This window comes from Felis catus, chromosome D3 (genome assembly GCF_018350175.1).
Source record: "Felis catus isolate Fca126 chromosome D3, F.catus_Fca126_mat1.0, whole genome shotgun sequence".
NCBI lineage: Eukaryota > Metazoa > Chordata > Mammalia > Carnivora > Felidae > Felis > Felis catus.
Window position 1 is genome coordinate 86,423,256 of NC_058379.1, and position 288,358 is coordinate 86,711,613.

Sequence of the window (288,358 nt, forward strand, 5' to 3'; positions counted from 1 at the left end):
ATAAGTTCTATTTCTTCCCTCATTATTACACAACATTTCAGAAGCTGAGAGGTGAAAATAATAAAATATAACAGGTTAACAAATCATATACAAAGGAGTTAATATCACTAAAAATTGCATGAAGAAGCTACTCACAAAATCATAGACGTTTACATGCAAATATCTCTTCACCAATGTATATGCCCTGGGCAAAATAAAAGTTTGTGAAACAAGGATCTGTATCGACAAGAGTCAGATTCCATGTAATAAATTAAGGAAAAAAAGGAAATCAGAATTAGTAATTCCTCCAATTACTGCAATTCATATTCATGATACTGATCAAAGTCTGCAAGCAGCAATTATTAGTCAATTTTCAGTTTCTAAAAATATTTTATTAAATAACTGTTAAGTAGGATTTTTACAAAGCAAATTGCACAAAAAAAGGTAAAGATGTTTATGTTCCCAAAAGTTCCTGTGCCTCTTTTTTTATCATCTTCTTGTCGGCTGCTCTTTCTCACGGAGCCAGTACAAAGGGGCAGAACGAGGACGGACGTCTTCCGTTCTGCTTCTCATCCGGAAGGAAGGCACAGCACCCTGCAGAGACTCAGCGTGTCTCTAGCTAAGAGTTGCTACACGGAGTCTGCTTCAAGGTGGGCTCACCTGGGGCGGCCGTCAGCCTCCGGGCTCCTTCACGGTGCTCAGGAAGAATTAAGAAGCTGAACGAGGTTTTCGAGACATTTCATATAGTAGGCATTTAGCGGGGTTTCTTCTGAGTTTGAGAAAGCTGAAAGAGAAAAAGAAGAGTATGGAAGAGTAAGTTTATTAAACTCAGTACTGCACTTAAGAGCAGCCAGAATTCATACTTATTTTTTATTTACACTTTAGCCAAAAAGCATAAACAAAAAAACAAGGTACTTCCATAATGGCTGCCATTACCTGTAATACCGAATGAACGCCTTGCTCTTTTTTTTGCCCCATCCCTCCTAATGCCTAAACTCTGACATAACTCAATTATTCGGTACCTCTGGAAACTCATGGTCACAGCAAGAAACCAACCAAAAAAACTATAAACCACTTATAAAGAATCAGACTACAAAAAAATTCATTAACTAATTAGTAACAAAATAACTAACACAAACTAATAACTAAAAGACTCCGTACAATACAAGGAGGACACAGTACAGTGCCTTAGCATAAACAAGTGTTCAAAGAATAATGCTCATTGAAAACCTGTGTCACTTAAAATGAGAAACGAACTGTGAAAAGAAAACCCTGCCTCATATCACGATCACATCACAGGGCTGAGAGGATACAAGGGCAATGGGATGTATTCTCGGAAGACTGTAATTCAACTCCGAGATGTTAGATCAAAGTTTTCTGTTCAAGGTCAATTCTAATTGGGCCCAGCTCTTATCACCTAAGAACACACTGCAGCACAGCGGTAGCCACTGGCAAAGGACGTTTAGTGCAAGAAAAAGAAAAGGAGTTGGAGAAAGATCACAGACATGTTTTAAGAAATTACTGTATCTCAAACCTTCATCTATCAAAACATCTTATTATTTAAAAGGTGACGTAATGAAAAGCATGGACCAGTGTTGAAAACTGTCTTTTCGCTGTGAACTATCCAAATATTTCACTAATCACAGAATTCACTGAATAGCTTCCAAGGTTAACTGTCATCTCTTTCATAATAAAACTTACTTTTCTTTGCTAACGAATATGCTTCATCCACTCTTCTTTTTATTGATGGGTTTTTCAAAGTTGTTTTTGCCTGGAGATAACACAGAGCAACCCATGAATCAGACTTCTTCCCACACGCCAAGGATCAGGACACTACAGTACTAAAGCCACCACTGCTAACCGCAAGCACTGAGCAGCTTATCATGAAGCACGACAATGTGGTCAGGGGATTAGACAGAAGCACATCCCCCTGGGTCTTCGCCCACATCCTTCCCTCTCTAACTCGACTCTTCTCTGCTGCTCCAAGTTCTTTGTCCTTGCCCTTTACCCCTTCTCTCCTAATCTCAAGTCTTAAAGGAAGACTCAGTCTTGGTTTCAATATTTCATATTCCCTCAAGCCCCAGATTTCAGATTAAAATATATCAAACGGTACAGGTGGTCAACAAATATTTACTAAGTGACCGTAAAGTGCCAAACCCCGTGCTAAGCCTTGGGGACACACGGTGAAAGCGACAGCACAGCCTTTCGCCTCGTGTGCTGTCAGCCAGCAGGGAGAGCAGGCAGCACAGACAAGGGACTATCAGCTGAGAGGGCACCATTCGGGGACGGTGTCTATGGGAACGCTGTCTGTCACTGGCCACTATTTAACAGCTAGATACCCAAGGGCACTTCTCTCAGGAACGAGATGTCTGCAATGAAAGAGAAGACCAAAGGCCAGAGAGGGCAAGTGCGAAGCTGCACCTGCCATCGCTCCCTTGCGGCCGGCCCTGTGCTGCAGCCTTCCAGGAATCGGGTCCTCTCAAAACTCAGCGGCGACACAAGCTAGACAAAGAGGAATCACACAGCTGGATAAAACTTCGTTATTTGGTTTTATTTCAGGATATATTTTTCCCGAATACGTCTTTTAACAGAAATGATCTATACTAACATTACATCAATATGCCAAATCAAGTTATACCAACAGGGAGAATTCACCCAAAAGAGACAGACAGCCTTCTGAAATGAGACATTCTGTTAATTAAATGACAATGATTTCAACTGATGGCTCACTAATTGTATAAATGCACAAGACAATAAGGTCCTTGAGTTCGTTTTGTTGTTGTTGTTGTTGTTGTTGTTTAAAATCTAGCTGATAGTCCTCTGGCGCCCCTGGCTGCACTCTCAGAGGCTTGGATTTGCCCCTGGCTAGAACAATGACTTTAAAAACTGACCTTTTGATAATTGTGAATCAGAGCCCAAAGCGCAGCTGCTCCAATCCTCTGAGCATGTTGATTCTCGCTTTCCAGACAGGCAGCTAGCACACTAATGACTTTTTCTAATAATAAACACATTAGGGGAAAAAAAAACAAAAGTTCAGTCCCAGACATCACAATGCATTCTGATCTTGGACTAGTCAGATACTCCCTTTGCCCCCATCAGAATACATACAAAGTTGGTATCACTAGACTGTGGCAAAAACAATCTGGTAAACCATACGTGGGAGGACAACCTCACAACAAACTATCTTCATGACGGGCACAGAACAGTCATGGCAGCCTAATTCTTTTGGCCCTAATTCAACAAAGGCACATTCATTTAAACAACAATAGTGCAGAAGTAAGTAATTATACAAAGAGTTGTATAAATGAGCTGTTCAATTATAGCTCACATTTTGGTGTGCAGGAAAACAGATTTGCTCTTATGATAAATTATAAAGACCATTATACAAACATCAACAGCATGGGTTACTATATAAAACAATAATCAAGAAATACCAAATTAGTTAAGCCTTTTAAAAAAGGACTAAACATTTTAGAGAAATGCTTTTGTGTATTTATGTGTCAGAGGAAAAAGTGATTTAAAGGCATATCAACACACAAGATGTGTCCCCTTTTTGCATAGCTAGGCAGAGTGTGAAATCAAGACTTACAAGTTATCTGCAGCATACTACTCATTTTAAGGGAAGACACAGAGAAGTCCAGTCCCAAGGAGATTTGTCAGGTGTTTCAGAAAAGTGTATGAACCTATCTTATTACTAACTTTTATATATTTTATTGTATCAAATTATTTTTCTCTAAAATCTATGTTTAAAAGCATGTTCCATTTTTAAGCTCAGAGCCTGGAGCCTGTTTCAGATTCTGTGTCTCCCTCTCTGCCCCCCCCCCCTTCTCTCTCTTTCTCTCTCAAAAATAAATAAAACATTAAAAAAATTTTTTTAAAGAACGATTCTGTAACTAAAGCAACAAAAATGCTGTTTAGGTGATTCTATTTAGTTTTTCTTTTTTAATTTCATTTATTTATTTTTTTAATTTTAAATCTTTTACAGAAAAAAAAAAGCTCCATAAAGTGAATTCTGTACCATCAAGAGACAGTGTGGAAGGTACACAGAGTGCTGAACTTTCTGCCAACCAGCCCCTACTCCTTACCACCCACCTCCTCCGCATTCCCTGGCTTCCCTGGCTTTTCCCATAACTTCCCCATAATTAGCCTATATAAATAGTTACCCGATGAAACTCATTATGTGCGGTTGTAGGTGACAGCTCGTACTCAGGGCACATCACCCAATGAAAGGGTGATTCCCGTGTGCTTCTCTGAGTATCATCAAATGTTTTTTTGTTTTTTAATTTTTTTAACGTTTATTTATTTTTGAGACAGAGACAGAGCATGAACGGGGGAGGGTCAGAGAGAGGGAGACACAGAATCTGAAACAGGCTCCAGGCTCTGAGCTGTCAGCACAGAGCCCGACGCGGGGCTCAAACTCATGGAGTGCGAGATTATGACCTGAGCCGAAGTCAGCCGCTTAACCGACTAAGCCACCCAGGTGCCCCTACCATCAAATGTTTTAATACAGCGTACTAAACTTAGCATATAACCCCTGATCTAAAGAAGTTTATAATAACTCCTTCTACCAGTTACTATCTCTTAAGCATTTTTTTCAAAAAATTTTTTAATGTTTATTCATTTTTTTGAGACAGAGAATGAGAGCGTGAGAGTGGGGAGGGGCAGACAGAGAGGGAGACACAGAATCTGAAGTTGGCTCCAGGCTGTGAGCTGTCAGCACAGAGCCCAACACGGGGCTCGAACTCACGAACTGAGATCATGACCTGAGCTGAAGTCTGAAGCTTAACCGACTGAGCCACCCAGGCACCCCTCTTAAGCATTTTTAAAAAGTACATCATAGATCAATTAATGTGATGCACCCACTGATGATGCAACAGGATAAATTTTTAAAAATACATTTCATTGTGAAATATAACATGGTTACAAAAAAGGCACATTAAAATAGATATGAAGTGAGCACCTACATACACATATAAATAACCCCAAGAGAAAAGATAACGGTAAAACGTAGCTAGATAAGTAGGAAATGAGTTTTACTTACTACTTTTCTTAGTATAATTGATTTAATTACAAATTTAGGGATGCCATCTTTATAGTTTTCAGAGCATAGGACTTTCACCTCCTTGGTTTTTATTCCTAGGTATTCTTTTTTGGCACAACTGTAAGTGGGCTTGTTTTCTTAATTTCTCTTTCTGTTACTTCATTATTAGTGTATAGAAAACACAACAGTTTCTGTATATTGATTTTGTATCCTGCGACCTTACTGAATTCATTTATCAGTTCCAGTAGTCTTTTTGATGGTCTTTTCTATATATATCATAATGTCAATTGCAAAGAGTGACACTTTCACTTCCTTTCCCATCTGTACGCTTTTTCTTTTTCTTGTCTGTGGCTAGGAATTCTAGTGCTATGTTGAATAAAAGTGGTAGAGAGGGCACATCCTTGTCTTGTTCCTAATCTTAGGGGAAAAGCTCTGTTTTTCACCACTGTGCATGATGTTATCTGTGGGTTCTTCATATATGGCCTTTATCATATTGAAGTACGTTCCCTCTAAACCTACTTTGTTGAAGGTTTTTATCATGAATGGATGTTATACTTTGTCAAATACTTTTTCTTCATCTATTGAAATGATTGTAAGGCATTTATCCTTTCTTTTTTTTTTTTTTAATTTTTTTTTCAACGTTTTTTATTTATTTTTGGGACAGAGAGAGACAGAGCATGAACGGGGGAGGGGCAGAGAGAGAGGGAAACACAGAATCGGAAACAGGCTCCAGGCTCTGAGCCATCAGCCCAGAGCCTGACGCGGGGCTCGGACCCACGGACCGCGAGATCGTGACCTGGCTGAAGTCGGACGCTTAACCAACTGCGCCACCCAGGCGCCCCTATCCTTTCTTTTACTGCTGTGATATCACATTGATTGATTTGCACATACTGAATCATAGTTGAAACATGGGAATGGAATGAATCCTACTTTATCTTGGTGAATGATTTTTTTTAACGTGTTCTTGGATTTGGTTTGCTAATACTAGGTTGAGGATTTTTGCATCTATGTTCATCAAAGATACTGGCCTATAGTTCTCTTTATTTGTAGTATCTTTATCTGGTTTGGGTATCAAGGTAATGCTGGCCTCAGAGAATAGTTTGAGAATAGGTATAACTCTTATTTAAATGTTTGGTAGAATTCACCTTTGAAGCCATCTGGTCCTGGATTATTGTTTGTTGGGAGTTCTTAATAACTCATTCAATTCATTACTAGTAATCAGTCTGTTCAAACTTTCTATTTCTAACTGATTCAGTTGGGGGAGGTTCTATGTTGCTAAGAATCTGTCCATTTCTTCCAGGTTGTCTAATCTGTTGCCATATAATGTTTCATATTACAATTCTTTGTATTTCTGTGGTATCAGTTGTTATTAATCCTATTTTTGATTCTATTTGAATCCCTCTTTCATTTTTTTTTTTTTTTTTTTTTTTTTTTTTTTAATGAATTTGGCTAAAGGTTTAGCACATTTGTGCTGATCTTTTCAAAGAATGAGCTCCTGGACTTCATTGTTCGGTTCTACTGCTGTTTTGGTTTCTATTTCATTTATTTCTGCTCTGGTCTTTATTACTTCCTTCCTACTACTGGTTTGGGGTTTTGTTTATTCTTTTCCTAGCTCCTTTAGCTATAAGTTTAGGTTGTTTACATGAGATTTTTCTTGAGGTAGGACTGCATTGCTCTAACCGTCACTTCTAGAACAGCTTTCGCTGCATCCCAAAGATTTTGGACTGTGGTGTTTTCATTTTCATATGTCTCCATGTATTTTTTGCTTTCCTCTTTGATCTCCTGGTTGATCCAGTCATTGTTTAGTAGCATATGATTTACCTTCCATGTAAATCTCCAGAGTTTTCCTTGTGGCTGATTTCTAGTTTAATAGTGCTGTGGTCAAAAATGATGTATAGTAGGACTTCAAACTTTCTGAATTTGTTAAGACTTTTTCTGTGGCCTAATATAGGATTTGTTCTGGAGAACGTTCCACGGACACTTGAGAAGAATGTATATTCTGCTGTTTTAGGATGGAATGTTCTGAATATACCTGTTAGATCCGTCTGATCTGCTGTGTCATTCAGAGCCACTGTCTGCTTGTTGAAGTTCTGTTCGGATGATCTGTCCATTCATGTAAGTGGGGTGTTAAAGTCCCCTACTATAACTGTGTTACTATCGATTATTTCCTTATGTTTGTTAGTAGGTGCTTTATGTATTTGGGTGCTCCCATGTTGGGTACATAAATATTTATAGAATTTGTTTGGCTATTATTTCAAATCTTTCAATTTTTCACTTTCCTATCACCTGCAAACATTCCCAAGTTTGTCACTTATTTTTCTAAATATGGTATAACTAAATTTATCTTTAAATCTGTGTTTTATAATTATAATATCTGAAGCCTAGGCAGATAAGTTGGTATATTTCTCCCTGCTGGTTTTTCCTCATGTTACCATGTTTCCCGATGGGATTGGTCACATTTAACTGTATACTAGTTAATACTTCTGAAAAATTAATTGTGGAGGTTCTCTGAGGCTTAGTGTGCACTTGTCCTCCATCCATCAGAGTGGCAGATTGCTTCTGCTAAGCACCCAGAAGCACTGTCGATCAAGGTTTGGCTCAAACCAGGTCATAGGCCACTCAGTCTGTGCATCTGTGGGATGCAGAGCTGTGGGGAGCAGTCTGTGGTGCCCATTCTCACACTTGTTCTTCTTTTCTTTATAATCACCTGGATGTGGGTTGGGGGACCAATTTAATTTTGATTCGTCTTTCTCTTAAGAGGCTAGGTCTTTGGGGTTTACACAATACAGCCAAGATGGCCCCAAACTCCCCGTCGTGGATACTCTCAACTGTATTTCCCTGACTCCTTGGCATGCCTGAACAAAAGCCAAGCATACAATGTTGGCAAATGTCCTCGAGACAAAAAATGCACATTTCATGTATATATTTTGTGTCTCTCTAGGCACAGACTTTCAATCAAAATGGGCCTGGGAGTTTCCCACTATCTTTTCAGTTCTTCAATTTCTTTAAGGTAAATTTGGATATATTTTATCTAGCATATTTTTGTTGTTTTCAGAGCAGACCTTGCCTGACATTTATAGAAACAAGGAATACTCTGGCTCTATTTTTCCAAGCCTCACAACCTACTCTATTCCTGACCATCAAAACCAGAGGTTTGGGCACTAATTATCAGAATTATGCAGTCTTACATGGTAGATTTTTAAGCTAGGTGCCTCTGCTAAGCCCTCCCTCTGGATCCCCAAGTGGAAAAGGCCTGTGACATGCCTCCAAAGATCCATACAAAAACTGCACAGTTGCTGCCTCTTATCCCTGCCTTGGAGGCCCCGATCTCATGTCTGTGGGGCCGAGGAAGCTCCTTCTTACCAAAAGTTTGCCCATGTGCTTTAAGCTAAGGAAGAAGAGAGAGCATCGCTGTTACAAAGAAAAGCTAAAAATAAATCCAGAGGGGAAATGCAGACTTCTCCTTGAGTTCCCTTAAGCTGTCCTTTTTCCAACTCTCTTGGTAAGAAAATTGCAGTGAGTAGTCCCCAAAGGAAAAACTTTCTGAGAAAGAATGACAGATGAGAGCAGGCATGGGAAAGGATCCCTCACGTAGCTACCTCACTGCCCTATGTGGCAGGGCCTATCATTATCCCCCTCTACCAAACAAAGGGCTGAGGCACAAGCCCACGGCGGCCAGCACAGCATCCGTAGAGGAGTTATGGAAAAGCAGAGCTCAGATCCACAGTTCATCTCACTACGTTAAAAGCTGACTGAGCTTCTAAAATCTTTCCCTCTATTTCCAGCTATCCAATAATTATCAGAAAAAGAGAAGCACCAGCACACACGGGAGAACATAAGCAGAATCACTGACACTCACTTAGAAACTCCACATGTCACAGGAAAACACCTCTAAGAAAACACTAAGTACAGAACATGAGAGGAAAACACAATTAGCCCATCTGGAGCAGCCACTACGCTCCATAAATGGTTCCAGGCACTTCATGTGTGTTTATAAACTGATTTCTAGAGCCCGCCTCTTTTTATTTCCCCCAAACAATGCGATGCCTCCTTAGAAAACTCCCTCCCTATAAACGTCACACTCTACTCACAGAAACAGCACATGGCTGCAGAAACAGACCTTTCCATTTCCCTCTTTCTGTTTCAAAATTATTCTGAATCCTCACCTCCACCTGTCCTACATCTCAGAGAATCGGGTCTCTGTAAGGCTAATTTCACCATTTGGTCTTGGATCCTGAACTCTCCTGCCTACTCAAGAGCTCTCTCAATCACTGAATATTCACTGAATGCTCACCAGTGACGGGCACAATTCTAGATGCCAAGTGAAGAAAAAAGACAGAAACCTCTTGACCTCCTAGGAGCTAATGTTCTAGTGTGGGCAGACTAGGAATGAACAGATATATGCCAAAAACATATAGTATCTCACCTGGTGGTAATGTCAACAGGGAGGGAGAGGAGAGAGTGAGAGAGAGAAAAGGACGGGAGGCAGGAAGAAGGATGTGGGGGTTATCACGTTGGCAGATTGGTCTAAAGAGGCTTCACTGACACCGCAGCATCTGCTCAAAGACCCAGGGGAGCCAGGAGAACAGAGATGGGAGAAGTCAGGGTGAAGCCAGAGAGCGCCCACGCCAGGCTCCTCCTCCCTACCACCTCCGGGATCCAGTGCAGCCACCAACATCAAGACTCGGTAACCCTGGGAAGACTCCTGGCAGCCACTGGAGGGCTGGAGCCATGTCTGGTTCATCCCTGAGGACAGGGGTCACACCTGATTCGTTCCAACGGCCTCTGCCTCCCACACTGCCTTGAACACAGTGGTGCTTAATAAATAGTTGGCAGATTACTTATAAAACATTTTGTGTTTTACTCTAAATGGAATACTGTAGGAATGACCACATGTATAAATGGATGTGTGTGCATGTGTGTGTGTGCGTGTGAGGCGCGAATACTCACCATTAGCCAGGATCTTGGGCTTATTGGCAGGACTGAAGCAAATATTATGAAAAATAAGGAGAGGTATACACGGGCTGCTCTTATGCTTGTATTTGCTCATCTCTGTAAGCAAGTCCAAACAGCCATCCAGCCTCAGGATCATTTGTTGGCCATCTTCTCCAAGTGAGATATTCAAGAGTAACTTCAACCAAAGAATGGTCAGATTACTGAGATGTTTATTTCCTCCTTTTGGCAATGTTAGAGACAGAAAGTTCTGTAAGAAGTTACTCTGTGGATAAACAGAGAGAATATTATTTTCTTCTTGACTCTTTTCATTATTTTCTTTGTCCCTTGGAGACCAATTAACTAGCATTCTACTCTTCTTTTCCCAACTTTAATTCTCCTTCCTCCTAACAACTTCCAAATACTCCCATCTAAACTGTTTCCAGGTATAAGTGAAAAAATTAAGGAGAACAAAATAGTGCTCAAATTTTTAATTCTTACTAATTCTTTCCTGACGATGGATAAACTAACTACATATAGTCAACTCTTAATTATTTAGGATGGATAATTCCAGTTGGGGATTATTTCAGGCCTCCTGAGTTCTCTCTCTCTGCCTGCCTTCTGGCAATTTTGCTACTCATTAAAAACTATCCTATGGGGAGGAAAAAGAAAACAAAACCCAAGTCAGTCTTGGATACCAGTTAACAACTCTAGTAGTACTGAGATGACCGGAATCTTTATAGCTACAAGTGTGCTTAAAAATAAAAAAAAAAATCTGGGGGAGCCTAGTTGGCTCAGCAGGTTAAGCGTCCAGCTCTTGATTTCAGCTCAGGTTATGATCTCATACTTCATGGGATTGAGCCCCATGTGCACTCTGCACTGACAGTGCAGAGCCTGCTTGGGATTCTCTCTCTCTCCCTCTCTCTCTGCTCCCCCCTCGCTTGCATGCACTTTGTCTCTTAAAATAAACATTAAAAAAAAATTTAAAGCGCAACTGAGCGTCCAACTCTTAATGTCGACTCAGGTCATAATCCCAGGGTTGTGGGATCAAGCCCTCCATCGGGCTCCACACTGACCATGGAGCCTGCTTGACATTCATTCCCTCCCTCCCTCCCTTCCTCTCTCTCTCTCTCTCTCCCTCTGCCTTGCCCCCTGCTCACACTCTCTAAAAAGTACAATAAAATAAAATAATCTACATGTATATCATGTATTCACTTTACCCCCACTGCTTATCATTACAGATGATTTCTCATGGCTACATGCCACCCTAGTAAACTTATAGAGGGGTATCAAAAATATCAGTTGGATATTTTGACCGGAGAACAGAAGTGTGATCACTTAACTTTCTTAACTGCCCGGAATACCAGGCTATCTCTCATCTCCCTCCTGCTTAATAATCTATTCTGGCCTATTCTTGGGTTCTCCTGCACCTAAATCAAGATGTTGGCTTGAATCTATTAAACACATTTAATACTGTTACATAAAAGGACTCTGAGTCTAAAAATGAAAGGATATAGAAATGCTGACTCACTATATTGTGCACCTGAAACTAATATTATTAATTGTGTATGTTAACCAACTGGAATTTAGTAAAAACTTACAAAAAAAATAAATGAAATTAGCTACAGAAATATTAGCAACATTACCCAAGCAACAAGTAAACTGTGAAACCACATGCCCACTTTGCATTGCACTGTCACTCACACCTACTTCTCATTGCTCAGTCCAAATCGACGCCTTCTAGATTTATCCCTTGCCTTTCCTGTTCAGCTACATTCTACCATGATATTGGAGATCTGGAGTGGACACTAGTGATAAAACATATGGCAGTGCTTTCAAGTATAAACATACTATGGGCATTCCTTCCCTTTGCTGGAGCTAAAGATGCTTTTAGACAATTTCCTATACCATGTGGAATGTAGAGAAACACGGTGGAGAGAAACCAGACACTTTAGAGTCTTGTTGTACAAAAGTGCTGGTTACATCTTCCAATGCCCATAGCAGGGTAACGGAGAGGTAGAACTGTTAAGTACCCAGGGCTCTTTTAACAGAGGAGCAGAGGAAGGCTCGGGGGTTTCCTAACTAGAGCAGAGGAAAAACAACTTGACTGAGCTGCACCTGAAACAGAGTCACATGAAATATATATCAATATATGCTTGAGTACAGGAACAGAGTCATGCATTGAGAGTGGAGGACACCTTAGAGATCATGTTGTTTAACCCAGTAAGTTTTCAAATGAAGCAACCGAAGCTTAAAGAGGGAAGGTCTCCTGCTCAAAGTCACATGTCAAACCCGAGATCGGCAACTTGTTCGGGAGCTCCTGTTCTACTCCACCCATGTGCTCCAGAGGGGAGTGGGGGAAAGCACTGCCCCCGGCCCATGCTCTCACACGTGTAGGGACGGGGCCACAGACATCCAGTGCAGTGTGACGTGTATATCCACCTGTGGTTCTGGTGGGATAGTGGGTCCCTGATTGCACCTTTTGCCAATTTATACAGTGTGAGCCCTCCCACCATGGCTGATTTCAAGATAGCACCGTGATGTCAACTGGGTCACAGAATTCCTGAAAATCAGCAATGATACTCATGAGTCGGCCTGAGTCAGCTCCCACACACCACTGAAAAGATTGTTCCTTACTAAAACTGCTATTTATTTGGAGATTGCAGTCAATGTGGGTTTTTTCTGGAGGGGGTGGGGGTGGGGGGCTGACACAGGAGAGGAAACGAAGATTCAATTCTCATGAATACTGTCAACTTTCATAATTTGTCTTGGCCTCCATATAAAGGGAACAAAAACACTCAAAGTACTACTCGTAAATAATAGACATGATCATATTCACAATGTACAGGATCTTCCAAATTAGGGATTCTGGTCATACATATCTAAATATAATCTCACTGAACATGTGTATTACAATTTGTTTAACTCATTCAATCCCTTGTAAAGTACCCTAGGTTAAAAATCAGTGATAAGAAGTCAAGTTTTGGCACTGGAGTCCCAGAAGACTGATAACATCAGTCTAAGCAGGGCAAGATGGCTGTCATTTCACACGTTGTTCTGACTATGTAAACTGGACTGAGATCGCTACTGTTCCATTTGCTCTATGTAAAGACTGGACATGACTTGTATAATCTCAAATAAATGTAAGACAGCTGTCTTTCTAATTCTAAACCCCTCATTTTTGAGAGAGGTAAAATATGATCCAAAAGTAAGAAGATAAACTGAAAGGAAGTGTAATGATCATCCTCTAGCCTGTCCTCTCCATGTGTCATCTATCAATTGGCTTTAAACATAGTGAACCCCTTAATCCTTTCACAGTCTTTTAAAACACAATGTCTTGAAATCATAATAATTTAATCCTAGAAACTGAGTTCTAGATTTTTCATAAATGTTCTCGATTAGAAGGATTATTCTACTCTTTTTTAAGATATGAAGGACAAATTAAGTACTTACTTTCTGAATTACTCCTTTACAGTCATGAGACAAGGCCAGGTTCGAAAGAAACATAAAAACCATCTGCTGAACTGCAGTGTTCTCAAGAGGCATCTGGGAAGCCAACTTCAGGATACACCCCATCAGAGAGGTGCCAGGCGCTCCTCTATAGGCAGCTTGAACTGGATATGGCCCACAACTTGACCAACAAAGAGAACTGCAACCTTAAAAAACATAGCCTATCATAATGTCATCTTAGTTTCACTATTTAGTTAAAAAACCTGGGGCATCTGGATGGCTCAGTCATTCAAGCGTCTCTTGATTTTGGCTCAGGTCATGATCTCACAGTTCCTGAGTTTGAGCCCCAGGTCAGGTTCCACACTAACAGCATGAAGCCTGCTTGGGATTCTCTCTCTCCCCTCTCTCTATACCCTTCCCCTGCTTGCACGCATGCACTCTCACTAACAAAATAAATAAATAAACTTAAAAAAAAAAAAAACCTAAGTAGTGAAGCATATCTGCCTACTCAATGACTTATCCACTAACCTATGAACTGCAAATCAGCAGGGAAGGCTAGTGTTGACATCTACATACAGCCTGATGGATTTGCTGTCCTCACTGAGGGTCTAATGATCTAAATTTTTTTTTAATGTTTATCCATTTTTGAGAGAGAGAGAGAGAGCATGAGCAGGGGAGGGGCAGAGAGAGAGGGAGACACAGAATCCAAAGCAGGCTCTGGGCTCCAAGCTGTCAGTACAGAGGCCAATGCAGGGCTTAAACCTACAGACTGTGAGCTCGTGACCTGATCCAAAGTCAGACACTCAACCGACTGAGCCACCCAGGCACCCCTCAAAAAGGCATTTTAAAACACTAGGTTTATTTTTTCTTAATGTTTGTTTGTTTGTTTTGAGAGAGGGAGAGAGAGAGACAGACAGAGACAGAGAAAAGAGGGAATCCCAACCAGGCTTTATACTGTCAGTGCAGAGCCCGACGCAGGGCTTGATCCAACGAACTGTGAGATCATGACCTGAGTCAAAATCAAGAGTCAGATGCACAACCAACTGAGCCACCCAGGTGTGCCTAGATTCATTTTTTAAGAATAAATATGCATAAGAGGTTTTTAAATAGTTCCTTAAAAATACATCTAAATAAAGACCTGTGCAGAAGAAGAGAATTTTAGAAATGGGGGTAAGTTGGTCCAATGCCTTCATTTTACACAAAATAAAAGAAAAGGAGGAACGTGATAATCCTGGGGTGTGTCCACAGGACGTTTGGTACCAGCCATGTATGCTAGATAAAGGCCAGAGCTCAGAGAAGCCAGTGGCTTGTTCAGAGACACACAGCTCACAAGCAGCAAGAGCCAGAAGCGTCAAGTGGTTTTCCAGAATCCAGTGTTCTCTCGGTAAATTAAACAACCGTATGGGATTTATCAAGGGAGGAAACCAACCATATAAGAATTAGAAATTCATTTTACTGCATTGTAACATAAATCTAAGTGTAATTAAGTTATGACAGTCCATGCAAGGAGGCTAGCTTAAGTATCACTAGATGAGAATCAAATACATTCTGCAAAGTCAAGTCATAAAAGGCAAGTAAACACAAATAAATATAGTGGTCTTGCCTGTATTCACACCAAATCGCAGTATCCAAATAGCAAGGTTTCCACTAGATCCACTAAATGATGGAGTTTTGCTTGAAAACAAACTAGATAGGAAAATAAAAAGTTTCTTCTCCCATTTAGTAACCTAACCACAATCTCATATTTACAACAATTTTAAGTAAAAAGTGACATATAGTTTCAAAAGATTTAAAATGTCTCTTTTACTCAATATTTAGCAATTTTTTTTTTTTCCCTCCTTACTTCCCTAAGCCCTAAACTAAGTAGGGAAGGTGGGTGGAGAAGGACAAGGTGCCCACACGGCACAGGAGACAGCTCTGCTGCACGGGCCGAGCCACCAGCAGTGGTGGCTGAGGGACTCAGCGAGAGGAGACTGTCCAAGCAGAAGTACAGTACGGACGAGGAAGTTGGAGGCAGAGCGAAAACAAAACCACCTGTGCTGCTGTGCACTCCATGCCCCACAATGAAAGTTCAGGAGTTAAGAACTTGAAGGTCTGCTGATGTCACGGGGCCCTGCTGGCCAGAGACGAGCGGTGGGGGCTACAGGAGTGGACGGCCCAGAGCGGGGCAGAGGCCCACGTCCCACTGTCAAGGAGTAAACTACCCTAAGCACATGGGAGTGAGTAGATGGACTCTGAACTGTTTTGAGTTCCCGTCCTTTCTCTGTGCATCTTTTGACAACTGAAGAACCAGCTGCTGAGCTGCTGGAGGGTGGCTGGAAGAGAGCACACACACGTAGTGACTGGACCTCAAGTGCATGACCCTGACTTTCCAAGGGGACGTGACTGCTGCCAGCAGTCCTACTCCACCTCCCGGGCAGGCCTGCTTTCCCTCAGCTCGAATGGCTAACTTCATGCTTTCTCTTCTCCATCTCCTTTTCCATCACCTCCACCCTTGCCTTCACTCACTCTTAGCTGTCGGCCTCTAACATTGCACGGCCCTCAGCAGCTTCTCAGTAAAACATGTGTTGAGGGAGTGACAAGAGGTGTCCCAATGGCATCAGCTATTACGAGGCCAACTGTATCTAGAGCCACCTTTCATCACACCAGCTCCTACTCTAGAGTCCATAAAAGTTTTAACCTTTATCTGGTTCTTAAGGTCTTACGTCGTTAATTTTCACTCTCTCGATTTCCCTATGAAATTCAATTTCCCACTGCCATATAACCAGGTTGGTTTCTCCCTCTCTATTCCTTGAGCTGCCTATGAGTCCTCCTGCCTGCACAAACACATGCTAAAGTATCTTGTAACACCCATAAGAAAGTTTCCCTCTCACCCACATGCCCTCTGTAAGCAGGAGAAACACTTCAAACTGTGTATTTGTTTTTCAGTTCATTTTCACAGCATTACATAAAATTAGTATTTTAGTTTATTACTGAAAGGCAGAATTGGGATCTATTTACCATTTGGAAAATTTGCGGTGTAGACACAAAGTAGCTGCAGGGCAGTTTGCATCAATGAATCATCCATCAAAAGCCAAGGCCAGAGTGAGTGCAAGACAGGGACCAGATGAGCTTCAAGAGCTGCTTCCTATTGTGAGAAAGAAATACAGGCAGTATTAGTGTGCACATATGAAAATACAAAATTAAAATCAAATAAAAAAAACCTGTTACCAATATATAAGGAGACAAAAACTGAATTTATCTTTGTTCCGGTTAGGGCAAGCTGGCACAAGAATCCTGCAGACAGATTTAGCACCTTGCCCAGGACTGCCCTGACCATGAGCCTGACCAGTCTCAGGAAGTGCCTTTAACACTGGGGTGACCACAATATACAACTTAGCTAAGCAATGTTAGAAACCAACAAGCAAAAAAACATCAAAACAGCTCCTAAACATGTAAATTAAACAGGACAATGATATCTCACTACATTGAATAAACTCTCATAAGTACTCTAAAATGATTAAGAAACGGGATTTTCTGGTTAAGAAAACACTCTGATCAGTTCTGAGTTCTCCCCTCCACCTTCTCTCTCCTCTGTGTTTATGTGTGTGTGTATACGTTGGTAAGTGTAGACAGATCAGAAGTAGAGTACTATTTATAAATAACTGGAATATAGTAAAAGCCAAAATACTATGTCAATCAACAAATTCTTATGTAATTCATAGTCTTTATGACAAAGATCAGTTACCCCTAGGACGGTATTATGTATAAAATCTATTTGCAGTGGGGCGCTGGAGTGCTCAGTCTGTTAGGCGTCCGACTCCAGCCCGGGTCATAATCTCACGGTTGGTGAGTTCCAGCCCCGCATCGGGCTCTGTGCTGACAGCTTGGAGCCTGGAGCTGCTTCAGATTCTGTCTCCATCTCTCTCTGCCCCTCCTCTACTCGGGTTCTCTCTCTCTCAAAAATAAATACAATTAAAAAAAATTCTGTCTGTAGTAATGAGCAATTTTTTAAATGAACAGGAATTACTAGGCAATTCATAGACCTTATGTGCACACATGTAGGTATTTATATTAAATACACACACCCTATACAATTTTATGCAGTATCAATGGCAGAAGAGAGTGGGAAGTTATTACCAGTGTTTAACCCTCTCCATAAGCTCTGAAGTCATTCCCAGTGTTAGTTATTCACCCCACTCTTCATAAGCTTGGAACACAGCCCCACGATTACGAAGACAGAAATAATTATGTATAAGCTCCGTCTCTACCATTCTGTACACCTAGTTTATCTGCATATTCATCTACTCATCCTCCCTGCCCGGAAGTGTGGAGTAGGTGTTCCCTTGCAGGTAGTCAGGAAGTCCATCTGTCTTCTGAAACACAGCCTCCCCACCTTCTCAGGGACCTTCATCCATCAATCAGTCCTCTTCTTCCTGTCTCTTTAACCACTAGTCCCCAGTTTGCTCACTTCTGTTTATATTCAAGCAGTTTACATGTTAGGAGAAACAAACAGTCTAGACTAACTTCCTTTAATGCTGTATGTCCTAAATTATTAATGCTGCTTTTCATGACCAAGGTTCTTATTGCTTTCACTTCCCATCTCTTACTTAATCTTCAGCTTAGTTCAATTTATTTTCTGTCCTGACAGTGCTACCAAGACCACCCTCAGCACTGTGGCATCTATTAAAGATGTACTCTTAATTCATTTCCATGTAGCCTCTCTGTCCTGGAACATCTCCAAATGCTCTCCAGCACTCCCATCCCAGTTGTTTTCCATGTTTAGTTTCTACAGATATGACCTAGGCTTTCGTATATACTCTCTTGGGAAATTTCAACAGTTTACACTGGTAACTCCTAATATCCCCCGCCTATATCCTGCTCAGAGCCCCAGACCCTTGTAATCTACTGATTACCAGCCATTTTCCACCTGGATGTCCCAAAGACCCTTTATATTAACATGTGTGAACCTGAACATTACAATCGCTCATGCCTACAGTCTGCTCTATTATGCGCACTTGCATTAAAGTAGAGCCTGGAAATCACTCTATATTTCTCTTTTCTCTTCAGTATCTCCCCACCCTCCTTCCCTTCTTCATCTGCCCCAATTCGGGGCTCATCACCTCCTGTCTGACTACTACAGTCTCCGACCTCTAACCTTCCCCACAGTTCATTTACCTTCCAGCCATCATGATCTTCCCAGTATGGAAACCCCTAATGTCCCACGTATATAGACAATGGGGTGAGGCAGCCATGGGTGACTTGGTGAATTACCAAAGCGTACCCAACGGTTAGTACTGGGAGCATGTGATACTCCTCAGGAAGTTGGAACAGGAAAAGAAATTAAGAATCTTTGCCCCACAGGACTGTATTTATACTCAAAGAGCAATCTATATGCTCTTTTTTGGATTTATTCCTTATTAAACAACTTGGAAATATAAAAATGCTTTGAGTTACTGAGAGATTACACTTTTCATAGATGGCTAATGTGATACACATGTGAACACTGTATTTCAGTACCCAGCTAGTACCTCATAAATCTATATAAGCAGAGCTGACCTGGAAGGGGTTCCAGAGTATTACCAGGGTAAGGTGTCATGGATTAATATCAACTACATCCAGCTGCAAGCACATTATTTACCATAATGGATCACAAATTTAGTAAATGATACCTCCATTTTGAGTAAAGAGTTCATATATTGAGAATTTTAGTGAAATGTATAAACAATTCTCAAGTTGTCCTGAAATGTAAATTGCTAGCAATGTGTCTTTAACAAATTAACACAGCTTAAGGAATATGTTCAAAATATTCTTTTTCCAGATAAGTTTTTTCTAGTTTTATCACAAGTAAAAGCAAAACAGACAAGAACGTTTTTAAAAATGAAACTCCTGTAATTTATCTTTCTCTTATTCATTTCCCACAGTATTTCTCTGTGAAAACTAGTGTTGTATCACTATGACAAAGCAAATCAAAGCACCCAAAACACTATAACCTGCCTAACAGTTCCTACCGTGGTGTTCTAAGTGACAGCACCAATGCTCCCAGACACAGCAGCACATCTCGATGGTTCCCAGGCAGAGGGGCGGAGTCACTGGGCACAAGAAGCCAGAAGGGCTGGCTGTGAAGCTCCCCCAGGTGAACAGGGCCGGGCCCAGCAACAGCAGTATTTTCTACCCAAACGAGAGACACACTTTTCCTCTTTCCTTATGGATACAGACACCTCCACTTATTTCCTGGAGAGCTGCCTGACAACTGTCTTTGAAAGAACTCTGCCTTGGGGTGCCTTGGGGGCTCAGTCGGTTGAGTGTCCGACTTCAGCTCAGGTCATAATCTCATGGCTCACGAGTTCAAGCCCCACATTGGGCTCTCCACTGTCAACACAGATCCTGTTTTGGATCCTCTGTCCCCTTCTCTCTCTGCCCCTCCCCTGCTTACTCTCTCTGTCTCTCTCAAAATAAATACACTTAAAATTTTCTTAGAACTTTGCCTTATTGGACGTACACAAACATGCATTCCATCTTAGTAAAAAAACAACTGAAATGTGCCTCATGCCAAATGAGAAAGACACTCATTTGCTTTAGCTGCTTGAAGTTTTCAGTGATAAAGTTAAAATACTGATATGAACATGAAATGCCATCAATGTTGAAGAATAAGGTGCATCTATTTCTGATAATTAACAAGGAGTTTAAGGACCAATCAAGTGCATCTAAAAACATTTGAAGAGTCTTTCATGTTTCTTCCTATATTATCTCATATAAAAATGAAACTTTAATTTAATGTCAGCATCACTATCGAAATTTTGAAATATCGCTCTACTTACTTTACATTCTTCATTTTGATAAAGACAGTTTCTTAGGAGCTGCATGGCAATGCTTAACTCTTTAATAAAACCGTCCTCCTGTTTAAACAAAAAGCAGTTTAAAAATGTGAACACAATGGCATATTCCACTTTTTACACAGAGTAATGCCTTCCCCTTTGGGTCACATTACAACGCCAGTGTGCTCTCACTGCACCTGACCACCATAACTTTGAGGGCACTGACAAGCTAATGATCTCTGAAAGATGACCATATCTCAAGAAGTGCATCCGCCACAAAAAAGCTATTTCTGTTCTATCAAGCATGGAGGAACTGAGATATATAATAGGCTCCATGTTTCATCTCAATAAAGTGAAGCAGGTACTGACTGGTTTTCAATCATATCAGGTGTTGGCTGACTTTCTCAATGATGAAGTAAAGAGCCTTTGCCTGGAGAGGAAAAAGGAAAAGAGGCAAGAAAAGAAACTGACAAACATGTAGCCCCCCTCATCAATACAATTATTAAATAAGACTCTTTCTTGGTTTCCTACAAAATGCAACAGAAAGCAGTTATTACACAGATTGCTCCTATAATGGTCTTAGCTATATACATAAATATTTATAGTTATAAATTTATAAATACACACTCATTCATCTTCTGAATAAGCCTGTATGGCAGATCTTTTTATTTGTTTTATTAATTATTAATCATTTATTATTATCATCACTATTATATAAAAACAGTTATTTTGAGCTTACATGACATGCAGTTTGAAGATGAGTCAAACGGACTCAACACTCGAGACATTCAAAAGTCACAGAAGAAAATAAATAGAGACCAAGAGTACAGCTTCAAAACCGCCCAGATATAGGGCAACTATTGGTTTTATCAGTTCCTAATTATATGACTGTGTTGGCCTGAGTGCTCACAACATAACAAATATGACATGCTTAGAACAGGGCCTGGCATACAGAAAAACTTAGTAAGTTATATGTCATTCCCAGTGAACCTAGGCTTGCTTTGAGAGAAATATCTTCATTTGTAGCATAAAAAAAATTATCTGGCAAAATATCATGCACATTCCAAAACGTTTATAGTAACAAAAACATGTAATATCTAAATCTCATTTTAAGATCTTCAAGTGAAAATTAAGTTACACACACACACACACACACACGCCCAAAGTCGCTAACGTAGAAATCCCATTAATCTATCTAACTACACCCTTCTTCCAAATTGGATACCCATTTCCACCCAAGGGTGGTGTTATTAACAAGCACAGGACACTGGAGTGATGGTCTCTGTGCCATTCCATCCATCCCGGACATCCGGGACCCACAGTTACCTGTTTCTTCAGCGCTGCTTTCCCGGGCCTGAGAGAATCGAGGTTCAGCTGTGCACTGATGTGCTTCATCTGCTCCATGCAGCTGTCTATTAGATCAGCTGAGAGATAAAATCCGAGACAATCAAAAAAGATGTTCCATTGCCAAGTAAGCTGAAACCACATATATCAAATTCTCCAAAATAAAATAGAACATTTTATATTTCTGACCAACTTCACTTTGGTATTTTCAGTGAGGGGTTAATAAGTCAGAGGAAATGAAAGAGAACTAAAATGCTGAATAATTTCAATGTTTTCAATTTATACTACAATACTCCTAAAATCGACGTTATGTTTTGAGGTATGCATAATTTGCTTTAGTAGCAAATCACCATTGAAATGACTGGACTCGGGGCGCCTGGGTGGCTTGGTCGGTTACGTGTCCAACTTCGGCTCAGGTCATGGTCTCACGGTCTGTGAGTTCGAGCCCCGCGTCAGGCTCTGTGCTGACAGCTCAGAGCCTGGAGCCTGTTTCAGATACTGTGTCTCCCTCTCTCTCTGCTCCTCCCCTGTTCATGCTCTGTCTCTCTCTGTCTCAAAAATAAATAAACGTTAAAAAAAAAATAAAAAAAATGAAAAAAAGAAATGACTGGACTCGATGTTGCTGTTAGTCTCTTTAACTCGAAGACCTGTATTCTCGGATCACAGATGAGAAATCACAAAACTCTCCAAGGGAAACTTATGTGAAAATACCCAACAGTCTAACACTGCTGTTACTACTATCAAAAACTATGTGTTTTTTTCAAGTATGCAATATGTGCTGGTGGTTACTAATATTTAATTATCATGACGCTGAGTAATGTGTTACTTTTAAAGCTCCTCTACTATTTACATATTCTTTAGGGTAAGAATCATTACTCAAAAAATAATCTACATACATCATCTTTCTATTTTAAAAGTAATACATGTTCACTGTGTTTCTGTCTGGGAAAAAAAACAACGCTTTTTAGTAAGACTGAGATTATAAATTCTTTACACTTTGAATCCAAAGAAAATTATAATGAACAAGGAGTAAAATAAATGAAATGATAACATGCCATAAAGGCTGATGTGTTGTGTGTCTCACCTTTCAAAGCATGTGTCTGAGCTCTCCTACTGACAGCCAGAAGTGACATCAATGCATTTGCAGCAACTCTTTTCAGGACATCCTTGGAGGGTTTTCCTTCATAGCACTGCAAAAACATATATCAAACTGCCTTGAAGAAAAACTTAATCTGGAGCAAAACTGTTGTGAATAAAAGATGTGGCCTATTTAAAAGGAATTGCTAGGTTTCAACTACTCCATGAAATTCACTGGAACTTGATAAATCATTAAGATTTGAGACTGAGAATGCTCTGTGTGACAAGGACTGCAGATGAAATTTACAATATGGAAGAGACCACGATGTGAAGGAAAAATTGTACTTAGTATGAACACATAGCATGTTCATGCGCTTCATCAAATTCACCAGGGAGTGCACATACATACATGTTAACTTGTTAAAAAGGGTCCTCAAGAAACTGCTGAAGAGGAGAACTGCCATCAAATTCCTTTCTTCTTCAGACACATTCCCCTCCTTCAATTTCCTATTGTACCACTGTACCTCAGGTGATTTGGTTCTTTCCATCTTTCATTTTTTTTTTTTTTAACATTTATTTATTTTTGAGACAGGGAGAGACAGAGCATGAACAGGGGAGGGTCAGAGAGAGGGAGACACAGAATCTGAAACAGGCTCCAGGCTGTGAGCTGTCAGCAGAGCCCGACGCGGGGCTCAAACTCACAGACCGCGAGATCATGACCTGAGCCGAAGTCGGCCGCTTAACCAAATGAGCCACCCAGGCGCCCCTTTCCATCTTTCATTTCTACAGTAACATTTATCTGTCACATTACATGCTTTTCAAAAAAATATTTAAATTTTTTTAACTTATGTAAATTTTAAAAATCACTTGTAATTTTGAAAATACTAATATTTTGATATATTTCCCTTATACATTTGATAATTTTGAATTAAATTTTTTTTCATTATTGGGGTGCCTGAGTGGCTCAGTCATTTGAGCAATTTGACTCTTGATCTCAGCTCAGGTCACGATCTCCCACTCGTGGAATTGAGCCCCCTGTCAGGGCTCTGTGCTGAATGTGGAGCCTACTTGGGATTTTCTCCCTCCCTCTCTCCCTCTCTCCTTCCCTTCCTCTCTCTCTCTCTCCCTCCCTCCCTCTGCCCATCCCCCACTCACACTTGCTCACTCTCTCTCAGTAAAAATTTGTTTTCATTATCAAAAATCTCAAATACGTACAAGAGTAAAGGAAATGAAATACCAAACGCCCATACTTTTTGGAAATTTTTGGCTGAACAATTTCTAGTAAATACTAAATATCATATACTGTCATATTCCAATATACATAACCAGAAAGCCTAACATCATCACGCCTAACATATTTAACAATAATTTGTTGGTATCAACCTAATATCCAGTCCAAATTCACATTTTCTCTTTCGTCTCAAAAATGTCTCCTCACAGTTGGTTTACTGGAATCAGCACTGAATAAAAGCCCTCACACCACATGTGCGCATCTCCTAAATCTAGGCACTTGTCTTTCTCACACCTCCCGACCCATCCACCAGGGTTTCCATTCCATTCCCCTTCTGTTGCTGAGTTTTTGAGTAAACCAGACCAGTCATCCTCTAGAACGCGCCACATCCTGGGTCTGTCTGCTTGTGATGTGAACTTGTCTTCTCTGCTCTATATTTCCCATTTACTGGGTGCTGCAGCTCTAAAGGCTTGAGAACATTCAGGTGAGATCTTTTGTGGTAAGAGTGTCATGTGGATATTCACATAAATTTTAATTACAGTTTCAAAGAGTTCATAAATTCCAGGTGAAGAATCTAGAAGTTCCTCATATGATTTACAAATATTAGATATAATTCAAATTCATAATTTTTCCTTCCACCAGTAATTTTCAATGGTCCAGTATTAATCTCAAAATGATACAATCTTACATAAACTATAGAAATACACAGACACAGCTTCACTCTTCCTGATTGACCTGTACTTGGCACTGTGACCCTAGAAGAGCCTGCAGAGTGTGGGGGCCCTTCCAGCCCCACCACCATGGGCGGAGTGATTCCGTCTTAAATAGTGGTTTCAGCACGTAGGCTGCTGCCTCCAACCAGGCAGGTCCTTATTTGGCCAACGAGTTAGATACTAAATGCCCAGGCCCAGGGATGCTTGGCAAAGATCACATTCCATAGTCATGAAGAAGGTGAGGAAAAAGGCAGTAAATTATTTAGGATAATGAATTTGTTTGGAGTACAATCATTATAGTTAATTATGAGAATCCTAATTTGTCTATAAGCTTAATCTTCACCATTAATAAGAAAGCTGCTCTCGTATACATGCCCTTAGTGCACTTTCATGTATTAATGTTTTGAGAAAAACCAAACTGATCTCATTGAAATATATGATTCATCTACTCTGTGCAGATTTGAGGGAGAAAAAGGAAGTTAGAGTTCTAGGGTACCAGTGGTTCATATAGATGTGTCTTTTATTCCCGCATGAAATCTCATCAAAATGATAGAAGTGGGATTAAACACCAAGACAGACAGACAGACACTCAGACGCTCACACACTGACTTGCTCACTGGCTCACTCACTCACATGACAAGTCTGGAAACTAGCAAGCAGAAAGATGAATGGCAAATGCATCAGCAGGCTTGAGAACACAGAATACCACCCCTGTCCATACAATGAATTGCCAACAGCTGAGGGAATTGAGCAGCAGGTACTCCTGGAAGTGAGAGCAAAGGAGGACTGTTTGAAAAAGCTCTGAGAAGCAGCTCAATGAACAGATTCTGCCCACCACCCGCCAATCTCTGCACAGCCAAGCCACTCTTCCTCCCCACCCCTTATAAGAAACCAGAGACTTAGTCTCTGGACAGGATGAATTAGAAGGGTTCTAAACTGGGGCACCTGGGTGGCACAGTCGGTTGAGTGTCCGACTTTGGCTCAGGTCAAGATCTCGCAGTTTGTGGGTTCGAGCCCTGGGTCAGGCTCTGTGCTGACAGCTCGGAGCCTGGAACCTGCTTCAGATTCGATGTCTTCCTCTTTCTCTGCCCCTCTCCTGCTCATTGTCTCTCTATCTCTCTTTCAAAAATAAACATGAGAAAGAAGAAGAAGAAGAAGAAGAAGAAGAAGAAGAAGAAGGGTTCTAAACTGACAGAAATGAGGCATATTTCCAAGTGAGGGTATTACACTGAAAACAGGAAGGATTAAGTGATACATGCAAATTAATTTCTAAGACCTCAGCTCTCTTCCTTCCACTTTGCCACAAAACATTTGGCGGTTGGCTTTTCAGCTCCAGGCAGGAGATGAGAGATTCTTAGGGAATCTGACAAGTTCAAGAAGGCAGGCCACAAAGGGCCCCGGCCCAATTGCCTTACACAGTACAGCCTGCAGTTGACAGGCTCCACTCAGATGCCCAGGGCTTCCAGTCTACTTTAAGTCCCCCAGTTTTAAATGCAGCAGACAACCAACATTACCATGTACCAGAGAAAATCCCCTAACCAGAAACCAGAAATCAAAATAAAGAGTAAAAAAGAGAAGAAAAGAGACCATGTAGGAAGAAGAAAACTTAGGAGTCCCAAACATATAGAAGACACGAAGTAGATGGGATGTCAGATGGAAAGAACTTCAAGAGAGACCAGCACAATTAGATTAAATTAGATTAAATTAGATTAAATAGATCCCCTCCCCCCCGAAACTTCATCAGGAAAATGCAGAATGCTGAAGACCAAAAAAAGATTCTTAACACTCCCAGGAGAGAGAAACCAGAAATCACAATGGCTTCAGACTTTTCTACAGTAACATGAGAAGTTAAAGGGGAGAGACAAGGCCTTCTCAATTCTGAAGTGAAGGACTTCCAATGTACAGTTCTCACTGAAGTATAAATTTAATGTAAGGGTCGAAAAAGACTCAGATGTCTAGACCTCGAAAAAGCTGCTTATGCACCTTCGTTCTGGAAGCGACTAGAGAACAGACTATCCAAAGAAGGAGTGAAGCAGGAAAGGAGAACACGGGAGACGTGAGACTGCAGGAATTCCCCAGGAGGAAGGCGAATGGAGACCCCAGGATCTCACTGCACACCAAGCAGGTCAGAAGGAATTGGGAGTGACCGCTTCTAGAACACGAAGCTAATGAAGTTCTGACATTTCTGAATATACGGAGAGGGCATTCGATTGCTGGCAAAGAGCATGGAGCTAATCAGTGATAACAGAAAACTCAGCAAATTTAAAAATAATACAATTTACCTCTAAGAAAAAAGGAAGCTGTGCAGGCAGAGAAAGGGAGACATTGTCTGCAACACAGTTCAACCGTGCACAGCATTTTCACAGATGTACCACCCCATGCTGCCTCATCTCTAGCCACCGTGAAGATACAGGATAGCAGGGAAATGAGAAGGGAGTCCACTGCGGCCAGGTAGGTGGGTGGGGCCTGGAAAGGGAACTCAAGTCTCATTTTCCAAAGCAGGAAGTCAACGGATAATGTCCGCAATGGAATAACCAAGATAGACAAATACAAGCATGTTATTCAGAGACACGGAAGGGAAACTATTAAACAACCAGCTAAACGAGGTATGAATAGTTGCCTCTAAGAAGAGGAAAATGAAGGAAGACGTCTTTTACTTTGCATATAAACTTGTAAACCTGTTAGGCACTTTAAAATGGGTACACAGGGGCGCCTGGGTGGCGCAGTCGGTTAAGCGTCCGACTTCAGCCAGGTCATGATCTCGCGGTCCGGGAGTTCCAGCCCGGCGTCAGGCTCTGGGCTGATGGCTCAGAGCCTGGAGCCTGTTTCCTATTCTGTGTCTCCCTCTCTCTCTGCCCCTCGCCCGTTCATGCTCTGTCTCTCTCTGTCCCAAAAATAAATAAAAACGTTGAAAAAAAAATTAAAAAAAAAAAATAAAATGGGTACACAGAAAAACAGATATGAAAGCCAAAAACTAACAACAGACAAAAAACAAGCAGGTCTAACCTATAGTAAATCCATATACTTTTCAACATACACCAAAGGTCAGAGTAGAGGATTTAATTTCTATAATTTTCCATGTAGCACTTATTTCAGACTGAGAAGTCCTTCTGAGCATCTGTGCACAGAGCAGGAGCACGGGGCTCAAAGCACGAGAAGCCCTGGAGACAAGAAGGGGGAGGCTAAGATTACATGTCAGATAGCTGAAGGGATGGACACCAGCTACTGGATGATGCAGACACACAAAAGAGGAGGAGGATACTGAGCAAGAAACAGTTTGTCTTTTTGTCAACCACAGAAAGAAAGAAAATCAGGACTCAACGTAATTTACCTAAATTTTATGCTCTTTTGCGGTGCCTGGGTGGCTCAGTCAGTTAAGCATTCGACTTCATCTCAGGTCATCATCTTGTGGTTCTTGAGTTCAAGCCTGACATTGGACTCTGTGCTGACAGCTCAGAGCCTGGAGCCTGCTTCCAATTCTGTGTCTCCCTCTCTCTCTGCCCCTCCCCAATTTTTTTTTAATTTTTTTTTAATGTTTATTTATTTTTGAGACAGAGAGAGACAGAGCATGAATGGGGGAGGGTCAGAGAGAGAGAGAGAGGGAGACACAGAATCTGAAACAGGCTCCAGGCTCTGAGCTGTCAGCACAGAGCCTGACGCAGGGCTTGAACTCACGAACCGCGAGATCATGACCTGAGCCGAAGTCGGACGCTCAACTGACTGAGCCACCCAGGCGCCCCTGCCCCTCCCCAATTTTATGCTCTTTTTAGATCTAATTCCTTCTATACATTAAGTGATCTAGGTATTCCAGGTCAAGACTTTTTGCTTTCTTTCCAAAAAGCATGGATATAAAGAACAGGTTTTTTAAATTATAGAGAATACTCCTTGATTGACACAGCAGTATCTCAAATAGATAAGCTCTTCTCTCCAACAGATTTACTCTTGAACTTCACCACTCACTAAACACTAGTGCAAAATATATCTCCTAAAAATGTGAAATAAGACTTTTTTGTTTCCTTCCATTACTACCCTTAGATATCAGACCAAATACAAGGAGTAAAATTAATTCAATATCTCAATTATGAGCAAAATCTATTATTATAGCATTTGTATTAATCTTGTGATCCACATTTATTTGCAAATGAAACATTCTGAGTATCTCACTAGGTAAGGCAAAATCACCATTAAGTCATATTTGTTCAATACGTTACGGTCAAAAGATAATATGGTCTCCATGGTCAAAACATCTGTATTGTAAGACATATATGTCAAAAGACATAATAGTTTCTCAGAGCATATTCAAACCCTCAAACCTCCTCAAATTGGAATTATGAAAAAATAAACTTGTACATTATTTAAGATACAAATACCAAATGCAAACTTTTAACATGTATCCTCTGTGGGAGAGTGCGATAAAGCAGCTGTTTTAAAGATTCTCTGCCAAAACATTTTAATTGAAATTACAACATAATAATGTATGAGGAGGATGGAGAGTTTTAGCACCAGCTAAAGCTTAATACAATTCTCTCCTTTTGCATTGGCATTTTAAGAACTGAATCACAAGAGGTTAAGTGATGTGCTTAAGGTCACACATCTAATATTTTTGAGTAAGATTTTACAGATAATTGAAATAAACTTTCGAAGGTCACGATTTTAGTATACTATTTCTTCCGACAATTTAAAGAGTGCAGTTTACTTTCCTTTGTATAAAACCTGCCCCAACCCATAGCCTACATTCACGTATATTAAAAAACATGTAATTTATCATTATGTGTTGCTGTTTCATAACTCACATTTTAATAACATTTTAATTCACATATCTTTATATAGGGCAGAGCAAAGAAAACATAGTGTTTGTAGTTTAATAAAGCTCGTAAATAAATGTCCCATCTCACGTCAGGCACTTCCTTTCTTTACTTTCTTTGTCTTGAACCTGCTTGTGTCCTTCTAACAAATGTCATGTATTCATATTCTACTGTTTATATGAACAAGAAGAGTATGATTTATTAGGAAAAACAGTTATTATAATTGGTTAAAGTATCCATATCCACATAGAATACTTTGTGTCTTTTGTAATTTGGAAGAAATGGAGAGGAAAATTGGCTAGTCGTTAGGAAAATCATTGAGATGCCCTGTGGCTCTAGGGTACCTCATTTTCTTTGGCCAAGAAGGTAACAGTAAAAGATTATAAATGATAACTTTTACAATGAACAGTATTACAAAATATTAAGGAAAAATAAGGGCAAAGTAAACTTAGAAAATTCCTGTGGCACAGAATTTTTACTACGTACATTTATTTTAATCTGGTTCATCAACCAACATGGACCCATATTTATCACAAGCCTAATCATGATTTCTTGAAACAGCACCAGCAACAAGCAAGAAAAACAGCTGGGAAGTAAAATACATTTGGTTTGGCCTAGCTGGAGGTCTTTCAATTTCACCTGGTCCAGGATTGGCTGCAGGACCCATGGTCATGGCTGCGTTCAAGACTCCCAGAGAGACAGGGCATTCCGGGCCTGGGCAGGGGGCGGGGGAGGTGCACTGCCCTCACTGAGGGAAAGAAACGGATGCAGGGCTCCACAGGTCCTTACATTCCTTGAGGGGAAAGTGTGTCCATAAGAGCCTAGGAGAAAGGTGCCCCACCAAAGCCAAAGTTAGGAGATTAATAGTGCTTTTGAAGTGGGGCTGGGCGACCACTGAAAAAGTGTGAATTTGAGTTTCCTCTTACAATAGGCTTTCAAATGCAAAATCAGATAAAGCCAGTTGCTTTGATGGGAAATGAGATAACTGGCACACAGCCATCCAGCTTGGGTTCTGAGCTGAGTGGAGCAAGAAGGCAGTAGCTACAGAGAAGCTGGGGCCTCCTAAGAGTAAGTGACTTCGAGCAATGCTGTGGGGCTCTCTTCCCCCTAGAATCTCAGCTTCCCAAGGAGCTGCTGGAGATGGGAGAAAATGTTGTGGGACCTTTATCAGTCTCCTTATCTGTGCTCTGAACGTAACTGTAGTCCCTTGGACAAAGGAGACGGAGACAAGAGTCTGCCAATAGCCCTAAGCTTGGGGCAGGTTCGAGCTGGACGGGGAGCCGTCCTTGCCTCTATCAGCCTTGTCTCCAGTGCTCCCACATAATGGAGGCTGCTGCCCCAAACCCAAAAGTGGCCATTCCAGCAAGATCTGTACATCCATAACTCCCACAGGCAGAAAAGGGGCAAAACCCCCTAATTCTAAGAAGCAAAGGGACGACAACAAATCGGCAGACTAGAGCAATCTTCTGTCTTTATAAAATGTGGCAGGCTGACTGGGAAATGGAAGCAAATCCTTCAAGGCAAAAGTCGACTTCTTTTCTACCTTTCAGCAAGAAGTTAAAAATCATAAAACCATATGACTATTAAAAAGAGGGATTCTTGGGGCGCCTGGGTGGCGCAGTCGGTTAAGCGTCCGACTTCAGCCAGGTCACGATCTCGCGGTCCGTGAGTTCGAGCCCCGCGTCGGGCTCTGGGCTGATGGCTCAGAGCCTGGAGCCTGTTTCCGATTCTGTGTCTCCCTCTCTCTCTGCCCCTCCCCCGTTCATGCTCTGTCTCTCTCTGTCCCAAAAATAAAACAACGTTGAAAAAAAAAAAAAAGAGGGATTCTTAATACTGAAAAGTCTAGCAATTTCCTATTTGTAAAAACAACTATGCAACTTAGGAAACACTTCAAAGTTTTTTTGTTAATCTATTTATAAAATCATACTTTACTGATTTTAGAGTGTTTTCCAATGAACGAAATTCTTGGTTCATGTTTTAGGAGTGCAGAAAGTAAGTTTATAACACAGGCAGCATGGTTTAGAAAGGTGGCATTTTCTCACAAATATGCCAATTAAGTCCACCTACCTCTATATACAAACTACCTTAAATATATGTAATTCACTTATATAAATCAAATGTCATTTAGGTGGACATATTTTCAGAGACATAGACATGTCTTTAAAATGGCAAAACAGGGGCGCCTGGGCGGCGCAGTCGGTTAAGCGTCCGACTTCAGCCAGGTCACGATCTCGCGGTCTGTGAGTTCGAGCCCCGCGTCGGGCTCTGGGCTGATGGCTCAGAGCCTGGAGCCTGTTTCCGATTCTGTGTCTCCCTCTCTCTCTGCCCCTCCCCCGTTCATGCTCTGTCTCTCTCTGTCCCAAAAATAAATAAACGTTGAAAAAAAAATTTAAAATGGCAAAACATTATGAATTATACCTGCATTCCTGAAATATAATATTATAAATTATAATTATAAATTTTATTTATAATAAATATTTATTATTGATCATTTATATATTAATTATTATAATGAATAAATAAATAATATTCATTATAAATATAAATAATATATAAATGTAATAATAATATTTGGTCATGGCATGGCACACTATTTTGGTGAACTGCTGGATTTAGATTTCTACTATTTCATTTTGAATTTGTATAGCATTTTCATTAAAGAGCCTAGCCACCAACATCAGAGGGCCAGGAACACAGAGGAGATTGTTAATTTGACTTCATATACCTTTATTTAAATGGTCAAAATGAACATTAATCACTTTTTAGTTCAAATGATTGAAAAAGATTTGTACAAGACAAAGACTGAAAGTCAATTTACTGAAACACTAAAAGTTTTGAAAGACCAAGAAATCACATACCTGAAGAATTACTTCATTAAGTCGTTCTAGAGATTTCTGATTTTCCTGAGTTTTGTCAAGGAGTGAAGTGATTGATGGACTGTGGCATAAATTTGTTTTATCCTTATCCTGGAGACACCTCTTTGCTTCTTCAGTCAAGAGGACAGAAAGGAACTGCAGGCTGGCAGTACACAGGGTGGGGCAGGTTATAGACAAACCCACACAAGTGCACAACATATCTAAAAGAGATATGCAAATGTTTGAAAACAACTTCAAAATTAAAGAAGTGAATCAGACAGATCTGAGTAATTAAGTTTATAGCCTTTTTATTTCTAATGAAGTAAAGTTATCAGTAGTTATAAGGATCATGAGAATAACTCTAGTGTTTGTTTAAAAATAAATAGTCAATATTAAGACAACACAATCAAGGGATCTATTTAATTTTCATTTCATTCTTTTTATATGGGTTGTTTTTTGTATGAAGGTGTGTGTGTGTGTGTGTGTGTGTGTGTGTGTGCGCGCACGAATGGACATATACACAGTATTTGCTAAGTCCCAAAATAAGAGGATCACATATATATGAATATTGATCACTCTGGGGTCTACTGAGATCCACAAAGTTTCTAGAATTTTTAACATTTTAATTTTTATTTCAGGGCTACCCTAAAAAAATTAATGTAACTGTACTCTGAATTATCTAGATCTCTGTGTAATTATGTTTCTGTTTTCAAACAAGTTGATGCTAAATAGTACTTAAAACAAGAGTATGCAGTGTTGACATGATGTAGAAACAAAGGTTTCACGGCAGTTCACAATAGAGAACAAGAGGGGTACCTTGGGCGCTCAGTCGGTTAAGCGTCCGACTTCGGCCCAGGTCATGATCTCACGGTTCCTGAGTTCAAGCCTCGTGTCAGGCTCTGTGCTGACAGCTCAGAGCCTGGAGCCTGCTTCGGATTTTGTGTCTCCCTCTCTCTCTCTGCCCCTCCCTAGCTCACACTTGCTCGCTCGCTCTCTCTCTCTCTCTCTCTCTCCCTGTCAAAAATAAACAAACAAAAAAAAAATAGAGAACAAGAGTGGTTATGGACAAATTTGCAAACATAACACAGATTAGGAAGAATAGGCAAGCCAACTCAAAAGAATCTACGCTGAATCAGTCATTAATTTCCTCCTGTGAGCACTGATTTAATCAAAGGAACATCTGATGTGTTATATTAATTTTATTAATCTGAGTATCACGGGTTTATGATTTTGTTACGTTTTACTTTTCTATTATTTGGAATTTATACCTTTATAAGAGTTATAACTGTAAGAATTTTCTACCTAGATTCAGGCTTAAAGAAATTCTTATTCTCTTAAGTAACATAAGAAAAATATTTTAGTGTGTCACTTTATGAGAATTATGTTCATTTAAATGATGTCTAAATATTTTTTGAGTTTGAGAAAAGACTGTTATAGATAACATAAGTTACAAAGTGATCATGAGATGTTTTAAATATTTATGAGCACATGGGATGGAAACTAAAAACAAAGAAAAACACCATGACAAGGACTAGCAATGATCATTTTTATTAGTTAAGTTTCCATAAACATTACTACTATCAAACCTAGCTGTTTACCAGTAGGTATTTCTGATTAGCACCATATTACCATGCATGTGTTTTGTAGATAGATTTTTAATTTAATATGTCCTTATTTTATCACCAGGAAAACCGTGTCAGGTGAACAGTGTTCAAGCAGAGCTGAAGGCGAAGGGCTGGAGAGGAAATGAGTATTTCATGCTTTACAGGTCATACGCCTTTGTCACAGCTCTTCCACACTGCCACTGTAGCAGGAAAGCAGCCACAGGCAAGAAGTACGACTGTGTTCCGATAAAATCTTCATCAGAGCGAGCGGCGGGCCAGATCTGACCACTTGGTGTAGGTATGCCACACGAGTAGGACCTTGCTTTGTATTATGAGTGAATCAGGGGGTAAGCTAATTTCCCCACTACGGCTGTAGGAAAACCTCAATTACACAATCTCTTTCAGTTTTAATCTCTCTTAACAAAATAACAATTTCTAAATGGACGCTATTCCTATTAGGGTAAACTCAGAACTCCTATGTCCAAACAACTAACAATTCTGTTTCTTATTGAACATGTATTTCCCTATAAATATTACTTCAAAACTACCACTCTGGTCACAAAATGTGTCATCCATCTAAATTTATAGAATGACCAAATGAGAAAGTAAAATATGAAAAAAAAAAAATTGGTGATAACATGGAAACTTAAAATAGAACTCAATTTTGAATACATTTAAACTAGTTATTTTTAAAAAGTAACATAAATGTTATTTATAAGCATTTATGTTAAAAAAAAAGGTCTTCTTGCTATGCTAAAATTTAAGAGACTACATCAAAAATTAGTAGTTATTTAAAAGAATAATTTGTCGGAGCATCTGGGTGGCTCAGTTGGTTAAGCATCCAACTTTAGATTCCTGTTCTGGTCATGAACTCACGGTTTGTGAGACTGAACCCTATATTGGGCTCTGCACTGACAGCATGAAGCCTACTTGAGGTTCTCTCTGTTCCTCCCCTGCTCTTTCTCTCTCTGTCAAAATAAATAAATAAACATTAAAAACTAATTTGTTTGGGGCACCTGGGTGATTTAGTTGGTTGAGCATCAGACTTTGGTTCAGGTCGTGATCTCGCAGTTCATGAGTTCAAGCCGCACATCGGGCTCTCCAGTGTCAGCACAGAGCCTGCTTTGGATCCTCTGCCCCCCACTCTATGCCCCTCCCCTGCTGTGCTCTCTCTCAAAAAAAGTAAATAAACATTTTAAAATAAATAAATAATTTGTTCATGCCAGTAGGCAACAATTATATGAAAAGCATCTTATAAAAATAATTACCTATAACTACACTCTTAGCATTTCTGTACTCTAAGAAAATCCTTACATCTTCAGACAAGGCACTATACTTATTATAAGTTTCCTTGTTATCATATATACAGTATTTAGCAGTATTTAGGTGTAGATTTACCCACTTACAGTGTATATATGTCAGGAAAGAGACTGGTTTCTACACCAACACATGAGAATCTGTCTCATTGTTTTACAATCATGTCATATCACACGTCTCTTCATAACACCACAGGCTTTTCTTACCTTGTTTTTATAGTTTTTCAACTGGGTTTCAACTTTTCAAAAATGCATTTTGGAGGTGCTTCAAGAACACAGCAGATTTCTCAAAGTAAATACCTGGTTTCTCTTTCAAATATAATTAGTTTTTTATAATTACTTAATTTTAGAGAATACACATATAGAAACTGTAAACAATAATTATGTTAATTTTTAGTAGCAGAAAGACCCCCAGCCTCATGAGTGCATCTTCTTACCGATCACTGCTGCCCAGTGCTTGGCCAGAACCACTGTCATAGCCGGGAGAGAGGCAAGAGCGGCTTTCCTCAGGAGTACGGCCAGAAGGTTAAATAAATGCGTCCATGTGTGATAAAAAGCTGATACCAACTCTACATCTATAATATTAATGAAAACATTTCAAGCTATTAACACAAAGAATAGAAAATACAAAGCTCACCAGATACTTCATCATACTTCAAGTAAGAGTCATGCATGTGTCATATGAAGATAAATGTAATTCAGCATGATCCAACATTTATTTCCATTAGTTTTTCATTGTTTCCTAAAGCTTTCTCTCATCTATCCCCTACATAAAGACAAATAAATACACACTCACACATCTTCCTCTCATTAACGTCTATTCAACAACAAATCAGAAGGTATGACAAACTGAATAGTACGCCTTAAATTCAGAACCACATATCATGCCTATTGTAAAAGCATGGCATTGTCTGTGCTTTTATAAAAGTCAAGTTTCTCCTGTTGTCTTTCTCCCCTTTGTGCAGGGTGGAGGAAGAAAGCACAATGTGCCAAGGTCATGGCAGAAAAGCAAGGAGAATGTCTTTGAAGAACCAAGAGTACTGCCCTTCAAAAAAAACAACACAGAAGAGGATTCTGCAGCTTTGCCTATGGCTGAGAATGGAGCAATTCACTTCTATCCTAAGGACAGCTTTTCCCCTTTCTACGTGGCAAACGGAGGCTAGAGAGCAGTAGCCAGCTTAGGATTGTCTTCTCGGACCATGCCACTGGCAGTATCTGCCAGCTTTTGTCAAACTCCACTACCAAGCAAACTGAGAACGTCCATCTCAAGGTTCTTCTGGAAATGGTATGTTCCAGGGAGTTTGGACTATAGCAGTCCTTGGTATGTGTCTCAATCTTCCATCATTCTCACCTCTAGAAGGAGTCTTTTTAGACTATCTTTTCTCCTTATCATCCCCATGAAATCTTAATTCCACAGATTCTATACGTCTGCTTATGTACTTTCAGTATATCTTTATACATAAAAAAAAAAAAAATTAAGTAAAAGGCTTACTGATTTTACTCAAGATGGCCAAATAAAACATTTAAGCTGAGAGTTAAAATTAAAAATTAAGAAGAATTCTTATTTTTATCTAAAAACAAGAAAAAAATTAAAAAGCAATTAACATTTAACTTTATAACTTCTCTTGCTAAGTAACTTTCAATATAATTTACTTGCTCATATAAATGAAAATGTATCCAGTTATACATGAAAATTAGTAAATCACATACAATACATACTAGAAATATAATCAATATTTTATAAAATCATTCAAAAGTATTATTTTTCCAGAAAAAAATTAATTTCTTAAAAGTATTTTTACTGAACTTATGCCTTTGCTTGATACGAGAAAATGACTTCTAATTCAACCAGCTATGAGATATACATTCAGACATCACTGACGTTTTTTATTTTCAGCACTTTACAGAATTAATGATGGGCCAAATAACTTACAAAATAATAAAACATATACTATTTTTATTTAATTCTCAAAGCCCAAGTCAGACACAAAAGCAAGAGAATCAATTAGAAAAACATCCACCAGTCAGCCAATGACAACCAAGACATGATAGGACTTTGGGACATCCTGCCACATGACTTTGGGACATCTCACCACATGACTCTGGGACATCCTGCCACATGACTTTGCCACCTCTTACCACATGACTTTGGGATCAAGTGTTGAATCAAAAGTCCTCTAGTCACAACCATCTATACACTATAGTTTTTAGCACTGATATTGCATATTTCCTGTTTATCTTCCACAAGCTAAACACCAATGCTTCCCAAGTCATACCCAAGAACACCCAATAAGAGAAATTAAATACTAAAAAATATGACTTTATTGGGTTGAACTAACTGAGCTCTGAAGGGCCACAGACCATCGTAATTAAGATTTTTTCCCCCACCCTTTCACTTCTTGGAGGGTAATATTGCCCTCATAGGGAATGCACAGTCTACCCTGATTTGCTTAGTTAGGATACCACTGCCACTTGTAAAATTTCCAAGTAAGAAATTATTATTCCTCTTACACCTGGATATTTGAACACTAATTGGACACTGAGGACTAGATTTGCTGGCATCATAAAACATTTCACTTACCTAAAACCAAACAAATCCATAAAATTCAAAAACCTAAATAAGAATGAATTAATAGGCAAAGAGCCATTTGGCAATAGTCAAATTATCAATTACTTCATTATAAAATCTTTTAAATAATTACCATATTTTATTTCTGATAAAGTCCTATACTGTTTTAATTTTCTCTTCTATTAAGTACTATATTCAACTTTTCATCAGAGTATATTTTTTAATAATTTAGGATCTTACCAAAATTTTTATTATATGCGATACTTACAGTTGTTATTGCAGATAAGTTATAAGTAGGTCATGTGGCTGTATCCATAGCTTGTAAGAATAATGAATATCTAAAACTCACTGTACTTGCTAACATTACATTAAGAACTTTGCCCTCATTTAAACTGACAGCACAGGGTACAGTCCTTCATTATACTACATACTTGCCTCAAATGGCCCCCTGGAACCACTTAAAACACCCAAACTATAAAACACGTTATATAAAAAAAGCCTTCCAAAATATCGGCCAAACACAACATAAAATTCAACCTTGAAGTGGGTACCTGGTGCAGAGTAAGATTTTTTTTTTCCCTCAATATGCTTTACTTCCATACTAAACGTGAAAAAAATAAAGCTTACCTAACACATCTTTGATGCATATGGTGAGGACCCTGATGATGTTTGTGGTAAGAGGTTTCAGAAGCTCTTCCTGAATCACAAGGTCAGGATCTACCAGTAAACATGACTGCAGAAGCCTGGACAAAGACGACAGGTATTCTAGGAGAGAGGATACCTATTTGAAAAAAGAGATAAAGTAAAACAAAACATATCATATGAAAAGCCTAGCTCAGTGATATTTCTGTCTTCTATGCATTGTAAGTCACTTTCTTTGCACCATAAGTTACATAAAAAACTAACAAAATATTAATCGTAATTTTTAAATACCTAAAATGAATATATAGCAGACAGCATGATTCTCTCATATTATAAACATACCACTAATGATCACATTAACACTGTCAAGTATGATAATACCAAACAAGGCAGTATTTTCAAAGCCAAATTTCAAACTCCTTTTAAAGAAAGAGAGCCTTTATAGTTTTTAAGTAGCTAAACTGTGGAATCAATATTCTGGAAGAAGTAGGAAGGGGCATTCCAAAGTCATAAAGCCTACGATTGCATAAAGAAAGAAAGATGACAACACATTCTTCAACACATCTCCTATCATGTAAAATGCAAGTTTGTAACATTTAATTTCCTTATTGTTATGGAGTCTTTTTTGATGCCTTTGTACTGAACACTATTGATTGCAGTTATAATAAGTCTGACATCTAATGTATGAAGTGTTACCATAAACAGATAAGCCATGGAAAGTGAGAGCAAACGAGAAACATCAGAGAGGGAACCACGGAATCACTGAAGCCTCTTACAAGCCCACACACTCGGCCCGCTTCCTCAGCGCCTCGGCTCTCAGCTCAGATCTCACCCTCGCGAGGTGTCTTCTGACCACCCTACCAAACACCGCACCCTCTCCCAGGCCGCACACCTTTTCCTCACACTCATTTTTCCCATACCATTTGTGTGTGTGTGGGGGGGGGGGGGTTGTTTTCTTCTGTTTTAGAGAGAGAGAGAGAGAGAATGCTCGAGAGAGAGAACATGCAAGCAAGCAAGGGGTAGAGGGGAGGGAGGGAGGGGGAGAGAGACAGAGAGACAGAGAGATAGAGAGACAGAGAGGCAGAGAGAGAGAATATGAATCCCAAGCAGGCTCCACACTCAGAGCAGAGCCAGACGCAGGGCTCAATCCCATGACTCTGAAATCATGACCTGAGCTGAAATCAAGAGTCAGATGCTCAACCGGCTGAGCCACCCAGGCACCACCCTTGCCCCATACTATTTGTCACCAGCTGATAAAATAGTTCACATTTTATTTACTGCTTACTGTCTTCTGCACCAAGGACAGAATTCATACGGACAGGCGTGTGTGTTTTCTTTGTTCACACACCTGTCACTGGCACCTAGAACACAATCTGGCAGAGAAGAGGTTCCAGAACTTTTCTGGAACAAATGAGGAATCTTGTGTGAGGACAAACAGCTAAGAAGCATTTGGCCTACACAAGTACCGAACAAGCACCTTCCATGGGACAGGCACTGTGCTCAGCACCGGGTACACAACTGATGCCTAAAAACAGTCATAGCCCTGCCTTCATGGAGCTCACTGCAGCCTCTGGCCTCATGTCCCCCCACAGATTTGCTCTGGCCACTCTGGCCTCCTTGCTATTTGTTGGATAGAACAAACCAACCCCGATCTCAGGGACCTGGCAGTGTCCCCACTTAACCCAGGTTACATGTCACTGTCTGAAAGGCCCTCCCTGACCACCCTAAGTGGAAAAGCCCTACCCTCCTCGCTCTGAAAGCATTTCCTGGCGCCTTTGTTAGCTGTTCTTCTCAGATGTGTATATGGATTTGCTCATGATCTGCTCTCCCAACTTGAGAGGAAGAATCTTTATTTTATTTGCACAGGCAAGACCCTGGTACGTGGCAGACCCTCAATAAAGATTTGTCAGCTGGACAGTGAACTGGAGGAGGGAGCCTTATGCAAAGGCTCAGACTGCATTGGGACAAGTATTTTGAAGATGATGTGTTACCCAGCCTTATAAGAGGGGGCCTGCCGTGGTCAGAAACCCCAAAGACAGCACCGCAAAGCAAATCTTGTAGCCTTTCTTAAACTCTGAGTTAGGGTAACATTTCTACTAGCAACAACTACACGAGGAGTTATTAAGCATACTTTACATACAGACTCGAGCTACAATCAAGAACTTAAAAATAGTAAATATCTGTAAAAAAACAAAAATAAATTTATTTTTATTAGGTTGGGTTTTGAAAACACATAGAATTTAGTCACTATCTATTTTAACAGCTTCAGTTTAGGTGCAAATGATAGACATGGCCTAAAATCACAGAATGGGAAGGTGGTCTATATAATGTCTTCTTTTTTTAATATGGTGCTCAAAGATATCCAGATCTGTGAATAAACATCTACAGCTGGTTAATAATGGAATTAGGAAGAGAATATAGATCTTTAAACCTCACTTCCCTTTTCTGCCATCCAAAGATGTCTCAGATTAAAATGTTAAGTAACCTATTTCAAATAACCTCATTACACCATGTCTATCCTGAAAGATCTTCATCCTTCTCCTACGGTTAGTATATCCTTAGCAGAATTTATGTTTCTGGCACTTAAAACAAACGCACAAACAGACATGAGGCGAGAAGGAGACGTGAGACACTTACCTGAGCCTGCGTGTGCTCAGCGGGAGGGGACAAAGGCAGTGGCGCCTTGAGCTCCTGGACACAGCTCTCTAGGAGTGTGGCATCTGCGATGCTGCAAAGAGCAGAAAAGATGAGTAGTGTGCTGCTTATTAAAAATTAATAAATCAGTATTTGAAGTTTGAATGTAACCTTGAACAGAATTCAAGAGAAAGGATCTTTACAGAAAACAATGGCTGTCAGAGGGAAGGTGGGTGGGGGGTGAGGCAAAATGGGTGACAGGGGCAGGGAGGCACAGGCCTTCAGCCATGGAACGAGAAAGTTACGGGAATAAGAGGCACAGCATAGGGAACACGGGGAATGATACTGTGACAGCGATGGAATAGGACAGATGGTAGCTATGCCCGTGCTGAACACAGCATAATGCATAAACTTGTTAAGTAATTAAGACGTACACCTGAAATGAAAGTAACATTTTGTGTCTATTCAAATAAAAAGAAAAGTAAAAACCAAGAGAACAGATTTTCATAAAGACAATAAATGTATATAAAAAGGTATCCCATAATTATTTTAGAACACAGGAAAAGATCCTATCTAATAAACATGGGAAACAGAATTCTGAAGAAAAAATATCTAATGAAAAGCAGAATAAAATATAAAGAAGCCCTTCTAAAAGGGAAGCAAACAAGAGAAAAAACTTGGTGGTTAGTTTCCTGTTTAAAACAGGAAAAATACTTGCTAGGAAATAAGTTTTGATTTACAAAGTAAAAAACAAAATAATGCAAAAAAAAAAAAAAAGGCAGGAAAAAGTTTTCAAGTCCTGAATAAAGAAAAGGTACAGAATATGATTAAGGTTTTGCCATAAAAGATTCTTTAATAACTCCGTGGCCTCAATTTCACAACAGGCTCTTCTTGAGAAGCAAGAGTATTCCTAAAGTTCCATTTTGATCATTCTTGAGGCAGAAAAACATCCAAGAAGATAGTTAATCAACAGGCAGTTTCCTTTTCCAAGTCTAGCAGGTTATCACGGTGGAAAGATGATGAGTAACTATGAACAAACTCACACCTCACGGATTATCTGAGTGGTAAACGAGTAATGGCAAGTGAAGTGAAACAAGGATACTTCTTTCTTTTTGGAGTTTTCTTAATATCCCAAAATGAAAGAGAAAGTACTGCAATTTGGCAAAGAGGAGGACGATATCTCAGACAGTGAAAGTTCTCAAGAAGAGCAATGCAAATGACTACGGGGTCAACAGGAGGTAGTAACAATCCACTGGCTATAATAATCCAGATGGGAAGAAAGCAAAGGAACAGTTACTATAAAGAGAGTATCCTAACAGGAGTGCTGATGCATAGGGGTACTTGTACCCCAATGTTTACAGCAGCACTCTCAACAATAGCCAAATTATGGAAAGAGCCTAAATGTCCATCAACTGATGAATGGATAAAGAAATTGTGGTTTATATATACAATAGAGTACTACGTGGCAATGAGAAAGAACGAAATATGGCCCTTTGTAGCAACGTGGATGGAACTGGAGAGTGTTATGCTAAGTGAAATAAGTCACAGAGAAAGACAGATACCATATGTTTTCACTCTTACATGGATCCTGAGAAACTTAACAGAAGACCATGGGGGAGGGGAAGGGAAAAAAAAGAGGTTAGAGTGGGAGAGAGCCAAAGCATAAGGCTCCTAAAAACTGAGAACAAACTGAGGGTTGATGGGGGGTGGGAGGGAGGGGAGGGTGGGTGAGGGGTATTGAGGAGGGCACCTGTTGAGATGAGCACTGGGTGTTGTATGGAAACCAACTTGACAATAAATTTCATATTAAAAAGAAAAGGGGGGGGGGGAAGTATCCTAGACATCATCACTTGATCCTCACGCTAACCCCAATAACCAGATGTTATTAATGAGATTAATAGTAACTTCCCCCAGACTGCAACACTAGGGAGGGAATGCCCTGTGAGAAGACCCTAAGTGGGACTGATTCAGTATCTACAGCCTTTCTCACTATACACATAACCAACACGATAATGCAAAGGTCCAGCCAGAAGCTCATTCACGTTAGCTAAATGAAAGAACGAAATCATGATCTTCTAAATTTTATCAGAGTGTTATGTAATAAAGAGTTTAATCCCCAGTAATGAAAAAACTCCAAATGAATTTAAACAACGATTTTCAACCCATGGCCCTTATTCTGACATAGCCCTACAGAGGTGACTCCCCAAAGCCCTTCACTTCCATTTAGAATGACCAAGGGACTGCACCACAGTTCTTGAGTATGGTGCAAGACAAATCAGGTTCAGAACCTCTGAATTACAAAAAAAAATCAGGACGGTGGGAGTAACAGCGTAACAAACCCGTACGCGTACTTTAACAGATCTAAATTGAAACTGTCAGGACAATTCTGGCAAAAGCAAAACCCCGCAGTCTAGTGAGCCAAAAAGAAGACAGAGATACCTTCCCGGCACGCAAGCAATCCTGCACCAACTCGTCTCTGCTGCCCGGCCTCTCTTACCTACAGAGAAGCTCCACGAGACGGGCCTGCCGAAAAGCACGTGCAGTGTCTCCCGGCGCAGTCGCCAGGAGGCCGTCCAGGAGGCTGCACACCGCCGCGAGGAGAGGCGGCGTCACCACACGCTGCCTGGGCAGAGCGGCAGGAAGGGACGCGTCGCGAGGAAGCCGTGCCGACGCGGTTTCGTGCTGACCGATTACTGAGGATAAGCATAAAAATTAGCACAGTTTTGTTTCCTTTGTGTTCATGTACAACATTCGCAAGTTCTGATCACCGGAGGAAAGCCCCTGAGAGGGCCAAAGAGAGACGACTGGGGAGCTCCCCAGGGCCCGGCTCATCACAAACCTTAGGTCAAGGAAGCAGATATCCAACTTCTCCACTGTGTGTGTGTGTGTGTGTGTGTGTGTGTGTGTACGTCTGCCTTGGATGACAGTGTAAGAGCCAAGACGAGATGGGCAGAGCATGGTTTTGTGCCCTCGTGCCCTCAAGCACTCAGACACTGAGGAACAAATAGATGGTCCCCGACCCTTTTTCTAAAACTCTAGTGGCCAGAAGTGCTTCAGAATTCAAAATATTTTAGATTTCAGGAAAATAATAAGATGCATGTACCTACCATACATTAACTAATCTCCAATGAGAATTTGGGCAATACCACGTAATGAAGTAACTATTTCTCTAGTGTAACACTTGTACAATCACAGTAAGCTGGATGAAGAAAGGAACAAATACAACCTCAAACCAGTACTGGTCAGGTTTTGCAGCAACTGTAATTCAGGTATGGGCAAGTTTTATACCAAGTAAGTTTTGAGAACACTTAAGTTTTCAGAGATTCTGGATTTTAGAACTGAGGATATGAGATTGTGGACCTTTCCCAGAAAACTCAGCAAAGGATTGTTACCAAGAAAGCTATGTTTGTTAACCTACATCAAGATTTCCCTCATAACCCTCACTTCTTATTTCTTTTTTAAAGGAACACTTTATTTTTAATAAATTCAGATTTACAGAAAGTACAGAGTACAAAGAATTCCCATATACCTTCACCCAGATCCCTATGTATTACTATTTTACCACATTTTATCTACCTACATACCTCTCTTATTATGAACTGTTTGTAAGCTGCAGATGCCCTGCCCTCTCAGCCCTAAATTCATCTCCTAAACAGAGACTTTTGTCTTCTATAATCACAGTACAGTTAACCAGGAAATTAACACTGATGCAGTAGTATTCTCTAGTCTATAGACCTTCTCTAAGTTTGCATATTGTTTCACTAATGTCCTTTAGAGCTCGAGAGTTCTTGTTTGGATCCAAGTCAGGACCACACTTGGCATTTAGCTGTCACGTCTCTTCGGGTTCTAAACTGGAAGATCTCCTCAGACGTGCTCTTTCAGGGCTCAGACATTCTGCAAAGAGCACAGGCCGGTTACTTTGTAGAATGTCTGATGTTTGATGGTTCCTCGTGGTTAGATCTTCGGTGCATCCTACCAGGAAAACATGATTTCTATCTGTGCCATTATTGGTGGTGTTAACTTTAACCATTTGATCAAATGCTGTCTACCAGGTTTCTCCACTGTAAAGTTCCATTTTCCTGTGTAATTAACTAATTCCTTTGGGGTGGAATTAGGAATATAGAACTTTGGGACAATGGAGCATCAAGAAAGATTTGATACTTTAAACGAAATAAAATTGGGAAAATTAGATGTAGGTAATCCCACAGAAACCGTTCCAGTGGTTTTAAGGGGAAAATGTAAATATTCACAAGATATGTGTTACATGTTTGCAGCATTTTTAGGTTAAGTTTATAGAAGAATACCAATAAAGGGGAGGGCAGGGCAGGGCAGGGCAGTTCAGAAATTCAACCTTACCCAATATATTTAAATAAAACTTTTCTACTTTATCTAGAGAAAATTATCCTACTTACTTATATTAATAGTGCTCAAATACACTAACATTTTTAACGGTTCCTTTCACCTTTGTACATCAAATGTAGGCTTACTGATCATAAGAGACTGTTGTTTTTTTTTAAATATAAGATATGTGTATTTTTTTTTACAAAAGTTTAGAAACTCAATTTAAAAATGAAAACTCACATGTCTGAAGTGACCCTAATATACATTTACAGAAAATTCTTTTCATCCTGTCCTAAATCATTTTGAGGCACATTCATTCCCTGGTTAATTAAGAAGCAGCAAAACAACAAATAAAAGGACTAACCAGTTTCACTGGCAAATCCTGCTACATATTCCAGCTGAGGGAACTAAAATCATATTAACACTAAAATAAATAAATAAATAGATAAATAAATAAGTAAATGTAAGAGAAAATCACATTTTACCTTAACACTATTTTAAAGAGATGGAATTCAGGAAGACATCTAACAACAACAAAATAATTGCTCTAGTCTTATGGCTCACTGACAACATACATTCAATGCTTTGTAGCACTGTTCATTGGCATATTCAACAAAAGGATTAAAAAGGTTTTTTGTCAAATATACATAATTAAGTGATTGGCTGAACCAGTAAAACTGTGCATGAATATACATTCTAAACACAGTCTTTGAAAATAAAATAAATCCAAATCAAGAATAATGCGACAAAAAAACAAAACAGAAAAACCCCACACAACTATATGTCCACACCAAAACCTGTACATGAATGCTCAGGGCAGAGTTACTCATAAGAGCCAAAAAGTAGAAAAATCCAAATATTCATCAACTGATGAATGGGTAAATGCAAGTGGTATAACCATCCCACGGAATATCTTTAGCAATACATAGAGAGTACGTAACAGCACATAATACAATATGGGTTAACTTTGAGAATATTATCTAGTTGCAAAAAGCTAGTCACAAAAAAATACATAGTGTATGATTCCATTTTTTTTAAGTTTATTTTTTGAGAGACAGAGAGAGACAGAGCGTGAGCGGGGAGGGGCAGAGAGGGAGTTACAGAATCTGAAACAGGCTCCAGGCTCTGAGCTGTCCGCGCAGAGCCGGATGCGGGGCCCGAACTCACAGACTGTAAGATCATGACCTAAGCTGAAGTCAGACACTCAACCGACTAAGCCACCCAGGCACCCGTTTATTTATTTTTGAAAGAGAGAGACAGTGGGGGAGGGGCAAGTGGGGGAGGGGCAGAGAGAGACAGAGACACAGAACCTGAAGCAGGCTCCAGGCTCTGAGCTGTCAGCACAGAGCCCAACGCGGGGCTTGAACCAACGAAACTGCGAGATCATGACCTGAGCTGAAGTTGGACGCTCAACTGACTGAGCCACCCAGGTGCCCTGTATGATTCCATTTTTATGAAATTTCCCATAAGGAGGGAAAATAGATCAGTGATGCACTAGGCCTGGAAAAAAATCGAAAACAGATGAGGAGTGATTGATAATGGAAAGTTTTCTTTTTAGAGGATGAAAATGTCCTCAAATTGACTGTGGTGATGCTTGCACAGCTCTGTGCAAAAACCAATGAACTCTACACTTATTAAATGGGTGAGTGTATGATTATTTGAATTATTCTCAAATTTGATTTCATGCTCTGGGCTCTTAACAATTTAAACCATGTGGTTTGCTCCTTTTATTCTTAAGATCAAATGAGTACTTTCTACAATTAAACACTCTTTTATATTGTTAACGTAAATTACTAAAAAACAAAATGGGATGGTGTTTAGGAAGTTAGGGAACAGATATTATAATGAAAACTCTGAGTAAAGTCTTAATTAAGCAATTATTTCTCAAGTTTTCTAAAGCCTTTTCTCTGTGGATGCTTATACTTCAGGGTGTAAAGTACCTTCTTTTCAGGCAGCAGCACATTCCTTCCAGGTGAAGAATTTAATGCTACAATAAGGCCTGTATGTTCTCCGGAATAAATAAAAGCTAAGTTGTAATCTCCCAAATATACAAAGTTTGAAGCATAATAGAGTTGGAAGCAGTCCCTAATACAAAGAAGAGAATTTATATATTGCCATTAATAAAAATAAATCCCAGGCTATTCATCAAGCATTTCTAATAAAGACTCAACATGTTTTGTGTGCTTTAAAATGGAAGCATACCCTTTGAAAATATTTATGACCAGATTCTCTCCACTTTCAAGTGGACTACTGGGGTAAATTGAAGTGTTTTCCCTAAAAGGGGGGAGAAAAATGAAGTTAACTAACATTTATGAATTCCCAAATTCAAACATGAAATATCTATTCTTAACTAATAAGGAACCATAGGGCAATTGACTATTTATTTGATGACTAAATTCCATTTATTAGAGTATTTGTTTTGTTAAATTTCTGATTTATTGAAACTCACCGACTGCAAGATCATGACCCGAGCCGAAGTCGGACACTTAACCGACTGAGGCACCCAGGCGCCCCTAATTTTGTTCTTACAGATATTTACTTTCAAAATATCTGGACCAACTTGTCATTTTTCTTTTTGAAAGTAGAATGTATGGGTGCCTGGGTGGCTCAGTCGGTTGGGTGTCCGACTTCGGCTCAGGTAATGATCTCACAGTCTGTGAGTTCGAGCCCCGCGTCGGGCTGTGTGCTGACAGCTGGGAGCCTGGAGCCGGCTTCGGATTCTATGTCTCCCTCTCTCTCTGGCCCTCCCCCACTCGTGCTCTGTCTCTCCCTCAAAAATAAATAAACATGAAAAAAAATTAAAAAAAAAAAAAAAAAAGAAAGAAAGTAGAATTCTTCCTAAAAGGGTACCTTGAGCCACAAACTGGTCGTGTGAGGCTTCAGGGAGAGGCGCTGTGGAGGGCCCAAATGGTGGAAATTCAGTGCTTCCCGATGAAGATGCCACCTATGGAGAAGCAAAGAAAATGATTTTATTCTTAACACTAACTGATGTTAACACATGGAAAGCGAAACAGAACCAATATGTATATACAAATCCTTAAACAAGAAGGTTTATGACAAAACTATACTAGTTAATATAACTGGAAAACATTTCATATTTTAAGAGTTGTAAGTTTTGTGAAGGGTACTTTCAACTTCTTTTAGGACCTGCTGGAATTTATGTAAAGCAGCAAGTCAAAGGAGCAGAGTTTTGATTTGAAGCCCATTTAGGATTTTAAGGTCTGGATAAGGCCTACTCCCTCTTATCATCCAAATGTTAAAAGGCTAAACCATACTCCTTTCTTTAACTTTTGCATAATTCATTGCGTCCTTGAGATATTTTGTCCTACTTGATTCATAGTAAGAGGGGTTTTTTATAAGTATCGACGGCACACACAAATTTTAATAGTGCCTATGAAAAAATCAGCAGAAATACTAAACGATTCTTCTTTACCTTTTCCCATTTCACAAAAGAACTGTTTCAGGTCATATGTGGACACAGTGTTTCAGAACACAGTACTTTTTATTTTTTTAAGCTTATTTATTTTGAGAGAGAGAGAGAGTGCGCATGAGCACATGTATGCAAGTAGGAGAGGAGCAGAGAAAGAGAGAGAGAGAGAATGAGAATACCAGGCAGGCTCTGTGCTGGCAGCCTGGAGCTCCACAGCCTGATGTGGGGCTTGAACCCATGAACCATGAGATCATGACCTGAGCCAAAATCAGGAGTTGGATGCTCAACCGACTGACTGAGCCACCCCGGTGCCCAGAATACAGTATTTTTTTAAAACATTAAACATAACACAAACTGTGTAGAAGGCAAACACAATTTCACCTACAGATCTGCAGATGAGCAGACTGTGTGGCCTCCTAGAACTGAAAAAGCTCAAACTGATGTATCTGGCACCTTCTATGTGGAAAACATCTTAGCTGCAGAGGTCAGATCATTCCTTCTCTTACCATCAATTTACTCCACACACCTAGACAAGCTGCAGGTCAGTGCATGCATAGAGCAAGCATGTCGGTACAATGTCAACAGATCTCATGAATCAATCAACCCTATCTCAAACTCAGATACCATACACCTCAGTACTCATACACTAACTGTGCATTTAACATGCGAAGTAGGATGCCTCAGACATGATATGATAGAGTCAAAGCAAAAACCAAGGTTGTTTTTTTTCTTTAAGTTTATGTATTTTAAGAGAGCGAGTGGGGGAGGGGCAGAGAGAGAGGGAAAGAAAGAATATCCCAAGTAGACTCCACAATGTCAGCACAGAGCCTGATGCAGGGCTTGAACCCACAAACCACGAGATCATGACCTGAGCTGAAATCAATAGTTGGACACTTAGCCAAATGAGCCACCCAGGAACCACCACCCCCCCCCAGGTTTTTGTTTTTAATACTAAAATAAAGCAGGGTTATTTATCTATTTATTTTTAACTTTATTTGTTATTGAGAGACAGAGAGAGACAGAGCACAAGCAGGGGAGGGGCAGAGAGAAGAAGACACAGAATCCAAAGCAGGCTCCAGGCTCTGAGCTGTCAGCACAGAGCCTGACGTGGGGCTTGAACCCACAAACCGTGAGATCATGACCTGAACTGAAGTCAGACACTCAACCGACTGAGCCACCCAGGTGCCCCCAGGGTTGTTTTTTAATAAAAAATTTAATAACAAAAATAAACCAAGGTTATATTTTATTTTCTGTTAGTAAAGAGAATATAAATTTGAAGAAAATGATTGATGGAACTTATATCCAGTTTTCAAAATCCCCCTTTCAACTTAAGACTTTAATCATCTCTCATCACTTCAAGTGTAACATTACAATAACAACAGAAAGCTGTGGTCAATAAATGTAAGCCCAGCATGTAAAGTCATCCAAAAAAGAAATCTGGACAAATTTCAGTCTAAATAAATCACTCCTAAATGATCATGTATTAAATACCTTATTTTATATAATATTAGGTCCAGATAATAGGAAACACCTAAAATTTATTTTTCTAAAAATGGTATTTACTACAACTGGCTCTAAGAAATGTGGAAAAAAACATCCTGTCAACAAACATCCAAATAACTTTTACAGTCTGTGAGGACAACAATCATAACTGAGATTGTATCACAAAGCACGCAGGAGCTAATAATATATGGCACCTACCACAAGCTCCTTTGTTTATATAATAAAATTGAAGAGAACAATGATGCTAGAATCCTTTACCTTTTCAATTAACATCCTTTCAAAGGACACTCAAGCAGCCCTCACCACTGACAAAGCCAGAGGTAGCATTCAGAGTAGGAAAAGAAGGTTTCTAAGGGCTTGTTAGAAGAAAGCAAAGTCACGGTTTGTGACCAAAGGTCAGACAGTAATAAAAGTTGTGATTTTCCTTAATATAGTCCAAGGAAGTGACATACAAATTCAGAAAATATGATTTTAGAAAGCATCTGCCTAATAGTTATATTATAACCTACCCCGTATGGTTGAGAAAACACAAGGACTTCTTTATACAGTAATATATTGTGCTTTAAAATTTAATTATGGGTGATTTATATTATCTACTAACATCTATATTTTTTGAATTTGCTATATTAGCACATTATTATTTTAACAAGACAAAAAGGTATTAAACTGAATTGCTCTGGTTCTATACTGAAATCCTTGCTTGTTTGAAAATAATCTCTAACGGACATTAATTTGGTTATATGTAATAATATGTAAATATCTGACTTGTCATCTTGCAAGTAACTTGTGAATATCTGACTTGTTATCTTGCAAAATTCAAGTCTTAGCCTCTGGAAGGTGGAGGAGGTTCACATGAGCCCGTAGTGCTACAGGTAGAAAAGGCCTGATCTAGTCCAGGTCCTCATTTAGAGGTAAGGGCCTGAGGGCACACTCTCATTAGGATTCTCAGTTGAGGACTATGTTTATGACATCACAAATACACTCAAGTCAGAAGAAGCCCTCAGACAAACCTCCAAAATGCTGACCAATCTTGTCTGCGAGGGTATGCTTCTTTCTCCCCACGCCGTTTCCATGGAGGAGGGGTTGGCTTACTTTTCCAGCAAACTGAGCAGGCTTAGCCACTCCTTCCCCCACAGCAGAGAACTCACGTTCTCATTTGGTCTCTACCTCTTAGGAGCCAGAAAGCCCACAGTGGGAGCCCAGGGCTGTCCTTACAATAGTAGGTCTGGCTAATTCTTCTGTCACTTGCTCTTTTCATTAAAAGGGCTTCAGAACAAAAATCACAATCTAGACATTTTTTTCCTCTTTCTCGTCTCCCACATGACACATCCTGAGATTTTCAATTTACATTCCCTTGATAAGACAAATAAAACTGGGTTTTCTTGAATTGAAGTATATATACTTGGATCTTTATCACCTTGCTGGTATATAAGAGGCAATAAAAGCCTGTTAGGTCAGACAAATTGATGTTACTTAAAGCCACTGTCCTAAAACGGAATCAAATTTTGCTTATAAAAACTAAAAAAGATAATAGCCTTTTCTTCAATGTGTTTAGAAACAGATTTGAGAGCTAAAGAAGTTTTCTAAATCATGCCTCATTGTAAAATAGGCAGTTACAATAAGAGTCCCTTTGAAGTAGCAGAAAATAGCAAAGTCATTTACCATATCAAAGTAGAATTTGGGTTAAAAAAAAAAAAGACAGTTTGGGGCGCCTGGGTGGCTCAGTCAGTTGGGCGTCTGACTTTGGCTCAGGTCATGATCTCACGGTTTGTGAGTTCGAGCCCCATGTCGGCCTCTGTGCTGACAGCTCGGAGCCTGGAGCCTGCTTCAGATTTTGCGTCTCTCCATCTCTCGGCCCCTCCCCTGCTCATGCTCTGCGTCTCTCTCTCAATAATAAATAAACATTAAAAAAAATTTGTTTTTAATTTAAAAAAAGACAATTTCTGTCATATAAACAAAATGCATCAATGTTCAAAACTGTTTTCTTTATATTCTACCTTTCAGAAATAAAAGAGTTCACTGGATACTTCAAATATTTTTGAAAGCTAATTTAGGACTTGAATATTTTATTTGTCAAGTGATTTTATAATACTTTCCATCTTCTTTGATCAAATGTAGTATTGGTGCCTAAATAAGTTATTTGATTTTTAAAAAATTAAAAGAGAACAAAGGAAGAAAGGATTTGTGAGATGAAAAAGAGAGGGTACAAATCTACTCACATTTTTCAAACATGGCAAAATATAAAGTATGAAAGGTTTCCAAGGAACACTAGGGTTCCTGTGCTCACTTTTATAAATGATACCTTTCTCTTTATGCCCAAGAGCGGGAAAGCTTTGGCATGCTTCACAATTTGTAATCATTAATTCGAACCAAATTACAACCAGAAGTTTAAATCGCTCTGACTACATAGATCCATGATTCAAATGGAGTGTGTACAACATAGAAAAAGAAAGCTCAGAAAAATATCCCCGAAAGAACGAGCATAAGATGATAGAAGATTCTCTCCTGTCTATCTGTAAGATCACTCACATGCAGAGACTTAACCCCAGGGCACAGGACCAGTCCCTACGCCCTACTGTATATAATTTAAGAGAACAAGTTGCCTAGAGCTTGTCTTAGTCCACTCTCCATTAGCTTTGTGACCCTACGCCAAATACTTAAATTCTCGAAGACCTTACTTCTTCACTTGGGAAACACTACCGCTCTCAAATGGTTTAACACCATTTGTAGCACTTCAGCAAACAGCAAACTAGAGGGTGTTGTTTCTGAGCTCTAAAGGCCAAAAGTTGACTCTCTACTTACATCAAACCTTATTATATAAAATAATCAGTTCTACCAAAATTAAGAAAATATATTTTAGCACAAATATAAAATAAGACCCAAACCTATTTTACTTACCTCAGTTACAGTTACCTGGTTAATAAAATTGCTGAAATCTATCTCAAAATGTTTTTGCCAATTTCTTTAAACACTTTCACTTGACATTAATGGCTATACCTCTATAGTAACTTAGTTTGGATAACTTCAGACATATGACAGTGAATACAAAATACAGAAAAACATATAAAATAAATAAATACTATTTGCTCTTTCTAATAATGTTTAAAAGAATAATTATTTATAAACTAGGACACACTAGGCACACATAATGGAATATTCTATTTTCACCAGCTATTGTATTCATGCTAATGTCACATACAAAATAATCATAGTAGGAAAAACTAATGTGGGGGGATTTGCTTTTTAACAACCAATACCTAAGTTTTATTTAAAGAATTAATACTAAATTTTTATACCAAAAAAAAAGTGTTCATTTTCATTATACTACAGCCCAGTGGCCTGTATTACTAATACCTGAGGAACTAGAATCTCACTTATATTTTCTTTCTAACTAAAATATATGGGTTCTTAGACCCACAGGTGGTTGAAATTTATTTAAACAAAGTATATCATTCTCTTTCTCTCTACCATCATGCAAACTACAGTCTCCCCAGGTTTTTCCTGGGGTTACCATATGTCCACACTCTATCACTATTCCTACATCAAAACTATTTTTCTTCCTAAAAGCCTCTTGGATATATCCCTGCTTTAACTGTCCTTGGTCTACTCTTCATTCTATAAAAAAACTTGAAACTACATCACACAAATGCCAATACATATTTCTCTAATGTCGACTGTAATGTTTCACGCATTTGACTCAGCTGAAATAGCTCTAGAACTGTATCTCCACAGCTATGATATCTTACCTCTTCAAATCCAAACACAGGTTCAGCTCTCTTAGCTAACCCCTACCTGGTAATTAAACTTTGGTCTTTGTTCCACACTCCAAACAAACCATGCCTCTTCTGAATATCTAATGCTTTCAGTACGACATATGTGGCACGCCGTCTTCTCAGTATGCTTCACGTTCTCAACTACACTTTCAACCCCTGTAACTGGGTACTGAATCTTAAGACATATCTGAATACCTTTTCAGCTCCCCGCAAATGTGTGCATACATCTAAAAAAGATTAATCCTTTAAAGCCCATTTCAATTGCCACTTCTTATACAGTATCACTTTATACTTCATCATTCCCTCTAATGTAACCTCACTGCACCCTGACTACAACATCTATTATGGCACCTAGCACATGGCTTTGTCCTGAAGGAGTGTAACATCACGGCCAACAACTGAACTCTAGAGCCAAACACTCTTCTGGACTCAAATAGTTCTCTATCAGTTACCAGCACTGGAGCCTTGAACAAGACACTTATTCACTGTACGCTTTAATCTTTCCTTTTGTAAAATAGCAATAGTAAGAATGACCTTCAATACTTTAAAATGGTTATCAAGGTCTCTAACGTGGCATTAACTGCACAGAACGGATAATGACCCAGCAACAGCACACAAAGCAAAAGACAGTGCTTTCCTTAGAAAGACAAAATGAAAACACCAACCAATAAACAAACTGCATCTCTTGCCGTATCTGGGAAATACACAAAATGATGATAAGAATAACCAGATACACTTATTGGCAATATTTAAATCCACTGAACTGATAAACCTCACCATATTCTTATACTTAAGAAAGTATTAGTTGGTCTGGGTATGACAGCTTAGGTTTAGAGTAACACTGGAAAAATGAATAAACTCTCCAGATTTTTTTTCCTGTTGGAAGAAAGACATACAATATCTCTGGCATGGCAAGAAAAAGATGACAATTAGCAGAATTGGGGTAATGAGACTATTTCTGTGAGTAAAAGCCAATTTGGTGAGTAAAAGTCACCAATACCAAAGCTCTTCTACTTGGAATCCAAAAGAAGAAAAAAAGAGTTGACTGTAAAAATTCCAACAGATAACTGTCTTTTAAGAAACTATACAAAATAAATCTTACATAGAACTATAATGAGAATTCCTTAAAAAAAAAAAAAAAGAGTTCATTGGTATTTTTTTCTAAAAGAATACATAATGTCTGAACACAAGCAAGTTAAAGACTTTTATGTTAACAGAAGTGCTTCTATTTTAATAATGATTACAATAAATATATTTCCAAAATTTTCTCAGAAAATCTAGTTTCCCGATCTATAAGATTTGTTATGATTAAAGTTTCTAGTATATATTATACAAATATATTTTTATTATTATATATTTTATTTATTATTATACATTATTATTATCTCATAAAATAGAAAAATGCAAAAGTACTTAAATCCTCTTGCATAGGATAAATACAACTTGGTATCTACAAAACAGCTAGGATGACTCAAAATTAATGAGAGCAATTACTATTTACTGAGTACCTACTATAAGCAAAGAACTGAACAATGTACAAATTACAGATAGCCCTTTTAATAAACACAGGAGCCAAGGAATCACTTTTAAGCACATACTAATGCTGCCGTTCTGGGAACTAAATAACTAATTAATACAGCTCCTTTTTGCATTTAATTATATTATTTCTCTTGTGGAGACAAAGACATACTATTTCCAGCATGGAAAGGAAAGCATGACATCTAGTGGACCTGGGGTGATTACTCCACTTTTCCAAATAAAGCTTCAGCTCAGCACTAACCACAAACTCTTCTGGGTCCAGGGAAAAGGATGACTCCTAAAACTGTCACAAAAAGTACCAGTGTTGGGAAACCATAGGAGGTGGATCTTAATTATGAGATGAACTTTATTACTGCCTGGTAATTATTTATTATTCTCATATTACTTTTGCTCCTGCAAGCAGGAAAGCCAAGGTCCTGTCTTATTAGGGTTTATGATGCAGTAATTGTTCCAAAAACACTTTATGATTTCGTGTAATGTTTTCCACTTGACAGTAAATGATTTTGTACGCTTGTAAAACAAGTGAAACCTAGTCTCAGTCATATTTAGGAATATTTAGTGTGTCTCAAACTTTTTAGAAGAAAGTAACTTATGAATGAAAAGGAGAAAGAAGGTAGGAAGGCATAAATTTCAGGTATTGCAGATAATCAAAACAAGCTTCTACCTGATGCAAGGATTTAGAAATGTGTTTAAAATCTCCAGTACCAGGGTGCCTGGGTGGCTTAGTCGGTTAAGTATCCAACTCTCAATTTGGGCTCAAGTCCTGATCTTGCAGTTCATGAGATCAAGCCCTGCATCAGGCTCTGCATTGACAGCACAGAACCTGTTTGGGATTCTCTCTCTCCCTCTCTCTGCCCCTGTCCCACTCGCACACACATGTGACCCTCGCCTCAAAGTAAACACTTAAAGATAATAATAAAAAAATAAAATAAAATCTCCAGTACCAAACTGGAATCATTTGAATGGGTCTACTTTCTCCAAATTGCTTAGTCCTTAAGCAAAACTGCAGAGTAATCAAGTTTTATGATCATATAGGATCTATTACTACTGATAAACACTTTTAAACTTTCTGGCTTCCGGTTCTTTTAATTAAGGTACCAAAAAAGGTTGTAAATTCATCTAAAAGGACATTCAGTGCAGCTATATGAGTACATCAATCCCTAACTCTGCACAGACAGTTCAAATAAATCACAGCTATTTTAATCATGACCTTATATTCTGAACACAGTCTTATCCTGTCCATCCACTATGTAAATTCAAACTTCCAGAGGTTCAAAATGAAGCACTAATGCATTCTTGTGGGGCCTGAGTGGCTCAGTCAGTTGAGCGTCTGACTCTTGATTTCGGCTCAGGCCACGATCTCACAGTTCGTGGGACTGAGCCCCACACTGGGCTCTGTACTGACGGCGTGGAGCCTGCTTGGGATTCTCTCCCTCTCCCTCGCCCTCTCTCTCTGACCCTCTCCCCCCACTCACTCTCTCTAAAAATAAATAAACATTAAAAAAAATAGTTTGAAGCACTAATGCATTCTTTCAAAGTACCATTGTTTCCACGGTGGAGAGAGAACTTGGATCTTGATCTTGGCTGGACAACCTAGATGGAGCCCTCCAAAACTTGAATGAATCATCTAAACCTGTGACAACAAGAAAACTGTCAACATGAATACATCTCTCCTCCTTACTGGAGCAATTAACATAAAGACTACTTGTTGCAGGAAGCCAATCAAGAACCAAGAAAAAAAGTTTGCCTAATTTTTGTTATTCTTAATTAATTTATATAAAAAACTTGTTTCACAAAAATTTTAATGACCATTAGTGGACTTTGCTTAGCTTAATCTAATACAATTTAGCAAGAGCATCAGCTCCCAAACTTTAATGTGCCTAAGGATCATAAAGAGCTACTATTAAAGCAATTTTCTATTGCCAGAGATTCCATTCCCGCAATTTGGGGTGGGAGCCCTAATTCCGCATTTGTAACAAGCTCAAAAAGACCTCAATGACAATGGTTCCAGGACTAAGCTTTGAGGAACAGTGATCCAGGGAAATCCAAACAATGAAATGTGTCACTTTCCTAATAGGGATATCTATTTAAAATGTTCAAAAACTTCATTAAATATCATTTTCCTCTTAATTCCTGAACTGAGCAGAAAAGCCAACTAGAAATTCAGACTTAAGTATTTGGGGGTAAAGGAACTATTTCTGAAATTCACTCTTAAATAGTTCAGAAAATATATATGCATGCGTGTATGTAAGTATATAAATAAATGAATTTTATTTATGTACATATACACATATACATACACTTGGCGTAGGGGAACAAATATAGTAAAATGTTCACATTTGGGAATGCTTGTACTATTCTTGCACCTTGTCTGCAAATGTGAAATTATGTCAAGATTTTTAACAATTACTATTAAAAATTCATTTTAAAATAAATACAACTTATTTTTAAAAATCATTCAATTATTTACTATTATGAGACAAAATTATTTATATGTGCTAAGATCTTGGGAAATCCAAAAGAATCTAAAAATAGAAATAAAAAGGTTTCAATAAGATATTTTGATAAATGAATAACAAACCAAAAACAAATAGCGTTTTGATGTATTAGCAAAACATGTAAGAAAATTTAGTATGAAAAGGTCTCATACTTGATTGCCTGGGAAGAACCACCTTCCAAAAAGTTTAAAACATCTAACAGAGAAAAAAAAAAACATAAAACTTAACTGAAGGGCATGAAGTAACTTATAAAACATTAATAAGATACCAAAAATGGTTTCCATGAAGAATTTATAACATAGGAAAATGCTTAGGCAATGTCTAGTGAAAGGAGGAAACACAGAAATGTACATAAGATATGAACACAATCATGTAAAATAAACAAAAGCTAGAGAGAGAGAAGACTGGAAGAAAATACACCCTAACATTAACAAATGTAATCTCTGCACAGTGGGACCAGAGGTCAACGTGTACTTTTCATTATTTTTTAAATATTTTCAGTATTATTTTTCAATATCAAACACATAGATTTTCAACAGTTTTTAAAAAGTTAGCTTTTGTAAAAATAAAAATATAATGTACTTACCATTGAAATCACTGCCTTCTGAAGTTCCATCAAGAGCAGAAAATTTCAAATCAAAAGTATACCGTCCCAGGTAACAATGTTTTACCATCTGATTCAAATGTTCATAAAAATGACAGTGATATAAAAGAGCCTGAAGGGCAGGTTTTCCTACGAGCGATACACCAGAATCCTCATCGTGGACACAGGGGCCCTGTAGGAAAGGGAGAGAAAAGGAGACACTGATTTATAACATAATTTCTTCAGAAAGACCTGCTACACGCCCCACATTCTCCTCAACGAATCATATGGGTCCTTACACTTGCCTCTGTCCTTCCGCACTCAAAACAGCATGACCTAGGGCTAATTATTACATAGTACTCTTAAGTTTTTGCTGCCCAAAAATCCTTTCAAGGCAGAAGGCTGATCTATTCCACCTCCTGAGAGATAAACATCTAGTGTAAAACATTTCTCTGAAATGGTAGTTTTAATCAAGTAATTACACACTTGAGCCACAAATACAATAAAAACAGTATTTTTCAACCTACACAGTATAAAATAATTGTGCGAATATCTGAAATAATGTGTCCAATAATTACGTTCCAAATTATTTTTTGCACCTATCGATGTGCCAGATAAAAATGAAAAAGACTCATCGCTACCCATGATAAAACTTGCTTGCCATGTTACTTCTCATTGAATTTACCACACCAAGGGAAACACACAGGTACACACACACACACGCTTTCCATCAGGAGGAGGCTGAGAAGAATGGGCCATTATACAATTTTAATCTCTCTGCACTTTTTTCCAAATAATTTTTTGCTCCACCACTCACTACTTTTCCTGGAATATCCAATGGCAAAAATCAAGCAGTCAGGATTCACTTCAAGTGTGCAAATAATCCTATCACTAGCTCATAAATATTTCCATTTTTGGAAAATGATAATAAAGTTATGATTTTAAAAACAGACCGTAAGAGAAAGAAAAATAAAAAACAGAAAACAGAAATCTAAGTGCCACCAGGAAAGGTATGGTCAAAACATATTCAGTTTATCATTAACTGTGAAATTTGTGTTTGGGTCCCTTTTCTCATGCCTCCTCATCACCAAGGAAAAATGGATGTTAAAACTATCCAAGAAGATCAAATAATTCACAAGTTAAAGGTATAATTACACCAATAAGATCATTTCCATTAACCTTTCTTTTTCAGGATATTATCATTATAATCAAACCTCTTCATTATTAATACCTTTTATAGTCATGAATTTGTTACTGTTGTATTCTAATAAACCTACCTAATACCGTGAGCTTATTCTTTATCAATAGAGCAATGTACATGTTTAATAAGAAATAAGACTACTTAGGAGAGCCCGGGTGGCTCAGTCCATTAAGTGTTCAACTCTTGGCTCAGGTCATGATCTCACCGTTGTGAGATCTAGCCCTGCATTGGGCTCCACGCTGAGAGTGGAACCTGCTTAAAATTCTCCTTCTCCCTCTCCCTCTCCCCCACTCTGCTCAGGCTCTCTCAAAAAAACAAAACAAAAAGAAAAGAAAGAAGATTATTTAATGAGCAACTAGCACATGGTGGTCCCTGTGTAACTTGAAATTTTGAGGTCTAGAAGCAGGTAAAACAGAAAAGTGCAAGAATCGGGTCATGTGGCTGTTTATTAGCCATGGTATACATTTCAGGCAATATGGCCTTTTCATACATTATCTTATTTAATTAGCTAGGATGAAATAATTCATCCTAAACCACAAAGCCAAACCTAACATCCACAGCTTCAAACTTTCTCTTTTAAGCAACCTATACCATTTTTAAGTTTATTTATTTGAGAGAGACAGATATTGCCCATGCGCACACAAGCGGGGGAGGAGCAGAGAGAGGGAGAGACAGAGAATCTCAAGCAGGTCCCGTGCTACCACGGCAGAGCCCAACACAGGGCTTGATCTCACCCATTATGAGATCATGACATGAGCTGAAATCAAGAGTCGGACACCTAACCGACTGAGCCACCCAGGTGCCCACAACTTATAACATTCTTAAATGTACAAAACATGTCAAATACAGAAGAGATTCGCAATAGTTGATTAACATCACAAATTAAAGCCCTCATTATAATAATTCAGAGAAGGAATTAACAACCAAGATGAGAACTATAATTCAGCTAAGTTTACTAGCTTTGCTATAACTACTTAACAAACCTTAATAAATCAATAAAATGAAATTATTAAACAAAGTAGGACAAATACTATTTTTCTAAATATATTTCATAATGATGCCCAGAACAATTTTTAAATTTTATTACACAGATTATATAAAATTTCCACTTTTGCAAAAATCATACCTATATAATTGCTTCCTGGATAAGTTATACCACAGTCCAAAATTCATAAAGGTTTAACAAAAATAGGTGAAGGAATATAAACTATATAAATCTCAAAAACAAGCCCTTCAAGAGCTCCTACTAAGTCTGCTGATTCTTTATTCTGTGGAGGCTGATGGTTATACCATCTGCTAGAAGGAAGGGTGTTACAAACCTGCTGTCTTCCTAAAATCCACCTTTTCTTCAGTTACAAGTATTTTCAAAGTGAGAAATCATACGTAAGTGATATAGAACTGTAGTAGTTATTATTTAAACATGTATAATTATCACAGTGATAAAGAATCGTGAGCATGACATTTATCCTTCAATTAGTGCACAGTCTCCAACTTACAATGGTTCAACCTACGATTGTTCTACTTCACAAGGGTGCCAAAGCGATGAGTGCTCAATATAAACCATGCTTCAAACTTTGAAGTCTGAGCTCTTCCTGGCCTAGCGATATGCACCGCAATACTCTCATGACTGGGCAGGAACAGGAAGCTGCCGCTCCTGGTCAGCCAGAAGTCACAAGGGTTAAGTGACTGATACGACCATCCTGTACCCACACGACCGTTCTATTTTTCACTCTCAGTACACTATTCAACACCTGATTATCAAATGGGCTTTGAGTTAGATGATTTTTTGCCCAACTGCAGGCTAATGTAAGTGTTCTGAGCACATTTAAGGTAGACTAGGCTAAGCTGTGATGTTTATTAAATGCATTTTCAGCTTCCAATGTTTTTAATTGAACAATGTTTATCAGGACATAACCCCATTGCAAGCCAAGGAAGATCTTTATTTTTAAAATGTGCTTTTTCTTGGGGCCCCTGGGTGGCTCAGTCGGTTGAGCGACCTACTTCAGCTCAGGTCATGATCTCATAGTTCATGAGTTCGAGCTCCGCGTCGGGCTCTGTGCTGACAGCTCAGAGCCTGGAGCCTGCTTCGGATTCTGTGTCTCCCTCTCTCTCTGCCCCATCCCCACTCATGCTCTGTCTCTCTCTGTCTTAAAAATAAATAAAACATTAAAAAAAAATTTTTAATGTGCTTTTTCTCTAGGCCTTACAAATATATTAAAAAAATATTTAGAAAGTAATGATAACAAGTCATAATAAGAGACATAATTTAAAATTCCATCTACTTAACAAGGTTTTAGAACCTGATTTTTTCTTTGCCTATAAATCAGTGAAAAATTTTCAACCTACCAAGACTGCAGAAGTTAAATTCTGATTTGAATGAAAAAATTAATATCCTAGAAAATAAAGACTAAGAGATAAAAATATAAGAGATATAAAGAGACCTAATATGGGACTCATATGACATGTGGAAAGATAGAACGAAGAAAATAGAAAAGTCATTTTTAAAAGAAATAAACATGAAAAAATATGTCAGAACCAAAAGATATAGAACATCTATATCTTCAAATTAAGGAGTTTAATGAGCACTACAGCAAGAGCAATGAGAAAGATATATAACCATAAAATTCTAGGACATCAAAGATAAAGAGGAGATGATAAAAGAAAAACTTGCCCGTAAAGAGGTAAAAGAGCCACATGGGGATCCAACTTCTCATCAGCAGAGGGGAAGTTAGAAGACAGTGAAGCAAAATTCTTATGAGGAATGATTTCAACCTAATATATGGTAACTACCCAAACTATCAAGTGCAGTTTAAATGCATTTTCAAATATGCAAGAACTCATTAAGTTTATTGCTCATGCACTTATTTTTAGGTAGGAGTATAATTATTTTGAAGATGATTTCTAGGAAAAATGATCCTAACTGAAGAGAAAGGACGATCAAGAGTTTAGAAAAACATGAAATATGATTTAGACTCACAATTCAAAAAAAAATTAAAGATAAAAACTCCAAGGGGGGAAAAAATCACCCAAATCACTTTTTTAAATTATACACACACTCAAACCTATATATATACATATATATGAATATCAGAAAATGTTTCCTCTGAGCATCAGAAGAGTCATGGCACCCCAGTAAATGGCTCTGTAGTAAATTACTAGTTTACAATTGTTAGAATCAACTCCTAGATAAATGAAGGCTGCAGAAGAGAATGTAAACATAATCAAGATTCGCAGAGTCAAAGTAGAACTAAAGCTGACAAAGAACGGCTTATGGAACATCTTACCCACAACTTCCTCACCTTCTAAATGGAGGGAGAGAGACATGATCCATAGGTCACAAGACCAGAAACGGCAGTGGAGAAACTAAGAACAGTAATAAACTAAATTGGCAGGACACTGTCTAAATGAGCTAAATCCTGTGTATCAACACAGTAAAGGAACAAACATTATTGCAAACTACCATTTAGACATATGAAGGTATTAAAATCAGTAGGAAGTAAAGCTGTCTCTGTGAATGAAAAGAGGCAGTAAAGTTCATTACAAGCTCTATTAGGTGCTTTAACTGTATGTATTTATTACTTTAAAATTTTTTTTCTAAAACTTCAAACAATTCATTCAAAATATTTTCAAGTCCTCAAAGACGACCAAATGATCTCGATTACATACATATTACACCATTATTTTTAAAATTTGATTTATTTTAACTAATCATTAAGCCTGAAACCCCTTTCTCCACATGCCAAAGCTTCCCAGTGGCAATGGCATGTTAGCAACAGAGCTGTACTCAGGGTACTAAAGCCAAGCCCAGCATATGCACAAAAGATGGTCTGACTCAGGCTTTCCACAGATGACTAATGGTACAAGGGCCAGAACAATGAAGCTTTTCATGCACACACAAGGCTCTGCTCCACAGATCCATCAGTAATTGATGGGGCTGGCTTCTGGCACAGTGGGGAAATCAGCATGGTCTAATTGCTCTGTCTCAGGATGTCTATATCCTTACCAGACTTGCCCTCAGGTGAGTGCTGGGGCTGCCAGATCATCTGCAAAACTGCCAGGAACAGCTGAGAAGGACAGTATGCAAAAAAAGAAAACTCTTCAAATCACCAGGTGCCATTATAAATAAGTTTGCAAAGAGAAAAGCAAATTAATTATGTCATAGAACATTCCAATTAGTTTGAAAACATTGTTCTCAAGGATGCAATAAGCTAGAATATTAATTTAAAAACAAGTATTTTAGTCCTAGTGTCACAGTACTAATATACCCATTTAACTATGATTCAAAAGGAACTAGAAGCAAACTGAAAATTACATTTAAGAAGAGCAGAGAACAGGGACACCTGGCTGGCTCAGTCTGTGGAGCATGCAACTCTTATTAATATGGGAGTTGTGGGTTCAAGCCCCAAACTGGGTACAGAGATTACTTAAAATAAAATCTTTAAGGAAAAAAAAAAAAAGAATAGAGAATATTTTCAAGATGACAAATCACTTTGATATGTAACAATTAAAGAAAACTGCTATAATGTAATTCAGAAATTGGAAAAAATGACCATAATTACATACAAAATCCTTAACTACAGATAAAATATGAATATAAATAAAATGATACTGCTCCTCTGACATCAAGTATTTATTGTTTTGCAAAATCAATACTTTATGATGATTCCTGATGAACACATTAAGAGATGAAAAATACGCACTGATAATTAACACATCAAATATGAAAATGATAAAAACTGTAACTATTAATGAGTCGACTATCTCTCTAGAACACACACACAAACACATGCGCAGACCGTTTCCTGCTACGTTCACTGTAAGCACACAGAAGTAACGACTCCTTCCTCCTGCCCAGGAACAGTGAACAGACGTAGAACCCTGATCTCATTTCTAAATACCATTCTCCATTAAAAGAAATCAGGGCTCTCTGATCAAACGTCTGATTCCAGGCTGGGGCCGGGAAATTCTGGAACATCTTGCTATACCAGAAAGGAAGGAAGTGCTCAAAGACTGATGAAAACACATTAAAAGGACAAAAGATTCTTCATGAAGGGTCTCCTCCTAGTCAAATCTGGAACAATTTGACTATCTAAATAAATAACGACAGAAACAGATTATAACTCATAAAACAATCTAAGAATCTTTGAGTCCATACTGGTATAAATAAATAAATAAATGGGGCAGAAAAGAAAGCTCTTTCTTACATTAAAATATAATAAATGACAGAATCAGACAAAAAGAAAGAATGACATAATTAGAAAGTCATCATTTGGCAACCATTCTATAATAATTGCTTTAGACAAGAATCACAAATCAAGTTAAAACTAGTAGAAGAAAAGTTGATGAGAAATAGGTATTGACACAATCTCAGCATATCTCCCTTCAAAAGAAATTTAAAAAAAAAAACAATGTAACTCCACATGAAGGAAACAAGTAGACTCTACCTTGACCAAACAAGCAAAGTTAGTATCACCAGTAATGGGGCAAAGAGTTTATCTTGTCTCCTGAGACAACGCACTAACAAGAACATGTCACTTCTGTGGCTTTTCTGTCAAAAAATGTATAACCTGAATCTAATCCTGAGGACAGATAAACCGAATTAAAGAATATTATAAAAATTAAATAGCCTAAAACTCTTCAAAAATGCTAAGGTCATAAATGTTAAAGATTTAGGAACGATTTTAGCTAAAAGAAACTAAGTAGACATGACAACTATATGCAACACGTATTCCCAAACCAAGTCCTAGATCCTGACTGGGGTGTTGTAAAGCACAACAGTGGGACAACTGGAAAAATTTGAATAATTACCTAATTTTGATAATTATTATGATTTTATAAGAGAATGTCTTCATTTTTAGGAAATTCACACTTAAGTGTTTAGGAGAAAAAGAAGCATTATGCCTGCACCTCTTAACAGTTCAGAAAAAAAATACCAGCAGGTAGAATTAAGGCAAATCTGGTATAATTAGAACATACGGGGAATCTGGGTACAAGGTACCGTTTCTGCAACTTTTATATAAGGTTATTTTTGTTTCCAAATAAAGTTAAAAAACTAAAACATATGTGGACAGCTCAAAGTCCTATCCCTAATATGGCAAGGAACCAAATCACAAACAAGTGTACTTGCACCACAAACTGACAACTCACTGTATGTAAGTGTATGAAATTACCTTACATTCAAATGTGTCATACCATTTTCAAGTGGAAAGAACAACTTTAATATTACAAAATTTATGCATATGCTACCATGATCCTACATAAAATATTCTAGCAATGTTCCCTGGATATGTGTTTGTCTTCTCCCACATGCCATAAGCCCCAGAGAATTACATCTGATCACCTGTGAATCTCCAAAATTTAGGTACTCAACAAATGTTTACAGAAATGAACACAAAGAAACTTCATAGATAATCCCTATCTAATCAATAAATTTGTTATAAGCAACTCCAAAGTTCCATTCAGGTTGTTAGTGTTGCAGGGATATGGATTTGTGACAATGGTCCTCAAACTAAACCTAGAAACACAATTTTCCAAAAGCAAGAGTACTAACACCAAGTCAGACTTCAGAGTTTACAAGACATCGGAGAACAGGGAGCATGACAGTTTAGGGCCTCGTGCACAGTGATTTGTGTTTCCTCTGCCCGAGAAGGCTGTAGCCTTGAAGAAGGAAAGACAAATACTTATAAGCATCACTCTTAAAAACCAGTGCCTTGAATAGAAAAGATCTGTGATACAGCAGGACTGACATACCAGAACCTGGGTTCTCACTGCAGCAGGAGCCCGGGTTTCAGGCCCTAACGGAGGTGCTGAGGGAAGCAGCAGAAAAACTCAGGCTCTTTATCTCCCCTACTCCCAGTGACCGCCCACATCCACTACATTTCTACACCCATGCAAAAAAGTAAGTGGGAGTCAGGCTACAAAACTTAAGACCTGATTTTTAACTTTACTTGGCAATATCATCATGCACTAGCAAAGGCTGACAAAAAGCTATCATGTCTATGGTAGGGGCTGAGATAAACATTTTAAAAATACATTAAAAATAAGGTCACATACATTCTACATAGAAATAAGGCAAGAAATTAGGCATGGCAGTAAAGGAAATATATGAAAAAGAACCTAAATTATTGACATAGGTATTAAATGCTAGTGTCTTTCTGATTAAAAGAAGATTAAAATGTATTATACAGAGGTGCCTGGGTGGCTCAGTATGTTAAGCATCCGATTTCAGCTCTGGTCATGATCTCATGGCTCACTAAGTTTGAGCCACATGTCAACTTCCGTGCTGACAGCTCAAGAGCCTGGAGCTTGCTTCAGATTCTGTGTTTCCCTCTCTCTCTGCCCCTCTGCCGGTCAGACACTGTCTCTCTCTCTCTCTCTCTCAAAAACAAATAAACGTTAAAAAAAATTTATAAAAAAATAATAAATAAAATAAATTGGATTATACAGGTTACTAAATGTATTTTTAATATTTTTTTTTAAATTAAAATGTTTTAAGTGACTTATGCTTCCCCTTGTTCCAGAAAAGATTTAAAGCCTATTACAGGGAACGATAGATTATAACATGATAGTGAAAGTATAGCAGGGTTGAAAGAAAAACAAAGGTATGAAAATAACAGAACTGGAGGCGCCTGGGTGGCTCAGTTGGTTAAGCATCCAACTTCAGCTCAGGTCACGATCTCGCGGTTTGTGAGTTTGAGCCTTGCATCAGGCTCTGTGTTGACAGCTTGCTCAGAGCCTGGAACGGGCTCCGGATTCTGTCTCCCTTTCTCTCTGCTCCTGCCCCGCTCACACTCTGTCTGTCTCATAAATAAATAAACATTAAAAATTTTTTTTAATTTAAAAAAATTAAAATTAAAATTAAAAAACAGGGGCGCCTGGGTGGCCCAGTCGGTTAAGCGTCTGACTTCAGCCAGGTCACGATCTCGCGGTCCGTGAATTCGAGCCCCGCGTCAGGCTCTGGGCTGATGGCTCAGAGCCTGGAGCCTGTTTCTGATTCTGTGTCTCACTCTCTCTCTCTGCCCCTCCCCCGTTCATGCTCTGTCTCTCTCTGTCCCAAAAAATAAATAAACGTTGAAAAAAAAATTTTTTTTTTAAAAATAAAAAACAAAAAAAGAAAAAAAAAGAAAATAACATAACCAAGAATAAAGTAAAAAAAAAAAAAATGTATGTACCAGATAAGCCACATTTGATAGGAAGGCTCTAAGCTTTCTAGTACAAAACAATAAAAGAAAAACCAACCAGTTACATAATTTATATATGCAAATCATCACTACTCTGAAGTACAACAATCCCAGACAGTGACATGAAATGGGAATTTATTCTGGGGGTGCAGGGAAAGAATTTGGAAATGGGTAGAAATCACAAAAAGAACACTGTAGAATGCCCAGTGGAACAACAGTACAGAGGACATCAGATCAGACTTGAGGCATCAAAACAAAGTGCAAAGCAGTAAAAGTAATTCTCTTTGTAAAACATAATTAATCAAATATCTATCTCAACCAAGATACAGTATTTACAAAGCTTCTAGATACTGGTGCTACTTCCTGCTCTATCCCCAAAATACTGTGAAATGCATATTAAGATAAGCAAATGAAACAGTTTTTGGAATAAGATCATTATTCATCATTCTACCAAAGACAGTTTTAATTTCAGAATACGAGATATGTAGCACTTTCCTTCCGGATGTAATAAACTGGCAAAGGTCAAACCTCTTGGAGATTATAAAATTCCATTGAAGTATCTGAAAACTATTTTTCTCCTTTCTTGGAACAGCTGTTTTCACGGTGGAATTTAAAGTAGCGGTAGGGGCGCCTGGGTGGCTCTGTTGGTTACACATCCAACTTCAGCTCAGGTCACGATCTCTCTGTTCGAGTTCGAGACCCGCATTGGGCTCTGTGCTGACCGCTCAGAGCCTGGAGCCTGGTTCAGATTCTATGTCCCCCCCTCTCTCTGTCCCTCCCCCACTCACACTCTGTCTCTCTCTCAAAAATAAATAAACATTAGGGGCGCCTGGGTGGCTCAGTCGGTTAAGCGTCCGACTTCAGCTCAGGTCACGATCTCATGGTATGTGAGTTCGAGCCCCGCGTCGGGCTCTGTGCTGACCGCTCAGAGCCTGGAGCCTGTTTCAGATTCTGTGTCTCCCTCTCTCTCTGACCCTCCGCCGTTCATGCTCTGTCTCTCTCTGTCTCAAAAATAAATAAATGTTAAAAAAAATTTTTTTTAAATAAACATTAAAAAAATTTTTTTAATAAATAAAGTACCACTAAACTTTTAAAATGTTGGGGGACAAATATGAGGCTACCAACCAATCATAACGCTAAATGAGGACACTTAGAAACCAAAAATAATAACCAAGAACAGGAAGAAAATCTAAGTTTATTACAAACACAAAATAATTAGACTTATTTTCCTAATTTTGCTAAAGACTAGCAAAAGTTTCATTATCAAATACTATTTTGGATTGGAGCAGCTCTCAGAATTTCAGATTCTGGCAGAAGAGCCCAAAAGCTCATTCTAAGCACTATTTTCAACTTTGTAGTAGAAAATTAATTCTGTGATAAAAACATGGAGAATAACAAAACCATGCAGTAAGCATGGTCACTAGCAAGACAAAGGAACTGTGCCCTATTTAACTTGTACGAGAAAAATGTGAACATCTACACATGCTTCCGTAGTATAATAAAATGTCCCATGAGCTCCAATAGGACCCAGAAGTAGTATTACTCTAGCTTTTATATCATAGCTATTTCAATAATAAAAAATTTGATGGCATTACATTACCAAGCTTATAATACACAAGTGTCGCTCGTTTAACAACGGGACTAGTGGTGATTTGCATTTGAGCCAAGAACAACACCTCTTAAAATCTAGTTATTGGATAACAAGCATCAAAACCACTACACCAGTAACATAAATATTAATCCTGTGTATTCTTTCCAGTTTTGTCTCCTATGGTTTTATTACGAGGCAGATGGTGAATAAGCAACCAGGATGAGAAGGCAGTGTTAAACAAATTACAAGAACAAGTGGGGAAGTGGCGTGGGATCCTCCATAACTGGCAGAGTTAAGCTGGGTGTGTCAAGTGTGGAAAAGTGAACCTTCCAAGAGTTTAATGAGATGTGGGCCTTAACAACCACCTGGATCCACACTTCACATCACTGCCTGAAAAGTTGTCTTCACAAAGGCTCAAGTGGATTCAGCAATTCCTCCAAAGATATGTTCTAACAAAAATTTCAAAAGAAACCTCAGATTTGTCTAGGACCCTGGAGAGTGAGGTACAATAGTGTGATTAACAAACACACAGAGAAACAGCACATCTTACCTCCCCAGTGACACCGTTTTTCTATCCTCCAAATCATCTAAAAAGCAGTAGGCTGCAAAAAAGCTAGGTACTACTAGACTCAACATTCAGAACATGAAACAAAAAATTAATCCAGTAAGAACCAAAGAAAGACAAATTATGACCTTAACTGCACTAACCCAGAAAAGGTTAAAAAAAAAAAAATGTTAACAGTAACACATACCTAAGTATAAATAATTTTGTATATAACTATTAAATTACAGAGGTGTATACTGGGTGGGTATGAGACCAGCTAGACTCAAAGCAAAGGTGTGATTCAGGGCAAGTTATTTAAACCCTCTGTGTGAAAGCTTCTTAATCTACAAAATGAGGATACTAGTGGCCCACAACTCAATTACACAAGTTAAATATTAAGTTAAATAATGTTAAGCTCCTAGAAGAATGCATAATAAACTCTATATTAGCTATTAATGTTTCTGTACATGGTAAACATGTTATCTATTATTTCTGCTCAAAATTATTTTTAACGGTATGGAAAAGGATTTGTAAATCTGATCAAGCACAAAAAAAAAATTCTACATTTTTTTTTAAGTTCATTTATTTATTTTGAGAAAGAAAGAGAGACAGCATGAGCAGGGGAGGAGCAGAGAGACAGGGAGAGAGAGGATCCAAAGCAGGCTCCACACTCTAAATGGGGCTCGATCCCACAAACCGTTAAGATCATGACCTGAGCCGAAATCAAGAGTCAGACACTCAACTGACTGGGCCACCCAGGCACCCCTTCCAAATTCTCTTTTAAGAGGTCCTGTTGACATAAAGTTTCATCAGTGACAATATATGTGTATATATGTATATATATGCTGAAATTTAATCATCAATTAATCTCAAATATCTACCAGCTTGATAACTGTTTAAAGTTACCCACCTGCCAAGTATAATCCTTTAAAATTACTGAAGGCATTGGAATTACAAGGAGATTCTGAAGAATAAATGCAGCCTAAAATAAAAAAAAGAAAATGTCAATACTGCCATCTTGCTGTCATCTCTGAAATAACCAATATATCGAATTTAATAATAAAAACCATATCACTGGGCAACTGCATATACTGAGACATCATTATGAGAATTTGCCAAGCCCGTTTCTTGTTATATGATGACCTAACAGTGAAGGAAATTATTTCATCAGGAAATATATTTTTTCCTATTTCAGAATTTTATTTTTCCAAAAAAATGATCTATAAAATATAAACTGTTCTGGTAGCAGTTAAGAAATACACTTTCACACTTCTATTATTTCCTTACACACACACACACACACACACACACACACACACACACACACACATCCTTCCCTTCCCCCCACTCCCTGACTATCCCTCTCATACAAGCTGTTCTCAATAAAAAAGTCCCAACTAGAAACACAAACCACAGATGTCCAACTTTACCTTCTAGGTCCTTAAGATGGTCAAATTAAATAATGGTACTAATATGAACACTGATTATGTATACAGTGAAAGATTGTGGTATGAGGGGTGCATAACGGGGGTAACAGAGGGGATCCAAAGAGAGTGAAATTTGCGACCATCTTAACTTGAAGTCAGTAGATATCTTTAAAGTTGGTGAATCAAGAGGAAGCTACAAGATTAAGCATTACTACTTAAAAACAACAAGAAAACTACAGCATTTGGATTTTGGAACTGGGAACTGGCAAATGGCGGGCCCTGGAGCTGCTGTTTTCTTCACAAGCCTCAGATCACTCTTGCATCACTGTTTTTAAAAATATTTGCATCGAGGGGCACGTGGGTGGCTCAGCTGGTTGAGCGCCCGACTCTTGATTTCAGCTCAGGTCATGACCTCACGGTTTATGAAACTGAGCCCCATATTGGGCTCTGCCGTAACAGCTCAGAACCTGCTTGGGATTCTCTTTCCCCCTCCCTCTGCCCCTTCCCTGCTCAAGCTCCCTTTGTGCATGCTCTCTCTCTCTCTCTCAAAATAAATAAACATTAAAAAAGATTGCATCAATCATTTCAATAAAAGCGGCAATAAAATGAAGCCACAAATTATTTAGAAAGAATTAAAATAGGGTTTACTTTTCCTCTTATATATGATAACTACTACAGAGTTATCTGACAGCCATTCATCTTAAGTAAAGCTCTATCTATAGATATTAGAGATTCATATGCCCTGAGGTAATATGAAAGTAACTTTTTTCCCCATGAACTACCTTTTAATGTATGATAATATAAAAGAATTCATATAAAAATATACCAAATTCTACTTTGGTCTTCTCAAAATAAAGGACTCCAGTATTTACTGTGAATTAGTATCTTTTTTATTCTCTACTAGTATTTTATTTGAAGTTTTATTTGCAGGTACGAAAGATAATGGCCAGCAATCAGTCCACAACATAGAGGACACCACTGATAAGTCATTCCCAAGAGAGTATGGTTTACAAAGACCATACGACCACGAGTTTCTAAGGCTGAATGGGGACAAGGTGCTAGGCGGACAGGCATACCTCCCTGCGCACCATACTGCATTCCGACTGGTCCAGAAGAATGTTCACCACAGTCCCCCAGAGCCCACCAGAAATGTTCTGACAGCTGTTTGCCAAGGCCACACAACCTGTTTCAAGGGTGGTCAGTGCCGATCCTAATCCCAGTGAAGTGAACCTCACCTGTTCAGATTAAAGAAAAGTCGTCAAACCAAAGAACCCAATTCCTTAACATGAACTCTTAATTTCTCTGGTACGTAAAATATCATGCTTTTATGACACCGTCTTGACGATCCTAAATTATAAGACACTTATAGAAAACAGTGTCCTATAAATTTATGAATGAATAAAAATCCTATTTCATCAAACAAGCAATATAGAAAAGTTCAATAAAAGCAAATGTCACAGAAAGTCAAAACCAGGTACAAATAAGAATAAAAATTATAGCTCACAAACCTCTTTCTAGGAGAGCACAGAGTGCTTACACATTTTTTTATGAATATGATTCCTGTTTATTCCTCATTTTTAAAGAGGTTATCTATTATTTTCTTCTCCATCCCTATTAGTGCTTCTTCCAAATAAATGGCTTTAACCTTTTTGAAACTTCTTTGCAAAAAGAAATAACTGAACTGTCTTTCCCTAAAGCATTTAGTATTTTCCCCAAAATTACTGTAAAAGAAAAATGTTTCAAATAAGATTAATGTGCTGTAATATGTTTGCCACAGTACCACTGCTGTGTGAGCTATGCATTTTGGTTGACTTCTGAATTCTTATTTTAACACAGTTTCACTGGAAGCTATAGGATAGCAAAAAACAATGTGGTCATCACATGGTGAAGCAAATAAGTCTGATGTATATAAAGAATAGAACCTGTATGTTCAGACCAAATAATGTTTCTAAAAACCAAGGTTTTTATTGTAACAGAATATAATCATTTCTTGTTTGAAGTTAATGGACAGTGCCCATAGTTAAGAGTACTGTATCAGATACTTAAAAATTTGTTAGGAGGGTAGATCTTATGGTCAGTGTTCTAATCACAAAAATAAATAAGAGGACAAGAAGTAACTTCTGTAGGTAAAGGATATGTTTACAGCACAATTGTGGTAATGATTTCAGAAGTATACACTTATCTCCAAATTCATGAATTTGTACATATTAAGTATGTACAGATTTTCCATGTCAATCATACCTCAATAAAGTGGTTTTAAAAAGGAGGTAAGTGGACAAATGGCTACAACTGGAAAATTTATTAATAACAAAATTTTGCACCATAATCGTACTATTCTATTAAATGACACACAAATATCACTTGGCAGCTATCCTTCTAAATTCTTTGAAAATGGCTGGGCTTCTCCAATAATTTTTCACTGTTCTCTCTAAAAGTGAAAGTTTCTATAATCCTTTTTTTTCTATTTTTAATCTGTACTCTAATGAGTGTGATTGAAGAGGGTCTGCTATGAACTAACTGAACTGTATCCCCTCTAAATTCCTATGTTGAAGCCCTAACCCCTAATATACCTAAACCTGATGACAGAGCTTTTAGGATGTAATTAAAGTTAAATGAGGTCATAAAGGTGGGGTCCTAATCTGATAGGATTAGTGGCCTCCTAAGAGGAGGAAGGTCACATGAGCACACGGTGAGAAGGCAGCTGTCTGTAAGCCAGAAAGGAGAGCCCTCACCAGAACCCAACATTATTGACACCTAATCTCAGATTTCTAGCCTCCAGAACTATAAGAAAATAAATTTGTTTTCTAAGCCACCTCGTTTATGGTATTTTGTTACGGCAGCCCAAACTGACTAGGAGAGAGTAAACAGCTGAAGGTACAGTCACTAAAATAATCTCATTTTGGAAAACACAAATATATACATATACATATACGTATACATATACGTGTATGTATATATTTGTTTGTTTCACTTGTTTTCAATCTACACATAATGGACTCCATTTTCCTTCACACTGACTTCTGGGTCTCGATCAACCCATAATGGAATCAACCAAGCCAATCCTTGCTGAGTAGGGGTCTGGTCTTCGCTGTGACTCCCCAGAGGCAAGAACCAGAGTGACATCCACTCCTAGAACGAACAAAAGGAACAGAGACACATTAGGTAAGGCTCTAGGAATACAACAGAAAAAGTTTAAAGTAACTTTTACATTTAAAAATTTTTTTACTCAAAACAAAGTTAAAATGTACTTAAGACTTGGCTTTAATTTAGTATTTAACCAAAACAAGGCAAACAAAAATCTCAGTTTCTACTTAAAAAGTTAAACAAAACAACTTGTCTTCAAAACAACTACCTCCCCCATGATTTAGACAAAATGTAGTTCTCTAGAGCCAGATTTCAATCAAAATGTATTTCAAATAAAATTCAGATTTGTGTAATACACAACTTCTAAGAAACATCTCAGTCAGAAGTCATTTCTGTCTCCTAAGAAGAAAAATCAAATGAGATATGTTCATATAGGCTTGAAACGTGTGAGACACAGCACATTCCTTGTCTAGCAACTGTTGAGAAGACAGGCGGCTTCCGATGCTCTCACCGAGCTCTGGGCTTGGGCCATCATCTCGTGGGATAAGTGAAGCAAACAAAGAATTGTGCTCTTGGTGACCCCTTTTCCCATAAAGGACATCGCATTTCCTCCACGCTCCACGTAAAAGGAAGTAATGACCTGAAAAAGCACAAACAATATTATGGTGACTTTGCTCTGAGTGGTATATAAAAACAAATACATAACTCTCTACTAACTTGTCTGATTTGAATCTTAACCACATAAAGTATATACAACATTCTTAGTTTATACATTTAAAAATAGTTAAGATGGCATACTTTAGGTTTTGTGTTACTACAATTAAAATAAATATTCTTACTTTAAAATTTTCTCCCTTTGGAACTTGTACAAAGATGTGTAGTATCCTCCTAGAAGACTTCTGTAATTTAGAATATGCTCATGCATTTTTCAAATGATACAGTATCCTTTAAGTAACAGAGTTTACAACATCTTATTTAAAAAATACACTTGGGGTCACCTGGGTGGCTCAGTCAGTTAAGCGTCTGACTCTTGATTTCAGCTCAATTCATTATCTCACAATTTGTAGGTTTGAGCCCCACAATAGGCCCTGCTCTGTCTGAAGCAGTCTGTCTCCCTCTGTTTCTCTCTGCCCCTCCCCAACTATGCACGCACACTTTTTCTGTCTCTCTCTCTCTCTCTCAAAAAAAAATAAATAAATAAACATTTAAGACAAATATTCAACGTGACAAAAGACCACTTATAATTCACAAAATTTTAGTAAGAAAAGGAATGCTAACTATATTTAAGTGCCAACATACTATAAAGGAAAAATCTGTTTTGAGTCAAAACAATCGAAACTACCTATTATCTGACCAATACAACGTCACGTATTTCAGTTCATTCACCCAAGGACTCTGGATGCTTTTACCCATCACAGAATCCTTTAAAGTAAGTCATTTTGTCTTAAAATAGAGACTACTTTTCAATTCATGCAGCAGATTATTTCAAAAAGATGGCATAATTGAGGTGCCTGGGTGGCTCGGCTGGTTAAGCATCTGACTTTGGCTCAGGTCATGATCTCACAGTCTGTGAGTTCGAGCCCTGCATCAGGCTCTGTGCTGACAGCTCAGGGTCTGGAGCCTGCTTCGGATTCTGTGTCCCCCTCTCTCTCTGCCCCTCCCCCACTCGCACTCTGTCTCTGTCTTTCCAAAAATGAATAAACACTAAATTTTTTTTTTTAAAAAAAGATGGCACAAATAATAAATCATGATAGGTATAGCTTATTTAACAGAAGCAATTTATTCATAGATAATATGAGATTTGTATGTTACATCAGAATTTTCATAAACCAAATAATTATATATGATGTCTGAAAAATAACCCAAGATTGTCCAGGAGCTGAAATTATAGGTGACAGGCTTTGCTCTACTACACACTCATGTGTGTATGTTTGAAAGTTTTCATAATTAAAAGTTTAAAACTTTAAGGGACTATCTTAAGAATAAGACACTTGAATGATTCAAGTCCTTCTTGTCTTCCGCTAAGTCAGTGGAGACAGCTACAGTATGATGGTTTCATACCCAGTTGGTAAGTGACAAGCCAAGAATTTAGGGACTATTTCCTTTCAATCTGACCTTTTGGTCATATCTGTGGAATTATACTCTATCTGTCTGGTTTTAAGAATTTAATTATCACAGTTTATGCACTTACCATAATGTATCATGCTTAGTTTAAAAGCCTCATTTCTCAACCACGAAAAGCAAATATTCCCATTCTATTTTCACTATGCAAAACAAAATACCTATACTAGAAATACAGCTCCCTTCTGAAAAGGAGTCCGCTTTAGTGAGAAACTATAAAGCAAATCATTTGGACCAACAATGACTTTGTTTCAATGTCTATTCACATAAGCCTTACTTGATTCTTTAGTAGGAAAATAAATCTAAATGTTTACTAATTATGTAACTATGCAAAAGGTCCCAAGTAAGATTTAATGGGACTCTGCCACAATGTCTAACAAGTGACAGATTTCTTCATATTATTTTCCTGTCACTTAATGTGAGGACAAAAAGATTTTCTTCCCAAGACGTGTAAAGCATGAAGTATACTCCTCTGTTTACACCAAATCAAGATTTGCTAACCAAGTTTTTCTTAACTGTGGAACATTCTAAAACAGGGATTGTACTTTTTTATCTACTCCTTAGCTAATACATTTGCCTCAATTTCTCACCTAGAACTAAGAAACCCTTTTGTTCTCCAATACCACAGAAAGCTCCTTTTAATTCCTGGTATTTGAAACACAACGTGTGATCTGAATCTTACACAGTTTCAAAAACAAAAAGCACTCCCGATAGTTTCCAAATATAAACAATGTTAACACCTAACTTCTTCAGTCACTGCTGTAGTCAACGCTCACATATATCCCTGATTGGAAACAGGTAAGTCACTTCATAGAGGAGATGAGTTCCAAAAGGTTTATAAATGGAGTATATACAAATCACATTACACACAATGCTATAAATTAGGTACTTGTATATTGAATTATATTTTAAATGCATTAGAGGATCTGACTTTTTAAAAAATTGGGGCGCCTGGGTGGCTCAGTCAGTTAAGCATCCGACTTCGGCTCAGGTCATGATCTCGCGGTCCGTGAGTTCGAGCCCCGCGTCAGGCTCTGTGCTGACAGCTCAGAACCTGGAGCCTGTTTCAGATTCTGTGTCTCCCTCTCTCTCTGACCCTCCCCCCTTCATGCTGTCTCTCCCTGTCTCAAAAATAAATAAACATTAAAAAAATTTTAAAAATAAAAAATAATAAAAATAAAAAATAAAAAAATAAAAAAAATAAAAAATACTACAATAAGGTCTTTAAGCTAACATAACTGTTCTAAAAATTCATCCATTTCTGTATGAATGTATAAATTCTGTGTTATGACACCTTGAAGGTTAGAATAATTCATCATACACTGACCATGTGTACTTTTTTAGTATTTATAATTATTCCAGAAAAAAAGTTTATTCGATTAAAACAACTACACTCAAATTCATATTCAATTTTATAGTACATATAAGAGTATTTAGGATTTTGAAATCTTTTTAACAAAATAAGATATACTTTTGAGATAAATTCTAGTTAATATCATCTGAAGCATGGTTTACAGCTGAATACACAAACATCACCTAAAGCATGATTTAATGATGAAAGCACAAAAATTAAACACACATAATTTATATATTCATTTAAATCACATTTCAATATTACTCAAACTGTATTCTAATTTAAAACCACATGTAAGATACATATAAATTAAATTAGTTGTTATTTCAACAATATGTGCCAATCACTATGTTAGGATAATGGGAAGCTATGGGTTAGTGGAAATGATACAAAGGTGATTCCCACAAGCTTACAGTCTAACAACAGATCAACGCGTAAAACAAAATAGAGATACAATGTCTTAAGCATAATAATGGCATATATAAACTGTTACAGGTATACAACCTAGGAAGAGGCCGGTCACTCTTCCCTGAGTGTGTATGTCTGGAAGATAAGAAAAGACTTCCTAAAGGAAGGTAAATGAATAAGAGAGATCTTAAACTCTGTAAACAGACTGCCATCTGAAAAGAGAAGAAATTATATGAAGAAATAGACTTTTAAAATAAGTTTTACTGGGGCGCCTGGGTGGCTCAGTCGGTTAAGCGTCCGACTTCGGCTCAGGTCATGATCTCACGGTCCGTGAGTTCGAGCCCCGCGTCGGGCTCTGTGCTGACAGCTCAGAGCCTGGAGCCTGTTTCAGAGTCTGTGTCTCTCTCTCTCTCTGCCCCTCCCCTGTTCATGCTCTGTCTCTCTCTGTCTCAAAAATAAACAAACGTTAAAAATAAATAAATAAATAAATAAATAAATAAATAAATAAATAAATAAATAAATAAAATAAGTTTTATTTAGTGAAATGGGCCAAATAAAACTGAAACTTCAGAGATGTGGGGGGAAAATAAAACTGATGTAAGATTCAAAATGCAAGATTACAAAACTCCTTATGCACTTGATAGAGAGCTTTGGGTTGTAAGGTTTCAGCTTTTAAAGCAGTAGCTGGTGGCAGGCAGACTGTGTGACTGCAGGTAGGAGCACACAGCATAAAGAGGAATGGCTGCTGACGTGCCATCCAGACTAGGGAAGACCCAGAAACTTCGGGGCCACGTGAGCCACGGCCACGGTTGCATCAGCAAGCACCGGAAGCACCCCGGAGACCAGGGGAATGCTGGTGGCATCTCCACAGGATCCACATCAACAAATATCATTCGGTTGGCATGCGGCATTACCACTTAAAGAGGAGCCAGAGCTTCTGCCCAACTGTCCACCTCGATAAACCTTGGACGTTGGTCAGTGAGCAGACACAGGCAAATGCTGCCAACAACAAGACGGGAGCTGCTCCCATAACCGATGTGGTGCGATGGGGCTACTGCAAAGTCTGGGGGAAGGGCAAGCTCCCCAAACAGCCTGTCAGCATGAAGGCCTGAAGCCACATGGAAGAAGGTTCATTAAATACTGGCAAGTGCGTTCCAAAAAAAAAAAAAAAAAAAAAAAAAAAAAGAATAGGAAGTTATGGATACAAGTTGGTCGAAGCATCCCATGTCTAGAATGCCCATGATATCAATCATTCATCTCTGAAAATCTAACACTGCCTCCTCGAAGAGCCTTTGCTGACGTCCTAATACAGTTAAAGAGCCCAACCTCTGACTATCATTCAACCTTGACTATCAACGAGCCTTTCAAGACAAGCAATGCTGACAGATTTGGTCAATAAGGAAACAATGAGTCATTTTTAGATTCAGACAGGTTATTACTTAACGTTAAAAACAAAAGCATTAGTAGCCCAAGAGCCAGTTCCCAGTCTCTTTCGCAGGGTGACACTGAAACAGGGGGGCCAGATGACAGCAATGCAGATAGCAGGGCACTCTGCAGAGGAGCCCAGGCCCCGCTGCAGCCGAGCTGCTTACAGCCTGCAGCTATCCTGCAAGGGAACTGAGGCAGAAAGCCTCACTCATCAGAACCCAGGAGGTAGTAAGAAACAGGCTCGTGACAGACATCCCAGGAAGAGTGAAGCAAGTAAGAAACAGTCTTGTAGCAGTTCCTCACAAGCCTCCCATGTTCTCATGTTCCAGAAGGATCAGAGGAAGCTCTGCAAGACTTAGATAAGCTGTGATTAGGCCTTGCCTCTGTGGACAGCGTGCATAAAATGCAAGGCTGGCAGGGAACCCTGGGGAAGCTCTTCTCTAACAGGACTATGTAGAACTACATCATTGCTATATTTATGACATCATACTAAAACTATACTGACCCAAATGATGAAAATGGGGCATATCAGAACGTGTGAGATAATGTTAAGGCCATGCCTAGAAGGTAATTAGAGCTAAAAATACTTGAGAATAGATTTTTTAAAAATCAGTGAAATAAGACTATCACAAAAAAGCCATAAATTAAAACAAAAGGAGAAAGAAATAAGCTTAAAGAGAAATTAATGAAATGGGGTAAAACATTAAAGGGAGGATCAACAAAGTCCACTGTTCATTCTTTGCAAAGAATGATAATAATAAAACATACAAACACACAGTAAGACCAATCAAGAGAACTAGAGGAAAGGGGCGCCTGGGTGGCGCAGTCGGTTAAGCATCCGACTTCAGCCAGGTCACGATCTCTCGGTCCGTGAGTTCGAGCCCCGCGTCGGGCTCTGGGCTGATGGCTCAGAGCCTGGAGCCTGTTTCCGATTCTGTGTCTCCCTCTCTCTCTGCCCCTCCCCCGTTCATGCTCTGTCTCTCTCTGTCCCAAAAATAAATAAACGTTGAAAAAAAAAAATTTAGAAGAAAAAGAGAACTAGAGGAAAGAATAGTTTAATACCTCGAATGAAATGGGACCTCCTTCTAGATCTGACAGACATTTAAAGAATAAGATGATTTGATGAATAATCTTAGGGCTAGAAATTCAAAACTTTAGATAAAATACTAGAAAAACATAACTTACTGACACCAAAAATTAAAAATCTCAAAATTCTAGATTTAAAAAATTCAATTCATTTACAATCTTTCCCAAAAGAAAACTCCAGGTCTGAATTGCTTCATCATCAAATTCTACTAGACATTTAAGCATTAAATACCACCAATTCCAATCAACAATTTCAAAAGGAAATAAGAGTTACATAAAAATAATTTATACATATAAAGATGGATTAATTTTGATATTAAAACCTGACAAAAGTTTCCTGAGAAAGAAGACAGATGCAGTCATTATAAAACCATTTTCTGCGTAAGAAAATTGGTAGAATTCTAAAAACATTAACAAACTAAATCTGTTAATATATAAAAGGAATAGTACATCACAACCTAAGTTGAAATTCTCCCAGAAGTGCAAGGATGTTTAAAATTTTTAAATGAATCAATCTAATCCATCACCTTAATGGAATACAGGGGGAAAAAATCATGTTTATCTTAAAAGATACAGAAAAAGCATTATACACTTGCTATTAAAAAAAAAAAAAAAAACACCTTGGTAAAGCAAGACTAAAAGGAAACTTACTTTTCTTTACTTAATTGAAAAAAACTACCATAAACAGCATAGTGAGAGGTGAAAAATTAAAGGCTTTCCTTTGAGTTTGGAAACAAGGATTGCTGGGTAGATGGCTCATATATAAAAACTGAGTACACTTCTACACATTCAACAATAGTTAGAAAATCAACTATCAAAAATTCATTTTCACTGAGAGACAAGAATATTCATTGAAGCAGGATCCAAAATAGCTCTCCATTAAAATAAAAAAACCAAAATATCTTTCAACACTGTAGCGTAGTGAACACTGGACAAGTAAACTAACTCTACCTACAGGAAGCAGGATGAACAAGTCTCAGAAGCATACTGATGACAGAAAGCAGTCATATGACTCCATTTCACAGAACTTAAAAAATCAGGAATTGTTGCAAACATGTACGCATAATTAAGTGGTAAGATTACCAAGAAAAGTAAAGAATGATTAAAATTACCATAAACTCAAAGTAACAACTACCTTTCAGGAGAGAAGAGCTCAAACAGGGGGGTGGCAAATGTTCCCTGGGTGCTGGCAATGCCTGGATCAGGCAGGTTCACTATGTGATGCCTGAGCTATGTATGTTCTGTGTAATCTCCACATAGGTGCTGTATTTCACAGATAAAAAGGATAGACAACATAAGTGAATATATTACCTAATGAGGGGACTTAAATGTAAGCCTTAGTTTATCCTTCTTGAAAACGAGTGTACTCTAAATGTGATCTTACATATTTATTAATAAAAATCATTAAAACACTTAACACATTATAATGAGTCAGAGGAATACTGCAGAATAATCTACATTAAATATACTGATACACAGAACGCACCTAACACTGTGCCCAGCATAGGGGCGCCTGGGTGGCTCAGTTGGTTGAGCATCTGACTTCGGCTCAGGTCATGATCTCACAGTTCGTGAGTTCGAGGCTCTGTGCTGAAAGCCTGGAGCCTGCTTCAGATTCTGTGTCCCCCTCTCTCTCCGCCCCACCCCTGCTTGTGCTCTGTCTCTCTCTGTCTTTCAAAAATGAATAAACATAAAAAAAAATTTTTTTTAAATAAAAAAAACATCATGCCTGGCACAATGGGAATGATCAATAAACAGTAAATAGCTATTCTTTGGGGTTGTTACTATTTAGTTACAGTCACTGGTTATTTTTACTTACTTCAAGAAGACCTGACAAGTACTTGACACAAATTTCAAATGGCTTTGTGAGAGGAGAGTGTGAGCTCCATCCCGGAGATGCCGTGAGGTGAGCCATCCCTCGTAAGGTCCTCTCGAGGGAAGGCAGGCCATAGAAGTGAGGGGCATCAGTGACTCTCAGGCTCTGGAGCAGTCTCAGAGCCAGCTGTGTCTGGAAAACGTGAAGAAGTTCCAAGCATTTCCTGTGTATGTAAAGCAAGGAAGAAAAAAATCAACAAGAGAACAAGTGTGATGGGCTAATGGGTTAACTTACTGATGGCAGAGTTACTAACAACTTAGTATGTCAGAAGAATACGAACCAGGAGAAATGGCGGTCTCAAAACAAGGCTTTTCAAGGAAAACATAGTTAAAATATGAGGTGAAAGACCAGTAACAATTACACTGAAAAAGAAATAAGTGATATTGGTATTGGTACCCAAAAATAAAACCAAAAATTAGAATGGAAAATTAAATGCATACTTTAAGTGAGTTAAATTGGCATATATTAAACCTATACTTTTAATCATCCGGAATCATTCAAAAATTGAATTTTTAATTAGCTGAAAATTGTTTTCCCCAGAAAGCTAAAATAAAAGGTTTTAATGAGTTTGACACATAATTTACATTAAACAATCAAGAGAACATTTTTTTTTAGGAAACAAAATCCCTGAAACTAATAGGTAGGCATAGATCCAAAGATGAAATTCCTGAGAGAAGTATCAGCGTGTGACAAAGCTTGAATAAAATCTGAAATTTCCTCAGTTATACAGATTTTTAGACTCCAAAACTGATGACTACTATGTTTTTACATATTACAGTATTACAGTATCGTATGTGTGTAGTTGAATTACAGTATTATGAGTATAGTTGAATGATTTTTAAAGATCATAATTCTTATACACCTGACATCCAAGTGCTTTTAAAGTTTTAGAAACACATATAACTTGCAACAAAGCCTAAAAGTTATTTGTATAAATTCATATTTCCCACAGGTCAACAGCAAACCAACAACAGCTGACCAACAACAAAGTACAGTTAGAGGCACTAACCCCATGTGCCGTCAAAAATCCTCATATACTTTGTGACTCTCCAAAAACTCAACTAATAGCAAACTGTTGACCAGAAGCCATAAACAGTCAATTAACATAAAACAGTCAATTAACACACATTTTGTATGTTTTCTGTTATAATACTCTGTATTCTTACAAAAAGGCAAGCTAGCGGAAAGAAAACATTATTATTTTTTTTTTTTTTTAAGTAAACTCTATGCCCAATGTGGGGCCTGAACTCAAAACCCTGAGATCAAGAGCTTCATGCTCTACTGACTGAGCCAGCCAGTTGTCCCGATAAAGGAAAATATTATCAAGAAAATCATAAAAGTACTATACTGTATTTATTCAAAAAAATCCGGGTATAAATAGACCCACATAGTCCAAACCTGTGCTGTGCAAGAATCAACTATAATCTAATCAACAGTATTAAAAAATGTTCTTCTGTTCTTTAAATTAACATACCAGTCATTCTCATTTTCTGCCCCTCTTACCTTAACGCTTGCAAAAGAAAACTACCAAAGGAAATAGTGCCTCTGCAAATATCTAACCAACCCCAGTTCAACCGCCACCAGTTCCCTCTCCTAGTCCCTGTGAACATTCCCCAAGCTCCACACCCAGTTTGTCTCATAACCACGCAAGTTCCTCTCAACATCCAAGAACAGTCCACAGCACTGTTTCTCAAAGTCTAGCCCAAGGACTACCTATGGTGCTTGCCTAATATGTACATTCCTGAGCTGCTGGTAATATTTTAACAAGTCCCCCAGGAGATTCTATACACATTACAGGTCTAACTGCACAGAGTCTACCATCAATGGATTCACTGTTTTTGTCTTCAGCACTTTAATAAGGTATCAATGTATGTAGTAAAACTCACGAATCTTATAGATACACGACATGATTTATGTATGTATATAATCATGCAACCACCAAGCATCACAACATATAAAACATTCTCATCACCTCAGAAGGTTCCTAGGCGACCCTCTCTAGTGAAATTTTTATTGACTTGTATTCTAAATTTACTAATCCTCTTTTATACTGTGTCTAGCCCACTATTAAGCCCATGCAATGAATTTTTTACTTGAAAAACTGTAGTCTCCATTTCTCTGCTATTGATATTCTCCATAGTTTTACCAATATTACCCATATTTTCATCTAATATATATTATATTTATATTTAAAATATTACTTAGGGGTGCCTGGGTAGTTGAGTCAGTTAAGTATCCAACTTGATTTCGGCTCAAGTCATGATCTCATGGTTCCTGAGTTCAAGCCCCATGTCAGGCTCTGTGCTGACAGCCTGCTTGAGATTCTGTCTCCTTCCCTCCTTGCCCCTCCCCCATTCATCCTCTCCCTCTCAAAATAAACTTTAAAACATAAAATATTATTTGTAGTAATAATTTATATTATATAACATTATAATTACATTTATATTATATTATTTATAACATAAATTATAATTATGATATAATATTATAATATATATTATAACAACATAAAAATAAAGTTCCTGTAATAGTTGACATCTGTGGGTCTATTTCTAATGATATTTTTCTCTGAACTACAGGAGACATTTTCCTACTTCTTTATAGTTCTCCTCATTTGTGACTGTATGTCAAACCTTTGCGTCCAAGAGTTACTGAGGGGCACCTGGCTGGCTCAGTTGGTAGAGTATATGACTCTTGATCTCAGGGTTGTGAGTTTCAGACCCACATTGTGTACAAAGATTACTTAAAAATAAAATGTTTAAAAAAAAAGTTATTGAGGGCAAATTACGTAATAGTTTCTCATAGAAATGGCTTTCAGATCTAGTCAGGTGTTGAATTGAATTAGGGGTATTTGACACTTTGGTTTGTTTCAAATGTTATGTGTGGGGGATCAGGTCTTTCCCTCCAGCAGAGACTTGGGATCGCAGCATAAGAAGACCTCATCAAATAGAAAACTTTTAAACATCAAAGGACACTACCCAAAAAGTGAAAACATAACCTACAGAATGGGAGAAAAATTTGCAAATCATATTTGATACGATATTTTAAAAAAAAATTTTTTTTAATCTTTATTTATTATTGAGAGAGAGAAAGAGAAACAGAGCATGAGCAGGGGAGGAACAGAGAGAGGAGACCAGAATGTGAAGCAGGCTCCAGGCTCTGAGCTGTCAGCACAGAGCCTGATGCAGGGCTCAAACCCACGAATTGTGAGATCATGACCTGAGCCAAAGTCGGACCCTTAGCGGACTGAGCCACCCCGGCGCCCCATATTTGATACGATATTGATGTCTAGAATATATAAAAAGACAGCTCAACAACAAAAAAACAAACAACCCAATGCAAAAATAGGCAAAAGACTTGAATCCACATTTTTCCAAAGAAGATATACAAATAACCAGTAAGCACAGGAAAGGATGCTCAACATCATTTTTCATGAGGGAAATAAAATCAAAACCAAAATGATTCCAGTTTCTACCACTAGGATGGCCATAAGAAGAAGTGTTACAGAGGACATAGAGAAATTAGAAGACTTATACATTGCTAGTGGGAATGTAAAATGGTGTAGCTGCTATGGAAAAGAGTTTGGCACTCCTTCAAGAAAATAATCACAGAGTAACCACATGAGCCAGCAAGTCCAGTCATAGGTGTATACGGGGGAACTAAAAACATGCGTTCACACAAAAACTTGTATGTAAATGTTCAAAGCTGCATTATTCACAATACTCAAAGGTAGAAACAACTCAAATGTCCACCACCAGATGAATGGATAAACAAAATGTGGTCTATCTGTACATAGACTACTGTTCAGTCATAAGAAGCAATGAGCACTGATATGTGCTAGAATATGGATGGACCTTGAAAGCGTGATGCGAAATCAGACACAAAAGATCATATATGTCTGATTCCATTCATATAAAATGTACAGAATAAGTAAATTCCCAGAGAGACAAAAATTAGTGCTTGGTTGCCACAGGCTTGGGTAAGGGTACAAAGTTTCTTTTCAGAGTAATGAAAAGAAAGAATTAAATGGTGACAGTTGAACAACATTGTACACATACCAAAACGATTCAATTGTATACTTTAAAATGGTTAAGATAGTAAATTTTATCTAATTAAAAAAATTTTAAGTCAGAATTATAGACACACATTGGAAAATCATCTATGTAGTTAAAAAAAAGTCATAAAGTCACAGAAATGGGTATGATTGCTCAGATACATGTATAGAGAATTAAGAGAGGACCAAGAGACAGTAAAATACTGTGTGTGTATGTGTGTGTGTGTGAGAGAGAGAGAGAGAGAGTGTGTGCGTGTGCGCACGTGTGTGTGTGTGCGCGCGCGCGTGTGTGTGTGTGAAATTATAATCAGGCTGTACAAGAGACTTCACTGAAATGAAAACAAACAGACCACAACTGATTACTACTGAAGTCTTGCTTCCTCAATTTGAAACCAGTAAACAAGTAAGACTCTTTGGAAATCAAAACGAAACTAGTTTCTACATGAATGTCCCCGAACCTTCAACAACACAAATGGTACCTGTCAGTAACTGCCATGAAACTGAGCAGCAAGGTATTGAAAAGAGCAACCAGTTCTTTCTGCACTTGTTGCCTGACAGCGGTCCGGATGTCATCTGTTTCCTCTCGTGCCTGTGACTCCGTCAGAACCAGCAGGTCTAACAGTGGGTTTGGACTCTAAACAATAATATTAAAAAATATGTTTACTCTCTAATTGAGCTGTATGTTGTTCCTATAAAGATTTTTGTTGCAAATCACATTCTGGATTACCTAAGAGTTATATTACCTAACCTGTAGGTACGGGTCTCTAGTGCATTAGTAGAGATGCTCTAAACTCAAAAGGTGCTTCATATGTTATCTCAACAGAAGAACAGCACATCTATTACAGAAAACTGAGGAAAATATAAAGACGCACAATGAGAAAAACAAAAACCCCATGATCACACTTCACAGAGATAAGCTGCTATGAGTAGACTGGTGTATACTATCCTCATTGTGGGAGAATAAACATAAACAGAATTCTAATTCTGTATTTTTAACAAAACTGAGACCAAGTGAAAAAATCCGCTATAACAACCCCTTTTTAAACATAATGTTGGGGAACCTGGGGCGCTCAGTCTGTTAAGCATCTGACTTCGGCTCAGGTCATGATCTCGCGGTTCGTGGGTTTGAGCCCCAAGTCAGGACAGCTCAGAGCCTGGAGCCTGCTTTGGATTCTGTGTCTCCCTCTCTCTGTGCCCCTCCCCCACTCATACTCTGTCTCTCAAAAATAAATAAACATTAAAAAAATAATTAAAAAACAGGGGCACCTTGGTGGCTCAGTTGGGTAAGCTTCCGATTTCAGCTCAAGTCATGATCTCACAGTTCATGAGTTCAAGCCCCACATCAGGCTCTGTGCTGACAGCTCAGAGCCTGGAGCCTGCTTCAGAGTCTGTGTCTCCCTCTCTATGTGCCCTCTCCCCCTCGTGCTCTGGCTGTCTCTCTCTCTCTCAAAAATAAATATTTAAATTTTTTTAAATAAAAATAAAAAAATAATAAACATAATGTTATCAGTATTTCTTCAAACACAATATTTTAATATCTGATTATTTTTCAATCATAAGGATTTCCACACCAACTACTAAATCATCAGTGATTTTTAATTTCATGGAGATGTGCAGCAGGGTGTTCAACTCAGATTGTATCTGGTGTATGAATTCCAAGCTATGATATTACTAAATCAAAATAGTTTTAACAGTTTTAATGTTTTCAACATATATTGCCAAATTGTCTTTACAAAACATGCACCAATAGACATGACGATGCGGGGTGGGAGAAGATCACAGCATTCAAGCCAATGCTGAGTATTATTACTGCTGTCATCTTTGCCGATTTGATAGGCTGAGAAATAAAACTAGTATTATTTAAATTTTTTCTTGTTTCCCAACTTTGAAAAAATGTAACTAAAGAAATGTAACAGGGTTATTTTTAATAATACTAAGAATAGAAAATGTTACATTAACCAACAGCATTAAAGACAGCTGGAATAGTTATTAATCAAAGAAAGCAAGATTCCTCCATTTAATTTTTTGATTAAGCTAGAAGATGGGCATTTTCTTATTTTACAGATGGGCAAACAGGTTTATAAAGAGGTTACGTAACTTGTCCAAAGTCATACAAATGAACAAAGCAAGGATTCAACCTGAGAATCATCTAACTTCAAATATGGTTAATATCCTGTCCCCTGTGTGACATCACATCAATACTGCATATTACAACATAAAAGAAGAGATAAAATGTAATTGGTATTGTTATGAAATCCTTCACCTAAAGAACTCAAAAAATAACTGCATTCTTTTTGGGGAAAAAAATTTTTTTAAATAGGAAGAAAATTCTAAGTTGTTTATATTACGTACTATGTACCATATACTTCAATCAAGTACACAGGATTATAAATAATACAACTGTGACAGGTGCCTGGGTGGCTAGGTCAGTTAAGCGTCTAACTCTAGATTGCGGCTCAGGTCATGATCTCACAGTCGTGGGATCAAGCCCTACGTCGAGGTCCACACTGAGCTTGGGATTCTCTCTGTCTCCTTCTCTCTCTGCCCCTCCCCAGCTCATGCTCTCTCTCTCAAAATAAATAAACATTTTTTTAAATAATATACCTGTGGGACTTTAGAAAGTATTGGTAACAGATGTTTTCTTTTAACTTACTTTACTATGTTCCATACCTAAAGAGCATTTTGTCTTTTCATCTTTTCCTTTCATCCTGAACAAGAAGTACCTCATTTGGATCAAATAAAATTACATAAAACATAACTATAACTTCTACATTTTATATAGGAATAAAACAATCAAGATACACATTTAGTAAGTCATAAAAATAAATATATATACTATAGTATTCTCAGCTCCAAATAACCAAAGGCTGAATTACACCCACATTTCCTCCAACTCTGATAAATACTGACAAGATGAACAAACCTGGGTTTGTTTGTTTTTTTGACACAGTACATTTTAATTTCCATAATATCAAAGTGTTTTTTTATTTTATTTTATTTTTTTAATATGAAATTTATTGTCAAACTAGTTTCCATACAACACCCAGGGCTCATCCCAAAAGGTGCCCTCCTCAATACCCATCACCCACCCTCCCCTCCCTCCCACCCCCCATCAACCCTCAGTTTGTTCTCAGTTTTTAAGAGTCTCTTATGCTTTGGCTCTCTCTCCCACTCTAACCTCTTTTTTTCTTTTTTTTTCCTTCCTCTCCCCCATGGGTTTCTGTTAAGTTTCTCAGGATCCACATAAGAGTGAAAACATATGGTATCTGTCTTTCTCTGTATGGCTTATTTCACTTAGCATCACACTCTCCAGTTCCATCCACGTTGCTACAAAAGGCCATATTTCATTGTTTCTCATTGCCACGTAGTATTCCATTGTGTATATAAACCACAATTTCTTTATCCATTCATCAGTTGATGGACATTTAGGCTCTTTCCATAATTTGGCTATTGTTGAAAGTGCTGCTATAAACATTGGGGTACAAGTGCCCCTATGCATCAGCACTCCTGTATCCCTTGGGTAAATTCCTAGCAGTGCTATTGCTGGGTCATACGGTAGATCTATTTTTAATTTTTTGAGGAACCTCCACACTGTTTTCCAAAGCAGCTGCACCAGCTTGCATTCCCACCAACAGTGCAAGAGGGTTCCTGTTTCTCCACATCCTCTCCAGCATCTATAGTCTCCTGATTTGTTCATTTTAGCCACTCTGACTGGCGTGAGGTGGTATCTCAATGTGGTTTTGATTTGTATTTCCCTGATGAGGAGTGACGTTGAGCATCTTTCCATGTGCTGGTTGGCCATCTGGATGTCTTCTTTAGAGAAGTGTCTATTCATGTTTTCTGCCCATTTCTTCACTGGCTTATTTGTTTTTCGGGTGTGGAGTTTGGTGAGCTCTTTATAGATTTTGGATACTAGCCCTCTGTCTGATATATATTTGCAAATATCTTTTCCCATTCCATTGGTTGCCTTTTAGTGTTGTTGTTTCCTTTGCAGTGCAGAAGCTTTTTATCTTCATGAGGTCTCAATAGTTTATTTTTGCTTTTAATTCCCTTGCCTTTGGGGATGTGTCAAGTAGGAAATTGCTGCGGCTGAGGTCAGAGAGGTTTTTTCCTGCTTTCTCCTCTAGGGTTTTGATGGTTTCCTATCTCACATTCAGGTCCTTCATCCTTTTGGAGTTTATTTTTGTGAATGGTGTAAGAAAGTGGTCTAGTTTCATCCTTCTGCATGTTGCTGTCCAGTTCTCCCAGCACCATTTGTTAAAGAGACTGTTTTCCATTGGATATTCTTTCCTGCTTTGTCAAAGATTAGTTGGCCATACATTTGTGAGTCCAGTTCTGGAGTCTCTATTCTATTCCATTGGTCTATGTGTCTGTTTTTGTGCCAGTACCATGCTGTCTTGGTGATTACAGCTTTGTAGTAGAGGCTAAAGTCGGGTATTGTGATGCCTCCCACTTTGGTCTTCTTCCTCAATATTACTTTGGCTATTCAGGGTCTTTTGTGGTTCCATACAAATTTTAGGATTGTTTGTTCTAGCTCGGAGAAGAATGCTGGTGCAATTTTGATTGGGATTGCATTGAATGTGTAGGTAGCTTTGGGTAGTATTGCCATTTTAATAATATTTATTCTTCCAATCCATCAGCATGGAATGTTTTTCCATTTCCTTGTATCTTCTTTAATTTCCTTCAAAAGGTTTCTATAGTTTTCAGCCTACAGATCTTTTACATCTTTGGTTAGGTTTATTCCTAGGTATTTTATGCTTCTTGGTGCAATTGTGAATGGGATCAGTTTCTTTATTTGTCTTTCTGTTGCTTCATTATTAGTGTATAAGAATGCAACTGATTTCTGTACATTGATTTTGTATCCTGCAACTTTGCTGAATTCATGTATCAGTTCTAGCAGACTTTTGATGCAGTCTATCGGGTTTTCCATGAATATCATGTCATTTGCAAAAAGTGAAAGACTGACTTCATCTTTGCCAATTTTGATGCCTTCGATTCCCTTTTCTTGTCTGATTGCTGATGCTAGAACTTCCAACACTATGTTAAACAACAGCGGTGAGAGTGGACATCCCTGTCGTGTTCCTGATCTCAGGGGGAAAGCTCTCAGTTTTGCTCCATTGAGGATGATAAAAGCTGGGGTTTTTTAAGTATTTTTTAAATTTTTTATTCTTTTTAATGTTTATTTATTTTTGAGAGAGAGAGAGAGAGAGAGACAGAGTATGAACAGGGGAAGAGCAGAGACAGGGGGAGACACGGACTCCGAAGCAGGTTCCAGGCCCTGAGCTGTCAGCACAGAGCCCGATACAGGGCTCGGACTCACAACCACGAGATCATGACCTGAGCCGAAGTCGGACACCCAAGCAACTGAGCCACTCAGGCACCCTATTATTTATTTATTTTTGAGAGAGAGAGAGAGAGAGAGAGAGAGAAAGAGACAGACAGACAGACAGACAGACAGAGGACAAGTGGGGAAGGGGCAGAAAGAGAGGGAGATACAGGATCTGAAGCAGGCTCCAGGCTCTGAACAGTCACCACAGAGCCCGATGTGGGGCTCAAACTCAAGAACCGTGAGATGGTGACCTGAGCTGAAGTAGGGCACTCAACTGACTGAGCCATCCCACATGCCCCAACAAGCTGTTTTTAATGCAAATTCCATCTTGGTAAAATATAATTTTACTATCAGGAATGATTAATCTTGATATACAAATAAAAATTAAGTAGAAACTACTGACTAGTAGGTTAATATATTGTACAGGATGCATAAAGGATGTTAAAACTAAGGTTCTTCCCTAAAACCTCAATCTGTTAATAATTTGTTTCTGCTTGTAATTGCCAAGACTTTTTCCCTTTAAAACACATCTTTGATTTACATGTTAATATTAAGATTCAGTAAACCTGAGCAACATCACTTCTAAAATACAGGATGAATCACCATTTTTCATGTACAATAAAGAGAAGTCTCTACTGATGCCTACTGATCTCAAGTGCTTAATCACACCTGAAGGTTTTGTCTTTAGACATCAGTGTTCAATCCTAATTTTAAACCAGCTACATGGGTCATAACTTTGTCACTGTGACCTCCAAAAAGCAACGATTTCTACAAGGATGGTTCATTTTCTTTACCGCTCATCACATCCACTTTACCATCCATCAGCAGCCTACAACAATGGGACGTGCAATGTCCTCCATGAAGTCTGAGCACACATGAGCCTGTGAAAGTTAGCCAACAAAGACAGCCATATGCTGTATAGCACTGATAGCCTCCCTGCTAAAGAATTATGGCTCCACTTTTATGAACTTCCATCAAAAAAATGCATTCTGCTCTCTCTCTAAAAATAAACTTCCAAAAAATATAAATTTAATTACTCAGTGATCAAAAAGAATGAAATCTTGTGATTTGCAACAATTGGATGGAACTAGAGTGTATTATGCTAAGCAAAATAAGTCAGAGAAAGACAAATATCATATGATTTCACTCATATGTGGAATTTAAGAAACAAAACAGATGAACATAGGGGAAGGGAAGCAAAAGTAAGATGAAAACAGAGGGCGCCAAACCGTAAGAGACTCTTAATTACAGAGAACAAACTGAGGGCTGCTGGAGGGGAGGTGGGTCGGGGGATGGGCTAAATGGATGACGGGCATTGAGGACACTTGTTGGGATGAGCACCGGGTGTTAGATATAAGTGATGAATCACTAAATTATATTCCTAAAACCATTCTTACACTATCTGTTAACTAACTTGGATTTAAATTCAAAAAAGAAATGCATTCTGAAAAGAAAGGTATTCAAACTCAGCACTTCTAGGTTATTTTATACATTAACCAAATTATCATTACATTAAAATGTAAATTAGTAATGTCATAAATTCCTAAAGTGCCTAAAATGTTTGTAATAAATAAATGTTCTGATAAAACACACAGACGATTTTTCACAAGAGAAAGGTTCTCAATCGTCCTCAGTTAATTAGCTGATTTTCTTTATACTTCCTGTTCACATCCTTCTGCCTGATCAAGTCCTCAAGTATTCTGCCTGACGTTACCAATTTCTGCCACTGCTTTTGCATACCTCTTCGTGTTATGTCCATACATTCAAAACAATTCCTTTGGAAATGCTATTTTACTCACCTTAAATCATCTCTCACTTACTTTACCCACTTTAAATGAAAAACTTTAAAAGGCATCTGACTTTCCATTTTCAGGCTTCTCTTATTCTGAACATTCATCTTTACATAACACTTAATAATTTAATCCTTGTAGCATGACAGAGAGCAAGCTGTCTTGATAGTGGATGCTTAAGTCCATTTTGCTCACACTTTGCTTACTTATTTTTGACAGAGCACAAGTGGGGGAGGGGCAGAGAGAGAGGGAGACACAGAATCGGAAGCAGGTTCCAGGCTCTGAGCTGTCAGCACAGAGCCCAATGCAGGGCTTGAACCCACGAACCATGAGATCATGACCTGAGCCCCAAAGTCAGCCACTTCACCAACGAACCACCCAGGTACCCCTAAATATTAAGTTTTAACTCTCTAGTTACAGTTAATTTAGTAAATATATTTTAATAGGCATGAATAGTGATTTTTCCACTGTACACACCATGTACACAGTCTAGTAAACAAACGTTAATTACTGCACAGAGTTTCAGGAAAAGACGCTAAACCCAAGCCCACCATAACTACTATTTTCACAACCCAAAGCAATCCTAACTCCCAGAATATAAGAACTTCAACCTAAGGAGGAGATTGTTTTAGAAGTTATTCTCCTTTAAAAAGTGTAAAAAGATTATGAAGTTATAAAAAATTTATAGATCAAAATCAATTTATAAAAAACCTTAGAGGAAAAGCTTCATAGAGATTCTTCTAATAATATTTTAATATCCAATCTCTAAAATATTTAAGCATGCCTAAAAGCTGAAAGAGGAACTATAACGACATAAGGTTTTACTGTTTTGCTTTATTAAAAATGGTCATAAAATAACTGCCTCCAAATACTTTAATATTTTTAACAATTAAACGATTAAAGAATATAAAAGTACAATAAATATGGTACTCTGAAATCATCCTCGAGAACACAACAGGAGAGCAAAATTTGTAAGTCTATGTTCTCTGGGAGTTCAATCATATTATTAAGGTTCACTTATCAATTAAGCACTTTAAGATGCTGGAATTAGTCCATCATCTCTCATTTGTATTAGAAATATTTTTCTGTTTATCATGTCTTTTTAACTGTGTTTAAAGTATTTCTTGCCATTCATACAGAAGCCAACAAAACTAATGCCCTCCCACTGGGCATTAGTCCCACTGGACAACTGTTCTAAGTTACACAAATTGAAAATAAAGGTAATCTGAAAGAAAAAATGGCCAAACAAAAATACTAAAAATAAAGTTTATTAAAGAAAACTTTGTGGGGCACCTGGGTGGCTTAGTTGGTTGAGCATCCCACTCTTGATTTCAGTTCGGGTCATGATCTCAGTTTGTGGAATGGAGCCTTGCATGGGACTCTGGGTTGACAGTGCAGAGCCTGCTTAGGATTCTCTCTCTCCTTCTCTCTCTGCCCCTACCCCGCTCATGCTCACTCACTCTTTCTCTCTCTTAAAATAAATAAACATTTTTATTGTTTTTTTTTATGTTTATTTATTTCTGAGACAGAGAGAGACAGAGCATGAGTGGGAGAGGGGCAGGAAGAGAGGGAGACACAGAATCAGAAGCAGGCTCCAGGCTCTGAGCTGTCAGCACAGGGCCCGACGCGGGGCTCGAACTCACGGACCGTGAGATCATGACCTGAGGTGAAGTCGGCCGCTTAACCGACTGAGCCACCCAGGCGCCCCTAAATAAACATTTAAAAAAAAAAAAAAAAAAACTTGCAATAATTTTAAAATGTAGTTCTTCAGATAACACAGGTATATCTAAGAACACAATACAAAATCCCATCAAAGAGTCATGTACATATAGAACCTTGTTTATGATATTTTGGACTTATTTTATGTTCCTACCTGATCTACCCCTTTCATCTCCTAGCTTTTGTTAGTTATTTCTGCTTTTCATCTTTTATAATATTTAAACAGCACTCCATGACCATAATTTCCACATTTAGTCACAGTCCTACAGGTGTGTGTGTGTGTGTGTGTGTGTGTGTGTGTGTGTGTGTGTATGAGAGAGAGAGCGAGTGAGTGTCAGTGCCCTCTCCACCAATGGCCCCGTTACCACTCTAAGCTGCTACCATCCCTCCTCTGGGTTAGTGTCAGCCTCCCAGCTTCCATCATGCCACCTACGGTTCTGGAGACAGCTGCTACTACGATCTTCTCAAATTTAAATCACATCATGTTACTCTTCCACTCAAAATCCACCACCAGCTTCCTTGCTCATTTAGGTTAAGCTCCTCAGCCTACAAAGCTCTATTTGAGCTTGAGTCTGAATATCCTTCTGATCTCATCTCCTACCACCATTCTTCATTCATCCTGTTGCAGCCACATTGACCTCTGGTTGCCTTTCAAACATGGCCCTGACAACTAAGTGCCTTTGCATTTCTTTTCCTCTCTTGCCAGAATGCTCTTCCTTGAGATACCTATATGGCTGACTGTGACAGTTAACTCAGTGCTCTGGCCAAATGTTAGTCAGAGGGGGAGCCTTCTCTGACCGTCGGATCTAATGGAGCATCTCCACTCCTGCCTACCTCTGCCCTCTTATCCTATTTTATGTTTCCTCACCACACTCACTGTTGCCCCCTGCAGAATATCTTTGTTTTCTGTCCACTCCACTCTACTAGAATGTGTTCCATGAGGACAGGGTTTCTGTCTTATTCACTGCCATGTCATTTTTAGGCAGTCATATTTACAGATTTCCTTCTTTATAAGTTCGAAATTATGTCTCTTCTTGGAGAAAATCTTCTCTACTCCAAAGTTTTAAGGAAATACTTTACTAAAAACACGGGCTATAAAAAAAATCACACTTTTTGGTTACATAGCATTACTAATTTTTACAAATAAATCATTTGTCAAACCTAAAATTCAATTCCTTAAAAACACTTACATGTCTAAGAAGTAATTCTAGAAGCCAGTTTAGAAGTTCTACTGATGAGTTTTTCCTTTGTTCCTTCAATAGCTTATTTAAAAAATGTATGATGTCTATTAGCAGTTTCTCATCTTCAGTGCAAGCAGGAAGCACTTGTAGAAACCTACAATACAAACAGACAATTTTCATGGTTTCCAGCTCTTTACAGTAAGAGGTGTGCTGACAAATACTTAACAACCAGGTAAGGAATGGGATGATTTGCTGTGTTCGCCAATTCCCAGAGTGGAAATCTTTCTTCGTGGCTGAATGCAAGCCACCAACACATCACACCCTTGTGGAGAGACGCACACCAGCACACCAGCACACGGCATTTCCACAGCACAGATACAACAGATAGGAACAACTGCATGACCACAAGTATCAGCAAAAGGTTGTAAAATAATCAGGAAGTGATGACATCACCTCCACTCCTCTTATAATACATTTAACTGTAAATTTATACAATTTTGTTTTTAAGAATGGCTGTGTTTTAACAACTAACTTACAAGAATCCTGAAATTCAGCTGCCAGCTCTCTCACAGAGGTACTGGCTGATCCCAGCACCCCACTGGAAAAGGCGAATTAGACCTCTGAATTGTGAGAGATACATTTCGAGTTCACATTTCGGAAATTCATTTAACCTTGCATTTTGCAAATGGCACATGTTATGTTTAATAGAAAGTTATACATCTGAGACTAAATCCACAAGAAGATTAAAATGTAAAACTGCTGGCAATGGCTGCTTGTCAGTCTTACTTGTTTCAAATGCAGCCATCTGCTACCAGTTAAACATGTTAAATTTATAAGCTAGAGCCTTCCCAATAACTACTAAAGGATCTCCACATGGCAATCAACTTCATGAAATTCAGAGTAAAAAGAAAAATGAGGTAATTTTCTTAAGAACAAAACAAAAGCAAAACAAAACAAAACAGCCCACGGCAGGTGTCCCAAACCTATTAATCAATCGCTGATGTCTCGGCTCTTTTACAATGTGAACAGAACATTCACTTTGTTCATCCAGGTCTATCCTAATCGCCTACTTTTGTAAGATGGCAAAATGTTCTATGATAGGATATAAAAACTGTGTTGTTTATTATTAGTTCCAAAAGGCAGTGATTCAGGAAATTTTTCTCTTTTGCTACTGTTAGACATTTATTACAGATAATAAAAATCACAGAGTCTTTCTTACAGAGAAAACATATCTCTAATGACAGTAACGAGAAGAATGTGTGCTCTTATCTTCAAAGATGTGGAGATAAACCCAAAAACAACTCATTCCCGGCCTTCAAAACTGGCGGCCTTGAGCTGTACGTACTGACCTGTTCAGTGTAGTGTGCCAGGCCAAGGACTTCAAGGTCAGCCCACAGGGGCCGGTGCCGCTCTTTAAAGACAATCTGTCATTCAGAAGATAAAAACTCATTCTCGTGATGGCAGCCCTCACTTCCCTGTGGGCTGCAGCCTCGACCACGGAATGGAGACAGTCCCTCAGGCCACTAGCTGTGTGCGTCACCTTCAGAGCAAGGGTATCCTCTGTGGATAGTTTCAACGTGTCTGAACACCTAAATAAACAGAAACAGAGGAAGAGCAACATAAGGCTATTTAAATAAAAGCTCACATTTATGTTTATTATAAACTCTCTCCAAAAAAATTCCATATTATCTTCATTTTACTTTTTTTTAAGTTTTTTTTTTTTTTAACGTTTATTTCTGAGAGACACAGAGACAGAGTGCGAGCAGAGAAAGAGCAGAGAGAGAGAGAGAGAGAGAGAGAGAGAGATGGAGACACAGAATCCAAAGCAAGCTCCAGGATCCAAGGTGTCAGAACAGAGCCCGACACGGGGCTGGAACTCATGGACCGTGAGATCATGACCCAAGCCAAAGTCGGACACCTAACTGACGGAGACACCCAGGCGCCCCTATGTTATCTCCATTTTAAAGGCTGACTCATGGCCAAAAGAAAATCTGATATATATGTCAATATTAGAGTTTTACACTAGCATCCTGTTTCTATTGACATTTTCCTGCTTACAGAAATATAATTTTCATGCAAATAAGAAAGTCCTGACAGATCAGAGTATCAGGATATTCAAAGTAATCTTCATCACAATAATGGTAACAACATTTATACATATACATACTGAACTTTTACTCTAAACCAGAGGACTTTTCCTAGTGACTTATATCCATTAATTAACCAAACTTTCTATAATCTCTAAAACAGCACAGAGCACGTACTTTTTAAATTTCCTTATGTGATGGTTTTTAAAAAGTAATGAACACATGTAATCTTTAAAACAGAGTAAAAATTACAATCTTCAGTGAAAAAGCAGAATCAGATGATAGTAAGTAAAAAAGCCACTTGCCCTAAAAGAAAAAGAAAACCTAACTAGTTACTTGTAATTAGTTAAATATGGGGATGCCTGGGGGTGGCTCAGTCAGTTAAGTGTCTGACCGGTTCAGGTCACGATCTCACGGTTCTTGAGTTCGAGTCCTGCGTCAGGCTCTATGCTGACAGCTCGGAGCCTGGAGCCTGCTTACGACTCTGTGTCTCCTTCTCTCCCTGCCCCTCCCTGGCTCGCACTCTGTATTTCTAGCTCTCTCTCTCTCTCTCTCTCTTTCTCAAAAATAAACAAACATTAAAAAAATTTTATTTAATTAAAAATGAATGCTTTTTCAACTAAATGTAACAGCTTACTCTTTGATTTTAGGTTCAGAATTCATTTGCTTCAAAAGATTTTCACTCCCATGATACCAGGACAAGTTCCAAGCTATTCTCAGCATGTCTGAGACTGGCTTCAAGGCCAAACAATCAGCAGATAATGGCAAAACTATGGAGTAAGGACTCACAGCATGGTGGCCAACTACATGCACTGGTAGATGATACCTAAAGAAAATGTATACAAACAGTTACAAACTTTGAAATTCTTAAACACTGCTAACACAGGTGAGCTACAAATGCCGGCTCCCTCTATGTCTCCCAATAATACGGAGCTCGCTCTCACGGCCCCTAGTTTGAACAGTTAGCATGCTGTCTATAGTATTCCAATTATTCTTTTGCCATCCTCTAAATTCCCAAAAACACCTTCCAAAGTCTCTCCTGAAGACTTACCTGATTTTGTGTTGTATGAGAGTTGTTTGCAGAGATAACTAATGCCCTCTCAAGTCAAGGCCTGTGGCTACAGTGAGCCATATAAAATGCTGCAGCCAGAACATGAGTGTCTACTTTATACCAAACACTGTATATTATTTACCATTCGTTCAGTTACATGGCATGGCAGTGACACCCATTTTACAGATGATCAAAATGAGTTTTAAAGAGGCTAAATGAATTGCCTTATGTTCACAGCAGTCACTGAATGACAAAAATCACAACTTAATATTTTCACTTGAGAACGTAGCTGTATCACCAATCAACCCAATCACTATGTGTCACCAAGAGGACCCAGAAATATTTTAGATATAAGAACAGACTCAATAGCAAGATCTCTTAAACCAGTCCAAGCTAATTTAACAGCATTTAACAGGACAGCAAGGACTAGCATGTTCAGATGTTAAAAAATAGTTTTCCTAAAATACATATACCAAACCCCTAATTCACAGAGTTGTGACTAACATTAGATAAACACAATTGGGTAAGATTTCTAAGGGGAATCTTTACTGTGCTTTTTCATTTCATACTTCTCAAAAAACAAGCTAAGAGTGAGTTCTACGTACAAATGAGGCTGAATAATCTAAGAAAATATTTGTGAAAAATTGAAATTTTCCACAAAAGTAACCAAGATTCCTTAGACAAATGGCTAACACCAGGTCTGAGAGAGGGAAATGAAAGGTGATTCTTGGACATCTCTCTGTGCCAGAGTGCAAGAAAACACTAACAGACTCATAGGGCCTGCCGGAAGGGCACAGAGCTCAATTGAAAGGACTTGCACCGAACAAAAAAAAGGCAAGGCAATCAACCAATGGGGACTTCTTTAGTAAGTTAGAAAACAAACTGCAAATTAAGCCTAAAGAACACAGAAGGAAGAGAGGAATAAAAGGCACAAGTAATTAATGCATCACAACCAGTTTGAAAAACCACATCTACCAGAGGGGCAACACGTTTTAAAATAACAAAATTACTATGAGTAAAGGAATGAGAAAACCCTTTCTTCTTCTCTATGGATGAATTTTATCTTGAGCTAAGATAACCAAATAGATATGGAATGTCAACAATATTACTAAGCTGCTTTTTTTGCTTATAGTAAAAGTGATTCCCACACCTGGGCTGGGAAGTATGGGAATACACTATGAATGCATAATGGGATGCCAGACCTCTGAGCACCCCTGAGTGCTGTGGCTCTTGCAAGTGACATGTCTTGTGGGGCCCTGGAAATTATGCCTACAGCACACTTAACTAGACACCGAATCTCCTATTAGCACACAGGTCTTCTAAGCCAAGACAGGTCCCGGCAACGACACATGCAATCTCATTCCAAGCATGACCTACTGTAGCTCTCTGAGTTTGATGACTTAGCCAAATCTAAAGACCATAAAGAGTGGGTGATGTCTACAAACAAGGAATTTGACTCTTTTAAGAATATATCTAAAAGGAACTCTTGTGTACTATCCCAGGAGACATACATGTTTACAGGAGTGGATACAGGAACAAAAACCCAGAATCAATCCAAATGCCTTCTGACCGGAGAATGAATAAGTTGTGACAAATTAACAGTAGAATATCATACAGCAGTGAAAGTGATTATACTATAGGTAATAATATCTACCAAGCTATGGAATGTTATTTTTAAATTAATCATAATTTTATTAAGACATATTTACTTATCTTTAAAATACACAGATTTTCAGTCTATATATATAGCTTGATGAATTCTTCCATTTGTATTCATTTGTATGGCTACCACTCAGAATAAAATACAGAACATTTCCATCCCTTTAGAAAGTCTCTTTGTTCCCTTTTCTTGTCAATTATTCTCTTTGCCCTCCTCTAAGAGGTAACTACCATTTTGGAGAAATTGGATCATGTCACAGAATTATTTTTTAATTTTCTTAGATGTGATCATGTATAATATAGTGGTTACGTAGAAGAATGCTCTTAATTTAAGGAGGTACATGGTGGAATAATTAGAAAGGAAGTAAAATTATGTCTGAAACTTATTTTCAAATGCATCAGAGGAAAAATTACATATAAATAAATAAACCCACTGAGGGAGACAGAAAAGCAACTAAGCCTGTGTGTTAACAACTGCTGAATCTAGACTGGAGAGTGAGCACATTTGTTCACTGGATAGTCCTGTCAACCTCTCTGAACATCTGAACCACATCCAGATTTGGAGTGCTGGTGATGAGAACGTGTGTTTACTGAACTCTCCAAAGCACCACTGTAAGGGAACATTAAAACGCTACAAATCATGTGATTTAAATACCAGATGAAAACCGTGACAACTTACAGATTTTGGTTTCCCTTTCTGTAACATTTTACCTTCAAAAAAAATTAAAAAAATAAATCACTTACCTTCTAAAAACTGAAACAGGCAAACTGAAGACTGGTGGTGAAGAAGGTTTATCAGAAGGATTAATAGACCTAGTTCATTAAACACACACACACACACACAAAAGGAAAGAAACAACTGAGTAAACCACGGTTTCATCTGACAAATATAATTTGCTCCTCGACTGAAACTCCAATCAAGAGTTGCAATTGGTTCTATCATTTGTAGAGTTAGTCCATGTTTGCTACCACCTGGATTTGCCTCTGAAGAGTAAATGATGCTTTTCTTCAGAAGTCGTACAATAAATGATTCATGTAACGTGGGCACTGCACTGGCAGGTCAATCTGAGCCCCTCCCACTTGATCCTGCTCAAGGTCAGTGCTAATCAGATATATTATCATCTTAACATCTTCCCAAAAGCTTTTTAATAAAATACTAAAGAAAAAACACATGAAATTGAAAGTATACACTAAAAAAGGTACTGGCAAAAATCACTGCAGTAGTTTTTATATTTTATGCTCAGTAGTTAAAAAATAAGAGTTCAGGGGACTTTTTGAGCCAATGGACTTTTTTTTGTTGTTGTTGTTGTTTTAAATATATGAAATTTACTGTCAAAGTGGTTTCCATACAACACCCAGTGCTCATCCCAAAAGATGCCCTCTTCGATACCCATCACCCACCCTCCCCTCCCTCCCACCCCCCATCAGCCCTCAGTTTGTTTTCATTTTTTAAGAGTCTCTTATGCTTGAGCCAATGGGCTTTTTGATACTGCTTGCTCAAACCAAAATGGGAAGCATAAGCTTCATATTCAGAAATTTCTATGCATTGCTATGACTGCATCAGAAACTTTAAATTGAGTAAAAAACTTTTAGGGCGACTAGGTGGCTCAGTCCGTTAAGCGTCCGACTTCGGCTAAGGTCATGATCTCACAGTTCATGAGTTTGAGCCCCGCGTCGGGCTCTGTGCTGACGGTTCAGAGCCTGGAGCCTGCCTTGGATTCTGTGTCTCCCTCTCTCTGCCCCCCTCTGCTCACGCTCTGTCTCTCTCTCAAAAACAAATAAACATTTTAAATAAAATTTTTAAAAAAGAGTAAAAAAACTTTTAAAATTCTTATAGCTCACCACATATCCATTCTTGATACTTCATCAAATAAGAGAAGACAAAATAATGCTCCGACTTCAGTCACAACAGTACAATCTTCATGAAATATCAGGGAAACTAAAAATAAAGATGCATTAACTTCATGAAATATTTTTACCTCTAGAAAAATGAACTTCAAATTTAAAATATCTTAACTCAAAGGGAAGAGATGTCATTCTGAGAAACGCAACATTAACCCAGATACACTAACATATGTGGATCATCTGGAGGGCTTGTTAAAACAGTTTTTGCTTCTGCAGGTTTGGGCTAGAGCCCGTGAATCCCACACATGGCTGGTCCAGGAACCACACTTGCAGATCCACTCACTCCATACTGTGTGTGAGTAACTTTCAGTTACTCAAAGAAGCAAACTGATCTAGCTTCTAGGAAGGTTTGCCAAGTCTTTTATCTCCAGCTAAAGCCTGCTCATTCAAAGATCTCCTTATTTGATCATTTCTGCCCTTTCTACAAACATATAATCATAGAACTTACATTCGACTTCAAAACACTGTCTTTGTGTTGGTGTTGTTTTAATTTGTGTGTCTTATTTATTACAACAAGATAATGGTAAAGGAAACTGTTCTGAGCTAACAAGACATAAGGATAGCACCACTACATAATTGAAGAGTCCTGGTCAAATCCTTTAGCATTAATAAGCCTCAGTTTCCACTGCTGTAACATTCTCAATGTTAAGATTTCTCAGTGCTTGGCAACTATGAAATTCTAATCAACTGGTATGGTGGTGGTACCAATCATACAGGAATAACAACATAATACAGAGCTAGCAAATCCAGGAAAGTAGCAACAAAACATCAGTTGCAAAAGAAGACATTTTTCCTAACTATAAGAAAAAGAAAATATCAACATGTAATTGACATGACTAAAAATAGCAACTAACTGGGGCGCCTGGGTGGCTCCGTCAGTGGAGCGCCCGACTTCAGCTCAGGTCATGATCTCACGGTCTGTGAGTTCGAGCCCCACATGGGGCTCGGAGCCTGGAGCCTGCTTCGGATTCTGTGTCTCCCCCTCTCTCTGCTCCTCCCCCAGTCACACTCTGTCTCCCTCTCAAAAATAAATAAATGTTTAAAACAAACTAGCAATGAACAGAAACAGAAATACATGTAAGAATTTAATTTATGATAAAGTATACACTCCATAACAGTGGGGATAGGATGAGCTATCATATTTCCAAAAACATAAGAAATTATTGCAATACAACTACCTACAATACGAAAAAAATACATTTAGATCTCTATCTTACACCATATATCAAAATCAATTCTAGATAAAGATCTACATTTTTTAAACACTATAAACACGTTAACAGAAAAAATAGAAGCCTATTTAGCATTATGAATTTGGAAGTGGAGAAGTCTCTCCTTATAGAGCATGATGAAAAGCTCAGTTGCTATAACAGAAAAGCTTTATATACATTCGTAAAATATTTAGGGCTGAAGACAGAATAATAAATACATCAAAAGGATAGAAAGCTTAGAAGAAAATCTTAACATAAAATCAGGCACAAGGTTTCCATTTGTTTTTTGTTCGTTTAAATTTTTAATGTTTATTTGAGAGAGAGAGAGAGAGAGAGAGAGAGAGAGAAAATGTGATGTGAGCGGGGGAGGGGCAGAGAGAGAGGGAGACACAGAATCCCAAGCAGGCTCCAGGCTGTCAGCACAGAGCCCAATGTGTGGCTCGAACTCACGAACTGTGAGATCGTGACCTGAGCCGAAGTCGGACACTTGACCAACTGAGCCACCCAGGTGCCCAGTTTCTATATGTTATAGAAGGGAAACTCTACCAGTCACTAAAAGGAAATTAAATACAACAGAAAAATAGGGAATTTACAGAATAAGAAATTTGATACATAATAAATACACAAAAAGATAATCACCTGCCCTAAAAGTTAAAAAAAAAAGAATAGCAAAAAAATAATAGTGAGATATTACTTTTGCCAATAAGATTAAAGAGATTTTTTAAATGAGACATATTCGATGTTAAGCACGGTTGTGAGGAAAACAGGCACTTTTAAACACCACCAGTGGGAATGATCTGGAGGGGAACTGAACCATATCCTGTAAAATCTCTTTGACCCAGCAGTTCCAATTACAGAGTATGCAGAAGATGATCATAAAATATGATTACTGTTATAGTTAAAAATTCAAGAGAAATATTAATATTAATAGGGCAAACTGAAACTGTGAAACACTGTGCAGTTTTTTGGTTTTGTTTTTAAGAAGGCAGTCTCACATGTAATAATATGGAAAGATATTCAAGATACACTTTCACTCAAAAAAAAGCAACACAATACTTAAGTATATCATAAAAATACAACATGGGGGCGCCTGGGTGGCTCAGTCGGTTAAGCGGCCGACTTCACCTCAGGTCGTGATCTCACGGTCCGTGAGTTTGAGCCCCACGTCGGGCTCTGTGCTGACAGCTCAGAGCCTGGAGCCTGTTTCAGATTCTGTGTCTCCCTCTCTCTGACCCTCCCCCATTCATGCTCTGTCTCTCTCTCTGTCTCAAACATAAATAAACGTTAAAAAAAAAGAAAAAATTAAAAAAAAATACAACATGGGTGTATAGAAAAGATCATTCCAAATGGTATATGCCAAACAATACCTAGCATATTCTTCTTTGGGGAAACTGAAAGAAAATTTTAGAAACTTCTAGCATTTTAGTTTGTACTGTTCCATACTATTTGAACTTTTACAATAAGGATGTATAAGCTGCGTGTATTTAAAACAAAAACAAATCAGCAAAGGTAAGGAAGTGTCGGTTCTTCTCTTGCCTCCACCATTATCTAGTTATGACCTTGGCCAAGTCGATAAATCACTCTAGATCTCAATTTCCTCACTGTAAGATGGTGTAATAAAGGAGTTCTAAATTAACTTCCAACTCTGAAATTCAAGACAGGATTCTGTCAAGACATACAGTTTATAATTAAAAGCAATGTGTCTGGAAGATTATTTAATTATTATTCCCTTTCCATCTATTCTATAGATAGAATATTCTATAGATAGAATAATCTATTCTATAGATAGAACCTATTCTATCTATATCTATCTATTCTATCTAATCTATTCTATAGATAGAATAATCTTTCTAAAACACATACGTGTCCATTTAATAATCTTAAATGGCTTCTCAGTGCTGTCTACTGTGACCTACCAGGCCCTGCATGAACTGCCCTCTGTGCCTCATCTCATTTTCCCTTTGTGCCTCCAAAATCCAGTCATTCCTGACCAACCACCATTTCAAATACACCATTCTCTCTCATACCTAACCATGGCTCCCTTTATCTGGAAAGCAGCCCTCTCTAATTGGACTCCTATTCATTTCTGAAATTCCAACTTAGATCCAGGTTTCCTGGAAGCATACTCCAATGTTTTCCCACCACTCAATCAACTCAGGAACACTTCCCTCTGGCACCAGGAATTCTACTATGACAGGTGGTATTACACTGTATTGTGCATTTGTCAAAGTCTCCAACTACACCACAGGCTCCAAGAGGGCCAATTACCAAACTCATCAACATATCCCCAAGGCCTAGTATTGTATCTCGCACATAGTATATACTCGATAAACGTTTGCTGAGGAATGAATTTTCCTGGTTGAGTACTTGGTTAAAAAACTAATTCTGCCCTGAAACTAAACCCATTTATAAGAGATGTTGTAATTCATTTTGAGACTCACTGAAGTAGTTCTCACAACATCAATGAGATAGAATAATTGTTAATACTAAAAGGGTACAGATGATGTTGCCTTGAAGAGTGTATTTGAATCTAGTAAGTGTGCATGAATGCTTGAATAATTTAAATCACAATTATAAATGAAAAAGTAAATAAAAATAAGAATTAAGTTTGAAAAGAAAAAAAAAGAAAAGGTAAACTAGGGACTAAATTTTACTGAATAAGGTTAATAGGAAGATAACACGATTAAAGAAAACTCAAGATCCACAATTACTACTCTTCCTCAGAGCAATCTATGTAAAACTTGTGAAATTGTATACACTATTCAAGACTGTATGAGCCTAGACACTCTGAGTCTACTTAGAATTTTACCTGGTTTGGACCTTGATCAATGCTATTATTAAATAAACTGTGTTCCCTTCACTTGGAAAGCAGAAGCCATTAGAAGAAAAGAAAATGCTAAAATAAAATGACTACAATCTTATCTATATTCGAATAATACTTTGAACATAAATATTACAATAATTAACAAGGTTAAGCATATTGAGACATTTGATCAAGATGCCTCTTTTAGAATTATTTAAAAGCAGTAGCCTGAACTAAGAAAGAAAATAGCACAAAATGTTACCAAGCTTTCTATTGAGAATGGTCAGGAGGAAGAAAAAGAGAACAAAACTACATGGAATTTTTCAACCTAAACACATTAAAATGGGTTTAAAAAAAATCATACTTTATAAAATATAATAAATTCATGCTCAGAGTCATTCAGGATGGTCTGGTTGCCACTCCACATGGCCTGGGTGTATACTCTTAATGTCAGTTTATTGACATCATCAGATGCCACGCTGGAGGTCAGGATGGAAAGGCACAAGCAAACTAACACTGTGGGAACAGGAACTGGAACAGGGCAGGAATGACGGCAGCTAGAGCTCTCTCTATAGATAACAAGTAAGTGAGCACCAAATGAAAGCCACATCAATGTGCAAAGAACAACCAGAGGCTTCAGCCTTTCTCAGTTCTGAGACCTAATCAGTGACAAGAGTACAAGGAAATTTCCACAAAAGAAACATTTTCCATTGTGAGGAGTATTTTTAGCAGCTTATTCACTAAAAAACGTTGTTATTCTGTTAGCAAGATGGAAACTAAATGTTACCTACATTTAAAGAATAACACTTAAAGCTTAAGACTGATCTCATTATTAGCAGAACTTATTTTACTCACCTCTGAATAACAGGGTTAAGAGAGAAGACTGTTGTGAAAGGGCCACACGCATGACCGGGTCAGCACAAAGAACCTTCCTCAAAAGCGTGAGGCACGGCTGGATCAAGCACTCTACAACCTGGCCAGGAGGGAAAAAACACAGTTATTTTACTATCAACAATTCTAAGGTGAGGTAAAATAAACTATAATCTTACTCTAAATTTTATGCTTTTTCATCAAAATTGTGTCAAACATAAATGCAAATAAATATTAAGAATTATTTTCCGGGGTGCCTGCGTGGTTCAGTCACTTAAGTGTCTGACTTCAGCTCAGGTCATGATCTCCTCGTTCGTGAGTTCGAGCCCCACATCGGGCTCCATGCTGACAAAACGGAGCCTGCTTGGGATCCTCTCTCTCTCCACCTCTCTCTGTGCCCTTCCCCCACTCATGCTCGCTCTCTCAAAATAATAAACTATAAAAAAATTTTTTAATAATTATTTTCCACTGAAAATAAGCTTTGTATATACTTCTGCTTACATATCTTTAAAAAAGTTAAGATTAGTTTTCCTTTATAGAGATCCCACTCTTAGAAATAAAAACCTAAACAAGGTACTTAGTACTAATCAGGATTTAATTTTCAAGTACTTATCCAAATTCAGATGAATTTAGCTTCAGATCTGATAAATAAAAGTACCAATCTTTAAAAATATGTATACATACATATCAGTCTTACCTCACCATCCTGACATACACATTCATTTAAATATTCAATTATCTTGTCAATTAAGCATAACTTTTTCACCACAGCATGCATTTTAATATCTGTAAACCCCAAAAAAAGAAGTTACTAAGAGTTAAAAATTATTTTCTCAAGTTTTAAAAATACAGAACAGATATCCAAAACTCAAACTATTAAAAATAGTTACACATGGTGTTGAATTTTAGAGAATGAAACTTTAAACTTCTACTCTATATACACCTGAACTATTTGAAAACTTTTAAGGAACAAGTACATCCTACTTACTTCTACAATGTAGAAATCAAAAACTATTACAAAAATAAGTTCAGACCCTAAAAACTACTAGAATTTTCAGTATATAAATGAATCCTTTTATTTGTACATGACAAATTATTTTCTTCATATTGTTTCATTGATAATTCTTCTGTTTTCCAAATCCATCACCTCAAAATGTTTAGAATTATCCACAAGTGATGTTAATAGCTTGCAACATGGTCATTTTCTATTAATAAACACTCAGATTTCAGGGGCGCCTGGTGGACTCAGTCAGGCAACTCTTGATCTTGGGAGTCCTGAGTTTGAGCCCCACACTGGGTGCTGAGATGACTTAAAAAAATAAAAGTAAATAAATACAAACTCAGACTTCTAATCTCAAACTGCCAATAGCAAATATAAAGGGTAAGGGATTGTTACATACTATATGTATTTCTGAAAAACATTAACTCTTTTTTAATAACATACATACTACGTCTGTGTGTGTGTGTGTGTGTGTGTGCGTGTACGTTCACTGCTATGTACTGTTTATGTTCCCCCCAAATTCTTACGTTGAAATCTAATCTCTAGTGAGATATTAGAAATTGGAGCCTTTGGGAGGCAATTAGGTCATGAATGGTGGAGCACTGAAGAATGGCATGAGTGCCCTTGTTAAAGAGGCCTCAGGGAGCTTCCTTGCCTCTGCTCCCTATGAGGACATAGGGAAAAGACGGCTACCTATGGACCAAGAAGGTGGCTCTCACCAGACAATGAATCTGCTGGCACCTTGATCTTGCACTTTCAGCCCCCAGAACTGTCAGAAACAAATTTCTGTTGTTCATAAGCTACCCAGTCTGTGGTATTCTATTAGAGCAGCCTAAACAGAGTAACACCTGTGCAAACACACACACACACACACACACACACACACACACACACACACACGCAAAGAATTATCACTAGCAACAAAAGCTCTACTTGCTTATACATTAGTTATAAGTATTTAACATCTCTCAAGACAAATCATGTTCTCCTATACTCTCACTGAGAATATACATATATGCAATGAGAAAAACATAAATACTGTACCCATATTGATACTGAACTAGTAGCTGTGACTATAACTACCTTTAGCTGCCACTTAAAAAAAAAAAGTTCCCACTACTCACCAATACAGTGTACATCAAAATTATAAGTTTTATTTTTGGAATGTTAACAGTACTGAAAGAACACTCTCTACAAGAGATTTTTGATCTTCTTAGTTAAGGCTGTCCACATTCTCTACAGCCTTATTTTCTGTAGTCTATATCATTGTTATTAAAGCCACAAATCTGCTGGATATGCTTTTTCAACTTACTCTCTCATCCCAGTTTCCACTAATGTCATGGCAGGAACATTAATTAAGCACATCCCATGTTGCGAGTCAGAAACAATCTTTTTATGTAAGTGCAAACTTATCATTTCTCTCAAAAATTATCATTTGTCTCAAATATTAAAGATAATTATATACATCACATACAGGAAAAAATAAAAAACCAGAAGAATGGAGGCCTATGGAATAACACTACAAATAAAGTTAACAGTATGTTTTACTAGCTGTTTTTTAAAATAAACCTTTAAAGAAAACACATAGCTACAGTGCACTATTTTTATTTTATCCACCCACAAAGTACCGTTTGATTGATTTCTCTACCCAAGGCAGAACAAACTGAAAACATCGTGTACTAGGTAAATTGAGAAAGGAACATTTGATTCACTATTAGAATTATATCAATATCTTAGAAGGAAAACAATTCTATCATATGACATTCTACAGGTTAAATAATGGTACTGTAGACCAGGGATCAGCAAACTGTCTCTGAAAGAACTAGAAAATATGGTAGATGTTGCTGGTCACATATTGTCTTTGTCACATATTCTTTTTGTTTCTTTTTTCTAATAACTATTTAAAAATGTAAAAACCAGGGTGCCTGGGTAGCTCAGTCAATTGAGCATCCAACTCTTCATTTTGGCTCAGGTCATGACCTCACGGTTTACAGGTTCAAGCCCCACAATAGTCTCTGTGCTAACAGCACAGAGCCTGCTTGGGATTCTCTGTCTCCCTCTCTGCCCCCCCCCTGCTCATGCACACACGTTCTCACTCTCTCAAAAAAAATTAAATCAGTGAAAACAAAAAAAAGTAAAAACCATTCTTAAGGGCTATGAGAAAAAAAAAAAAAAAAAAAAAGACCGTAGCCTGCATCTGGCCCCCAAAACTGCAGTTTGCAACCCCTGATACCACTGCACTTAGCTATTTCAAGTCAACTATCAGCAGTATAGCAATCATTTTCCTTAAAAGACATTACCTTGCATAATCACAGCTAACTGTTCTGCAGCTGACTTTCTCAAGACAAGATCGATATCATCTGAGGTAAAGATTTCATATACCTTTTCAACAGTCTCCAACTGAAAACCAAAAAAAAAGAAAAAAAAAAGGAAGAATTTGTTTTCATCTACTTCAAATTGTCCAATAAAATGTTATAATTTATACCATAAGAACAAAAGCTTCAAAATCAACTTTACTTAAGTGATATATTCACATGATGTAAATCTGCAGCAATGATGCGCTATGTCAGGGAAAACTTAAGTTCTAAAACAAAGAGCCGTCATGTCAACTAAGCCTCTCTTCCTAAGGTAGGTTTTTGCCAGGAAGTCATTCACAACCCATTAGCCACCTTAAGAACTTCACAGAAAACATGCAAGCTACGTGACATTTCCATAGGTAGCAACCTGAGAAGAGTGATCCCAGACATGTGACTGGGGACTTCTGTGTGGCTCCCAAAAGCCACCGGCTAGAAGACCTTGGCCCCCTACCTTTCCTGCCTCCTACACACCCTAAGCACATGGCCCTCTAGAGCTTGCTGCCCAGCATCCCAACACAGCCACTCCCAACACTAGTCACTCTGTACCAGGACAGGGTCTGAGGTGGCAAACCCAACAGTGAGTGGGGAGGGGAAAGGACAAAGACGACACTCCATTCACCACCCACTGCTATCTCCTCGCCCTACCAGGGACTCACAAAGACAGTGCTAGAACCCCTACTCCCCACCACCCTCCGTATCACACACATGGCACAGGAGCAACTACCAGTGGTTAGTGCTCAGGGCGTCCCCGGCAGGACCTGGTGTGGGGTCAAGGCAGGTCGAGGCGACGATCCTCCTGCGAGGGCTGTCACCTGGCCCCAGATGCTTAGGTTAGAAGAACACTGTATGTGCTTCCCCATTTAAAAACTCCACTGTATTGCCTGGGGCTGTACAATACTACCACAGGCTCTGGGGGGCTAGCCTATACTTAAATAAAAACTGATAGACTGTATACTTGAAGCCACGAGAGAAGCTATCAAGCACAGGAATGAATCAATGATGATAACGAACAGCTTCCTTCATCTACTCCTGCACTGGTCCCGGACGGCGTGGGTACAGTCTTGGCTAATGATGGGGAGTTGGGCGCTACACCTCTGGAGGTATAGAAAGAGCCAAAGATTTAGAAAAGAGGTCAACAACAAAATCCCAGAACTACTATGACATTTAAGAAGTCCCTTTGCCACCTGTATTACTTTTTTCCTCTTGCAATGAAGAGGCTGATAACTTTTGTCATGGGAATGGTCTCCTTTCGGCTTAGAGGCTATTTTTGAACATAAGAACAAGAAGAATTTCCGATAGTTTTTTACGCCAGTAGCATTTGTTTTTAAGAGTCACCAAAGAATTTCTTTTCACTGCGTTAACCTTATATTTAAATTATTATTCTAATTAATTTGCATTTCCAGCATATATATTAAATGAAAAGGATATAAAGCCAGGCATGTAGTAGGCACTGAAGAAATCCAAGAAATATTTATTCAATAAATAAATGTATCCAGAAGCCAGATAAAGCAGAAGACAACTTCAAACTACCATGAATAACCACACTTGAAGGAAGCTAGCACCTGTTCTCAGATGCATAAACCAACTGAAGAACGTAACATAAAATATGTGATATACAAATATAGCAACTAAGCACAAAATAAGAAACTCAAAAGTTATATTCACCTTAATAATCAGTTCTTTTCTGTCATCCAATTTGAGTTCAATAGGTTTCTTCACGATAAATAAATTAGTAACTCTGGAGAGAAGTCTGGCATCTATTGAAGGGCGCTTTACATGAGCCCCGTCTTCCCTTGTAAGATGGCACGCTAAAAGCTTTAATGCTAGTGAACGGACCCTAAAGAAACAAAGTGCTCCAATCAATGTTTTGTATTATACAATGCCTATAAATTTTAAAAGCCTACAATCACAAAGCATTATTGTATATCAACACAATAATTAGCCATGCTTATACTGACATTACTAACAATGGTACTTTACTTTTCTATTAAAACTTTTGGTGTACAACCACAATTATTTTTTCAATTTTATATTTATAAATAAACATCAGAAGTAAGGAATCAATAAAGTTACAGTTACAAATGAAGAGACAGACTCACTGAGACTGTCAACTTCACAGTCCATTATCAACACCATAGTCAACTGCAGTACATTAACCTGCAAATTACAACCCTAACTCCTGATTCCAAGTCCAGTGATCTAGCTCAAAATCAAAAATTATCACAGACTCATGAACAGAGTACAAACATTAGGTCAAACCTCCAGGAAAGTAATCACATTAATAACTAAAATGTGATGTCTTAACAATATACAAAAACGTTCTTATATTACGGGTTAAACAGATTCTTCTCAAATAAGGAAACGCAGGGGTGCCTGGGTGGCTCAGTCGGTTAAGCGATCAATTCTTGACCTCAGCTCAGGTCACGATCTCATGGTTCGGGTTGTGAGACTGAGCCCCATGTGAAGCTCTGTGCTAGGAGCGTGGAGCCCACTTGAGATTCTCTCTCACCCTCTCCCCCTCTCTCTGCCCCTTCCCTCTCTGTCAAAATAAATAAACTTAAAAAAAAAAATAAGAAAATGTAAATATTTGTGATTCCCATCAAAATTCTGTTTTATCTGGAATGGATTAGAATTAAGGTCATTTCAGTGGCCAGGTGGGAGATTTCAAGAAAAGACTAGATATCGCATGCCATTAGACAACAAAATGGAAAAACAAAACACCATCAAGTAGACAAAGGACACTGAGTTGAGAGAGAGTGAGACAACCGGGTATCTATCCCTACTCTGACAGGTTCCTGAACTATATAAAAACTGGGCAAGTTGTAAGCGAGTAATCCAAGTTCCAAGTTCCAGGTTTTAAGTATAGCTTATAAAACAAGAGTTAAGACCTGCGTATTCGGGGAGACCTCCCTACTGCGGCCAAGGCTGGGTCACCTTGCTGTGTGTGGTCCCATCACCCTGAAGTTCCTATATCGTAACATTCATCTTGCATCATTACAACTAATAATAAAGTGTAACTGGTAAATGCTCTCCCCCCAATTGCACATCCAATTCTGTACGGGCAGTGCCGTGCTCACGCTGTGCGCGGTCACGTTCCCACGACCTGCCACAGTTCTTAGGCACACAGTTGACATCAATAAGTACTTGCCAAATTTAACAGAAAGCAGAAACTTACAGTAAGATTATTAATAGATACCATCTTCAGAGTACTAATATTTACTCCAAGATGGCGTGGGAAGTCGGCAAACCTTCGCCCTATACCATGTGCTGTTAGAACAGCTAGATACCTACACGAAGCTCTTCCTTTGCTGCCTTCGCCCCAGGCCAGTGCCATCTGTATTAAACTCTGGGGCTGTCCGTTTAGGGACAGGCACAACTCCCAGTGAGAAGGCTGGAGTGGAATGTGGAAAGCATATATGTATGCATCTCCTCTAGTACGTAAATTTAGCGTCTTTTTAGGTTTAGCATGTGGCGCCAGAGTCCAGTTATTCCATTTATTTCCTTCAACAAATAGGTTTTGAGCGCATTTATGTCCAAAGTACTCTATGAAGTTCCAAGGACATAAAGACCAGCCGGTGGACAGGGTTCCGGCCTACGTGGAGTTTAGGGGCTGGTGGGACAGGGTAGAATTGACCAGATGAGAACAAGTATGTAATTCAAACTGTTTTGAGTTCCGAGTGACAGAGAATTACCTTACTGGGAGAGCGGTCTGGGCTGGCGGTGGGCTCCGGGGAGGGGACTTCTAAGTGCTCGGAATGTCCTGCCTGATTAAGTCAGTCTTTGTTTACCCGGGGACTACGGGCCTCCGAAGGTGCACGGGAAACAAACTTCTGTCGTGTGAAACCACCAAATCCGGGGGTGTGGCGTACTACAGTAGCACCTTAATAAGGCGCCCCCAGCCCTGTGGAGGCCGGTCCTGCGGAGCACAGCTCAACTCGCCCTCTGCCTGCATCACTTAACTCTACCGAACTTCATGTCTAGGCTGTGAGGTGCTACTGTCTCTTCTCTTGATTTCCCTCCCTGCGCTGTCTGCGCGTGTTAGACGATAGCCGCCTACTTCCGGCGTTTTCAGTCTGATCATCTGCTTACAAATAAGCTCCTGTGTTATCGGGGCGTGAGGTTTGAGTGAAGCAAAATCATCCACCGTCAAAAGGACATCTGGCCCTCCCAGCCTTTCAACCGACTCCGTAAGCCTTGACCTCTTCTCAGTGAGGGAAAACCTAACCCCCGCTACCTAAACAGCAACAGAAAGATCCACGGGGCACTGACAGAGAGGGTGAGACGACAGTGCATTTTTCTTCTTCTCGTTTGGTTTCAACGGCACTTAACTCTGCTGGTGGAGAAAAGAACACTTTTCCAGCTTCCCAAAGACCAGGACAAACGCCTGCTTACTCTGGTGTTCGGTCAACCGGCCCGCTACCCTTTGACCAAGGCCTGCTTTTCACAACGCCCGACCGCGGAGCAAAGGAGGGTGCCGGTTCCTGAGGAGACACCGCGCGCGCGTCCCCGCGGCTCACCGTCAGCCCACAGCCCCAGCAACGGCACTTGGCGGCGCCGGAACCCGGACCGGTCCCACAGTGAGGCTGGCTGCCTCTGCGGACGCTCGGGGAACGCAGCTTCCCTTCCCTTTACCTTCGTTGGTTCTACCCTGCGTCAGAAGGACGCAACACCGAGGCGCCCCCCCCCCCCCCCCCCGCCGTCCCCGCTCTCGGCGCAGGCGCAGTCCGGGAGCGCAGGGCTGTACTCACGGCGGCTTCTTCACGAGCAGGAGCCGCAGCAGGGCCCTCAGGTGCGCGGTGCCCGGAAGAGCCCCCTCGTCCGCCTCGGGGCTCGCTCTGCTCAGGAGGAGGACGCATTTTCCCAGAGGCTCTTCGGTGTCCGCGTAGCCCTAACGGATTTCGGAGAAAGGGAAGTGACCGTTTGCTGGACACAGGCCGCTCGACTTTTTAACTTGGAAAGAAGAGCTGCGTAGGCCCGTCGAGCAGCCCCCGGACTTCTTGCAGTTCGGCCGAAGGGTCACTTGGCAGAATGAGGTGAGAGGCTTACGTAAAGCTGCGCTTAAAAATAACACTGCGGAACTTCAGGAAAATATGCCAACTCCCCCGACGCCCGCCAATTCTTCTATTTTCCAAGGCCCTGACTGTGGCACCTCCCGCGGAGGAGGCAGACACGAAGGGCCCCCTCTCCGAAAGGCCCGTTCCCAGAATGGCGCTGCCCATCCACTTTCTCACCCACAGACAGCGGGGTGGCGTGGGGGGGGGGGAACCCCCGGGGTGGGGGGGACCCCAATCCCCTCGCTCCATCCCCTCCATCACCCAGCACGAGTGCCGGAAAAGCCTCTTCCCCAGAACCTGTTAATCGAAGTCCCGTACGTACAGGGATGGAATTCACCGGGCAAGTGTCGTTACATACCATATGCTTCAAAAGCCCCGCGAGCCTTGCCCGAAAGCCTCCACGGAAGGCCGCGTTCCGGGCTTCGGTCGGTGCCACACGCCTGCTCCTCGCTTCTCACCGCCCCCCCCGCCCCGGCCGGGTACGTGAAGTGCACGCGGGCAAAGGAGCTACCACCGCGCCCTGCTCGCCCCACCCCCAATCTCCCTCGCCACGTGACAGCTCTGCTGTGTGCACGTGCTTCCGTCAGTCACACTCGACGCCAGACAAACGGGAGGGGAAGTGGGGAATCGCTCCAAGTACCTGCAGCACGGGAATGACAGGACACAGAGACTCAATAAACTTGCTCCAGGTCACCGCTGTCATCATCAGTCGTCCCTGCAGCAGATACATCAGAATGGCCTTGGCAGCGGCGTTCACCTGCCCGACGAGACGACACGATCAAAGAACCCGACGAAGTGAGGTCTCCCGCTAACTCACCGTATGTGCCCGTAACTCTGTGTAAAATCTGGGAAGGTGCTCCAATTAACCTCCCTTCCTTCAAATGTTCACATTCCGCAGCTTCACCTTACATTCTGGTCTCAACCCGTCTTCCTCCCTAACGATAAGGATTTCCTTGTGGTTTTGTGGTTTTTGTTGTTGTTTTTGTTTTACATTTAAGGTATATTTTTCCATTCAATACAATGTTCCCTCATAATACAACCCGCTTGCCATAACTACTGTACAGTTCGTAGCCTACATGAAAAACATAAACAGCTTCATCTGAATTCTTTGAGAACAAGTACGTCCTATATTTTGATTCTCACATTTTCCTTAACATTTCTTTTTATGTAAATAACACCGCAACTAAACCCATACATCAAAAGCAAGTTTCTTCTCAGCTTCTCATCACACTATCTACTTATATTACAATATTATCTTCATTTAACCGAGTATAATTATATTTGTCTTTTGCATTTACTCTTAACGTGGCCATACCTCACTTTTGGATTCCTGAATGCCAAATGCAGAGATTTCATACAGAACTTTCGGGTGAAGTAGAAAATGAATTCCATTGCAAAGTGAAGACACAGGTTTAGTGACATTATGGACACCTAAACATTCCTGTAAAATAGTTTTAAAAAAATTCAGTGACACTAATTCTCCAAAGGATTCCTCTTTCTTCTGTTGACACTTTTTCACTTCATTGAAACTTTTACCTAATAGAGGATGAAAAAAAGTTCTCTTGCCTGAGCTTTTGAGTCTACATGATACGCGTGTTATGTTACTCTCTGCCAACAAGCAGTTTTCATAATGATAAACAAAAAAATAACATAACAAACTTATCCCAGGGTGTTTATATTTTGCTTACTGAGGTTTGAGGAAGAAAAACAAAATTCAAATGAAAACAGACTTGAAGTTTTGGGGGAAAGGGAGGACAACATATATGCAGGATATTTATCATCAATATATTGATAATACATCACTGAATACAAGTACTGACTGCGTACTGTCTCTCAGACTCATTATCACAAATTCTTTTCTCAATCGGAGCTAGAGAACACTATTTTCTTAGGGACTGCCTAAGATGACAGAGGGGGAAAAAGCTCCCTGAAATATTAACAGAATTTAAATACAATATAAAAAGGTAAACATAAAATCCACAGTGACTCTCAGAAATGAAATTTTCTTTGCTCTGCAAAATTCTACTTCCTAACCACTACCAGTAATTCAGAGGTCAAAAAGTTATACATACACATACGTACATATACACACATCTCTGTTGTCATTTGACTCCGCCCAGGATACCATACTCCCCTCTCCTCTCAGACACTTCTATATTTCTATTGCTGGCTCCTGCTGTGCCCACCTTCCATCTGGTTAGACCCTAGATGGCCTCTCCCCAGTCTCTCACCAGATGACCCAACTTGGCCTTGTGGCTTTCAGCACCATCTCTGTGCTGATGACTCAAAATTTTACAGCTAGTCTGGGCTCCACACTCCAGAGACAGTTTGGTGCAAAGCTTAAGAATGGAGTTTAGGAGTCAGACTGTCTGGGTTCAAAGTCCAGTTTTACTACTTCTAGACCTTGGACAAGTTCATAGCATCTCTGTTTTTTCAAGAGAGAATACATACCTTATAGTGTTATGAAGATTAAGTAGGGAATACATTTATAAAAGTACCTGATATACAGAATAAATGTTAGTTGTTATCACTATTATTGCCACCATCATATAACTGGCATTATTATTATTATTATTATTATTATTATTATTATTATATTCAACCATCTACTTAGCATCTCCACTTACATGTAAAAAGGCATCTCAAATTTAACACATTCAAAATAATTCTATCCAACCCACAATCCAACACTGGGGACAATATGATCAATCCAATTACTAAATCCCAAACCCTAGAACTCCTCCTTGATGCTTTCTATACCCTACTCCCATTACCAGTAGACCAACCAGCTCTACATCCATTATGTATCCTGAATTCATTTTCTTCCCAGCATCTCCACCACATCATCGTATCTCACTGGGGCCACTACAGTGGAATTGGCCTTTTGGCTTCCACTCTTGACCCCTGACAATTGATTCTCCACACAATAGGAAGAGTGATCTTTTTAAAAAAGGTAATCAGATCAAATCAATTTCCTGCATAAAATCATTCATAGCTTCTCACTGTATTTAGAATAAAATTCAAAGCTTTATAATGGTTGGCAAGGCATTTCAAGGAATTATTTAAAGTCCATTTCAAATATCTGAACATCAAAGCCAATTCCACTATTCTAAATTTCTGAGTGTAAGAACTATCCCACACATATGGAGCTCAGCTTCTTGACCTCCTCATCTCAATAACATTACCTGCCCGATATCTCAGAACACTTCAACTTACCTTTCACTTGTTTTCCTTCTAAAATCACAAATACAGGTTTCTACCTTGCTTAACACTTTGTAACATACTATTTCCCGTGACCTCCAGTGTATAATCCTAACTACTTCCTTCCCTCTGGCCTTTACTTCCTCTGATTCTATGGGCTATCACTTCAGCTACTCAGCTTACTTTCACCAAAGGCCTTCCCTCCCATCCTCAAGGAAAAACCACAATGCTCCATGGATCCAGATGTTCACATTCTCCAAAACCACAAACAGCTAGCCAAAGATAACTACGCAAAGAAGATTCGTTTCACTAACAAGATTATTAAGACAATCAACTGGGCTCTCATTGCAACCCCCAAATCCTTCTATTTGATTATATCAAACTTCTACTCATATCAGTCATTTCAAACACATTGCAAATACCACTTACTCTCAATCTCAAAGAGAATATACAATTCAACTTGCTGCTACACCTAAGCCCACCTAAGTTCAGTTAGCTATCAATATTCTAGATCCCAATGCCTTCACCTTTCAAAGGCACTAGCTTCTCCTAATTAGCCACTTGTCACCCTCTACCTTTCCCCCTCAACTGGTTCTTTTGATGAGTATTTCAACATATTAAATGAAGATATAACTTCCTAACAAGCCCCTCCAGGCTATGGTACTTATCAACTCTGTCAAATCCATGGAAACAAGGCAGAAGTAATTATAAAACCACTGTCTACAGAATATAAGATTCCCCAAGTATAAACTACCTGCCAAAGATAACCTTACAATCAAAAATCACATCACCGGTTGGCTGAAAACAACAACATAAAAGAGATCCAATAGCCATAATAAATGAAAGCATTCGATGTAATAAATGATCTAAATAAGATTATAAAATTAGTATGTTTAAAATTTTCAAAGAAACAGAAGAAAATGAAAGACTATTATGAAAAGAATGAGTTAAAAAAAGAAGCAAAGAGAGGTGCCTGGGTGGTTCAGTTAGTTGAGCCTCCAACTTCAGCTCAGGTCATGATCTCACGGTTCCTGAGTTCAAACCCCCCATGAGACTCTGTGCTATCAGTGTAAAGGCTGCTTCGGGTCCTCTGTCCCCCTCCTTCTCTGCCCCTCACCTGCTTGTACTGTATCTCTCAAAAATAAATAAACATTAAAAAATATTTTTAAAAAAGTATAGTAATGAAAAATGGAATAAGCAAAATCTAAAACGATGAATAAATTAAAAGCAACAATGATGAGTTAAAGATGGATGTTATTTATAAGAAAGAAAAAACAAGGGCACTTGCTTGGGTGGCTCAGTCAGTTAAGCATCCAAACCTTGGACTCTTGATTTTGGCTTGTGTTATGATCTCTTGGTTCATAGGATCAAGCCCTGTGTCCGGCTTCACACACTGAGCGTGCAGCTTGCCTGGGATTTCCTCTTCCTCTCTCTCTGCCCCTCGCCCACACGCACATGCATGCTTTCTCTCTCTCAAAATAAATAAACTTTAAAAAATACATATATATTTTAAAAAAGAAAAAACAGAAAAATAACAACTGTTGGGGACCATGCAGAGAAACTGGAAGCGTTATGCACTACTGGTAGGGATGTAAAATGGTGCAGCCACAATGGAAAACAGCATGGCAGGTCCTCAAAAAATTAAAAATAGAACTACCATATGATCCAGTAATTCTACTTCTGGATATACACTCAAAAGAAATAAAAGCAGGGACTCAAACAGATATCTGTATGTCCATGTTCAAAGAAGCACTGTTCACAATAGCCAAAAGAGGGAAACAACCCAAATCTCCTTGAACAGAGGGTGGCACGTCAACAAATGTGGTATTTACATGCAACAGAGTATTATATAGCCTTTAAAAAGGAATGCAATTCTGATATATGCTGTAACATAAATGAACCTTGAAGACATCATGCTAAGTTCAAAAAAAAAAAAAAAAACAAACAAACCAACCAGACACAAAAAGGCAAACACTGATTCCACTTATATGAGGTACCTAGTGCAGTCTCGTTCTGACAGAAAGCAGAATGTTGGCTACCAGGAGCCGGGGGGAGGGAGAGTGGGGAGTTATTGTTTAATGGGTACAGACTTTCAATTTGGGAAGTTAAGTTTTGGAGATGGGTAATGAAGACAGTTGCACAACAATGTTAATGTACTTGATGACACTTAACTGTACACTTATAAATGATTAAATGGTAAATTTTGTGTCATGTATATTTTACTACAAATTTTAAAAAGCAAATTAGACATGGGTGAGGAAAGAATTAGCATCCTGAATGACTGCACTGAGGAATCCCAGCCAACCAAATCAAAACAAGACACAGAAAATGGGAAAGAGGACTTAAAAGACACAGAGTAAAATGAGGTCTACCTAGATCTAATGAGAGTTCTACTTGGAGAGAACAGTAAGGATAAGGAAACAGCAGTGATTAAGAATTATCCAGAAATTGGGGCGCCTGGGTGGCGCAGTCGGTTAAGCGTCCAACTTCAGCCAGGTCACGATCTCGCGGTTCGTGAGTTCGAGCCCCGCATCAGGCTCTGGGCTGATGGCTCAGAGCCTGGAGCCTGTTTCCGATTCTGTGTCTCCCTCTCTCTCTGCCCCTCCCCCGTTCATGCTCTGTCTCTCTCTGTCCCAAAAACAAATAAAAAACTTTGAAAAAAAAAATTAAAAAAAAAAAGAATTATCCAGAAATGAAGGTAGATATGAGTCTTTTGGCTAAAGAGTGATAAACAAGATAAATAAAAAATGTACACAAAGACACACTGTAATGAAACTGTAGAACACCGGAGACAAGGAAAAGATCTTAAAAACAAGTAAACAACAAAAAAAGAAAATTATAATTTAACTGATAGCAGACTTCTCAACAATGATAGAAGCCAAACAAAGCACTATTGGCAAAGTGCTACGGAAAAACAGCAATAGACCTATATAGTTCTCTATCCACCTAAACTATCATTCAGGAATAAGGTAAAATCAAGGCATTTTCAAACACATGTACTAACAGTTACAGACTGTCAATGAAAATACTGAAAAAAATATTTCAGTAAAAAGTAGACTGAACCTAAATATATAGCAATAAAAAGTGTTTTCAATCTAAAGAGCAGTTAAGAAGAATGAATTGGTAAGATCTGAGTCCTACCATTAAATGAAAGCCATAAGGCAGCAAAAACATACATACACTATGAAATTATATACTTTTTTAAGCAGAAAAAACAATTGCATACATTATTTATAAAGACATACATACATAGTACAAATATATATATGGACAAACACCAATTATGTAAGAGTGGTTGTCTTGGTGGATGAAAGAAGAGGAAAAAGGAAAGAAGCTTCAGTTATAACTAATATTTTTATTTCTCTGAATAAAAGAGGGTTAGAAGCAAAACTGGCAAAATATAAACATTTGTTTTATCCAGCTAGTATTTACAAGAATGATGAATATAAAAGTACATTTTCAAGAGTACACAGTAACATGTATCTTTCAGTACTGATCTATGTACAGCGTTCTTTGCAATATTGAAATAGTTAATATTTTATGTACTACTCTATGCTGAAATATTTTATAACTTAAAAATGAAAGTATTTTCTTCAAAAGAAAAATAGTACTATAGCTAACACTAAAACATTTAAGCCAAATAACCTAAATTTTTTCCTAAGCATAGAAATCACTTTTGAACACATGATCGAAATCATTTTCTTACAATACTTCCATCATTAACACAACATAAATGTCCTTTTAATTAATTTATTTACTGTTTAATTCACATCCAAGTTAGGTAGCATATAGTGCAACAATGAGTTCAGGAGTAAATTCCTTAATGCCCCTTACCCATTTAGCCCATCCTTCCTCCCACAACCTCTCCAGCAACCCTGTTTCTTTTCTATATTTAAGAATCTCTTATGTTTTGTCCCACTCTGTTTTAATATTATTTTTGCTTCCCTTTCCTTATGTACATCTGTTTAGTATCTTAAATTCCTCATATGAGTGAAGTTATATGATACTTCTCTTTCTCTAATTTTGCTTAGCATAATACCCTCCAGTTCCATCCACATAGTTGCAAATGGCAAGATTTCATTCTTTTTGATTGACAATACTCCATTGTACATATATACCACATCTTCTTTATCCATTCATCCATTGATGGACATTTGGGCTCTTTCCATACTTTGGCTATTGTCAACAGTGCTGCTATAAACATTGGGGTGCATGTGCCCTTTCAAACAGCACACCTGTATCCCTTGTGTAACTACCTAGTAGTGCAATTGCTGGGTCGTAGGGCAGTTCTATTTTTAATATTTTGAAGAACCTCTACTGTTTTCCAGAGAGGCTGCACCAGTTTGCATTCCCACCAGCAGTGCAAAAGAGATCCTTTTTCTCTGCATCCTCACCAATATCTGTTGTTGCGTGAGTGGTTAATTTCAGCCATTCTGATGACTGTAGGATGGTATCTAATGGTGGTTTTGATTCATATTTCCCTGATGATGAGTGATGTTGAGCATCTTTTCATATGTCTATTAGCCATCTGGATTTCTTCTTTGGAAAAGTGTCTATATATGCTTTTGCCCATTTCTTCACTGGATTGTTTTTTGGGTGTTGAGTTTAATAAGTTCTTTATAGATTTTGGATACTAACCCTTTATCTGATATATCATTTGCAAATTCCATTCCATTGGTTGCCTTCTAGTTTTGCTGATTGTTTCCTTCGCTGTGCTTTTAAACTTGACAAGGTCTCAATATTTCATTTTTACTTTTATTTCCCTTGCCTCCAGAGACATGTTAAGAAGTTGCTGTGGCCAAGGTCAAAGGGGTCAAAGTAGCTTGTTTTCTCCTCCAGGATTTTGTTGGTTTCCTTACATTTAAGTCTTTCATCCATTTTGACTTTATTTTTGTGTGTGGTATCAGAAAGTGGTTCAAGTTCATTCTGCATGTCGCTGTCCAGTTTTCCCGACACCATTTGCTGAGGAGACCATCTTTTTTCCATTGGATATTCTTTCCTGCTTTGTCAAAGATTAGTTGGTCATACATTTGTGAGTCCATTTCTGGGTTCTCTATTCTGTTCCATTGATCTGTTTTTGTGCCATTATCATACTGTCTTGATGATTACATCTTTGAAGTCTGGAATTGTGATGCCTACAGCTTTGGTTTTCTTTTTCAGGAATGCTTTGGCTATTTGGGGTCCCTTCTGGTTCCAGACAAATTTTAGGATTGTTTGTTCTAGCTCTGTGAAGAATGCTGGTGTTATTTTAATAGGGATTACACCAAATATGTAGATTGCTTTGGGTAGTATCGACATTTTAACAATATTTGTTCTTCCAATCCAGGAGCATGGAATATTTTTCCATTTTTTGGGGTGTGTCTTCTTCAATTTCTTTCATAAGCTTTCTAGAGTTTCAATATATAGATTTTTCACCTCTTTGGCTTGGTTTATTCCTAGGTATTTTATGGGTTTTGGTACAATTGTAAATGGGATCAATTCCTTGATTTCTCTTTGTGCTGCTTCATTATTGGTGTATAGAAATGCAACCAATTTCTATGCATTGATTTTATATCCTGCGACTTTGCTGAATTCATGTATCAGTTCTAGCAGTTTCTTAGTGAAGTCTTTGGGTTTTCCACACAGAGTATCAGGTCGTCTGCAGAGCTAAAGGTTGACTTTCTCTGTGCCAATATGGATGCCTTTTATTTCTTTGTTATCTGATTGCTGAGGCTAGGGCTTCCAGCCCTATTCACCACCACTTGAATAACAATGGTGAGAGGGAACATCTTTGTCATGTTCCCGACCTTAAGGGGAAAGCTCGAGGTTTTTCCCCATTGAGGATGATATTAGTGGTAGGTCTTTCATAAATGGCCTTTATGATCTTGAGGTACAATCTTTCTATCCCTACTTTTTTGAGGGTTTTTATCAAGAAAGGATGCTGTATTTTATCAAATGCTTTTTCTACAGAGTTGTTTAGTTTTTTAATTCATTTTTGACAGAGAAGAGAGAGAAAAAGAGAGTGGGGGAGGGCAGAGAGAGAGGGAGAAAGATTGAAAATCCCAAGAAGGCTCCACACTGTCAGTGTGGAGCACGGTGTGGGGTTCAAACTCAAAAACTGTAAGATCATGACTGGAGCCAAAATCAAGAGTTGGAGGATTAAGCGGCTGAGCCACCCAGGCGTCCCTAATTTTAGAGTTTTGGCTTTTTTTTAATGTTTATTTATTTTTCAGAGAGACACAGAGTGCAAACAGAGGAGGAGCAGAGACAGAGGGAGACACAGAATCTGAAGCTGCCTCCAGGCTCTGAGCTGTCAGCACAGAGCCCGGCGCTGGGCTCAAACTCACAAATTGTGAGACCATGATCTGAGCTGAAGCCAGATGTTTAACCAACTGAGCCATCCAGGCACCTCCCTAATTTTAGATTTTTAGTAAGAGAACCCAGTGGCGCCCAGCTGGCTCAGCAGATAGAACATGCGACTCTTGATATCAGGGTTATAAGTTCAAGCCTCACATTGGGCATGGAGCCTACTTTAAAAGAAAAATAAAATGCTATTTAAAAAAGAAAAAGAAAGAAAGAAAGAAAGAAAGAAAGAAAGAAAGAAAGAAAGAAAGAAAGAAAGAAAACCCACTATTTGCTCTCCCCACCAAAAACAAAACAAAACAAACCCCAAAAACCCACCTTAATAATTTCCAAACAGCAGTTGTAAGTTTCAACTTTCACTTGCAGTAATGGGTGAGATAACATTCGAAGAAACACCTTCTGACTTTCTCCTTGAAGTAATGGACTGGCCTGTGCAGATTTCCAGCTGGTAAAAAGGTAAAACATCCAAGACATCTAAGGTGAGCGAGTTACTAAAGAGATTGAAAAGAATATTGGAAAGGGTTTCTTCCTACTCCAGTTCCTCCAAGTGGGATCTTATGTAACTAACCCAATATTAATATCTATCCAAGCACTTGTTTCAAGGCAGAAAATATTCTCTTAAAAAGTACCCAAGGGGTGCCTGGGTGGCTCAATTGGTTAAGCGTCCGACTTCAGCTCCGGTTGTGATCTCACGGTTCGTGAGTTCAAGCCCCACATCAGGCCCTGTGCTGACACCTCAGAGTCTGCTTCAGATTGTGTCTCCCTCTCTCTGCTCCTCCTCTGCTCATGTTCTGTCTTTCTCTCTCTCAAAAATAAATATCAAAAAATATATTTTTTTAAAGTACCCATACAAGTCTTTAAAAACCCATATTTGGAATGTAAACTGATACAGCCATTATGGAAAACAGTACAGTGTTTCCTCAAAATTAAAAATAGAACTACTATATGATCCATCAATCCCACTTCTCATTATGAATCCAAAGGAAATGAAATCAGTATCGCAAAGAAATATCTGTTCTCCCATGTTCATCCTAGTATTACTCATAACAGCCAATACAGTCGATCTCTGAACAACACAAGGGTTAGGGGCACCAACCTCTATGCAGTTAAAAATCCATGTATAACTTCTGACTCCCCAAAAACTTAACTACTAATAGCTTACTGTTGACCAGAAACCTTCCCAATAATTTTAACAGCCAATAATACATATTTTGTACGTTATATGCATTATACATTGTACTCTTATAATAAAGTAAGCTAGAGGAAAAAAAGTTTGAACAATCATAAGGGAAAAGACATTTACAGTAGTATACACATATTTATTGAAAAAAATCTGGGGCGCCTGGGTGGCTCAGTCGGTTAAGCATCCGACTTCGGCTCAAGTCATGATCTCACAGCTTGTGAGTCCGAGCCCCACATAGGGCTCTGTGCTCACAGCTCGGAGCCTGGAGTCTGCTTCGGATTCTGTGTCTCCCTCTCTCTCTGCCCCTTCCTCACTCATGCTCTCTCTCTCTCTCTCTCTCTCTCTCTCTCTCTCTCTCAAGAATAAATAAAACATTTAAAAAAAAAGAAAAAAGAAAAAAATCTGCATTACCCTCGCAGTTCAAACCTGTATCGTTCAAGGGTAACCATATATGGAAACAACTCAAGTGTCCATTAATGGATACACAAGTAAAGAAAATGTGGTGTATATATACAATGGAACATTATTCAACTTTAAAAAAAAAAAAAGGAAATCCTATCATTTGTGACAACACAGATGAAGCAGGAGTCCATTAGGCTAAGTAACTTAAGCCAGGTACAGAAAAGGCAAATACATGGCATAATCTCATTTATGTGTGTAATCTAAAGAAGTCAAACTCATAGAAGCAGAGAGTAGAATGGTGGTGACCAGGGACTGAGGAATAGGAGAAATAGGGAGATGTTGTTCAAAAGGTACAAAGTTTCAGTTATTCAGAATGAATACATTCTGGAGATCTAATGTACTCTATGAGGACTAGAGTTAATAATACTGTACTGTATCCTTGATACTTGTTAAGAAAACAGATCTTAAATGTTCTTACCACACACACACACACACAAACATAGTGACTATGTGAGGTAATAAATAAATAAATAAATCCCATACTTAATCAATATTTATCATCATGGAATTTACTCCTTCCAAAAGCAATGAAGACCCTAAATTCTAAATAGGAATCTGCTCCAATGTCTTCAAAATAAATTAAACAGTGCATGACGCATTCTAAAAATCCATATAGGAAAACAGTAGGAAGCAATGAAACTTACATTTAAAAACCCTCATTTTAAGTTATTAATCAAAACTTTAGAGACAAATAAACAAATATGCTTGAATACTTGGTTTGGATGGACACCAAAACAAATGTATAAAAATCCAGGGATAATTCATTTTGATTATAGGCATGGTATTTTTAAAGTTTACCCTATAAAATAGTTAACTGCCCTAATGCAGCTATACATATACAGTTCAGAGGTCAAACATACATAAAAACAATTTTAATTAAAAAACAGTAAAAATTAAGGCCAGTTCTTTTTTCATTGTTCCTAAGTGCACACACACACAATATATCCTATAATAACATAATCATATCAAGAAAGTGAGTATTACATCTTTGAACACATGCAGATGATTTCCTTTATTAGGGGGAAATGCTGATGATAGGAAAAGCTTCGCAAGGCTTGGTCTGCCAGCTCCACTAATTCTAAGAGATTCTTCTCTCCCTAAAAAAAACAGCAGAAGGGAACAGTAAATGTCAAGTTCATGTACAGTAGAATTCTCAACAGCTAACTAAGCAACTTCAAGAAATTAGATCATTCAAAGACCCTGAGACTGTTCACATTTGCTTAAGTCCACTTTCCTAACAAGCAAACTAAAAATGTCAGCTTAGGGGGGAGAATTCCTAGCTAAATGCCACAAGAGACTATTTTTCACTTCCAAGTAGGCTTAAAGTTACAATCGAGTGGCCACGTTCTTTGACAGTTTGTAGCCCTATCTCCCTACTAACTGTAGACTCAAAGCAGGACTTGTGTATTTTATGATCCACTCCCCCTTCTACATGCTGACCACTTCTACAAACATAAAGGACAACCAACACATCACGATTAACTGACCATGCAGAATATCACGGAAATAATTTGACAATCTGAACTTCTATCACGGAAGAAACAAGAAGCCAGCAGCAGTGAGATATGGCAAAACAAAAGGAAAATATAACAGGTAAATAAAGGAAAATTAGAACTAAGAGGTTGAGCTAGCTTCCGCTGTAGGAAACAAAAAGAATAAAAATTTATTTCCTAATTTTTTAGATCTTCAGGACCCATTTTGGTACTTCCAAACAGTAAACAACTATTATAGTCAGTGTCTATTTTAAGACTCATAAACCCCTTTACTGACAACATACTAAATATCCTAAAAGTATCTCTAAAAGGGATAAATAACAATACATAATCTTTGCTATAACACTGCACCTAAAGTCATTCTACCTTACAATCTACCTCATTATTGTATTTAATAAAAAATCAGGCTCTTTGTGTATGTAATAAGTCTATGAAATATTAAAGGAAAAATATGTCTACAGAAAGCACTAAAATGGCCCTTATAGTTGTTTATGTCAATTGTCACTGTTCACACACAGTAAGTCACTTCAAAAAGGAACTCTCTATTCAATATTAAGACATTGATAATAATTACTGCCTTTTCAAAAACCAATGGGTCTCATCAATACACACCAATCATTATCCTAAAGTCTTTATTTTACCTTTACACAAATCATATACTTACCTTGATCTGAAAAATGAACGCTCAATAATAAAGTATCTCACCTCCAATATTCAATTGTTATATGTCCATCAGTTTGAAAGTATAGGTTATGTTTTCTAAATATTTTATCAAAAGAATATTTAAAAGACATTAACAGAACTTTTTACCTCCTTCCCAATATCAGACAGGAAGTTACAGGTACATTCGATTGAATAAACAGCCTCCGCAGTTCGTTTATAAATACTGTAGTTTTCAGAATTCAGCTGTTCCAAATATGCCACAACAGCTTCGTGAATATTTGGATATTCCAAAGAAATAGGCATGTCCAAAGAAACTAAAAATAATGCTGCTGACAAAGGCTCTGGTAAAAAGTGGCTTGCCTTAACGAATAAAAAAAAAAAAAGTTAAAAATTGTTTTTAGAAAAATATGGTAGACTATGATTTTAATATAGCTAGCTCAACTTTTTATTTATATCATTGTCTATCACAAAGTCTATGCTTCTCCAAAGAAAATTCTATTCCTTAACACACCATTCGCTTCTATGTCTCGTTCAATGTAATTTTTCTCTGCTCAAAACAACTCAAGTCCAAATTTCAACTCTTTCCAAAAGCCTGGCACACAGGATAGTTCCTTCTTCCCCAAACCAACAACCAGAGTCCCTCTCCCCACCCCCCAGGCCGTGAACCTTGTTTATATCTCTGCTACTAAACTGAAGGCAGGAGGCTTTCTGATCTAAGTATTTCATGCTGTGCACATAAATCTGCAGAATAATGCAATAAAGTCCTGAAAACAAGAGCACTTCTCCACTGAAGCTGAATAACCCAGGGCTTATTAACTACATATTGAATTGAATAACACTAAATCAAACACAACTATAGATTGATTTGAACAGAAATTGATTTTTTGTTTAGTTCATATTTCAGAGGGGAAAGGAGAAATTCAACAACAATTACATAGTTCTAAAACACTCAGAGAAGAGTGACCCTTAATTAGTATAAAATTAACATGCCCAAATGAAATATTATACATTTTGTAACCTTAAAACAATTGATTTAAAATTGAAAGAACTGTTTCTTTGGGTTCTGTTTTTTAATGATTCTAGTTTGGTGATAGGATTCTATGAATGAAGGAAACAAAAAGGATTCAAAATTCAATGTTTGGAGAAAATCTTTTGGCATAGCCTATTACTTTGGCTGAAATGCTGTCTTTATTAAAGGGCAGGCTTGGTCACCATTTATTTCATGCATATCCTATTTTAAGAATAATTATTAACTGCCTGAAAATCTAACATTAAGGGCTAAATCAGCTAAATGATGCTTCTAAAATCAAATAAAGTTGCCAAATAAACATCAGAAACTATAGGAATCAAATTTTTAGTTCTATGTAATCATGAAATAAAGCCCTATTAAGACAGCAGCTATTAGAAAATCAAGAGAAATTTCATGATTCTGTGAAGAACTCTCTTAGGGGGGAAAAAGAGAGGCAAACTAGATTATCTGCTCACCTATGGTTTGCTCACTCAGCAAATACTTGCTGGGCCCCTACTATGTTCCCCTACAGTATGCCAGGAGTCATTCCAGACCCTGGAGGCACAGCAGGAAACAAACAGAACCTCCACCCTCACGAAGGGAACATTCCAGTAGAGAAGGCAGAGTAAATCGATATATTTCATAAGACAGCAGGTGTGGCCAGCAAGTGCTAAGGCAGAAAACAACAACAACAAGAGATGGGAAAGATGGAGAGGAACAGCAACCTGGGGGGGGGAAGTGCTACACTCTAGAGCAGCAGGGAAGGCCTCTCTGATAGGGTGGCATTTGAATCTCTGGCAGAAAAGCACCCATAGAAGAGTGAACTCCAAGTACAAAGGCCCAGAGACAAGGAGGCCAGTGCAGTTACCACTGAGGGATGGGGTTGAGGGCACTGGTGAACACATCAGGCAGGGCTCTGGGTCATCTTAAGACTTGCCCCTGGGGAAGCACTGGGAAATTTCAAGCAAGTATCAAGAGCAGCCTACAGGAACAGACGGAAAAGGGCAAGGGTGGAAGTGAGAGACAGATGAGGAAGCTGCTGCAACAACCTAGGCAAGAAAGGTGCCTCGAACTCAGGTAACAACGGTGCGAACAGCAAGAGGGGTTCAGACTCCAGACAGATGTCAAGGAAGAAATGAGACATTTTGTGGAGGGACTGGATCCAGGTGTACGTGAAAGACAGGAATCAAGGATGACTCTAAGTGTTCTGCCTGATCAACAATCAACCAGAAGAACGAAGGTGCTATCCACCCAGAGAGGCAAGACCGTAGAAAGACCAGAGAAGTGAAGAATTAGGGTTGAGACACGTGATGATGGAAACATCGATCATCACCCAAGTGAAGATGTCAAAAAGGATGTTGAATCTACGAGTTTGTGCTTCAGGTGACACATGTGGTCTGGAACTATGAGTCGAGGAGGTGTCGGCAAACAGATGCTGTTTAAAGACCACAAATGGGTCAGTCCTGGGTTTCTATTCCTTTCAAAGGTTAGAGAGAAAGAAGAATTAGCAAAGGAGACTGGGAGTTGGGCACTGCGCTAAGATATTAAAGCCTCACGGATCTAACTCCAAAGGTGCTGTGTTCTAGTTTAAAAAGAGCTTTCTCTGACTCTAGTCAGAAAAGTAAGAACAGCTGATGTGAGAATTCAGCACCAAGCAGGTGTTTAGCAGATCTCACTCATGTAATAAATACTAATTTCCTTTCTTTCTTTTCACCCCATCACTAAGAAATTCTGACATCTTCACTCTCCATACCTACACATGAAACTTCATCTCAGCAACTCAAAGCACCATGCTCCAATCTCAGGTTGAATCCTGGCAGAGTCCAGCGGACTGATCACAGTCAACAGACTGAAGACCGCCATCCTACATTTATCAGCATTATTCGCCTGTCAGTCAGAACTAAAAGTGAAGCCACTTCAGGGCAAATCCATCACCACTATTAGATAAAAAGAATCAACAATACTATCTCGAGGGCTGGAGTCAGGTGGGGTGGGGGGATAGGAGGGATATAACATTGCTTTCTCTGAACCTTCCCACTCCGAGCAGGCACGGCCTCATCCAAGGGCTTGTGAGAACGGCAGAACTAATGGATCAGAATATGCAAGATGTCATTAACGAGATCTCTAGGTGATCTGTTTGCACATTACACTTTAAGAAGTGCTGCTCTGAATCTATGAGCTTTAGCAAATTATTAGGGATATATATATCTCAGTGAAAAAATCAAAGGCTTATGGTATAAATTCTTCTGCATCCCCAGGCTGCTGGCTTAGAAAGAGCCAGAGTTTCCTACGATGTTCTGGATGCTGCTTCGAGCACAGGGCCAGTATTTTTAGCTCTTAATTTTTACCAAATTGATTTATCCAACCAGATCATTTTTCATAAGATTACCAATTCATCATTTTAACCTGTTGATAGGTATTTTTCAAAATCTTTTTGAACCAATTATTATCCATTTCAAAAAGGCCTTCAAGGTCATCTTGTCCAAATTTCAAATCCAAGAAATCTCTACAAAGATTCACATTATCATTTTCCAACTTCCAATTTACATATTTGGCAGGTGGTAACTCAAATATTTAAAAACCACTTTCCAGGTTGAAAGTTTCAGAATCCAACCTCCATTTCAATTATTGGTGAGCCAGCAACAGGCAGAGGGCAGCATAATCATGAACCAAAAGAAATTTAACAGCAATGGAATAGGATTTTTGTCTGCATCTCATTTTAAAGTTCTTATTTTATTAATGAAAGCAATTATAACCATCTATAAATGAATACCTTAATCACAGTCTCCTCCATGGCCTGATTTACTATTCTAACGAAATGCCAATTTATGTATTTAAGAAAGGTACCAAATTGACAGATAGTGACTTGCCTTCAAAAACAAAAACTAATAAATAAAAAAAGAACTAACTTCAAAAACTAACACACACACAGAGGCTTTATATTATTCTAAAACTGAAGTAACTCAAAATAAAACATTTTTGATTTCTACTTTAATTGATTCCCATCCAAATAAGTACAGAGATGAAAAAAAATCTATAGTCAAAAAGCAATAAATAAAATTATATGGTATAATTGATGTTTTACATCAATACTATAGATAAATTGATCATTTGTAATACTTAGTAACAAGCTAATGTAGCACTACTAACTTTTCAGCTATATATTATTACATAAAGTGAGACATCCACATCTTAAATGCAATTATAGTCTTATATGACTGGAATTCTTCAATTCATAATGCTTAGACATTGGCAAATTTCTTCAAAACAGAAAATTTCTTTAGAAACATAATGACTAATGAATAAAAGGTAAAAATTAAAATTAATAGAGTGATGCTCTTTTTCCTAAAGCAAAATACTAAATTTAAAATTTAATGTTTTGTTCTTATTTTTCCAGGTGACTTGGTAATATATTGCATATGTATTATGAAAAATATGGGAGTTTATATACTATACAGAATTCTAGAAAACAAAAGGGCAAATGTCTATAACAAAGGACATCAAAAGGCATAGGAAATAGTTCTTTAGTTGCAGTAATTTCTCCTATACCTTCACTAAAACATGCCACACCTTTCTTTTTGCAGTAAGTACACTATAAAATATGTGTGCATGAATAATTTGAGATGTTTTACAACTAACATTCAAATTCAGAGATGTAACCTCTATTTAAAAATACAGTCATGGGGCGCCTGGGTGGCTCAGTTGGTTAAGCGTCTGACTTTGGCTCAGGTTATGATCTAAGGGTTTGTGAGTTTGAGCCCGGCATTGGGTTCTGTGCTGACAGCTCAGAGCCTGGAACCTGCTTCAGATTCTTTGTCTCCCTCTCTCTCTGCCCCTCCCCTACTCTCTTTCTCTCTCTCTCAAAACAAATAAACTTTAAAAAACCCGTCATGAAATGATTTAAAAGAAATATGTACACCTACTAAAATCATCTTTAACATACAGTTATATAACAAACAACTGCTACAAGCAACAAAAGTGATGAATCTCAAAAAAAAAAGTCTTGAGCAAGTACATACCTTATAACTCCATTCACGTAATGTTGAAAAACAGACAAACTGATTGATAGTGACAGAAGTCAGAAAGAAAGTTCCGCTTGGAGAAAGGAATGAGAGGTAACTGATGGGAAGGGACTTCTGAAATGCTGGTAACATTGTATTTCATGTTCTGGGGTGGTGGTCACTTTTTAAACACTTTAATACAGTGCATTGTAAAAATGCACTGAACGGTGTACTTTTCTAAACATGTTACACCACAATTTTAAGAAGTTACCTAAAAAGGAATTTTTTTTTAGAAGTAATTTTTTTTCTATCAAATGACTTGTCAAAACTATTCAAACATGTTAGTCTTTCTCAATTACTACCTTTCTAATATCATTAGAAATCATGAAATGATCACAGGAAATTTACGACTGAACACTTACTTGTAACATTCAATAAACCACAAGGAACATTACCACCCTCACCTTTTCAACAGGGAGAAGCGCCTGCAGGACTCGGACCGCGAACAGAGAAGTGCTCACAAAGGCCATCCGGTGATGCACCAGCACCGCCTCCGGCTGGTCTGAACTGGCACCACTTTTATGGTAGCACATGGCATCTCCCAGGGATGCCAGCACCATGAGCAGCTTCTCTTTCTGCAGACATTTAAACACGAGATGGGAGAACAACCAATTTCAGGAGCCAGTATGGAAAATTTCATGGAGAATAATTTACAATAGTATGACAAATAACAAAACAAACCCAAACAAAAACTTCTTCCTCCCTATAAGAATAATCAATACCTGCTGAAATAATTTAAAATACTACCAGTGCATAATAGGCACACCTAAAGTTTTCTAAACTAACAATATTTACATATTTAATATGAATTGTAATAATGAATACAAATAAAGTTTAATGAAGCATAAATTCCTCCTAGTTTCTAATACTTAATTGTTACAAGTTCAAAATCAGCATGTAAATCTCTCACAAAGTATTTATTAGGCCTACTGTATACTTAACACAGTGGCAGGTATAGTGGGCAGGAAATGCATTACTACAAGAGACATCCCTGCCCTCAAATTGATCCTAAAATTACTAAAGAAATGTGACAGGGAAAGTCATATAATTACAAAACAATTAAACAGCAAATCCTATGAGTTCTCTCTTCACGTAAAAAAGGTTGTTTCAAGGCAAATGTTCTGCCATCAGAAACTTCTAGGTAAGTTACTACTTAACTAGAAGTTATATCCCTTAAATTGAAAGACATACATAAACTACAAAGAGAAAGCTAACTTGCAAATCAATAATGATAGAGACCAAAATACATCTTCTATGTGCTGACATTCCCCCATAAACTAGCTGGTAAAAGGACAGCATCACTAAGACAGAACAAAAGAGCACTGGAGACCTCACTCTCACCTTTCCACTGAGGATATATGAAAACAAAAACAGGAAATACTCTGTAAACTAAGGATAAAAATGGATGCCAGAAATTTTTTCATTCAAGGATGAATATACTGGAAGCAAACTAAAAGGTATGAGGCCTAAAAAAATTATATAAAAGATCAAAGCTACAGTGAGATCCTGCTTCACCCCCATTAGGATGGCTATTAACATGAGTGGAGCTGGAGTGTGTTACGCAAAGGTAAGTAAGTCAGCCAGAGAAAAGCAAACACCATGTGATTTCACTCACATGTGGAATTTAAGAAACAAAACAAATGAACACAGGGGAAGGAAAAAAAAAGAGAGAGAGAGAGGGAGGCAAACCATAAGAGACTCTTCACAATAGAGAACAAACTGAGGGTTGCTGAAGGGGGGGATGGGTTAAATGGGAAGGCACTTGTTGGGTGAGGACTGGGTGTTACATGTAAGTGATGAATCATTAAATTCTACTCCTGAAACCAGTATTACACTATATGTTAACTATCTAAAATTTAAATAAAAACTTGAAACAAAACAAAAAAAAAAGACAAATATTAAGTGTTGGTGATGCAGAGAAACTGGAACCTCTGTGACTTGCTGGTAAGGATGTAAAATGGCGCCATTACTATGGAAACAATATGGCAGTTCCTCAAAAATTAAACACAGAATCACTATATGATCTTGCAGTTTCATTTCTGGGTAACAGACCTACAAGAATCGAAAGCAGGGACTCAAACACATACTTATACATTAATGTTCACAGAAACATTGTTCACAACAGCCAAAAGTTGGAAAAGTGTCAATCAACATACGAACAGATAAACAAAATGTGGTATGCTGTCTGCATGTACAGTGAAATGTCATTCAGCCTTAAAAAGGAATGAAATTCTGGCACATGACACATGAATGAGCCTTGAAAAACATCATGCTAAGTAAAATAAGCCAGATACAGAAAGACTAATATTGAATGATTCATTACACTTATGCGAGGTGTCTACAACAGTCAAATTCATAAAGAAAAACGCAGGATAGAAGTTACCTGGGGCCCAGGGAAAGGGGGAAAAGGAGTTATTGTTTAGTGGGTACAGAGTTTCCATTTGAGATAACAGAAAACTTTTGGCGATAGAAAATGGTAATGATTGTACAACAATGTAAACATATGTAATGCCACTGAATTATACACTCAAAAAGGATTAAAGTGGGGGCGCCTGGGTGGCTCAGTTGGGTAAGGGTCCAGTTCTTGATTTCAGCTCAGGTCATGATCCCAGGGTAGTAGGATCAAACCTCGTGTCAGGCTCCACAACGAGCATGGAGCCTGCTTAACATTCTTTCTCTCCCCTTCTCTCCCTCCTCTGCTCATCCTCTCTCTCTCTCTCTCTCTCTCTCTCTCTCTCTCTCATTCACTCACTCAAAAAAAGTGTTTAAATTTTCCTATAAATCAAATAAGATTTCATGTTGAAGGAAAAAAACAAAATTAATAATTGACACATATTTAAAAAAAGACATCTTAAAAATTTTTTTTAAATAAAAAATAAAAATAAAAGGACATCTTTATCTTTGCACATAAAAGGTTAAAAATTAAATGTGTAGTAAAATATGAGCAAAATCTGGGGCGCCTGGGTGGCGCAGTTGGTTAAGCGTCCGACTTCAGCCAGGTCACGATCTCGCGGTCCGTGAGTTCAAGCCCCGCATCAGGCTCTGGGCTGATGGCTCAGAGCCTGGAGCCTGTTTCCGATTCTGTGTCTCCCTCTCTCTCTGCCCCTCCCCCATTCATGCTCTGTCTCTCTCTGTCCCAAAAATAAATAAACGTTGAAAAAAAAATTAAAAAAAAAAATATGAGCAAAATCTATGAAGTATGAATAATGAATAATTAGGGGCAAAAAAATTGGATAAAGGGGGTTATTTTCTCTTGATGAAATGCATAATTAAGAGTAAAGACCCAATATGAATTGAGTCTTTGTAGTCTGAAAAACAAACAATATCAAGCAAAATCTGTTACTGAAACAAAGATGGTTGAACAGGTTCTAGCCCAGTCATTTTTAACTTAATTTATAAATAAGTAGATATAAACTTTGATCATTTCAAAGACTACAACTCCTCATGTTTCCAAGAAACACTGGCAAAAACTATTTATTCACCCACAATGAAAAATTCAGTATATATTTAAGGCTATCTTCTCTAATCCCAAGAAAATAAAACTAAAAATTAATAAAATTTAAACCAGAGGCCATTATATTAATAACTACTAGCCCAAAGAAAACAAACTAGAAACACAGTAACAGTATTAATATTGACAGACAATTCTCCCACCTAGCACTTCTCCATTAAAATACTACTTTTATACACCTACAAACAATATATGTTATTCAACATTAACTTTGACAATTTATAATTTAAATTCATGAACATTAATTGAAGATCTCAGTATTATAGAGCTTTTTCTAAAAAGTCTATTTTCTTGTGAAACTGTTACAAATAACCTTAATGAGTCCAAAGATGAATTGAGTGCTTCTCAAAATAGTATAAAAAGAAAGTACTACAATAATCAGGCTTGTGCAATACCTATCAAAATAACACCAGCATTCTTCACAGAGCTAGAACAAACAACTCTAAAATTTGTATGGAACCAGAAAAGACCATGAATAGCCAAAGCAATCCTGAAAAAGAAAACTAAAGCCGCAGCCATCACAATTCCAGACTTCAAGCTGTATTACAAAGCTATAATCATCAAGACAGTATGGTACTGGCACCAAAACAGACCCAGAGATCAATGAAACAGAACAGAGAACCCAGAAATGGACCCACAAATGTATGGCCAACTGATCTTTGACAAAGCATGAAAGAATATCCAATGGAAAAAAAGATGGTCTCTTCAGCCAATGATGCTAGGAAAACTGGACAGCAACATGCAGAAATATGAACCTGGACACTTTCTTACACCGTACACAAAAATAAACTCAAAATGGATGAAAGACCTAAATGTAAGACAGGAAGCCATCAAAATCCTCGAGGAGAAATCAGGCAACAACCTCTTTGACCTCTGCCACAGCAACTTCTTACTTGACATGTCTCCAGAGGCAACAGAAATAAAAGCAAAAATGAAATATTGGGATCTCATCAAAATTAAAAGCTTCTGCACAGCAAAGGAGATAATCAGCAAAACTGAAAGGCAACCGACAGAATGGGAGAAGAATTTGCAAATGACATATCAGATAAAGGATTAGTATCCAAATCTATAAAGAACTTACCAAACTCAACATCCAAAAAACAAATAATCCAGTGAAGAAATGGGCAAAAGGCATGAATAGACACTTCTCCAAAGAAGACATCCAGATGGGTAACAGACACATAAAAAGATGCCCAACATCACTCATCATCAGGGAAATACAAATCAAAACCACCATGAGATACCACCTCACACCTGTCAGAATGGCTAAAATTAACAATTCAGGCAACAACAGATGTTAGCGAGGATGCAAAGAGGAACCCTTGTGCTTTGTGGGTGGGAATTCAAACTGGTGCAGCCACTCTGGAAAACAGTATGGAAATTCCTCAAAAAAATTAAAAATAGAACTACCCTACAACCCAGCAATTGTACTACTAGGCATTTATCCAAAGGACACAGGAATGCTTATTCAAAGGGGCACATGCACCCCAATGTTTATAGCAGCACTATCAACAATAGCCAAAGTATGGAAAGAGTCCAAATGCCTATAGACTGATGAATGGATAAAGAAAATGTGGTGTATATATATATATATATATATATATATATATATATATACACACACACATATATACACACACAATGGAATAATACTTGGTGATCAAAAAGAATGAAATCTTGGGGCACCTGGGAGGCTCAGTCAATTAAGCATCCAACTTGGGCTCAGGTATTATCTCACAGTTTGTGGTTTAGAGCCTCACGTCAGGCTCTGTGCTGTCAGCTCAGAGCCTAGAGCCTACTTTGGATTCTGCGTCTCCCTCTCTCTGTGCCCCTCCCCGACTCATGCTCCGTCTCTATCTCTCAAAAATAAATAAACGTTAAAAAAAATTTAAATACAACAACAAAAGAATGAAACCTTGCCATTTGCAACAAAGTGGATGGCACTAAAGTGTTTATGCTAAACGAAATAAGTCAGAGAAAGACAAATATTATATGATCTCACTCATATGTGGAATTTAAGAAACAAAACAGATGGGGTGCCTGGGTGGCTCAGTGGGTTAAGTCCAACTTAGGCTCAGGTCATGATCTTGAAGTTCATGAGTTCGAGCCCCACGTTGGAGCATGAAGACTTTCGGATTCTGTGTCGCCCTCTCTCTCTGCCCCTCCCCTGCTCATACTTTGTCTGTCTCTCTCGCTCTCAGAAATAAACATTTAAAAAAAAAAAAAAAGGAAGAAACAAAACAGATGAACATAGAGGAAGAAAGGCAAAGATATGATTAAAATCAGAGAGGGAGACAAACCATAATAGATTCTTAAATACAGAGAAAAAACTGAAGAGTTGATGGAGGGAGGTGGGTGGGGGGATGGGCTAAATGGGTGATGGGCATCAAGGAGGACACTTGTTGGGATGAGCACTGGGTGTCATATGTAGTGATGAATCACTAAATTCTATTCCTGAAATCATTATTACACTATATGTTAACTAACTTGGATTTAAATTTAAAAAGGAAAAAAGAAAAAAAAAAAAGAATCAGGCTTGCAATTTTCACTATTCCCAGCATTTCTTCTAAGCAAAATAAAAGGCAGGGTGGTAATGTTTTAAGAAAAGAAAGGATTAAAAAACAACAGAAACTAGTCCACAGTTTGAATTTGTTGAGCTAAAAATGTTCAAAAGGCTATGAAGTAGTTGATGGAGGGGAAGGGAGGCCAGTTTTCAGAGGATATTCATTGTTATTACGAAAAGAAGGTACAGAATTAAATCAGATTAGCAAAATATTCCAAATAGTCTCCGTAAGACAGAATTTATATTGTAAACACAATTTCTGCACTGGGTATCCACACACTGTAAAATAAGTGGTAGATACTGTGAAGCATCTGAAGCGAGCACCCGGGTGGGGCTGTCCCCCACAATGCTTCCGGCCTCTTCCTCCACACTTGCCTTCCACGGCGGCCCACCACGCGCCCACCACGAGCCCACCACCGCACCCATCACCACAGCCCACCACAGGCCCCACCACCTCGCCCACCCACCGTGGCATGCGCGAACCTCAGCAAGCATTCTCCCGCAGAAGAGCAAGCTCATCCTGCCTTCGGAAGGGAGGCCAAAACACTCAGCATCAAGTAGAAAGCCCTCTAAAAGCAGACTCTGTAGCCGACCAGCGTCTCTCCCGTATCTTCCACCTTGAGTTTTATGCTGTCTTGCTTGCTTGCCCTCACCAGTCCTCCCCGTCACCACCAGTGAGCACTATGCCTTCCTCCCTCTCATTCCCCTCCTCTCTGCCAGAAAAAAGCCCTACCTTTATTTGCTGACCCAAATCTTACAATTTCAGACTCAGTTCAGTCATGATCTACAAAAAGGCTCTCCCTGAGATTCTAAGTTGGGACTGGTGTCGTGGTATCCTTGGCAATAAAACATGATTGAAAACACAGAATCCTAAAGTGACCTTGAAAAAGAATCAGCTTCCATTTTCTCATCTATAACATGTATTATCCACCTTAGAGGGTCCTGAAGATTAAGTGGCTTCATAAACACAGAGTGCTTAAACAATGACCACGACGGAGTAAGCGCTATCCTTAAACTATCTTTGGCGAACTATTATCCCTCTAGGCTTACCTCTGTTTTACGAGTGTCACAACAGAAGTATCTATCTCCCATAAGAGTGAAAAGAACAGCCTCTTATTCATCTTCCACCCCCAGTGCCTAGCATGTAATAGGCAATCAAGAAATGTCTGGTGAACTAAAATCACGGTCTCTAGACTGGTGGTAGCAGCAGGAAGGCATATGCTAATTAGAGATTCCACTCACCCAATTATAAATTCACAGTCTGGTTCACTCACCCTTAGTGAGCCCTTACTGGGCACAAAGCCCTTCTCTCTAGCTGTGTTCACAATGCTTTCGGCCCCACTTAAACTCCAACCAGCAAGTCTTCAACAAGCCTGAACAACTGTTACCAGCAGGTCAGATGACAATGTGGACGCAATGAGTCATAAATAAGGAGAAAAGACTGTTTTTCATGACATTGCAATGACAGGAGCCACAGAGAGGAGAAAGGCAACACATGAACAGAAGACAGCCCCAGGAGTCTGGGGTTATAAGGCATGAGGTAAAGATTCTCACTCCTTGAACGGAATTTACCATGTGAATGAAGATAAAACAGACTTGAATTCAAAGGGAAGCAAAGAAGGAATCACATTCTTTAGGTCAACCTAACCTTTATAAGTACTTAACAATAAATTTTTTAGGTGGGCTTGGGTAACTTAGTCGGTTATGCATCTGACTTTGGCTCACATCATGAACTCACCGCCTGTGAGTTTAGGCCCCACCTTGGGCTCAATGCTGATAGCTCAGAGCTCAGAGCCTGGGGCCTGCTTCCCATTCTGTGACTCCCTCTCTCTCTACCCCTCCCCTGCTCATGCTCTGTCTCTCTCTCTCTCTCTCTCTCTCTCTCTCTCTGTCTCTCTCTCTCTCAAAAATAAACATTAAAAAAAAAAAAGCATTTTTTATCTTAACAAAATATAACAAGTTCAGTAAAAATATTTTTGTCTTTTATTTACTTCAAGGGAAATAAAAACATTCAATGTGGGGGGTGGGCAGGTTCCTTTGACTATGCCTACAGTTATGCCTACATAACTGAGGTATGGAGTACCAGACTGCTATCAGCACTATTTGGAAAGGTCTAAAGATTTGATTAGATATCCTCAGATATTTACTTTCTGAATTGGTAGCAACACATATATTATCTTGTTCCTTTAATGACTCAACAAAAATACTGTTCCTACCTTCCATTTTAAACTTGGTAAAAGTAGGGACATTACGAAACTCTATTGTTTGCTTCTATTAACATATACCCAAAGGAATAAGATTCTTTTCCTAGGAGGCATTTATTCTCTTAAACCAGTAAAGTAAATTAGATATAATTTTAAGCAGTACTGTTTTATTTAACATTTCTATCATACCAATTGGCACTTCTACAACAGATTTAACCTTTAAAGTAAAAATAATTCATTGAATCATAAAACATCAGCAGCCAAAAGTTAAAAGTGAATGACTAACTTTTACAGATAAATGTTCTGGCCAAGAAATTTTAAGTTAATTTAAGAAGCAACTGATAAAACATTCTTCACACTTCAAAGAAAAAAAAAATCACTTGTTGAAAACCTTCAATATGTGAAAATCTTCTAAAAGTACTACCAAATAGTATGATAACCCTAAGAACTAAAGAAAAATTAAGAACTATCTTCCCTATTTTATGGGTAAATTGAAGTACCTGAAACAATGTTATTAAACCTCTGTAAAATGTGTGTTTTTCTTTTCAAGAGATGTGTGTGTATTATGTGTGTGTGTGTGCTTCAAGGTCTAAGATTTCCACACATGGGTATTGGTATTAAGTAAAAACAGTATTTTGTTTGTTTTTTATGTTCTAATCACGATTTACAAGGATCAGGTAGCCTATAACAAAGTTTAATAAAACAAAGATCTTAGTCAAAATAACATAAAGAGAAAAAAATTGGCAACTATAGGAAACAATGTATATTTTTGTGATGAATAAATTTTGCTCTAATAGAAAAGATAGAATATCAGTCCTTCAAAGAAATCAGATGATAATTTTAAAACTGAATATATAAAATGAAAAATGATTTGTGATATACTGAAATGTACAAAAGGGTATGGTTTCCAATTACATGGAGATTTCTCTGGTAGTTTACAGATTTATGAAAATAATGCTGTAATATCACGGTTTTGAGGTTCCTGTACACATGTTGATCAGTCATGCCTAATCAAAACACTTCTTTCAAGGGCACCTGGGTGGCTCAATCAGTTAAGCATCCAACTTTGGCTCAGGTCATGATCTCACAGTTTGTGGGTTAAAGCCCCATGTCGGGCTCTGTGCTGACAGTTCAGAGCCTGGAGTCTGCTTCGGATTCTGTGTCTCCCTCTCTCTCTGCCCCTCCCCACTTGTGCTCTGTCTCCCTCTATCAAAGAGAAATAAACATTTAAAAAAAATTTTTTTTAACTTTAAAAAACATGTGCAGTTTACTATATGTCAATTATACCTCAATAAAGATGTTAAACACCCATGTAAATATACATTCACACACATATATATGAATAAATACTAAGAAATGTGCAAAATCTATATGAGAAAAATACTTTTGAAAGACAAAAATGTAGACTTCAAGAAATAGATATAGCACATTTTCCCCAAGGTGTGGAGAAAATCTAACCATGATTCAAAATCCAGAACCAATTTTTCAAAAATAACCTGATAAAGACAGCTATATAAAAATAAACAAATGAGGGGTGCCTGGGTGGTTCAGCCGGTTGGGCATCTGACCTCAGCTCAAGTCATGATCCCGTGGTTCATGAGTTTGAGTCCTGCGTCAGGCTCTATGCTGACATCTCAGAGCCTGAAGCCTGCTTCGGATTCTGTCTCCCTCTCTCTCTGCCCCTCCCTTGCTCATGTTCTGTCTGTCTCAAAAATAAATAAAACACTAAAAAAAAATTTTTTAAATAAACAAATGAATAAAGCTTTTGCACCGTCAAAAGCATCATTTGCAAAGTCAAAAAAAAAAAAAAAAAAAAACAGAAGGAAAAATATTGCAACCTGTCTTGGAAAGCCAATGTTCTTAATGTATAAAGAGTTCATGGAAGTCAGTTAAAAGAACAAAAGACCAATGACCCGAGAGAAAAGTGGATAAATGCTAGGAATGTTCACAGAAAAAGAAATGAAAATGACCCTCAAAGTTACAAAAAGATGCTCCACTTTACTAATAGAGAAGAACAAAGTAATCCTACACTGACATTTCATGTATCAATTAGCAGAATGGCAAAAATCTGAGGTCTGACCATAAACCCTGTTGCTGAGTGTATAGGAGAAAACACTTTCTAATAAACTGCTGGAGAGTGAATGCAGTGGTATAGCTGAAGAGGAGAATGCAAAAATATCTACAATTTAAAATTCATTTACTTTTTTAATTGAAGTATAGTTGACATACAATGTTACATTTAGTTTTCAGGTGTACAATACAGTGACTCCCCAACTCTGTGCCTGATGCTATGCTCACAAGTGTAGCTACCATCCATCACCATACATGCTATTACAGGATCACTGATCGTATCCCCCGTGCTGTACCTTTCATCACCATGACTTAGATATTCCATAATTAGAAGCCTGTACCCACTTTGGCCGTCCCCATATCCACTCTCTCTCCGACAGCCTTTTTGATAGAGCGATCCTACTTAAAGAAATCTACCCTAGAAACACACTTGTACATGTATGAAATGACATATGCACATTATGCATATCGCATAATTTATATAAAATGACATATGCACATTATTCATATCACATAATTTATATTAGAAATTGTGTCCATCAATAGGAGACTGGGTGAATAAACACACACTGAAACACGTGCAGCCTATGAAAAAGAATGATGAATACCTCCACATGTGGACATGGAAAACTCTCCATACCTATGATTCTGTGCACACAGGATGTATTTTTAAGTTATAAAAATAAGGTGTAAAACCATATATGACACTCTATCATTTATGTAAGAAGTGGGAAGAGCAAACTTGCTTACATTTGTAAAAACTAAAATAAAAACAGAAACAATAAACCAGAAAACAAGATGGCAGGGAAACACCTGCGTTACGTGTTGGTGAGGAGAAAACAATTCCCAAAAGTAAAAACAAATGAAAACAAATCTAACTGTACAATAAATTGGAAACAGAAAATTCTTCGAAGTGACTTCAAGGCACAATTGTTTTTCTGTATATTCTTAATGAGATTTAGTCTAAGTCAAAAAGAACCTCAAAGAAATCTTGAACTTTATCAGTTACTGACCACAGTGATACTAACATTGCTATTCTGAAACTACTTGGTATATGCTGAAGGTTAAAGCTAACAAGCAGTTATGTTGCTATTGCTAAGAACTAAGACTTTCTATGAGCAACAATACAAGTATAAGCAAAGAAATACAAGTTTAAAATCCGAGAAATAGCAATCTGAACTTATATTTTTTAAATACATATTCCTAGTTCAATTACTAAACAAAAAAATGATGTCACAGTAGCTGTAAGTACCCCATTGGCCTGCTTTTGATCTTGATATACATTCCCCCATTACAAGTAACCAGAATCAAAAAACTAATTAATTTATGACTAATTAATTAATTTATGCCTACTGCAGAATGCACAAAATAAGCCTGAAACATACTGTATCTGAAAGCTCTCAAAGACTAATGAGAAAATAAAACCAGCTTAGAAAGACTAAAATAAAATAAGATACTATTTATCATATCCCAAAGAAAATACTGATTCTCACCATATCTATAGCAAAGAGGCTGCTGTCATCCCAGATATCTGCTGAAATTGCTTCACCAATAAGTATCACATCCTCTGCAAGCAATTCCAGAACCCTTATTATCATTTGTCTACTACCTAGGAATATAAATAGGAGAGAAGAAAAAAAGTTAACTTTCAAATGAACATCTAGATATCATACTGCTCAATCCTCTCATTAGCCATGCCCCAAACTCGTTCAATTTTTTTGGTGACTTCAGAATCATTGAAGGACATGAATAGGAAAGTCAGAATCTACAATCACCATTAACACTTCTGTTCCATTCACAATACTATTTAACCACAACACATAAAGTGTGCTCATAACTAAGAAAGATATTCCAAAAGAAAGTAGCAAATCCAACTAAAAATGCCCTTAGATTAAAATGTTTCTAATTCCAAGACCTTCCGTGTTACATGTAATAGGTGACAAAGCACCAGGTGAGGTTTAGAAAATGCATTCTGTTATTCTATTTAGGGCTAGAAGACTCCAGCCTTGTCAGAAGTATTACACCACACCTGAGTTGCCTGAGAAGCTGAGCTTGGACTGGACCAACTAAAGGAATAAATGTTCATGATGGTGTTTGTTGAAGAAACTTCAAAACATTCCACCTGAAATAGGTTCTCAAGCCTATACTGACTTAAAACTCTAAAAAAATTCCGAAAGAAACTGTGCTGTCACAATCTTTTTTCTCCACAGAGTATCATAGGAGTTCTACTATTCAAAATCACAAGTGAGGTGAATATTCAATCAAGACTTTCCTGCCCCATATACCAGAGGTCAATTTCCAATGAAAGAAGTAAAACAAACTACCAGATCATAAGGGTCCAGATTAATTGTTTCTTTAGAACAGCTGCAGCAAGTTCTCTTGGAAATCTCTTATGATATTGAATAATTACAAATAACGCAATAATTTATCACAAAAGGGCAAGAGGACATTTAGAAAATTTTATGTGCCAAGATATAGCTTTATAATTATCAATGTGACTTTTTACAGCAAATTAAGAAAAGGTTAAATGCAAAATCATTACATCTAAAACTACTCTTCTCAGTCTACCACGCAGACAAACGTGTACACTTTATGATGCCAAAGTTCCGCTCCTCCTTCATTTCACATTACAAGTACGTGAATTACTGTGTCCTTCTAACTCCTGGAAGCAGTTATCCAGTCTATGGTAAGTTAGGGTATATGGTTTTCCACAGGATAAAAAAATGTTTAATGCTTCCCAAATACAGCCCTACATCCTGCTTCCCTCACCACCACCTTCAAGCAGGCAAAAATAAGCCACAGAGCTTAAAGAACCATTCAAACGGGATAGATTTTTTATTGAGCCATTACAAAGCAATAAAGGCAAATCTTGTTTATCTTGTATTCATATCTCAACAAGGTTATCAACTACAAAAAATGTATAGAGTTACAGAATAAAAAATCATTACTGCTCACAATACGCTAAGGTCTTAAGAGCGTGGATGTTGGGTTCAAGCCTCTGTTTTAGCTGCTTGCCTTTGGATCGGCTTCTAAACCACTCTAAACCACAGGTTTCTCATTTGTAAAATAGAGACAAAAGTAGTAACTAGCACTTATGGAAAGATAAAATGGCTGTGAGAGGAGCACGTGCGGTGACACACGCGAGGCCGAACGTGATGGCTGAGCGAGGCAGGGAGTCCCGCGGGAACCACTGTCAGGACCAGACTCCGTGGGACAGCAGCCACGCTGTTACCGTTCTCATCACCCTTTACTAGAATTACAACTACATTACCATGCATACTTCAGTACATCTTTGCAAATCTACCCAGCACATTTGAGAAAAAGCCACTCCAGAATGTTTGGGGGCTTTGGGGTGTGGGGTTTTTAGAAAAAGAAATGACTACAAAGGTAAGAATCTACTCTGGGGTTTATTTCTATTCTTCACATGTTTCACGGCTTACTACGAACTGAGTGGGAAGACTGAATAACTGAGAGCAACTCAAAAAGTTTCCAAAGGGCAAAAGCCGAAGATCTTTTTGTCCTGATCTATTCATGCTCGCCCACCTTCTCTAACTGAACCCAGCCACACTGTCCTTTCAGTGCTTACGTTCAGCCATACAGAGGTGGAAGCCTGGGCAATGAAAAGCCACGAATGGAAGGGCATCCACATTTACTTAGAAGACGATAAAGGCCTTACTAAGTTCTTAAGGATTTGTGTCCCAAAAGATACGTAAATACAAGTTCTAAAGGTCCCAACACAGAAGATGAAAGGAAGAAAACTAAGAGTCCCAGAAAACGGACAAAACAAACACCAACCATACAAAAAGAACTGTGACTTTGAAAATAACTAACCTGTTCTTAAGAGAGGAACTGCTGATTCCAGAACAGAGACACAGAACTGGGGAAGACTGAGCTGGAGGAACTGCAGCTCCAGCGCATCTTCGGTCTCCAGCTCCGGCAGGTCTATGTGCACCACGTCCACAGGTGAAGGCACAGATACCCTGGAGTTGACAGGAGCATGACTCCCGCTCCCACTGGAAAGTAAACAAACGACAGTCCTTGAGTATGGAAACGGCCACAAAGAGCTGTACCGCCTATTTGCTGTCTGGCACATTAAAAGCCCCACGCTGGACACAACCATACTGCCTCACGCGACAACTGTGCTCAGCTCTGTGAAGCCTTGACAAATTTATGAGACTAAACTCCATAAAGATGGCTCAAATCGTAAACGAAACCAAAAACGCATTTCTATATATTGCTTTTCAAAAGGGATGGTCTCAGAATTCCTGTACTAGCAGTCAACATGAGCACTAAGAACCTGTTCATTTCTACAGAAGAGCAAGCCAATTCAGAGCAAAGTTCTTCTGTAATCAACTTATAGAGGCAAAACTGAATCATTTACATAGTTTCCTAGATTTTCTGTCATTTTCACCAAATGTTCTAAGTGAGCCAATGTTCACAACCAGAGAATGCTAGAAAATGCCAGAAAAATATGAGGAGAAATGAATGACTTCATTTAGTGCACTCAACATCACGTAATGATTTTGAAAATGTACCAAAGAGCAGAACATCCCACCTTTCTTGGCTTTCTTCATTAAAAATTCCTACCTTAGATGTAAAGTGGTGGCGTGGGGATAAAGTGCTATATTTTTTTTTTTAATTTTTTTTTTTAATGTTTATTTATTTTTGAGACAGAGAGAGACAAAGCATGAACGGGGGAGGGTCAGAGAGAGGGAGACACAGAATCTGAAACAGGCTCCAGGCTCTGAGCTGTCAGCACAGAGCCCGACGCGGGGCTCGAACTCACGGACCGCGAGATCATGACCTGAGCTGAAGTTGGCCGCCCAACTGACTGAGCCACCCAGGCGCCCCGATAAAGTGCTATAGAAAGGCCTGAACCTCACAATTACCAAGGACCTCAAATTTTTGACTTTTAATGTTATCCACAATCGAAGCTGAACCACAGATACACTAATGCTGTTGAGCACATAAAACTCCCAAAATCTACGTTTTGCCATTTGTTCAATTCCAACATCCCAAAATACGAAAATGAGCTGGGCTTCTCTCTAAGTCTCAAAGGCCCCTTGAGGAAGGTGTTCACTCAGGAGCGAAAATTGAGAAGCATTAGATATAGCACACTAGATACAGCTTAGAGAATGAGGCAGACAGGCTCTGGAAGAGTAACGAGAAAAGCCGTGCCTGACCAACACCAGCTCCTACGGAAGGGTCAGGAGCACAGGCTCTCAGATCATACTGTCTACACCCCTGCCCTCTCACCAACTGTATGAGCTGGGGTAAGGCTCCCTGCACCTCTGAACCAGGCTTTCCTGTACAAGGATGATGATACCAGCGCTATCATAGGACCAGGAGGACAACGGAAGGCCATGAAGCACGTACGGCACTCGGCGTAACACCAAGCACGCAGCCAGCATCAGTCAGTGTCAGTTGGTGGCAGCAGCATCGTGAGAAAATAATGACGCCAACAGACAAGCGTTCATCTCACTGAGCATTTATTAGAACGACACCAAAGAGACTAACATGTTTATAAGATGCTTGTGGCATAAGAATGAGCTAACACACAAACACCACGCCAGCCCCTTTAAGCAAAGCTGATGTGTAGAAATCTGTATTTACACAAATGAGTAAAATACCATAAATTGTGCACTTTAAAGGAACTTTCCTTTATAGTCTCCAATCATTCCCTTTAATAGTAAATACTGAGACACCCAAATTATGATTAGAGGGGCACCTGGGTGGCTCAGACAGTTAAATGCCCAACTCTTGGTTCCAGCTCAGGTCATGATCTTGTGGTTCATGAGTTCGAGCCCCACGTCAGGCTCCGTGCTGATGGTGTGGAACCTGCTTGGGATATTCTCTGTCTCTCCCTCTCTCTCTGCCCCTCCCCTCCTCACTCTTCTTGCTCTCAAAATAAGTAAATAAACTTTCAAAAATCTTTTAAAACTTACGGTTAGAGTCACAAATATGGGTTTAAAATATTACCAAAGAGGCACCTGGGTGGCTCAGTCAGTTAAGCGTCCGACTCTTGATTCTGGCTCAGGTCTGAATCAGACACAAGGGATTGAGCCCCACGATGGGCTCTGCTCTGAGCATGAAGCCTGTTTTACATTCTCCCTCTCTCCTTCTCCCGCCTCCCCCTCCCTCTCCCTCTCACACACGTGTGCCCTCTCTCTCAAAATAAATAAAACATTTAAAAAAATTAAATCTTACCAAAATGTACCTATCATTTAAAGCTATGCTTTTAAACTAGATCACATTTCATCTACGGCTAATAAAAACAATTAAATGGGCCAGAATCCTCATTCATTTTCTAATGAAATAGAAAGGAAGAGAAAATATAGCTCACTATGTAGCATATGGAATCAAAGTACTATTTTGTGAACATCTTGTTTTGGCAGGGACACACACACAGACATACACACAGGGAAACATACACACATGCACATACATACAGAGCATACGTCTGTGTACTGAGTATTGAGTTGCATGTAATATTATTTCGTACTATGGGTCATGGTCAAAAAAGTATGAAAACCACTGGTTTAACACAAGGCCAATACCTGTGGTAATTTTCCAAGAGAGAAGACAGAGAAAAACGTTAATCTCGCTCTCAAAGTAAAATACACACACACAAATTAACTGGGCTTTTCAACAGTCACCTGGAAGACACTGCGTCCCAATCCTGACCGTCTCCCCTGGGTCGCTGACCTGTGCGTCCAACCACAGAAGGCCGGGGGCTACTGCTTCCTGGAGAAGGATTCTGGGAATGATGAATAACTCTAGCTTCATGACAATAAGACAAAGAAGAATTTTGGGAAACTGTATCTGAGAGGAAAAAAGAAAAAAATTATCCCTCAGTAGAGACAAATTATGATTATGAATAATTTACATCATTCTTTCAGAAAACAGTAACAAAGTTAAAATAGTAGAAATGCTTCTCTTGGGGTAAAAGTAAAGGTCAACCGTTTCTGCAAGCATTCACTTAGCATTTGCATCTAACATTAGGTGTACCTCTAACTGGCCTGATTACATGCAGCCTTCTAGCCGGCATTACTGACTTGGAACATTTGGGACCACCAAGGCAAAACAGCAGATTAGGCACATCCCTGCTCATAACTCCACAAGAAACCCTACCTCAAACCACATGCAAAAATTAGCTCAAAAAATAGGGGCGCCTGGGTGGCGCAGTCGGTTAAGCGTCCGACTTCAGCCAGGTCACGATCTCGCGGTCTGTGAGTTCGAGCCCCGCGTCGGGCTCTGGGCTGATGGCTCAGAGCCTGGAGCCTGTTTCCGATTCTATGTCTCCCTCTCTCTCTGCCCCTCCCCCGTTCATGCTCTGTCTCTCTCTGTCCCAAAAATAAAATAAACGTTGAAAAAAAAAAAAAATTTTTAAAAAAAAAATTAGCTCAAAATGGATCAACAACCTAAATATGAGAGTTAAAATTATAAAGCTCTTAGCGGAAAATATAGAGGTAAATCTTCATGATCTTGGATTTGGCAATGGATCTTTAGATCTGAAACCAAAGTACAACCAAAGAAAATACAGATAAATCAGACTTCATCAAAATCAAAGGACATTATCAAGAAACTGACAACTTACAGACTGGGAAAAAGTATTTGCAAATCATATATCTAAAAAGGATTTAGTAACCCGGATATATAAAGAGCTTCTAAAACAACAATTAAAAAAAAAAAAACAAAAAACACCCAATTTAAAAACAGACAAAGAACTTTAAAAGACATTTCTCCAAAGAAGATATACAAATGGCCGATAAGCGCATAAAAAGTCACTAGAAAAATCCCTAGTCATTAGTCAGGACTCTTTACCAGAACCACAGTGAAATACCAGTTCATATCTACTAGGAGGACTAGGATTTTAAAAAGGGAAAATAACTGAGTGTTAGCAACATATAGAGAAACTGGAAGCCTCACAGGTTATGGTGGGGATATAAAATGGGGCAGCTATTGGGGAAAACAGTTTGGTGGCTCCTCAGAGACCTAAAGGTGAAATTAACATATGACCCAGCAATTCCACTCTTGGGTATATACCCGACAGAACTGAAAACAGGGGTTCAAACAGATATGCCTATGTTCACGGACACATTATTCACAACGGCCAAAACATGAGGACAACTCCCGGGTCCAGCAACAGATAAATGTATAAACAAATGTGGTGTATACAGAAAAAGGAGTGAAATTCTGACACAGCTGCAATACAGAAGAACCTTGGAAGCATCATGCTAAATGAAATAAACCAGACCCAAAAGGACAAATATTGTATGATTCCACTTGTATGAGATACCATGAACAGACAAATTTAGAAACAGAATGTAGAGAGGTTACCAGGGGCTGCAGAGAGAAGGGGACACGGGAATAGGGCTAAATGGTCACAGATCTTCTATTTAGGGTGATGAAAAACATTTGAGAACAGAAAATGGTGATGGGTAGATAAGAGTGTGAATGTAATAATGCCAACAAAATTGCACATTTTAAAATGGTTATAATGGCTTGTGCTACATATTTTACCGTAATTTTTTAAAGGAATTAAGTAAAATAAAGGCATTTTCAGAAGGAGAAAAAAAAAGCTCTCCGAGAGCTTCTCACTGCACTTCAAAGAAAATATGAAATCCTTACCAAGATCTACAAGTCCCAATACAGTCGGCCCCTAGCTACCTCTGTTCCCACTTCATTTCCCTCTCTGCTCCCCACTCCCCATTTACTACATTCCAGTCACATGTCTGCCTTTTTTCTGTTCCTCTAGAATATCACCCCCCAAGGCCTCCGACCTTCCAGGAATACAGTTCCTGCAGCTCTTCAAGTGGATGGTTCCTTCTCGCCCCTCAGGTCACCTCCTCTGAGGGCCTTCCCCACCCATCCTATCCAGGTAAGCCTCGTTTCCCCTGTCATTTTCAGTCACATCACCCTGCCTATTTCCTTTGAGCACTTCTGATCTGAAACAAACTTGTTTGCTTGTTTATTACCTGTCCCCAACCTTCTCAAGGATGAGCTCAGAAGGGTGGGAACCTTATCTGTTTTGTTCGGTGTTATACCCCCTAGAGACTAGAATATCAATCAGCATATAGTTGGTGATAAATAAAAATTTAATACATGAGTAAATCTTCAAAGATAATACTTTTATCAATATTATAACTCTTATTCTGATGAAATATGGGGTATCCACAAGCTCTCTGCTATCAGTCATTTACAAAATGCTGTATCTCAAGAACGTTAATGAGGAACCCTATACCTTCTGAGACCTATAATAAAGCTAATGTATAGCATAAGTATTCAAGTAGCATAGGATCAGCGAAACTCTGAACAGAATTGGGATTAACTGTGAAGTATGATGACAAATCACTGTAATTTAATATTCAACTTTCAATGCATAGGGCGTAAGTGCACAGAATTTCTAAGCTGTAAATACTGCCGACAAAGCCAACCGAGTGCTCTAGTTGGCCATTAGGTGGTGCTTTTTCCCTTAAAAGTCTGGCACTGCTATCATATTATAAATACTCTAACTACATCACAAGCCGCATAAAAAGTTTTCATAAAATACAAATCAGGAGCACCTGGATGGCTCAGTTGGTACAGGATGCAACTTTTTGATCTCGAGGTTGTGAGTTCAAGCCCTATGTTGGGTGGAGAGGTTACTTAAAAATAAATAAATAAACATAAAATATACCAAAAGTTAAAAAAATATATTTATTTAAAAAAATACAAATCGTTATTTTTTTAAACCAATCTATTAATACAACAAGTAACTTCTAAAATGCCCAAGGTCCCACATAAATAGTTGAACTCAGAATTCTAACCCCTGGCTCCCAACATCAGTATATGCCTAAGAGAAAAGAAAAAAAATCTTGCAAATGGTTCTTATGAAAAAAAAAAAAAAAAAAAAAAAAGACAGGATCATGAGTGGTTCTGTCACTCACACAATTGGTTTTCAAGTGATTATCTGATTGCATTTAGGAATGAGGAGTTTATGCTGTGAATATTTACACAGTAAGAATAATAGAAACTTCTCAGAAGAATCTGCAAATACCACCAGTGACTAATGAATAAATAAACATAAATACCTTGTTTACTAGAGAAAAAACCTGGATCACGGTGAAAGTTCAGTCTGTTTCTTAAATACACGCACAGCTGCTGCAAACAGGACACGGACTGTAAGGCCAGGCGATGCTTTCCGTCTCCTCCAAAGGCCAGTTTTAACAGAGATAAAAGGCTCTGAAATATGATGAATGAAATGAATGAAAATGATCAATGAAAGTGGGTGTGGAGTTTAAGTAAGGTTAAATGAACAACCAAAGGAAAGAAAATAACTTGTAAAATATTTGTAAGACATAAGAAACGGAAATAGGCAAAAATGACTTAGCAATGGGATAAAGCGAGACAATAAAATTTAAAAAGAGTGCGCATTTGTTACATCTAAAGTGTGTAGGTTGAGTACCTATTCTGGGAGAACATGAATTACTCCCCATTCAGGACGTAAGTTACAAAGTAGTTTTTAAAAATAACAGCAAGCCTTCAGCATCTCAAACAGCTAAATCATCTTGCCACATTTTGGCAGCTAACAGCTTTCCTCTCCTCTGCTGCCTTCTGACAACTGCCATTGTCACACTGTGTCTTCATACTTACCATTCAGGGGCCTCCATTCGGCCCTGTGATTACAGAGCGAGGGTGCTGAGGCATCACTAGCTGCTGCAGATAGGCCACAACCCTAGACCCCACATCCCAAGCTCTACCATATAAACCACAGAATCTATCTGAATTGTTCATTGCCCTATTTCCCCGGCATCCAGCCCTGTGCCTTAGACATCCTACATATTCAAAAAACAATGCTATTCTTAGATGAAAAATGGTTACTGCTGTCCAACCTCAATTTCCAAAGTCTATTCTCCCTTTATGCAACCCATAAAAGGTAAATTCAAGGTGGTCAAACTGGACTTGTGTGTGTCAAAAGAGACCACCTCTGATCAGAACTACCACTACCCAAAGAAGAGCACAAGTGGTTTCAGTAACCAAACACTTCATTTTATAAATATAATACTGCACACTCCTTCCCAAGGACTCCTACTTTGCAAAATGTTTCATTGTAAAAAAGTTCTCTATTTCAAAATCTACAACAATTACAGAGGATTCGTACCTGAACAATTTTTGGCCTTTGAAGAAAAATTTCAGCAGGAAAATCTTGCATGATAACATCCTTCAATAGTTCACAGGTATTCCAGATTAAAGTGTGGTTACTACTTCTTAAAGAGCTACAAAAAGATAGCATTATTTATTTTTAAAAAGAGCTTATCTGTACCAGATTCCAAGTAACCTAGTAGCGTAATGACTCTACTAACAGTCCTTCAGGTCTCAATTGAGACTTCACTTCCCTGGGCAGCCAGCCTTCCTAGATCTACTCCGTAATCAAGAACTCTAGGATAGGTCCTTCTTCCATATGCTTATATTCAGTGCAATAGCAACTGCCTGTTGACTTTCTAACCCCCACTAGAGCCTCCTCGACAACAGGCACTACACAGTATCCACCACGGTATGCCAAGAAAATCACAACGCTATAAATGAGATCAGTGAAGTCAAAGGGCACAGAATGCAATGAAATTCGCTAAACGAATTAGGATGTAACACAGAAAAAATAACAGGAAATGTAGAATTTAATTCTAGAAATTAGATTTATTACTGCTCTTCCCCAAGCTAGGGAGTCAAGCTGGATTCCCCTCCTACCGCAAACAGAGGACACCCCTCACCTTCTCAGACAATATGTGACCCTCTAGGGATATAGCAGAATCCACAAGCCCCCTCTCAGCCCAGCTCCAGCCCACCATCCACCACCCAAAGGGGTGTACTAGGAACTGTGTCTCTTCCTGGGGGCCCAACTCAGACCCCCTGCCCCTTTCCTACGTGTACCCTACCTCTTCAATATGTTATTCCAAGAGAATTTACTGATGCCTTGGGAGTGCCAGCATCAAAAAGCATTTAACAGCCTGTAGCTGCTTATCTCATCCTAATTCTAGCACATTGGTCTTTCTACTGCCCACTGAATATACTGTCCACTAAAAAAGACTGCATTTATGCTTAATTTTTTCCATTTTTATTAACCAAGGGCATAAGCTTTGGCCAATCAATCTGGCCAATAAGAGATGACTCATATGTCACCAGGAACTATACATGACTCCAATCACGAAACAAACAAACAAACAAACAAAAACAACTAGATGTGTAGCCTGATAACAGCAAATAGGAATTTTCTAAATTGCTCTTTGAAACAGTGAAAATCATTCATATACTCCCAGTACTGCCTTTCACAGACACTTAGTATCTTTTTTCCTGGTGAAAATGTATGATAATAACAACCAGATGTAATGGCTATCAATGAAGCAAAATGCCTGACAATGCCAGGCACCGTACCTTTCGTTAGAAGAGAGAACATGTCTATCTGTTGTAGTCAGGGGGAGCCAGGGAAATGTAGAAAACTTCAAACACTTCACAGTCTGATTTACTGTTAATGGAACAGCAAAATTTAAGGGATCAAAGACAAGTTGATAGACTCCCAATGTTAAGAGCAAGGCTTTACCCTTAAAACAAGTCTTCAAAGTTACATCTTACAGTAACCTAAAATATACTAAACAAGGTCAGCTGCAAATTTGTTCCCTAACAGGATAAATAACAGAGCTGTTTTCATATTTTACACAAAACCCATACATTATTGTTATTAGAAGAGCTTTAAATACAAACCAATACTGAATGACATTTAGAACTTGAATTACATTTTCTATTGTGCCCTGTGGCTAACCAAAACACAGAGCTTAAATTTAACATGAAAGGAACTGGCATTTGGAGGCCTTTAATTGTAGAACTTAAAAATGAAATAGACATAATCATATAGTATATTTAAAAATTAGGCATGTTCAAATATCCCTCATGGTGTTAGATGTTTAAGCCTCTTTGAAGACGACTTAAAGACCATAAGGTTGAAGATCAAATATCAGCACTCAAACCAGATTAAGAGAAATCTGAGAAACCAACACAATTTTAAACTACCCCATTCAAATTATGTTTTAAACAAATCTTATATTGTACAAATTAAGGTGGCAAAGCTGAGAAACAGTATGCAGTATCTACAGAAACCCTTCCAAGTGGCAAACAGTCTTTCCGCCAAACGCTCTGAAAAGAGCACGGAATCACTGAATTTAGATAACAGTATTATTAAATTCCCAAATATAGCACAGTTGCTTCTTTCAAAAGTGCCAACACACAAGCAGGGTTTACTTTTTCACAGAAAAGTAAGGGGGGGGGGGGTGGAGGGAAGGACAGACCTCTACTGCACACAGAAAAATGGATCCAAAATAAGCCCCTATCATTAACCCACAAACTGCAACTCACATAGCGTTTTACCATCTCAATGGTCCCTAACGTTTTTAGCAGCTGCACTCGAGGTCCCACCTTCTCAGCCCTGGACACATTCTCTCCCTTCAGATGTCTCTCCCCGTCACTCAGTGAAGCCTCTAAATCACAAACACAAAGAAACTACCATCTCAAAACCAAAGCTCCCTCACAAGCCTAACAAAACTTTCACAGAAAGAAAAGGTAGAGTATTTTAACAGCTAAACAAGTTTTCAGTTCCTTCTTATGCTGTTATTCAACCAGAGTTTCTATGAAAGGCTTTTAATAACAGACAGCTTCCAAACTGAGTTAAATGAAATACTTGACGTGAACAGATACACCCTTGGACACAACGTTTTCTTTTCAACTATGCAGGCAATAAAATGTCAGGTACGTGCTCACTTAACTATTCCTTAAGTGCATCAACTGGGACAAAGGTTTTATCCTTTCCAAGCCTCAGTGCCTTCATCATTAAAATGGGGATATTACCAATATCAATTTCACCGGGACCTGCTGAAGATTCATTCGTTCACTCAAAGAATACATACTGAGCACCTACTATGCTTTTGGCATAGTTTTGCACACTGGGGATAAGCAATGTTCAAAGCTATCATTAAGCTTATAACAAGGAAGACAAAGAAGAGGTAAATTAGTATGTGATTTCAGACGATCTTTGTTAGAAAACTAAACATAGGTAGAAAGTGATCACTTGGGTCCTCAGGAAGGCCTCTCTGAGAAGGCGACACGTGAGCAGAGACCCAGCCAGATATCTAAAGACCTGGATGAGATTCCAGGGAGAGAGAGACTCTAAATCAGAGCTCTCCTTCTATCAGCTGGTCGCTGGGATAAAGACAAATGAAGAAACCAAAATGATCCTGAGTCTTTGGCTTGAGTAACTGGATGAACAGTACCACTTGGTGAGCTGGAGAATAAACAGGATGCATACACAGCGCGCGGCACAGTTCCCAACAAAGAATTTGTGTTCAGTAAGCACTGAGTATTTCTGCCACCATCACCACCCACCTAAATACAGCTGTTCAAATGTAGTTAGAATAATGTAAAATTTCACCACTTAGACACTATATCCTAATTTGAGGAAACTGAAACATTCAAGCTTGACCACAACATTAGGAAAAGTACATTAATTTCTGATTTACCAGGTCAACAGGATCTATCCCTCTACATATACACACCCATTGGTCGTGGAGACACTTCCGTCTGCTGGAAATTACTTTTGTCTTGAGGAAAATATCCTATTAAGATTTCAGGTTGTTGTGGCAATTCTGGTAAAAAAATATATATATTACTGTATTATTGATTCCTTATTTGCTAAAAGCGAAACTTACTCTTTTCAAATATTAGTGTTTTCTCTTAAGTTTTTTAATCATTTTAAAAACTGGAAAAATAACAGGTTTTTTTTTTCCTCTGAATAGTCTTCCTATAGAGGAAAAAAATGTAAATGTTGAGTCAGTTTTGAATTGAGGGAAGGGTGTTCCCCTCTTTTGTGGTTCAGCAAATACTACTACTCCTTAGATGAAAACATGCACAATGTACATAAAGAATCTGTTACAAAGTATTTACTCAAGGGCTCATCTCTGCTTCTTAGTCCATCCCCCTCCTCTCTCTTCCTCCAATTATGTAGTTCCTGACCACTTCAACTTTCATTAATATCTTTAAAGAAAAAGTCGTCAAAAATAAAGGAGTCAAGCACTCATTCAACATCTTTGACGATCAATCCTCTGTCACATGTGATTGCACATGCAGCAGTACAGTTGTAATGAGAATGGAATAATGAAAAGACTAAAACTAATTTTGTAATTGTGCTTGAAGTTTTCATGCCAGTACTTCCTAATCTTAACACAGATAACAAAAAATTAGCCCTAGACCATACATCTGATCTCCCCTGCGGGGAACTAGGTTGAAAATACATGGTTTAAGATTCTACTTTATTGGTTTTGGCTTAGGCAGAAATTTTCACTGTTAAAAATCGCAACCACACAAGAACCCAGTAAACGGAGGCTCCTATTATTTTCTCGTTAACAGCAGCACCGACGATCTCAGCAGTAGCGACACAGCACAGATACAGAGAAAAATATGATCTAACAGATTAAGCAAGCAAAAACACATTTTTAAATACTTTTACTACTCAATCACATAAATCTCAGGAGCAATTTTTTTTTTTCCTTCAAATCAATTTAACTGCTTTCCAGGTACAAGGCACTCTACTGGGAATTAAATCACAAGAGCAACCAACAATTCTGTGCTTAGTACATGCCAGGCCCTATGCCGAGCACTTTATAGCACTGTCTCATTTAATCCTCATGACAATTCGATACAGTATTCTTTCTTACTGTCCCAATTTTTGGATGAGAAAACTAAAACCTAGAGGGATTAAGTACTATAGCCAAGGTCACAAAACTACTGGAAGAAGTGGGACTTACATTCATGTCTGTCTGACTCTGATTTTAACAGTGTACTATGTATAGCTCATTTTAACTGGAGACCCCATAACAAAACCATGAGCTAGGACAGATACCATCCTACCCCTTTGTGAGGAACACAGTCCAAGAATGCAAGTATAAAACATTCAGAACAATGTCTGGCACGTGGTAATGAGGGCTCAGCGAAAACGTTGTTATTGTTGAAGAAATAATGTCAGTCCCACAAAAAAAAAAAAAAAAATCACTGGCAAGTTTTAGGCCCCTTGACCAAAATAAGCAATAAATACAAATGCATTCTCCTCTGAATAACAGCAGAGGAGGGGAAAAGGTCAAACTCATGTAAATTAATGCAATAAAAATAAGTTGAGGAGGGAAGGGTTGTTTTTTTTTAACCTAAGATCCCTTTCCTTAGAATTAACCACAAGAACCAATATATTTCTATTTTAGCAGAATGCATCCAGATTGATTCCAAAGAGTTACCAGTTTGTTTGGTTTGGTAAGACGCAGAGTATAGGGCAGGATCATCTGAAGGAAGAATAAAAAGTCCGTCCAGAATGCCATCAATTTCACCCTGTAGATTCGGCTCCACATTAGAACGAAGTTTAGATAAGAATTCAACTGCACCAAGGTCAACCAAATGCTTGACTGCTGAGGGATACTGAAATAAGAAGAATCACATATGTCAAAACTTCTACACTTTATCTGACAGCAACTAAACCAGGAAATTATTTTTAGTATGCTAGATGTTCCTTTTGCAAAAAATAAACCTTGCATTGATATACCCAAAAGTAAAGAACTTCCATGAGTAGGACACAGATTTATAGAGACATACGTAAACCATGCGATGACACTTACAAAAGAAAAGCCCAGACACTGACGCAAGAAATGCACACTGCCAACTCCTACTTTTATTTATTAAATGGATTACCTCTCTCAACTGACTCCCACCCCATCCTCTCCTACCTCCAACCGTCAAAAGATGCCAAAGTAATAATGTCCCATGACTGCACACTGACTTACAGTTTCAAAACGTTAGACTTGCCCTTTGACATCTGACCCTGACAACTGCTCTCAAGACAGGCTGAAGGGCGCCTGGGTGGTTCAGTCACTTAAGTGTCCGACTTCGGCCTTCGGCTCAAGTCATGATCTCATGGTCTGTGAGTTTGAGCCCCAGTCGGGCTCTGTGCTGACAGCTCACAGCCTGGAGCCTGCTTCTCATTCTGTGTCTCCTTCTCCGTCTGTCCCTCCCCAACCTGCGCTGTCCCTTTGTCTCAAAAATAAGTAAACACTAAAAAAAAATTTAATAAAAAATAGTTTTCAAAAAAAGACAGGCTGAGGAACATAAAATCTGAAAATCACATATGGAAAACGCAATTTCAGATACTTGAGGTATTCATTAACCGTGGTAACATTAACTTTAAACATATTCTCTTTCAGACACATCTAATCTTTACCATGTAAATGACAGAACACAAGGAAAACCAGAATGAAAAATGGCAGCTTCCAAAGATGATTCCAAAATTCAGAACACACCAGAACCCAGAAGTTCTATTATTCCGGAGTACAACAGATACAATGTGAGACTCAACATTACACATAAAAGGAAGCTGAGCGTGATACACCCAGACGACCATCTCTGGTTGTTCCAAAAATAAAAAATAAAAAAAAATGCTACAAATTAAGCACTCACTCGTCTGATTTTATTTCAAAATGATCCTACCTTAACCAATCTGCTCAACAGGCTGAGAACCTCTTCTTTCATTGGAACAGACGGGAAATTGAACCATTCCAGCAAACGTTGAAAAAGCAGCCTCTCCTGAACTAGATCTTCACAGCAGAGTAAGTTGTGCTCAACCTTGCAGAGGATATTCTTGAGAGCACGTTCCCTGATCTCGGCCAGCTGATGACCTGTCAAAGGACAGCACAAAGCTATTTCCCAGCTCCGAACAGACGCCCCCCCGCCCCCGGAATTCACCCTAAAACTTAGTTGATGCTGGGGGCGGGGGCAGGGTCAAGAAGGAAATAAACCAGTTTTTTTTGTTGTTGTTTCGTTTTGTTTTTAACAGGCGGGCCTCGGGTGCCCTCGGGACGCGAATCGCTGGGTTTACTCAGTCCGAGATGGATCCCCGGGGGCTGCCCTGGCGGGGCCAGGACGAAAGGGAGCCGTCTCAGGGTGGCCCGGCCTCCAAAACGTCACACAACCAGCCTTAGCAAGTGGCCACGACAGGACGGCGACGCGGGCGAGAGGCAACTCAGACTGTTACCGAGTTTCCTGATGAGCCCCGTCAAGACCATCTCGTCCCGCTCAATCAGCCGCCGCCGGAGAATTAAACTGCCGCGCCACAACGTCCGTGTACAATCAGTGTCCCCATGGAAACCCGGCCGGTCGGGCTGCGGGTTCCGCAAGGCCGGAGACAACCACGGCACAAATAGGAAGCATCCAGGGAGCTGCTGCTGGGCCCCGCGCCTCCACAGAAGCTTAAAGTCTCTCTGTAATTACTACTACGCGGCTCCTAGACAGCAGTCTCTGTCGTAAGAACCGGAAAGAACGAGGAGACAAGCAGGGAGTAGAACCCGCCTTGGCCGCCGTGCACGTCGGGAGTTGTGGTCTTCGCCCCTTTGTGCTCCGCTCCCGGAATTCCGGACCCGCCGCTGCACCCACCCGCCGAGGGTTCCGGCGTCCCAGCGCGGGCTCCGGCGCGGGAGGCACGGGTCTGGCAAAGACCAACCAGGCCCTGCAAACTCGCCCTGGCTCTGCCAACCTGAATTCTTGGCTCCCGGAGCCTTACAATTTACAATACAGAGTTTGGATTCCCGCACGTCCACCAACGCCCCCCCCACCCCCCGCCCCGCCGTTGGTAACTAAATTCACCTATCCTCTTTAACTGTAAAATGTACCTGCAAAGGCAAGCAGTGTCCTTGGACACCTAAGTTCTGTATAAACACCTGAGGAGGGACAGGGAGGACATAACTGAACAGAAGAGGGGAAAAAAGAGGACTGTAGAAAAAAAAAAAAAAATGGGGAGGGTCGGGGTAAGGGTGTGAATTAATATTTGAATGTCACCAAAGCTGGCATGGCACTGTGATTGGTCTGAACAAATAGGAAAAGAAAAAAGAAAAAAAAATTCTAAGCAATGGTAAGAGCAGCAACAAGATTGAATTTGTAAAGAGATTTGCATTTTAGAGAACATTTGTCTCACCAATGTTTTCAATTTTCCCTAGGAGAGGGATGTCAAGGTACATATACCCATTCCTATTTTGCAAAAAAATGAACTTAAATTCATAGGAGTTCTTCATCCACAGTCACATCAACTATTTAAGTGGCAGATTGAGAGCCTGACCTAAATTTTCCTTGTGACATTCTTAGGACCTTGCTGCCCCTGCAAGGTGTATAGGTAGGTTAGAGAGTGGTGATGTTAGACCCGGATCTAGAAGAATAAGTAGGAATTTGTCTGCCAGGCAAAGAAATGGGGTAAGGGAATTCCTGCCAGAGAAAACAGTTCAAGCAAAGGCAAGGATTCAGAATGAGTCCGTCAAGGTCAGGGAAAGAGAGAAATTCTAGGCGGCCAAATTACCTCTGGGAGGTGGACGGGAAGGTGACTAGCATGCTAGTTCTCCATTTGTCCCTCTGGCTTCCAGGTGGCTGTCGGGAATGGGAGACGGCGGTAGGAAATTGGAGAGTGGGAGGAAAAAGAGGTGTGGATATTTAACCGATGCCCCACTAGCCCATACCTGAGCCTCCCTGGCCGAAATGGTGACAGTGGCTACATTCTTCAACCCTAGGGTAAGAGCTTTTGATGGGTACTGTGCCAAAGGGACCAAAAAGTGGAAACAATTATACCAGCTGAGAAGTTTCTGTAGTTATCCAAGCATGAAAGCTTGGATTTGTGGATTTGAAGTATCAAAGTCAAAATACATATGACAGTACAGAAGAATAATGGAAATAACTTTAGAAAGATATTTCTAAGATGAAAAGTCTTAGATGATGAGAAACTGAGGATGTCAGTGGGGAAGGGTCAGTGATAATACTGTGGGAGAAAAATAAATTACAGTTGACTCTTGATCAACATGGGTTGGAATTGCACGGGTCCACTTACGCACAGATTTTTTTCAATAAATACAATACGGTACTCTAGATGTATTTTCTCTTCCTCTTGATTTTCTTAACATTTTCTTTTCTGTGGCTTGCTATGTTGTAAGAATACAGTGTATACTAAGTATAACCTACAAAATATGTGCTAATCAACTATTATGGGAAAGGCCTCATGTCTACACTAGACAATCAGTAGTTAAGTTTTGGGGAATCAAAAATTATATGTGGATTTTTGACTGAACGGGAGTCACTGCCCCAAAGGCCTGTGTTGTTCAGGGGTAAACTATAATGTAAAACAAGCATGTTTCAAGTTAAAAGGGGGGATCAAACTATAAAATGGTCTCTTTTTAAATGGGATATAATGAACACATAACATTATATCAGTTTCAGGTGTACAACATGATTTGATATTTGTATACACTGCAAGATGATCAACCACAGTATGCCTAGTTACCATCCATCAAAAGTGGTTTTGTTTATGTTGCTTTTATTTTCTAATTTTTATTGTTATTGTTGAGTGTATATTGTTTTTATAATTAGACAAAAGTCATTAAGTCCTGCTTATTACATTCAAAGCAATTATGTGTCATTTTTCTATTAGACTAAGTACTGGTTTGCCAATTTTTCCTCAAAGAATCAATCTTCGATGTATTAATTCTGTTAAAGAGAATACCCAGATTCTAAGGTATTTACTGTACTTTTATTTATTATCATTTGCTTTCTCATTCCTTTCTTAGGTTTGTTTTCTGGCTCCTTTTCTAACTTCTTGAACCAAAGGTTTTATTGCTTTGTTTTCATTCTTATTTAGCTACAGATAATTCCATGAATCTACATCTAAGAAAAGTTTTAATCATATATCATGAATTTAGATTTATAATGTTCTAACTATGGTTATTCCTGACCATTCTGAAACTGCTATTTTCAAACTTTCAATCTCACCCAAGATCTATTTAGAAGGAGGTTTTAATCAGGTCTCTCCTGCATACACTTTAGTTATTAATTTTTACTATTACTCTATCTCAATCAGCAACTTGGGCTTTTATAATTTTGAACATCGATGTAAATTTTCTGCACAATGCCTGAGTACTTGAAAAAATGAACCATATATGCCTGTGTGGATGTATGGAGAACTGTATGTATGGCTATTTGTAATTCTCTACTTGTGCTAACAACCGTGTTTGTTACATTTATTTAAATCCTAACTTATAATAAAAACGTGTGGCATTTTACCGGATGATAAATGGTAGTCATCCAGCTGGCAATGTATATATGGATCAGGAAAGGGATGAAGAGTAGAGACCTTGTATGTTGGAATCTGCTTATCATCACAAGCTATGCAACACAATGGAAAAAAAACATGGACCCAGAAGCGCATGGGTCCACTTAACTCTCAGCCATTCTTCAACCTTTTACCCATACCCATACCCATACATCACTAGCAGGCATGGCCTCAGTCTGCTTTACCCGATCATTTGGCTTCGATGAAGATATTTATACCCTAGATCACAGGAAATATTCAGTTACTCTCCTAAGGGCTCATGATACTATTTGTAGTGATTTGTGCTAGGAGAAAAAAAAATGCTTTTTTTTTTTTTCTTGGAAAAGTTGTGCAGTTTTGTTCTTCCTCACCATGTGAACATGAATTCTAATACTTGGGTTATGTACAGTGGGTCTGTCCGCTGTGATCATATGCATTTCTTACCCTTTATTTCTCTTACCTGACTACATTAAAACATCTGGGGGTGCTTGGGTGCCTCAGTCTGCTGAGCATCTGACTTCAGTTCAGGTCATGATCTCAAGGTGCATGAGTTCAAGCCCCTCATCAGGTTTGCTGCTGTCAGCACGGGCCCGCTTCAGATCCTCTGTTCCCCCCCCCCCCACACACACACACACACCTCTGTCCCTCCCCCACTCATGCTCTCTCTCAAAAATAAACATTTAAATTAAAATATCTGCCTCATATTCATATAAGCTAAACAGGATATTAAAACAAAGTATTATGTAGAGCATAAACCTTGGAACCAAACATAGGTTTGATGTTTATTTATTTTATTTTGAGAGAGAGAGAGAGAAAGAGAGAGAGTGCACATGCACAAGGTAGGGAAACAGAGAGAGAGAGAGAGAGGGAGACAGGGAATCCCAAGTAGGTTCCACACTGTCAGCACAGAGCCTGACGCAGGGCTTGAACTCAAGAATAGTGAGATCATAACCTGAGATGAAACAGAGTCAGACACTTAACCAACTGAACTACCCAGGTGCCCCAGACATAGGTTTAAAACCAGCTTTGCAACCTTCTTAATTGCATAATTATGGGTGAGCTCATTAACTTTCCTGATTGCAAATGACAAAACTTTTACTCAAAGAAGTACACAAAAATCAGTCATTTATTACCTCACTCTAGAAAAGGATCTGGCCTTAGAGACTCAAAAGACACTAAGATTCTTTTTCTCAATATCTTAGCTTTGCTTCTCTGAGTGTGCTTGTCTCATTCTTTTGTATAACTGGCAAAATGTAGAGGAAGAGGGGAACATGGTCCAGACTTCCATCTTCCCATATAGCGACCCTAGAAGAAAGGGAAAGCTTTTCTGCCAACCTCTGGATGTAAAATCCATGGTGAGAACCCCATCAGAATCGACATTGTGAGACTGCCCGTTCGCAGGTTATTTATTCACACTCTGAGCTGCAGGGCAGGGTATTATAATTGGAACAGAGTTAAAAGGAGTTGGGCAGATTTCCACCAAGGAAATAGGTGGGATTAACAGAAAATGGGCAGAAAGAATCTTCGGTAGGGGGGAAAAACCTGATGCCTCTATAACCCCTAAACCTCAGCTTCTACAAGTAGAAATTGGGGTTAAAAATAGCACCCATTGGGGCGCCTGGGTGGCTCAGTCGGTTGATCATCCAACACTTAATTTTGGCTCAGATCATGATCTCACAGTTTGTGGGATCAAGCCCTGTATCAGCTCTGTGCTGACAGCTCGGAGCCTGGAGCCTGCTTCCGATTCTGTGTCTCCTTCTCTCTGACCCTCCCCCGTTCATGCTCTGTCTCTCTCTGTCTCAAAAATAAATAAACGTTAAAAAAAAATTTTTTTTTTAAAGCAAGCAATAGGATTCGTAAACAAAAGGATTCAAACCAATAGATGTAGGGAAGTTATTCATGGTGCCCAGGGCAGGCAAACATTCTGTGGGTCTTCCAGAAAGTCACCTGGAGCCCAGTCTGCCTTACTTAAGAATAAAGATCCTTTATTAATGATTTATTAATAATTCTGATCTTTAAGAAGGAAAGAGACGCATGGCTAAAAGTTTCATCCCCTACTTGTGAATTTTCCTAATTATGCTCCATAACTTTGTCCTATGAATTTACATAATATTTAATTTTTAAGGGGATCATCAAACTCTAATTCGCTTTCCCAATACCAAAACAGAAAGGTAATAAATATTTTATGCCGTTTTAAACTGGGAGAATTGAAGCAAGGTATATTCATGTTCCACTTCAAATAGCAAAGCACATGGATTTGAACTCTGCTTTCTTTGCACATGTTAATAAATAGGGGTCTTAATTATAGATGTGGAGAAGCAGACAAGGATGTCTATCACCATTTCTGTTCAACATTATACTGGAAGTTTTATTCAGAGTAATTGGCGAGAAAAAGAAATAAAAGACATCCAGATTAGAAAGGAAGAGTAAATCTATTTCTATTTGCAGGTGACATGACCTTACATGTAGAAAATTCTAAGGAATCCACAAAGAAACTATTAGAGCAAAGGAAAGACTTAACAAGGTTACAGAATACAAAACCAGTGTACAAAATAAAGTTCTATTTGTGTATTCAAGCAACAAATAATCCAAAAACTAAGTTAAGAAAACGATTACAATAACAATAAACAGAACAAAATGCTTAGGAATAAATTTAAAACAAATATAAGACATCCACATGGAAAATTACAAAGTATCATTGAAAAGCATTTTAAAAGACCTGAATAAATAGATGGGGCACCTGGGTGGCTGGGTCGGTTGAGCATCCAACTCTTGATTTCGATTCAGGTCATGATCTCACAGTTTGTGAGTTCAAGCCCCACATCAGGCTCTGTGCTGACAGTGCAGAGCCTGCTTGGGATTGTCCCCCCACCCCACCCCCACCCCCACTTCTCCTTTGCTCGTGCACTCTCTCTCAAAATAAATAAATAAACTTTTAAAAAATAAATAAATAAAAAATAAAAGACCTAAATAAATAGAAAGACATCCTGTGTCAATGATTGGAAGATTTTATATTGTTAAAATGGCAATACTGCCCCAAACTGAACTACAGGTTTAAAGCAATTTCTGTCAAATATGCAGCCACCATTCTCGTAGAAAGTGATATGGTTACCCACATGGAAAGAATATGGACATTATTGGCTTATATTCATATGGAAATTAAGGGAAACAGACTAGCCAGAACAAAATTGAAGGACTTCTGTTTCCCAGCTTCAAAACTTACTACAAAGCTCAGTACAATTGACAGCCCAGAAATAATCACTCACATTTTGGTCAATTGACTATCCATCAGTGTGGCAAGATAATTCGATGAGGAAAGACTAGGTTTTTTTCCACAAATGGGACAACTGGATATCCACATGCAAAAGAATGAATTTAGATCCATACTTCATACCGTCTACAAAATGAACTCTAAGTGGATCAACGTCCTAAATACAAGCCCTGAAACGATAAAATTCTCCGGAAAAAAACAAACAAACAAACAAACAAACAAACAAAAAAAACAAAAAAAAAAACATAGGCATACATCTTCATGGTGTGATTTAGGTAATGGTTTCTTAGACGTGACAGCAAAAACACGAGCAAAAATTTAGGACATGAAAAGATCGTGAACATCATTAGTTGTCAAGGAAATGCAAATCAAAAAAAAACAAAAAAAAACAAAATGAGATACCCCATCACACTCTCTAGGATGGCTAAAATCAAAAAGAGGAGAAATGGCATTGTTGGCAAAGAAATGGAGAAATTGGAAGCCTCACATGCCGCTGTTGAGAATCTAAAATGATGCGGCCACTGTGGAAAACAGTCTGGCAGTCCCTCAAAAAGTTAAACATAGAATTAACATACCACCCAGCAATTCTCCTCCTAGATATATACCCAAAAGAACTGAAAACACGTATTCAAGCAAATACTTGCACACGAGGGTTCATAACAGACCTATTTGCAATAGCCAAGGTGGAAATAACTCAAATGTCCTACTATGGAGGAAATGGGTACACAAAAATACAATTGGAAAGTATTTAGCCATAAGACGAAATGAAGTAGTTATACACATTGCAACATGGATGACCTTTGAAAACATTGTATCAGGTGAAAGAACCACGTCACAAAAGGTCACCTATGATATGATTCCATTTATCTGGGTATGAGTTTGCTCAGGCTGCCACGACAAAACACCACAAGCTGGGTGGCTTGGACAACGAGCTGTATTTCCTCACAGTTCTGGATGAACTGGGAGGAAATAAATAAATCCTGAACTCTGACGAAATAAATAAAGGAGTTCAAGGTCAAGGCACCAGAAAATTTAGTTTCTGGTGAGACCTCTCATTCTGGCTTGGAGATGGCTGCCCTCTAGCTGTGTCCCCTCACAGATTTTCCTCTTTATGTGCCTGGGGGGAGAGCCTCTCCAGTGACTCTTACTCTTCTTATAAGGACAGCAGTCCAACGGGATTAGGGTTCCACCCTATGACCTCATTTAACCTTAATTACTTCCTTAAAGGTATTCTCTCCAAATATAGTCATATTGAGAGAGCTTCAGTATGTGGATTTGGCTGGGAAACAATTCATCCCCTCTGCGGATGGTGGGAGGGGGGAGTGGGCAGTGACCGATAAATGGGTACAAAGTCCTCTTTTGGGGATGATGACAATGTTTTGGACCTAGATAAGGGTGATGGTTGCACAATATTGTGAACATTCTCAATGCTACTGAACTGTATAGTTTAATCAAAATGTTAATTTTATTAAAGTTATGTGAATTTCCCCTCAATTAAAAAAATTAATTGAGGGGTGCCTGGGTGGTTCAGTCAGTTGGGCGTCCAACTTCAGCTCAGGTCATGATCTCACAGCCCATGAGTTAGAGCACCACAATGGGCTCTGTGCTGACAGCTCAGAGCCTGGAGTCTGCTTCAGATTCTGTGTCTCCCTCTCTCTCTCTCTGGCCCTTCCCTTCTCGCGCTCTGTCCTTATCTCTCTCAAAAATAAATACACATTAAAAAATTTTTCTAAATTAATTGAAATTTTAGGAAAAAGTCAGCAAATAACAAGTTTTGGTGAGGATGTGGAGAAACCAGAACCCCTGTATACTGCCGTAGAAATGTATAATGCTGCAGTAACCTTGGAAAATAGTCAACAGCCCCTCAAAAAGGTAAACAGCAATTCTACTTCTAGGTACTTGCCCCCAACATGAAAGCACGTACTCACAAAAACTTGCACATGAATGTTCATAACAGCCTTATTCACAAGAGCTGAAATATAGAAGCAACCAAAATGTCTGTAATTCATGAGTGGATAAAACATGGGTAGATGGAATGGATAAATCATATCTGTAAAATGAAACATTATATAGCTAAAAAAAAAAAAAGGTGGGGGGAATGAAATACTGATACACCCGATCACATGGATGAAACTTGGAAACATTATGCCCAGTGAAAGAAGACAGCACAAAAGGCCACATATTATATGATCTCGTTTACGTGAAATATCCTGAGAAGGCACATCTACAGAAGCAAAATGATGTAGTGTTTACTTAGATTCAGTAGTCGTTGGGGGAAAAGAGTAGCCACAGCTAAGGGGTGGGGGTTTCTTTTGGAGATGATGAAAATGAAAATGTTCTAAAATTACCTGTGATGACAGTTCCACGTAACTGTGAATAAATAAAAACCATTGAAATGTACACCTTAAAATGCTGAATTACATGGCGTGTGAATTATGTTTCAATAAGGTGTTACAAAAATAAAAGCAATAAGAAGACATTAAGTTGAAAACAAAAATTTATTTTATAAAGAACTTAATTTGTAAAGACATCAACATAGTTTGGTAAGGAGAATTAGAAGAGTGTCCTTTTCTGAGAACTTATGAAAGCAGCATTTTCTATATATCTGGTGACATTTAGATGTAGCCTTCTAAAGTGATCGATTAGGGGCACCTGGGTGGTTCAGTTGGTTGAGCGTCTGACTTCGGCTCAGGTCATGATCTCGCGGTCTGTGAGTTCGAGCCCCGCGTCGGGCTCTGTGCTGACCGCTCAGAGCCTGGAGCCTGCTTCCGATTCTGTGTCTCCCTCTTTCTCTGCACCTCCCCTGCTCATGCTCTGTCTCTCTCAAAAATAAACATTAAAAAAAAAAATTAAAGTGTTCGATTAGATGAATGGCCCTTATGTGAACCTTTGAGTTTCATTCCCAGATATCTACATTATTCAGCAAGACATTTCTGTCCCCATTTCCCTACTACCTTCCATTTAAATGTTCACTGTCACTTAACCTCTCAGAAACACTCCCTTTGGTAAAGTGAGGTAAGTAGATACTTTCATTTCCACACCGTGAGATTCGATTAGCTAATGATGGAGAAGTTCTTGGACGAAGAGTCCAGTGCAAGTTCAAAGTAATACTGTTATTATGTTTAGGTATCTTTTCAATATGTAAAGTCATATAACCTCATTATTATAGTCAGATACATGATTCCTGGCAAGTGTAACTTCCAGGGAAAAGAAATAAAAGCCACCTCTTTACAGATCTAGCACAAACACACATTTTCCTGAGATCTTCACGCGGTGCCCAAGTTTGCAACCTCTCTCTCAACTCAACTTTAATGATAATGGCCTCCATTTGTGCCCCTGCTGAATGTAATCTATTTAATTGAAGTTCCGAAAATGACCCTGACTTTCAGCCCTGCCTTGGCTGGTGAGACAGCCATGTTGAATGCATCTTGGATCTGTAAATAAAATACTGATTCTAGTCACTTCTACAGAGTGCATTTTGATACTGTGGATTTTTTTTTTTTTTCAGTGCTGACTCAATTTTAAAGTTAAGTATCTCTAAGGGAAAGTGGGATATCAGTTAAGGCAAAAGGGCAGTCTAGGGCTAACACTGGTAATTTCTTTAAAAAATACTTTGAGCCCTCTCTTAATTTGTGAAGGTAACCTTGCACAGCAATCAGATAGATTAAACACTGTGTCATGTTGACTCTGAAATGAAGACAAAAGTCTTGGAATTCTAAAGAACGTCTTCTCGCATAGCAGGTCTCTACAATGAATACACTTCTTACTGACAGTATTTTAGGACACTTCAGAAGGTCTAGGGAAGACTGGGTCTCACAGGGACCTTTGGCTGACCACTTGAAGACCTCTCCATATGTGCTTTTCCACAGGAGTTGTGCCCATGTTGTCTGCTTAGTAAATATTCTGATTAAAAAATGAATGAACAGATGACACTTAAGATCATTGTACTTGTAGTTTCTGACCATAATTTGTTAATCCTAAGTGTTTCCCCCTCTGCAAATTCAAATCCTTTGTCTTTTGTTCTGACGTGTACCTAGTTAGCAGAATAATAGTTCCCCCAAAGATGTCCGCATCCTGCTCCCTGGAACCTATGAGTATCTTACTTTACATGGCAAAGGAGAATTAAAGTTGCAGGTGGAATTAAGGTTGTTAATCAGATGAGTTTAACATGGAGAAATTATCCTAGATTTTCTTAATGGGCCCAGTGTAACTATAATGGGTGCTTGGGTGGCTCAGTTGATTGAGTCTCTGACTTCGGCTCAGATCATGATCTTGTAGTTTGTGAGTTCGAGCCCGTCATTGGGTTTACTGCTGTCAGCGCGGAGCCCGCTTTGGATCCTCTGTCCCCCTCTCTCTCTGCCCCTCCCTGGTTCACGCTGTCTCTCTCAAAAATAAACATTAAATAAATAAATAATAAACAAATAAATGGCTTTAAAGGTGGTGGGGGGGGACAAAAAAGGAGGTCACAGGCAGCATGAGATTCATTTGCTATCACTGGCTTTGACGATGACCAGGGAATGCTGTTAGCTCCAAAAGCTGGAAAAGGCAAGAAAGGGATTTTCTCTAGAGGCTGCAGAGAAAGCATAACCCTGCAGACACCTTGAGTTTAGCCAGGGATAGCCTTGTCACACTTTGGATCTGGAAAAACTGTAAAATAACAATTTTTTGTAGTTCTAAGCCAGGGAGTTTGTGGTCATCTGATACAACAGCATACAGAAAATGGATACAGTTGCCTCCTTCTTGTTGACTCACTGGAGTTCCTTGCATAGTGTAGATATTGACCTGTGGTCTACTTTTCCATCTTAAACAAGTCTTCTTACCTTCTCAATCTGTCACTTTTTCTGTGCTGTCCTTCATTCAACAAAAATCTTTAATTTTTGTGGAGTCGAATCTCTCTCATTTTTTTTTTTTTCTCTCATGCATCGTACTCTTTGGTATTTTGTTTAAAACCTTTTCTCTCCCTCAAGTTCCAAAGACATTTTCCTTTCTTTCCTTTGTTAGTGTTACGGCTTAAACTTTCCAATTTAGGTTTCCAGTTCACGGAGAAGCTGGTCGTTCATGCGGGGTGAAGTAGGTCTCTGTTGGTTAGGATGCTGTAATAGGGTCCAAACTTGCTGTGGCTTAAGAAAGACAGAAATTTCTTTGGCTCTGACTAAAGGTCAAGGTATCGACAGGCAATCCAGACATGCAGGACCTCAACCCTTGCCTTTCATGTTGGAATCCGGGCAGCTACTCTAACACATGTGTCATCTTAAGGGACAGGGGATGTTTTCATTCCCACCTGCTTTCTGATAAATGCATCCAAAGACAGAAACTTATATTATGTTCTGCTTTACATTTGTCTCCACATTTTGAGCTTTACATTTTTTAAGTGTCATTTATGTCTGCAAATCTTATAATTTGCTGGGGGTGGGGGGGTGTCCATTAACACTCGGCAGATTTAGCAGTTTTTCCTGTTTTTCATTGCATCGCGTCACAGAACAATCTTCTGTGACATTTTTGTCTTTGGGTCTCAATGTTGTGTCATGGTGTAATGTTTTGGAAGATATTTATTTATTAACGTTCCAAATGTCAATTAACATGCAACACCATGAGACGTATCAATGGAAATAATTAAGTTAACCCAATAGATACATAGAACCTGCAAAGTGTGGCTGCACTGGTAGGTACATAGGTGATGAGACTTATTTTATAATTGGCAATGGGCAAGTTTCTTTTGATGCTTATTTTTTTTTTAATTTTTTTTTCAACGTTTATTTATTTTTGGGACAGAGAGAGACAGAGCATGAACGGGGGAGGGGCAGAGAGAGAGGGAGACACAGAATCGGAAGCAGGCTCCAGGCTCTGAGTTGTCAGCACAGAGCCCGATGCGGGGCTCGAACTCACGGACCGCGAGATCGTGACCTGGCTGAAGTCGGACGCTTAACCGACTGCGCCACCCAGGCGCCCCTTGATGCTTATTTTTAAGACTCATTCCAATTTCAAGAACATGAATGCAGTAATATTAATAATAGTAATAAATAACAGAAAGCTAAGCAATTTTTCCACTTTTTCTACTAAAACCTACCACAAAATTATGTTCTTCAGCACTACAGACTAAGCAAATATTTAAGAGAAGAAGAAAGGGGGGGAAGCACAGAAAAAAAAAAAAAATATATATATATATATATATATATATATATATATATATATAGGAACCCTTATGCCCATTGGTATGAATATAAAATGGTAGAAAAAAATGTATGGCCTTTCCTCAAAAAATTAAATATTGAATTACCATTTGATCCAGCAACCCTGCTTCTGGGCACATACACCAGATAAAAAGCTGGAGCCCAAATAGACAGTTGTACACACTTGTCCCTTGCAGCGTTGTTCAAAACCCAACATGCAGAAGCAACCCAAGTGTCCATCAACAGATAGATGAATTAGATAAAACGTGGCTGATAGATGCAATGAAATATTATTTGTCCTTGATAAGGGAGTGAAATTCTACACGCCACACCATGGCTGAAACTTGAGGACAGTATAAGGAAACTAAAACAGACACAAGGACCAACACTCTATGATTCCACTTACGTGAGCCACCTGGGACAGTCAGATTTACAAAGACAGAAAGTAGAATGGTGGTAGCCAGGGGCGGGGGCAAGAGGACATTACTGTCGAATGGGTCCAGAGTTCCAATTGAGGAAGATGAAAACATTGTGGAGCTGGGTAGTGACGACGCCTGCACGACAATGTAAATGTGCTATGTCACTGTGAGCTGTACATTTAAAAATGGGTAAGATGGTAAGCTTTAAAGGGCGCCTGGATGGCTCAGTTGGTTAAGCATCTAACTTGATTTCCACTCAAGTCATGATCTCACAGTTCGTGGGATTGAGCCCCACGTCGGCTCTGCACAGAGCATGGAGTCTGTTTGGGATTCTCTCTCTCTCTGCCCCTTACCTCTGAAAATAATAAACATATTTTTAAAAATGGTCAACTTTAATGTATATTTTACCACCATTTTAAAAATAAAATTTTAAAAAGACATATAAATTTGAAAAGTGAGAAGAAGTGGCTGATGATAGGGTCCTGTAGTGTCTCATCACAGTTTCGTGATTTCGTCCAAAGGTTATCTTCTACAGTTAGCAAATAAAACAAACAGGTGACAACATCACACAGAAATGAGGCATGAGGGACCTATCAATGCAGGGGACATCCAAGTCATGTCAGGAACCTGGATGGGGAGGTTGGAATCACAGAATGTTAAGACTTCAAAGTGAACTTAGAGGGGGCGCCTGGGTGGCTCAGTCAGTTAAGCATCTGACTTCAGCTCAGTTCATGATCTCATGGTTTGTGAGTTTGATCCCCACATTGAGCTCTGTGCTGACAGAGCAGGCTCAGAGCCTGGAGCCTGCTTCGAATTCCGGATCTCTTTCTCTCTTTGCCCATCCCCCACTTGCTCTTGGTCTCTCTCTCTCTCTCTCAACAATAAATAAAAAAAAAAATTTTAATTCAAAATGAATTTAGAGACAGTGTTCATGGTTTAGTTTGCTTGTTTATTTCTTATTTTAACCCAGTAGCTGTGGGCCTACAGACTGTGAGTCAATCCTAATTTGTTTATAATTTTATATATCTATTTTTGTTTTAGTTTTTTGAGAAAGAGAGAGAGAGGGCACAGATGAGCGAGGGGCAGAGAGAGAGAGAGAGAATCCCACTACGGACAGGGTGGGGGAAAAGACAGAGAGAGAAGCAGGGCTCACCCAAAATGTGTCTCATGTTCACCTGAAGAGGGGCTCGAGCTCACCCGATGGGGGTCTCGAACTCACGAACCATGAGATCATGACCTGAGCCAAAGTCAAATGCTTAACAACTGAGCCTCTCAGAGTGCTATATATAGTTTTAATTTGCACACATGCACCATTGTAGGGAGACAGTCTGTGACTTTCATCAGATTCACAAAGCAATCTCTCAACCTGCAGAAACTGAAGAAATAGGTCCAGTCCAAGCTCCCCTTTCGTGGATGAGGAAGCTGAGACTTGAAGAAAGATGGCTTCAAGCCCAAGGTCACAGAGTTAGTTACAGTAGAATCTGCTTCTCCTTTTCACAGAGGTATTTTGCGTTTCAGGTGACTTCCCCTTGAGGGTGTTTCCATTTTTAAGAGAGCGCTTCTTGGAACTAGCTGTCCTCAGAACAAAGGGATGGCTTGTAGCGCCCTTGGCTTTGCCGGTCCTGCCTTCACTGATTCCAGTGGGAGTCTTTTACCAAGGGAGGGACAAGGGCGACCAGAATAGAAGCAGAGGAAGGGTACAGTATCTTCTGACAGCCATGGAGGGCGGGGGGCAGGTGCAGGCTGTAACTTTTTGGATGTCCTTGGGTTTAAATGACACCCCTGAGATGGTGACAGGAAGTAGAACCATTGTACTCATATCACAGAAGGATCTAGCTGCAGGGTGGGGCACAGCAAGGTCCAGTGTCCCCAGGGAGGCTGGAGAGTCATTCGCAGCAGGACCTTCCCAGAACAAAAAGAGAAGGAAGAAATTTGGGCTTAGCACAATGACACAGAGAGCAAACAGGCAGTCTGATAAAGCATCAAGCCGGCCAAAGAAATCTAAGCCTTCTTCTTGGCGGGAACTAGCTGTGTTTTAGTAATAAGATCCTTCCTCAGAAAAGCAGGTGATTTGTAGACAACTGGTGTTCATGAGCACACATCAGTGGGTTTGGCTGAAAACCTCACAATGCCAGAGAATAGAAGAGTTAAATCAAATAATGAAGGTGCCATAGTGGTTCAGTAAACGGAGGCAAACTGCCCGGAAACCGTGCGCCCTTGTATTAAGTCTCAGAAATGTTGTGCCAGGTGGACACAATGCTCAAAAGAAGTGTTAGTTAAATTAGTAGATTAGAATTATCAGCTAATTAAACTGTGGGGCATAGTCTTCCCAGCATGAAGCAGTAGTCAGGCAGAACCTATTCCAATTAGCCAGGGGGAAACAGGACTCCTGGGAGGAGGAGGGGAGCAGCTCAAAAGATGCTCCCGGATCCTCAGACTCTCTGCAGTACCTGCTCAGAAGATCCATTTAGTGATGGGGAGAGACGTGCTTTACGAATGTGGAGGATTCCAGCAATAACTCATTTTTCTATACATGAAGATAAAGCGGTCTCTTTCAGGGGCACCTGAGTGGCTCAGTCGGTTGAGCTTCTGACTTCAGCTTAGGTCAGGATCTCATGGTTCACGAGTTCGAGCCCCACATCGGGCTCTCTTCTGTCAGCATGGAGCTCACCTTGGATCTTCTGTCCTCCTTTCTCTCTGCCCCTCCCCTGCTCTATCTCACAAAGATAAATAAACATTAAAAAAAATTTTTTTTAATCTGCCTCTTTCAGACAATGTGGACAGCAAATATAAGAGACACTGGTTTGTTTTTTCTTGTATCCATGAAATGAACTCTCAGAAAGTTTGAGGCATAAGAATCAAAGTGTTCATGGGGCACCTGTGTGGCTCAGTCGGTGTCCAACTTCAGCTCAGGTCATGATCTCACGATTCATGGGTTCGAGCCCTGCATCAGGCTCTGTGCTGACAGCTCACAGCCCGGAGCCTGCTTCAGATTCTGTGTCTCCCTCTCTCTCTGCCCTTCCCCTCTCGAGCTCTGTCTCATGCTCTCTCTCAAAAAATAAATAAACATTAAAAAGAAAAGAATTAGAGTGTCTGACAATGGCCTGTATGCTGGGCCAGAATTTGAATTATTTACACAATAAAAAATAAAAATTGTTTTCCTGTAATGTCAAATGTACAGTTTTCTGCTATTATAATTTTTAATCATATACTGACTCTTGCACTAAGGATTATCTACAATAATGTATAGCATCAATACATGTGAATGGGGAATTAAAAAGAAATTAAAAATCTATATGGTAAAAAAAGATCTGGTCAGTAGAACAATGAATGTTACATGAGCTGCTTAGCATGAGAAACTGTAAAAAGTCTTATGTGATCAACTGGTGTCAATTTGACATCAACTATAACAATTTTATTTTTAGCATTGTAAGAATAAACATACAATAAACTCTCAAAGAAGATGTATCATAAATAATCCAGTCTGGCTATTTTAACCACCCAAATAATTCAAGGTTATTGGATTTTTTAATTACATATTCAGGGGGCACCTGGATGGCTCAGTTGTTTGAGTGTCTGACTCTTGATTTCGGCTCCGGGTCCTGGGATCAAGCCCCTCACTGGGTTCTGCACTGAGCGTGAAGCTTACTTGAGATTCTCAATCTCTCTCTCTCTCTTTTCCTTTGCCCCTCTCCCTTGCTTGTACTCACTCTCTAAAATTTTTTTAATTAAAAAATAAAATTATATATTTAGAGTTTTCACGATAGAAGTAATCATTGTCATTAAAGATGTGTTTGAAATTACAAAGAGGTGGAAAAAGAAAAATTACATTTTACTTTAGGACTTCTGTGTACAGGTTTATTTGCTTATTTTGGGTACATAGTAACAGTACAGTTATAATACATATGATTTGGTGTTCTTATCTTGTTCCTTAAATGGAAATCATCTTCCAATGATTATTAGATCTTACTTCCAACAATAGCCTCTGTTATTATACATACCATACTTCCTAAATTGCATCTTAATAGTTGCACAACATTCCGCTAATTGTTTATTATTTACAATAGCACCAAAAAGTGCTTAGGAATCAACTTCACAAAATAAATGCAACACTTGTACACTGAAAATTACAAAACACGATTGGAAAAATCTTTTTTTAAGGCCTAAATAAATGGAAAGACATCCTGTGTCACAGATTGGAAAACTCAATATCCGTAAGATGACAATACTCCCAAATTGATCTATACATGCAATGCAATCCCTCACAAAATTCCACCTGCCCTTTCCTTGGAAAAGAACAAGGTTCATCCTAAAGTTCACTGAAGAGAGGCTCACAGACACAATGAAGATGCTAAGTCAGTGGTTTATTAATTTATTCAAAACACACAGTGAGACACTGTATGGGGGGAGACAGAATAGTGCAATATAGCATAGAGAACAAGCACGGTAAAAGAGGACCCTCCCTGAATCTTGGGATTCTCATCTCTCTCTCTCTCTCTCTCTCTCTCTCTCTCTCTCTCTCTCTCTCTCCTTTCCTCTCTCCAACCCCTCTCTTCCAGTCACAAGGACCAGAGTTGAGGTTAAGCAGGAAGTGCCTGGGGTGGGTTACAGGCACTGCCTCCATTAGAACCCAGGGGCAAGTACTTAGGGCCTCAGCTGTGAATCGCCAGCGGGCCTGCTGAACAACCACGGTTTTGTCTGTGTTGCTTAACCCAAGCACAATGGGGCCAGGATGGGTCCAAATGAGTAGCCAATTTAGGGACGATTAGCTGTCAACCTAGAAGTGACATGATCTGTACCTCATGACTTGGCCCATCTCCTATTTTTCTTCTGTAAACACTTTTGCTCATTTCATCCTATTTATCATATGTGTAATATGTCTTGAAAGTTGCTAGTGTATTATCCACATTTAACATAGCTTATGAATTCTGCTCATGTTTTTCAAGCGACTTCTTTGCTCATTTTCTATCTTTAGCACATCTCATGAGTTTTACCTATAACGGGTATGCTATTAGCTTATGTATGCTTATGTACACTTAACACATATGAGTTTCATCCATCCCATCTGTGATGGTGAATTTTATGTGTCAACTTAACTGGGTTAAAGGACGCCCTGATAGCTGGGAAAACATTACATCTGGATGTGTCGGCAAGGCTGTGTTTGGAAAACATTAGCATTGGAATCAGTAGACTCAGCAAAACAGATCCACCGTTAACCAATGAGGTGGCGTCGTCCAATTCCTTGAGGGCCAGAATAGAAATTGATTAGCATAGAAAAGGTACAGGAAGAGTGAATTTACTCACTGTGCTCCGCTGGGATATACCCGTCTTTTCCTCCGACATCAACATCTGTGCCTCTGGTTGTCGGGCTTTCAACTCAGACTGGGACTTACACTCAGACCTTCGAGTTCGGGCTGAATTTTATCAGTGGCTTCGCTGGTCTCCAGTTTACAGATGGCGGTTGGTAAGACTTCTTGGCCTCCAAACCACATGAACCAATTCCTACCTGCTCTGTTTCTGCAGAAAACCCTAACTGATATACTTTCTGTCTCTCTCGTCTTCTGTCAGAATCAAATAGTCATAAATAATATAGCAAACTCACATTTTTAAAATAATTTTTTGTTCATTTATTTATTTTAGAGAGACAGAGAAGCACGAGTGGGGGAGGGGCAGAGAGAGGGAGAGAGAGAGAGAGAGAGAGAGAGAGAATCCCAAGGAAGCCCCTTGCTGCCAGCGAAGAGCCCGATGTGGGGCTTGAACTCACGTCCCATGAGATCCTGACTTGAGCCAAACCAAGAGTCAGACACTTAACTGACTGAGCCACCCAGGTACCCCAGCAAACTCACATTATAAGGATAGAGACAAACTACTGGATTTAGTCCATTTTCAGGGTACTTTCATATTATATATTTCATTACATATTACATCTTCATAAAATATTATAAACTTTAGCCATTTGACCTTCCAAGCCAATGTGACCCTTTGTAAAGTACTAGCCCTATTGGTTGACAGTTACAGTCAAGTTGTTTTCATCCTTGGCCTCCTAATACAACTGTATCCATCGAGAGACAGAAATCACAAGAGTTATTTTTTTGTTTTTAATTTTTTTTTTCAACATTTATTTATTTTTGGGACAGAGAGAGACAGAGCATGAACGGGGGAGGGGCAGAGAGAGAGGGAGACACAGAATCGGAAATAGGCTCCAGGCTCTGAGCCATCAGCCCAGAGCCCGACGCGGGGCTCAACTCCCAGACCGCAAGATCGTGACCTGGCTGAAGTCGGACGCTTAACCGACTGCGCCACCCAGGCGCCCCCACAAGCGTTATTTTTACATAGACAATTTAACATAAAGGATCAATCACTAGATATAAAAAATCGTTGACTATGTTTTGAAGATCTGAAAAGCTAAAACAGGGAACACTAAACCACCATGGAGATAACAAAACTTCAGGAAGCAAGTGTCCCGAGGTGGTACTTTGATTCTGGTTCTTCAAAGGTTAGAAAAATTGCAAACTGGATTCACTTCCTGCCCTAGGAATCAGCCGCTGTTGTTGGAGTGAAAAAATATCGCTGGGGGTTTGCTCACAGCTCAGGGGCAGACAAGAAGCCCCCAAGAAGGAAAAGCCCTCATCCCTACCCCTGCAGCCTTCCTCTGGCCGTCCCTATGGGCAGAACCCACAGGGAATCAATTGACAGAGCAGATACGTGGTTTGCAGAGACCCAACCTCCCAACACATAGCCTGGTAGAGAGGCTGGTGTGGAGTTGAAGGCCAAAGACTTAGTGATGGCACAACAACCCCATCCAATGGAGTTAGATAATTTATGTGTCGTTATTACTGAAGAATAGCAATTCCTCGCTGGCATCAGAGCTACGTATGGACTGAAGGCACAGGGGCCAATTTTTATTTCTATGGGTTTTAAACTGGTATTCTATTGCAGGGAAAGTCTAAGAATCGATCCCAAAAGGAGTAACATATATTTCCTCTTTGAGTGGGGGAAACTATCCTGAATTGTCAGTTAATGGTCAATACTTTATCCTCCTGAATGTTTTATTTTTAACCCACGTTTCTTTCAGACTTTCAAAAAGGCTTATTCAGAGTTTTTTGCTAGGATATAATGATAAGATACTTCTGAGTGTTAAACCTCTAGTAAGTGTCCCCATTTTCTACAAATTTATAAAGGGTCACTTTCAATTGCCATATGAATTTTTATCTCTATCCCATTGGGTATAAATATAGCTATAAAACTCTTTCTACTGAAATACTTAATGATTCAAAATAAGTTCCATTCACCTAGAGATATTACGCTAAGTGAATTAGGTCATAGAAAGACAAATACCATTCGATTTCACTTATATGTGGAATCTAAAAAACAAAACAAATGAACAAGCAAAACAAGACAGAAACAGATTCATACATACAGAGAACAAACTGGTGGTTGCCAGAGGGTGGCGGGGGGGGGGGGGAGTGGGTAATGGGTGAAATAGCTGAAACGAATTAAGAGGTACAAACTTCCACTTATAAAGAATTCATGGGGATGAAAAGTACAGCATAGAGAATATAGTCAATAATATTATAACTTCGTACGGTAACAGATGGTGTGATATGATTCATAGGAAATATATATTTAGTCAAATGACCAAAATAGTTTTCTCAGATACAGTTGATCTTCATTCACAGTTACTGAAAATGCCCCAGAGCCATAGAGGTGAAATGGGGATCTTATTATTAAGGAAGGTAACTTTTGGATTGTACCCAAGCGTGGAGGTTAGTTGCCAGGAGGACCAACTCTGGGATTAGAGTGTTAGAACCTCTAGTCCCTTCCCCTGACCTCTAATGAGGGGAAAGAGCTGGAGACTGAATCAGCCAATAACCAATAACAATCGTGGTTATGCAATAAAGGCTCCATAAAAAAGCCAAGAGGACTGGGCTTGGAGAGCGTCCGGGTTGGCGACCACGTGGAGATACGGGGAGAGTGGTGTACCTGGAGAGAGCATGGAAACCCCACACCCGTTCCTGTGCCTGACCCGCGTATCTCTTCATCTGACTGTTGATTCATGTCTTTAATACACTGGTAAACACAATGTTCCCCTGAGTTCTGTGAGCTGCTCTAGTAAATTACAAGAACCTAAGGAGGAGGTTGTTGGAGCCTTGAATCTGTAGCTGGCTGGTCAGAAGCACAGGTAACGGCCTGGGGTCTGTGGCTGGCATCCAGATGGGGGGGCTGCGGGGGGGGGGGGAGTCTTGTACAACTGAACCCCAAACCTGTGGAGTCTTATGCCATCTCCAAGTGGATAGTGTCAGAATTGAGTTGAATCGAGTTGAATTCTTGGACACACTGCTGGTGTCCAAGAATTGGTTGGTGTTGGGGGTGGGGTGGGTGGGGAACACATGCACAACGTTGGACTTGAGTCCAGGAATCCTCTTTCAGGGTGGTAACTAGATTTATTGCAGTGATCACTTTGTAATGTATGTACATGTCAAATCACTAAGTTGTAACCTGAAAGGAATATAATATCGCATGTCAACTACACTTCAAAAAAAAAATTGGAAGAATTTTATTTATTTTTAAAAATTTTAATGTTTATTTTTTAGAGAGAGAGTGTGTGTGTGTGTGTGTGTGTGAGTGGGGGGAAGTGCAGAAAGAGAAGGAGACACAGCATCTGAAACAGGCTCCAGACTCTGAGCTGTCAGCAAAGAGCCTGACTCGGGGCTCGAACCCATGGACCACAAGATCATAACCTGAGCCAAAGTCGAACGCTTAACCAACTGAGCCACCCAGGGGCCTTGAAAGAACTTTCTTTTAAAAAAGCAAAAATGAGCTCCATTCAGGGTACAGTATTTTTTTTTTATCTTAATTAATTAATTTATTTTGAGGGAGATAGAGTGCTAGTGGAGGAGGGGCAGAGAGAGAGGGAGAGAGAATCTGAAGCAGGCTCCACCCTGTCAGTACAGAGCCTGATGTGGGACTTGAACTCACAAACTGTGAAAACATGACCTGAGCTGAAATCAAGAGTTGGACCTGACTCGGGGCGCCTGGGTGGCTCAGTCGGTTGGGCGACCAACTTCGGCTCAGGTCATGATCTCACAGTCCGTGAGTTCGAGCCCCTCATCGGGCTCTGTGCTGACAGCTCAGAGCCTGGAGCCTGCTTCCAATTCTGTGTCTCCCTCTCTCTCTGACCCTCCCCCGTTCATGCTCTGTCTCTCTATGTCTCAAAAATAAATAAACGTCAAATTAAAAAAAAAATTAAAAAAAAAAAAAAGAGTTGGACCTGACTGACTGAAGCCACCCAGTTGCCCCTGAAGGCTTATTATGAAACTGGCTATGTGTCATTATTTCTGAAGAACAAAACTCAGTTTAACTATCAAGGGAATTATGCCAATATCATTAACCCCAGACTTACCTTTTCAGTAGTTTTTGAACATCAGTAGAAATTCAAGACTATATTGAAGTTTTAATAATTAATCAGAAATATGCAATGTTAATATATTCTATATGACTTATTATACACTGCACAGACATAGACAAGCATACATCACACTATGTAAATGAGACCATAGAGTTGGGGAAAAACCCAGGACTCATTGAGGTAACACCTTCCCTGTTTTAATTTTAAGCAGGTTTACATCATCTTATTACTGAATTCAGAGTAAAACTAAACATTAGGATTGGTCACAAAGAACTATTAACTGCACACTCTACTTACTATAAAATGTTTTCAAAGTAATATTACTAATACTGATATTTCCCTTTAATTTTGTATATCTGTTATCTAAAATAATAATTTAAAAACCCCTGCAATCATAGAAGAATACGCAAGAATTGCTCACCATGGCAAAAGGGACTGTGTTCGTGAAGAATGTAGTTTTAATAGTGACAAAAGTAGTTTCATTTATCAAAATATTTTTTGAAAGACACATATCCAGATTTTAACCATTTGGTATTATATATTGTCCCATTCCTTCAAAACATTTTTTTTTTCAAGAAATACAAAAACTAGTTACCGCACCCGCCCCAATGAAATTTAAATTCAGTAAGTCTGGAATTTTATTTCTCTGTTCATGTGCATTAATCTTTTTGATGTAATTTTGGAACACAGTGACTGGCCTGAGTTGAGATATCACAAATTTTGTCACAATGGTAACATCTGGTTTAGTCCCTGCCATCCCACCTTAATGAGCAAGTGTCTACGATATGTTACCTATTTAAATAACATGTTCAACCACTGTTTACAGAATACGCCCAGGGTTACGTAAAAGGTTAAAACACTTTTCCAGCTAAGAAAACTGGAACAAGAATTCCTTGGTCAGGTTGTATCCTGGATTGAGTCCACCAGAACATATTCAACAGATAATCTACTTGATGATATAACTGAGGCACAAAAAGAGAGAAAAGACTTCTCCTTGGTTTGTATCTATTCATTTTAATTAGTTTTTGGTTATTGTGGTTGCTGTAAACTTTCAGGAACTTGTTATTGCTAATTAAGTTTTAGTTTAAAGACATAAACATGTACAGTGATTGTGCCAACAGGTGGGAAGGTTTATTTTGGATATCTTAAAGATTATTACTTCTTTTACGATCAGAAACACCTTGCAATTTTTAGGTAACTGATTAATATGCAGGTTGCTATACCATAGCAGCACTGTGAGTAGATAAAACACATTCAGTTCAGTAGTGAGGCATTAGGATTTCAAGAAGCTTATGGAATGATTACTAAATTCACAGAAACACTCTCCATTTTGAAAATGCTTTTTTTTTTTTTTTTTTTTTAGTAATAATTATGACTTAAAGTGGCCTAATGTGACAGGTCCCTGACTTAATCCTTCAATTAATCTCCACAGTTTTATGGGGAGGTTGTTCACACATGAGGAGAATGAGTTAAAAAGCTAATGGAGGGGCACGTGAGCGACTCAGTCAGTTGAGCATCCAACTCTTGATTTCGGCTCAGGTCATGATCCCAGGGTGGTGGGATCGAGCCCTGTGCTGGGCTCCACATTCAGCTTAAGATTCTCTCTCTCTCTCCTGCTGCCCCTCTCCCTGACTTGCTTGTTCTCTCTCTCTAAAATAAAAAAGTAAAAATAAATTTTAAAAAGCTAATGACATTTGTCTTGGATCACACAACCAACAAATGACAGTGCCATTCTTCCCATAGAAGCACCTAAGAGCTGGTTTTCCTTAGAACAATTATTTTCCCACAGTTTCAAGGGGCCATTACACAAAGCTAAAACTGAAAAAACCTTCAAACTCCAGGAGCAAAAGAACCTCTTGGTTCAAAGCCGGATGTTGAGCCAAACCTGAGACACCAAAATAACTCTTGACTTCATATCTGGCATTTTCAGCAGCAGGAGCTCCATTCATTTGTACCTGTAACCACCTAACAGTGTGCAATCCAGCCACGTGCTAGACATCTTTCCATCGATGTTCCCTCTGTGCTGTTCAAATTCCAAAGCTAGGGCCACCTGGGTGGCTCAGTCGGTTAAGCATCCAACTTCAGCGCAGGTCATGATCTCACCGTTCATGAGTTCAAGCCGGGCATTAAGGTCTCTACTGATAGCTCAGAGCTCGGAGCCTGGAGCCTGCTTCAGATACTGTGTCTCCCTCTCTCTCTCTCTGTTCCTCCTCTGTTCACTCTCTCTCTCTCTCTCTCTCTCTCTCAAAAATAAGTAAACCTTAAAAAAATTTTTTTTTAATTCTAAAGCTCACATTCCTAGGCCCAATTCCCTCTTCAGCTATCAACCTGATCTCTGCAAAGGTTTCAGTAGGTGCTGGTTACTGTTAGCTCACAAGCTCATTCAGAGAGCCAGAAGGTCTAGATGCCAGAGAAGCTTTTGATACATCTCTGGTGTGAACCACCGTACCTGACACATAGTAGAATGTGTTGAATGGATAAATAAACAAACGAGTAGGTGAATGAAAGTATGTCACAATGACAAGAGAAAAGTTGTTTTGGGGGGATTTACTACAAGTTTAGCAAGACAACCAAGGCTAGAGAGAGAAGTCTCTTAGGCACTGTTGCTCTCCAACTCTTTTGGTCATTTGCTCATTTTTTCCTGCTGGAACTCTAAGACAAGGGCACCATGCTCAACTGCCTCTCTTTTCCCCAGCACCCTCCCGACAGATGAACCCTCCAACCAACAAGGGAGTTAGTACAAAAATCAGTCTATCTCTTTTAATCAGTGGTGGGCTGGAAAATTCTGAACAACCGTGGGGGAGGGGGCAGGGAACAAAAAGCACAAGGGGGCTCCATGCAGACTGCCGTAGACTCCTGAGACAATGGAAGAGCCTAAAATGGTAAAATGAGACCTTTGTAAGTTACCTGATTCAATGCTTTCTCTATTTTACAGGGAGTGCCTGAGATCCAGCAGGAAGCAACTCCTCAGGGTCGCAGAGTTATGGCTGAAACCAGGCCACACACCCCTCATCCTGACGGGTCATTCCAAAACATTGGTCCACGGATACTGCTCATGGGAGTCACCTTTCCACAGCATACTGGAAAAGAAAATGTGTGCTCACTTATTTAGCACTGCTCTCTCTCATAAATAACATAATATTAACATAATCTCATAAAATAACAGAATTAATATCTCATAAATAACGACTCATTGTCTTCACATTGGAGAATGTTCTAATCCCACACCATAAGTAGCATGCTTTTCATTATTCGTCTAGTTAAAGTCAATACCAGGTCTGAGATGAAACGCAATTGCCAAGATGGAAAAGGAATCAAAACATGCCAGTATCTGGTAACACTATCTGTCCTCGATTTTATGTAATCTAAGGATAAGCCCCCACCATGATATTTTTTGAGACTCTGAGGCAATTTTTATGCCTCTACCGGAGAAAGTAAGGATCAGAATCTTCCTATCAATAGTAGGGAGGATTGTTCCAAAAGTTCTGTTCCCTAGCAATCATTGACAGATTTAGGAAAGAAAGGCAGGTATTTGCTTTTGCTGTTTCTGTCAACATGCCTTCTGGTCAGAGGCACATCCACTTTTTCAAAAAGAACAGATTACTAAAGTCAAAAGATCTGCATTCAAGATCTAGCTCTGCCATCTCTGGGTCAGGACACTCAACATCTCGGGACCTCCATTTCCATGGTTGGGACACTCAACGTCTCTGGACCTCCATATCCGTCTGTAGAGTGGAAAGGATATGAACGCTCTGATTTTGTATTATGGAAATCAAAAGTGGTGACGCATGAGAAAAGATGTGGTAAATACTCTGCTTTGTTATTTACCAATATACCTTCTAGAGAGACAAAGTAATGTGTTTAAAATAGACCAATGTTTAGAGAATAAGTCAAGATTGCTTTGTTGACAATTTGCTTATTGTACACAGCTTTCCAATTTTGAGACTTGATCCCAGTGAAAAAAAAGCAAAATATGATGTATCTGTCTGAACTGAAGATAACTCTAGGTCAATTCATGCTCTATTAACCAAATAAAGGCAAGTGCTAACTATCCCAGATGTTTCAAAATTTCACAAAGATTGTACAAAAATAAATTTATGGGAACTGCATTGCTTTTACTTTTTTAAAGTTTATTTATTTATTTTGAGAGAGAGAGTGAGAGCAAGAGCACAAGTGGGGCAAGGGCAGAAAGAGGGAAAGCGTATTCCAAGTAGGCTCCATGCTGTAAGTGCAGAACCCAATGTGGGGCTCGAACCCATGGACCGTGAGATGGTGACCTGAGCTGAGATCAAGAGTCGGAGGCTTAACCAACTGAGCCACCCAGGCGCCCCGGAATTGCGTTGCTTTTAACAATGTGGTTAATTTATTACTTTCTCCGCAAGTAGTCTACTTTTAGGTTTAAAAAATAATCAGAGAAAACAGTGAAGAAAAAAATAAGACTTGCAAAGCTCTGAGTGAAACGTGTATGGACCACTGTACAGGTCCCCCTGTGCTCTTGTCCCTAGTTTCCTCGCTGTCCCTTACGTTAAAGAACCAAACCCCGGTATTACCCAGTCACAGTCATTAAAATTCCGTGGCTGTTTTCAGAAAAGCTAACAGCGTTTCAGAAAAGCTATTCATGGTTCATTCAGATTTCTTCACAGAGGGTAATAAGGTAGTGAACAAGTATTGTTTTTAATTGAAAAGTTGTCTCTCAAAAACAGTATTGAGTTCAAAGGCTATTGAGTATTTGAAGTAAGATAATGATCTTCACGAAGTTTCAATGACCGAACTTGTTTCATTGAAGTAGATTTTCCACTTGAAGTATTTGTCAGTTTGGGAAGGGAATTCTATTGTGCTGTGGTATTTTATTTTACTGCAGAAAATACATCGTTCACTTGGAAAGCATTTGCCTTCTTTTCTGAAGCAAGCTAAATTCGGTAACACGTGGTAAAAATAAAATAAGTTCATTATGTGAAGGTGCCACGGATATTTATGGTGTCCAATAATACTTAATCACTGTATTTAATGGCCTGTCCTTATTTTTTCCACTCCGGGACCTACGTGCCAAAGTGCCTAGCTGATAAGTGTCCCATACATATTTTAATGAATATCCATGCAGACTGATCTCTGTTTAAAAAAAAAAAAAAAGATATTTTCTTTTGCCAAATGGAAGAATTGCATAAACCATGGTGGCAAATGCTGTGGGAGACACCTTTCCCCATCTACATCTGCTACCCTTCCTTGGGTTGCCTTCAATTATCAGGGAGACAAGCCAGTCGTGGGTTGGCTGAGCCTCCACTAGTCACTCCACCAGGGGTTGGTCATGTTGGATGCAACTCCAGCCAATGAGGCGAGAGGGCGATCTACAGGGGACTCACTCTAAAGTAGGATACCAGAAGGAATGTGCTCTTCACTGTCCATCCAGCCTCTGGATATTTTGTGTGAGCACATGTTTGCAGCTGCTGCAGCCACCTTGTGACCATGAGGAAAGGCAGGAAATGGCTCAATGCTGTGAGGAAGGCAGAGCAGAAGGAGGAAATCTTTTTCCTCCACGATGTCCTGAGTCTCTGACTTAATGACCCAGGGAACCACCCTTCCTCCAGACTGCTTGCTGGAAGTTTCCCCTTAACTTTTGAGCTGAGTGTTCTGTTACTTTCAAACAACACGATTACAGCTGACACTTGATATAACCAACAATCAATTAGTTAATTGATTGGTTTTTGGAGTTGAATACCAGAATGCTCAGAGTTTAACTTAATAATAAATCATGACCAGGGCGCCGGGGTGGCTCAGTCTTAAGCTTCTGACTCTTGATTTCGGCTCTGTTCATGATCTTACAGTTCATGGGATCAAGCCTTACATCAGGCTCTGTGCCACAGCACTGAGCCTGCTTGGAATTCTTTCTCTCCCTCTCTCTCTGCCCCTCCCCAGTACGTGAATGTGCACGTGTGCACCCTTGCTCTCTCTGTCTTAAAAATAAAAATAAATAAACTTAAAAAAATAATAATAACTTATCACCTTGTCCTGGCCCTAGCTCTTACAGGACATCAAACTAATATTAAGGGTGGTGATTTTTTTCTCCTCAATCCAGTGTATACTGACATAAACCAAGAGCCTTCACCAAGAAGATAAGTAGAAGTAGAAATAGATTTTTCCTCCTCCGGTCTGCCAGTCCCCTGCCTCCTCCAAACTCGTCAGTCCCTTATAGGCAACCTGGGTACCTGGAGTGCTCTGACAACACCACTCCTTCTCAAGAAGGGACACAAGATACTGCATATGTCAGTACACTGAGTGGGGGAGGGCCTCCTCCCACTGTCTGCCGACTTCTGTTTTCCATCCTGTTCCTACTGATAAAGCTGATTTCTATATTGGGATCCACGGACTCACATGTAAACTTAAGTCAGCCTGCATTTATGGGAAATACCTATCAAGGAAATCTAACACAGACCAATCACAATTCACCCACTCAGCTTTAGCCAACTTACCCTAGAAAACATGACCTGCTGGCCTTATGAGGACATCCTGTCATCCTCAAATATGCCCTGCTTCTGTGCAGAGCCCCATGTGGGGCTCCAACTCACGAACCACTGCGAGACCACGACCTGAGCTGAAACCCAGAGTCGGACGCTTGACTGAGCCACCCAGGTGCCCCTCTGCGTTGCCTCTTCTAATGCTCTATAAAACTCATTCTTGTGACAAATGGCTCCAGAATGACATTCCGCTGCTACTGAGGCACTGTGCTCCCCCAACCCATGCATTATGTTACCTTGGATAAAGGGCATCAGAGCCGCTGCTAAATTACTGTAGTTTTGTCATTTGCAACTATCTGTCTTTGCCTTGCTTCAGACTCAAATCCTGAGTGGATCTGGCATCTGGGTGACGGGCTGATCCCTTCACTGAGTGTCTGAAACTGTTTGCTTCCTTTATCTGGATTGGATTTCTGCTCAGATCTGATAACCAGACTGACTAGGGTAAGTAAAGGAATTTGAATTAAATTTAAATGGGATGAAAAGCCACTGGCTGGTTGTAAACAAGGAGCCTGACCCAGCATAGCCACTGATTCCCCACCAGGCCAATTTCAGTCACTTCTCTGCCTGGGCCCTTTGGGCTTTGGAGTTGGTGACTCCTGGTGTAGAAAGAAGCAGGCAGGGAAGTCAACCCCTAGTCAAATACTCGCTCTAAAGCATGCGAGCAGTAAGTCACGGGGCAAAAACACGTAATGTCTTTCAACCACAATCCCATTTAAGTCCGGTGGGGATGGAAAGGAAGCATAGGCAGAGGAAACCAAATCACATTCCCATTGCCAATCAAAAGTGAGTGGAAGAAATAGTTGAAAGAAAAGGTAAAACACACCCGTGGGGATGATAAAGAGCATGACTTCCTGACGTGAGGGAGCAGTTTAATTAATAAGCAAATCCTGGTGAAACTCCCACCAGATTCATCAAGAGTCAGTAAAGTCTCACGAATATATCTCAATTACAGAGAAATATATTCGGGGGATAACTTTATCTTTCTTCTGATGCTGTATGTTTACGTGTGTCGGGGGTGGGAGTGACCATTGGGAGGATTTAATGTAATAATAAAATGGTAGAGGGGAAGGAGCCGGCTGGCTCCGGGCCCGAAGCAGAGGATGTGGTGTTGGCTCAGGAACCACCTGAATCCTGGGGTCACCTCCCCAAGGGCACAGCACCCATCCTGCTTTCTCTCTCTGGGTTAAAAGAACAATTGGGGAGGGTAGTTAGCAGATTCCATTTGTAAACCAGTTCACGTGGCCATCTTAAATAACTCCGACTTATTAGGAAGTGAAATTGAATCTAGGGTAAAAATCTCTTTGAAGGGCATGTTCGGTAAATGAACGAAGGTACAGTACAATTCCTATTTGAACATCTAGAGCCGGTTTCAACTACTACTCTTTCATTGGAATAAGCAAGAAATTATTTTTTATCCATTGCAGCTTTATTTAATTACATAAACAACAGAAGCATCAATGCTCAGGGAGTAAGATTTTATTACAAGGGAAGAGTGACCGGCCTTGCATCCTGCATACTTGCCAAAGGTGTGCCTTTGTTAGTAAAAACTAGCTCGGGTGTGGTAGAACCCACAGTGCTTGTGAACTTACAGGCTTACAAAAACAGAAGCATCAGAGTAGGTTTCATTCGCAAACAATGGGAAACTCACAAATCAATGCATTACTTACTCTGATCTTCAGATTGTTGCCAGAAACCAACAAAAAATAGTGTTATTGAGAATTTTGAAGTAGTTCTTTTTAAAAAGACTTTTTTTTTTTTCTGTTTAACAATGATACATTTCTTTACATAAATTTGTAGAGCATTACAATGCAAGGCAAAACCTTGGCTGGGCTTGAAGGTATATGGGATTCCAAATAGTACAATTGCTTGGATTTGTGTGAACACTAGTAATTAACAGTGAATATCAACAAATGACATTGTTTGCTAACTTGGGCACACAGGAAAACTGGACTGGCTCAGAACTGTAAGAGGGACTGTGCTATTTACCTTTCCCATACCCAGAAACAAAAGATCTACCCGTGATTTAACTGTGGTTACAAATGAAATACTGCTTTATTTCTTTGTTTATTCAAAATTATTTTTCTCAAAATAGGATTACAACAGTGCATAAGGCAAAGGTCTATGGCATAATATTCACTCCCTTTCACCCTAGCAAAGTATTTAAGAAAAAAAAAAAGGCTATCACAGGAATTTCTGACAATGTTTTGGGAAAAAAGTGTGACATTTTTTTGAGTAGCAATGGAATGTTTTTTTAGTGGGTGGAAACTGTAACAACAGACACTCAGAAACATAATACTATATTTTTTTTTATTTAATGGAAAAATACTTTTTGAATGTATTGCAGTTTATAGGAAAAAAAGCAGTCTGTAGAAAAGTGAAATTTATTTGTTAGATTTCAGAATCATAAAATTCAGACAAAAACTTAAGAAACTTTATTTACATGGAAAATCTGTTTAATACTCTAATGTAAAAAATATTTTTGGGGTGCCTGGGTGGCTCAGTTGGTTGAGTGTCTGACTTCAGCTCAGGTCATGATCTCACAGTTTGTGAATTTGAGCCCCGCATCGGGCTCTGTGCTGACAGCTTCGAGACTGGAGCCTGCTTCGGATTCTGTGTCTCCCTCTCTCTCTGCCTCTCCCCTGTTCGTGCTTGCTCTCTCTCTCTCTCTCTCTCTCTCTCAAAAATAAACATTAATATATATATATATATACATATATATATATATTTTAAACTAGTCATTGTGTTAAGGTGGTCAGATAATTAGTGTTTTTCTTTTTCTTTGCTTTTACAAATATTTTGATATAGATGGATAGATAGAGAAATACAGATACCAAAAACCCCAATTTATATCCATGGTTTTCCATATGTATCCTTTAAGTACAGGACAACCCTTAAAACAGAATCATTTATTCAATTTAAAGCTGTATTGCATAGCTTAGGATTATCAATATCTGTTAGATGTCCAGGGTACTTTATAAAACAAGTACTCAGATGTTTTTATGCCAAAAATGCATTGAATGAAAAGGAAAAAACCGGGGCACCTGGCTGGCTCAGTCAGCAGAGCACGTGACTCTTGATCTTAGGGTTATGAGGTCAAGGCCCACATTGGGCACGGAGCCTACTTTAAAAAAAAGAAAAAAGAAAAAAAACCCACATGAGTTCCTAGTTTACCATTTCGTTTTGCAACACCCGCCTTACCATAATGTCACCCAGGAAGACTTATGCAGACTTCTTTTTACCTGGCTATTCAGCCTTTGCTATAATTGGTATCAGAGCGAATGTTCCAATATTCTGATGAGAGGGGAATACAGAAATGAGATTGTGGCTAGTGGTTCCAAGTCTAGCTGGCCATAAAAACTGCCTTGAGAGCTGTTTTTGAAAATCATTATAAAGCCAAGAAAAGTATAGAATTGTAAGAATTAAAATTAAGTCCCTGTTTCTTTCCTTTTCACCACAAACCATTTCCTAGAGATAACCACTGTCAACAGGCCAATGTCAATTTTTCCAGATATCATGGGTGCCTATATAAGCACGTAGGAGGTATGTGGAAATAGAATGTATGCACACTCATTTTTGGATAACTCTAATCTTATTATTCACATCATTGTTCTGCAACTCTCTTTTTAACATTTGTTTCCTCCCTTAATCTATGGCAAAGACTAGAGATTTATTCATTGAATACACTGACCCAAGGGGTTCCGGACCACAGATTTCTCGGATGGCCAAAGCATATCAGGCAGAGTCTTGGTAGGAAACAGAAGGCACAGTCTTCTTTGCACAGGAAAGAGGAGAATAAGTGAAAGTCTTTTGTTGGCTAAATACCCAGCAGTAGAATTGCTGGACAAAACGGTATTTCTATTTTTAATTTTTGGAGGAAACTCCATGTTTTTTTCCAGAGCGGCTGCACCGATTTACATTCCCACCAACCACGCACAAGTTTCCCTTGTCCCCACAGCCTCACCAATACTCGTTAATTTTTGTCTTTTTGATACCAGCTATGAAATACAACACGGTGGGGCGACTGGGTGGCTCAGTCGGTTGAGCGTCCGACTTCGGCTCAGGTCATGATCTCAGGGTTTGTGAGTTCGGGCCCCAAGTTGGGCTGTGCTGACGGCTCAGAGCCTGGAGCCTGCTTCGGATTCTGTGTCTCCCTCACTCTTTGCCTCTCCCCCACTTGTGCTCTGTCTCTCTCTCTCTCTCTCTCTCTCTCTCAAAAATAAATAAAATGTAAAACAAAAGCAAAACAAAACAAAACTACCACATGGTCATACAGAATGAAAAGTTGGAAAGATAGAACCGAAGATCTCAACAGCAAGATCAAATATAAAAATCAGTATCGTTTCCTAGTACTACAAATAAAGTTATTCAAGATTATGTATAGATAAGGGTATTTACATTTTATAGATAAAGAAATCTGGGGGGGCGCCTGGGTGGCCCAGTCTGTTAAGCAGCCAACTTGGGATAAGGTTGTGATCTTAGAGTTTGTGAGTTCGAGCCCCGCGTTGGGATCTGTGCTGACAGCTCAGAGCCTGAAGCCTGCTTCCAATTCTGTGTCTCCCTCTCTCTCTCCGTCCCTCCCCAGCTTGTGCTCTCTCTCTCTCTCTCTCTCAAAAGTAAATAAACATTAAAAGAAAAAAAAAGAGGGGCGCCTGGGTGGCTCAGTCGGTTAAGCATCTGACTTTGGCTCAGGTCACAATCTCACAGTTCGTGACTTCAAGCCCTGCATCAGGCTTGCTGCTGTCTGCGCAGAGCCCATTTCCGATCCTCTGTCTCCCTCTCTCTCTGTCCACCCCCTCCCGGCTTGTACTCTCTCTCTAAAAATAAATAAGCTTAAATAAATAGATAAATAAATAAATAAGAAATAAGAAATTTGGTAAAACTCAATTAATTTGAATAATCACTTTTATAATTATCAAAAACATATTTAAAAACATACTCATGGTAATAAAGGAAACCTTTGTTTACAACAGAGGATTGTCTAGGTGCATTCACTTTGTATGTAGTTGTATATATGTATGTATTCAGGGTTGCCAGATTTAGCAAATAAGAATGCAGAGCACACAGTTAAATTTGAATTTTAGATAAACAATGAATATTTTTAGCATAAATGTGTCCGAGATATTGCATGCATACTTACACAGAAAACTATTTCTTGTATTCCTGAAATTCAAATGGAATGGTGCCTCCTATATTTTATCTGGCAACCCTGGAGGTACGGCTGCTGGTAAAACCAGTTAGCATCCAAGCAACGCTGACTTTTGACTCTAGTGCATTTATGAAAATCACATCTGAGAACTATAAAATAAAGATCATTTTAATCTTACTGAACATAAGCTTCTACTTAAACAGAGATCACCATTCGTATCATCAGATACCGCTGTACATTGGTCAATTAAAATGCAAATTCAGGCTATTTTGCCTGATGAGCATACTTCAGAGATGAATAAAACTCATGAATAACTGATTAATGGTGAAAAATGATATATGGGTTTTAATGGCACTGTGAGATAAGTTAATCAGTAAAATTGGAAACAGGAAAAGGAACAAATGCCTGTATAATTGTAAGACGCTCTATGGATCACACAACAGCAAGACATCTCCTTAAGGGAGTTCGGTACACAGGACTATTTCGAGGAAGTGGTGGGGCACACATAATCGTATTATATGCTTCCTTCTCTACCTAACCGGCAATTTTGTCCAGCTGGAATCCAGTTAAATAAATTTCAAAGTCTCCCTTGAGGAAAAAGAAAAGCCACAAAAAAGCAGAGGGGGAGTAGTTTCCTTTTTTGCTTTAGAAATTTGGAGACAGAGTATACAGTAAGTGTATGCGACGATCAATTTCGCAATAACCAATGGGGAGAAGGGGTGGGGGTGGGGAATGGAATAAACCTCTTTATTTTCCCCTGTACAATTCCAACAATGGGACCCTGGAGACAAAGGACTAATGCCATCTATGGCCCAGGGATGGCTTCCAATACAAAATCAAGAAACTGTAAAATACGGACAGCTATCAGTTATAACTGAGATGTCAGAGTTTCGGGATGTATCGATGTTAGGGAGCAAGAGGTAAGTCATTCGGTACTTAAGAATTATGGCTATATCTTGACTATAAACAATGTGCGCAAGAATCATCCACCCGCTCGTTGGTGAATTGCACTTGTTTCTGTGGCTCTTTGATGTTGTCTCCTAAGCACCTCCCCCTTCACTCCAACACTCTGGCCCCAGATGCGGCCAGCACCCCGCAGCCCTTAGCTGCGGTCTCTCCTTTTGAACACAGGCACCCTTCCCACACCTTCCTTCGAATTCACCGCCAGCGCTGTTGAGAACCTAGAGCTGACCTCATACCTCTTTCGTCACTCTTCTCTGTGTGAATTCATTTTGCTCTGGCTGGTAGCTCGATGAGACTCAAGTGAATTATGTGAAAGCTTCGTTCTAAGGAAAAATTAGAACGCAACCATTTGTCTTGTAATTTTGCTGTATTTGTTCATCAGTTTTCAAGTTTGGGAGATCGTCTCACCTTTAAAGTCATGGATTTACGTGAATAAAATCTACTTTCTTCTCAACAGAGAGAGGAAACATAAAGGATTAACAATTTGAAGACAAGCCAAAGTATAGAAAAAAGCAAAGCTCTCTGAGACCGTAGGAACTGGAATGAAATCATGGGTGACTGTGGGATGATTACACTTTATTACGTCTAGTTCTAAAACCAAAGGCAGAGTAAGATCAGATTTATACCATATATGCCACATAACGGATATTTTTCCCTAATGGCATTGTCTTTGCTAGTTCAAAAAGAATCTGTCTTACGAAAAACTTGAAATTGTTGTCACTTAAGATCAACTTATGTGACAGTAGTTTCTCTGACAGAATCTCATTTGAAGGGAAGGCCCTCAGGCGTGGGCCTGCCGGACAGAAGACCAGGAGGCACAGAGACTTCTCAATTCTTCTCTGAGAACGAATATTTTGTATTCTGTATGCACACATTTTGTATCTGTTTTACTTAAGAAATCATTTCTAAAACTATTTACTCATTTTGTTTTCACACCGGTGCTATTGGTATTCCTCAGAAGATCCATCTCACCTTTACATATTTTTCAATCATTGCTGGTTGCATGTAAATAAATCATTTCTTCACTTCATTGCCTTCCCATACAATTTCCTGAAGTCCATTATTCAATGAAGGAGGCTATATTTTTTAATACCAGGCACTACAATATTGGCTTGACAGTAATTAGTCTCATGTTTTTTTTCTGGTAAACAAAATGGGATGTATGTGACACACCAAAATTTACATGGAACTTCCAAATAGGACCAGACCACAAAAATTGTATTTAATCTGAAATACTATGTTCAATAACAGCCCCTTTCCAACTCTCTCATTCACTTTCCATGTTATTTGATTAATCTTTTCAACTACTGGTAACATTTTAACATGTAAATTTGAAAGACTAGCATGATGAACAAGCACATGCACACATTGTGGCATTTTTCTTCAATTTTAGCATGCAGCTCCATAAAAGGAAATTCTCCTGTACAATCATGATAGCATTATCATCCCTAGGAAAATTAACAATAATTCCTTAATACCCAGTCTGTTTTCAAATCTCCCCAATTTTCTGCAAGTTTTTTTATAGCTAGTTTTATTTTACTTTGTGTTTTCAAGTCAAATGTAATATATGTGCTAATTGAAAATTATGTGCTGGGGCACCCGAGTTGGTTAAGTGTCTTGACTTTGGCTCAGGTCATGATCTCACAGTTCGTGAGTTCGAGCCCTGCATCGGGCTCTCTGCTATCAGCACAGGACCTGCTTCGGATCCTCTGTCCTCCTCTCTCTCTTCCCCTACCCTTCTCTCTCTCTCAAAAATAAATAAAACATAAAAAAAAAAAAACAAAGAAAATTATGTGCTAAACTTGAACGTGCATATATAAGCATAGATTCCATTTCATTTAAGTGGAAAGGCTTGATGAGATTCCATTTACATATTTCTGGCTATTTTATAGGTGATGTGTGTACTTCGTGTTGCATCCCACTAACAAGCACAGAATGTTCGATTATTCTAAGGCATTCCACCTATGGCAGAGACATTTCATATAAGGCAGAGATAGCCAGACCATTCCACTGTGGGTACTTTTAAATTGTGATTAGGAAATACAGTAAGTCATTTATAACTTAGGAAATGTGCTCCTAAAATTCATAGGCTATGCAAAATCACAAAATAAAAACCACAGGGTTTATGGGGGAAATAGGGTTAGAGGCACAAATCACCAAAACTTCATCGGTCACACACACACACACACACACACACACACACGGAGAAACCAAATAAACATGGCTGCAATTCAGTTTTACACATGCTAAATGCTTAAGAAATACATAAACACTATATAAATATGGCATTTTCTCCCCCCCTTCCCCACAAAGACATGCAGATGGCATGTGGGTGTCAGGAGGGTGAGTCTGGTAAATGCAAACATGCATAAGCAAGTGTTATGCTCAATTTGTGTCATGCTCAAACTATTCCCTAATGTACCAATCACATTGGAACTCAACTGTGGCTTCAAAACAAGCATTATAGCAAGATGCAATCTGGGGGTTGATGCTTTGACACCACATGAACATCCAGATTCTCATCAATCCTTTTCTTCCTGGTTTTAGCATCCATTGGTCATCCCTGCCTGAGTCAATGATTTCAATGGCAGTTGCCATGCAGCGATTTTCAAATTCCTTCAATCTTTCTGTATTTATAAGCTAACAATCCTAACAATCTACGCAAAGAGCTTTTCTCTTCCAAACAGAGAATGGTCTGTGCTACCTCTTTGCATTACACACAAGTCTAATCCTTCTTTTCCTGTCTATCCTTCCAATGTTTTAGAGCCATGATTTTAGATTTCCTCAGTCTTCCTGTCTCCCAATGAAACATCCCCATTTCTTTAGCTATTTCTCATATCACATGCTTGGGAATTCCTTTCCTCTTCTGGTCACTATCTTTGGAATAAGCTCCAATTTGCACACAGAAAACGTAGTTTCCCAGGTGGGGTCTTACTGAGTGGATTGAGACAACTGCCTCCTTCACTCTGGACGTTAAGGTGATAGTCATGCAGCTGAAGGTCAGCATAGCTTTGCTAAGGTCACATCTTACTGTTGACTCATATTCTCACCAAGATTGCTGAGATAAATTTCCTCCAACCGCACATGTCTGGCTTTTTTTTAACCTCGTATCAAGAACTTATTGTGTTTTGGGGCGCCTGGGTGGCACAGTCGGTTAAGCGTCCGACTTCAGCCACGTCACGATCTCGTGGTCTGTGAGTTCGAGCCCCGCGTCGGGCTCTGGGCTGATGGCTCAGAGCCTGGAGCCTGTTTCCGATTCTGTGTCTCCCTCTCTCTCTGCCCCTCGCCCGTTCATGCTCTGTCTCTCTCTGTCCCAAAAATAAATAAACGTTGGAAAAAAAAAAAAAAGAACTTATTGTGTTTAATGCCATTTTAGTAAATTCAACCCAATTGTCCAAATTTTCTTTTCAGTTTTGTATACCAGCTATAAATCTAAAGGGCTCCATATTTTTATCCAAGTCATTAACAAATTTGATCAGCAAAGGGCCAAGGACAAAGCTTGTCCTTGATTACGATCATTTGACATTTCTTGATTATAATCATTCATCCAGAGTTCCATCTATCAAACTGTCCTTGCCTCAAGCTAACATTTCTCCAACGAATCTTCAAAGATATCGTATGAGGACGTTGTCAAATGCTTTGCTGAAGTCCAAATACTCCGGGTCTATAGTGTGGCCCTTAATTACCCCTTTAGTCACACTGTCTAAGAAGGAAATAAGGTTAGTGTGACATCACTTGTCATTAGTGAAACCATGCCATAGCCTCATGATGTTAGTTTCCTTTCCAAGGAGTTCATAAACTACAGAATATCAAGCAGCTCATTCATCAATGTAACAAAAGAAGATGTTCTTTAAAAAGTAAACATGAAATACATTTAGGGAGAATTATTTTGAAATTCAGATATACTATTAAGTTGTAATGCTTGCTTGTTTAAAATTTTTCAAATTCCTATCATGCTTTCTGACCATGAGTTAATTTTGTAGAGGCATGAAAATATAATAAACGGCCGTAAGTGTGGTTGATTTTAAAAGAAAGCCTTTCATTTATAGTTTTGATGCACTGTAGTAAGTTCAATTTTTATATATTTTTAACAAGTCATTCTTTTCAAGGGTTTGCAATATTCTAAAGGAAAAAAAAATGTTGAAGTTCGTCCTTTTCTCCAAACCTGCTTTTAAAATTTTAACATCATTAGCTTGTAACACAGGCTGTGCAGCCTCATTAAATAACATTCTCACATTAGGGCTTTATGTGATGTTTGATAGGTCTATAAATCTATCTAAACAGAGAGAGGAGGAATCAGTTACCAGGGGATCCAACCAAAGGGATCAATCAGTAATTTTCTGGCAGACAATCCTGAAAATAGATTGGTGTGTATTAAAATTTTAGCATTGCAGCAGTTATATTCTAGAGTGAAAATTCATGCAGTAGAATCGACATCACATTACTTCATAAAATTAAATACAAGTGAGAAGAAGTCCAGTGTCTATTTTTATATAGGCTTACAACACTAAAGATATGTTTCTGGCAATAAATTTTCCTAGACCTAAAACAACACCATCATTGTCTTTGAATTCAAGTAGGAAAACCAGTCAGTAGTGCAACGCCTAAGGTTTCTCTCTTGAGTTAGTGCTGCTGAAAACCAAGAGAGTGAGATACTACTGGGATGTTTGTTCTGTTTAAGATATTAAGGCAGTTAAAGAGCTAATATGCATGCTTAAGGTATCAGGAATTGAAAGTGAATAATATATAAATAACTTTAATATGGACTAGAATGCTACTCATCTAATACAAGGAAATGAATATGTTTAATATTATCACAATAATATTTAAATGTTAAAAAATAGAAAATATTGAAGTCCACTTATTTCAAATGGGCTAAAAAAATCCTATTTTAAAAAAGGATAATTTAATTACTTTGTTTTCCTGAAAAGATAATTAGCACTTTGTCTTTAATTAATTTGAATGTCACTAAGAATTCTGGATCTAAATATTGCTCGATAATTTTCATCTTCTATTGAAATACTGCTTCCCCCCCCCCCAAAATATCGAATAATTGTCACATTCAGCAAGGAATAGAATTCATAAGGCAAATTATTCCTCCCCTTCTTTCTACATTGAAAACAGAAATTATCATCTGCTTCTTTTTCAGTGATTTTTAAAAATCTTGGTAATTACTATAGGTATTAGTATTGTGTTTATTATGCTAGCCTGTATTTTAGGGAATTATGGACTATATATCACGCAAATGAAATCAACTTCTTAGTGAATTATACAAAAATACATTTTACTGTGGAAGGTTAGATGTTAATTTCAGATGACTTTCTTATGAATTTATTTATTTCTCTCCCTTTCTCTCACCCCATTGGAACAAATTCTATTAATTACAAATTTAGCTCTGGCTCAGGAAATTACTGACCATGCTTTTCATTTACTTGTAGTGAGCTCTTCAGGACTATAAAATTAGCAGGATAGAACATTGTCCTGGTTCTGTGCCAATTACTTTTAAAATAAACATCTTTTAGCTAAAATGAACATTGTGCCTATTTATGTATTTGATTTAGAAAATGATTTTTAAAATTAGAAGAAATTCTTGGCTTAGTTTCTGTAATGGTCTAATATTACTCAAGTCCATTATCGTCTTTAGATTGATGAGTTCCATTGTGGATGACATTTAATTAAATAAGATAATGCATATCTCATTAATATGAATGTTCTTATTTATCTCTTAAGAGGGAGTTTGCATACTAAAGGAAGTCACATTTTAATGGCTATGTTAAATAATATTTTTCAGGTTGGAGAATATAAAAGGCTTTTGAAGTATAACTGATTTCCAAATATTTATTGTGTTATATGCAGTTAATTTCACAAACTCATATGTTAAGATTCTACTTTTTGTTCTATTCCTTTTTGAAATAAATGAAACATCTTATGGTTCTTAGATATGTTGGTTATGTTTATCATACTTATCTTTATGAAAATAAACTTTTTTTCTTTTCTCATATAAAAATATTCAGGTACAATCCACAATCTCACACGATCCATAAAGCAAAGGCATTCCTAGGAAAGAAAATTCTGACATAATTTGTTCTGAATGTTATTACTTAGTGTCATGCCACATTTTCTATAGGAGATGGGTATCAGACAATGAGTAAACCCCCTGCGGTAGAGTTGTAACTTTTCAGAATAAATTCCAAAATAAGAAAGAAAATAGGAATGTAGCTACTTCTAAAACATAAAAAAAAAAAAAAAAAAGGAGACTAATTAGGACTTTTTGTTTCAAACACAACACAAAGGACATGTGTGACATAACAATGAGTTTCAAATATGTGAAAAGGATTCTATAAGGAGAATATTGAAACTTGTCTGTATTTGCAATGAAAGTCACAATCAGAAATGAGCTCATGTGGAGGGAGTTTTACTGGCCCATTAAAAGGTCTTTACCTTCCAACTGATAAAACACTAGAATAACAGCAGGTTGCTTACTCATAGTTTAATAGAAGGGTAGATAACACCTATTTTCTGACCATTTTACACATTCATAAACCAAAGAGAACGAGAGAGAGAGAGAAGAATGGCATTGCTATGGCTAAGCAAAATGCACAGGTCATTTACAACTTATAAGTTAATGATTTTTCAAGTATTGTCAGAAAACCTAGTAACTATCATAAAACAGCTCGAGCAATAACAAAAATAGCTAACTTGAATTTCATTTCAATTTCCAGATCTTAGCCTCTGTGAGGATGCGAATGGCCTCAAAGCAGGCATCCGGAATGACGTTAATTAGTTAATTATGTCTCGAAGGGAATACCATTCCACAGTGTTATTTCTAAGATATTTTAGAAGCTAATGAGGCTCTGAAATTACAGTTGAAATGGCATTAATAAAAAAGAAAGTAACAGAAAGTGTTTTAACATGTAGGGGAGATAAAAGGGAAGCTAAATAGGGAAGAGAAGACTATGGGAGTATAAATATGTGAGGGTTTTACTAGAGATGCAACACCACTATGTATAGTCTGTATTATACCAGCATGGATATATCATAAGGCTCGACCATATGCCATCATGGGAACTTGGTTAGGTGGGCTCCGTAAGGTTGTAGTCTTTCTCTCTGGCGTTTGGTCTTCAGGCTGCAGGCAACAGGCGGGAAGGGAAGGCCATGAAACACGTCAGGGAAGCTGGAACTCAGAAACAGGAGCTGGAACCCACAAGACAGACTGGAACCTGGTCAGTGTCCTTTAGGGGAAGCTGGCACTTTTCACCTCTGAGCTACACACGCACCTGGCCCACACGTCAGAGGGGAGGATGTGGGGTAATGTCCAGACCAACAAGGTGAACGGCAGGCAAATGACACAAAATGAATGAGCTGCCACACACCTGTGCCTCTCCGCTGCTCTCCTGAGCATAAGAACATTACAACCGCAATTTCACTTCCCCTTTTCCAACGTCTTTGCAGCGCCCCACCCCTCTGCCCCGACTAGAAATAAACAGGGACGGGAATTCTGAGAAATGTTGTCCTGCCTAGCCAAGTTAGCATATTGCCAGGCCACCGGAGTATGCTTAGGGATTATCCAGAAAATGAAATGACAGCCTGGTTCTAAAGTGTGGGCTCCAATAAAACTCCTCCAAGCTACAAACCTGAATTGCATCCACTTGCGTGGTAGGCAAAAAAAAAAAAAAAAAAAAAAAAAAAAAAAAGACGTGCTGCCTCAATCAGTGTTGGCAGAAACAGAAGCAGACCCAAAGGGTTTAACCAAAAAAAAAAAAAAAAAAAAAAAGTTTAAGGACGGGACAGTGTACAGAGTGGTGAACAGAGTTAAGGACTACCAAGGAATAAGGACACCCAGGAACCAGCAACGGCAGGGAGCCAATGCCCCCCACAGTCGCCTGAAGAGGCAAGTGGAGGGAACAAGCCCCCCTGGGAGACAGAAGAGGCTGAGAAGCATCTCAGGGAACCTAGTTCCCCGGGAAGAGGCAGGCTCTGTCTAAACTGCGGCAGAGGGAGCGCCCTGGATTCTCTCTGCTCTGCGTCTCCACTCAGGGGCGGTGTCCCCACTTTGCGGGACCTGCCAGGACACCAGTGGGGCGAGGAAGCTGCAGCGAAGCCATCACGGAGGGCAGCCTCTTGAGACACGGCACGGAGCACGGAAGGGTGCAGGAGGAATTTCCATGGAAAACAGAGTAAATGGCACAAGCCATCACTCTAAAATGACCTCTTTCATAAGCAGTGTATACCTTAAATGACTTTTGCTGACCCTCCTGAAGAAGTTACCAGTCAATCAGAACTGCGTAAATATTACCAAGGGTGACAAATTTCCGGCAAATACAGGAAAACCTTGGATTGCAAGTAAGTTGTTGTGTGAGGATTCCGCAAGACGAGCAAACATTTCTGGTAAGTTTTTTTTTCACTCGATAAACGAGCCATGTCTTGCAATGCAAGTAGTACCCAGCACCAAATGTCACGTGATCATCACTGAGCCCAGGGTTCTCGAAATTTGCCTTGATATACGAGTGCTTTGGATTACAAGCGTGTTTCTGGGACAAATCATGCTCGCGATCCAAGGTTTTACTACTAAATGACCCAAAAGGTAGATGTTCCTAAAGGTCTTTCTACCTATCGCGGTGTGCTTTACTTGCTGTTTCGGCTCGCGCTCCCTCAGGCACCAGGATACTTGCAGAGCAAGTGCTGATGCTCACAGTGACCCCTCACTCCTCTTGGTGTGTATACATTTCACCAACTGTTGGCTCCCTGCGCCCCTAATCTCTCCACCCCCCCAGCATCAGGCCAGCAAGCCTAGCATGCATTGTGGAGAAATCGAGACAGCCCTCTCCCACCCAAGGGTAGCGGAGCTTCACTGAGGTGCTCACAATGATTCTGGAACAAGGGAAGTTCGACAGAGCAGAAGTAAATTGTTAAGGCACATTGTGGCCCTTTCCCCAGAAATGCTCTAGGGCAACCTGTGGGCCAAGGTAGGAAAAATCTTCTATTTAGATCTATCCTTTTCTGCTTCCTCAACTTTTTTGTAACATGTGTGTGGCTGGCCTGTCTTCAACCTATCTGAAAGTTAAGCCTCTTTCTCTGTACCACCTGGAAATAAAGACTTAAATACCCCCCAGCCATTTGTTTATCCCGCAGCCACTCAATACTTCAGCAGCGACTCAGCTGAGAGATACTGTATTTATGGCGAGAACCTGTCAGGGACCCGCTGAGCACTGCGGAAGGGAGGGCTGACTGCTGGGATTGCTATTGTCCGCAGTTTTCAAACAAAACTGAACCTGAAAACAATCAATGACAGAAGGAAATCTGAATCATACTGATGTTTCCTTAATAGCTCCCTAGGTCTTTGGTTGCTTTCTCTTTCCAAGGTAAATCCTGGAGTTGTCAGTTTTCCTGAGTTCACGCACACTCAGCAACATTTTAAAGGGAGGATCTGTTTAGAAAACTGTTTCAAAGGACAAAGGATTGCAGTTAATTATAAATAATTGCTTATTTTTAATACATGTTGGTTTGCTATTGTAATAAACTATACACTATATGCCAATGAAAATGTAATATTTATTTATTAAAGTTTATTTATTTGGGGGGAGGGGCAGAGAGAGAGAGGGAGACAGAGAATCCGAAATGCAGGATTAGTTATTATTAGTTAATGCGGGGCTCGAACCCTCAAACCTTGAGATCATGACGCGAGCTGAAGTCAGATGCTTACCTGACTGAGCCACCCAGGTGCCCCAGAAATGTAATGTTTAAATAGGGATTATTGATGGACATTCATTTACTTCCCTATACAACGGAGAATTGTTCTTTTGCCAAGGGCTTTTCCTAAACTGGTATACAGACTACTCTATTTCTGGGTCTCACTTGAAGTCATACTTTCTCATGGTGACAACCAAGGGGTAATAAAGGGAGAGGGCAAAAGGTGCATAGGTGGCTGACTTAGCATTTATCGTGTGATCGTTGTTAATTTATAGTTAAAAGTTAACTCTACCTTCCCAACTCCCCTTGACCGAAAGTTTAGGGATGAGACAGCATCGAGAACGGTTTGCTCTCCCCACCCTTTTTCCATGTAATTACATAGTTTCTTCTTTGCAGAATACAGTTACCATGGACATAGCACGGTGATTATTCTGATGTCAACGGTAAAGGGAAAACGGAAGGACAGATCACACCAAGGATACGGTTAGGACATGCAGCTTCTTTTCATGAGGATGTAAGGTTAAAAGATTAAGCAGTTTATATATTTTGAAACTTCACAAGTGTATGTTAAATGTTATTATTTTTTTTAACTAGTACTTTGGGGGCGCCTGGTTTGCTCAGTCAGTTTAATGTCCAACTCTTGGTTTCGGCTCCGGTCACAATCTCCAGGTTTCATGGGTTTGAGCCCCATGTCAGGTTCTGCACTGGCAGCGCAAAGCCTGCTTAGGATTCTCCCCTGCTCTCTTTCTGTCCCTCCCCACTTGCGCTGTCTCTGTCTCTCTCAAAGTAAATAAACTTAAAAAAAGAGTCTATTCAAAATTCTGAAAAAGTAGATACTAAACACATGGACGGGGCACCTGGGTACCTCAGGTAACCTCTGACCCTGGATTTTGGCTCAGGTCATGATCTCACGACTTTGTGAGTTCGAATCTGGTATCAGGCTCTGCACTGACAGCACAGAGCCTGCTTGGGGTTCTCCCTCTCCCTCTTCTCTGCCCCCCCCCCCCACATATATACATATGCTCTCTCTGTGTCTCTCGAAATCAGTAAACAAACATTAAAAAAATAATAAACATGTGGGCAAAAATACGTGGGCGTATTCACGTACCTGTCGGCCACCTAGAAGTCCCATCCTTCCCCATGCTGAACATCCTTCCCCATGCTGAACCTCACTCTCCTTAAGTGGTAGACGCATAGTGGGTAATGGTGAAGAAGGTGTGCTAACTCAGGTGATGTGAGTTCAAATCCTGATTTTGTCACTTTTAGCTGCATGACACCAGCAAGTTTTTAAGCTCTCTGTGCCTCATTTTCCTTGTTTGTAAAATGGGACGTATTAGTTACCTACTACTGCAGAACAGGTTACCCCAGATTTAAAACAAACACATATCATCTCCATTTCTTTGGCCAAGAACTCGGAAACAGTTTAGTTGGGTGGGTCTGGCTTGGGGTCTCTTCTGACTCTGAAGGCAAGACATGGGTTAGGCTGTGGTCATTTAAAAGCTGATCTGGGGCTAGGGTTTCCAAGATGGCTCACTCACACGTGGTTCATGTGGCCGGTGGGAGGCCTCAGTTCCCGCCCACCCAGGTTTCTTTGTGGGCTGCTTAGGTCTCCTCACAAGACGGTGATGGCTTACCAAGAATCCCCCCACTTAGTGATTTTCCATCCACTGACCCTCTTACCAGCTGTCTTTACCGTTTTCAGAGTGAAGCTGGTCTCTCTCCCCTGCTACAATAGTCTACCACAAGAAAATCTCCCTTGCCATCTTAATAAGAATCAGAATTATGTTTTTTCGTTAGCACCCTCTGGGGCAGGGTCCTTTGTCTGTTACCGAGTCCCAGCTCTGGCCCACAGGTCCACAGAGCCCACAGGTGGCTCCCTTATCCTTGGCCTGCACCCCTCCCCCCACTGGCGTGCTGTGAGGCTTTGTTCTGCTGCTGGGTGATAGCAGCTCTAATCAGTCCGTATTCTTCATCATTTTCCTGTGTGAACTTGACCTCAGGCCCTCGACAACGCAAACACCAAGACCGTAGGTGATCTCTCTGGGTTTCTTGAAGCTTGCCATCATTTGGCTTAAAATGGGGGGAGGAAGCATCTCCTTTTCTCTCTCTTTGAAGGGCGGGACACACAGCCTCTTCCTTTGTACCCGGAGCTAGGGTGGTTGGTGAATTCAAGCGAATTCAGGCAAAACAGGTTTGGAGCCTCTCCTTTTACAAGTCCAGCATCAATCAGCACTTACCATAAGGTGAGGGGACTTAGCACCTGTTGTTCCCAACCTCCACCAAAATGCTGAACCCAAGAGCCATTAAAAGGGATCCTGGTGGGAAAGCACTCACTGCAAACATTTTTACTCTTCTTTTAGAGAGAGTGCTTTCTGACCTCAAGTCCTTTGACCAGCCACTGCTAAGATGGGACGCGAGATAGGAAGTTTTATACATGCCAAAGGGATGTTCTTACTGTATGCAGCAAGATGTTTGCATCACCACTATTTTTCCCAGCACGGGTCTCACAGTTTTCAAATATTCTGCTGTTAATTGAAAAGAGGAAAATTACTTCTGTGTAAATTATGATTGGTATAAATTCTATACTAACCCTTGACTGGCAGCCTCATGCATCACTACTTACATTCTGCATGCTTGTCTTGTGTCGTTCGCTAAGTGATATAACACCTACAGTTCCAGTGTCTGCCCCTTGAAGTATTTTCTCTGAGGCACATCTTTCAGCACATGTAAGGTAGTTTGTAACCCGTGACTAGTTTCCTTCTCAAGAATGTATCCGAATAGTAAATTCGAAGACAACTACCCTAAAGTAATTGTCGCCAATGCAGCAGTTCCTAACTTTTGAAGGTGGTCAGTATTTGCCACCCCAGACTATGCCACTTTGGCGTCTTGATGGATGCTTTTGAGCTGAAGGTAATTGGGAATGGCAGACACAGGAAGACCTCTTTGCCCTCCTCCTTTCTGCCTAAAAGCAGCGCATATATTTCCCCCCATAAAGGTGACGTATAGTCCTATTGGTAGAGAATAGAGATCCTATTCTCCCCAGGAGGATCAGAGAGGCAGGGAGATAACAGGAAATGAGATGAGATGAGTCCGTGTAAGAAACCTTACTCCTGATTACCATGTATTTCCTAGTCCTTTTCTCCTAATTTACTGTCCTGGAGCCCAGTCCCCTCATTCTCTGTCTATACTTCTCTACAATTTATTGCCCCCCTTTTTTAAGGTTTATTTATTTTGAGAGAAAGAGAGCACGAGTGGGGGAAGGGCAGAGAGAGAGAGAGAGGGAATCCCAAGCAGGCTCTGTGCTGTCAGTGTGGAGGACGATGCAGGCCTGGATCCCACTAACTGTAAGAGCATGTCCCGAGCTGAAGAGTCGGACGCTTAACCGACTGAGCCACCCAGGTGCCCCATCCTTTTCTTAATAGCATACACAAACCCCCAACTCTAACTGCTTCTTTGGGTTTTTACTTCTTTTCCATGAAGTCCCTACGCCCATAAAAATATTAATGTCGATAAAAAAAAATTCATATGCCTTTTCACCTGTTTTTCTGTCTTTTGTCAGTTTAATCTGCAGGATTATAATTTAAAAGGTCAGAGAAGTTGTTCTCTTTCTATGCTTTGGATTCATATCCTTTGGAAAATAACAGTGAGGAAAGAAAAGGTCTGGTAAGGAGTTAGGCTTTTACTGAGGGGGTTCAGGACATCCCCCCCCCCCCCCCGCCAAATATGGCACCTTAACATACTGAATATTTGGAAGCTGAAGGAATCTGAGAAATGGCACCTGCAGGAAGGAGTTTCTGAGCTTCGCCAGCCCGAAGCAGGTCATAAAACAGGGGAAAGACTTTCTGACTTAACATCTCAGGCAGGTCAGGGGTGTCCTCCCTATATCCCGAGGCAAGGAGCTCATCTGTCATCTCCAAAGATAAAGAGACACCAAGAGGAATCTGAACACCCTGCTACTCTTCAGTCAACCTATTTGTCTTATCATATCTTGCCACCACTTTCCACTCTCCTTCATACATGGAAACACTCAGGTTGAACCATTCTTCGGGTCTTCATTTCCTTAGGAAGACCCCCATGGTACATGAGCATTAATATTAAATAAATTCGCTTTGCTTGTTTGCTTAAAGGGAGCCAGAATAGCCCAAATTCAAGGGGAGGAGGGTCTCAAGGAACTTGCGGATGTTTTTTACAATCACCAAAAACTCCTTGCTCTTGATCTTAACTTACTTAACTCACCTGTGAAACTCCTGAGGTCATCCAAATCCACTCAGTTCACTTTCATGACCTCTACCCCAGTCCAAACTCACCCCTTTCCTGGGCTTCTACTCTCCTTTCCAACCCTGTCCTGGCGAAATCTGTTCTCCAAGATCTGTGTAAACCCATCACTCTTAGAATAAAACTAAAACTCCTTACCTACAAGGCCTGACATGATTTGCGACCCCCCCCCCCCCACCCATGTCTCCCGCCCTCACCATGCCACCTTCATCTCCTGCCTACCATACTCTTCACCATGCTCTAGCCCTACCTGTCTTCCTTCTTCCTCAAGTAGCCAAATTCTCTCACACCTCAGAGATTGTTCCAGAAGGCTTCCCTGCCTGGGTCTTCACATTGTTTTCTCAACTTTATCTTTCAAGTTTCAGAGCAAAGATGACTTCCTCAAGGAGGCCCTCCTGGATTGACTCCTATAAGAGTGGCAAGCCCTCCCCCAGTTACTATCTGTCTCATGATCCTGTTTATTTCCTTTGCAGCACATTTGTAATCTAGACTTTTCTGTCCATTTGCTTATTTAGTGTCAATTCTTCCTACTCTCTCTTCCCCCATTCCCACTAAATTAATCCCTTTAAGGGTGCTTTAACTTCCTCATTCCTTATCCACCACACCAAGAACTATGCCTAGAATATGGTGGATGCTCAATTAACATTTGCTAAAATATCCCCTGCACCTAAAACTAGCCTGGAACCTAACATATGTCCTGGAACATAGATGCTCAGTAAATATTTGTTGACTCCTGAATGAGCAGAAGCTGCAGTCTGGATCCGTGCATCTCACCAGTCACATGATCCAGCCTCTGCCTTCTTGAATGAGAGAACACTGGAAATTTCCTGTAATCGTTCCTAGGGTTGCTCTACCAAAGTATCGCCAACGGGGTGACTTAAAACAGAAGGGATTTGTTTTCTCACAGCTCAGGAGGTCTTAAGTCTGAAGTCAAGGTGTTGGCAGGGACACGCAACCTCCAAAGGCTCCAGGGCAGAATCCGTCCTTGCTTCTCACACCTTCTGGTGGTCATCAAGAATTGTGGGCATTCCTTGGATTGTACTGCAGGACTCCACTCTCTGCCCTCATCTTTGCCTGGCGTTCTCCCCGTGTGTTTTTGTCCAGATTTCTCTCAGACAAGGATCTGTCCGTGGAATAGGGCCCACTCTAATCCAGTATGCGCTCATTTTAAATTGATTACATCGGCAGAGACGATTTTCAAATAAAGTCGCATTCACAGGGACGGGGGGGTTAGGACTTCAGCATATCTTTTGGGGAATACAATTCAACCCACAGCAGTACCTAACACAATATTTATACTGGCAGCTCCAAAGGGAAATTTTCCTTTCAACTTTGACTTTTCTCTGACCTCTGCTTTGGTTTCCCTGCTTAGATTGGAAGCCAGCCCTGAGTCTAGGCAATTCACTTAACCAAGGCTCGGATTCCCTCTGGGCCCTCCAAAGTCCTTCCCTCTGGAAGCCAAGACCCGATATGTTCACTCAACCCTGTGGTTCCCAAGCGCTATTCGTTCCTAAGGAGCCTACCACTGATACACTAGAATAGCTTTCACCTGACATCTAGCCTATTGGATCGCTAGAAAGATTTAATATTCATTCTAGTTGTATAATTTAATTGCATTACAAGCTGTTTTGGTTGGGTAGAGGAGATAGTCTGGGAATCTAATGACCATTTACAACATTGCATCTTTCCTTAGAAACATTGAATTGTAAGTTAAGTATATAATCTAAATGACAAATAAACTCTTACAATGTAATTGCATAGGTAAATTGGGGAACACTTAAATATAAAAAGTTAAAAATGATGCAAGAATCAAATAATATGATAGTAATATATGGGTCACAGGGTAATAAATTACTGATGACCCCTAAAAGTGCTATTGGTTCTAAGAAGGTATTTGTATTTTAATAACTCGAAACCTAAAGGAACAAAATTCTAATATAGAATATTAGTTGATGCCCTAGGAGGTACAGTATTCCTTTTTTTTTTTTTTATGATGTGTTAGGACTTTCTAATGCATTAGAATCATAAACATAGTTATAAATTTACTTTTCCGTAAATGCTGGCCCTAGCTTTTGAATCCAGTGACCAAACAACTCACTCTGTCTTGCCATAGAAAAGGAATTCTCTAAGAGATGGGTTTCTGCACAGCTATCAATGTCACTGGGAGGGGAAGCCGTAATGGCAGTTCAAGACTACCTTGAACTGGGCCATAGGAGTTCTGGCTCTCTGCCCACTGTAGGGAAGAATTCTAACACATTCTTCCATTGTTGGCTTAATGGGGGGTGAGGATTATATACTGGGTTATTCTCTACAATAGAACATAGCTCCTAAATTTCCAGGAGAGGCAAGTACATGCCATTGATTCCTCATAATAATGGGTATTTGCTAGATTTTTTTTTTTTTTTTTTTTTTGCACTAAATCCACAGGGTTACTTTACATCGTGAAAGCTTCCTAAGCAGTCAGAAGGGCCCTGGATCCTGGAAGTGGAGTGGGCAGGAAAGAGTGAGGTATTTCTTCAAACTGTCTACAGATAGGAATCTTTGACCTGAAACAGAGAATAATGTAAAGCTAAGCTGGATGTACCATGGACTCATTCTATGGGAACAACGTTTTGCTGGAGAGCCACCTTTGTGAGTAAACAGGTGTCCCCATACCTTCTGCCAGGTCTTAAAAATCCTCAAAGCTCATTGTTCTGGTAACATTCCTTTGACTTCAGCATGCTCCCGGCTAGCAGAATCTAGCTGCTCATTAAAATTGCACAGACATTTTTCAGGAAAGCAAGTATCTGTCACTTCCCAAAGGAAAAACCAGCTACTCTTTAAAGAAGTGGATCTTAAAAAGGGTTTTGGAAGTCCATTTATCATGGGGCCATTCTCAAGTAGATGGAGAGAGGAATGGAATATTCCTATTTATTTATCCAACATTTCTTAAATCCCTACTGTGTGAAAAATCTTCATTCAAGGCATTAGTAGCATAGTGCAAATATGAACAAGACAAAGCATCTGCATTCAAAGGAGGAAAGAGAATTGTTGCAACTTAGGGGAAAGTGTGAAGGGTGACTCTAAAAGAGGTTGAACCCAAGGTAGGGTTTCTTAATAGGATGACATCACTTCTGACTGGGCAGATCTGAACCTTGCCTGATGATAAGATTTTCAACAAAGAATCAGAAAGTACGGGCAGGCGAAATGGAAGAACATTCTAGGAACAGAGAAAAGCATGAGTTCAGGCATAGGGCGGGGCCTACCTGGAGAAGCAGTTACCCAGTGTGGCCTCTCGAGGTGTGATAGGAGGAAGTGGACTGTGAGGCTGCAGAAGCAGGTTGGGTTCAGCTCCCAAAGAGCTTTGACGCCGGTGCCTGAGTCACTATTTTATCTAGCAGGAGGAAGGCAGGGTGAACACAGAACTTACTATCTGCATTGGAACGATTTTGACACGACAGATGGCACTCTAAACACTTGTGCCAGACTACAGTCCCAACCTGGGTACTGGTCTGGGCAAACTGGGTCCTATGGTCACACTAGTAACTGGGAGAATCTGCACAGAGGTGCTTGACTTGGAAGGAGGGTTCCAGAGAACAGAGGACACATCACGTGGCAAGTAGGCTTATTCATTCCCCGTGGCTACAACCACAAAATACCACAAACTGGATGCTTAACACAACAGACATATATTCTCTCACGATTCTGAGACCTTGAAGTACAAAATCAAGGTGTTGGTAAGGTCATGCTTCCTCTGAAGGATCTAGGGGAGGATCCTTTCTGGCCTCTTCCTAGCTTCTGGTGGCTGTCTGTCCTGCTATCCTTGCAGTTCCTTGGCTTGTGGATGTATCCCTGCAACCCCAGCCTTCCTAGTGTGCTTGCTCCCTGTGTGTCTTTATGGGGTCTTTCACTGCGTGTCTGTCCCGTGTCTCTTCTCTCATAAAGAAATCAATGACATCAGATTAAGGTACCTCGTACCAATTTAACTACATCTGCAAAGACACACTATCCAAACAAAGTCACATTCTGAGGTTCTGGGAAGGACACGAACCTTTGGGGGACACTCTTCAACACAGCAGAAGTACCAAAGAAGGAACACGTATGAGTAGAGGATAGCTCGGGATCCTCAAAGACAGGAAGGGGGGAGGCAGCAGAGGGCAGTGGATGGGAAGGGGAAAGGGAAGTGGAGGGTGTGGAGTTTTGCTAATTCGGGCAGCTTCCCCCAGGGGCCCGGAGGGTGGAAAGCTGCCAGCGTACCCCATCCTGCTTCCACCCAATTTTCTCAAGTCTCAGCTCTTCCCCCCCCCCCAACCCCCCTGCCGCCTTTCTGGAAGGAGGGAAGACGTTTATTTAATACTAGAAATCAAACCAGACTTTAAAGAGATGGCATGCAGTTCAAGTCATGACTCAGCTGCTTTTAACTTTGTCATCTTGGACGAGTCATATGACCTCTGAGTCTGTTTCCTCCTCCATAAAATGAGGATATTGCTGATGACCAATAAAGGTCTTTCTGGCTCTAGAAGCTGCAACTTTAGGAGGAAAGGTGGAACTATGCTCCCCTAAAGGGACAGCTTCAATAGGACCCTCGGCCGTCACCATCTTTTAGCAAGTATTTTTATCTAATGACACAGCGTTTTTAGTTGCAAACAACAGAATTTGGTTGTCTGGAGCAAAATAGAAGGCTGTCAGGGGCTGTAACTAGGAACAATCTGGTCCAGTACCCTACTAGGGTGTGTCCAACCCCCTTCCCCTCCCAGGCACGCTCCCCGTTTGCATCGCTTGCTCCAAGGTTAGAGTCTAATCAGCAGTCTCAGTGCGGAGTGTGCTTCTCAGCTGTGCTGGGGATAAGCCAGGATAAGATTTCCCCCAAAGGGAGATTAGGTTGCTGATAAAAGGAAGGGTTGGATGAGAACACGTGTCTATAGCCAAGAAGCATTTGGAATTCAGCCAAGCATGAAGATTTTAATAGATTTTAATTTTAATATTTAGCCACTAGTAACTCTACCCTAACGTTGCTGTATTACTAATATGATTATCACTATTATTTTAATCTAGTGGTTAAGAGCTCACATTCTGGAGTCAGAGAGACCTAAGTCTGAATTTTAGTTCTGCCCCATGGCACTGTGTGACTTTGGGAACTACTACTAACATACAAGAAGTCTCGGTTTTCTCACCTGTAATGTGGAAATGAAAACACTGACCTTATAGATAATGGTTAAAATTAGAGGAGATTATATATTTAAAAGCGCTTCGTGCAATGCTGGTCTCATAAAATATACATTACCTAGTAATGATAATCCTTCTGGACCAGGCACCAAATTAAGTGGATTTTGTGCATTATTTCATGTAATCCTCACAGCTATCCGACATAGTTAATATCAAAACTGACTCCCTACCCTGCTTCTTTACAAGTAGAAACTGAAGTTACAAGTGAGAACCTTGGTTAAGGTCACACAACTATATGAACTATCAAAGCCAAGGATGCTGGCCAGCTCACAGACTCAGAAGCCCAGGGTTTGACCCTATCTGCTGGAGGAGCCAGCACAGTGCTATGCTAGCTCAGGGCTCACCAGGCCCTTTGCACACCCAACTGCTAGCGATTTCTTTAGATCAGATGATAGATCACTAATCTATCCTTATGAGGCAGCTTAAAGCAAGAGAGGGTGGAGTTGAAAAGTTTGCTTTTCTTATCATTACTTGTTATTACTGCTAACTTCTCTGACCATTCTATTTAGTCTGCATTCACTGTAATGAGTTATTTGAGAATGGAGTGGCATTTAGATCAGGATAACCATAATGGTACAGGTTTATGCACAAATTCAAGTAAGAACCGAAGATGATAACAAGGATCTCGTGAATCACACACGACAAACGACACCAACCTTCTATGTATTGTTTAATCATAACAACCGATTGAATCACTTGCTAATCCAATGTTTACATTATTAATCTACACTTTGTTCAAATGAGTATTGTGATATTTATATTAATTAAGATCAACGATTTGAACTTTAACTGGATGCTTTATTGAGATACAATTGAGATATAAATTAATGCTGGAACATTAAGACTTTTTTCCCTAGCCTCATGTTTCTTTTTTTTTAAAGGTCCCATTTCGGAAACACAACTTTTAAAGTCAACAATAATTCTTAAGCTACATTTTAAAGATACCCATCTTTAATCGCTTTTCATCACAAGAGAAATGAACATTTTTCTGTAGCTTCTCATTGGCAAAAAACCAAATTTGCTGTGACTGCTATACGTAAGGGCGCGTTCAGCCACTTTCCAAAGAAATGAGTCAAGTTACCAACGTGCAATTTGACATCACACTACCCTGAGATTCAGCGGCACAAACAATAGCGAATGAACTATGGTGCAAAACACTACAAGGACTAAATGGAAAAGTAGACGGCTTGAAACAAGCAATAAGTTTTCTTCTAGCAAGCACATCTCACGATTAAGCTAGAGAAGGCGTGGGGAAGGGCTTCCCCACAGTGGCCCTGCTCCGGCTCGCTTGCTCCGGCTGTCCTCGGTCCCTCCCCGCCCGCGGAGACCTCCAGGCCGGGGTCGCCGCGCCAGGTGGGCGCACCCCGGCCGCGCGGAGGCCGCCGCCCCGCCGCAGGGGCAAGGGGAGGACCGGCGCCCGAGGGCCCAGAAGATTTTTCTCCTCCGCGCGAGCCAGGGCCACCCGAGGAGGGGAGGCAGCGAGGAAGAACGAGCACGGAAGGGGCGGCTGGACCAGCCCGCACGGGCAGTGGGGCTCCGGGCTGGACCCAGCTCGGACCCCCGAGTCCAGCCGCCGAACGCCCCTCTTTGACCCACAGCACCCCCGCCCCCACGACCCCCGCACGCTCCCAGACCCGGCGCGCCCCCGGCCCTCAGACGCCCCGCACACGCCCTTCGGCCCGGAGCGGCCCCCGACCTCCCCGTCACCCAGGCGCCCGCGCGCCCCCGCTCCCCCCTTCCCCGACGCCCGCGACCCCGCGCGTCCCCGCCCCCCGCGCGCCCCCGCCCCCGGCGCCCGGACGCCCCCCGCCCGGCCCGCCCCCAGCGCCGGGAAGCCCGCCTGCGCCGCGGGCCGAGTGGAGGGCGCGGGGCGGCCTCCGCTCGGCTCCTCCGCTGCCGCTCCGCGCACGGGCCCAGGCGCCGCCGCGCGCCCCTCCTGGAGGAGAAGGAGGAGGAGGAGGAGGAGGAAGGAGGCGGGAGGAGGAGTTGCGGGAGAGGAGGGACGAGCGCGGCAGTCGCGCCGGCGCTGGGCGAGGAAGCGGAGCGGGCCGCCGCCGGGTGAGCGTCTGCGGCGCCGAGTCGGAGGCTGGGTCTGGGCTTTGCTTTCCGCTCCCTCTTCTCCGTAACCCGGGAAACTGGCCGCGGGGGGCTGCTGCTCCCCTCGGGGCGGCGGGGGCGGATGCGGCGCTCGCCGGGATGGGGAGGCCGTCCGGCGCGCCTGCAGCCCGGGGTCCCGGCCGGCGCGAGGCCCCGGCCGCCTCGGCGGGTCCGCGGGCGGGGGGCCGGCGGGGAGCGGCGTCCGGGAAGCCGGGCCGGGCGGCGGGGAGGCCGGGGCCGGGGAGGGCCGAGGCCTGCTTCCGCCGGGCGCCGGCCCGACCCCTCGGCCTCCCCCTGTCCGCGGCGCGCCGGGCCGGGCCTCCGCCTTTGTTGCCCGCAGCCCCGCCGGGGAGAGGCCGGGGCTCGGCGAGGCCTGGGGCGGCGGCGCGGGGCCTGCGCGGCTCGCACCCCGCCGCTCGGCCCCGCGCGGCCCGGCCCCGGCCGCCGGCCCCCCGGCCGCGGTCCAGGGGCCGCAGGGCGGGCTCGGGAGGGCCCAGGCCGCGTCGGGGCCGCCGCCGCCGCCGCCCCCGCCCGCCCGCCGGGAGGTCGCGCGGGGCCCCCAGTGTGTGCAGCGCGTGACGGGGCCGCCGGATAGGATTCACTTACGCGGATGTGGGGGCTGTGGAATTCGAAACTGCCCCTGGCGCCGAGACAGGCCTTAATTTTCAATTTGCTTCGGGAGTTGGCAACTTCAGGGGCACCATTGTGGCTCGTTAGGTAGCACAACTATTGACGTTTCTCGGTGGCAGGTCCTGGCACAGAACTTGGAATGTGTGCAGCAGGCCGGATGCCAACTTCGCGTTCAGTCGGAATGGGAAACGCGGGGCTCCCGCCCCCACCTTGTGGGATTAGGGGCCAGGTGGGAATATGTGGCGAAACCCAGGCTTCCGGTAGTGAGACCGAGAACGTTTGAATTCGGTTCAGCGAGTGTTTCTTGAGCGTCCACCCTGGGGAGGGCAACGTGCTACTTTGTGTGAGCACGCAGGACGTAGTAATCCCAATAAAATTGTGAATGAGACACCAAATCCGTTTTTAATTGCCTGTGTTTCTTGGAATACAGCTCTGTTTTGTAATCAGACAAAAGTAAACTGCCGTCTACTTCGAGATGAAGTATCCGAGGTGTTCTCAACCGTAGTAAGCATAAATATATCTTGACTTAAAAAAAAAAAAAACAACCGACAAAGAACGACGTGGAATCCACTTAGCTGATTTGAATGAATGAATTTTAAATGGAGTACTTAGTGCTATGGAGAGTCAGCGCTGTTTAGAAACATCAGGGATGTTGTTCACCAAGTTTCACAGAAAAAAACCACGAGAAGGTGGCCTGTGAGACACGTCTTTTCCTGTGTGCTTTCTAATTTTCTCATGCTGCATCACCGAGTGTGAGTGCTGTAACTTTCAGGATCTGTCGCTGTTCTAAACACAGTGCGTGGCCCCAACCCCTGATACTGTCCTTAACGTTTTCTGCCTTTGGGGAAGCTGGCTCGCTGATCCTGCGCTTGATAACCTTTCTCAGAAGAACTTGGGGTTTGGCAAGTGCTGTCCACGGTTTGATCTGGTTAAGGATGAACCCTTAACCCCTTTTAGGTCTCCATTTGGCATCTCTTTTGAAATACTTTTTCCTTTTATTATCATCTGTAAGTGCCTTCTAAATCGGTGGGGGTACCTCGCACTGCCCCTTTCCTCTTCTTTTGGTGGGAAGATAGGGCAGGCCTTAACATGGCCTCCGAGGGAACCAGGGGCACACCCTGGGGTGTCACGTGGCACCCTCCCGAGGCAGCACCTTGCAGGGAGTGGCAGAGAAAGGGTTTGGGTGCCCTTGACCTGGCCCGTAGCTGACTTGGGCTGTGCCATGACCTCAGAGGAAAGCTCTGGAGTACTCACTGGATTCCTCCTCATTTTGCCATCCTGAGTGTTCCTTTTAACAGCCGCCTTTTTGGGGAACAGAAGCAAGAGTCTGCTTAAGACTGTCTTGTTATGTAACGTCATTCCTCAGGGAAAACCGGTAGTTTTCTCCATTGTGGTGAGTTTTCGGGAAACTTTTATGTTACTAACGGTGGGTATCTTTGATTTTGCTCATAGGACTAATTGTGTGATCTTAAAAAGTCACGGTATAGTCTGAAAATAGGAAATGTTACGTCCATTTCTGAATCTGTGGCAATTACTGTTGTCTCACAAATACGCAGTCATGTGAAATGGGTTTATACACGAATATGTTGCGTATGAGGTCAGATACCCCATGTTGTTTATAATATAGTACGACTAATGGATGTGTGTGCATCTCTTTTAATACGTAATAAAGTTAGGTAGGTAAGTAACAACCTAAGCTGTGATGATCACCTTTTGCTGTTCTGTTTGTTGTGTCTTTTTTTTTTTTTTAAAGTTCATTTATTTTGAGGGAGAGAGAGCATACGCGAGGGAGGGGCAGAGAGAGAGAGAGAATCCCAGTCAGGCTCCTTCTTCTTGTCGGCACAGAGCCCAATGGAGGGCTCGATCTCATGGACTGTGAGGTCACGACCTGAGCTGAAACCAAGAGTCGGGCCATAACCGACCGACTGAGCCACCCAGGTGCCCCTGTTTGTTGCATCTTTTATGGGAAGCGAAGATTATCTATTTCAGTTCTTGGTCCTCATCCCTAATCTTTTTCCAGTTTTGGAAATGGCACATCTGTGGTGCCTGAGTACTTTTGTGAAATTACTCCTTTTACAAGGGAGAAATTTATAGTACTAGTGTATGGCATAAAAAGGGGGAACTTTCTTGTGTGACTAGATTGATCGAAAGAGTAGTTCGGGCAGTAAAGGCGAAAGAGCAGTGGGGACATGTTTTAAATTGTATTGACAGTGAAACTGTCATTAATGTTTTGTGGTTTGTTACTCTGTACGGTGTGTTTCACTAATGAGCAGTGAAGGCTTTAGGACTAAGGGCACATTTGGTTTGGGTCTTTGATGATCCATAACAAACCTTAGGTTTTACTTAGTTGGAACAATCATATTAGGTGGCTGTTGGTCTTGTTGATGTTTCAAGAACAGACGTACTCAGATAAAGTCATTTAAGATTTCAATCTTCATGTTGCAACCGAGGACCTTTTGGAGGTGTTTGCTCTTTAGTATGCATTACTAGCCTTGTGACCTTGAATACATTTTATGTCTCCTCTGAGTCTTATTCCTTGTGTGGGTCTAATGTGAGGATAATAAATCCACCTGACAGTTGTTGTGAATATATATTTTGTTTAAAGTACAATCCAAACTCTCCGTCTTGGGCTACAAGATTTCCGCCTAGTTCTTCAGCTCATCTTGAACCCCCTTCTGTGTCTGACCAAATAGTTATACTCTGTCCTTTATATTCCCTAACGTTGCAGGCTGCTTCTGGCTTCCTCATCTTACGTGGTAGTTCTGTTTGCCTAGCATGTTCCTCCTGTGGTTGGTTCATTCTCAGACCTTAACGCCAGGTTCACCGCATCAGGGAAGTCTTTACTGTTCCTTACAGCTACTTCAGTAGTCCTGTCTAATCAGGTCTTATCAGTTTGTGTGTTTTCTCATAACGTTTATTTCAGTCTGTAACTATTTTGTTTATTTGTTTTGGTCTTTCTCCACATGTAAGTCCCACATGGGCCAGCCGTGGCCTGTGGTTCTTCTGTCTCTCCCTAACACAACCCGTGGGGACATGGACAAAAAGTGATTATAGTTTTTACGTTGGTATCTACACATCAAAGGCAAGGATGTGCTGTAGATCACAGAAATCTGGTGGTTTTTTTTGTGTTGCTTATTTATCCCCATCTGAGCTGATCTTAGCTAAATGAATCACAGCACTAATAATGCCAAAGTTTTTATAACTACGTGGCCCAAGTAGCCTCACACCATGAGAACTGCTTTTTTTTTTTTAAAAGTAAGCTCTATGCCCAACGTGGCAAGCAGCTCAGTAGCTGCTCCTAAGACTCACCAACCCCAAGATCAAGAGTTGCATGCTCTACCGACTGAGCCTGCCAGGTACTCCAAGAACTGTCTTTTTTTTTTTTTTTTTTTTTTTTTAATGTTTATTCTGAGAGAGAGAGAGTGTGTGTGAGTGGGGGAAGAGCAGAGAGAGAGGGAGACACAAAATCCAAAGCAGGCTCCAGGCTCTGAGCTGTCAGCACAGAGCCCGATGCAGGGCTCAATCTCATGGACTGTGAGATCATGACCTGAGCTGAAGTCGGACGCTTAGCCAACTGAGCCACCCAGGTGCCCCCAAGAACCTTCTTTACCTGTAGAGCAGGCATCCCAATAACAACAGCATTCACTCATGTGTCCAACTGGCTGATCGCAAAGACTGGGCATCTAGCCTTGAATTTCAGCTCTGAATTTATAGGGAAGGTTTTTATTTTAGTTTTAAACTTTTATTTAAAGTTTATTTACTTAGTTTGAGAGAGAGAGGGAGAGAATGAGTGGGGGAGGGGCAGAGAGGGAGAGAGGGAATCCCAAGCAGACTCCGTGCTGATGCAGGGCCCAGTCCCACGAACCACGAGATCAGGACCTGAGCTGAAATCCAGACACTTAACTGACTGAGGCACCCAGTGCTCCACTCCCCTTTTCTAAAGTTTATTTATTTTGAGAGAGACAGAAGGAAGGGCAGAGAGAGGAAGAGAGAGAATCCTAAGCAGGTTCTGCACTGTCAGCACAGAGCCCGATGCGGAGCTTGAACTCACCAACCTTGAGATCATGACCTGAGCTGAGATCAAGAGTCAGAAGCTCAACCCGCCGAGTCACCCAGGTGCCCCTATAGGGGAGGTTTTTAAAATAAATCTGTCTTATTTGCCTTATCTGTAAAATTGTAATAGTGCCTTTCTCAGCATTGGTGTGAAAATTAAATGAGAAATGCGTGTAAATGAATGGGTTCAGTGCCTTGAATATAATGAGTGCTAATAGTAATAATTAGTTTAAAATACACTGTGATTAGTTAAAAGGAGTATTCTGGGTAATCAGTAACCTTTATGGAAGACTTGGTTTTTCTTGTTAAGGAAGCCCTGTGTGGGGAAAGGGCGTAAGACCAAAGGGACAAGAGAAATGAAAGTAAAAGAGGAAAGACAAGACAAGCCCACGGAAGTTTAAATGGTGCCAGTTGCAGAATTGTAAGGGTTACAAACGCGAGCAGCCATTGAGCTGCCTGGCACTGGGTCAGCGCAGTCAGTCGGAGGGAGCCGGAGAACGCAGAGGTTCCGTGCGCTTGCAAAGCCCCAGGCTCTTGTGTTTCTGCTGTTTTAATCTTTTTTAAATCACTGTTAACAACCATCACACTGAAATGTTTTCTTAAAATTATTAAAAGGGCATCACACTTGGAGACTATGTTTGGGGAGCGGTGGCTGTGCCGTTGTCCTTGGGAGCAGACTGTTGAGTAGTAGAGAAGAAAGAAGGAAGAAAAGACGGAATATCTCTGAAGGCCTGGGAGACAAACCGTTATCCTGAAGACGTCACTATGCCATCCTGAAATTTTCCCGCAGGTAAATTTGGTCGTCTTAAGGGGCATCAGTCTACATAGAGCACTTGAGTGACAGCATGAGATTGTATTTAATACACACACTTGTGCTTAGGGTTTCCCTTTTAAGAGAACGAAAAGAATATATGGTTCCTATTAGAAGAGATTTCCATCAAAAACAATTTTAAGAGTTGAATGTTACTCTTTGGAACTATTTAGAAAAGGTGTGTTCATCAAGGACCCTAGATGGCCTGCTCTTTGGCACTCCTGCTGGTGGTTTCTTCAGTGATTGGTGTTATTCTGGATACACCAGTAACACTGGATGGTTGAAGCAACAGGGCGGATATGCCTGTAGCGTAAGTTGAATTCTCATTGGTAGACTTGTTACTTTGTATGACTTTCCTTTTGTGAATTTTGTTTTGTTTATAGTAATGAGATGTTTCTTATTAAGGCTTAATTTTGGTTTTAAAGGAAATATCTTCATTCTGTGACAATAGTCGTTTTCATCTGTTGACATTGCTTTTGAAAGTGGCAACCATATACTTAGGGAATAACATTATTACCAAATATCAGAGTGTCAGAATGTGTAAGCGTGTAACACACATGGAATTGTATTAGGATTTTAGTAGTTTTGTATATTTGCAGAATTACTGCATTTTGTTGTTTTTTTTTTTTAAGTTTATTTACTTTGAGAGAGAGCGCACACATGTGCACGAGTGGGGAAGGGGCAGAGAGAGAAGGAGAGAGAGGATCCCAAGCAGGCCCCACATTGTCAGTGCAGAGCCCGATGCGGGGCTTGAACTCACAGATCATGAAATCATCCCTGAGCCGAGATCAAGAGTCAGACGCTTAACCCACTGAACTACCCAGGCACCCCTGCATTTTAGAATTAGAAGGAACCTTCTGATTATTGGTCAGCTTCATCTTTACACAGATGATGAGGAGACTGAGACTAATAGCAGTTAACTAATCTGCCCCAAGTCACGGACCACATTTCTAGCAGATTTCAGGAAGGATGGAGTCTGATGTCGGTGACTCTTCTCGTGGTTGATGCAGGATGTTTTCATTTACTCTTAGGTGGTGGGGAGTTTGGATTGTGTCTTTGTGGATGATGTCACAGTTGAGCTGGCTCTTGGAAGGTGACCTTTGTTTGGGAGGAGCCCTGGGTGGCGGGGAGGTTATCACAAACAGGGTGAACAGCAGGAGCTATAACATCAACGTAGAGATTCTTTTCTCCCTTTCCTAAGCAAGGTTACCTGTGTTCTGTTTCTTAGTTTGCTTCCTTGATTTGATGGAGCTCATTCTTCTAATAACTTCCTGAGAAAGGAGATGGGGGAGGTGTTTTTTTTTAATGACCTCGTGGGAAACCATGTATGTTTCACATAATCTGACTTCCAGTCTGGCTGCATACACAATTCTGGGTGACAAGTTTAGTCAGGATGGAATGGGTGCTGCTGCAATGACAGATGAACTCTGGGGTTCGCGTGTGTAAATACAGGCTGTTTCTTACTTTCCCCATGTCCACACTGGGCCTGGGGCTCCTCTGCCGTTTTCCTTTGGACCCAGTCTGCTTTCGCCTGCAATTCCCCGTTGATCACCCATGGCTCTGAGGCACCACAGCAGATGCAAAGGGGAGCCGATGGGTCATATGCTGGCACTGAAATGTTTGGCCCAGAAGTGACACATGTCACTTTTCTCACACATTTACCAGAACCAGTCACATGGCCCTGCAAGGGTGCTGAGAAGCGTGGAGGTGCGCAAGAAGTCACTGGCTGTAAATGTGCGCCATACTGAAAATAAATGTTCCCTTGGAATTTTGAAGACATTGCGCCACCAGCTTCCAGTGTTACTGAGTTAGTTGCTGTTTCCCAATCGTTTGTATGTATTTTTTTTCCTCTCTTTTGGGGAACTTTTGGTACCTTCTTATTATCTCCTCTCCTTCTAAATTTTAAAATTTCATTACGGTGTGCCTGATTATATTGTCTTCTCTTCTTTGGCTGTACAGAGCATCGCATGGATCCTTTCAGTCTGTAAGCTTGTGTTGTTTGGTTATGGGAAAATTTTTTAAATTTCTTTTATGATTTCTTCCCTTTCGTTTCCTTCTCTTGACTGAAGCTCTTGTTCATCAGATGTTGGACGTCCAGGATCGGTATATTGATTTTCTTAGTTTTTGCCTCAATTTTTTAAGCCGGAATAAAAATGACAACAGCAAACATAGATCTTTGGGCCTTCCTTAATTGTTAGTAGTTTGTAAAAAAATTCTCAAAGGGTCTAATCTACTGGACACTTTAACCAGTGAGGCCTTACTTTGTCATAGGCAGTGAACACAGTGAAATTGTGTAGGGAACTTACAGAGGTTTTAACTTTTTAATGTATACTTTAAATGTATAAATGTATACCTTAAAAATTTAATCTGTATATGCCTATAGACAGTGATGAACGGGTGTAGAGGTGTGCTACTTTTTTTAAAGATTTTATTTTTAAGTAATCCGTAACCCAACGTGGGGCTCGAACTCACGACCCGACCCCAAGATGAAGAGTTGTATGCTCCATCCAGGCACCCCGAGTGTGCTACTTAAAAAATTTTTAAATACTAAAATCTGAACTACAAAATTAAAGAAGAGTGAATTTGCTTCATTAAGCAGTTCTTAGGAGCCAGTTCGTTAGCATTTTAAATGATTGAATTTATGAACATTTTCATATTCAACTTAATAGAAATATGTTTGACACAGTTAAAAAGATGCTTTGAAATGCTCATGGAAAATTTGTTCCCTGCATGTTAAATTTCTAAGTCTCTGCATATTTTTACTTCCATTGAATCAGGTACTTTTAGGGGTGGATGTGCTTTAGAGGTCAACCTCTTTATTTCATGTGGAAAAACAGACTCGGAGGAGATTCACTCAGTGTCACACAGCAGACTGGTTCTAGTGCTGCCCTCTAATTTTGTGTCAATAGCCTCTAAAGTGGGAGTGTATTGGGGCGCCCGGGTGGCTCAGTCGGTTAAGAGTTCGACTTCGGCTCAGGTCGCGATCTCGCCGTTCGTGGGGTCGAGTTCCGCGTTGGGCTCTGTGCTCACCGCTCGGAGCCTGGAGCCTGCTTCGGATTCTGTGTCTCCTCTCTCTGCCCCTCCCCCACTTGTGTGCTCACTCGTGCGCGCGCTCTCTCTCTCTCTCTCTCTCTCTCTCTCTCTAAAAAATAAATAGATGTAAAGTGGGAGTGTATCACTTGAAAATTTACTAGAGCTTCTTAACTCACTAAATTTGAAATTATATGGCAACTTTAAGTCCATTTTTCTTAACTTTGTTACCTTTAAATTTCTTTACCTTTGCAACCATGTAAATATTCGTGTTACTTTTTAAAATGAAGCTCATTGTGTAAGATCTAGAGGCCCTGAAAGAAGTCAAAGCAGTTCTTGTAACGACTTTTCATTTATCTTTATTTACACGTAGTCGTGAAGAACTGACGAGTAGGAAATCTCACCCTGTGCTCAAGCCGGCAAGTTAGCCTTGATGGGTGCTGCCGCAGGACATGATGCTCCTGGGTCAGAGATACAGGACTTCATTATGCAGGTGCGACACTGTCAGCATTCATGCCAAGTCCCCACGCACCAGGGCTGTGTTGGGAAGGGAATGTCGGGGCAGAGGAGAAAGCAGGAGACGAGTTGGGTGGCAGTTAAGTAACGTGGACAAGACGGACTAGTAGGGTGGAGCAGTGTGGCGGTAACAGGTGATCGGACTCTGCATACATTTTGAAAGTAGCTGAGACACGACCCTGGGTGCGGTGTGTGAGGAGAGCCCCGGATGGTTGTGGACGTTTTCATCTGAGTGGTCGGAAGAATGGAGTCACCACAGACCAGAGAGGGAAAGGCTGCAAGCAGAGCAGATCTGGGGCTGGGACCGGAAAGAGCCAGAGTGTATTTTCGAACATGTTACCTTGGATATCCCTAAGTCAGTGAATGGCAATGTCGAGGAGGGAGCTGCCTGAAACCAGGCTGAATAAAGATGCAGATTCGGGAGTGGAGGACACGGCGGTGGTGTTTCGGGCGTGAGGGTGAGCGACGTCACTGTGGGGCGTGAGTGAAGAGATTGGAGGCACAGTGGTCTGAGTAGGACTGATGAGAGCATCTCAGGTCGGGACTGAGGACGGGTACTGGCTTGGCAGTGGGGACGTCATGGGTGGCGGTGACCAGAGCAGTTTCCGTGTGACGTGCTGGAGGTCTCTGGTGTGGGTAGAAGGGAAGATGGGAGAAAGGGAATAGTAGGCCTCGTGTGCCTGTTTTCCCAAGGTGTTTTGTGGCAAAGGGGATTAAAGAGATGGGACCACAGCTGGCGGAGAAAGGAGGGTCAGGACAAGTTTGCTTGTACAGGTATATGGGAAATGTCGTTTTAGGAGCGATCCAGTAGAGCGGGGAAATGGTTGGGAGGTGAGGGAGGTCTGGTCCACGGCGGGGGGCGGCTGGGGGGTGGGGACCTTTAGAGAGGTGTGAGGGTCGGTAAAGTAACAGGATGGTTCTGTCCGATTTTCTCCTCACGTCCTCAGTGCTCTCAGTGAAGCAGGAAGCTGGGCCATCGGCTGAGACTAAAGATGGAGGAGTAAGCGTTAAAGGTGTGAGGAAAGATGTGGGTTGGTCGCTGGGGGGCCGAGTAGAAATGTGGTGGGATTTCCAGGCGGCATTAAGGCGCCACCTGGGGGGTTCACGGTCAGGACTGTGCAGTGGGGCCAGGCAGAGTGGCTTCGTGTTTCTCAGGCCACATTTCCCTGTCAGGCGTGGTGTGGGCGGAGCTGCATGTCGCCAGCGCCGCCTCTGGCCAGGAGAGCGTTTCAGAGTGAGCGTGGGGAAGGGAGTTGAGGGTATATGCTACGAGGGACTGTGATTTAGCGGGGAATGTAAACCCAGCAAGGAGTCAAGAGGGTCATTGAAACGCTGGTGGGTTTATTGCTCGTTCAGAGTTCGTAGTGTATACTAAGTCTGTGTTAATTAACTCTGCAAAACTTAGATTGAATATTTCAGGCCAGACCCTGTATGCACTCATCACAATTAAATGTCAGATTGGCAGAAACTTGTTTTCGGTGGGGTGAGGAGAAAGAGAAGGCTGCCTAGGTTCTAATGAAAGAAAAACAATATAATATTCTTACCTGTTGATTTATGTTTTTGTACAGTCATGGCCAAACTGAAAGCCAAGAAAAGGCCTTGCATTTTACTCACCATACCCTTTAAAAAAGTAAGTTAAGAACGAACAAACTCACAGACCTTATTCTTTAAAAAAATTTTTTTTGTTTTTTTATTTTTGAGAGAGACAAAGACAGAGTGTGAGCAGGGGAGGGTCAGAGAGAGGGAGACACAGAATCCGAAGCAGGCTCCAGGCTCTGAGCTGTCAGCACAGAGCCCGATGCAGGGCTCGAACCCATGGACCGCGAGATCACAACCTGAGCCAAAGTCGGATGCCCAACCGACTGAGCCACCCAGGCGCCCCAAGACCTTATTCTTTTAAAAACTCTATATTCGTTATAGAATATTTTGAAAATAAAGTATTGAAAACAGTATTTACAGAGCATTCTGTGGTCCAGATGGCAGTTCTGCTGTATTTCTTTCTGGTCTGCTGTTCCCCCCTATTCTTTCTACATAATCGAGACCACACTGTACATATGATTTTGTTTCCTGTGTTTTTGCACTTAACAAATGAACAATATGAACTTCTCCCTCATGTTATTTATAACCCTGTATAAATTCAATGTTAGTGGTTCCCTAAAGTTCCATTGTGTAGATGTGCTAGAATTTTGTTTACAGTTCTCACACTGTTGGAAAGTAGAATGTTTCTGATTCTTAAAATTTATTTTTTATCATATATAATAATGCAGGAGACATTGTTACGCTTTGGTTTTATGTTATTTCTAGAAGAGTTATAAAAATGGCATTATGGTGTCAAAGAGGATGAATACTTTTTTTGAAGTTTATTCTGAGAGAGAGAGAGAGTGGGAGCGAGCAGGGGAGGGGGGGAGAGAGAGAGAGAGAGAGGAAGAGAGAGTCCCATGCAGGCTCCGCGCTGTCAGCACAGAGCCCAATGGCGGGTCTCGAACTCACGAAACTGAGAGATCATGACCTGAGCCAAAATCAAGAGTCGGACACTTAACTGACTGAGCCACCCAGGCACCCCCAAAGAAGATAAATATTTGTAAGAGTTGCATAAACCAAGTTTTTTTTTTTACAACTATATTAAGACATTTTCAAGTGATAAATATCATCATTTAGAAAAACATTTGCTGATATGAGTTGTGAAAAGTCATTACTGTTTTAATTTGCATTTCATTGATTCTTATCAGGGTCACTATTTTTTTGTGCACATGTTGAGCCAGTTGGTTGTCCGTGTGGAAAAACACAAATTAATCCTTTCTATAAATCAATACTAGATTAATCAAGGATGTACATGTGAAAAGCAAAACTTCAGTACTTTTATAAGAAATACAGAAAGAGTGTATGATTTCAGTACTGGAAGGATTTCTTAAGACAACAAAAGGGGCACATGATGAAAGAAGCCAGACCCAGGCAACTGAAATAAAATGAGGCACTTCCTCATGGTACCACAAAAAGAAGAAAGTCAAGATACAAGTTACTGTACGGCTGTAGGAAAAAGAAGGTGGACGGTTCATATGAACTGATGCGGACTGATTTCTAGGTGTCTGAAATGTACCTGCTGTGTCTTAAATCTCTTCTGTGTATTTAATCCCTCATTTAATCATTTTCCTCACGGAAAAGAAAACAGAAATATGTTTGAACGTCACACCATTTTGTATTCCCACCAGCATGGTTCCAGTTTCTCTGCATATTTGCTTACAATGTGTGTGGTATCACTGTGGCTTTAATTTACGTTTTCTTTTTTTTTTTTAATTTTTTTTTTCAACATTTATTTATTTTTCGGACAGAGAGAGACAGAGCATGAACAGGGGAGGGGCAGAGAGAGAGGGAGACACAGAATCGGAAACAGGCTCCAGGCTCTGAGCCATCAGCCCAGAGCCTGACGCGGGGCTCGAACTCCCGGACCGCGAGATCGTGACCTGGCTGAAGTCGGACGCTTAACCGGCTGCACCACCCAGGCGCCCCTAATTTACGTTTTCTTAATGACCGGTAACATTAAGCACCTCTTCATGTGCTTATTAGCCATTTGTACGTCTTTGATCTGATCCTGTCTTCTGTTCATTTAAATTTTTTTTTTTAAGGTTTGTTCATTTTTGAGAGATGGAGAGTGACAGAGCACAAGTGGAGGAGGGACAGAGAGAGGGAGACACAGGATCCGAAGCAGGCTCTAGACTCTGAGCTGTTGGGGCCCAAACTCGCAGAGCTGAGAGCATGAGATCATGACCTGAGCCGAAGTCAGACGCTTAACTGACTGAGCCACCCAGGTGCCCCTCTTCCGTCCATTTAAAGCATCGGGTTATTTGTCTTATTCAGTTAAAGAGTTCTTTATCTGGGTGCACGTGCTTTATCAGATATGTGATACACAAATATGTTTTCCTGGTCTGTGACTTGCTCTCTCTTGATGTGTTTTGGAGCGTAAAAGTTTATAATTTGAACGAAGTCCTGAAGTTGAGCAGCTTTCATGAAGTGGGTTTCTCGGTTGCATGCTGTTCAACCCGCACGATGGAGAGAGGATTTATCAGCCTTCTCGTTCTGTCATGCCGAGAGAATACTTGCTTGACTCCCGTTTCCAGATGAGGACCCTGAAGCGCCGATGTCCCGGTCATTAGGAAATGCTGGCTGTGATTTGAACTCAGACACTGTGGCCCTGCGATCCGTGCTCTGTGTCGCTAGGCACCCATCCCTGGTGTTGTGCTAATACAGTCAGAAAAGGTGGACGTTTCTAGATGATGCACCCTGTGTCAGCGCTTGTCTGTTACTTGGCCCCTTCCCTGTGACTTTGGGCAAATTGTTAAACTTCCTAAGGGTTGGCTTGCCCTTCTATAAGACGGACGTGAAGATAGTACCTTGCAGATAGCGCTCTTGTGAGGATTCACGAAGACTAATGTGCATCTTTAGGACGAAGTCACCTCCGTATGGGCGGCGGATGTGCTGGTGTTGCTAACGGAAGTGCTTTGGGAGCAGAGGTGCTGAGAGTGGTGGCAGGACCGGCTCCTCTCCTTCCCGGGTGTCCTCTGGACGCGGATGGACATAACTTCCTCCGCGGCGCTTCCCTCAGTCTTCTGCAGATGTCTGTTTGCTTACCTTCTGGACTAGAATCCAAGGGTCCTGGAGGGGAAGGACTTCATCTTTCATCCCCGTGTTTTTACTAGGGCTGGAGGCTAATCTCCTTAGACTTTTCAAGCAGGTGCCGTGTTCTGTGAGTGTCAAGACAAGGATGTCACCTGGAGTGATCAATGAGGCAGAAGAGGGAGGCACAGAGAAGGGCGTAAGTTAAGGGAACTTAGAGAAATCCTCGTGAACGGTGAGAAGCTGAGAAGCACTTGCCGTATGGGGCGAACCCCAGGGGGGCACGGCTGTCAGGTGTTGGGGATTGGGGCTGGATGAGGTATCCATTCCTGGTATCTGTAGGGAGCAGAGCCACTGGAAGGGCCCCGTGGTGAATAGGGAAGCAAAAAGACTGAAATGTGAGAGTGAGGTACACGGAATGACACAGGGTGTGAAGGGGAGGAATTTGCATCATGAGATTAGCAGCTAGGGAGAATGGAGAACGGTTTGGGAAGATTTAGGGAAAAATGGATAAGGAAAACTGAGACATTTGACCCTGAGGGCATCAGAGTCCTGCTTTTCTTGCTAAGAGGTTACTGAGACACACAAGTACATATTCTTTTCCCTAGACAGACTATTGTCTGTTAATTTAAATTTTTTAAGAGAGAAAGGGAGAGAATTCTAAGGCTGCACACTAAGTGCAGAGCCCCATGTGGGGCTTGAACCCATGAACTGTGATAACATGACCTGAGCTAAAATCAAGAGCTGGCTACTTAACTGACTTAGCCACCCAGGTGCCCCCAATTTTTTTTTTTTATTTTATTTTAGAGGAAGCAAATGGGGGAGAGGGGCAGGGGGGGAAAGAGAGAGGGAGAGAGAGAGAACATCTTAAGCATGTTCCATGCTGAGCATGAGGCCAACGTGGGGCCGGATCCCACAATCCTGGGATCATAACCTGAGCCAAAATCAAGAGTCGGACACTCAGCCGAGCCCCCCAGGAGCCCCCAGGTGGCCTGTTTTCTCAGTGTGCAGCGTGGTGGTGGTGGTTTTGTAGGAAAGTGAAATGCGCTTACTGGGTTCAGAAAGATCTAATGCAGGATTCCCCTACTGTCCGAAAGCAGAGCATTCCTGTGAAACCTTTTGTAAGCCAAAATGATGCAAACTGAAGAAGCAGGTATCATTAATTTATATGGAAAATGTTTTGAGCATTTCCAGACCCCAAAAATAACCTTTTGCTTCTCTGATACCTTAGAACACATCTTGCAAACAGATGCACAAAATAAATCGAGATAAAGCACACGTGCTCGCACAGTTCATAGCTCTGGCAGCTGGATGCTGAGATGCTGAGTGTGTTTCCCGGGGTTCCCGGGGTTCCCGGGGAAGGAGCTGGGTGGCTCCGCTCCTACCGCCTCTGTACCTGCCCGCTGCAGAACACGCACCGAATGCTAGTTTTGCTTTTCGCCTTTTCCGCAAAAGCAGAAATCCTCTCTGGATTTCTTCCAGTCGGCAAGAGCGGGTACTGATGTAGGTCTTTTTGTGAAAGCAGCATGGCCTAAGGCACGGTTCGAAAGCGTACGACACCTGGGTAGAAAACGGCGGTCGCTTGGCCTGCCTGACCCTGTCCCTGGTCACTAGAGGCGTAATCATCGATATGTGGATATGTGGATGTTCTCTGAGAGGTTCCCTCCGTGTACGTAGGCATATAAACACGTACACACCGGGACGTGCACGTTAGCGTTTCACTTTGCAGCTTGCCCTCCACCAGCCGTGTATCTCGGGCCTCTTTATCTGCATAATACTCCATCGTACTGGTGGGTTATAACTTACTAAACCAGTCCACTGATTTTTGATGTATATTATTCTTGTTACCTGATCTCTAGGCCAACTAACTCTGCATTTTTGCCAAAATGAATTATTCCGTAAATGTCTGCATAGTGATTAAATGGGCTCATTCTGTAGAATCCGTTCTGTGATCTTAGGCATGTCCCTTAAGCTCTGCCTCAGCTTCCCCATCCATAGAGTGGGTTTATTACTGTTTTTACTACTACTCTTAGCTGCAAACACCTATGTGGCCTGATATGTGCTAGGTGGTGTTGTAAGGACACGTTTAAACCTCACAGCATCTAACTTGAGTGGAAGACACTGTTATTTCTGAGATCACACACTGTTAAGCGGTGGAGCCAGGAAGTATGTGAGTCGTGCGTTCAGGTTCCACAGGAGTGCTTTCCACTCTGTGACACTGCTTCCTTCCTGCACGGTACTGGGATTACAGGGTTAGAAGGGTTAAATGGGATGCACTGTATTCGGAAGGCTTAAACCAAAGCCTGGCATGTATCAGGCCAACATGTGGTCTGTAGTTACCAGTACTGGGTACATGATCAAGTAATGCTAGCTTTTGAAAAGATTTAATGCTGTAGGGAACATCAGTTTCCATATGTCCTTGTTTTGGCATGAGTGTATATTGAAGACGCAAATTCCTAATCACGTAATTACTTGGTTAAAGCATATGTGAATTTAAAATTTGATAAACATTTTCAAATAATCCTCCACAAATTGTGCCAGTTTAAACTTCCACAATAAGTGCTCAGTTTTTCATACCCTTGCCAACATTGTTACTGATGTACCTTTTTTCAGACTCAGCGGTAAAAGATACTACCTCGTTTTCTAAAATTTCCTATTCAGTGGCTTTAAAAGAAAAATGTTTATTTACTTACTTTTGAGAGAGAGAGCATGAGTGGTTAAGGGGCAGAGAGAGAGGGAGAGAGAGAATACCAAGCAGGCTCCACACTGTTAGTGCAGAGCCCAATGCGGGGCTTGATCCCACCAACCGTGAGATCATGACCAGAGCTGAAATCAAGAATTAAATGCTTAACTGACTGAGCCACGCAGATGCCCATCTTTCAGTGGATTTTTAAAGTTGAGATTGAATATACCTACAGTTAAAGTCTGTGGAGTTTTAACAAGTGTATTCAGTTGTGTAACCACAGCAATTGAATAGTTCCCAGGACCCCAGATTTCTTTAATTTCTTTGTTAGGAATGAATGGAGGCTCCTCTAGGATGGTGATGGGTCACTTGAATTTGTTTTCTTTCCCTCTCCCTCCCCCTCTTCCCCCTCCCTCTCCCCTCCCTCTTCATATCTCTTGTTTTCTTGCCATTCTTACTTTCTTCTGTTATTCTTTTTTTGTGAACTGTTCTTTTGTATATTATGCCCATTTGCTTATAGGATCATATGCCTTTCTCATACTGATTTCTAAGAGCACAGTCTGAGTTACAGAAATTAGTTCTTTGTCATGTGTTTGCAGTTTTCCTCCAGTTTATCTTTTGGCTTTAATTATGCCATTCTTTGGCTGTCCAGAAATTTATAAATTTTGCATTGTTAGATTGTCAATCTTTTCCTCTACGGTTTCAAGGTTTTATGTTACGCATAGAAAGTCTTTCTGCAGTGCTGAGGTTTTCAAAAAGAGTTTTCTCCAACTTTTGTATTATTTTTATTTGTATATTTGATCCTTCTGCACAGTATTTTTGTACCAGAAAATAAATGCCTTGCTTTTTAATGGTTATCCAACCTGTTTGTCATCATTTCTTGGATAATCCGTCTTCCCCCAATAGTGTCACATGTTCTCTTGGCCACATACTCTTTTCATCTGTGTCTTGGCCTATTTCTTGGCTTTCTAGTCTTTTTTTCCCTCCCAGTGGTAAGCTATCTCATTCTCCCTCAGTTGTTCCTTTAGATTTTTTCTTAATCTTTTCATTGTTCATATGTCCAAGTTTATTTCAGTATCATTTTGTCTGGTTTCTTGCAAAAATATCATTGATGTTTCTGTGGGATCTTGAGTTAATGTTTTGACAGGATTTAATTGTTTTTACCTACGAACAAGATGTGTCTATGTATTTGAGTCTCTTGTGATCCTCTGAGGAGTTTTAAAGTTTTTCATGTAGTTCTGGACATTGTTTAAAAATTAATTTAATCTTTTTTGAAACTATTATAAATAGAATCTAGTCTTTTATTATGTTGGCTTACTAGCTTTTTGAAAGTAAATATTTACTAGTGGTTTTTACATCGTAAATTGTGTAAGCAGTTGGTGGAGTGAGGTTTTTTTTTCCCTCTTTTTTCTGCTCTTGGCTGTTCAGCCACATGTGTTATATTCTAGGTGTTCAGTCATGCCATCTGTAAATAATGCCAACTTGTCTCCTCCTTTCCAATATTTATACTTCCTTCTTACCCTTATCTAATTAATTAGGTAAGATGTTGGAAATAATGCTAAGTAACACTTGATAACTGGCATCCTTGTTGTTGGCTTTCGGTGTTTCTTTGCTACTCATGTGAATCTTAGTTTTGTTATGTATAGCGTGTTAAATGTCCATCTACTTCTGTTTGAAGGAGTGTTTTTGAGGCGGTTCGGGTTGATGTCATTTTTTTCTGATCCATTTTGTGATTTATAGCTGTGGTCATGTGATTTTGCTCCTTTGCTCTATGGTAAATTATAAATTTGTAAGTTCTCAGCCGTGCTGGCAGTCCTGAGATGCGCCTTGCCTAGTTGAATCCTTTCCCTCGACACCCCGTTTTTTGCTGATATTTGAGATTTGTTTTTCAGGGACGCCTGGGGGGCTCAGTTGGTTAAGCATGTGACTCTTGATCTCACCTCAGGTCATGATCTCACAGTTCGTGGGATCAAGCCCCAGGTGGGGCTCTGCCCTGACAGTGCTGAGCCTGCTTGGGATTTTCTCTCCCCCTCTCTGCCTGCCCCCTCTATCCGAATAAATAAATACAAAAAAAAGTTTTATATATCAGCGTTCATCAGTGAGATCAGTGGGTGTTTCTGGTTTTGTTTTTTGCTTTTTTTTTAATGTGTTATCTTTGTCCAGTGGTGATATTAATGTTCTTTGGCTTCAGAAATAAATTTGGGAGGTTTCTTTTTCTATGTCCTGACGTAGTTTAGTGAGTATTTAATGTCTTTATTGACTTGTCCCTTTTTCTCCCTGAAGAAAGAGAGGGCCTTAGTAGTTCTTTGAGAACTTTCTCAAGTTCTTTGACAGCGTTTAGCCTCTTTTGGATTCCTATCTTTTCTAGTGCAAATTTTGGTAATATATATGTTTTGCCACAAAATTAGCCATTTTATCTGCGTTTCCAATTTTTATTGAGTTTTCAAAGTACTCTTAACATATCTTGATTTCTCACAGATCTGTAGTTACTACTGTCTTCATTTGAATATTCACATAAATGTGTTTTTCCCTTTTCCTTGACTATGGCAGCCAGTTTTTCACCAACTTTTTGTTGTTTAATCAAAGAATCAACTCTTGTTTACTACTACTTTTTATTTTCTATTTCATTAATTTGCATTTTTTTTTTTTTTTTTTTTTTGTGGCTCAAACTGCTGGTTCCCTGAATTGAATGCATAGTTTGTTTCTTATGATTCCTTACTGTTTAGTTTTGTAAATGTTTAAAACTTCTTTGAAGTTTTCTGTGAGCACAGTTTTAGGGTCTTTCAGAATCGCATCGATTTCGATCTGTAGCATTTTCATTATGTTTATGAAGAGTATGCCATTTTTGTTCTCATTGAGATTTCTTCTTTGATTCAAGAGAATGTTGGGTAATTTTTATTTATTTTTTCTGCTTTCCTTTTCAGTTTTATTGTCTAGTGGTCACTTGATGAGGTATTTCTGATTTTTTAATTTGCCAACATTTTCAATGTGGCCCACTCTGTTGTTACATTTAGTAACGATTGCATAAGTTCTTGAAAAGGAGATATATTCTCACTCTTTAGAGTATAGAATCCCAATAGAAAAAGTAATTATGTATTTTAAATCTATATTCTTCATTTTTGTTTATTTTATTTTCTTGGGCCGAAAGAGATATCTTAATGCTGTTCCATTTTGTGTGTAAAGATTTTTGGCACTTTTATTTTCTTTGTGGATTATACCTTATGTAATGTGCCCTGTTTTATTTTTGTATGACGATTTTTCTTGAACGTAACGCTGTCTTATGTTGTTATTGTTACCCTAGCTTTCTTATTGATAGCATTTTCCTTTTTCATTCTTTTCTGTTAGAATATTTTTCCTGAAGCAGTTAGGATTGGCGTTTGTCAGTTCATTGGAAAACTTCACTGACGTATGGATCCATGTACTTTTAGACATTTTATTGTATTTTTAAAGTTTATTTTTTTGGGCGCGGGGGGGGGGGGAGCTCAAGTTGGGGAGGGGCAGAGAGAGCATCCCAGGAGGCTGGGCACTGTCAGCACGGAGTCCGGTGTGGGGCTTCAGCTCACAAACCAGGAGCTCGTGACCTGAGCTGAAATCAGGTGTCGGTTGCTTAACTGAGTGGGCCACCCGGGTGCCCCTAAACATTTTATTTTGAATTCAGACAAGCAGATATACACTCTTTCATTAATGTCCATATGTGGGACCAGGGTTTTTTCTGTATCTATTGACTGAACTCTGTCAGCCTGAATTATGTAAAATCTGTCCTTAAATAATGCATTATATGTTAGTTTCCAATTTGGCACTTCGAAAGGTAGAATTAGAAGTTAATTACATTTGAAAAGCAATCTTTGTTCTGCTCAGGTCTGATCTCAAGGTCCTGAGATCCAGCCAGGTATTGGGCTCCGATGGCACAGAGCCTGTTTAGCATTCTCTCTTTCCCTCTGCCGGTCCCCCACTTGCGCTCCTCCTGGGGCTCACGAGGGCTTGCTCTCTGTGTCTCTGTCCCTGTCTCTCTCTCAAAAGAAAAAAAAAAAGGAAAGCAATCTTTTTTTTTCTTTTTTTTAATGTTTATTTTTGAGAGAGGAGAGACAGAGCGTGAGCAGGGGAGGGGCAAAGAGAGGGGGACACAGAATCCGGAGCAGACTCCAGGCTCAGAGCTGTCAGCACAGAGCCTGATCCGGGGCTCGAACTCCCAAACTGTGAGATCATGACCTGAGCTGAAGTCAGATGCCTAACCGTCTAACCGACTGAGACACCCAGGCGCCCCAGGAAAGCAGTCTTTGTACAAAGGCCTAGATTTGTTTAAAGTAATTTTTTCTAGGCTTTTGGAGTGGTTTCGTTTACACTTAAGTCTGCAGAAGATTTTTTTTTAACCAGCTGCATTTATTTAGTGTTTACAAATCAATTGAGTGTTTTCGTAGGAAGAACTTTAAAACAGAATTTGTTTACATGCTTAAAACATGCAGTGAATTTAAATTCAGAAAAATTAGGGTGCACATCAGCCATGTCCAGGTACTATTTTAGGTACTGGGCATATAACTGTTGACAAAGACGGATCACATTCCCGATCTCAAATAGAATGCGAGTAAATATAATTCAGCTGATAGTATAGAATGGTCACAGGAATGCTGAAGAAGAGGATAGTTTAATAGAGGTGGCTAATAGAGATTTTACCATATTTTGAAACTTTCTGAGATAGTCGGTTTTAATGTGTTTCTATATATGACTGGATTTTTAAAAATATTTCTTTTTTGTTTTATTTTATTTATTTTTTATTTTGAGAGAGAGAAATAATCTTAAGCAGGCTCCACGCTCAGCCGGAGCCTCACATGGGGTTTGATCTCATGAGCCTGGGATCCTGACCTGAGCTGAAATCAAGAGTTGGACACTCAACTGAATGAGCCACCCAGGTGCCCCTGGATTTTTAAAATCAGATCTGAAAATCTTTTTTCTAATAGTTGAGTTTATCCCACTCATACTTAATGGCATAACCAACACTGAGACCTAAATTCTATCATATTTCATGTTATATTGGCCATTGCCCTTATTTTCTCTTTTATTATATAGTCTATTTTCCTTACTTTCTACTTCTATCTGGAAACTTCTTTATAAAGTTAATTAATGGCAAGTAGTGTAGATTCAGGAACAATGGAGAAGAATCCAAGGAACTACAGTGGAAAGTCATGAACCATGGCTTGCTAAGAAACTGGCAACCTTTAGGGCAGAGAGATATTTACAACAGTGAAACTCTTTATCTTGCTAATGTTTTGTGTGGATGCCTTGCTTCCATTAAAGTCTTTTTGTTCTTTTAAGCTGGTAGCTCCAAGTATGGTTTCTGGATCCCCTTTGATAATAATGCTAAAACATTATTTGCCTCTTTCACTGCATTGCCATTTTTACCAAGGGGGCAAAAACAATGGTGGGTAAAATTGAAGGTGCCTTTCCACGGACAAAGAGTGGCACCAACTGTTGTGATGGAATTCAACTTCCATAGGAGTTTTTTTTTTTTTTTTTTTAAAGAAAGTAATGATTTTTAAAATTTTTTATTTATTTTTTGAGAGAGAATATGCTACCAGGGAGAGGGGCAGAAGGGGAGAGAGAGAGAGAGAGAGAGAGAGAGAGAGAGAGAGAGAGAGAATGAATATGAATGTGGGGTTTGATCTCAGAACCCTGGGATCATGATCCGAGCTGAAGTCAAGAAGTCAAGAGTTGGGTGCTCAACTACCTGAGCCACCGAGATGCCCCTTTCATAGCAGTTTTATATTCCTTACTTCTAGACATTTGTGGTAAAAAGAAAATTACAGTTACATTTAAGAATGTCACTGATGAAGCTGTAAAAATGACTGCATTTACTGAATCTTGACCCTGTGTACACATCTTTTCAGAATGCTTATGATGAGATGCAAACGTGTAGAACGTGTTCTCTTCCACATGCTGACCGAAGAAGGGAGCCTTGTGCTGTTGTTGTAGTTGCTGAGATAGCTGCTGTTTCGTGAAACACGTTTACCTGGCTGGCTCAGTCGGTGGTACGTTGGACTCTTGATCTCGGGGTCATGAGTTCAAGCCCCATATTGGGCGTAGAGCTTACTTTAAAAATAAAACAAACATTAATAAGAGAATAGTTGATGCCGAGATCCAGCCTCAGCAGGTCCAGGGGTTCCCGAAGGATGAGGGACGTCGGCGAAAATAACAAATGGACACAGACAAGAGCAGTGGGTTCGACTGGCCGCTTTACTGTGGCAAACGTGGCATTATATTTGTTAGCAGTTTCCTTGTAGCGTGTGTCATCTATGTTTCTCGGCATTACCTAATTCTAAAAACGTTCCTTTGTGTAATCACCCATTAAGGAACCTCATGGTTATTTCTTTGTAACGTTTCCTCTTGCCTTTTTGCTTATTGATTAACTTCTTCATACTACTTTCATTACGTATCTATGTTTATTTATAGTTTTATAAAGCGTTTGCTTCGCTATTTTCATGAAAGGTCATCTAGCTCTTAACACCTCAAGTGGAACATTTACAGGGACATGACTTCTTAATTGTTCCTTCGAACCATTTGCGGTACAAGGAACAAAAGTATTCGCTTTGGTCTGGGGTGCTGGGAGGGAGCCAAGAGGGCCCTGGGAACCCACGCCTTATGCATTCCCAGAGAGACAGTGTATACCTGGGAACTAATGAACCATTCTGTACCTTGACCCACCGGGTCCAGTTATGCTCCGGAATGCCTCCTGGGGGCCAGTTGGGCCTAGGGGTTTGAGTAACTTCTACCCATAGAGACATTGCTTTGTTGCCGGAGTGGGGCTTTCGAACCCACTTGCCCCCCTCCTTGGCTGGGAAACATGGGGCTATCCTTCCTTTAGGTAGGGGACGGGCAGGCGGGGGTGGCACCGGCTGGATATAAGGTTTCTTTTTTGTCCTGGGGGTCATCCCCAGAAAATATCCCCGAGTTTGCCCCCATGGCTTTCTTTTGAATCATCAGTGCCAGTTGGACCATGGGGATGGCCATGATGAGTAAGAGGAGGGATCCCAGTAGCTTCCCATTTGGAGGTTCGCTGTGCGTTGCCCTTCTGCCAACCACCTGGGCTGTGCCATCAGAAAGGCTGGATGGATCGGCTCCCAGCAAGTTGACAAACCATGGTTTTTCAGCTTGAGTTTTTAGTAGATATTTTCTCATAAATTCACTGACAGGATTGGTGTCAGTGATACATCCAAGCTTTCAAGCGAACATAGAATTGTGGAGAATTTGGGTCTACCACTGTTAGCTTAACCTGCTTCCCAGTGCGGAGACTTTTCTGATGAGATCAGTGGTGATGTTAACAGGTGTGATTTTTTGATACTATATTATGAAATCTCTAATACCTGATGTTCTAAGATCGTACATACCTAGAGGATTGATTCAAAATGCAAGCTAGACCAATGGATTTGAATGTAATAGAGTAAAAAGTTATTGAAAGGGTTTCAGATTTCCCAGTGCAGCTAACTTTTTAAGGAACTATCACTTGTTGATTTTTGGTATAATATCACAGGAAAGAATATCCACAGTTCTATGAGAAGTTTATTAAAGGAAATATTTCTCCCTTTCCCAGATATATATCTGTAGGCGGTTGGATTTTCTTCTTACACTTTAACTGAAACAACATAATGTAACAGATTGAAGGCAGATGGAAACGTGAGAGTCCTGCTGTCTTAAGTCAGACAGAAAAAAGATTTACAATAATGTGAAACAGCACCACTTCCCTCGCTGAATTTTTATTGTTTGGGTAAATACATTTATTTCTTGGGAAAATGTTATTTACATTAACACGTGATGAGTATATTATCATTTAAAAACAAATATTTTAAAGTCTCAGTTTTAGTTTCTACTAGGGTAAATTTGAGTAGATAGAACCCACCTAGACAAAGCTTCTTGTCTGTGCTTTGGACGAGGATAAAGAGGTCCCCAGCCTGGAGACTTGGGGGAACCCTGATTTAGCAGCAGGAGGACTGGCCTGGCGGCTTGTCGCAGGGGACGAACGTGAGCTTCGCGGTGGCAGCCGGGTTCAGGCTGCACATCTGCTGTCTCCTCATGACAGATTATTTAACTTTGTTGGGCAGCTTTCAATCTCTGAGACCCAGTTTCCTCACTTGTTAAACTGACAATAACAAAACTATTTTATTCGTTGATGTTAAGTAGCTGTTCCGTGTTGTATTTTAAATGTTTTCTTTAGGTGTTTTAATGGCCAGCACGACTAAGTCCAATCATTCCTTAAAAAAAGAGTCTGTGAAATTACTTGAAAACGTTACCTGCGGCCCATACAGATCAAGTATGCTCGTCTAAAACCTTTTCCCTTGAACTTTTTTATACACATTTTCAAGTATATGTGTAAACTTCGAATTTTACAATTAGAAAAGCAGTAAAACTAATTCAGAACATTTACTTAGGCATGATGAGACAGATGGTAATCCTATAAAAAGATGGCATATATTTTTGGAAGTGCAAACAGAAAAACAGATACTCTTAAAAATTCCAGAGTGATCTTTGCCTAGAAAATGAAGGGAAAAGAGAGAAGGCCATATGTTCTAATAGAACTTTTTATAGTTCTTAATGCATAGGGTTTTTGTTTATTTAATGTTAGTGTTGAGTTACATATGGATTGGCAGTTGAAGGAGGAATGATTATCATGTAGATGATTACCAAATACTTTTACTGTGGTTGTCAGCCTTTTGTTTCTACGAAATGGATGCAGTAGTGGGAAGTAGAAACCATTTGAACCCAAAATTTAGCGAGGTTATTTTATTAGATAAAAAAACTTGAGTTTATTTACTTATTTTGAGAGAGAGAGCAGGCAGGGGAGGGGCAGAGAGAGGGAGAGAGAGAGAGAATCCCAAGCAGGTTCCTCACCGTCAGCACAGAGCTGATGTGGGGGACGTGGGGCTCGAATCCACAAACTTCAAGATCGTGACCTGAGCTGAAACCCAGAGCTGGCCGCTTAACCGACCGAGCCAGCCAGGCACCCCTCGTGAGGTTAACTGAGATGTGAATGTGAGTCACCCCAGAGTCAGTCACCAGGCCTGCTGCTGGGGCAGTCGTGGGCATCAGGTCGCCTGTCGTGTGGAGCAGTGTTCACATTCGTTTCACTGCGGTGGGCGCTGAATGCAGTTGTATCAAGTGCCTTCTTTGGACCAGGTACACGCTGCGAGCTGGGGTTGAGATGTTGGAAAAAATTGCCAGGGTCTTTGCTTTCACGTGGACTATGGATGGTCTGCTGGGCTGAGAGTCATTAATCAGATGGTTATACAGACAGATCTAAGTGCACATCCTAGGAGAAGTGTGCAGGACTACGAGATCCTGGAATCCGGGGATCTCACCTACTCAGGAAGAGCAGGGTTCCCTGAGGAATTGGTGGATAACGTGAGGTGTGAAGGCATTAGTTGGAGAAGAGACTGGAACCAGCATTTCAGATCGAAGGGGCAGCACATTAAAAGTTCCGTGTAGAGTGAGGATGTGGTGAACATGAGCACTTTCGGTGTGACTGGAGCAAAATGACCAAGTAGAGAAAGGCCAGACTGTAGGGTTTTATTTACCACGATAAGGAGCTTTGTGACTTTATTCTGAAAAATGGCAAATTATGGCTTGAGGGTGGGAGTGTGGGAGGTGTAGGCGGGCAGGGCATCCGATCAGGTTTGCACGTTTAAAATGGTTTTACTCAGGGGCGCCTGGGTGGCCCAGTCGCTTAAGCATCCGACTTCGGCTCAGGTCATGATCTCGCGGTCCGTGAGTTCGAGCCCCACGTCGGGCTCTGTGCTGACAGCTCAGAGCCTGGAGCCTGTTTCAGATTCTGTGTTTCCCTCTCTCTGACCCTCCCCCGTTCATGCTGTCTCTCCCTGTCTCAAAAATAAATAAATGCCGGGGCGCCTGGGTGGCGCAGTCGGTTGAGCGTCCGACTTCAGCCAGGTCACGATCTCGCGGTCCGTGAGTTCGAGCCCCGCATCAGGCTCTGGGCTGATGGCTCGGAGCCTGGAGCCTGTTTCCGATTCTGTGTCTCCCTCTCTCTCTGCCCCTCCCCCGTTCGTGCTCTGTCTCTCTCTGTCCCAAAAATAAATAAAAACGTTGAAGAAAAAAAAAAATTAAAAATAAATAAATAAATAAATGTTAAAAAAAATAAAAAATAAATAAAATAAAATGGTTTTACTCACAATGACTGAGCACCTCCTAGGCCCTTGGAATGATCCTAGACTCTTCGGAGACATCAGTGAATACAGTGGAGTTAAAATCCCTGCTTTTGTGAAGCTTATGTTCTTTTTTAACGTCTGGAGGGGCAGAAAGGCAACGGAAGAAATGAGAAAGTTTTATTGTATGCTACAAAACACTAACTTGATTCAAGAGGGTAAGTGGGTCTGTATTGCAGCTGACGTGCTGGGTCAGGGCAGGTGACCTTGAGAAGGTGGCAGTTGAGCAAAGACTGGAAGGAATTGCGGGCTCAGCCGTGTGGATCTGCAGCGGCACCAGTGCCCCAAACAGTAGCGTGTTTGTGGCATTCTCAGAGCATCGAGTGGAGGAGTGGAGAGGGCAGGTCGTGCAAAGACCGGAGAGTCCTGTCAGCTCGGGCCCTACCGCTGTAGAGACTTGTGTTTTTCACTGAGTGGGGTGGGCAGCATTTCAGGGTTTTACTGTTCCCGCGGTTTGTCGATTGGATTGCGAGAAAGAGCAGAGTGTATGCGGACAGCAGATTGGGCTGTGTCGCCTCCATAGGGGCCGCCCCGGCCCTGCGCCTGTGCTCTCCACATCATGCTCTGGGGTTTTCTTCATCGTCATACCTGCTTTTCAGAACTTACCCAGTTAAGGATCTCTAAAACTCAGGCTTATGGTGTGTAGCATGGCCTCCAGATGTTTTCCACCCGACCCCGAGATGAATCTGGGTTATTTCTACTGTGTTATCTGAGGCCACACAGCTACACACACGTACACATACACGCGTACGCACGTTCCTGATGTAATGACTCGTGTGTTCGTAACTGGCGAACCCAGAAGCGTTTGCAACTATAACTGTTTCCTATCAGAGGTCATGTTTCAGTCAATTAACAATTTTTAATTGAAGTCAAATGTTCATGTCACTAAAACTGTATCACAAACTGGGACATTATAAAGAATGACTTGTAAATGGAAATTAGGTATTAATAAAACCTTCGCAAGAAGTTGACTCATTTTTGACTCTCTCCAGTGCTCATATGTTGACCCTGAAACTCGCTCAACCCAGCCATTGTTAAAAAGTCTAAGAGGATTGTGGTCTACTAGGGACACTTGGACAGTCCTCTCCAACAGCTGCATGTAGTTTCAAGTGATTGTTTTAATAGCTTACATTTTATGAAGAAAGTGCTCATCTGTTCTTTGGAGAAGGTACTTGGAGACCCCGGGGTTTTTGTTTTTTGATTTGCTTTTTGTCTTCAAAGGTACAGTCCTGGTGGGTTTGTATGTGTATGTTGGGGAGGATGATCTGTGGGCTCAAAACTGGGAAGTGCATAGTTAAACTAGAGCTTGTGCTTTTAAAAGCTTTTCATTCTTCTGAGCGCGCTTAGAATCTGACCCAGACACCTCCGGTGTGCCATCTCATGCCCCCACCCCTCCTTCACACCATACGGTGTCGGGCACGGTGCGCTCCCCAGTGTTTCCGTATTTCTGCAGTTTCCCACCGCAGGGCCCTTGAACTTGCCCTTCCCTCAGTCCAGAGAGTTGTTCTTTCCACCTCAGCCTTCCTTTGCATGACTGGCCTCTTATCATTCCAGCCTTGGCCCAAATATTGGCTTGTCAGGGAGGCTTTTTGGAGGGGTCGTAGGTGTTGGTGGATTCTAGAGTGGGAACCAGTATTCTCTGATTGCTTCCTTTCCCACCATGGTATCTGTCACAGTGACGATTATCCTGTGCTCCTTGGTTCACTCGTTTACAGCCTCTCCCAAAATAGTGACCATGATGATGGCAGGGCCACCCAGCTGTATCACTACCAGGGTGTGGTGTTCTTTCCACTTACAAGGTTTTCTCTGAAGACGGACCTTTTTGTGGGTTAAGACTCCTTTCAGGATCTGATGATAGTGATGAAAAGAACATGGACAAAGTATTTGGTCTGTGAGTTCAGGGGCTTCAAAGAGCCAGTAAGACCTGCTTGTGGATTTTACTTCCAGATGTGCTGGCAGTCGGCATGCAGCCAGGAGGCAAAGTTAGGAATCCCCAAATACCCTTCCCTGTTTCTTTGTTTACAGCCTGGTCTGACTTACATAACCTCTTAATGGTTGGTTGTGTTCAAAGTTTACTTCTCAAGAATACTATATTAGATTGTCCCTGTCCAGCCCTTTCCCGTCATTTCTTTGATCTGTCTTGGAGCCCACAGATGTCTTCTCTTAGTTTTGTATCAGCATAACTTCTTTTTTTTTTTTTTAAATTTTTTAATGTTTATTTATTTTTGAGAGAGAGACAAAATGCAAGCAGGGGAGAGGCAGAAAGAAGGAGACCCAGAATCTGAAGCGGACTCCAGGCTCTGAGCTGTCAGCACAGGGTGCGACATGGGGCTCGAACTCACCAACTGCGAGATCATAACCTGAGCTGAAGTCTGACGCCCAACCGACTGAGCCACCCAAGTGCCCCAAACAGCATAACTTCTCTTGGATCTAGTAGAGTACTTTTTTTTTTTTTTAATTTCAGGGAACATGCGTGTGCGCTTTCATGGGGCAAGAGACAGGGGGAGGGAGAATCTTAAGCAGGCTCCATGCTCAGTGTGTAGGCAGACACAGGGCTCAATCCCAGAACCCTGGGATCATGACCTGAGCCTAAGTCAGGATTTAGGACGTTCTACTGACTGAGCCACCCAGGCGCCCCAGATGCAGTAGAGTAGCTCACACATGGAGTGTGGAAAGGCCCATACAGAGCTTTATGAAAAATAGCTTACAACAGGAAGGACAGTCCGTAGTACCTGCTGTAAGATTCAGATGCTTAGTACAACTTTGATTTCCCGATGATACCATAATCCATATGTAGATAATGCCATGGATTCTGTACTTTTCACTCATCTTCAACTTTTCAAGATCAAAAAAACTTTTATTTTTAAAATACTTGTATAACTAGGGGTGCCTGGGTGGCTCAGTCAGTTGAGGGTCTGACTTCAGCTCAGGTCATGATCTCACAGTTCATGAGTTCAAGCCCCACATTGGGCTCTGGGCTGACAGGTCAGAGCCTAGATCCTGCTTTAGATATTCATTCATTCTCTCTCTCTCTCTCTCTCTCTCTCTCTCTCTCTCTCTCTCTCTCTCTCTCTCTCTGTCCCTCCCCTGCTTGTGCTCTCTCTGTCTCTCAAAGAATAAATGAACATTAAAAAAAATTAAAAAAAAGAATAACTATGTGGAACTGAGTAATGGGGGGGAGTATTTACTATATTTACTTCTTTCTCTTTACTGATATTGATTTGGTAGAATTTCAATAGCCTTTGCATATCTGAATGCATACCATGTGAAAGTATGGGAATAGGTTCTGTATGGTAGAGCTTGTTGACTCGCAGGCAGGTGTTTTTCCATGCGGCCTTTTTAGATGGAATTGCCAGTCCCGGGTCACTTGTAATAAGGGCTTCTTATAGATGTTAGATTGCTCCATTTTGTTAAGAGATGTAGCCAGTTTTGCATGGTGTAGTTTTCCTGTCCCATCATTCCTATCATTTACTTGATAGTGAAGGAATATTTATTTGGTATCAAAGAATTTAAGCAGTATATATTAAATATGTAATGGTACCTCCTAGTTAGGAATAAAAAAATGAGTAAGACATTTCTTATTTCTTTCTGTAATCCTCTCTCTTCAAGGATTACAGTCTGGGGAGATACGATGTGAACAGAACACAAGCAATTCTAGGGCGCTGTGTGACGTACTATTAAGTAAGTGCATACGGAGTATTTGGAGTTCAGAGAAGGGGGAGAGAACTCTCCTCCGGCTGGGTGATCAGAGTAGGTTTCAGGAAGAGGTATATTCTAAGGAATTCTCTGAAAGGTGGATGACAGAAAAGAGCATTTAGCAGGAGGAGGGAGTAACCATAAACAGGCACAGAAGCAGGAAAACAAAAGCCTTCATAATTAAGATTGAAACTGAATTAACAGTTTACACCATTCCTAGAAAGTTATTCCTGACCCTCTGTGGTCAGGTTGATTTACCTGCTTGGGTTTGAGAGACGGGGTGACATTCCAGACAGATCATTAGAAGTCATTCTGGTTGTTAATCCATTAATGTAGATCATCAAGAATTTGCTGATTGTCAATAATCACTGCAAACATCACTCTTACTGGGGCTGAACAGGTTTGTTTTGTCTTGTATTTGCATCCTTTAGTTTTATATTTTATAGCTATTGGTAATTAAGCTTTCTTAATCTCTGTGTGAATTGATGCCCGGTCCTTTGTATGAACAGAATTGGATTCGTCGCTAATGAGCCAGAAAATTATCACTAACATAGGCGGCTTTATTAGTCTTCAGGTCACCATTTCAGCCTGTTAAGACAAATAAATGCAGTTTCAAATATAATGAAGAATTGTACTTAAAAGTTCTCTCTGATTAAGAGAAGTTAATGGGACTTTTGGTGTACTTGGGTTGTCCTGTTTTCCTTAGCTTCACAAAAAATTTGACAGTTCTCCATCCCTTTGTGGTATCTTTTGAAGTTTTATTCTTTCCGTGCCTTGCTTACGAAATTTTATTCCTATCTCAAAGGCTTAAAGATATTTTATATTTTATCCTAACTAAACAGATTTTCACTATTAGATTTTTAATTTACTTGCAGTTTATTTTCATTGCTGGTGTGAGATACGGAATCCAGTTTTCTCATTTTTCCGGATGCGTAGCCAGTTATCTTAGCACCGTGGACTAAATTGTGTCCTTTGCCATTGGTTTGCCTTCTCTCGTGCATCGAGTTTCCATATATGCACCGGCCTGCTTCTGTGTGTGACAGTTTTTCTGTTTGCAAAGATATCTGCAAATATTTCCATGGTACACACGTATGTAATATGACAAAATTATTTTATGTTATTCTGGAATAGTATTTAGTTGCAACAGAATTTAAAACTGATTCTCAGGCATTTTTAAAACTTCATACTCTGATGAAGGAGTGTGAACATGCAATGTACAGATTTTCATGAAGACACTTTTTTTGGCCTTCCTAAAATATTTCTGTAGAAAGGCTAGTTGATGTGAAGTTAGTATGTAAATGCTAAGCGTGGTAAGTTATATTAAGTCACTGGTTGTCAACTTTGGGAGTAGCCACGTAGTCTGTTGGGCTGTGGGGTTCCGTGGTCAAGGTGTGGGGTTCCGTGGTCAGGGTCCAGGACTTGGTCATCCGTGAGGCCCATGATTTGGGCTCACGTCATACAAACACGTTACACTGATTTTTGCCAAAAGCCACCTGGTTCACTTTTATTTACTATTTATTTATTTCTGTGGTGAGTAGGATATTGTCTCCTTTCTGTTGATCTTTTTTTATACTTGGTGACGTTTTAAAATTTCAACATAATTGTACACATATTGTTTTTCCCAAGTGAACAGCTTATTTTACTTCGCTTGCATTTCATGTTGGCCTCTTTCTAATGGCAGGTTGTAATTCATCCTAGTCATCTATCACCAAAATATCTAAATTCCACTACATGGCGGTTTTACCTTTTCAGATGTACCTGTCACAGTCAAGTGTGTGGACTGTTACTCTTGTCAAAAGAGATTAGATATTGGAATCTGTCTTTGGCTACAAAACCTATACTTCGTCTACTTCGTCAACTCCAAAGGAGTGACTTACCAGCTAAAGAATAGTGTCCTTATATTCTCTACTCCACATTTATGAAATGGCCAAATTTTTGTCAAACAAATTAAAAATGTGAATAACTTATATATTACATGTTAATAACTTAGATATTAGGTAGAAAGTAATGGCACTTGGATAACGAGTTCATCTAATCCACAGCTTAATATGATGTTTAAAAGTAACTGATGCTCCAAGTACTTACATGCATTTTGTTTCCTACAACTTGCTCAAAAACATAGTACATGACAGTACGACTTTTTAAAATTGCTTTTTCCTTTATGGAGATGATATTGCTGATCCCCTGATAGGTTGTCTGATCTGAGTGGTTTTTATTAAAAATAATTTCCTGCCGATTCTGTGTACACAGTAACCAAATCCTATCTGTCCATGAAGTAAACATTTAAAGATACCTCTCCCCTCCGTTCCCACCATATTATCATCAGTATGTTACTAATAGATTTGTATTATAATTTATCCATTCATAGATGTCTCTCTGCCACCGGGTTATGAGGCCAGAACTGATTTATTAATCTGCATATGACCATACAGTGCTGGGTTTGTAACAGGGGCTTAGTAACTGCACAGTGAAGTCATGAATGTCGTCAAGCTTGGAGCCTGTAGTCCTTTGCCAGGAAACAGAGTGGTGGTAAACTAGTGGTTGGGGAGTTGGAATCTCGCTGTTAGTTTTATAAGCATTTTGCTCAAGTCAAACTAATCATCTTGTGATGGCATTATACTTTGATGCTTGCAGAAACTGCAGAGCACGGACATAGAGGAAATAAATGTAAAGCATTGTATGTAGTTTCAACAGAATGTCTTTGCAAAGCAGTTATTACTGTTAATATTACTTCTGGGGCAAACTTTTCCCTATAAAACGACAGTGAGAAAGCCTTCGCAGAATTGAAATCCTATCTTTTCAGTGATGGAATGATGTACAAGATAGTTTAGAAAATATATTCCTGGATACAGAGGTATAAAAACTTGCCAGGCGAAATTACAAAAAAAAAAAAAAAAAAAAAAGAGAGGAAGAAATCCTAACTCGGGAAATGTGCTTCATAATCTTCAGAATAGATCCACACCTACACATATCTAGTTTTCACGGGTCGTCCCGGCTGCCAGCGTTGGGCGTCTCCTCTGTGCGAGGCGCTGGGAACATGAATGGGAAGGGGCCTTAGTCTCAGGAAACGCAAAGGTGTGTTCTAAAGGGGCATTTCTAGACTTTTTCCAGATTATCACAGATCATGGGATTCTTGTACGTAATTTTACAGATGCCTCCGTATTTGAAAGCGTGTGTAGATTGTTGAGGAGTCAGGCGACTCGTTCTCCTGCCGGTGGGACTGGGCGTCTCCACCGAGAGCGCGTGCTGTCGCCGTGTCGCGGCCTGGGGCCGGGTGCAGGCAGGGGAGTGCGGATCCGTGCGCTGCGCGTGGTGCGCGTGGTGCGAGGCTGAGAGTGGGTGTCGTGGGGGCGGTGTCGGCGAAGGCCGGAGCGCGGACTCCTGTCCGGAAGCCGGGTGCGGAAGGAGAAGAGGAAAGTTAGGCTTTGCCCTCGCAGCATCCTGACAGGCTTGGCAGGGGCCGTGAGCAGGGGACTCACGTGTCCTCGTGTGGAGGCGAAAGGATTGAAACAGTAAAGTAAAACTTCTGTGGAAAGATTTTTTTTTTTAAATGTGACTTTTTTTTAATTTTATTTTTTATTTTTTAGAAAATGGCTCCAAAGGGTATATGAAGCTGGAAAAGTACATAGATGCAGCATTGCAGCCTCTCCAGATGTTTGAGGATAATATTCCGGAGAGAAATTGATCCCCTCGGATTAGGGAACTAGTCATAATGAAGAAAATTAGTCTTAAAACCTTCCGAAAATCTTTCAACTTGAATAAAAGTAAAGAAGAAACGGATTTCATGGTAGTGCAGCAACCGTCACTGGCCAGTGATTTCGGAAAAGATGACTCCTTGTTTGGTAGCTGCTACGGTAAAGACATGGCCAGCTGCGATCTCCACAGCGAAGATGAAAAGGGTGGGAAGAGTCGATCCAAGAGCGAAAGCCTGATGGGTACGTTAAAACGACGGCTGTCTGCGAAACAGAAGCAGAAAGGCAAGGGCAGCGCGCCCTCCGGGAGCTCGGCTGACGAGGACACCTTCTCCTCCTCCTCGGCACCCCTGGTCTTCAAAGACGTGAGAGCCCAGAGGCCCATCAGGTCCACTTCGCTCCGCAACCATCACTACAGCCCTACGCCGTGGCCTCTGCGACCCACGAACTCAGAGGAGACGTGCATCAAGATGGAGGTGAGGGTCAAAGCCTTGGTTCACTCTTCCAGCCCGAGCCCAGCCCTGAACGGGGTTCGGAAGGATTTTCACGACCTCCAGTCTGAGACTGCGTGCCAGGAGCAGAGTAGTTCACTCAAGAGTTCAGAGTCTCACAATGGAGACTTGCATCTTCACCTTGATGAACATGTGCCTGTAGTTATCGGACTTATGCCTCAGGACTACATTCAGTATACTGTGCCTTTAGACGAGGGGATGTACCCTCTGGAAGGGTCGCGTAGCTATTGTCTGGACAGCTCTTCTCCCATGGAAGTCTCTGCGGTCCCTCCGCAAGTGGGAGGGAGCTCCTTCGCCGAAGACGAGAATCAGGTAGACCAGGACCTAGTGGTGGCCCCAGAGATCTTTGTGGATCAGGCGGTGAACGGCTTGTTGATCGGCACCACGGGAGTCATGTTGCAGAGCCCGAGAGCGAGTCACGACGATGCCCCCCCACTCTCACCGTTGCTACCTCCAATGCAGACCAATCAGATCCAAAGGAACTTCGGTGGGCTCACCGGCACAGATGCCCACGTGGCGGAAAGTATGCGCTGTCATTTGAATTTTGATCCTAACTCTGCCCCTGGGGTTGCAAGAGTTTACGACTCGGTGCAGAGTAGTGGTCCTATGGTTGTGACGAGCCTTACAGAGGAGCTGAAAAAACTGGCGAAACAAGGATGGTACTGGGGACCAATCACACGCTGGGAGGCAGAAGGGAAGCTAGCAAATGTGCCAGATGGTTCTTTTCTCGTTCGGGATAGTTCTGATGACCGTTACCTTTTAAGCTTGAGCTTTCGCTCCCATGGCAAAACACTTCACACGAGAATTGAACACTCAAACGGTAGATTTAGCTTTTATGAACAACCGGATGTGGAAGGACATACGTCTATAGTTGATCTGATCGAGCATTCAATCAGGGACTCTGAAAATGGAGCTTTTTGTTATTCAAGGTCTCGGTTGCCTGGATCTGCAACTTACCCTGTCAGACTGACCAATCCAGTGTCACGGTTCATGCAGGTGCGTTCTTTGCAGTACCTGTGTCGTTTTGTTATACGTCAGTATACCAGAATAGACTTAATTCAGAAACTGCCTTTGCCAAACAAAATGAAGGATTACTTACAGGAGAAGCACTACTGAAAGATTATGAGAACCCCCGCATCTTGCACTTTGGGAATAAGAAAAAGAGATTGAAATACAGTTTACAAACTTTCATTGCTATCGAAATCTTTTGCTGCCATACTATTTCAGTTTTATGTGTAAAAGTAATCAATTTGTTTAGTTAGGGGTGGGGAAGTGTCAGCAAGGTGTCTTGGGTTTATTTTGGTTCTTTATAAAGGGAAGTCTCGAGGTTTTGGAAGTGTGAATTATCTTTCATCAATGTGCAGAATAATCACAATGTGAATTATCAGATTCTCCTTAACCACCCCCCCCAAGTCCTTTGCTGCTATCCACTGTGATTTTTATGCATTAAAAGCACATTTCATGTGTATTCAACCCTAAGTAAAGTTGAATGAAACTTACAGAATGAGTATTGTTATGTCTCTTTAAATGGCCCATTTTCAAAGATAGTGTTGAATAAACATACCCGTGTGATAAAACACAGAATTTACACGTACACTGAAAATGATTTTTAATCTCCTACTTTGGAAAGATTTATTTAGAATTATGATTTGACATAATCTTGGGTATTAGAATGTAGACCCGCAGCATATCTTTTACAACACTTACTCTAAATTGTTTCTGAGGTTGTGCTGTGTTTTGGTTGTGGAAAGTGGAGTTTTTCTGTTGCCTTCATTTTCATCTTGTGGTTTGTCTACTTTAATAAATGGCCTTACATTATTAAAAAATCATCAAGAAGTATATAACACCAACGTAAGAAAGCGTTGCCTTTTCTGTCATTAAGCTCTGGTACAAATTGGCATAACATAAAAAGATCTGTGGGACTAGAACTATTACTGAAGAAATTACTAGATGATCATAGTTTCCTGTGATGATAAGTTTTTTGTGTGTTAATTATACTTTCCTTTGGTAAAGTGTTTTTTCTGTGATTTCTTTCGCTTAGCCAACATTTTCTTTGGGTGAACTTGACGTAGAACCGATTTTCATAAAAAGAGTGGGTTCTCTTGCAACATTTAAGTTTATATAAAGTTTTAAATTGATTTGAATAGAAAACATTGTTTTAGAGTTGGATTTTTATTCTTTTATGTAGTCACTATTAAGATATGCTAGGTTTGACCCTTCTTCCTTCTCCCCACCAAAAACCAAAAAAAACCCGATGACTTTAGTTGAAAAACTGTGGAAACTGTGGAGCATTATGTAAGAAGAATATTAAAACCATATCAGGTATATGGAAGTCTTGTCATCTGCCATATACCACTGTTTAAAACTAATTTATTGTTTTTTGGTTTTTTGTTGTTTTAAATCTAGCTGAGTCTTAAGTAAATTGGCAGGCATCGTTAGTTATTTTATCTCTAATTTAGTCGCTTGGATTGTGGGGCGGGGGGGGGGTTGTCCCCAGTACTTTTGTTATTTTTGAAATTCAGTGTTTATTCGCTGCACTACTCTTTAGTGAGTATTTTGGAAGTACCCCATGTAGAAAATGTTTCCATCTCAGATGAAACATACCATTTAAGACATTTCTTCCTTTGTCACTCAGTTTTCCTGTCTCTTACCCGTCAATTAAAAACAAGAGTAAAGGTCTTAGGTCAACCCTAATGGCTTTGTCATTCAGTATCCCTGTTTTTTTGTTTGTTTTTTGTTTTTTTTTTTTTCCTCTCTGTTTTTTAGGGTCAGAACTGAGAAATACCAAGAAAAGGCACAATGATATCGTGTTATGGTATTTTGCCATAAAGGGGAAAAGGTACTTAATTTTGGTGGAATGTTGATTGTACCTTGTCATAAAGGCTCCTCTTTAATTTTCTGATGTTTTCACCTAATAAGATGGAGTATACTGTAATAATATAATTTAAGTGTTCACTATAAGCTATTTGGATTAAGAACTATTACAGAGTTGTAAACTTATCAAATTAATGCAAGACATTTAAACTATTTTTTTGCAAAACTATTTATTTTTAAACAATTTAAAATATATCTAGGGTGAGTTAAAAGTCCCTGTGCATCTATATTAGATGGCAGGTATTGTCACAGAGTCACTGTGTATTAATAATAAATGTTGAAATGGCTTCTCCATGTTTCTAGAAGCATTTACATGTACTCTTTGTGAGACCATGGTGCACAGAGGTCTTTGGACTGCCCTGAACCCCGTCTTCTTGTGTGGACATAGCCTGTTCCCCACGTGTTCCTCATGATACCATGTGTTCAAGATTTAGCTATTTAGTTTCAAGATTATTTTGATTTTCATCTAATGGTTTTTAAAATCATATTTTGTGTTTTATGGAGGGCAAGTCTAGATGCCGTTCTAATTCAGAAAGCCAGTTTTTTATGTGCTTTTTGTATATTCATAACATAAAATACTTTAAAATGCCCCATTCTAATCCAGTTTGAAATTGCTAGGGTCTGACAGTGTATCGAGAAAAATAAAAGTATTTGCCAAGAAATTATTTACAAACAAAGGAGTATTGCAGTATTTTCTGCTTTTGTGTAGAGAGAGCCATTTGGCATAGGCAGCACAAGAGAATGTGAAAGATCGGCTTTATAGGATACTAAAATAGTCTGCTTAAAAATGGAAGGGAGAAAAGAGAGAAATCTCCATCCCGTAGTTTGGTCTAGAAACCATTTGCGTAAACTTCTGGATTACCCTGAGTGGCAGCTTAGATGACATGGACACAACCTGTAAGTGACATTTAAAGATAGGAGCTCAAGGCAAGAAAGAGAAAACAGGAAAGCTGTATTCTTTTGCCATAGTAAATGAATCAGAGTTGTTTTCTTGAAGATTTCACCACAAAATACAACGGAGGCCAGAAGATAATTCTAGGCTTCCTAGGACACTTTTGTGCATTTTTATAAATAATAAGAAAGCATAGAAAGTACTTGAACAATATCTCCCTCTTTCTCTTTCTAAGGAAATCTTCTCTTTCTACTTGGTGCAATAATCTGAAAATCTAGAAGGTCAAAAATATATCACAGGAAATGATCGTAGAACTAAAAATAGTTTTTAAGGAAACGAGTTACAAGGGCAACCATCTTGCTGTTGAAGAAAATTGTGTGCCGGAAGGCTAAATCGTCGGCGTATTAGGAAATAAACACAAAGTATACCTTACAATTTCTGAGCCAGTATTACTGAAACAGGATAAAAATTACAAAAATCTTAAATAGGTTCTATGCAGTGTCCCTGCTAGTGCTGGGTCTAAATATCTTAATGCTTTCAGAAACGCCAATTTTAATCGTGGACATTTCACAGTATATACGAGAGATAATCTACATGATTGATTCAAAATAGTATATATTAAATCTTAATGGCTGTTCATCGAATGCGAAGTCTTAATTTGAAAATGAAATCACACTACCAGCAAGACAGTTTTGTTGAAAACTCTAATAAGGAACAGTTGCCAGTTCCATAAATAACTTTAAAATTCCAAAATAAAGTATTGGTACGCTAGTAATCACAAATTTGATTTCTTTTAATACTTTTAAAAATCCTATTAGGAAGGGTTTTTTTTTAATAAACATTCTTTTTATTAATTAGTCATAACATCGTGAATGTGTAGTTGCTGTTTCTGAAAAGTGATCCAAACTCTACATCCAGAGATGATGAAAAATTCTTATAGAATTTTGTAATAAGTATACATGTTGGGTTTAAAGACATTTTATAGTCGTTGGGAGTGCCATGAAATTAATACTTGCAATCCAGATTGCTGTAGTTTACCCTTTTTCTGTATGTTTCAAATCAGGTGTGTACCATTTGTACTGAGAACACCACAGAATGAATTATCCAAAGTCCATTGATTTTAATATGTGTTTTGGTTTGTAAACAAATTATAGTAATTTCTTGCACATTTTTGGAAATTAATTGTATAAGGATTTATGTATCTGCTTCTAGATACAGTGTGTAAATAAAAATTTCGTTCACAAGACCTGCCTTGTAGTTTATTTATATTTAATACCTGGATTACAGAATCTGATTTTAATTAAATCAGGTTAACTAGATAGTTTCTGGATGTCTCATAAACTTGCAGAGACTGGAGGGTAGGGACCAGCAAATTTAGTTTAAAAAAAAAAAAGGCAGAAAAAAAACCAGGAAAAAGTGAAATAGTGTTGCTCACAGGAGAGAGGAAATGAGTTTAGAATCAGCAAATGTTGCTAACATCCTAAAGCCTTTAACATAAAGGCTGGAGTGAACTGACAAACCATAACAAAACCTCTCCTAAACAGACTACTTAACATTAGCACAGTAATAAGACTTCCCTAGAAGTTTGTACTGGATGATGAAATGTTTGGATCGTGACATTTTTTTAAATGTCCCTATTGATAATATTTCATAAAAATAGAAGCAGGCTATCAAATTTTCTTTAATACTTTTAACTTTTTCCAGTTACTGGTTCTGAGAGTGTCTTAACCTTCTGAAACCTCTTAAAAATTTTTTTGACTCTTGTTTTCTTGTCTTTTACATGACTTGTTTTGCTAATGAATGTTTCACATCAGCTTCTCTGTTCCCACTCTCCCTACCCCAAAGCCTTCTCCCCAGAGTCCATGGCCCCCTGTAAGGCCAGGTCTGATGCTGGCAGAGAACCCAGTAGTGGTGGGGTCTGAAAGTATGTGTTTCTGAACACAGTGGACTTTGCTGGGGTTACACTTTTTGTCTTAAACTGCATATTCCCTACTTACTACCAGGCAACTTTGCCACCTTCTCTGAGGAGTGAGAGGGTCCTCTTGGCAAAGCCCTCCCATAGGTTGTACAAGCCAAAGAGGTTGGCCAGAGCAGGGGTTGTTTCCAGAGGGTTTGAAAACAGGGCCAACTGCCTTATGTAGGAGTCACTTTGGACCATCAGATCCTGTGCTTGGCAACTGGCTTGCAAATAATGGTAAATCTTAAAAGGGAGACTTTTTGATCATGAGACATGGTTTTCCCCACACCAAGAAAGTTCTAGGAAGTGCAGATCTATATATGAGGCTGCCTTTTTCTGGTCTCTAACTTGGGTCTGTGAGTCTAACAGACACTTAGGACTCTATTACACCAGCCTAGGTCACAAGTGAATTAATAAAGTGTTCTCATTTTAGTAGAATCTTACTAAAGAGAACTTCTGTTGCTTTGTGTAAATAATCTGCTCTTTGGCCCTGCCTTGCCCCTAACAATTTTAAGAGCTGGCATCTCTGATTCCCTCCACTGAGAACTCGTTCTGAAGCCACCTGTTCACCTAATTCCTTCGCCACGGCGCATTTCTCTCTCCTCGCTGTAGTCCTTGGCATTCTTGTTTTCCGGTGGCCGGCAAGTGGTGAGCATCATTTGGCCCAGAGAATTACCATCCCAGTAGTGGCTGTGGGGTGTAACAATTGCCTAGAAAACCGGTAGACTTGTATCTTTTAACACAGAAGACTACACTACATGGGTTCTTCTGGAATCAGCAGATGAAACTCGAGAGCTGCGTTTTATATCACCCGCCCCTTAAGAATCATAACAAACATAAATTGTGCTGCCCTATCTACTGCTAACACTTAACATATATTTTACATCCTCAAAACAGCCCTATGCAAGGCAGGCACCTTAGCATCATAAAAAAAGACACAAAGGTGAACTTCACAAGGTCACAAGATAGTGACAGAACCAGGTTACAAGTTCATGCAGTTTGGTTCCAAGATCCATGCTGTCATGCAATATGATACACTTCCTCTACTTGGGGTTTCCTATTATTTAGAATGTTTATTTCGGATTGTCATGGGAAAGAACTTCAGCACAAGCAAATGAATTACCTACTGTGGTCTTCTTCAGGCAACTACTCTGTAGCTTAAACAAGATGTTCTGTCTGGGCACTGGCGGGTAACCGTTTATGGGGCCTGACTCAGTGTATCTTATGGGCTTCATCTTTTAATCCTGAGGAAGGGAACATGGCTTTCCCTTGCATGGCCTGGGAAAAGTTCACTGGAAAGAAAACTGCCTAGGGGCGCTTCTGTGGTTCAGTTGGTTGAGCGTCTGACTCTTGATTTTGGCTCAGGTCAGGATCCCAAGGTCGTGGGATTGAGCCCACGCTCAGTGTGGAGGCTGCTTGGGATTCTCTCTCTCCCTCTACAGCTCTGCCCCTCTCCTCCACTAGCAGTCTCTCTCTCTCTCTCTCTCTCTCTCTCTCTCTCTCTCTCTCTCTCTCTCTCAAAACCCCCCCAAACCCTGCCTCATAAGCTAATATAGGAACACGATTTGGTGGAGTTGAATTGTAACTCTTGGGAAGCCTTCTCCACGTGTTTGGTACATAAGGAGAAATGTTCTCTCTGGGTTTTTGGTAACGTATTCGATCACACTGCCTGAGACGTTGTTGTGCCCTGTTGTACCAGGAGTCACAGTTTTATGCTTTGTGGTACACAGAAGAATCCACCCTTTCCTTCTCATTTCCCACAGCCGTGCCCAGCCAGTTCTCTTAAACTTCCTGTGAACAAGAACTTCCTTCTGGAAGTAGTTCTAACTAGAACTCTGTGTTCTAGCTTCTCGCCTGCACCTTAAGTGGGTAGAAAAAAATCACCAGCTCTGTTCATATGGTAATTGTTATGATGACTTCAAGGTAAATTCCCCTCCCCACTTCTGGGAAATAGCCCCTTATATTATACCTAGCCCAGTATCATTAAAACAGCAATAATCGTGTTGTTACAAACTTTGAATAGTTTCCCTAAACCCTATCAGCACATATGACTAGCCTAGGAAGTTTAGAGAATTAAGACAATTAAGTGAAACTGAAAGTAGCTAAATCCCATTTAAAATGCATGTCAGTGTTTTCTGTGGTGTAAGTCTACAGGCAATGAATTCTCTCACCTTTTGTGTAACTGAAATGTGTTTATGTTGCCCTTTGTTTTTGAAAGATATTTTCACTGGATATAGAATTCTGGATTGACTTTTTCTTTTCCTCTGTGAGTACTTTTAAAATATCGGGCACCTAGATGGTTCAGTCGTTGAGCGTCCGACTTCAGGTCAGTCATGATCTCACAGTTCGTGGGTTTGAGCCCTGTGTCGGGCTCTATGCTGACAGCTCAGAGCCTGGAGCCTGCTTCGGAATCTATGTCTCCTTCTCTCTCTACCCCTCCCCTGCTCGCTCCCTGCCTCTGTCTCTCTTTCAAAAACTAAAAAAAACGTTAGTTTTTTTTTTTTTTAAGTCATTCCATTGTCTCCAGGACCCTGTTATTGCTGATGAGAACTTAGCTGCCATTTGCATTGCTGTTTTTCTGTAAATTATGTGGAATTCTCTCACTCCCCCCACCACACAGCTTTTAAGATTTTCCCTTCTCTTTTTCTAACCCTTTCTTGTTCTCCTTTCTCTGCACTACTGATAATTTTTGATTGGATGATGAACATAGTGGATGAAACATTTTAGGAACTCTGGTCTGTTACTATTTTCCCCTGAAGGGGGCTAAGTTTTCTTCTGGAAGTCAGCTAGAAAAAGGATAGATCATGGGGTGCCTGGGTGGCTCAGTCGGTTGAGCGTCCAACTTCAGCTCTGGTCAGGATCTCACAGTTCATGAGTTCGAGCCTCACATCAGACTCTGCGCTGACAGCATAGACCCTGCTTGGGATTCTCTGTCTCTCCCTCTCTCTCTCTCTGCCCCTCCCCCACTCAGGTGCTCTGTTTCTCTATCTTTCAAAATAAATAAACTTAAAAAAATTAAAAAAAAAAGAACCAATTAAAAAAATGAATAAATAAAGATTCAGGAGCATTCAAGAGTTTCTGAGGAGCATTAAGGTGAGGACCAGAGAGAGGGGAGCTTATCTGAATTTTGCTACTGGTTTTACTACATTTACGTTTTAATAAATATTGTCTAAACTAAAATCATATTTAAAAATTCAAAAGTATCTTAATTGAGAATAATGAACAATCTTTCAATAGCTAGCAATTTGCAGATATATGAATTGCACAATAGAAAAACGTTTCTTTGGCATAAAATTTCCCATAGCATGTACATTGCCCATTTTCATTCAAAAAAAAATCATCTGCAGTAGTGTAAAGATTCTGCTGTGCACAGAATTAACTCTATAGGACAGTATCAGGTGTTGCTTTTACCTTTTGACCCATTGATGAAAATAAAGAAAAGTATTTGTCTTACTGGATTATTTAAAGGGGCAACTTTAATGATAACAATTTTAAGAACTCAGTATTGCCTAATGGGTAGAACTGGAAAAAAAAAAGTTTTTCCCCCACTTAGTTAGATGTTTAGTTGTAATGATATTTCTCAGGGGCATATGACCCTATCATGGTATTTTGGTTGAATAATTCTAGACAAACCCAATCCATAACCAACAGCACTTTTTCCCCTTTCATTGTCAGTAAATGAATCCACTCTGGATCGAAAACATCCTGTCATTAATTTGCTTTGACTCTGCTCTTGCGGCCTCCATCCCAGGGGTCTTTCAACCCCAACCCAGCCTTTGTTTTACTCCAGAGAGAGAGCATTGTCACTATTTCTGTTTGCGCTTGGGTGTGATGCTCCAGCATCTAACAAAAGTCCTGTTTCAAAAACAAAAATTGATTTTTTTTCAGGGGAGAGATTCAATCCCAAAATATTTCCTCCAGTCGTAGCATATGAATAGATTCAAGCTAAAAGGAAATTTAGGTTGCTGAAATCATTCCATCAGAGGTTAAAATGTACAACCCCTTTTTCCTTCCTTTGGTGGGGCACTGCTCTTCCTTATGGATCTCCAAATGAAACCACTGTAATGAAAAGAAAAATGTGGCCAAGCGTGAGGCAAAACTATGCATCTTTGCGGCGACCTTGGGGCTCTGGTGAAAATGTGCTTGCAGGGTCCCTACACATTTACGAAACAATTGTTTTCATGGCTTTGATCCTTTCTGAGCTGGTCTCTCAATTTACCCAATGGCCTCATTTTCACCAGAGAATACCTCTCCAGGAAGCAACAAGATTGTGAAAGGAAACTTTGATCTGTATCCTTTGATTATGGGGAAAAATATAAATGTAATTCACTTATTAGAAACGGTGTAATTTTGGGAGCCTTCAGCTGGCAAGTAGCACCAAGGCGTGGGTCATAGAAGCTTACACTTTGAGGCCTCCCTCAAGTCCTGACTAGTTATTTCCCCAGCAGTGATGTTTGATGGTTGGCTCTGATTGCTTCACAAAGTGATTTGGTTTTCTTTTCCTTTCTTTCTTTTTTTTCTTTTCTTTTTCTTTTTCTTTTTTTTCTTAACTACTTCTGAGGAAGCAGGTTTCCACTGTTTAGAATTTAAAGACAATTGGTGGAATCCAGAAATTCAGCAAATGCCAACTGGAAAGGGGAATCTGAACTTTAGGTTTTAGAACAATTTGGACCAGAGCTTGATTTTATTTTCCTTTCTGCCTTACAGACTGATATTCCTGAGCTTTTATATTGTTTCTAGTCATTTGTGGCTTTTTAAGCTGTCTACATCTGCCGTGTGATAGGGAGATAAAATGTGAATTCTGCGTTTAACTAAATTAATTTAATTAATAGGAGTTGTTAGCTCAAGGGCATGAAAGAGTCCATCTAAAGTTCATTCAATACATAACATTGATCAACTGCTAAATTGCTAACCTTCATCATTAATTTATAGGATCTTGGATTTTAACCTTGTTAACTGTTTTAGTTGAAAGGATTTCTCTATACAACCGACTGATAAGACTGTAACAGGGTGGGAATATATTTCTATTGTTCTCAGAGGAAGTTAAAATGCAAGAGGTTTAAATGTGCAAGTAACAAAACTCATAGTAGAACTCTGGGTAAAAGAAATAAATGTACTTATTTTTTTTTCAGTTTTCATTTCCATGTTCGCCTTAGGGTAAAAATTCAATTTTAATATCGTAATGTTGGTTTCTATTCAGCACTTGTGGGAGAAATGAATATGCTGGGACCCAGAGGTTGAATATATATTAAGATAATCTGTTGGAATTTTAGTAATTTTAATAATCTGTATGAATTTTTCAATTGCATTTCTCACCAACTTACAGATTAGTAAACTTTATTTTTCATTTAAGTAGATTACAGCACAAAGTTCTGGAGCAAATTTGCTAATAGCCTAGCTCTTTCATGACACTGAGTCAGATATTATATGTTTATAGCTCTCATTTTAGCAATTAATCATAGACTGCTTAACTGTTCACTGTAAAACTGTCTGATTCCCACAGGAGATTATAAAGTCCTGGAGAGCAAGGTTATAACATTGCCATATTATCCAGTGTCTGGAACTTGATTACTTTCTTCAAAACTTTACTAAAAGTAATAATAATTTTCATTAGCAGGCACATATACCAGAGTTGTTTATGGTAAAGATAAAGGTGATTGGAAAATCTTTGAAGTCTTTCTTTTTCTCTTATCTTGAATCTTTGCAAATCATGAGTCTTTTAAAAAAAAATTATAACATAGGGGCATCTGGGTGGCTCAGTGAGTCAAGCATCCAACTCATGATTTTGGCTCAGGTCATGATCTCACCGTATGTGGGAAGAAGTCCCAAGCCAGGCTCTGTGCTGATGGTGCAAAGCCTGCTTGGGATTCTCTCTCTCCCCCTCTCTCTGTCCCTATCCCACTTGTGCTTGCAGAAGTGCTCTCTCTCTCTCTCTCTCTCTCTCTCTCTCTCTCTCTCTCTTTCTCTCTCTCAAAATAAATAAACACTTTTAGAAAATTTATGATGTATATATTTTTTAAATTCTTCATATCTTACAAAGGGGACCATGTGAGGTTCTGATATAAATTTCAAGAGGAAAAATAAATAAAAATTATCATTGTTGGTTACATTTGAGTATTCTAGACTCTACAGAAATTTAGGTTATTAACAACAGAATTACAAAGAGACCATTGAACCACTTTTATAGAGTAGAGGAGGATGTGATACAGAAGAAAGAAAAAAAACTCTTCTCAGGCTTTTTGTTTCTGGTCTTGAGAAATGATAAGTAAAATGAAGGAGAGAGTGAGAAAGCCAGCATTTTATGTCTTTCTACCCCTGGGATCCCCAACTTCCTGGAAGAGTTGATGCTTTAGCAGTGTTCAAATTGTTTAAGAATATTAAAGTCTAGAGTTTAAGTACATGAAAACGATTCTAAAATGTGTAAGCACAGGCAGTTTAAAGGAATCATTTTGCAGATACTCAAACACCATCTGTTCCTTTCCGAAAGTGATGTGCGCGAGAACATACTTGTGGTAGAGATGTCATTCTGGTTAACCCCCCGTTCACAACCGGCCTTCTCTGTTCCATTGCTATAAGATACCATCTAGGCCACTCTCCACACCGTCCTCACTCAAATCTCAACATCATTTTAAAGATGTGGGGAGGAAGATTTCCAACCTTGCATACTATACAAAGCCTAAACATTAAGCAAATGTGAGGGTGGAATAAAAAAACATTTAAAGACATGAGAAAAAAAAATGGACCTTTTCTCAAAGAATTACTGGAGCATATGCTCCAACAAAAAGAGGGAGTAGACCAATATTTCTGGGGTGCCTGGGTGGCTCAGTTGGTTAAGCATCTGACTCTGGATTTCAGCACAGGTCATGATCTCACAGTACAGAGTCTGTTTGGGATTCTCTCTGCCCCTCCCCAGTTAGCACTCTCTCTCTCTCTCTCTCTCTCTCTCTCCAAATAAATAAACTTAAAAAAAAAAGAGAGAGAGAATATTTCCATGTCAATAGCTATACTAGATTGGAGAGCAATCAATCCAAGTTCAAATGAAAGGCAATAAGGCCAAGGAGGGATGTCTTTAAGCAAGGAGAAAAATTGATAGATTTCTTGCTGTGTTCAGATATATTGAGAAATGATTTCCAATTCTGATGAAAACTTCCAAGATGATCAATATATAGAAAATGAAGTGACTGAAAGCGAAGTGACAAATAGTGAATGCAGTTATACAAGAAAGAAAGAATCATAGCATAATATATGTTTTTAGTTAATAAAGATATTTACTTGCTTATAACAATGTAAACAGCTGGATAATGATTTAACCAAAAATTGTGATACAACTCTTTTTAAGTTTATTTGTTTATTTTAAGATAGAGAGTGCATGCATGAGCTGGGAAGGGGCAGAGAGAGAGAGGGAGAGAGAGAATCCCAAGCAGGCTCCACGCAGTGAGCATGGAACTGACTCAGGGCTCCATGTCACAAACCGTGAGACCATGACCTGAGCTGAAATCAAGAGTCAGACACAACCAACTGAGCCACCCACGCGCCCCTGATATAACTGTTTTGGGAGAATGGGGGAAAGAGGAATATGTATGTGTGTGAATGTGTGGGCACATGAAAGAGTTAAATCGTTTTCTCTGTCTTAATGTTAAGGCTTTTATTAAACAAGAAAATCCAGAAATCGTGGCGTACAATGGTAATATAACACAAAAAGACTTTGGAATTGGGATGGAGAGTAGTGAGTCTGGTAGGCAGAACCCCCCAAAGATGCTCAAGTCTCGGTCCCCAGAAAACATGGCTATGTTAGGTACCATGGCGTAAGGGACTGTGCAGATGTGATTTAAGGATTTTGAGATTAGGAGGTTATCCTAGATTTTTTAAGTGAATCCAATCACATGAAGCTTTGAGGTCAGAGAGAGGACAAAGAGAGAGAGAGAGAGAGATGTGACCACAGGAGTGGTCACGAACCTAGGAATGACCCTAGGCATATGGGCCTCTATAAGTTGGGAACAACCCTCATCGAACAAACAAGAACCTCAGTTCTATGACCTCAAGGAACTAAATGTTGCCAATAACATGCAAAGGAAACAGATTGTCTCCTGCAGCCTCCAGAAAGGAAGTGCCCTGTGGACATAAAGATTTTGGCTTGGTGAGGCCTGTGCCAGACTATGATCTATAGAACTGTAAGATGATAAATATGTGTTGTTCAAAGCCACTGAATTTGTGGTACGTGTTATAGTAGAGCCAACGGAAAACGACTACAGTGAGGAAGAGATATTTTATTTAAGCTTTGGGGAACATTTTACTTTTTAGATAAATAAATTTGTTTTAAATATGTACAATTTTTAAAGCTTTAGTAAAATAAGAGTTGATATTTTTCTCAATGTAATTAAAAACAGAACGAAGCCAACAGTCAGCCACCTTCGGGCTCCCCTTCCATTAGGCATATTATGTCTGAATTCTGGTGGCTTATGCAGTCCGTGAAATTGGAGAAGGGCCCTTGAGTTTCAGTCCATTTTGGATGTTGCCGTGTCTATACAGTTGTGGTGGTTTAAAATTGTGGCTGTGAAGACTTTGGCACTCCCACTATTCAGGGGTGGGGGTTATGTGCCCTTTGCTTTTTTTCCTGGGCTGGCTTGTGATGGTTTTTACCAGTCAGTGGTAGAAGAGACACAAGGTGACATGTGGGCCTAGATTATAAAGGACTATGCTGCTTTTGCCTTGTTCACTCCTGGAGTCTTGAGGCACCGGGTACAACGTCTGGTGACACTGACATCACACGTTGGGAGGCCACGCGTGGTGCGCTACTTAAGACAGCCAGCTCTGCTGGTTCTTCAGCCATCCCTGTCCAGGCATGCGTGCCTGAGTCTTCACGTGCATGAGGCCATCCCGGGACCCACCAGGCTAGCCCATCTGCCCTGAATTTTTGTCACACCCACATAGAACAGAAGAATCACCCACCTACTCACATTCCAGACCCGCAAAACTGTAAGGTATAGTAAGATGAGCTTTGTCTTAAGTCAACAATTTAAAGTTTGGGGATAGTTTGTTATGTCATGATAGAAGACCATAAAATATTTTATTAGAAGGCAACTTCTGATGGTAGGTAGCTTCCACACCCACAACATTAAATTTGGTCTTGCAGATCCTGGCATGAAACTCCAAAACCCACGGTGCTTGGTTCCTTCCCAGGGTCCAGGGAGCCATCCCACAGCCAAGCCCTACAGAAGCCCCCAAACCTTGATCTATGGAATCCACCAGTCTCTCCAAGAAGGGCCACCTTCTTCTATTACTCTTTAAGCAAAATTTATTTCCCTTAATGCATCTCACAAAACAAAGTTAGCCTTTTTCTAGGCAAGAAAATCCTGAACTCAAGGGCTCTAAAACCAACTATTTTGCTTAAAGGAGAAAAGGGGAGAATTTGTCATGCATACATAGCAGGAAAAACAACATCACCAATCATCAACCAGCTCCCCACCCTCATAAACCAACATGTCTAGGGTTAGAAGTAGGGTTAGGTGGAGGGGAGAGGATATTTAAATTTTACCAATTAGGGCACCTGGGTGGCTCAGTTGGTTAAGCGTCCGACTTCGGCTTGGGTCATGATCTCGAGGTTTGTGAGTTCAAGGCCTGTGTCGGGCTCTGTGCTGACAGTTCAGAGCCTGGAGCCTGCTTCAGACTCTGTGTCTCCCTCTCTCTCTGCCCCTCCCCCACCCACGTTCTGTCTCTCTCTCTCTCTCAAAATTAAACATTAAAGAAAATTAAAAAAAATAAATTTTACCAATTAAAAAAAAAAACTATTGGTTACTCTAATTTTTATAATATATTAAGATGTTCTTAATGTCTTAAGATATGATCAATTCTTTAGCTCTTCCAAATATTTATATTAAATAAATATATGTTGAATGTATTTTTGAAAAATCTGTTAATTGTATTATTGAATTCTTCCAATAATAATAAACAGTTACATAGTATTTACTGTGGGTGAGGCATTGCCCTAGAAACTACAGATAAATTAACTCTTCATCGATTTACTTTTTATCTATATTTCTTTATATTTAAAGTGGGTTTCTTTTTATTTGAAAACAAATGTTCTAACATTTATTTATTTTTGTGAGACAGAGAGAAACAGAGCATGAGAAGGGGAGGGGCAGAGAGAGAGGGAGACACAGGATTTGAGAAAAAGGCTCCAGGCTCTGAGCTGTCAGCACAGAGCCCGACATGGGGCTCGAACTCACGAGCCATGAGATCATGACCTGAGCTGAAGTCAGACACTTATCTGAGCCACCCAGGTGCCCTTAAAGTGGGTTTTTTATAGACAACATATAGTTGGGTCTTCTTTTTTAATCCAGTCTGACAATCTCTGTCTTTTAATTGGTGTTATTTAGACCACTGACATTCAAAGTGATTACTTGTATAGTTGGATTAGTATCGACCATATTTGTTATTGTTCTCTGTTACACCTTTATTATACCTATTTTTGTCTTCCATTCTTTTTCCTGCCTTTTGTGTTTTAATTGAGCATTTTATATCATTCAATTTTCTCTTCATTTTTATGACATCAGTTGTATTTATTTATTTACTTATTTACTTCTTTATTTTTAGTGTTTGCCCCAGAGTTTGTGATATACTTTTACAACTAACCCAAGTCCACCTTTAAATAACACTGGATTGCTTCCTGGGTAGTGTGAGTGCCCTATGGAACAAAATAATCCTAATTCCTCCCTCTTATCTCTCGAATCATTGCTGTCATTAATTTCAGTTATATGTAAGCATATACAGGCATATGTATGTACATAAGGTATAGACAGACGCCTACATAGTTGAATACATTGTTCTATTATTGTTTTGAACAAACTTTTATCTGTTAGATCAATTAAGAAAAGTGTTTCTTTTACATTCACTTATTCCTTCTTTGATGATCTTCTTTAGTCGTTTCTGACCTACATCATTTTCCTTCTCTCTGAAGAACTTCTTTTAACATTTCTTGCAAGGCTGGTCTGCTGGCAACACATTCCTTCAATTTTTGTTTGTCTGAGAAAGACTTTATTTCTCCTTCGCTTTTGAAGGATAATTTTTCAAGGTACAGAATCCTAGGTTGGTGGGGTTTTTTTCTCTCAACGTTTAAAAATATTTCCTTTCACTCTCTTCTTGCATGATATCTGAGGGAGGATGGATATAATTTTTATTTTTGTTCCTCTAAAGGAAACATGATTTTTCCTTTGACTTCTTTCAGGATTTTTTATCTGTGATTTTCTGAAATTTGAAAATGACATATGGAATGTAGTTTTGTGGGTATTTATCCTGCTTGGTGGTCTCTGAGCTTCCTCTCCTAAATGAAGTAAGAATCGTCTGAGGTTGTTGACATTATTGCTGCCAGAGCAGACTTGATCAGCAAGGCCCAGATAGTGAGGGGTTAAATGACACAGCTAGTGGGGGCAGGGGGCCTAAGGTGGGGGGTTGCACCCAGACAGTGTTATGTATGTTTTAAAGGCCCTGTGGCTCATGTAGACTATTTCAGACCATCTCACATTATTTCGAAAAACTCATAGCATGCCTTATTAGCAAATAAGTCCCATTTTATTTATGAAAGTAAAATGCTGACTTAACCCCAGTTTACTCTTGAGTAATGAACATGTTTCTAAAATATTTCTTCCCTCTGCTACTTCTAGTTACTCCATTCTTGCTTGCTTTGAAGACACCACTTGGAAATCACTTTGACTTTTCATGTTCTTGTGTATTCTTTTATACTGGTGCCTTCCTTATATTTTTTTCCTCCTTTTCTGTCTTTTTTTTACTCTAAATGTTTAAGAGTCAAAAATGACTAGGGTACCTTAATTACAATGATTTGCATGAGCTGGTTTGATTTGCCTGTTTAATCTGTATGGTGGCCCGGCTTCTGGGAGGTTCAAGGAACAGAATGAGTCACTGAATCATCGGCTGCATCATCAAGACAGAGGGTGGCCAAGGGATGGAGGCTAGACTGAGATTTGAAGTTTCTGGATTCTAACTTCTGCCAGCTCACTGGGCATCCGTCTCTACATGGGGCTGGTTTTGACTATGGTTTATAGGTAATCACTTAATTTCATGTTATTTGTATCTTTTCCTTTCAAAAATGGCAGTAATTGTCCTTTGTCCCTCCACGTTCCCACCAGGAGATAGCAAAGATTAATTATTATTAAAAACAAAGTGAAATTGTCAATCTGTCCAGAGGTGTTTGCTGTATAAATAGAGAAAACAATTCTAACGATTTCCTTGGCCTCTGTGGCTGTGCCTGTAGGGTAAATAAGCCCTTTCTCAATGAAGGGAGCATTTTGAAATTCCTTCCAAAGAAGTCTGGCATTCATTCTAAATTGACCTGGAGGCTGGGGAGCCCTGGACTTATTCCAGCTGATTTGAATTCTGCCAGGTAAATATTTCCACGAACTAACAAGCTGTGGTAGACTAGTTATTCATGGACTTGGCTGTTACCGTGGCATTGTTCTTCAGTTACTTTTGTGTTATATTTTTAGAACCTCTATAATTTTTTAGGTCCTGATGCTTAATCTTAGTCACTTTGTGCTCTTTTAGATGCAGAATACTAGAGCTGGGCAGAACAATCTACCTTTTGAGAAAGGCCATTTATTGTAAACTTAAGATGTTTAGAGGTAGGTAGGTGTTTTGAGATAGTGACAATAGCATGGGCGGTCCCATGCCCTTTTTTCCTTTTGCTGCAACCTCTAGCATGTTTAGTTTTTATCCTTAGGTTTGATGCTTCCTGGCACCCCACGGTTGCTATACCTCCAGACAAGTCTTCACATGGCAATTTATGAATGTAGACGTAGGGGTCTATCAAGGTGGCAAGAGAAATCTCTCCTCTTATACCTGTCTCCTTTTATGCAGGAATGAAAATTTATCCCCAAAGTCCCTTTGCCTGACATATATTTGGGCAGAAGGAGGTCTCATGGCCTCTCTGAGCTGCAACGGTGGCTGGAAAAGGGAGTATTTTGCTTTTTGAGTATCTACATTGGGGGTGGTCAAGGAGAAGGAATGAGGGGTGACAACCAAAGTGTTCGTCACAAAGAACAAATTCTTTTTCTTTCTTTCCCTTCTGTCCTATTCACAGAAATAGCCTGCCTCCAGCGGCCCACCGTCTTGGGACAAACTTACCATCACAAATTGACCATCATGACAGCTGATGCTACCCATCCAGGATGGAAGAATGGGTCTGCACACTTCGTTACACTGTCCTCGAAAGGTAATCAGCTGCTGTGCATGGGTGAATGGAACGGGTCTATTTAAGTTGCTTTGAAGTTTACCTAGTCGAGCACCACAACCCGTGTCAGCGGAGGAATTGAGGAGGAAAGGTTACACATGTCTTGATCTGTTTCTTACAACTGCCTTGTGATGGCGGCAGGCAGCCATTAACACTGATGATGTTATAAATATAGGATGAACAATTAAAAGGGTAGAAGTTCTAATTCTAGGAACTGGGTGTGAACAGTTTCATTTCCAGGCTCTGAATGACCAAAGGTGCCTGGACTGTAAGTTTTCTGTTTCAAACACAGTTGGCACAGGTCCATTGGTAGCCGGAGTTTATCATCTGAAATAGATGGATCTCTCCTTTTAAATTATTTTTTTCCGTTTCTTGCATTTATATTCAAGTTTGTATTGGTTTGCTATAAATAGTTGGAGAATAGCATGTGATGACCTTGTAGAAGGCAGTATATGATACAATCAGCTCTATGTAGTCATTCTAAGAGAGTTTCTCATTGGCAGGAATGTAGGAAACATATACCGGAGGCATGGACATCATTATCATGGACATGTCTCTTTGTTTTTATTGTAGCCAATAAAATATTCAATTCAGCAGGTTACCTTGGAAGAAAAGTGTGATGAAGTTGGTCTTCTGGTCTTGACTTTATTACCAACATGTCAGGACCCAAATACTCTTAGTGTGGTCAGGTTGTTGTAATGATGCACGAAGGCAACCAGCACGTCATTCTGAACATGATCTCCTTTATCTGAAAACAAAGGGAAAAACCTGATAAAACCCGAAGAGTTTTGGAAAAGTTTAGTGTTTCTTGATTCACACTCTCTACTTGGGAATTAGCTGAGAAACCTTGATACTGCTTAAATAAATAAGGGTTTGCTTTTTCTTGCAAAGAGTATTGAGGTGGTCATCCCGGGGGGCCAGTGCACTGCTCCGTGGCCAGGTTCATTTTACCTTTTCTGCTCTGCTGTCCTTCAAGCAGAAAGGCTGAGCATCTAAGAATTATATCAGCATTCCAGGACAGGAAGAAAGACAAAGAAGAAAGGATAAATGGCTGTATCAGGACTTTGGAGCATCCCCAGAAATCCCAGTAAAGGTACGTCTTGTTGCCATGCACCATGTCCCACAGCTACTGTTAGCTTCAAGAGAGTCTGGCGGCTACAGTTTCTTAGCTGATCATGTTTGCGTTGCCTGAAAACTGGATGAAATAGGGAAGTGATACTGTCTAAACAACTAGCAACCTATGCTACCACACCCATCATCACCAAAATATGGCATCTGTGTAATGCCTATTAGGCATTACTTTAAACATCTATTGCCTTAGTAAGTGTAGAGGCAAGTGATTAGATATCAAAAAATAATCCACCATTTTATTTTCTTTTTCAAGTTAGCAATAGTAGCCTTCTCATTCATGTTTAGTTTGTTTTCCGATTTATGTGCACAATTTTACATATATTTCCCTTTCTTCGAGAGGAAGTGAAAGTTCGTTTGGCTAATAAAGAGAGTTCTGGAGAGGCCAAACTCATTGGATTGTTAAAGGTCTAGAATTCATGTCGGGACTGCTCTGCTCCCTGCACAGTCCAAGCATCCTGGCTTCCCTTTTGGAACCAGCTCCTCATGCTGACTAGACCTGGAGGCATTTTGAGTCTCAGGCTGAGGAGTAGCTTCTGAGTCACTAGGTGGCCCATTTCCTGCTGTGCCCAACCCAACTGTCTGGGTCCATAGGAACGCTCTCAATGGTGTCATAGAACAGATCAACAGTGTATTTAAACAGAGCCAAAGAAAGGCTATATCACAGCCCAACTGCATCACAAATCCAAGGCTCTAAGAGCCCAAATTGTAACATGCATTCCAAAACAATGGACACATTACAGAGTCAGCCTTTTGCAACTGTGATACAAATTTGAACGTTCTTTTCTCCTACCTTTTCCCCTTCCTATTCTTTTCTTTTTTCTTTTTTCCCCCTCTATTTAGGTTTTGTCTTAGAGATCTTATTTGAATTTTAAAGTTAGCAAGACTTAAACAAGTCACCTTTCCTAACTTCCCTTCTGTAGGAATCCTAGAAGACCACATCTGGGTTCTGCATGTAGACTCATGATCCCATATATCAGTCAGTTCTGAATAACATGTCAGAATGCTGTGGGTTTGTATTGGGCTGACCTCTCCTATTAGATTTCGTAATCTCATACCAACAGTGAAACTCCAATATCCTCTTTGACAAACGACAAAAAGGACTAATGTACTGACTAGGCATTACATTGCTGGGGCTTCCCTTTTGTAGAAGCTTTGTTGACTCAGAATTGAGTGGTAGTTCATGAGTCTCTATGAGGAAATTGGAAGGAGAGTATACATGAAGAACAGCAGCAATTCTGGGTAAAAGTTGAGAAATGTGATGGTTGTGAAGGAGAAAGAAACTGAACAGTGTTTTTTGCCATTCTTTTTTTTTTAATATAATTTATTGTCAAATTGGTTTCCATAATACACCCAGTGCTCATCCCAACAAGTGCCCTTCTCCCTGCCCATCGCCCACTTTCCCCTCTCCCCCACCCACCATCTACCCTTAGTTTGTCCTCAGTCCTTAAGAGTCTCTTACGGTTTTCCTCCATCCCTCTCTGTAACTTTTTTCCCCCTTCCCCTCCCCCATGGTCTTCTGTTAAGTTTCTCAAGATCCATATATGAGTGGAAACATATGGTATCTGTCTTTCTTTGCCTGGCTTATTTCACTTAGCAAAATACCTTCTAGTTTCATCTACTTTGCTGCAAATGGCCAGATTTCATTCTTTCTCATTGCCAAGTCATATTCCATTGTATATATAAACCACATCTTCTTTGTCCATTCATCAGTGGATGGACTAGGCTCTTTCCACAATTTGGCTATTGTTGAAAGTGGTGCTATAAACACTGGGGTAAAGTGCCCCTGTGCATTAGCACTCCTGTATCCTTTGGGTAGATTCCAAGCAGTGCTATTGCTGCGTCATAGGGTAGATCTATTTTTAATTTTTTGAGGAACCTCCACACTGTTTTCCAGAGCAGCTGCACCAGCTTGCATTCCCACCAACAGTGCAAGAGGGTTCCCGTTTCTCCACATCCTCGCCAGTACCTATGGCGTACTCATCTGTCCATTTTAGCCACCCTGACTGGCGTGAGATGGCATCTCATTGTAGTTTTGATTTGTATTTCCCTGATGATGAGTGACATTGAGCATCTTTTCATGTGTCTGATGGCCATCTGGATGTCTTCTTTGGAAAATGTCCATTCATGTCTTCTGCCCATTTCTTCATTGGATTCTTTGTTTTTTGGGTGTGGAGTTTGGGGAGTTCTTTATAGATATTAGATACTAGTCCTTTATCCGATATGTCATTTGCAAATATCTATTCCCATTCTGCCCATTGCCTTTTAGTTTTGTTGATTGTTTCCTTTGCAGTGCAGAAGCTATTTATCTGGATGTGGTCCCAATAGTTCATTTTTGCTTTTAATTCCCTTGCCTTTGGAGATGTGTCAAGTAAGAAATTGCTGCGGCTGAGGTCAAAGAGGTTTTTTTTCCTGCTTTCTCCTCTAGGGTTTTGATGGTTTCCTGTCTCACATTCAGGTCCTTCATCCTTTTGGAGTTTATTTTTGTGAATGGTGTAAGAAAGTGGTCTAGTTTCATCCTTCTGCATGTTTCTGTCCAGTTCTCTCAGCACATTTGTTAAAGAGACTGGTTTTTGTCCATTGGATACTTTTCCTGCTTTGTCAAAGATTAGTTGGCCATACATTTGTGGGTCCAATTCTGAGGTCTCTATTCTATTCCATTGGTCTATGTGTCTATTTTTGTGCCAATACCATACTGTCTTGATGATTATGGCTTTGTAGTAGAGGCTAAAGTCTGGGATTGTGATGCCTCCCGCTTTGGTTTTCTTCTTCAATATTACTTTGGCTATTTGGGGTCTTTTGTGGTTCCACACAAATATTAGGGCTGTTTGTTCTAGCTTTGAGAAGAATACTGGTGCGGCAAGGTCAGCAGTGCAGTGTGCAGCATGAAAAGGTGGTCCTTTATGTTCCCAGGTTTAGAGAGAATGTGTGGCCTGGCAACTTGAGGGACAGTAAGAAATGAAAATGAAATAGGTCAGCTTGTGTTCATGGCTTAGCATTGCATTTTAATTAAAACAAAATCATAGTCTTTTTTTTTTTTTCCTTGTGGTCCAGCATCTTAACTGGTGGCTTACTCCAGCTCAGCCAGGGGACAGATTTGGGGGATGAGGTCAGCATATGACACACGCCACCTCCTTTACAGGTTCACTGAGAGCCAGTGCAGTCCTACCACCATGGTCATTCCTTAGCTCACGAGGAAGGAACAGCCCAGCGTCATTTTCTCCATCCAAATCTGGCTGCAATGCCTGATCCTGCACAACTGCAGGCATCTTCCCAGGAGTCCAAAGTCAGGGAACACTCTGGAATGCGTGGATGTTGTGAGTTTGGGTCCAGAACACTGGGACAGGAAGGCTGGGCCAAGGGGAGAGAGAGCCAGGCTCTGTGCCAAGAGAGGACATTCACGATGCTCTTCTGTCTGTTATTTGCCATTTTGACCATCATCTTTAAAAGTGAAATGTTGAGGTTATGTCCTTGCAAGGATCTTTCATTATATTCTTTTTTCCATTTTGCACAAGACTATAAAACAGGTTTATCTTCTCCTTCCCTGTCTCCCTCTTTCCATGTCACTCTTTCTTTCTCTTTCCCTTTCTTCCTTCCTTTCTTTTCTTCTTTTTAAGCCTTATAACTATGAGCATTTTAGGGAGAGGTTAATCCCCCTGATTTGGCATGATGAGGGGAGGCATCATGTGTGAAGTGAGGCTTGAATTAATCTTGCAGGATCAGTGTTTGAGTGTTTGTCAGATGGGAGGAGACAGATTGAATAAAGACAGATGGACCAATGTAACAATTTTTATTGAGTCTGCTGGAGTAATTCAGTCATGATTATTCAGGCTACTGTTGCATAAATACACAGCCCACAGGTAGCCATTACTGTTCACACTTCCTTTCTTTCACTATGGGGAGGGCAAAGCATTTACTTTGTGGAGTTAAAGTTGAATACTCAGTGATTGTCAATATTTTTCCCCAGGAGACCTGCATTACAGATGATCTTCCCAAGCAAGATGCTCCAAAGGAGGTAACGGGTTCTGTGCCAATCTGGGCAAGCTACTGCTAACTTTACCCTTTTCTCTCTTAAAACCAATACAAAGAAGAGTAGAATTATAAGGGAAAACAAATATAGGTACCATATTTGTTTTTTAAAAATTGTCACAACTGATTTTAACTCACCATGTAGATGATGGTAGTTGAGTATTATCAGAAAATTGAAGTCCACAATGGACTTTGTCCACATCTGTTTATTGAAAGTTTACTACAGTATGGGAGTTAGCTACTATTACATTCCTTCTGTTGGAGACTCACAGGGATTTAAAAGGACAATGGGTTTAACGGAGAAAAAGGAGGAAGTGTGAAGACAAGTCTTTGGTCACTTTCAAAGTGACCATTTGGGAGGGACTTTATGTGGGATTTTTGAAAGTGCCATGGAGGTGGTGGGTATAAGTAGTAGGCAGGGGGCTTCCTGATTGACTTTCAGATTCATTTTGCCATCTTTGATTGGTTCACTATCCCCAGGCGCGTAACTGGGTCCTTCCCAGAATTGGTAGGCTCATAGGGGTTTTCCTGGTCCACTGAAAGAATATCTAGTTCCCTACTTTGGGTTCCAAGTCTACGAGAAGACAGTTCTGGATAATTGTTGCATTAAACTCTGAGGTCCTTTTTCAGCATAGACCAGTGCCTGGTATATAGTAAGGAGTCAATGTATGTGGAATATATACCAAATATTTTATAAGAGGGATTTTTCCCAACATTTTACTGTAAAAACTTTCAAATGTAAAAGTTAAAAGGATCGTACAGTGAACATCCATATTCCCACTACCTAGGTTCTATAATTAAAATATTACATTTTCTTTATCAAATATCTATCCATGTATTCACCTCGCAAGAGGAATTCTCATGTGACACATTTGATTAAGCTAATAAGAAAATAGTTTATTGTCTTACTGCTTTCATGGGTAGAGATCTAGTCCAAGGGCATAATGAGTGATATTCCAGAGATGTCTTAATTGCCCTTATAAACCACTATTGTTTGCCAAATATGGGTGGGACTCAGGTCTTATATGAGGCTGTTAATGTTCAAGGACTTCAGTCAGTTAAGGTGTGGATATGCTGAAGGTTTATTAGTTGATAGTGTTGTAGAGCCAGGATTTGCCTTCACCTGTAAAAACATATATTAAATTGGTAGGTAGAAACGCCAATAAAAAAAAAAAAAACAATACTAGAGAGTTTAAGCTTAATGGGGCTACTACAATCAATTTGTCATATGATTTTTATTTTAAAGATTCATGGAAGTCAGCTTCGTACACAAATGAAAGTTAATTCTGTGGGTTAAATGAGGTAGGCGAAAGTTGAATATGCCTGCTGCATTGAAGCCTATTAAGAGGCTAGTCATCAAAATATATTTGCTTGTTTTTTCTCTATTCTGTTTTTTTTTTCCCTTGAGAGTTAATCTGTGTATGCATTGTGACTCTTTAGTGCAAGATATTTGTGTACTCTGGAAAGTGCCGCATATGGCCTCTGACCACATTTTTGGAGGGAGTGGTGAGTTGTGGACGCCCCTGGGAGCCAGAGTAGCCTTTTCGTATAGAGTCAGATGCCTTGAGTTTGGGTCTGACTCTGTCCTTCATGTTTGGGGCCTCACTTTTGTAATTATAAAAGCAACTTAATACAAATGGTATTTACTTTACATGGCTGTGATAAAGACTAAATGAGATACTGCATGTAAAATGCCTGGCTCATAGTGACAATCAGTAAATGCTGGTCGTCGTCCGTTAAAATGTGGCAAAAGCAATGTACTTGGGAGGAAAATTAAAATATGCATGTACTGGTATAGTAGAATTCTTTTTTTAATTATTAGTTTTTAATTTTTATTTTAGAGAGAGAGAATGAGAGTTGGGGAGAGGGACAGAGGGGTGAGAGAGAGAGAGAGAGAGAGAGAGAGAGAGAGAGAGAGAGAGAGAATCTTAAGCAGGCTCCATGCTCAGCATGGAGCCCAGTGTGGGGCTTGATTTCACGAACCCTGGGATCATGACCTGAGCTGAAATCAAGAGTCAGATGCTCAACTGACTGAGCCACCCAGGTGTCCTAGAATTCTTGTTTTGAGCTGGAAGTGACCTCAAATATCCTCTACCTCAACCCCTCATTTTACAAATAAGAAAGCTGAAATCCAGAGACATTAAATAATTCCCCCCCAAATAACAGTTGAAGGTATTCTGGAATAGGATGAAAACCAGGCCTTTAAATTTCCCTAGTAAAGCTCTTTCCACCACACCAGGCAATCCTGAATTGAGGACACTGAAGGAGGCCTGCTATAGTAATAAAGCACCAGCCTTGGAGACACTCACATCTGCATCCAGCTCTCATTATGTGGCGTGGGTGAATTATACCTTGGTTTTCTGTCTGTAAGTGGCTTTTGTAATCCTGCCAGATGGGGCTATTCAGAGATTAAATGAGATGATAGGAATGAAACACATGGCACAATGCTTTGACATATAGTAAATTCCTCATCTGTTCCGATTGTTTTATTTTAATCTTTATTTATCTGTTTGAAAGAGAGAGAGAGAGAGTGCACATGGGAGGGAGTGAGGGACAGAAGATCTGAAGTGGGCTCTGTGCTGACAGCAGAGAGCCTGACGTGGGGCTTGAACTCACAAACAGAATATGGTATCTGTTTGTAATGAGAAATGGTAAAAGATGGAGGAGGAGGGGATTTATTTATTTATGTATGTATGTATGTATGTATCTATTTATTTAAAATGTTTACTTATTTTGAGAGAGACAGGGAGCATGAGCAGGGGAGGGGGCAGAAAGAGATAGAGAGAGAGAATCCCAAGCAGGCTCTGCGCTCAACACAGAGCCCGACTCGGGGCTCGATGCGGGGTTGGGGAGCTCACTAACTATGAGATCGTGACCTGAGCTGAGATCAAGAGTCAGTGCTTAGCCGTATGAGACACCCAGGTGCCCCAGATGGAGGGGTTTCAAAGGAGGAATAGTCCCTAATTGTCATAATAGATCATGAAAAACTTGCATCCTGGAAGACTGTGTCACCACTTTCAGATAGGGGTGGAAGAAAAGAAGAAACAAAGTGGAAGAACGGAAGACGGAAAGACGAGTAGAGAGAAAAGATGCCCGTGGAAAACGAGTGACCGTCATCAGGCATGCCCGCTGCCTGGGGGTTTGTGACTTCGGTTAGGGATCGAAGATCACAGTCATGGCGCAGCTTGACTCCACTACAAGATCTGCACAAACAACCCTCTGCCTCATCCTGACGCATGTTGTGTTTTCTGGACTCCTACCCGAGTTGAATTTTGGGGTCACTTAGATGCAAAATCATTGTCCCAGAAGGACCACTATTACAAAGAGTTTCAGAGCCAGAATGTACCTCCGAGGGCCTCGGCCTGCATGCTTTCACTTTACAGCTGATGAAAGGTCCTGTGGTAACAGATGATACAATGCTTCCGAGAAGTCACGGGTTAGGTAGGCTCCGGTCAGATGGGATGAGGACGCAGCCACAATGTGTGGCAATGATTCTGTGGGAGGATGCTTTTCGGTTCTAAGCAACAAGAGTGCATGAAAGGATTTGGAAGATAATTTATGATTAGCTGGATTTGCCCATCATGAGATGCCTTTGACGATCCTTTACGTGTTTTTCCACCAGAAAACAGCATTGCCCGATTGTGATAGGCATCTGAGAATTCAACTTACTATTCAAGGAGATTCTGAGTTTTTCAGGGCAGGGTATGTGTTTTCTAATTGCTTTGCAACCTTTGCTACGTTAGCTATGTAAAATGTGGGCCCTGAATATGCTGCGTGTTCAAAGAGAAAGAAATAACCTAATTTTTTTTTTTTTTTTAATTCAAGTGAAACTATTATAATAGACAAGTAAAGCAGACAGACTGCTGGAGTCCATGGGAGAGCGAAGTGTCATGGCTAGGCATACAGTGCTGCAGGAGAAGTGCCTGTGATGATGGAGATGTTCTGTCTGCACCATCCAGTGGAAGCCATGGGCCACACGTCAAGTGATAGCACTTGAATTACAGTTAGGACAATTGAGGAATTGAATTTGCAATTTTATTTGATTTTGATGAAGTTAATTTAAACTTAAAATATGAGTACGTGTGATCAGTGGCTACCGGAATGGGCAGTGTAGAACATAGAGGGGGATGATGGAATGCAGATACTGTGGCACTTGGCCAGGGTTCGCTTCCCAAACTTGCCTTTCCTACTGTCTGAACTGCTTAGTTCCAGTGTCCCCATCCATAAGAGCCATCATAAAGATCATGAGTCAATACACGGAGTCAATACATGGAATGAGTCAATGCATGGCAATGAATCATTCCATGAAAAGTACTTAGAACAGCGCCTGGAAACAAATATATGTGTGTGTTCCTGTTTTACTACTTTTGTAAGGAGGCTATGAGATCTGTTTTAACTAACTAGATCATTAAATAATTGTTTGGCCTGATTCTTGCCCTCTTTTGACTTTCTGGGTCTCTGTAGTTCTGTTAGTTAAGCTGCGGGGTTAGTCAGGGCAATCACTGGCTCCGAGAATTGATGTTCCTGTATTTGGCAGTTTTAGCTTGTATAGACAATTCGTAGGGAGAAGCCTGGTGTTTGGTCCTGCAATAGACTTCTCTGTGGGTTATGTTGTCTTCTATCCTCAGTTTCTGCATCTGACAGATGAGGTAGCTTGGCCTCATTTCTCAGATCTACACATTTTAGTGCCACATGGGTGATATGGAATAATGTTTAAAGAAATGATTGCATTTCAAGTGTTTGGAACACATTTCCTATGAACTATCATAGTCACAACATAGCAACAGGATTTACTGAGTGGTTTTTCTAGGCACTGGGCCAAGTGGTTTATAGGCATTATTTCAGTTGATATTCAGTACGACCCCATTAGGAAGGTATTGTCACTGTTCTTTTAATGGGACAGGACAGAGGGTGCAGACTCCGGGTCACTTAGCCAGTGAGCAGCAGAGGCAAGCTTTGTTCTCTTTGACTCTGTAGCTTGTAATCTGAAGCTTGTAGAAAGGCCTCCTCTTACCGTTTGAGAGCATACTCGTTAACGCTTTGTGTGGTTTGCCCATAGGCATGGAAAAACTCAGAACCTGAGGAATCATTCTTAAGCTTGGAAAAATCTTGGAAGTGGGAAGCCAGGTGGCTTTTGTGAAATGAAGAGATGGCAAATTTTGGTCATTGATGCCCCTTCGGATGATGAAACTTCAGTCACTTGGAATTTGCTCTGGACAGTTTTTCTCAAGAAAGTCTCTCCCTGGAGGGTTTCTTATGCTCTTCCGAACACAGAGACCCTTTCCTGTGAAAACATACTCCTCGTTACCCTGGTTAACAAGTGAAGAATTGTGTGGCCATTTGACAGCGTTGCGTCGTGTTTCAAGACACACACCTCTAAATGTCAAAAGGAGGCGGGGGGGTATCTGTGGATAAATTCCTTGAGATAACACCGGCGTATTATTTAGTTGTCTCTTGCCCAGAAATCTGTTTCCAAGGGATCTGGGGCTTCTCACAAGCCGCGGGCCTATCTTTGTAGGCTTGTCTTCCTTCCTGCACTCTTGTTGGGTCATCCCATCATCCTAGTCTTTCTGACTCATTCAGTGGATGAGTTCCGAGCACATTGCCTACGTTCTCCCCTCCAACAATCATTTCTTCATTCCTTCTGACAGGAGAGCCACGTTGGTAAGATTGAGTGGCTTCAAACACCCAGCACTTAGCATTGCTTTTTAAAACTATATAATTGCCAAGCCCTAATCTTGCACCAAAACGCTCCTGCCTTGTACAAGAGCCAGAGAGACTCTGAGGTCTCTTACTTGAGATCTCTCAGAAATTCATGCTTGCACTGTGTCCCATAAATCTAAAGCACAACAACACAGCAAAAGGAGGAATTTTCACCGCCCTCCCCCACCCTGCAAATAATTAGGACTTCAAGCCTAGAAGCCCTCCTAATTGGAGTAACTACCACTTTATTCTTGCATACCTCTTTTTCTTTTAGTTGTATTCTGAACCAGTGGCTCTCATTTTCCCAGCAAGAAAACTACCTCAACTTTGCTTCTTAGCTCTGGGCCTCTCTCTGCTTTATTCTCTGACCTCATTCTGCTGGATTCAGTGATTCATTTTATTTTGGTGCAAGACCTAAGTCAGCCCAATAAAGACCGATAGTTATCACTTTCAGGAGTTTGAGTAAGTTACCAGAGACTTAAGTAAAGAAGCTTGTAGTTCTAGAAACCACTGGACGTTGCCTTCGGAGCAAGAAATTAGGGGTCAGAGTTATCCAAGAAGAGTAGAATTGAGATAAGGAAAGAAATTGGGTCCTTGATAACCCAGCCTTATATGAAGTCTAAATCTGGACTTTTTCAGTCAACCGGACCAATAATTCCTTTATTATTTAGGTGAGTTTGAGTTGCATTTTCCTTGACTAATAATGGCAAGCACCTTAACTGATGCGGATGGTATACTATACAGGCTAGGAAGCATGATAGCTCCTGCGGTCACAAAGAAAAATGAGACATATTTACTGTCAAAATATAGGAGTGCATAATTTTAGAATCTTCTTTCCCCCATTTAGTGTGTCTCTTGTTGCAAGGCAATGGGCAGGATTATTTTTTATGATGTCATTAATTTTTTTAAATATGTATTTGAATTGAGATATAGTTCATATGCCACAATATTCACCCTTTTAAGGTGACCAATTCAGTAGCTTAAGTATATTCACAAGGTTGTGCAACCATCACTGTCTAATTTCAGAACCTTTTCATCCCTTCTCTGCACCCCTCCCCACCAAAAGAAAACCCCATATCCATTAGCAGTCACTCCCCATTCTACCTTCAACTTTCTCTCTTCAGGGATTTGCCTGTTCTGGACACTCCATAGAAGTGGAATCATACAATATGTTGCCGTTTGTGACTTGCTACTTTTACATGACATAATATTTTCTTTTTTTTTTTTCTTTTTTTTGATTTAACTTTATTTTTTATTTTTTAAAATTTACATCCAAATTAGTTAGTATATAGTGAAGCAATGATTTCAGTAGATTCCTTAATGCCCCTTACCCATTTAGCCCATCCCCCCCTCCCACAACCCCTCCAGCAACCCTCAGTTTGTTCTCCATATTTATGAGTCTCTTTTGTTTTGTCCCCCTCCCTGTTTTTATATTATTTTTGTTTCCCTTCCCTTATGTTCATCTGTTTTGTCCCTTAAAGTCCTCATCTGAGTGAAGTCATATGATTTTTGTCTTTCTCTGACTGACTAATTTCACTTAGCATAATACCCTCCAGTTCCATCCACATAGTTGCAAATGGCAAGATTTCATTCTTTTGATTGCTGAGTAATACTCCATTGTATATATATACCACATTTTCTTTATCCATTCATCCATCAATGGACATTTGGGCTCTTTCCATACTTTGGCTATTGTCAACATGGCATAATATTTTCAAGGTTCATCGTGTTACTGCATGTATCAGACCTTCATTCCTTTTTATGGCTGAATGATATTCCATTGCATAGATATACAATACTTTGCTGATTCATCAGGTGATGGACATTTGAGTTATTTCCATTTTTTGTCTATTATGAATAATGTTGCTATGAACGTTCATGTACAAATTTTTGTGTGGATATATATTTTCATTTCTCTATGCCTATGAGTGGATAGGTGGTCATATGGATAGTGGATGGGTCATATGGTAACTTTATGTTTAACTTGTTGAATAACTACTAGACTGTCTTCCAACACAGTTACACTGAACAAGAAAATAAGACTTCTGTTCTCAAGGAGTTTATGGGTACTGATGTTATAATAGATTGCAACTTTGGAAAAAACTAGACCAGAAAGAAATCTTATAGCATCTTATATACAATTGTCTTTTTTTTTAATTAAAAAAATTTTTAAATGTTTATTTATTTTTGAGAGAGACAGAGCATGAGCAGGGGAGGTGCAGAGAACGAGGGAGACACAGAATCTTAAGCAGGCTCCAGGCTCCGAGCTGTCAGCACAGAGCCCGATGCGGGGCCCGAACTCATGGACCGCGAGATCATGACCTGAGCTGAAGTGGGACGCTCAACCGACTGAGCCACCCAGGCACCCCTACAGTAGTCTTTAATACAATAAAAACGTCATCTGAAATTCTTACTACAGAACAGAGATTTGGTCCCCTAGCTGCCCTACATGAATAGTGATGTGTGGTCTATTTTTTCCGTTATGACACTAAAAGCCTTTCAACTGGGTGTTTCAATTCCATCACAACTAAGAAGTTAGACATTTATAAATCCTGCTAAGCATCTAATTGAGAATTTATTATTACAGCAGAACACCAAGGAGCTGTTAAGTCAATAAGATTCTTTAAAATTCTTTAAGAATTTTCAGAGAATTGGAAACAAATATTGGCAACCTTATTTGGATTATAGGGATGAGAAAATATATATAATTATCCATAAGTGGAAATAAAATGCATAAGATGACAATCACTGCTCAAGAAGAATACGGAACAAGAAGGTACAGAAAGCATATTTAGTGCAAAGCACATTTGCTTTTTAAAAATTATTTTATTGCAGTTGCTAAAGTATGTGAGCTTATCTGTGGTGCTGTATAAACAGTACTAAGGGCAAGGCAGACATTGGACTCCCAACAAACCAAACCCGGCTGACCTTTATCTTCAATGCCTCATTTCATGATAGCTGTGACTTTCCCAAAAGGTATTTGAAATCATCTAATGACAATTAATTTGTGACAATTAGAAAAGGCTTGAGGACAGTGCCAAGGAAACATCTGCATATCGTGGTGGTGGAGGGGAATCATAGATTTTAAGGGTGGAAGGGACGTTCAAGTGTTTTCAATGTACCTTGCCTTCCTTCTCCCGCCGTGCGCCTGTCCCCCTCCCCCACCCCCCACCCAGGTTGCCCGAATGACAATGACAAACCTGCTAAAACATTAGCAATCTCTGGTTACACATACCTGTTCTAGAAGTGTGAAGATATTAACTGCAACCCCATCTCTAAACGTAAAACATTGGAGTAACCAAAACATCTAACACAGCAATAAGTCACTATTGTACAAATGGAAATTAGATCTGTGGACATTTGTGGAAGTGTTTCTTGTGATTTTAAATGCAAAAAAGCGGAATATAAACTTGCATTTAGATTATACTTAAAACTGTGCCCAGGAAGATGGAAAGATATGCAGAATAGAAACAGTTGTTTTGCTTGGGTTATGAGGGTAATTTTTCTTTTCCTTTAAACATTTATAAATTTTCTATAATTTCGCTTATTCAGTGTTCCCATATCAAACTAATAAACATAAAAATATGGCTTTCCTTTTTTTTTCTTTTTGTGCTTGAAAACAGATAAAAGTAAAGGGGGCTAATGTTTAGCTATGGAGATAGAAATCTGCAATGGCATTCTCCAGAGTCAGAGGCAATGATCAAAAAATATATATACATAAAGTTTTAAGTTCATTTGGTGAAGCCGGGAAATACTGCATACCTCCCATCCTTTTAAAAACCATTGTAGCTCTTTGTTGAATTTATGTTTGCAATTTAATAGGAGCCAGGGGATCATTAAAAAAGAACAGTTTTAAGAGAAACCACAGCACAAGAGAAAAATGTTAGCCAATTCTTAGGACAAACCTAATTACATTTTTACTCATATGCTGAAAAAAATATCTCCTGTCTTACACCGCACCATATAGCTG

At 39.8% G+C, this 288,358-nt stretch overlaps 2 protein-coding genes, 1 long non-coding RNA gene and 1 pseudogene across 17 annotated transcripts; 2 read left to right on the top strand and 2 right to left on the bottom strand.

Moving 5' to 3' along the window:
* Window positions 1-349: 349 nt before the first annotated feature.
* On the bottom strand, window positions 350-164,181 carry RTTN (rotatin). Of its 8 annotated transcripts, XM_045041164.1 has the most exons (50): window positions 163,880-164,173; window positions 163,336-163,523; window positions 162,096-162,273; window positions 160,368-160,457; window positions 158,200-158,290; window positions 156,932-157,046; window positions 155,862-156,012; window positions 155,355-155,414; window positions 152,445-152,610; window positions 149,620-149,801; window positions 147,282-147,397; window positions 135,845-136,015; window positions 130,518-130,730; window positions 129,199-129,311; window positions 126,888-127,014; window positions 118,342-118,467; window positions 117,667-117,783; window positions 116,721-116,860; window positions 113,638-113,809; window positions 111,916-112,015; window positions 109,313-109,401; window positions 108,601-108,718; window positions 103,669-103,765; window positions 102,571-102,639; window positions 99,754-99,942; window positions 98,379-98,618; window positions 97,039-97,183; window positions 87,490-87,644; window positions 82,900-83,119; window positions 75,195-75,323; window positions 74,618-74,728; window positions 72,676-72,834; window positions 71,083-71,154; window positions 58,660-58,849; window positions 57,117-57,208; window positions 48,181-48,274; window positions 43,487-43,682; window positions 40,993-41,083; window positions 38,341-38,494; window positions 35,582-35,719; window positions 32,228-32,445; window positions 22,628-22,733; window positions 21,526-21,623; window positions 20,203-20,280; window positions 16,403-16,529; window positions 13,406-13,608; window positions 9,971-10,238; window positions 2,871-2,974; window positions 1,681-1,750; window positions 350-763 (listed from the first exon to the last, which is right to left on the bottom strand). In XM_045041164.1, exons 1-50 carry the CDS (start codon window positions 163,908-163,910, stop codon window positions 678-680), a joined length of 6,753 nt encoding a protein of 2,250 aa, XP_044897099.1. In that variant the 5' UTR covers window positions 163,911-164,173; the 3' UTR covers window positions 350-677. The 8 variants fall into 8 exon arrangements, with proteins under 8 accessions (XP_044897099.1, XP_044897100.1, XP_011286435.2 ...); XM_045041165.1 differs by lacking the exon at window positions 1,681-1,750 and having other exon boundaries at window positions 163,880-164,176; XM_011288133.4 differs by lacking the exon at window positions 155,355-155,414 and having other exon boundaries at window positions 163,880-164,171.
* Window positions 79,184-79,689, top strand: LOC102902357 (annotated as a pseudogene).
* A 13,923-nt stretch (window positions 164,182-178,104) lies between the features above and the next one.
* LOC123381108 lies at window positions 178,105-182,544 on the bottom strand. The gene is made up of 2 exons (XR_006587629.1): window positions 179,277-182,544; window positions 178,105-178,728 (listed from the first exon to the last, which is right to left on the bottom strand). It is a non-coding gene; the product is annotated as an uncharacterized LOC123381108 (long non-coding RNA).
* Window positions 182,545-219,948: 37,404 nt separating this feature from the next.
* On the top strand, window positions 219,949-259,574 carry SOCS6 (suppressor of cytokine signaling 6). Of its 8 annotated transcripts, XM_045041172.1 has the most exons (8): window positions 219,949-220,084; window positions 225,422-225,596; window positions 227,283-227,449; window positions 229,021-229,140; window positions 229,857-229,937; window positions 230,111-230,176; window positions 230,732-230,793; window positions 253,946-259,574. In XM_045041172.1, the coding sequence occupies exon 8, from the start codon at window positions 254,071-254,073 to the stop codon at window positions 255,676-255,678; it is 1,608 nt and encodes a 535-aa protein (XP_044897107.1). In that variant the 5' UTR covers window positions 219,949-220,084; window positions 225,422-225,596; window positions 227,283-227,449; window positions 229,021-229,140; window positions 229,857-229,937; window positions 230,111-230,176; window positions 230,732-230,793; window positions 253,946-254,070; the 3' UTR covers window positions 255,679-259,574. The 8 variants fall into 8 exon arrangements, with proteins under 8 accessions (XP_044897107.1, XP_044897105.1, XP_044897106.1 ...); XM_045041170.1 differs by lacking the exon at window positions 227,283-227,449; XM_045041171.1 differs by lacking the exons at window positions 227,283-227,449; window positions 229,857-229,937.
* Window positions 259,575-288,358: the final 28,784 nt, after the last annotated feature.

What these genes read in the sequence shown, in the direction of transcription:
- RTTN (XM_045041164.1), bottom strand. Translation starts at nt 163,910, where the DNA reads ATGGTCTTGACGGGGCTCATCAGGAAACTCG. An exon ending in GTATCAAGAATGGATATGTG is followed by an intron (nt 102,640 to 103,668) that starts GTGAGCTATAAG and finishes TTAATGAACTAG; the next exon opens with GTCTATTAATCCTTCTGATA. An exon ending in GCCCAAGATCCTGGCTAATG is followed by an intron (nt 2,975 to 9,970) that starts GTGAGTATTCGC and finishes GTTTATTATTAG; the next exon opens with AAAAAGTCATTAGTGTGCTA.
- SOCS6 (XM_045041172.1), top strand. Translation starts at nt 254,071, where the DNA reads ATGAAGAAAATTAGTCTTAAAACCTTCCGAAAATCTTTCAACTTGAAT.